The sequence below is a fragment of the Maniola hyperantus genome, chromosome 9, assembly GCF_902806685.2.
Source record: "Maniola hyperantus chromosome 9, iAphHyp1.2, whole genome shotgun sequence".
NCBI classification, from domain to species: domain Eukaryota; kingdom Metazoa; phylum Arthropoda; class Insecta; order Lepidoptera; family Nymphalidae; genus Maniola; species Maniola hyperantus.
The window spans coordinates 11,985,763-12,274,120 of NC_048544.1; the positions used below are offsets into that span (position 1 = coordinate 11,985,763).

The window sequence follows — 288,358 nt, forward strand, 5'->3', positions numbered from 1 at the left end:
AACTGACTGGTGATATATATACTTGATTTCTTTAATAAGTTTGTTGTTTGTATGAGGAAGAAGGTTAACGAAGAACGTATTTGTTGGTTTCTTTTCAGGGCCATATCTAGCATTAATTATTTCACCTGATACAGTGTTTCCTGTTTTTTCTATTTCCTCTTTTATAGCCTCAATAGGTGTTGTGTGATGCAGATTTCTGATCACAAGTCTGCATAGCCTGTTGTCTTTTCTGTTGAATGTGTGTCCAATTAAGCCTTGTTCTCTAATAACAGATATTAGCTTTTTATAGATCTCAACATCATCTGAATTTACTCGTAACTGGTTTTTGTTAACAATCTTGTAATAAAACTTGCTTTTGTCTACAATACCACTTAGCAGTTCTGTTAATTTGTTGACATCATCTATACCATAGACTCTATGGCATAGAGGATAATCGGCGGGGGTTTAGCGGGTCTAGGTTGCTGCTTCTGATTTGGGTCTTCATTCTCATCGACCGGAAGATTGCTGTATCTATTGGTGGTAGGTAATCTTTCAGGAGAAGGGCTGAGTGTGGATTTTTTCCTCTTAGGGTTTCTCAGAGCAGGAATTCTTTGCCACTCCGGTGGGACTACTTTACTTACATTTTCATCAGTATTGCCTGGAGTTTGGTTATTATTGAGTTTGATCTCACCAGCGTCTGATGGTTTGCTACCCAGAGATGAGCTTCTTGGGCGGGTGATGAATAAGCTTGGGTGGAAAGCTTGCTGTACTAAAGTTTTCTTTCCAGTAGTATTTACTGGCATAGGAGCCTGGTCACTCACTCCTATGGAGTCTTCGGTAACATACTTCACACTATCAGGCCCGGGTACCCGATAGCGCCGGGGGCTAGCCGGACTGCATGGCAAATCGCATTCACTTTTATTCGACATTTCCATTTTAAAAAGGGGGGGTTAGGAAGCATACAAGTAGCACTTTCCTAAGGTACTACCGCCACAGCTGTTTAGAGGGGATTTAGTCCCTCAAGGCTAGTGGAAGCCTGGGTACAGGTTATTTGTAAAGACCGCCGCCTGTTACTCGGCGTTGTCAGCTCGTTTAGCACCACCCAGGGGATACGTGTAGGGTGGGCCTTATAGGAGAAAGGTGGTAAATCCTACGGACGCGAGCGACATCATCCCCCATACGGCTCTGGATAGCGTCATTATTCAAAGTTCAAAACCCTCAGAACTGTGGACGGCAACGTTAGTTCTGATTTTCGCCACGCGCCAAGATAGCCTTGTCGCATAGTGATCTTGACTCTATTGATGACAGATGAAATTAAATTTCAATAAAACGTACCTAGTGTCAGTGATCACCATAGATTATCTACTATTGATCACCACCCCATAGTCCATTGTCACATAGTTATATACTCTTTGTTCAATGTTTTTTCCGTTTTTTCGTAGGTGTTTACTGTTTGCGGCATTTTTCTGACCATAAAAATAATAAATATATCTAATTATTATTAACTTTAACGAAGAATTTTGTGGTATATACCTAAAATACTTTATCAAATAGTGCTAGTGAAAATATTGATGTTATCTAGTCCTGTACCTAACATGGACTTGGAAGTCAAAGACCTATAAAATTGGCGACCTATTTCTTTTGTACCCAGTTTATTTTCAGGTTTTCTATTTATTTAACTTTGTTCTGGATAAATACTTTAGTTTCCTTATGTCCTAAATTCGGGTCTTTTGCATTGCCCATATTGGTTATTCGTTTCTTTGTACTTGAAATTTATTGGTCTTTAAAACACTGATAATTGATAAATACTATTATAATCTAATGGTTTATCCAAGAAGATCCACCTCTAATAAATAATTCATTTTGTATTTTTTAGTCTGAATTGTGCTAAGTCAAAATTGCGCTGGATAAAAAAATGCAAAACATTGCGAAGATGATAACAGAGCAGCTTCGCAATCCAAATGAGCTAGACATAAGCCTGAGGATGGAGTTCGGACCCTTTGAAACCATCCACAAGTGGAAACGTATGTCAGAGTGCTATGAATTTGTTGGAGCAAGGTATGTAAGAAGCAATATAATTATGCCTAAGTAATTAAACTCCTTGCTTGTCTTGAACCCCAAAGGTTATGAATTTAAATTTATAAGGCTATTATAAATAATAATGTAGTGATGTTAAGCCCAATAAATCAATTTAAGTACAAGCACAACTATGGCACTCCCAAGTAACACAAAAGTGCTGCATATCAACTGATTCACCGTCTGGAACCGATTCATTGGAAACTTTAGCTGCAAACGTGCTATATAAAAGCTGAATAATAGCATCCTTGGAAGATATAACTCTGATTTGGCCACAAATTATTCAATAACTAGCTGATTAACTGCCTACAACTGCGTTATATCAGCATTATATAAGCATTAACAAAGGTAACAGTTGCCCCAAGAGGTGGAGCTCCACCCACATTAAGAGCTTCCAAGACGGTCAAGCCACTTGACATCAAGCATATTGATAGTGGCAATTGTAAACTTAAAATTACATTTAAACATGTTTTAATGTGAATTTACAGGAGAAGTAAACATACAGCAGTTGCTTACAAGGATGCCATCTATGTGTTTGGCGGGGACAATGGCAAGTCCATGCTGAACGATCTCATCCGGTTTGATATCAGAGAGAAATCATGGACTAAGACTCTGTGTATGGGCACTAATCCTCCACTGCGGTACCATCATTCAGCTGTGGTGAGTTAGCCATTGACACTTTTACACATATAACACAATTGGGTATTTGACAACATCAAAGATAAATTATTTCTCAGTGATTATTAAATAGAGGGTCTTCCAAAATACGTAAAATCCACGTCCTTTGTTAGTTTTAAGTGTAATAACCATTTTAAATTATCGATTAAACTCAATAAGTACGTCATTACGATGGGACGTCACATTCCAGTATTTCATAGAATATCACATACTAAGTGCGCGTTTTGAAATTTGATAAAAAGTCACTGATTTGACTAGTTACACACGTACCTATTATATGCGACAGGTTGAGATAGCAATCTGGGTGGAAAGTGGAAACGCCCTGCCTCATACCCCGATTGTCATCGCTACCTGTCGCATACTATAGCTTGATCAATATCTGTTGAGTGGAAGGCATAGGCAGCGTGCCCTATATTATTGGGCTTGGCCATTCGAATACAATATACCTATCTACAAAAGTTAGTATACTTTTAACTTTATGTTTGAATGCAAACTGTTTTGACTTGCAGATTCACAGATCTTCAATGTTTGTGTTTGGTGGCTACACGGGTGATATATTAGCCAACTCCAACTTGGCCAACAAAAATGATCTATTTGAATACAAGTTCCAAACTGCTCAATGGGTACAGTGGAAGTTTACGGGACAGTAAGTAATGTTCAAACTTGTTAAGAAAATTGTACAATATCCATACTAATATAAATGCGAAAGTGTGTCTGTCTAACTGCTGTCTGCTGTTTTTTCACGGCCCATCCGTTCAACCGATTTTGATGAAATTTGGTATAGAGATAGCTTGCATCCTGGGGAAGGACATAGGCTACTTTTTAACACGGAAAATCAAAGAGTTTCCACGGGATTTTTAAAGACCTAAATCCACGCGGACGAAGTCGCGGGCACCATCTAGTGTATTATAAATGATCTAAGTTATACCACATACAAAAAAAAATATAATAACCAAACTTTATTGACTTCTATGATGTAGAAAGGTGTGCCTAAGGGCTCTTTTCTGGTGACGCCGTGCGTTGCGCGTCGCGTGGTGCGTCGTGTCGCGCTGTTAATTGAGACATATGGCCAAGTATGAGAGCGTTTATGCAGAAGCGTTTGCTTGTTAACTGGCGTAGCACACGGCGTCACATGAAAACGGCGGACACCGCAGCAGTGCATGCGACGTTATTCGTAACGAGACCATAATATCGCCATATGTTTGTGTTTTTGCGTGTGACGCCGCGGCCACCGATGCTGGCCCTGTCTCTGGCGTCGCTACGTTTCTCGCAACGCCTCTACATAAACGGAGAATCACGTGACGCACGGTGCGACGCGACGCATCTCCAGAAAAGAGTCCTAAAGAGTAAAGACGTGCTGAGATTCAAAAGATATGCCCAAATTAAAACTCTAGCTATGGCAATGAATGGTAATCTTTTTTAGAGAGCCAGTGCCCCGATCAGCGCACGGAGCTGCGGTGTATGACGATAAAATGTGGATCTTCGCAGGTTATGATGGAAATGCCCGGTTGAATGACATGTGGACTCTTAATTTAGTGGTAGGTGGAATAAGAATTTTAGTTTTACCTATTCATGCAAAAGTGCATTCCAGCACTCTTCAAAGATGACTAACGGCGATCGGCGATTCTATTTATTCTGTAGCTAACAATTTTCGGAATAACCTAGTGTATCCAAGTGGGCGTAGTCTGTCTGTCGGTCTGTCAAGAAACCTACAGGGTACTTCCCGTTGACCTAGAATCATGTAATTTGGCAGGTAGGTAGGTCTTATAGCAGACATTCGGGGAAAAATCTGAAAACCGTGAATTTGTGGTTACATCACACAAAAAAAAATTGTGGTCATGAACTAATAATTAGTATATTCAATGTTCGAAATAAGGTTACTATATCAAGTGGGGTATCATATTCTCTTCTCTTCATCTGTGCATTCTAAAACAGATTTTTATTTATTTTTATGCATCATAGCTTTTGAATTATCGTGCAAAATGTTGAAAAAATACGACTGTAGTACGGAACCCTCGTTTCGCGAGCCTGATTCGCAATTGACCGGTTTTTGATAATATGCGGCCATCCTTTAGCCTGGCGTGTATGGCCGCACTTAGATGTTCAAGTCACTGTTGTTCACAGGGTGAAAACCATCAATGGGAGTCGGTGGAGCAGAACGGGGAATGTCCGCCCACGTGCTGCAACTTCCCGGTGGCGGTGGCGCGCGGCAAGATGTTCGTGTTCAGCGGACAGAGCGGCGCCAACATCACCAACTCACTATACCAGTTCGACTTTGAAACGCTCACGTGAGTTATATCCAACTACGCCACCGTCAAATTAATGCTATAGTACACGACAGGTCGAGATGGCAATCGGCGTGGGGACGCCCCACATACCCGCACAGCCTTCTCCACAGCTAACCCGGTGGCGGTGATATTGTCATCTCGACTACTATACTTAGGCTTCTGTCGCTTCCTATACTTAGGCTGAGATATATAGAACGCACTATGACTTTGCTCAGATTTAAGACACTGTTAAAACGAGACAGCGTTATATCACTGGCAAATATCTTTCTCGTTTTAACTGAAACTTAAGTCTGCGCAAAGTCTAAGTTCGCTCTATAGATCTCAGCTTTAGTATCATCATTGTGCTTGTATCCTATTGAGGCGAACTCTTTCACTTATCCCTGTCAATGTGATATCACATATAATCACATTGCTGGTACCCTCAGTAGTCCTCAGTCCTCATTGTGCTTGTTCGTATAATGCGTGAGTTGGGTACAGCAGCCGGCAAGAAATATTGTACATCGACCTTTAGAATGAGATTTCGGCTTTGTAGAGCGTTGTTTCTGCATTCATACCTATGTAACGTTTTGTCGGTCTCAACGACATAGACAATGGTGAGATGCTACTAACGTCGTTGTCTTGTATGTCCACAGTTGGAGTCGCGTGAACACGGAGCACCTGCTGCGCAGCGCGGAGCCGGCGCCGCCGCGGCGCTTCGGCCACGTGATGCTGCACCACGGGCGACACCTGTACGTGTTCGGCGGCGCCGCGGACAGCACGCTGCCCTCCGACCTGCATAGCTACGACCTCGACACGCAGATGTGGTAAGTTGCAAGTGTGGTAAGCTGCGTGATACGGATCTCCTCGTCCCTGATTAGGCCATGGAGAAACTCATGCATGACTCTGCATCTATGACTCCGTGGCGTCTCCTGGATCAGCTCCATGCTGCTTTTCAGCTGGTAACCTGCCCCCCAATTGTGTAAGAATAACCATTTCATGGCTATCGCAATCGTCAAGAATTCTGCCCTTTGATTGGCTGTGAAAAAATGTAAACAGCGAATCAACCAATCAAAGGGCAGAATTTTTGCGATAGCCATGAAATGGTTATTCTTACACAATTGGGGGGCAGGTTACCAGCTGAAAATCAGCGCTGCATGTTCCTTATGCAACAAGGCATACTGCATAATGCTGTGCTGGGACCCTTTTTCGGGTTGTGCCACACATCATCACATGACAGTTTGTTCCGGCGCTTCTTTTGCTTGTTCTCAGGTGGAAGAAGCGCTGGAATAACCAGCTCTTAGTTCTAAGATGTGATGTGTTAAACGTCTTTTCTTTCATCTGAGTGACCCCATAGTTAGCGATTGCCATAAATTTTAGCGAAATGTTTTTTTTAAACTACTGAATTCCCTCCATAGGACGTTGATCCAACCGGCCCCGGACTCACAAATTCCGCCGGGTCGCCTGTTCCATGCGGGTGCAGTGGTCGGGGACGCGATGTACATTTTCGGCGGCACCGTCGACAACAACGTGCGCAGCGGCGATTTGTATCGCTTCCAGGTTAGTTGTAGCTAGCTGACGTTTTGACGATCGACAAAACATCTAGTCCTAAAACAGTTCAATGTTCTACTAGTTTACGTCAACAACTGAACAGCGTTATAGTTATGGTCTGAATCGATCTATAAAATTCAATGTTTCCTGTTCGAGACCAGCTATTTTTTTAATTCGGTTTGAAGGCCCAAAAGCATTTTTGATCCTGCTTGAAGGGTGAAAAGTATTTGTTATCCTGCTTAGAAAACCAAAAATAAAGCATTTGTGATCTTGCTTGAAGGACCAAAAGTATTATGTGATCCTATTCCAAGGACCAAACGGATTTGTAATCCCGTCCCAAGGACCAAAAGTATTTGTGATCCTGTTCGAAGGACCAAAAATATTTGTTATTCTGCTCAAAAGACCAAAGTATATGTGTAGTGATTAAAATGAGTGTTGCCCAACTTGATAGTTTGTTTTTATAATTTCTCTCCTACAAAAATAATGCAGTACTGATGATTCATATAATGACTAAAGTTAGGTTTATTTCGCAGTTGTCTAACTACCCCCGGTGTACTCTACATGATGACTTTGGGCGCATTCTCAAGTCTCAACAGTTCTGTGACGTCACACTTTTGGTCGGAGTGGATCAAACTGCGATATTCGCTCACCAGGCGATGCTCGCTGCTCGATCCCAGTACTTAAGAGCTAAGATCAAGTAAGATAATATAAATAAAATAAATAAATAAAACGTTTATTTTTCAATCATATAGTTACACACATACATGGGTTTGATCTTGAACAATTAGTGCTTAATATTATGAATGTTACATAATATGCTAATTTTTTTAGAGTTCCTTACCTCAAAAGCAACCCTTATATGATCACTTCATCTTATGCATGTCTGTCTGTCGTATCTGTCAAGAAAAGGGAATCGACTCCTATAGGGTACTTCCCATTGACCTAGAATCATGAAATTTGGCAAGTAGGTAGGTCTTAAACAAAAACAAACAAAACTTGACCGACCAAAAAATCCGAAAAACATGGGTTACACCACAAAAAAACTCACCAGGCATGGCTGCTTGGTTCCAGTACTTAAGAGCTAAGATCAAATAAGATATTTTCATTGGTCTAACTATATTTTATTCACGTTACGATTTCGGTAACTATTTCAGCAATAATAAATTAGATATCTGCAAATCTTTTGAAAGCTGGCAATGGTTGAGACTTGAGTTTAATTAATAGAACGCTTCATAACATATTATTATAAGTTATAACAATAAGTATTTGTAATAAGAATAACCTGTTTCTTCAGACTCAAATTGATTGGTGTAAAATGTAGTTCTATCCTTCTCACGATGTTCCTTGCAGAAAAGGATAGCATTACATGTACCTATAGGTTGAAATAACAATCGGGGAGGGAACGCCCCGCACACCAGCAGAGCCCCCGCGCTAACCCGGTGCGGGTGACGCGCGGGTGTGCAGGGCGTCACCCGCCTTATGCCCCGATTGCTATCTCGACCTGTCGCGTACTATAGATTTATCAGTTTAGAGGTTTGAGCATTCCGTTTCCCAGAGAAGCAAAAGAAAATTTAGCTAAACGCATAGCAGAAGGTGAAGAGGAAGCGACCGCGGAGTGCTCATACAAATCCCGACCGCAGCTGACGATCAAATTGCCCGAGGCAACACCCGAGGCGTTCCGCATGATCCTCAATTATATATATACGGATATGATCGATCCTACGGAAAAAGGTAAGTTTTAAAGAGCTCCCGAGACGGTCAAGTGGTTTGACGTCAAGCACGTAGATTTGTTTTGCGTGATCAAGCTGCTTGATGCGCGCTTAATGCGCCCGTCAAGCGGCTTGATCAAGCAAACGGCACTTGTATTTGTATTTATTTATTTTTTCGATTTAGACTTATAAAAGCGCTTACGAAAGTCAGATCGGCACAGTACAATACAATAATAAAATAAGTGTACAAAATATAGCATATATAGAATCTAGATAATACTAGTTAAAAATGGCTTTTCTCTTACATCGAACACTGTTCGAATAGCGCGTCAAGCAAAAATATAAAATCGCATCAAGCACGTAATTGCTTGACTCAAGCATCAAGCAAATTTTCTAAACGGTCAAATGCTGGACGTCAAGCCGGTTGACCGTCTCGGAAGCGCTTTGGAAATTAGAGAATTTTCATAATAATGCTCTCTTTAATAGCTTAAAGTTACGAAACCATCATCAACATTCGGCATTACATTATTTTTTTTTCAAATGTAATTATTCAATATTTTTGAACAAACTAAAAACCATTTGAAATCATTATTGAGTAAAGTATGCCTTGTCGTCGTTAGTTTTGCAATATGGGAATTCTAGTTTTGTATATGGTTTACTAGCTTATGCCTGCGACTTCGTCCGCGTGGACTACACAAATTTCAAACCCCGTAGTTTATCCCCTTAGGGGTTGAGTTTTCAAAAATCCTAGCGGATGTTTACGTCATTATAGCTATTTGCATACGTTTTACCAAAAGGTTTGTCTAAAAACTTGTCATATACTTTTGGAATATTGGGCTATAAAATTTATTCAAAGTCAAACGTTTTATTCAAAATAGACAATAAATTACACTTTTTGATAGTCGGTTGTTGCATTTGTAAAATAATGATACAGCTACGAAGGTTCCAAACGCGCCCAGGTTTGAGAAGAGCCCACAACAAACTCGGCCGAGTATTCTTTTTATTATCGCTAATTTACAAAATCACTTAAACTTATTAGAACTATCATAAAGCCGTTAAGCAACTTATTCCCAAGCTTTCTTATCATTTAAATAATCCTTAACATTGTAATAGGATTTTTCAATAATTTTACGTTTTATAAAAACTTTGAACTTGTTGAGAGACATCTCCAATATGTTTTCCGGAAGCTTATTATAAAAACGTATTTAAGACGAAGACCCGGCGTCGACTGCGAACATCCTGCTCGTGATGGAAGTGCTGCGTCTCGCCCTGCGCTTCAACATCCCCCGCCTGCGCGGCCTGTGCGCGCGCTACCTGCGAGCCAACCTGGACTTCAGCAACGTGCTGCAGGCGCTGCACGCGGCGCATCACGCCAACCTCAGCGGCATCAAGGAGTACTGCTTGCGGTAACTCCAAAAGTTAATGAGGAAACCTTTAACGAGCTTCAAAAAGGAGGTTCTGTATTCGAAGCGTACACCCAGAACACTTAACAGTTGTATCACAAGGGTCAATCCACAATGACATTAAAAATAAAGGGATAATATAATAAATCGTGCAAAAACATGAAAACCCAGCGCTGGTCTAAAAAACATATTCCTTGTCAGATTCGTGGTGAAAGACTACAACTTCACGGCGATCGTGATGTCGCCGGAGTTCGACCAGATGGAGCAGAAGCTGATGGTGGAAGTGATCCGCCGCCGCCACCAGCTGCAGCCCAAGCTGCCCGCCAACCACGACCAAGACGAAGAGGTCATCGGTGAGTATTGAGAGGAGGAAACAACAACAAAAACACAGGCTCCTACTCTATAAACCGGAATTCTGACCACACTGGTCGCAATGATGAGAACAATACTCCATTTGTGGTCAGAATTCCGCTACTCTATAGAGTAGGAGCCTGAGATCGGGCGCAAAGTTGACCAGAAGATGTAGTGTTTACTCTCAACTCAATACCAACTCTTTCCATTTGATCGGATTGAAAAGCGGCCAGACTGACTTGTGAATGACCCCCTTGTTTCTTCGTGGGTTTCTTTTAGCACTTAGATGTAGCCGTTCGTTATACGTGGCTGTGCGTTGTACCCCTAATTAACTCCTCTAAACGGCTAGTGTACTTCAACCACCAGTGCCAGATTTTTCTTTTCAAATAATATATGCAAATTGTAGAACCAACTTTCTTCGACGATGTTCTCACTAGATTTCAACTTGGGTTATTCAAGGGGCGAATCAATACATTCCTGTAAAGCCAGCCATGCGTTAATTTATTTTGACTAGAAAATGATAATAAAGGTTTAAATTTGATTATTATTACTTTATCAGGGACAACATTAGAACAAGACATGTGCGTATTTGTGGGCAGCGGGGGCTTAGACTTGGCTGACGTAAAGTTGCGAGTGTCGGGCGCCATGAGGCCGGCACATCGTTCCATACTGGCCGCGAGAGCTGCCTACTTTGAGGCCATGTTTCGATCCTTCTCCCCGCAGGACAATGTCGTTAATGTGAGTAAATAAAAATACATTGGTGTGAATCTATAAAAATACTTTTCATTTATGATATGACTCATCTACCAACGCACAGCTCAAACTACTGGACGGATCGGGCTAAAATTTGGCGTGCAGATAGCTATTATGACGTCGACATCCGCTAAGAAAAGATTTTTGAAAATTCAACCCCCTATAGGTGTAAAATAGGGGTTTTAAATTTGTGTAGTTCACGTGGATGAAGTCGTGGGTACAAGCTAGTAGCATAATAAACTCTAAATGAAATCCGAAAACACGCTAGAGATAGAAGGAAGAAATGGTGTTGTAATTCAGAAATGAATTTCTCGTTAGATACAAATCTGCGATACTGTGCCGTCAGAGGAGGCGTTCGAGTCTCTGCTGCGGTACATCTACTATGGCGACACCAACATGCCCACGGAGGACTCTCTGTACTTGTTCCAAGCGCCTATCTATTATGGTGAGTGGATATAACTTACACCAGAGAGTGTGCCCAAGAACTATTTGACCTGGTTCCTCCTTCACTGGTCTACTATCGTATTCGTACCGCAAGGTCTCCCGTACGTAGTCGAAATTCCATGGACACGTACGAAGCGATTTGCCTCCTCGTTTTTATTTCGAACCGCTAGAATATAGAACGCCCTTGCATCAGTTTTCCCCTCTAATTTTAATATGGGTCAAGTCAAGTCAAGAGAGAATTGTAGATTAAAAAAAAATTGCCATCTTGAATTTTAGTTTAACAAGAAGTTTTTCAATTAATCAACAAGAATATTTTTTTCAGGTTTCACCAACAACCGCCTCCAAGTGTTCTGCAAGAACAATCTACAGAGCAATGTCTCGCCAGAGAACGTTCTAGCGATTCTGCAGGCGGCCGACCGCATGCACGCCGCCGATATCAAGGAATACGCGCTCAAGATGATTGTGCACCATTTTGAAGTGGTAAGTTCTGTACTTACTACAGAGTACACAGTATACTTGGCATTGCATTGAATGGCATTTCGACTTTGCAGAGCGTTCTCTCTGTCACTCATTTCTATGTGACGTTTTGTCGCTCTCAACAACAGAGACAGTGCTCTACAAATTTGCTATCTCCTCTTACTTTTGGGCGCGTACTGTACGTAGTATTCCACGGACACGTACGCAGCGATTTGCCTCCTCGTTTTTAATTCGAACCGCTAGGATATGGAATGCCCTTCTAACATCTGTTGTCCCCTCCAATTTTAATATGGGTACCTCCAAGTTAAAAGTGAATAGGCATCATCTAGGCTCGGCGCTCCATCTTAGGCTGGCATCATCACTTGCCATAAATTTTAAAAAAAGGAAGTGGGTAAAAGTAGTTGGCATGTGTGTGCTGCACTTAGAGGAATGATGATGCGTGGTAATCTATGACGTCCATTTTCAATTCCAAGATGTCTGTTATTTTTTGAAGAAATCTATTTTGGTCTGTGGACTACGAAAATGACGTCCATTGTCAGTTTCAAGGTGGACTTGCTATTTTAAATCGGAAGTTTCGCTTCTTTCCTGTACACACCCATTTTTAACTGGCTTTTTACAGCTTTGACAGGTCTGTCAAAGCCGTAAAATCCATACCTACCTACCTATATACTGTGTGCCGCCAAACGATTCATTCCGATTCGATGCCGCGTAGAAACCAATCAGGGGCATGACCTTACTTCCATTTAGTCTAGTTCTGCATCTTCACTTACCATCAGGTGAGATCCCCTAGTAAAGGGCTAACGTGTATCAGAATAAAAAAACATAAAATAAGAAGGTATTCGTTTGTGCCGATACTTTAAGTAACACGCTGCCAGAGTATTTAGCACTAAGCTCTTATCCCAGGTGGCTCGTCAAGAAGCAATCAAGAACCTCGCGCAGCCGCTGTTGGTGGATATGATCTGGGCGCTGGCAGAGGAGCCTCGCTTCGACACGCCGCTTCCCATGCAGCCGCGCTCCCTCCCCTCATCCTCCTCCGCAGACGCATTTAGCGACGACCCAGACTACGTGCGATATAGGTGCGGCAAGTAAACCCTCATGGATCGTCGTCGTCTTCAACTTTTACTTTTAAATTGCCTATCAGAAAGGTCGGTTATATCCTGGTAAAATGGTTATTACACTTAAAACCAACAAAGGACGTGGATTTTACGTATTTTGGAAGACCCTCTATTTAATAATCACTGAGAAATAATTTATTTTTGATGTAGTCAAATACCCAATTCCTTAATCTAAGTAAATAGTGCAGTTTGCACCTGCAACCACTCAATGTTAAAGAGAGACATTTGCAACAAGACTGCAAGAGATATTATAGAGATTCCTATATGAAGTTTATTTTACTTGTTCCTAAAATAACTTTAAATCTAGTCTGCATTTCATTTCATATCTTAAGAAAAATAGTAATATAAGTAAGAATGTTAAGAAAACTAATTTCTTGTTAAGATAATTTAATCATGTTAACAAATTTAATTAAATAAGCTAATAAATTATTCCATTATAGTGCTGATGTTTTATTCCTCTTCATTCATACTTGTCCTTGATGTCTTTCCATAGTTTCTGAAAAAAAAAGTCAATTAGTTCTAGCAACAAAACCTATCTACACATTTATTTCTTTTTTCTGTGTTTTTATAAATTGTATCTTATCAGTTAGTTAGTGCATATATTTATTTAAGCATTGTTGTGTACACATATTAAGGGTTACAGCTTAGATCTTAATCTATTGTTTTTTATTTTTATTTGGTCCATTTAAAGCTGAAACCTGTTTTGTGTGCCTTTATAATAAAATAAATAAATAAATATACATCCACTATATATTGAAGTTCAAGGGACTAGTTATAACAGGCGTCCAAGGAGCACGCCAGTGTGCTGTGTTTCTGGCCCTTACGAAAATTGTTTAAACGATGACAGTACTTGACAAAATAATCTGTTCCATAGAAATTCATACAATTTTAGTAAGCACCCGAAACAGCATACTTACTGGGCATGCACTTCACACTGTCTGTTATTACTAGTCCCTAATTAGTGTCCTGTGATCGTGAAATAACTGCTCCTGTGATCGTGAAATAACTGCTATCTACTATAGGGCTATAACAGACAAGTAGAGAACTACACAAGGAGTAATTAAGATTTATATTAAAAACCTGAATCTTTTTGGTATAGTTGCTAGAAAATGAGTTCTCATGCACCATTTTAACTCTGTGTCAAAAGTTAGGGTCACTTTATGCTTTTGCTCAAAGCACTGATATGGAACTAGCGTGGTCACTACAGTCCCTCTGGCTCAAGCAGATGTAGTTACTTGTAAAATGTTATTCCTTCTATATTATGTTCGCTTCGGCTTATTGTAGCTCTCGAAACTTATGTACTATTGTAGCAATCTAAATATTAAATGTGAAATAAAGCCAATGTAATATCTTAAGCAAGGTATCTTAGGAAAAACGAAATTACATAACAAAATACTTACACCCTTGTTTATGCTCTCAAATAATGAAACTGAAATTAATTCGAAGGTTCTTTCGAAGAAGAATGTTCCGCCTGCTACGGCTAATGCAAAGGTTGATGTTCTTTTAAAAACATTGCGGTTTAATGTCGCCCACAAAGACATTTTAAAATATATTCGCTCAGACAAAATTAAAAATTTTGAATAACCTCACAAGTCGTAGACTTCCAGCCGTCAAAAATCAGAAATTGTGAGTCATAGACTAAGCCTTTTAGCTTTTTGCTTTTTTTGTTCTCCAACAGCGCCCCCCCGTCAATGTCACCATTCAAGTCCCAAGAGAGCTCAAAGCATAGATTATCTACTCTCAAAGAGAGCCTTGTCTTCTCTTGTCTTAGTTTAAAATACTCTAAGGCCTTGTCGCACTGTATATCTGTGGTCAAATCAAATGTAGAAACCATGGACAATATATTTTTAAATGTCCTACACACGACCTAATTTGATTGGTATCAATGAAAACTCGGACTAAAGTTGGAATGGAATAATTTCGTTACATCTTATTTTTTAAAGTAGGACACTTGCTTGTTTAATGTTTCGTTTAGGCGTTTCTTTAGGGATTGAATTTTCAAAAATCCTTTAATAGTGGATGTCTACGTAATAATAGCTATCTGCATGAAATTTCAGCCCGATTCGTCCAGTACCTAGTTCGAGCTGTGCGTTGATAGATCGTCAGTTAGTCCGTCACCGTTTCCTTTTAAATATTTAGATTTCTAAATGGCTGCCCTGAAAATTAAAAAGTGTTATATCTTTTGTGTATGTTTCTTATATACAATAGTACGGAACTCTTCGTATGCGAGGCCGACTCGCAATTGCCCCATTTTTTATGGAAGTTAGACCTTAAGAATACACAGTTATAGACATCCTCCTCACCTTCTACTCGCTCCTCTTTGCAAATAAAATTCTTCTAGTGCCCTACCTACATTTTCTCAAACAAATTAATCAACACTTATCAGGAACGACTGGGAACGACAATAAAAACACTTGGCTAATTATGGGCAAAATATATCTATTTACATTTTAAAATGCTGGTAATGAACAATATACATAACTTAAAAATAATATGAGTACCAAAATCAAGATAATATGCAAAATGCTGTGTACTACTAGACCGGCGGCTTCAACTCGTAGTAAATTCAGACAAAAGCCACAAGACAATATTAGTTACGACGACGAAAATAAAAAAGCAAGAAACTTAGCCATAGAACACACATGTTAAAACGCAACTCTAGAGAATTTGTTTGGAACGTGTAAAAATCGCAACTCCAGCCCTCGACATGGTGCAGCTAAATTAAGTACCCACCTTAAGGGCTACTTCAAACAAGACATGTTCTATGAAGCTGGCAAAAATGAGAAGCAGTCCACTAAAATTTTTGTTTGGAATAATTGTGGTGCGACTAGTCTGTTGTGGCTGTAATTATTGTTTCGCTCGAGATGCTCCAATTGGTCGATCATTGAGCTAAATTGTGTTGCGACACGCCACAAGTCTGGCACCTACGATTCCAGTGTGTTCTAGGCTTTAGGCGAAGATGGTTCGATTTAAAGAAAAATTACATAATATTATAACATAGTCACTTCATGGCCAGCCTAATTATTGTACAAAGTTCTACGGAATGGATAAATTTGAACAGTACCAAATAAATAATTGATACATTTCATTTGTGAGCAAAGCATTTTTATGGAAATATCCAATCTAAATAAACTTATATGAAAATCTAAAATATCTTTGTTGATATTTACAGGACATTTTGGTATTAATTTCACACTACAAATATTAAAGGTTCTGGGTAATATATTTAACTCTACCCACCCTATTTCTGATGCATACATGTTACAATTACAATACAATACTAATGATCCCGAAAATTAGTTTTGCACTGTGTTCCTGACTCCTGACTGGAATTGAGTGCTAACATAGCAGTGTAAGGTTATATTAATATGCTAAATACATTATTTTTATTAACAGAGTAATATTTAGCTATAAAAGATGAAATAAACACTGAAATATTGTATTTATTTTAAGGACTGATTCAAAATACTTGGTTTGCTGACTGTGTTCAGAAAAATAGATTCACACGATGCAAACCATCTGTGGTAACTAGCCCTAAATAAATACACTATTTCAGTACATAATACAAAAGAAAAATAATAAACCTTTTATGTTTAAATACATAAAACATTGTTGCTAATTCTGTTACTGCACACAATCTCAAATGACAAATCAAGATGTATAGAATCCTTCTTATTCACTCTATATGAAGCTCTAAATTTAAGCTCAATATCTTCCTCCACATGCCCATCTTGTGAGATTGTAGTGGTCTCTTCAGCGGGAGGCGGGTTCAGAGAACTGTTAATTTATATTCAAGATTGTGTGTAATAGAATTAGCCACAATGTAAATAAATTTAAATTTTATCACCCAAATGTACTTTACAAATAATTATTATAACATTTATTTAAAAAAATGCAGGTTTAAGATAAAATGCATAATTGGATTGATACTGATATATAATCTTTAGATTAAATAAAATAATCATATAATTTTTATGCAGAATGGAAAGTATACTTTGCCAATTTTTAATTAAAAATATATAAATAAGTAAAGGAATATTTAAACGAGAGATTTCAGGTTACACATGTAGTCCCTAATGTATTTCGACTGGCAACATTTAAAATTAATTTACAATAATCATAATAAATTTCATGTTAAATAATAAAAACATACCATAATACTTTAATTATAACATGTTCATGTTTATAATAATACTATTGACATTAGAGTTTTGTGTTGACATTACTGGTTTAAATTCAAACACTGGATTCAATTGATTTTATCGTACACTTATTAATTTACTGCTCTCTCGCTCGCACATGCATTGTGGCTAAAGGTCATCGCTGATTTGCACCCCTGCACGCCTTAAGCACAGTACAGTACGCGGCCAAAAGTGATGAACATCGGCCTTTAGAATGACATTTCAGTTTAGTAAAATAGAGCGTTGTCTCCGTCACTCATACCCATATGACGTTTTGTCGGGCTCAACGACCGAGACAGTGCTCTACAAATCTGATCTCCTTCTAAAGATCGATGTTCATCTCTTTTGGCCGTGTACTGTACACAGCTGTCATTTCTGAGTAAAGTCAGCTATTTTGTTTAGCCTTTCTAGAGATTGTACCATGTTAGAGCATTGCCGCAACAGTGCGGCGTAAATCAGTGACCAGCAAAATAATGTTTAACTTAAATGTCATTAAAATACCTCTAATGAACAGATAGTTTTTACATGCAATCGTTAAAATGGTGGGGTGTCAATACATGACAAAACACCATTACGATATGAAAATAAAAATGTTTAAATTAATTGTATACATTTATATCTAGCAACTTTTCGCTTATCATACAGACACTCCATCACATAAAAGTTTTTGATTATGAGAGTACAATTTATACACATTAACTATGCATTCATAATAATCCTAATGTAATTTTTGGAGTAAATTATTTATCCGTAATGCGCCTTAAACTCGAGATTATTCAACCCAGCACAGACTTATGTCAAATATAAAGGGAGAAAAATGATATGATATAGTCACTTGAGGTCGCCACTTTACACTGCATTTACTCAAGCACAGCACTTGGCTTATAATGAACAAAATTAAGTCGATAAGTCTGTACAAAAAAGACTCCTCATGCGCCATTTTAACTCTATGGGTCAAAATTAAGGTTTACCTTTAAAATTAAGTACTAAAATCGTACTTTGACACAAAGTTAAAATGGCGTGTGAGAAAATAGGACCCTTATAGGATCACTTCGTTCTCTGTCTGTCAAGAAAACCTTTAGAGTACTTCCCGTTGACCTTGGATCATAAAATTTGGCAGGTCTTATAGCATAAGCAATAAGGAATAAATCCGGAAACCATGAATTTGTAGTTACATTACAAAAAAAATTAAAATGTGTTAATGAACAAATAATTAGTATTTTCAATTTTCAAAGTAAGATTACTATGCCAAGTGGGGTATTATAATGAAAGGGCTTTAGCGGTACATTATAAACAAATTTTATTTATTTTTATCTCTATATATAAAAATGAATCGCTAAATGACGTGTTGCTGATCGCAAATCTCGAGAACAGCTGAACCGATTTCGCTAATTCTTTTTTTATAATATTCCTTGAAGTACGAGGATGGTTCTTACGGAGAGAAAAATTGAAAAAATTGCCTGAAAAAGAATCGACTGTTAGGCGGTACGAAGTTCGCCGGGGCAGCTAGTATATAATAGTTTTTGAATTATCGTGCAAAATGTAGAAAAAAATACCCGAGTACAGAACCCTTGGTGCGCGAGTCTGACTCGCACTTGGCCGATTTTTTACGCATTATATCATGTTATCTAAGTTACTTAGCAGTGTTGATATTTGTTAAAAATTGTACTGCCTTTTTGACAAATAAAAACAGATACATACATTGATTATTATTAATTTCGGTAGTTATTAGTTGAACATGAAATGTGGAATTTAACTATTGCTTTATCTTTTACCTAGAAACCATTTACCATGATGCTCATCATACTCTTTGATTCCCCGGGATAAAAAGAAGCCTATGTTCCTCATTGGGATGCAATGTATATCTGTACCAAACGTCAAAATCGGTTAAACGTATAGACTGTGAAACAGACACACTCGCATTTATAGTATTAGTATGGATTCTAGAGTGCACTGTGCTGGAATAGTGTGGCAAGACGCTAGTGACCTTCTCTACATAGTATAAAATAAAGTCGCTTCCCGCTGTCTGTATGTATGTATGTATGAACGCGTAGATCTTCGTTCGTTTACAGCTTTAGTTTAATTCTCAAAAAAATTTGAGATCCCTAGAGAAATTGAAATAATGTGAATTAGGTTAGGACAAAAATCCTCTCATCCGAGGCAATGACACCTCAATGACGCCACATTAGTATCTACATTGCACCCATGCAAAGCCGGGGCAGGTCGCTAGTTATGTATAATGCAAAACAATCAATACGAAACATGCACCAATATTATTGTTTAATTAGATTGTTTAAAATTTTAAACCAAATTGGAATTATCAGTAACATAATATTATAATAAAGAATTGTGTAAAAAATTAGGGTATTCAATACATTATTTCACCAAAATATGAACACATGAACTCAAAATTAGTTCACAAAGGCAAAACAGGGTTTTACAGGCTCTTTCATATTATCATATGACCTATATTGTATACTGTCTGTCTGTGTGTGACATTACAATTATCAATTACATTTTCTTAAAATTTCATATTAGCAACAAAATCTTACTAAATAAATATTACCAATACTGTCATTTGTTTTGCATGTTTGGAATGCAAAACATTGCCATAAAATCTATTCAATTCAATTATTGTTTTACATTCAATAATTATTACTATCATCATAAATTAAAATGGATATTTTCCCTATTACAAGTTTCCCAGAAGGATTGTGAGTACAAATTTTAGACAAGTGATGTAGTGTAGTGTGGGGAATATGTTAAGCTCTTTGATAATAACAGTAACACTGCCATGATAATATTCAACAGAGATCAACTTACATATCAATATCAAGGTACAAAATTCCACTAGTTTCATAAGACTAAACTGTTATACTGCTGATGTCAAAATACACTTCTTTGTACCTAACACCAACAAAAGAAGGCTTCTATTTCATTGGTAAACGTTATATGGCTGAGGTACATAGTGTCCTGCTAGGGTTGTGCAATCATCTCTCAATTTGAGCATCGTGTAAGCGACATCCCTGGCTCAGGTGCCATATTGTGTGATCACTAGCAACATTTCTTCTTTGTTTTGTGGTTCTTCCTTATGTGTACGGTGTCATTTGCTGTTACATTCTGTCGCTCTTTCATTTCCAATTTTGACCTCAATACCTGAAATATTTATAAATATAATGTTACCAAAAGAGTATATTATTGGGTTCACATTATTTTATTTCATTGATAGGGGAGTTAATTAATGGGGAAGTGCTCTAAGGTTTGATTTATTCTCACTGAACCACAAACAAATAAAACTGATTGCTTTTTTCTTACAATGCCCAGTGAGGTGGGTTAGTCCAGTACAGTTGGATTCAATGTTTTTGGCGGCCGAGAAATTAGTTGTAAGAGCGGGTCTGCAAAGGTACAGTACAGAAAGACAGTGACGGAAAATATAACAGTGACCCAAAATAATGCAACTTGTGCATTGTTCTCAGCTACCAAACAGATTGCATCAAACTGTATATATAGTATGTGCAAAACAAATAGTCCAATCTGAAGTTTTTTTTTTAATGTGTTCCTTCCTTTTTTCCTCCGACATGGTGGTCGGAGACTTTTGTAGGACTCTCCAATCTAAAGTTGCAACAAGGCAGTTATTTTAAAAAGAATATTAGCCATGTTAAATGACTAATATTCCCCTTTCCTCTCCAACTAAGCGTCAGGCTTGTGCTAGGAGTAGGTACGACAATAGTGCAAAGGGGCGGGGTTTGAACTGTAGTCCTTTTGGTTTTCAGTCCACTCCTTTACCGGTTGAGCTATTGAGGCTTCAACTTCAAAGGTTATAGATTAATGAATAAATGCGCTACTAAGATACGAAAAATCTGTTGTTGAAATAAATGTGTTGCTAATTGGTTACGAATGTAGATATAAACATGATTTTATCCACAATTTTTTTTTGTTTAAATTGTGGTACCTACTTTATTTATTATCACAATAGGTACACAAAATCTAAACTTAATTTTCAGATTAAAAATGTGTTGTTATCATATTCCTAATGTTTCCTGTTGGAAGATACTACTGTACTTTAAAATCTTTATCATTACAGTTTCATCATTTAGTTTATTGTTGGGTGTATACAATTAAATGAATGCTATCTAAGAAATGTAATTTTATTATTAAAACTAGCTTATGCTGGCGACTTCGCCCGCGTGGACTACACAAACTTCAACCCCCTATCTCACCACCTTAGGGGTTGAATTTTCAAAGATCCTTTATTAGCGGATGCCTACATCATAATAGCTATCTGCATGCCAAATTTTAGCCCGATCCCTCCAGTAGTTTGAGCTGTGCATTGAGAGATCAATCAGTCAGTCAGTCAGTCAGTCACCTTTACTTTTTATAAATTTAGATAAATACTCACCATTTTTGTGATAGTCAGAAACATTTCCTCAACATTAATGTTTTCCTTTGCACTGGTTTCAAACAATGGTATGTTCATTTGGTTGGCAAATCTCTGGGCATCCTCTGTTACAACTACTTTCCTTGATGGGCAGTCATTTTTATTACCAACTAGAAAATTAACATAATCTTATTGTTTACCAAGTTATTGTATTGAACACTACTACAACAATGGAACTGATTCTTGTGCACACCAAAATTATGCATCCTCTTCTTACTAATGAATTTAGAAAAGGACAGATACAGTTTGATAGTTTGACAGTTTTAAATTTAATTTAGAGCTGTCAAACCTCGTGACTTTAGCTGCCAGTCGCGAGCCTATTGTTTAATTTATAGCGTGCACTAAAATTTAGAATGTAAAATTCATGTTTAGCAATATTAAAAAAAAAAGATGCAGATAGTCTAAATTTAGTTTAGAGAAAGACAAGAGAATCGGCGCCATTATCAGCATGGATTTAGACAGTAAGATTTTGAAATAAATTCAGTCTTAATTGATTGGTTTTTGCATTATGCATTAAATAAACATACACACTAGAAAACAATTTTATAATAGTTACATAGTACCTACAAGAATGTCTAACTCATTACCAAGCCATATCATTAAAAATTGTTAGTTAATAGGTATTTTATATGTTTACATTGATTGCTATAAGCAAAGTTATTTATAATATTCAGAAAAGTTAAAATGACTCATAACTTTGCTCTTGTTTATAATATAATCATCAAAACATTATCTCTGCTCTAACTATAAGCAGCTAATTCTCTATATATAAAAATGAATCGCTGAATGTGTTGCAGATCGCAAATATCGAGAACAGCTGAACCGATTTCGCTAATTCTGTTTTTATAATATTCCTTGAAGTACGAGGATGGTTCTTACAGAGAAAAAATTATTAAATTGCCTGAAAAAGAATCTGCTGTTAGGCGGTACGAAGTTCGCCGGGTCAGCTATAGTTACTAATATTATTAGTAATTACATTTTCCTTCTTTTTCAAAATCATAAACCAATTTGTACCTAAACTAAGGATTACTTTCTTATTTTAGGGTTCCATATCTCCAGAGAAAAAAGGAACCCTTGTAGGACCACTTTGTTGTTTGTCTGTCTGTCAAGACAAGAAAATCAAAACCTATTGAGTACTTCCTGTAGACCTAGAATAATTTCTTGTACGATAAGGTAATACCTTTTTGGGATTTTTAAATCAGAAATGGGTGTCTAGTTCTTTAGTTAGCAATTTTTTAGTTTGTAATATACTGTGCGTTTTAACTAAAAAGAGTACTGCCATTTTTTTTTCTTGTTCTTTATTGTTGAAAGGCATAGTACCTACATTTAAAGTTGTTGTTTAATAGATATTTTTTGTTTGTATTACGTCACTCTTCTTTTTCTTTTGTTATGTTGCTCTTATCCCAAATAAAGAATTATTTGTTTGACATCAATTAGGCAAGATTTTAACAAATACTTAATATCTGTGCTAATGCTTAGGAATTACATATTTGAAACTTAATATTGAACCAGCTTGTCACCATGACATCCCGTTCACAGAAATTCCCTTCATAGTATAGGTTTACTTTATCTATACATCTATATATTAATATTATTTATTTATTTTATATCTTATTAGAACGGCAGTGCCACTTACGCTAACTAGATGATTAATAATAAATTTAAATACAAAATAAAGGTACAAGAAAAAAGACAAATTATAGCTATCCTACTTCCTAAATGCATAATCTCAGATTTCTAGACTCAGCAGTTTGAGTTGTATGCTGATGTGAAGCCTTTAAATATAGATAGGCACTACATAAACAGAGCTTATGTTGTTAAGGTTTTAGTAATTCAATAACATTTTGGATTTCTCACCTAAGACTTTGTTAACGACATCGCAGTTCTGTTCGATCTCATGCAGCCACCGCTTCACATTGGCGAAGGACTCGCCGTTAGTAACATCGTAAACCACGATGACTCCATGAGTCCCCCGGTAGTACGTGCTGGTAATGGTTCGGAACCTTTCTTGCCCCGCAGTGTCCCATATCTGCAGCTTCACCCGCTCACCGTTTATCTCTAAAGTTCTAATTTTGAAATCTACACCTATGGTCGTAATGTAACTACCGGAGAAGGTGTTATCAGCAAACCGCAGTAGGAGGCAGCTCTTACCTACACCTGCAACACAAGAACACAGTTCCAGTTTCCTCTGAATCGGGGACTCGGGGAAAGTCATCATCACTCGCGTACACATCAGGCCTCGCCCACTCACCACTGTCACCGATAATCAGCAGTTTGAAGAGGTGGTCAAACTCGCGAGCCATTGCTTTTGACATGAGTGACTGCACCCCTAACTGGTCATGTGTTTAACGATAACGACAATGATTTAACAACAACTCCTATTATTGAAAAATTGATTAAACGCATGCCGTAAAACGTTAGCTTGCGTCACTTTATAAATCGTCCGCCATTATTGTCCTTCCTGTAATTTCTTTTCCGTTGGTTTGCAATGTTATTGGTCTGTGGTTTGCATGACAAACACAGACTAAATACCTATTTTCTATATAAAAATAAATCCAGATAAAAATAAAAATTACCATTTTGATCATTAAATATTTTATTTTGTTTTGAGTATACTACTGTCACGTTACCTACTTATTACTATAACTACCTATTTGTAAATATTAACTTATTTTATGATTGAGTTGAGATGGTTGAGGGTAATTTTTTGAGGTCTGGCTTGATAACCAGAACCCAATGCCATGAAGCCCGTTAAGAAAAAAATATCACCATCTATTTATCTCTATGCTATAATCTGTCATTCATGTTTCATGTTCATTCGTGTTCATTTCATTTATCCACAGATTTATCTGTGTTATTTATCCATCATTTACTAATATAATTACAAAGAAGTTGGAAGTACTACTACTTAAATAAATAGATTAATTATTGGTCTCGCTCATAGTCCTTGTTCTGAGAATATAATCCTATCTCTATGATATAATCCTACTCTATGATCATTTAGTAGTATTATCTATGAGTATTATATTATGGTGTCAAGTCAACTGTCATTACTCATACTCATTTGTTGTAGATAAAACGGTGGATAAAAGTTTAGGTGTGGTGAAGTGTAAAATACTTTTGCAACGAGATGTCGGCTACTTTAAAGCCTTATTTAACGGCTGTACGCCACACACTTACATCTGCTATGTGCTTAGAACATTTCTCATCGCAGGTTGTCGAAAGATATAATAAACCAGAGGTGGAAGTTGGAACAAGCAAAGAATTGTTATTGAACCCTGTGATCATTTCGCGGAACGCTAACGAGAAAGTGCTGATAGAATCATCTATTAACTCCATTAGAATAAGTATTATGATCAAACAAGCAGATGAGATTGAGAAGATTTTGTGTAAAAAGTTCATGCGTTTTATGATGATGAGAGCGGAAAACTTTATCGTACTTCGACGGAAGCCGGTGGACGGCTATCACATCAGTTTCCTGATCACGAATTTCCACACTGAACAAATGTATAAACACAAATTGGTCGATTTTGTGATATACTTCATGGAAGAAATTGACAAGGAGATAAGTGAAATGAAGCTTGCAGTGAACGCACGCGCGAGAATTTGCTCAGAAGAATTCTTGAAAAGATTCTAATGCAAACTCCGTAGTATGATTAATATGTAACATACCTAGTTGTAAAATTCCAGTTGTAAGCTCGCCAATTTGTTATGAATGAAAGACTGTTTTTGTGCTCTGCAGTATATATCAGTATTTAGTTGAGATGTATTGCATTTGTAATTTCTTTATTTATTGTTATTTTACTAATATAGTACTCACTCTTTGTATTAACTATAGTAGTCTGGCAATAAGTATGAGAAAATAATAAGCAGTCCCTGGTTAAATATGAGGAATAGCTAGATTTATAATAATGATACCCTGAAATTTCATGTATTATATTTATATTGGAAAAGTTATGTGGCCACCAAACATTTAGCAGCCATCCTTATTTGAAGCCCTAAAGTAAGGTTGTCACAAAATTTCAGGGTATGCTTTTTATTTTTTAATACAATTTTTATTGCTATTAAGTTTTTATTTTATTATTTGATCAAATATTCAACACTTAAAATGTGACATTTGAACTTATTTGTATTATAATAATTAATAATAATAACAGTTTTATTTTTTTCTTATGAAAACCAAATTAAAATTACTTAAATAATTTTGTTTGTTTTTAGTATCGCACTTGCCATACATCACATACAAATTTCCCTTCTCAGTATTTTATAGGTACATAACCACAAATTTAAGTATTTATCACAACTGAAGATAATAAAAATCTAGATTATATTCAGATAAAATAACATGGACAAAAAAGGGACACATTTTAAAGTCTCATTAAAAGGCAGAGATTAATCAAATTAAGAATCATATTATTATGTATTTAAATATCTGAAAAAAAAATATCATACAATAATTTGAAATTTTTTGAAATATTGCCTTTGAAAAAAAAATGTTTTAGTATAAAGTCAAGTGTTTATGTACAAAATTTTAACAAAAATTCTTTGATCTTTCAAAAACAAGATATGCAGTCCCATATAAAATCTAATAGGAATTTGCTTCATGTTTATTGCAGAACTAATCAAATCTAGCAAAAACACACTATCCAACAAATCACTGTAATCCTTATCACACTTCACTTGTTTGTTTTTGAAATTTTTAAAAAGACTAATATCTTGAAACAAGTTCCCACTATTTTTTTCACTATATTTAGAACTATTTAAAATAAGTGTACAATCGAGGGTGAGCACAAATTTTTCACTAACACTTTTTGCCAACTCTTAACATACCTTGAACTTTACTGATTTAAGCAATAATACAATAAAACTTATAGTTAGTTTCCAGTACAAAAAGTTACTCAGTTCTTAGGTTTGGCGGTTCTTAGGGTGAAGCCTTCACCCTTAAATGCTTGGAATGGTTCTTCTGGTGGAGTTTCTTCCTTTGCACTGGCTGGTCGGGAATTCCTAATGAACCTCAATGTGCCAATCACATAATCATAGTCAGGTATTCCTCGAACGTAAGGCTGTAAAATAAAACATACCCTTCAGTATTAAATCTTTAAAAAAAACTGGCCAAGTACGAGTCGGACTCGGACACCGAGGGTTCCGTACTACAGAAGTAAAACGGTAAGAATCACTTTTGTTTGTAAAGGTTTATTGTTAACATCAAAAAAACTATACAAACAAATACTTACTTGTCTGGAACTGCCCGCCTGCGGCTCGGAGTCACTCTCACTGGTGAGTTTCTTCTTCTTCCCGTCCAGCCTGTTGCCCTCTCCGCTGAAGGCCACAAAGCCCGCGGGCTCCGGCATCATCGTCGCCGGGTCTTCCTCCATACCGGTCATCTCTGAACTGCCTGTGCCTCGCGTTATGTGTTCGTCCTCTTTGTAGCCAACTGGTGGTGCAAACTCCACCTGGTTAATACAAATATGTAAATGAATAATGTGTTCTATTATTACGAATTTAAAGGTTTTTATAGCAAAGTCTTTGTTTCTCCAGCTTTAGGTGCAGCTTGCAAAGCGACAGCTTTCAATCATTTGATTAGAAACCTCATCATAATACCAACAGAATAAGAAATGGATAAAGTCAAAGTTAAATCATTTATTCAAATAGGGTCTTGGTCTGTAGTAATAAAATGAAGTGATTTTTTGTACAGTGGTATGTACAGCGGGTTTACGGGGAATGATTTTATAAAATATTTTTTATTTATTTTTAACATGAACGTTACGCTGTACAAAAGGTGACGTCACGATCCATAAAGCACAATTTTGTTAAATTTTTTAACATAAAAATAGAGCACATTTCTGCGGGAAAATATTTTTTATGTTAAAGAATTTAAAAATATTTGTCGTTTACGCCATGTGACGTCATTAATCGCTTTCCGTACAGCATGGAGCAGGCATGTGCCTAGTTTGCCTTAGGAATAATCCGCCTCTCCTATCATGTCATAATATGATAGTAGAAATATAACATCTCTAGCTCATAGACAAAATAAGTTACATGGTATTATAGTTTTGTACAGCTTGTCATAAATATTCTCAGGTGCAGTGCAAGTGGTGAAGCAAAGCACATGGAGGTTAAACTTACGTACAACTTAATATCAACTTGTTCATCGTTTGTGATGCATACAGTGTACTTACGTTCATATCACATTCAATAATAATGACAGCATTGCCTGGCTTAGTCTCCAATACACATAACTCATACACCTTAGAATTGTACTTGATAGCTATCACATCTCCCGTGGTTAGACATGAGAAGTTTCTTAAACAGTTTTCCAGCACTGAAAACAGAAACATTTTTAAAAATCATATATTTACTTATAAGTTTATTAAAATCATCTTATCTTTCTATATTATGAAATAAGGACAAGTTTTGAAGAACACTTGCTTTGCTTGTGTCTAATGCTTGCTAAGTCTATACTTATCCATACTTCTATACTAATATTATAAATGCGAAAGTGTGTCTGTCTGTCTGCTACATTTTCACGGCCCATCCGTTAACCAGATTTCAAAGAAATTTAGTACAGAGATAGCTTAATGCATCCTAGGGAAAGGCTACTTTTGATCCCAGAAAATAGAGTTCCCACAATGACAACGAATCCGACCAACTATCGTTGGCGATAGTATTGCCGTGCCCAGGGGAGATTGGTCTATAAGAATTGTTTGTACCTACCGAATTTGGTGGTACAGCGAAACTATCGCCGCAATTCTCTCATCTGTGGAGATGGCGCCTTAGACGTAGCCGACCGTTGTACGTGAAAACGTTTTGAATAAAAAAAAACTAACCTGCTTTTGGATTAGTGATATCAAGAAAGTCTTCAGAGAGTGGTTGAAATTTGGAGAATGTGGCCACTGGTAGCGATACACTCTCTATCTGTATCAGGGCACCTTCTTCAAGGACCAGGTTTGCCATCATCTGGTCAGATAAAATAACTGTTATAATGACCCAAAGCATGAGTTATGCTATTTGTAGCATAAAGAGTTTATTACAACTATTGGTTTGGTTTAAATTGGATAAAAAAAGCTGTGATAGCCTAGTAGGATGTCCATCTCCTAATCGGAGGTTGGTATCCCAGGCATGTACCTATAACTTTTCAGTTATGTATGTTTTAAGTAATTAAATATTGCTTGCTTGAACGTGGAAGGAAAATATCGTGGGGAAACCTGATGCCTGAGAGTACTCCATAATGTTCTCAAAGGTGTGTGAAATCTGCCAATCCACTATTTGACCTGCATGGTAGACTATGGCCAAAACCCTTCTCACTCTGAGAGGAGACCCATGCTGTGTCGTCAGACGGGTGATGGGTTGATCATGATGATGATGATGATTGGTTTTTGAGACTAAATAATCGTTACCATATTATTATTTTAAAATAGTCAAATACAAACCCAGTGTGGTAAATACACATATCCCTCATCAGCTACAAACTCTAAGACTCCACAGTGTGTTATTCTTTTAGTTTTTTTATTTGTGAGCTTGAATATCATCGGGTATTCTATGTTTAACCTTGTTAAGAGCTCCAGTGCAGATGGTGGCATTATAACTGTAATGTTATGATAATATTAATATGATTTAAGTGATATTTCATACAATAACAAAAACACCACTGTTAATAGACCAGTCCACTCACAGACTTGGAATAGCTAGAGCTGGGAATGTTCATTAACTAATATGAAAACCAACCATGCCTATATTTTCAGCAAATACAAGATAAACTTAGAATGCATCTTTACTATGTATTTAGAAATTACTGGCTAGCTTTAAGGCGCTGGAGTGGTTCTAATCAAAGTACTTACTAAATTCATAATAAATTTCTTCACGATTTTTCCTCCGACAATTTTATTAGCTTTTTAAAATATTAAGATTTAAAATAGACAGCAAGCTGGTTATTTAAAACCTAATCTACAATATTACTGTTGGGAAAAATAAATCTCTCCCTTTTGAAAAGGGTAAACCTTTGAAATAGTAACCAATTAAATTCTGATTGAACAATACATATTAAATTAATGATACCCACAACTTACAACTGTGTGGATTTCAAGATTTTTAAAAATCCTGTGAGAAGTCTGATTTTCAAGATAATTATCCTATACCTACGGGATGCAAGCTATCTCGGAACCAAATTACATCAAAATCGGTTAAGCAGATGGACCATGAAAAGTTAAGAGACAGACACTTTTACATAGGTAGTTATGGTTATTATGGATTATTGAACCAGTAGGTACAGCTTTCTTACTCTTTCCTCCTCTTTCGACATCTTGCCGTTCATTCCCAGGCATCATAGAAACCGAGAAACATCTAAAAGTCATGATAAAAGGCCTCATCTCGTTAAACATGTTGAATCCAAACTGAAACTGAACAAACGCAAATAAAATAAAACCAAGGTTTATTAAACCAATGAGCTATTCAGAATATTATTTAACTAACGTACCATTTTGTTAGATTTTTATTTTTAACAAAGGAAAGAATGAAAATAATTGCAATTCATTTACAAAATAATCAACCATCGACCAGAAAAAACATGCACAAAACAACCATAGAAAACTAGGAAAACTACCAAGAACTTGGATGACCTAGAACCATCAATAACCAAACGCAATCGACACAGACCAAGTTCAACATATATTTTTTTGTCTTTTAATTTTCCGACGTTAACCACAGACGAAAAGCTTAATGCGAATTTTCACAAAATGTGATTGTTTTGGTAATAATCACTAATCAGTAGGTAATGATATAACAAAGATCAAACGATCCAATTTCATTAGTGTAACCATTGATGTTGGAATCCCCCTCTACATTCAGTATTTATAATTCTAGGAGTGTAACCATGGTCCGACCCAAGTAATGTTCAAGTACGACGTCGTCACCACACACTGAGCTGACAATAGGTATTTCATTTATAATATTTCGTTCGGTAATCATTCATCCAAGGGTTCGTTGATATTATGCTTTCTTGACGATTCTACGATTATGCAGATAAGTGTGCAGATATTATAATCTGTGGAAGTATGGAATATTTCCATCCTTTTCTTCCACAGAATCGTTCATTTTCATACATCATCAATCGTCATTTCATTCATATTTCATTTGTGTATGTGGCAGCCGCGGGTGCAATTCGTCATTTTTCTATACAAATAAAAAAATATTAATCGATTCATTTTTCTTCATGTAGAAATTAAATTGGAATAGTGAGTAGAAACAGCAGAGTACAGCTATTTTTTTTGTGTTCCGGTCGTTGATCATTTCCTTTCAAACATGAATGAACGCCATGTTGATTGTCAAAGGTGTCGTATCGGAAAAACAGTGAATTGAAATAATTGTGTTAATTTCAGACCCCGCGATATAAGACGGTCGCTCGTAAGCTTATTTGGATTAGTTAGAGCAGAGAAAGTTAGCAATCATGGCTCAAGTGTTGCCGATACGCTTCCAGGAGCATTTACAGGTGAGTACGCCCATCGAATTTTAATAGTTTTGCTTGGCTAAATAGTGGGTGGTTCAGAGGGATGTATTATCAGTTTTTATCAGAAGGGCGTGTTATTTAGTTTTAATTTTGTGGTGAAAGTAAGAGGCAACTGTAGAAATGACATTGCGCAATTACGATGACAGAAACACCCCCTGCTCCCAGAGCACGGAAGCGCCGGGTATTGATTTGCTCCATATTTCCTGGATCATATGATTTGCGATTTAATGAAAACCGGCCCTGTTCCAACATTTTTACGTTTAGTTTTTACAATATCAACATCAATTTGCTATGCACAATTTTTTTTGTAACTACCTGCCAGTTTTAATAATGAATTGTTGAACATAGGGTTCAGTTCCATGATTAACCACAGTGTTAATTAAATTTAAGTGGAGCTTACCTTCTAGACATTTAACTGAGACATTAAATTAAATAATGGCTTAATGCCTTGAATTACAAGCACTAAGCAAATTATATAAGGTGACAAAAGGAAATACAGTTGCTTTCATACTTAAGTATGTACAAGTAAGTAGTACTCATTCAACAACTGAAATTGTGAAAAATAACTCATCTTATTGGAATTTATTAAGTACCTACTTTAAATTTAACAATATTACCTCTTACTTTACAACTTTTCTGCCCCTGTAATATTAGTTTTCTGATAAAGGGCCATTGCTCTTATTTCTTATCAATATGAGACTAATCTGATATTGTAACCAGGCAAATATTTCAAGTTCATTGTATTAAAAATTATGTAAAATAAAACAATTTATTTGTTGTATTAGTACTTCTGGTATGAACAGTAGAGAAAGTTACTTAATAGAAAGAGAAACTTAATAGACTTAATATTGGCAGTTGTCTTTAGATTGAATATCAGAATATTCATCAATCTTTATTAGTTATGAATAAAAATATACTGTGAAATTTACTTTTATTTATGTATAGTTAAAATACTTAATTGGATTTTAAAAGAGTAGCTAAAAACCTTGCGCACTTTAAGCTTTTTAGTTAAAGGATGGCAGTATAGCCTACATACACCCTTCTCATTCTGAGAAGAGACCCATACTCAGTATTTGCCGGCGGCGATGGGTTGATGATGATGATGATGATTTAAAAAAGTGAAATTGCATGCAATTTACCTACTGTATAAACATACATTTGTTTCATATACATGCATTTTTGTATGTATGTAGTTTGCAGCCACCCCATTGCTCCTGCTGCACATTACATATTGGAAAATCAGATACACAATCTACTTACTTGCCACCAGCTAAAGGCATGCTTTTTAACATAAACACTTTAGAGTAGCTGGTACCTGCAAAGAGCTTGTATGCCATTGTGACAAGGCATGTGTTTTCAAAGCATTAGGGAATTGGGTATTTGACTATATCAAAAATAAATTATTTCTCAGTGATTATTAAATAGAGGATCTTCCAAAATACGTTAAATCCACGTCCTTTGTTAGTTTTAAGTGTAATAACCATTTTAAATTATCGATTATACAAAAAAAGTACGGCATTATGATGTGACGTCACATTCTAGTATTTCATAGAATCTCGCATACTAAGTGTGCGTTTTGACGTTTGATAAAAAGTTACTGATTTGAAAAGTATTAGTAAGTACCACTTTTAGGCAGGCAGATACTTCTCTAATGGCATGTATATCCCCAAACTCAGTTGCCTCATGCCTGTTGCGTGTTATATAGACCAGGGACTATAAAAACCAGTTATTAAAAATTTATAGTTGTAAATTTTGTCTTTAATCATGAAATGCTAAGAAAATAACCCTACATGGCACTTTGCCAAGGAGATTGCAGTCTTTGATGAAAAAATCACCTTTGTTGAAGCTCAAGATGACAATGGCTATTATCTTAAGTAGCCTGAATGCAAAGTTAAATTTGATTATTAAAACAATAGCTTTGATGCATAAGCAAAACCAAAAGGATGATAATGCAGCTTATTTGGTTTATACACAATCTCTAAAGTAAAATTACAGGTCCAAATGTAATGCGTCCTTTCACGTCTGTCGCGTACTATAGTTATACAACCTAATATAACCTCAAGCCTCAATAGCTCTAGGGTGAAGCTGCAGACTGAAATCCTGTAGGTTCAGATCCCACCCATTTCACTATTGTCTCACGAACTTCTAGGAGTAGCTTTCATACTAAAGTAACATTAGATAATGGTTAACCGGATACGTCAGGCTTACAACCTGAAGATTAACCGGGCCTTCGTGGGCGCACTAACGATACTTTCGCACTACGAGAGACAACACAAACTACCCTCAACAATCATTATACCAACCCTCACTAATTATGAGTCATGACACCAACGTCTACTATGCGAATAGACAACCCTAACCAACCCTACCTAGATCGCCTCCACATCACCCCTTATAGCCAGACTCCCAGACCAACCATCTAACCTAACTACCTCAACCAACTATAACTAGTCCAACCAACAAGAACCACGTTAGGTAAATTCTAAAATCTACAGTACGCTACACCATGTCTACTGAGAAGTGCCACTGGCAAGAGCCAGACCAATAATCAATCGTTTTGCACAGCTCAATCGATTACTTTGCTCATTGAGCAATTTTCAATGAGCAAAGTGTTTACAACTAAAAGACGGCACTGCCGTCAAGTAAAATATTTCAATAAATATTAATATTTTTGTTGCAGCTCACCAACATCGGAATAAATCCCGCCTCCATTTCGTTCAACACACTCACAATGGAGTCGGACAAGTTCATCTGCGTCCGCGAAAAGGTTGGCGAGACATCCGAGGTGGTCATCATTGATATGGCTGACCCCACTAACCCCATCAGAAGGCCGATCAGTGCAGACTCTGCCATCATGAACCCAGCCAGCAAGGTCATCGCACTCAAAGGCAAAGCTGGGGTAGAAGGTAAGCCATCTTTATAGTTTCTCAGCATTTTTGACAAAATCAGTTGAGTGGATGGGCTGTGAAAAGGTAGCAGAGACAGGCAGACAGTCGTATTCTTAGTATGGATTATCAGTACCCTTATTATAAAGGCGAAAGTGTGTTTGTTTGTTGGTTTATTGGTTTGGTAGTTTGTCCTTCAATTACGTCGCAACGCAACTGATGGACGTGATTTTTTGCATAGGTACCTGGAGAGTGATATAGGCTACTTTTTATCCCGGAAAATCAAAGAGTTCCCACAGGATTTTTAAAAACCTAATTCCATGCGGATGAAGTCCCAGGCATCAGCTAGTAATTAAATAAATAAATAAATAAATAAAAATATAAATTTAAATTTTATTACATGGATACTGTATAATACACAATATGATAAAGTGGTTCGTTCTATCAGGAATCATAAATGAGCATAAAGTATAGTCTGCAACAGGTTGAGATGGCAATCGGGGTATGAGGCGGGGGTTGTGCGGGTTGTTCCCTCCCCGATTGCCATTTCAACATGTCGCGCACTATACACTGTTACGTATATTGGCCAAGTTCATTAAGATGCTTCCAAAATCCCGATAAACCGTATCAATAAAGTAGAACGCCGGCAAAGAGCCAAGCCCAAAGACGGTGGGATAATGCGCCAATTTTTGCACTTGCCCGTGTACGAAACCACAAATTGGGACATCGTGTACATAGGCTAAATAGTTGCTACATAGGGTAAAGGCTTCTATAATAATTGCCATATCAACTATTTTTCTTTTAAATCGTAGGATATATATTATGTGAACTGTTTCCATGAAAATGCGCATTCCATGCGTAAATACATGTATGGTGAGCAGTTGGACCTATTTCCACTGCAATTACACTTGTCGATTTTTTGGGTAAATTCTTACCAGAGGCAGACTAGGCACGTGCCTAGGGGCGCGGGCTTACGCAGGGGCGCGCGCGATCATGTAGATTGTAGAGTTCCATTACCTGACCTATCTAATTATCCCTTCTAATATTATCTTGGAGTGACCGAAACTACCTCTTCTTTAATATAGCAGTTTCATGACGTGATGTTCTTCACTCGTTCACATAAATAGTATTACCTATATATATATAGGTATAATAGCCTACCAGCAATGCAATGAGACGATTTCTCGTTCTTACGAAGTTAATTAGTAAAATTTTTGATATGGCTGTTAGAGGGGCGGCGCCTATATGAGATGCTTGCGTAGGGAACTCTCGACATTTAATCCGCCTCTGATTCGTACTATCTTTAACATTGCATTGCAACTTAATGCATTGCATAAAGGTTGAATATGACACCATATGTCATCTAAATGGTCCCCTAAAGAAGCTCCCATATTGACTATGAATTCCAGTGTATAAAGACTAACTTAAAGACAAGGATACATAAAAAATGCGTTTTCACCACACTTATAATATGATGTTGGTACCATCACGTATATACACCAGTTGAGATCTCACAGCAACCCATAGTGCTAAAGCAGTATCATCGAATAAAAAAGTCATTGTCTGACCGAGATTTGGCATACTTTAGTGACCTTTAAGATGTGATGGGTCATAATGTTAACATAATATTATCATTACAAGATCATTACACTGTGGTATTAATTTAATTATAAACAGGCTTAGGAAGATAAGTTAGTTGATAAGCATATCTATATTCTACGATACATAAAGTGTGACTAAACTTTACCTGAATGAATAACTAAAAACTGCCATCTTAGCAAGTATCTCAAATAGTGCGAAAGTGTGTTTGTTTATTGGTTTATCCTTCAAACACGCCGACCGACGCGCGACGCACGCCGCAACGGAGCAACCGATCTGCGTGATTTTTGCATGGATAAATATATCCTCTAAAATGGATTTTAATGCAGTTATAATTTTTTTAACATTTCACAAAGAAGATTCATGTAGCTACATAGCACATTCAGTTCACAAGCATCTGGGCGAATGTTTATATGTGAGTGTGTGTGTGTGCGTGTATGTTTGTTCCACTTTCACGCCAAAACGAACGGATTTGGAATGGAGATTAACACATATAAGCTACTTTTTATTCCGGAAAATCAATGAGTTCCCAAAAACTAAATCTACGCGTATATGAACTCGCGGGCATCAGCTAGTAAAAGATAAGTCTTCATACGAAAATCCATTCTGCTGAAACATCTTAAACATATTGTACTGATGTTTAATTTGTTAGATACATATTATGATAGACTGTATTGGATTTAATTTGTGGATAAAATAAAGGGGAGATTAATATTAAGTAGGTACGTAGTTATTCAGTACGTAATAACACTCCTTTGCGTTGTGCAGTTGTGTAAAAAGACCTGTTAAGTATCCAATCCATCAGCTCGCATGAATCCACTTCTGGACATAATTCCTATGTAATCACCTAGGTATTTTTCATTAAGTTTTTGTCTAGGGCATGTTATATTAATTCATTCATTTATTTATGCTTTATGCGTATTTTATGATTACGTCACGCATAACGCCATCCACGTGCGTCGAGTCACTTGGCAATGAGTCATCTTTCCATATTATTGAGATTTTATATTCTTGACATAAAATTTTGGACGACAAAATTTACGAAACTGCTAATTAAAAAAAAACGTTTCGCGTCATTGATCGTGGATGTTATGTTGACGCCCCTTCTCTATATTCGAGTGTTTTTGTTTATCTTATCATGAACCAACGATGTGTATAAAATATTTCATATGAAAAATTGTCTACGACACAGTTGTTTTTGGCCATAATTTACTATTTTGCTATTGAATAGCTCTATTATACTTGAACGAAGTAATAATTTATCAAGCTTGGGACGAAAAGTAGGAAATAAATTAAATTTTTGACTACATTTTCCAGTGCTAAAGTTTTAAAAGAAGAGCAATTGTGTAGGCTAATTTTTGGTCGTATCAAGTATACCATTACTAATTCCTGCTAAGTGACGTTATACACGCAGCCCTTGGCTGTAATTAATTGCCCCTTTGAGTAACGTCCTGTGAAATGTGAGGCTTCTTTTATCTGAAATAAGAATTTCAGTACAAAAACACCTGTTTAAATGCTTATTTTATTCACGCCCCCATTTCCTCGAATCATTGCTCGTTTAGGTGATATTTTATATTATTTAAGACAGAGAAAGAGTTTTTTTGCAATATATTATTATTAGGTTACAAATAAAATAGGGATAACCTAAGTTAAATGTTGTATAGAAGCAGGCGTTATTTTGCGGAAGTCCACAGATAAATCTGCTGCTTGCAATGCTCAGTGGCTGGCTTTTCCTGCAAGTTTAGCAGGAGGAAGGCGGGCGGTGCATATCTCATGTTGCATGTTGCACCATACAGATTCGTCTGTTTCTGCGGATTATAGCAAGTTAAGCTTTTGGGTTGGTATTAGAAAGATTGAAAACATAAAAAAAAATCTAAAACGTTTCGTAATATTCAATAAGGGGGCGAGTTATTTATAGACGAATAAATAATGTGATATACTATGCACTTGTACGGATTTATCTGTTCTTGATGTGTAATTATGTCAATAACCCCTTAAGACTGTACGGACTAAGCATCTGCCTAGAGATAACTTAGCGAACAACAATATATATCTCAGCGAAATGAGGATGTCAGTGATTTCGCGAATTTCCTAGGGATATCATGAAATCCCGGAAGAAGGTGAATACTCCAATGTAGGTATTAATTTACACTTGTACAAAAAATTCTTATGTACAAGTGTAAATTAAAAAAAATCAATCACCCCTGACAGGTGTTTATTCTGTTGTCTCAGCAGCGCAAAAGACCCTCCAAATATTCAACATCGAGATGAAATCCAAGATGAAGGCGCACACGATGACGGAAGACGTGGTGTTCTGGAAGTGGATATCGCCGAACACTCTCGCCTTGGTGACGAAGTTGTCTGTCTACCACTGGTCCATGGAGGGAGACTCCACACCGGTCAAGATGTTCGACAGGCATTCATCGCTCGCCGAGTGCCAGATCATCAACTATAGGACTGATCCAAAGCAGCAATGGTTACTGTTAGTGGGTTAGTATTAAACACAATTTATTTACAGTTGGTGTCCCGAAAAAAGATGTAACTTTTGTAGATTCACATGATTTTTCACTTATCACCTCAGTATCAGTGTCACCTCAGTGACAGTGGCGTAGGTGTCTATGTATAGTACGCGACAGGTCGAGATGGCAATCGGGGTGGGAACACCCCGCACACCCGCACAGCCCTCGCGCTAACTCGGTGCGGGACAGCGGGGGTATGCCGGGCGTCCCCACGCCTCGTACCCCGATTGCCATCTCAACCTGTTGCGGACTATAAATGCGTGCTTGGTCCGTCCGTCGTTTCGCAAATATATTATTTTTGTTGTTTTGTAACATTTTTTAGTTTTGTTCTATGTAATTAATTTTGCTAAGTTGATTGGAAATAAATTATATACTTCAAGAAAACCATCTCAAGTGGTATGACCATGTAGCTCAGAACCACGAAATATTGAAACGTTTGCAGTATTCAAGGTACAAATAGCGGCCGCTATAAAGCGCTGTTGACATTTTAAGTGCTGATGAGAGGCAATTTACTTTGAAATCGGTTTCTTTAGATGAGGTATGCTTAAGAAAGTTAACCTGAAAACCTTTTTGATCATATAAGTACAAACTTATTATATGTTGCCGGTCTTCTAAAAAATATCTGAAAAATTAGTTCACACCCACTATTGCACACTTATTTTTGATTGGACTTGTGAGAAAGCCAACGTGGAAGCGTCTCAAAATGCCGCATGCTTGCTCACAATGCTTTAAAATTACACGAATAATAATACATTCAAAGCAGACGCTAATTTTATTAGATTTGTATGGATCTAATATATCTTGTACCTGAGCGGAGCGGAGAAATGTGTTCAGTTGATCAGATTTTTCAAAGATGACTTGATAATTTTTATCTGGGCACGATTGCGGTAGAATTACACCAGCTACAATGTAACGATCGCAGTCATCTCTGATTGGTTGACGTTCATCCACTATTGGTTACAATGTATTGTTGGAACACAAATACCATAAATTCAGCCAATCACAACAATTGCGATTGTAATAATGATTGATGCCAGTTTTCCGCAATCGACCAGTGCTCGACTGAACATATCTCTCTGCTCCACTCAAGAGATAACCGACCCTCGCTAAGTCAGACAGAAATCCATGAAATTTATATAAGCCATCGTTTTTAGGAATTTCGGCGCAACAAAATCGCGTAGTAGGTGCAATGCAGCTATACTCTGTGGAGCGCAAGTGCTCACAGCCCATCGAAGGACACGCCGCGTCGTTTGCGACCTTCAAGGCGGAGGGAAATGCCGAACCCTCCACGCTGTTCTGCTTCGCTGTGAGGACGGCCCAGGGCGGCAAACTTCATATTATTGGTAAGGAATAAGGAACTATTTATTATTTTAGTTTTACCGAGGGAGTGGGCTAGTTAAATTACTCTTAACACATATTTGACGTCGCTAAAGTCACAGTTGAAAATTAACGCCCTACTTTGTAGGTGTGCTCGCGTATAAATGACGCAGTACATTGCACTGAGTTGTACACCCATTCTAGGTAAAACATCTAGAATATGTGTATATAAGAATTATCCTACAAGTGCAAGACTTAAACGTCACCCTAAATATTTTTACGAGATAGTCCCACAATTCAATAATGATTCTCTTCATCTTGCAAAACGAAACTTCGTCAATCTTTATTGAGGATTGAAGGAACAGAAAATTATCCAGATATGTATGCCATGTAAACATCAGTCATCACAATAAATGGGGTAGATTAACCGTCAGTCACACTAGTGACTGGCAAAACTAACAACAGAACCTAGCATCTAATAAGCGTCCTAAAACTATGCTCTATTATTTGACAGAGGTTGGCCAAACCCCAGCCGGCAACCAGCCATTCCCCAAAAAGGCAGTAGACGTATTCTTCCCCGCCGAGGCGCAGAACGACTTCCCAGTGGCGATGCAGGTGTCGCCCAAGTACGATGTGATCTACCTTATCACCAAGTACGGCTACATACACATGTACGACATCGAAACCGGGACGTGTATCTACATGAACCGCATCTCTTCCGATACCATATTCGTGACCGCTCCACACGAGGCCACTGGAGGAATTATTGGTGAGATGTCCAAAGTTTATTATTATTGAAAGTTGACGTGGTAACTCAATAGTTTGATTGGTTTTCTCCGCTCTACCCTGCCAATTCCAATAGATGACGCGACGCCTAAAGGCGGAAACAAACTATGGGACGTGTCCGTAAGCCGCGGCTGGCAGCCGCGACAGATATACGATCGGGCATCCGAGTGCTCAAGTTATTTGCGACTTACGTTCAATAGTTTGCACAGTTCAGTGTATATTTTACTATCCAGATACCTATAAGTTGCGGCAGTCAGCCGTGTCCGATAATTTGTTTCCGCCTTTACAGTAAATTTTTTTGTCACAACTACACACAATCTGCTGTCCGAGACAGACCAATTTCGATATTGAAGTTAGAAAGTTTTTCCTAAGTATTCAATGTAATTTTGCCAATAAATATAAACTTTAGTCTTTTTGTATGAAGAGGTGTCAACTTTATACCGTCAAAATTCCAACAGGCGTAAACCGAAAAGGCCAAGTTCTGTCAGTGACGGTGGAAGAGGACTCCATAGTGCCGTACATCAACACGGTGCTACAGAACCCCGAGCTGGCGCTGCGCCTCGCCGTGAGGAACAACTTGGCTGGTGCCGAGGAGCTGTTTGTTAGGAAGTTCAACATGCTCTTCACTAACGGCCAGTACGGAGAGGCGGCTAAAGTGAGTGTATACCATTTTTTTAATCAAAATTGTTTTCAGTTATTTTTTTAAGTCCCCAAAGCTTCGTGCAGTTATTTGCAGCATCAGGATTGAGGAGTTGCGACCCGAAGATCAATGATAGTCTGTACTCAGTACCCACAATATCAATTCACCATCAACAGTTCCTGAATCCAACTTAGATACAACTTAGATAGGCAGTACCAAAAAAAATTATGGAACAGTGTCGCAAATTTCTCCAAGTTAATAAATTACGCAAATTGGTTCAGAAATCTCTAAAAAATCGGTGTACATACGCGTAACGATAATTACATGCCGAATTGAAAGCCTCCTTTTTAGAACTCGGTTAAAAATACATCGATAAACTCATAATTGTCCCAAAAAAACAAACATACAAATAAGGTATAATTATTGTTCTAATTTTCTAGATACAATTTTGTTATTTCTCTACGTAACATACATAGTTTGTTTACAATTTTACTTATACCACTAAAACTTCAGTAAATATTGATTAATGCTTTATGCTAACAACGTTTTCAGTTGGGTTCTAGGATTGTCTTACTGAAATGAAAATACTTTTATTCAAGTAAACTTTCACAATTACTTTTGAATCGTCGGATGCATCTACAACTGGTTTGGAATGCCTTTCCTACCGAGAAGAACCAGCAAAAAACTCGGCGGTTGCTCGTCTGGTTACTGTTACTGGACCTATGTAAATGAACTTTGAAAAGGGTGTAAAATTATCTTAAATTTTTTGTTTTGGTAGGTGGCAGCTATGGCCCCGCGCGGCATCCTGCGCACGCCGCAAACCATCCAGCGCTTCCAGCAGGTGCCCACGCAGCCGGGCCAGACCTCCCCGCTGCTGCAGTACTTCGGCATCCTGCTGGACCAGGCGCAGCTAAACAAGTTCGAGTCGCTCGAGCTGTGCCGGCCCGTGCTCTTGCAGGGTGAGCTTGTAGCTAAGCATAGTTCATACTAATATTGATAAGGCGAAACTGACAAATGCTCATTACAGGGGTAGATTTCTGCTGCAGTACTTTGGCATTCTGCTGGACCAGGCTAAAGCTAAATTTAATTTAATTATGTACAATGTACATATTATTATTTTATAAACAACTTATATTCTTTAATTAACCCCTTTGGAAATGCGAAAGTAAGTTATCCTGCAAATTTGTAAATTTTGCAGAGATATGGATTTCTTCCCAGACCCTACAGTTACGCAGTATTGGTTCTATCATAAATTGGGTATTTGACTCAAAAAAAATTATTACTTTATTATAAACTAGAATAAAAATAATGACGTAAACTGAAAAAACTAATTAAATCGATCAAATAACAAAAAAGTTATAAGCGTTTATAGCATATTTTTGATTAGACAGAGATAGCGATACAGCAGTTTGACGTCACACCTACTTATGACATAGTAGCTTCGTGCGGTTTCATACAAATTTTCGTTTTGCGAGAAAGGGATAGAAGACCCTCCCACTCCAAAATTAAAATGCCTGTAACTTTGTAAATCTTTGTTGGATTTTAAATTTTTTTTCAGTGTACGTCATTATTTTTATTGTAGTTTATAATAAAGTAATAATATTTATCAAATTCAAAAGTAGGCAAATACCCAATTCTGTACTGGAGATTACTATCCTGACTGTGGATTATTTTGTAACCTGTATTGATATCGCTATAAATTTATAGACAATTTTGTACCTTATGAAAAATATAGCAGTAAAAAAAATATTGCAAACAGTAGCTGAATTTTTCTTTCATTGCAGGTCGTAAACAACTCTTGGAGAAATGGCTCAAAGAGGAGAAGCTGGAGTGTTCGGAAGAGCTGGGAGACCTCGTCAAACAAGTGGACCTCACCCTCGCATTGTCTGTGTACTTGCGGGCCAATGTCGCCAGCAAAGTCATACAGTGCTTTGCTGAGACTGGCCAGTTCCAGAAAATTGTGCTCTATGCTAAGAAGGTAAGGTATAGTTTCCTTTCGTTTACTTATTTGTGTTAGGAAAGTGTTTAGTTCTTTACCTTTGGTCCTTCAAGCCTGATTTTGTGTTTGTTAGCTGAATAGTTGTTAGCTAGTTAGTCTTTTCATAAATTTTTGTGCTTCTTAATTTAAAATGTATTACATATTATTGAATTGTTTCCCCCTCACATTGCCACTTTGTAACATTGTGACAAGATAGAGGTGAAACATCATCCTGGATATTTCAAATAGGACGATTTCAGTGTCTTGCGTTGAGGAGAATTTCTTCTAAAAATGATGTTGCTCTTTGTAGGTGGGCTACACGCCCGACTACATCTATCTGCTGCGCTCGGTGATGCGCACCAACCCAGAGCAAGGTGCTGGCTTCGCGGGCATGTTGGTGGCGGAGGACCCTCCCCTGGCTGATATCCAGCAGATCGTGGACGTGTTCATGGAGCAGAACATGGTGCAGCAATGCACCGCCTTCCTGCTAGACGCGCTGAAGAACAACCGTCCTGAAGAGGGGCCTTTGCAGACTAGGTGAGGTTATCCTGTTTAGCTCTGGATGTGGGATGTGGGTCACACCCTCCTACATTTACCTGCTGCTTGAAAACATTCTATGATTTGTACTTGTATTTGTATTTATTTTTCGATTTAGACTTATACAAGCGCATACGAAAGTCAGATCGGCATAGTACAATACAATAATAAAATAAGTGTACAAATATGGCATAGAATCTAGATAATACTAGTGGCATAAAATGGCATAAAAATTACTAAGTTACCCAAGCACCTTGCTGTACACCTGTACGTGTCAAAGAATGTGTTATTGTTTGCAGGTTGCTGGAAATGAATCTGATGTCGGCGCCGCAAGTGGCAGACGCGATCCTCGGCAACGGCATGTTCACGCACTACGACCGCGCGCACGTGGCGCAGCTGTGCGAGAAGGCGGGCCTGCTGCAGCGCGCGCTCGAGCATTACACCGATCTGTACGACATCAAACGCGCTGTGGTGAGTAGTTGCCTAGTCCTAGAGGAGTCTTTAGGAAGTGAGTTGATTTTAATGGGTTTTTGCATCTGTATCACAATTTTTCCGAAAAAGTACTGGGTGGATTTTAATGTGTTTTTTGCATCAGTATCTCAATTTTCCCAAAAAAACTACTGGGTCAATTCTAATGGATGTTTTGCATCAGTATCACAATTTTCCCGAAAAGGGTCTACTTTAATGCATGTTTCGCATCAGATACACAAGTTTTCCAAAAATCTACTGGGTCGATTTTAATACGCTTTTGCATCAATCAATATGATTTTCGGCTTAATTACCAGGCCTATTTAGATGCGGTTTTTCGAATTACACATTATATTATTCTTAGGTATGCTTGGAAAGTTATAGGCGCTGTAGTTTGTAGTGAATTTTTAAACTTTTGTTTTCTGATTCTCTGTCTTGTTGCTGATTATTCATTTCAAATGTATTTTCTTCAGGTACACACCCACTTGCTATCAGCAGACTGGCTCGTCAGCTACTTCGGGACGCTTTCAGTGGAAGATTCCCTAGAGTGCCTCAAAGCAATGCTGCAAGCCAACATCCGCCAGAACTTGCAGATTTGCGTACAGATCGCGACCAAGTACCACGAGCAACTCACCACTAAGTCATTGATCGAGTTGTTTGAGAGCTTCAAGACTTATGAGGGTCTATTCTACTTCCTCGGCTCTATTGTCAACTTCAGTCAGGATTCGGAAGTTCACTTCAAGTACATTCAGGTATGTTGTAAATCTTATTTAAATGTCTTTTTCTTAGGTCACCTGTTTAAAGTAATATGAGAATTGTGTCATTCGCGTCCAATGCTTACTCGATGATTTCTTTAATTGGTTAGTAATAATAATAATAATAATAAATATTTATTTTTTTATTTTGCCAAATGTTGTCAAAAAATGTTGTGGTTGTTGTCAAAGTAAAATAATCCAAAAAAAAAATTGCAATTATTATGTAAGCTATTATTCTAAATGAAGTAATAGAAAGGGCAATTTTGGTCTAAATTAAATACTTGAGATAAAGAAAGAACAATTTTATTTTGATAAGGTTTAATACTATGAGTTTGATACTAAGATAGTAAAAACACCTTCAAGAGTAAAGCTTTGTTTTAGACCCCATTTGAAAATCATAAAAATGGTAATTGTGAGCCTACCATAAAAGATAGTAATATGTTATCGCGGACTTTTAGAGCTGTTTAATAAGAGGAACAATTCCACCGAATATTGTTTTCGTGTGACTTGTAACTATTTACGCAGCGCACACAACAGAAGCTCACAGATGAACCGATTGTTTTCACATTATTGCAATTTTCGTAGGGATCTCTAATTTTTTGAAAATAAAATATAGCCTATGTCACTCAGGAATAATGTAGGGACGTCTATCGGTTGATGATGATTGAAAATTATTTAAAAACTAGATGATGCCCGCGAATTCGTCCGCGTGGATTTAGGTTTTGAAAATCCCGTGGGAACTCTTTGATTTTCAGGAATAAAAAGTAGCCTATGTCCTTCCGCGGAACGCAAGCTATCACTGTACCAAATTTCGTCAAAATCGGTTGAACGGATGGGCCGTGAAAGGCTAACAGACAGACAGACAGACAGACGGACAGACAGACACACTTTCGCATTTATAATATTAGTATGGATTTCTTTGATTTCTAGGTTAAACACAATCATAAAAATAATTTGTTATGTTTACACAGGCCGCCTGCAAGACCGGTCAAATCAAAGAAGTCGAGCGCATATGTCGCGAGTCCAACTGCTACAACGCTGAGCGTGTCAAGAACTTCCTCAAAGAGGCCAAGTTGCCCGACCAGCTGCCTCTTATCATCGTTTGCGACAGATTCGACTTTGTGCACGACCTCGTGCTCTACTTGTATAGAAACAGTCTCCAGAAATACATCGAGATTTATGTGCAAAAGGTGAGTACATACGCTAACGCTGACTAACGCTTCAATAGCTGGTATGAGAGAAATGCATTTCTTTTTATAGTCCGCGACAGGTTGAGATGCCAATCGGGGCATGAGACAGGGGGAATCCCCCCAACACCCGCATGTGACCCGCGCTCGCCCGCACCGGATTAGCCGGGGGGCTGTGAGACTGCGAGGCGTTACCTCCGCGATTGCCATCTCCACCTATCGCGTACTATAGTTAATTTTGTTATTGGGTTAGAAAGAACTGAAACAAGAAACCATCTAGAAACTTATCAAGGTTTTTGATGTTCTTCGACTGGTAACTTTAGAAACACTGCTACGGAGATTATCAAAATATAATACAAAAGTCCCAACTCATCATTTTGCTCTGAGGAAATTTTCCCTTTATAATGTGCAGTACAAAACCTACGGCCAGATTTTTATTAATTCCGATGGGATAGGGAATAAAAAGGTTTTATGTTTTAGCCAAGCAAAGCCACAGGAGTAAACTTTGAATGTAATGGTGGATATAATTAAATTTATAACAAAAAATTATTTAAAACTTGCTGATGCCCGCGACTTTGTCCGCGTGGATTTACATTTTTCAAAATCCCGCGGGAACTCATAGATTTTCTGGGATAAAAAGTAGGCTATGTCCTTTCGCGGGATGCAAGCTATCACTGTACCAAATTTCGTAAAAATCGGTTGAACGGATGGGCCGTGAAAGGCGAGTAGATAGACAGACAGATGGACAGATAGACTGACACACTTTCGCATTTATAATATTAGTATGGAAGTATGGATAAACACAAATTTGAATTCAAATTGTAACTCTGTAGGTGAACCCATCTCGCCTGCCCGTCGTCGTTGGCGGTCTGCTGGACGTGGACTGCGCGGAAGATATCATCAAGAACTTGATACTGGTCGTGCGCGGACAGTTCTCCACCGACGAGCTGGTTGCGGAGGTCGAGAAGAGGAATAGGTAAGGAACAAAACACGCTGCCTGTGACTAGGTTTGTGCTTGTGGTAGACTCGCGCACCGAGGGTTCGGTACTCGGATATTTTTTTCGACATTTTGCACGATAAATAAAAACTGTTATGCATAAAAATAAATAAAGATCCGTTAACGAATGTCCAGGTAGAGCCCTTTCATGTGATACCCCACTTGTTACAGTAATCGCACATTGAAAATTAAAAAGACTAATTATTTATTCATGAACATTTTTTTATGTGATGTAACCACAAATTCACGGTTTCGATTTTTTTCCTTTACTTGTGCTATACCTGCCAAATTTCATGATTTGAGGTCAACGGGAAGTACCCTGTAGATTTCTAAACAGATACGACACACAGACACAACAAAGTGATCTGCCTTTTTCCTTTCGAGGCATGGAACCCTAAAAAAGGATAAAAACACTGTCAAACTTGTTTGCACAGCTCTGTCAGGCCTGGCTGGAAAACTAATACATTACTTATTCATATTTATAAATATTTATTTCAGTGTTTTGTAAGTTTTGACATTTTTTAGGTTGAAATTGCTCCTCCCATGGCTGGAAACCCGCGTCCACGAGGGTTGCAACGAGCCAGCGACGCACAATGCCCTCGCAAAGATCTATATCGATTCCAACAATAATCCTGAACGGTTCCTCAAGGAAAATCAATGGTAAGTGACAAAAACATTGAAAGAAATTTCTATAAAATAAATAGATCGCATATTATTTCTAATTGACAAGAAGCAAATCATTTTTTTCATCATTACTTCCCATCAGGTGTGATTGTGATCAAGCATGTGTCTATAGTTTAAAAAAATCAAAATGATTCCATTAAACTTGCTGCAATCTACAAACTGACTGCAAAATTAGCTTGTTATGCAGTTCTATTGCAATTGATGCAACTGCCGATCGACTGGACTGAGTCGGTGTGTAGTTGACAATGAATGCCTACTACTAAAACTGCACGCAGACTTTTGCAGTCAAAGTTTGAGCGTTCAAGTGATTAGTGATAAACTTTTAAACTTTAAGGGTGTCTGGCAGGCGGTTGCCATGATACTAATTGTCTGGCAATGCGTGACGTGATTTGTAATACTATTCTGAAGAAAATATAAAAAAAATTGACTGTATACTTTGACGTAAGATTTTTTACACCTTTATTACTTGTTATCTCCCAAAGCCACCATGATCCAAACAAACGTTCCTACCAGTGTTGGGGACAATATGCAGAGAAACTTTCAGCTATTATAAAATAACAAATAAGCAAAGGTCTGGTACGCGCTGGCTATTAGTCCATAACTTGTCATAGTATAAAAAAATCGTACTTTACAGGTACGACTCGCGCGTCGTCGGCCGCTACTGCGAGAAGCGCGACCCTCACCTGGCGTGCGTGGCGTACGAGCGCGGGCAGTGCGATCGCGAGCTGATCGCAGTTTGCAACGACAACTCGCTGTTCAAGACGCAGGCGCGGTACCTCGTGCGGCGCCGCGACCAGGACCTCTGGCTCGAGGTTTTGTCTGAATCCAACCCGTTCAAGCGACAACTAATCGACCAGGTAAGGAGTTATATTTATGTCATCACTACCCATATCATAAATGAAAGTGTTTTTTTTTGTTTTATTGGTTTGTCCTTCAATGACGCCGCAACCGAGCAACCGATTGGCGTGATTTTTTGCATGGTTCTAGTTAAAGACCTGGAGATTGGCATAGACTACTTTTTATCCTGGAAAACCAAAAATTCCCATGCGATTTTTGAAACCCTAAACCTTTTTCGATCTGGTCACGCCTTCACCTTTTTATTATTGTACCGCAAGGCATCGCCCAAGCCGGCACCCGTACGTAGTCGAAATTCCACGGATACGTACGAAGCGATTTGCCCCTTCACTTCTTATTCTAACTGCTATAGTTTGGAACACCCTTCCATCAGTTTTCCCCTCCAATTATAATATGGGTACCTTCAAGTCAAGAGTGTATAGATATCTTCTCTTATCACCAGGTCTGATTGCAGCCAAGCGCTACTAATAAATTTAAAAAAAATGATGATTAGACTTTAGAGGCTTACAGAAGTCTTATTAAATTTGACATTTTAATATTTATAAATTTTTCTATTACTACAGGTAGTGCAAACAGCTCTCTCAGAAACTCAAGACCCTGAAGACATTTCGGTGACAGTGAAAGCCTTCATGACCGCCGACCTGCCCAACGAACTGATCGAATTACTCGAGAAGATCGTGCTCGACAACTCCGTGTTCTCTGACCACAGGAATCTCCAGAACTTGCTCATTTTGACAGGTGTGTACAAAATAGAACATAATTTTACTGAACATATCTAGATGAATGGGGTGACACTGGCTACAATATATGTTTTGGCTTTATAGTGCTATTTTCAAATGTTGTTTTTTTTCCTTTTTAATTCGTTCTTTGGCTGGGCAATCATAATTTTTTTAACTAGGTAGAAAACTTGTGATATTTGGAAAGAATTATTATTTATTAGACTAAGCAGCTTTCGCTGATGCGTCTATATCAGAAGTGCTTCGAGTTTTCCAAGTGTTTGTCTAATCTATTCTTGAACTGGTTGACAGAACTTGACATAACCACATCCTTAAGCTTATTCCATATGTTAGAATATATGTTTTTGTTCAGCTATAAAGGCGGACCGCACCCGTGTGATGGAATACATCAACCGTTTGGACAACTATGACGCACCGGATATAGCTAATATCGCCATCAACAACGAGCTCTACGAGGAGGCCTTCGCTATCTTCAAGAAGTTTGACGTCAACACCTCTGCTATTCAAGTAAGTTGATTGGAAATGATACTAATTTAATCCTGTACAAAACTAACTATACTCTATCCGCACAAACAAGTTAGTGTAGCGCTTTCTCTGTTACGTAATCCCATACAAATGATAAAGACAAAAATCTCAGTTGGCGTTAACCAATTTGAGTCACCAACCAATCACAAACATTTTTTCAAAAAACATTTGAAATTCAAGTCGAAAATGTTTTCAAAATACATTCGAAAATCAATTAGAAAACATAGATTTATTTGTGATTGGTTGGTGTATCAAAATAGTTAGCGTCCACTAAGACCTTTGTCATGAGCCCTATACTAACTTCTTTCCGCGGATATAGTATAGTAAACTTTGACCACTAATAAAAATCATAGTGGATTGCACAAGTTGGTATTCATACCTTTATGATTAAGTTTAAAGGTATTTTTTTAAATATTGCAACTAATCATCGAAAAGAGCCTTTACAACTTCTTGGCTTATATACTAAAAGTCATAGCCAATTGTTGAAAAAAAATCCAAAAGTTGTAACACGTCATTTGTATTACAGGTTCTAATCGACCAAGTGAATGACCTCAAGCGCGCGTACGAGTTCGCGGAACGCTGCAACGAGCCCGGCGTGTGGTCGCAACTCGCCAAGGCGCAGCTGCAGCAGGGCCTCGTCAAGGAGGCCATAGACTCGTACATCAAGGCGGACGACCCGTCCGCGTACCTCGACGTGGTCGAGACGGCGTCCAAACAGCAGTCTTGGGATGACCTCGTGCGGTATTTACAGGTTCGTCCATTCAAAGTTATAAACTGGCGCATTAACCCAGCTTGCTCGAGCTGAATCTCTAAAACCCTTCCTTAGCTTTTTAAGGAAGAATTTTAGAGATTCGACATTACAAAGAAATTTTGCATAATTTTAGTTCTTGATCCACCTGTTAAAGTTTTGTTCTGTTGAGACAGTTTCCCTTTTTAAAAAACAAAAATATGTATAGATGAGATTGTGTTCTTATCCTAGACTTTGTTTCGCATATTAATTTAACAATATTATGATGAAAAGAACTTTCTTTCCTCGCACATCAATCAACTCCCATCGGCGGTGTTCCCACTAGATTAAAAGATGGGGTTATTCAAGGGGGTGGACCAACAAATTCCTGAAAGGCCGGCAACGCATCGGCAGTTCCTCTGGTGCTGCAAATGTTCATGGGCGGCGGTAATCACTTAACATCAGGTGACCCGCCTGCTCGCTTGCTCTCTCTCTTGCGATCTCTATTTTAAAAAAGCTAGGAAAAAACCAGATATCACATACACAATAATTAACAACAAATGAAGTAATTCAGTGGCGACGATCAGCCATATTAAATTTTAATAGATGAAAACTTCTTTTTACCTTTCATTCGAAGAACGCTAAAAAAAAATTTTTATGTTTCGTAGGGAAGATCTGATGACCATTAATTCCCAAATCCCCCTTTTAGATGGCACGAAAGAAAGCACGCGAATCGTACATCGAATCGGAACTCATCTACGCATACGCGCGAACCGGGCGCCTGGCTGACCTCGAGGAGTTCATCTCCGGACCTAACCATGCTGACATACAGAAGATCGGCGACCGCTGCTTCGAGGACAAAATGTACAACGCGGCCAAGTTGCTGTACAACAATGTCAGCAATTTCGCGCGCCTAGCTATCACATTGGTGCATCTCAAGGAATTCCAAGGTAAGTTTTATGCATATAACATTGACAACTAAGTAACTATCATCCTACCTCAAGGAGTTTATCTTGAAGCCCAATCACGCTGACATACAGAAGATCGGCGACTGCTGCTTTGAGGACAAAATTTCCAACTTTTTAAAATTTCAATGCCTTGCAGTACGATAGTAGAAAGGTAAGGGACGAAGATAAAAAGTTCTTGGGCATACTCTCTGAAATATTAGGCATATCAGAATACCGATAGATAGGCATGTTTGCGTCATAGTTACCTTCATATTAAGTTTACTTGGCGCAAAAATCGCAAATGTTGTGTTCACTTGTCATCGATATACATATCAGTGTGTGTTATAGTTAGTATGTCATGTGGTAAATGTAGAATATGTATATTGTAAGTGTTCCTTATTATTAAAATTAAAATTAAAACAAAGTTCCAAACTTTAAATTGGCCAGCGCGGCTTTGTCTAGCCTTTTAGAGTGTGAGACCGAGATCTATATAGAGCTCATTGTGACTTGAATTTCTGAGAAACATCAAAGTACGCTCTATAGATTTATCGCAAAACCGATGGCCGTTGCATTGCGCTTTGGAGTGACCTAGTACCAGTAGCGTAAGAGCAAGAGCTCCAGCCTTTTGGATCGGCGATAAAGGGGGCGGGAGAAGGTTAAAGATCGTGTGTGGTGACGCGCTCTTTATAAGCCAACGTTCAGTTGTGAATGCATCTTAGAACAAGGACTATTAGAAGTAGCTCTATTGTGACTTACTGTTAGAGCGAGATAGCTAAATGCATTTAAGCTATTATAAGAACGTGACAGAATGATTATGTTTTGTCCTTATCACCATGGCCACTTTTTTTTGTTTGCCAAAATGTATTTGTACGCGAGTATTTGGAAACAACCAACGTGAAGTGAGGTTATGTTGACTCAAGTATTGTAAATAAATAATTGATTCGTTTTGTTGTTTTTTGTTTTTGAAGTTATTGTGCAATGGTGGGTTGTAGTATACTAGGCTACAATAGCCGAAGCGAACGTAAAATAGACGGAATAACATTTCACAAGTAAGTACCTCTGCTTGAGCGAGAGGGACTGAGGGGGCCACGCTAGTTGCATATCTGTGGAATGCATACAGGTTGATGCATCGATGGATGAATAAATGGTCGTTCTTGTTGGCTAGGTGCTGTGGACAGCGCTCGCAAAGCGAACTCGACGCGGACGTGGAAGGAAGTGTGCTTCGCGTGCGTGGACGCGGGCGAGTTCCGCCTGGCGCAGATGTGCGGCCTGCACATCGTCGTGCACGCGGACGAACTCGAGGACCTCATCAACTACTACCAGGTGACGATTCCTTATAATTTCATCATCATCATCATCATCATCAACCAATAGACGTCCACTGCTGGACATAGGTCTCTTGTAGGGACTTCCACACGCCACGGTCTTGCGCCGCCTGGATCCAGCGGCTCCCTGCGACTCATCTGATGTCGTCTGTCCACCAAGTGGGGGGGTCTTCCAACACTGCGTCTTCCGGTGCGAGGTCGCCATTCTAGCACCTTGGGACCCCAACGTCTATAGGTTGTACGAACTATGTGCCCTGCCCATTGCCTTATAATTTACAATAATATTATTTCTTTCGATTTTTGTAATTTTAAAAAATCTAAGAAAAACTTATGAAATAAATAAAACAAATGAATAGAAAGAAATATAGCTGATCCCGGCTGTACTCACGGAGTTAATCGGCGTGAGCTCGAGTAGTTTCGAACCCATCCGGTGTCCTTTTTCACAGGGACCCAGCTCGTAGCGCGGAGCGGTTGAGTCTGTTTTGTAAAACACTAATTTTTTAAAAATCCTAATCCCAAAGAACTCTTTGATGTTCCAGAATAAAAAGTAGTATATGTCCTTCCCCGGGACGTAAGCTAACTCTACCAAATATCATCAAAATTAGTTAAACTGTTGGGCTGTGAAAAGCTAGCAGACAGACAGACAGACAGACTCATCACATTTATAATATTATGTATATATATAGTATGGATTTCTTTTAATAAAGATATATTTTCTGTATATTAATAGCGTTAACATAATTGTGTCAGGACCGAGGCCACTTCGACGAGCTCATTAGCCTGCTGGAAGCCGCCCTGGGCCTGGAGCGGGCTCACATGGGCATGTTCACGGAGCTGGCCATCCTCTACTCCAAATACAAGCCCGTCAAGATGCGCGAGCACTTGGAGCTGTTCTGGTCGCGAGTTAACATACCAAAGGTACCTACAGTCTGTTATTTTACTTCCTATTTACTTTTTTACTATTTTAAGTTTAAATATATGGTAATAGTCACGATTTTATTAATATTTATTTGTTAGTTCAATATAAACTTTTTTCCAGGTTCTCCGCGCAGCAGAGCACGCACACTTATGGTCGGAGCTGGTGTTCCTGTATGACAAGTACGAGGAGTACGACAACGCGGCGCTCACCATGATGCAGCACCCCACAGAGGCCTGGCGCGAGGGACACTTCAAAGACATCATCACCAAGGTAATTGACATCTCTTGTGGCGGACCTGGTCTGGCGTACAACAACAAAATTGTATTGTATAAATCGGGTATGTACCACGATTAATTAGGCGAATTTTAACTGCCGACTCATGCAACTGAGGCGTAATATCGGCAGTTTAAAATCGCCTAATTAATCGTGGTATGTACCAGTTTTATACAATACAATATGTCGTTAAACCACGAAATAAGACAGCAAAAGGTTTCCTACTGGCTGGACTCTTCCTCCAATATGCTTGGGTAGAATTACTGTGAATCTTTTTCAGTTGGGTGTGTTGTATGTTACATAATAGTCAGGCAGTTTATAATTTTATATTTATTTTTCATTTTCATCATAACTTTCTGAGGTAGTAGGACTGCAACGTATGACCCTTTGCGAACCTAGATATGACTACAACAGCTATAAATAATATAACAACCGTACATTAAATAAAAACTTCAAATATTTACAGGTGGCGAATATGGAGCTTTACTACAAAGCAATTCAATTCTACCTGGACTACAAGCCCCTCCTACTCAATGACTTACTACTGGTGCTGGCGCCTCGCATGGACCACACGCGAGCGGTCGCGTTCTTCACCAAGGCGGGCCACCTGCAGCTCGTGAAGGCGTACCTGCGATCAGTGCAGAGTCTCAACAACAAGGCTGTCAACGAAGCTCTCAACTCGTTGCTCATAGATGAAGAGGACTACCAGGTGAGCTCGAAAGTGTATCGCAGAAATGTAATCACAAAAAAAAACGGGATAATCAATCAAAATATTACGTCGAGCTCGTTACGCTCGCGAGAAGTCTGTTTATAGTGTAGTGACAGTTGAGAGAGTTGTGTATCAATTTTCAAATCTAAATATATAAAAGGAAAAGCTGACTGATTGATCTATCAACGCACAGCTCAAACTACTGGATGGATAAAAAAATAAAAAAACGAAGAGGGTCATTTTCTGATAATGATGGTCTGATACAACTATTAGATTAAGATTCTTGTATGTTTTTTTCATATGTTTACGTTGTGTTGTGTGCAACAAAAATTAAATAATAATATTACGATTTCTTTCTCCAGGGCTTACGAACATCGATAGATGCATTCGACAACTTCGACACAATTGCGCTGGCGCAACAATTAGAAAAACACGAACTTACCGAATTTAGAAGAATCGCCGCCTACTTATACAAAGGTAATTACTAAAAATCTCATGTAACTGGCAATTTTTATTAAACACATTACTAAATGAATTGTATTTAACAAAATATTTTTTCTCGACTTGTTTGCTCTTCATATTTGTTTATGTATTCGCCATATTAAATCTTTATGACGTCATAGCCTATGACACTTGCGTGTGCACACCCACACACACCTGCAACCCGTCGGAAATATCTGAGAACCTGGCTTAGTGACGTCATGCAAAGTGCTCGCGTTGGCACCGGTACTGGATAGGCGGAAAACGGACTGGAAAACGGGCGAGCTGCGGGGAAGCGCATTCCAACGAGGTGCTCAGATATTTCCGACGTGTTGTACACAACAGCTAAAGATTACAGTAGTTTCAGAAATTACTTCCTACAAACAAACTTACAAACTTTGTAAAGCGAGGTTTAGATTAGCAACAAAACTTGCAGAAGTTAACTTCCGCAAGCTATTTCTACTGTGTAAACAATCACTTCCGCAAGTTTTGTAACTTGCTGGACTTGCCGCAAGTCACAAATGTATGCACACATACAATATTGCTCGTAGTGTAAACAATTCTGCAAGTACTTGCGGAATAACTTGCAAGAAGTTCTTGCTAGTCTAAGCCACGCTTAATATTAGTATCCAGATAATAGATACCCTTACCTTAATTATGTTTCCAGGCAACAACCGGTGGAAACAGAGCGTGGAACTGTGCAAGAAGGACGCGCTGTACGCGGACGCAATGGAGTACGCGTCTGAGTCGCGGCAGCCCGAAGTGGCCGAGGAGCTGCTCGACTGGTTCCTCGAGAGAGACAACTTCGAGTGCTTCTCCGCCTGCCTTTACCAGGTATCTTAGAACAAACCTGCGAGGTATCGTGGAACACCTATCAGAATCGAAGCACACTTAACTATTTGTGTTATAAGTATTTTTTTAACATCATCAACCGATAGACGTCCCCCTTGTAGGGTCTTCCACACGCCACGGTCTGGCGCCGCCTGAATCCAGCGACTCCCTGCGACTCGTCTGATGTCGTTCGTCCACCTAGTGGGGGGTCTTCCACATCTTCCGGTGCGAGGTTGCCATTCCAGCACCTCGGGACCCCAACGTCTATCGGTTTTACGAACCATGTGCCCTGCCCATTGTCACTTCAGCTTCACAACCCGTTCAGCTATGTCGTTTAGTCTATTCTCTTATATTTTTGTAAGTTAATTCTTATTTTTTCCAGTGTTATGACCTGTTGAAACCTGATGTAGTAATCGAATTAGCCTGGAGGCATAACATAATGGACTTCGCTATGCCCTACCTCATTCAGGTATTAACTTTGATTTAATAATTATTGGAGACAGTGATATAAGTACAGGGAAAATTTGTAATCCCTTAATTTTTTTTTGATGGTTTTGTATTATTTGAACAAAGTGTCATAACACATTCTGCACTTTAAAAAAAATACAATCAAATACGACCGTAAAACAAAAAAATCATGGACATTTCATTCTTAATAACTAAAACTGGACTGTGTGCAGTCATTCACTCTGACTTGAGTGTGTTGAACATGTATTAAATATGCAGGAGATGAATTGCATGGAAGTATCCATAAACACAGCCTCACAGGTGCACTCTCATAGTCGATTTAATGGGAATCCAACGTCTGGAGAGATGCACAGGTTTGTTACACTGGGAACTTCCCTACTTCAGGCTGCTAATAAGAATTTCTTGACAGAAAATGCATAAAAATAGGTCTGGAGGGAGAGTTCTAGACTAGACCAATAGACCATTAATCACACTAATATTATAAAGGCTAAAGTTTGTGTATGTGTGTTTGTTACTCTTTACTCTTAACTACTGGACGGATTTGGCTAAAATTTGGACTGCAGATAGATTACACCCTGGATTAACACAAGCTACTTTTATCCCGGAAATCAAAGGGTTCCCGAGGGATTTTGAAGAACGAAAATCCACGCGGGCAAAGAAGTCGCAGGCATTAGCTAGTATATAATAGATATACTAAATAAAATACAACTCAGCCTTTCGTCTCTGTATTCCTAGCCGGTGGCAGTTACAGACGTAGCATAGGAGACACTAGTTCTAGTCTAGATTCTATATAAAAAGTCCGTTTAGTCGCACGGTAGCGCGTTCCAGGTCACCCATACCGCGCACTTTGGCTGCGCTCAACGCGCTGCTGAAGGAGTCCCCTCGCTGTGACATATTTGCTGACAAATGGGCTGACCTCATGGGTCAGATCTTGCACTTTTGTGAAAATTTATAATTTTGCTTTTTAAAATTTATAATTTTATCAATTTTTGTAAGTATGTTTATGTTAGTTTGTACTCGTAGTTTAGTTAGTGTAATTGGCTTTATGGCCGTTCTAATTAAATAATAAATAAATAAATAAACTGTCACGTTCCAGACGGTACGCGAGCTCACAACGAAAGTGGAGAAGTTAGAAGAGGCTGATGCGAAACGCAGCACAGAGGTCGCGGAGCAGGAAGCCAAGCCCGCTATGATCATGGAGCCGCAGCTTATGCTCACCGCCGGTAAGTTCCGTAATACCAGACTTTGATATGTGCTTTCCATTGTCGCTCCAAGTGGAGTGTGAGCGCATGTTGTTAAAAATTAAAACTTTTAAGGGCGGGACATTACTCAAGTGTGAGTTAGATTGCGTTTTTCTGTACAAATGAATTTTGCCGATGCCACATGTTATAAAATCGACGTATAACGCGTAAAATTTTACTTCTCACGCTTGGTGCGTCAAATTTAACTTTTTGTGTCAAATTTCATGTCAAAAGTACGATTTTTTAGTCTTTATTTGTGAAAAGTGAACATTTGATCCATATATTGACTTTTGACATGACAATTGACCCATAGAGTTAAAATGTCGCGTGAGGAGTCTTTTTTTTACGGACTATATAGTGCGTACTGACACAACTGTCATATCACAAGTACAATTTTAGCCCTTGGGTAAACCAAACAAATATGGCGAGTACGTTTAACCAAATTATTTCAATGTTATTATTTAAATAAAGGAGGTTCTCATTAGAATTGTTCCCGTGTCCCCAGGTCCGTCGATGCCGTACGTGCCGGGCGTGGCGGCGCAGGCGTCGTCGCCGTACGCGTACGCGGCGCAGGCGCCGTCGCCCGCGCCCTACCATGGCTACGGCATGTAGGGACCCGCCGCCCCGCAATGGCGGGCCGTGGCCAACTACCACTACTGAGAAGCGATATTGACCACCTCACGCGCGCGACGCCGACGTGCCCACGCGGCTCACATGAAGCCGGATATTATCACAAATTGTCTGTTGGAAAAGTTCTGTCTCACTCATGTCAGAAGCGTACGTCCGACTTCTTTTTTTAATTTATTAACTGCTCAGAGTCATACAAAGTATATGAGCAGAGTGCCTTCTGACGAATATTTTTCTGACAGGAATTTCTGATAATATGCACAGGCCTTATTTATTGTCTTGTAATACAAGGAACAGCCCGCCTCCCTGGTTTGACAGCTACACAAGCAAGACTACCAATTGTTGACAAAAGTTCATTAAACAAGTCTGAACAACTTAAATTACAAATGGCAATAATTAATTCGTGGAAATTTAGACGTTATTTCGTTACAATGAGGTGCCATTTCAATTGTACACAATTTTGTCAAAAATGCACAAAAATATACCCTGATATTGGGTGACTACGGTGGAACAGATTTTGAGTGTAATTGTAGATTTTGCTGGTGTAAGGCATCATTTCATACACAATATCCTTGTATTACAAATCATACACGCGTCGTCGTCGCCCTTTGTCCGGAGTCCTTAGTAATTTTTAAGTGAATAAACGTGAATTAGCTGAAATCTATCCGATAGGGACCTTATTAGAAATTTGACAGATTAATTTGCAAATCACGTTTATTAACTTCAAAATTTATAGTAAGGCCTTTGTGCCACCGACACTCGATATAAGAATTGACCCACCAGACATCGCGGTATAATCAAGGAACCTAAATTGGGCCCTAGGCCAAAAATAGGCCTGACCATTTTAGCACTACGTGTAGGGGGCCTTGATGCTGATAGGACGATGATATAACTAACTATCAGTTATAAGGGCTGGCGCTTTGGCGAGGCATAGCGCAGAACATTTTTACTGCCTAACCAATATCGACTTTGCTTATGTTGAAATAATTTCGAAAATCAATTGACACACTAGTTAGATTTTCCCCTTTACTCTTGGTGATGTTAACTAAAGACGATAATGGTTTGGCAGGGAAAAATGCTCTGCGCTGCGCTTTACCAGATGTGCGCCGGTCCTAAGAGACATTAAGATTGTAACAGTTATTATCGACCGATCCCACACTTTAGCCATCATGGTACTCAATTTTTATAGACATAGTGCAGTATCTAATGAAAATTATAATCTTATAGGTAGTGATAATAAAATAAGAGTCACCATTGTTCATTTAACAATATTCTCTTTACATTTTCGATTGAAAATACTTGTAAAAAAACATAGATAATGTGGCTAATTCCGTTGTACACAATCTCTAAACTAAACTAAAATGGCACGTCTAAATCTATTGCTATCCCTTTCATAATATTGGTTGCGGAAAAGGATAGCATTAGATTTAGACCTGTTAATTTAGTTTAGTTTAGAGATTGTGTACTAGAGAATCGGCCCCATTATTAGACTACTTTTTTTCTTCTATAAAATGGGGTTTCTTTCATAAGCAGCATGGCCTAATAATTGAGATATTTCGGTCTCTGAAAAATATTTAGTGTGTCGAAAATGTTTAGAGTAATTTTTAATCTAGACAAAATGTGGTTGGGTCCATCAGTATAGTTAATAGGGAGTGTCGGACTGTGCAAAACTATTTAAACATACTAGCTCTCAAATATACAATATACTTACCATTCAATGTAGAGAGTTAAATAAATACATAGTTTGTTGTTATTCGTAGGGATTCAATCGCATTACTTGTCAAAGGCTGCTAAACTAATTTATGTACTGAAAATAAAAACCTACGTAATTTAAAATTGTTACTAGAGTTTCCTGCATTAGCAAGTAGATTGAATCTCTATCACAAAGTAATGGCTAGTTCATAAAGGTGCATTCACACCTGCGCTCGCGCACGCACCGTGCACACAACGCGCATCGAACACGTATGGACGCGTCACTGCTGTGCGCTCGTATATATCACGAATGTGTATATCATGTTATGTACATGTTGTACTCACGAACTTGTCGAAGTCACGCCGTGAATTGTACAACATGCACTCGAACCGCTCGCAAACACTGAACACGTCCCCATGTTCTTATGATGCACATTGTGTGCACAGATCGTGCGCGTGCGCTGGTGTGGATCAGCCTTAATATTTCACGTTTGTGATCCATTATTTATTGAATGATACAATATAACGTTCTTTAAAAATTTTGCGCCTTGCATTAATTTTGCAAAATCACTAAATTATTATTAGGAAAAAAATTGTCGGTACCTATGTACTGCAATTTTAATCCAAGTAATTTAGAAAAGTAGCATAATTTGTAAAGTTCTCGCTACTGTTTACTAAGCAACTGTACCTACCATTGTTCTCGTCGCCATCAGAGCTTAGATATGCCACTAGGTGTATAGATAACTATACATGTGTATGTACATAGTGATTGATCGTCGCGACGTTCACGTCCGATTACTTATTAGCTATTTAAATTATAACATACATAAAAGAAGTTATTCTAAATTATGAGCAAAATATTGTATAAGTGAAAATTAAAATTCAAATAGATATTGTTCAATATAGTTAATACTTTATTAATATATTAAAATTTGTTCAGATGATTTATATTGAAATTGTATGACCATTGACCAGTGCTAGGGCTTTATCGAAATAAATAGAGATTCTGGCAATAGTGCAATAATCAAGTTACTTGGCATTCATTTAGAAAGAAAGAAAACATCAAGCTTTTGATGTACTCAAAAGTATTTCAACATTTCAAAATGAATATTGTTATATGTATATAATGCTTTCAAAGTAGATGATTATTAATATGGGAGATGAAAATAAATTAAACAAGCAACTCCTGGTAAATGGAAAGCTAACATTGTAGGTATGATTAGACTTAGTTTAGGCGGAAGTGCACTATGATGTTATTATTTTGGATTATTTTTGTTTGCGAGCGTGTGTGAAGTTTTGTATAAGACACGCGTGTTGCTTGCGTTGCGTCATTTAACACACCTTGGTATGCCTTCACTAGATAATACTTTAGATTATTACTTATAGTTGAACCAGGGAGGTCCTCTGGTGCCTTTGTTATTAACTATCAACAATTTTTATAGAGATTATCGTTTCTTTTTTTACATTGTCTTCAAATGCTGTTACAATAATAATTAATGTAAACTCAACATATTGTTACACTGTAACATCATGGCCAGAGTGTAATCCAATGATTACTATGATGTTAAAATAATTCATTGAAATCATTCCTGTCACTAACATTATTGTTTATAATTTCTTATTACTTAAAGCAAAAAGGAAGTTGCAGTAGTTACTATTATAATACACTTATGTTTTTTAGCAAAACTAGATTTTCTTTAGTATGAAGTTATTTTATATTGAACCGAATAATATAGATATACTTCTGCTAAACGCAGCACATTATTAACGCCGGTAAAATATATAAAGTAAATACTGCAATATCCCTTATAATATAATAAAACTGAAAATTACTAGTATTGTATTTATTCGTGTATGATACTATTTTCCCTTAATTTTATTATAGTAAGATTATATTATATTAATAAATTAACCTGAATGGTTTTTATTGTATTACCCTAATTCCTAGTAGCACGAAAGATTACTTTTAAAAAATGTAATAGAGAATGCATAGTACCTGATAGTAGTTACCTAATAGATAGTCAACCTCAGTCAACTTATAATCTTTCAGTGACTACTGACTATACAGACACTCCTTAGATTAGGTACCTATAGACAATCAAAGCTACACTTATATCTACTGAAAAGCTGAGGCACCGTTGCTACTTGCTCTTGTGTATGATGATGATGACGTCATCAAACAAAACTTCAAAAAAATGTAAAATTTGACAAATATGCTTGAACGATTACCTACGGCCGGAGTGTCTTATATACCAACATTAGGATTATACCAATGTACTCTGTGGTGTCTTATATCTCTATGTGCTCTATGGTCGCTCTATGTTATCACCGGACCATAGATTATCTACTATACACCGGACTGTCACTTTTGATTCTGTCTTGTTTTCCTTTCTGAATTCTAACCTTTTTCTTTTGAAACATATTATGCCATACAAGCGTAAAAAATACCATGAAGGTGATACTCATCTGAAAAAGCGGTGGCGCGTGCGTAACAGGAAGAAAGATCTTGACGAAATTGATGTGGATCTGAAAGAGGGTAAGTTAAGCCTGGTTTTCTGAACTGATAGGACATGGTATTGCTTTTTTAGGTTATGTGTATAAAAATGCTTTTTTTTTTAGAAAATGCCGAGAAGTTACTAAATCAGGACGTTAATTTGGATGTTGCGGGTGCTGCACAACACTACTGCCTCCACTGCGCCCGCTATTTTATTGATGATAGAGCACTGACAGAACATTTCAGAACTAAAGTTCATAAAAGGAGGTTAAAGGCTTTAGAGTTGGAACCTTATAGTATCGAGGAGTCGGAGCGAGCTGCGGGCCTTGGTAACTTTAAGCTCCCCACTAAGCGAAAAATTGTCACTCAGAATAATGATAAGCAAGATATCACTGACAGAGATGATGAGGTTTTAGAAGGTAACACAAATAAGAAAAAGAAAACAGAAGAAAATGATGCATAAAACTTCTTATATTTTAACCAGCAAATCATGTCTCTCTATGGTACTGAAACGATCTTCAGCTCTGTTCATAAATGGGCCAAAAGCCACAGATAATTTTGTGTATGTAACACCACATATAGATTTTCCAGAGCGAATACAACAGAAAGAAGTTTTAAAGAGTGAACTATGTAAAAGACAGTCAAAGATTAATCTTGATAAACTTGAGAACTTATGGTTTGTGTATGAAGAACTCAAAATTAGAAAAACAGAATTAGACAAGAAAAAAGTAGAAGTCTCTATGGAATTAGGAAAGTTATTAAAAGAAGGAAAAACAGGTGATAGTGTTGAAAAGCTAAAAATACAAGTAGCCTTACTAAAAGAAAATATAAAAAAACTCAAGGTACCTTTATGGTCAGCTGAGGAAATGGCTATACTGGAATCATTAAAACTACCCAACACTCTACATCCTCTAACTCCTGTTCGAGGCAGAAATATTCTTTTTGAATACAGTTCAAAGCCTTTCAATAATAAGAATCACTTAAAAATAGACAAAGATTGTAACTTAATACATTTTACTACAAATGAGAACTATTACTTGCTAGGTGATGCAGCTGTATTTGAACTGGGAGCAAAGTTTCACTGTAGTAAAATGTTAAAACAGAAAAACTTTATACAATTTTCAAATCCAGACTTTGCTAAAAGCCTGGTAGTTGAAGGGTGCGGCACAGATCATACTGACCCTGATTCAACATTTATATTACATCATAATGAAGACACTGAAGGGGATTCGGATAGCAGATTACATTTAACAGGAGCTGGTTCCTTGTACTCATTTTTTGCTTATCACACTAAAAATGTTTTATATAATAAAGTATTGCCACTTAAATATTTCACAATAGGAAGGCAGTATGTTCCTTCTCCTATAGAAGAAGACAGTCTACTTCATGCGAGTCAAAGTTCTGTTGTTGAAATGTTCATAGCTACAAAGAGTAGTATCGAACTTGATGAAATGTTTGATAAAGTCATTAACATAACTAAAGAGTTGTACACTCAACTTGATTACCACTTTCGATTAAGTTTGGTTCCAGCTGATGAGTTAAACATGTGGGAATCGTTACGGCTGGCTATAGAAATGTATTCAAGCTCACACAAAGGTTATGTGGAAGTTGGGAATATCTCCTTGAGCGGAGACTTCATTAGCAAAAGACTTATGTTCACATACACTGAAGAAAAGCAAACTAAATTTCCACACATTTTGTCAGGTACAATTTTAAATGTACCCAAGTTTTTAGCTTGTGTTTTGGAACAAAACAATGACTTTGTAGTTCCAGAACTGTTTAGAGTGGAGCATTGGAGTATGAAACCTAACTAAATGTAATAAAATTTATTTAACAATAATAAATCTTTAATTTATAACAGTTGTAATATATAAATAATTTTATAATGCTTATAAAGTTAAACGTTAGGATGTCTATTGCAGTGACTAATACACAATTATCTAAGTTTAAAGACTAGAATTATAATAAGTCCATTTGAAATTCACTCCTTTCCCAATATGGATTTTCATCATCAATAGGTGATCTCATACTAATTTCAATCAAATCTATATGCCCTGACTTGCTTAGAAGCATAATGGTATGTGCCCTGCAAAATAAAGAAAAAACAATTTTATTTATTTATTAATTTATAGACTACTACTTGGCTGCAATCAGACCTGGTGGTAAGTGATCATGCTGCCTAAAATGGAGCACACTTGCCTAGTAGATGCCTATTCACTCTTGACTTGAAGGTACCCATATTATATTTGCAGGGGAAAACTGATGCTGGAAGGGTGTTGCGTGTTTCAAATCTTGACAGTTCGGATTAGAAATGAGGAGGCAAATAGCTTTGTATGTATCTGTGGACTACATACAGGTGCAGACTTTGCTGATGCCTTGCAGTACAATAGTAGAAAGGTGAAGGAGGAACCAGGTTGAAAAGTTCTTCAGCACACTAGAAATATGTCGATAGACAGGCAACATCGCGCCGATGTTGCCTGTAAAATATTCATAACTTTTCTATATTATAGTAATAATTTATTTTAATACCTTGTTCCATATTTTCCTTTTGGGATGTGTACAAAAATTGAACTTAGTTCTTTATAAAGATTTGGTTGTCTACTCTCCAACTGGTCATCTGGTAAATGTCTGAAAGATTATACTTAAAATAAGTACTCAATTTAGCTCAACGTAAAAACAGTAAATTATGTTTATGAGAAATTAAAATATTCTTTTGCAATAGAAATGAGAGATTTTATTTTATTTATATCTAGGTGATGCCAGCTACTTCATCCATGTGGATTTAAGTTTCTAAAATCTCGCAGGAACTGTTTTATTTTCTGGGATAAAATGCAACCTATGTTAATTTAGGAAATAAGCTATCTTCATTCCCAGCAAAAAAAAATTCAATCATTGTGGTGTACCAACACCACAATGATTGAAAACATCCAAACTTTCACAATAATATTAGTAAAGAAAAAACTACCAACACTATACACTTTAAATAATACTGTACATACCTTTCTTTGTTTTTCAGTAGACAAATAAGTTCATCAATAAGTTGTGATTTATCCTTTGTTTTGTTTAGTCTACTGCAAATATCTTTGAGATATTTCTTGCCAGCTTCAACTTTCTTCAAGGGTCTATCGGGAAGAGAATTACTAAAACCTAAGTATGTGTCAGTCCATTCGTTAATTTCATCAGTTGCATTACTGTATGTTTTGATTTTGGCTGTTAAATTCCTGAAACAAGGTTTTTAATATTTTCAGGGATCCATACCTCCAGAGAAAAAAGACAGACACAACAAAGTGATAAGGATCACTGTTGTCTGTCTGTCAAGACCCATCAAGGAAATCAAAATCTATTGAGAACTTCCCGTTGACCTAGTTCTTCTGGAATAGAATATAATTTGTTTAGTCTACTTATTAAATAAAGTTGTATTTAGTTGGTCCCTTAAAACTCCTGACTGATTGAGGAGAAATGTTCAGCAACACATACAATATTATGTACTATGAAACTAAAAACTTTCATTTTCAAACCTAGGGTAGGTAGTAAGTAGTTTTGTGATGCATGCTCAGTTCACATACAAATACATAGTAGAGAACACTAATTTTATTTTATAAAAATGTTATTTTTGCAATAATTTCACTCTTACCCAATCTCAACCGACATAAATACAAATTCATTACATTGCATAGAATAATCGTGTATAAATTCAACATAGTCTGTCATAGCCATTTCACTTCTTACATAATCTGATACAATTCTACCTCTGCCTGAAAATAAGACAAAATCAGTGCATGATTTACTACACTAAGTTAAAGTGATGATGCAGAATTATCTGGCGATAGTAGAACCAGTTGGTAGTATAGTATTAGTCGTCCTATTTTAACTTGTTGGGAAAATTAGGAAAACTTGTCTGGATATATTGTGAATAAAGCCTGGCAGTCCAGCACGGATACACAGCCAGTATTCTTGGCACCATTCCACACGGGCATGATTCATGTAGTTAGATAAGGCTAGCTTTAAGTTTTATTGTAATATTTTCAATAAAAAAACTAAAAAGTTGGGATACCTCAAAGAAAGTAGTAGATACTTACTTACTAAATAGTATTTAGTACTAGTACCTTGTGCTATTTAGTAAATAACACTTGGATCAGTGCAGCATGGAATATATGCTTTTTTTCATCATCATGTCAAAATCTTTTTGATGAAAATGTTTTTTTGGATCGCTATGGTTCTACCATACCGACATGCTGTATGCTAACAAGGGGCAAGGAACATACTACTATATTATAGGACTGGAAGTTTATCAAGTCTTATATAGTAGTATGTTAATTTTAACTGTAACTTTAAAATTGCACTAAATTTGAGATTTACACACACTAGCACACCATACTTATAGAATATCTAGATTCTAGATAACATGAAATTTTTCTTACTTTTAGCATTTTCTTTTTTCACTCCTGGCAAATTTAGCAGCAATCCTAGCTTTTTACTAATTGGCGCTACAGCCAGCCATGTTCCTCCTTCACAACCTGGTTCTAAATCTTTGCCTGTAGAAAAAATCAGGTGATGTTAAATTAGCACAGAAAATATGCAGTAAGTCTGGTTTTGAGTAAGACTAAGTTTACATTAAAAAGTATTGCGGGTTGAGATTTAAATTGTAACAAAGTCCAAAACAAAATGGGAAAACAAAATATACCTCCGTAAACAGTAGAATCGTCGATCCAAGGCGACATACATTGCGCGAGCCGATTGAAGTGTTCGTCTCTGTTTGAAATTAGAATTAAGCTATATTCACTTTCAGCATCGTTGACTCCGTTATAAATAAATACAATGCACATAATAATGTCGAGGCTAAAATTAGTAAATAATAGTAAAAAAAATCAAAACATAAATATACCAGTATATATAATGTACTCTGTGAATATGCAGCACGACTGCAGTTGCCATCACAGACCAATAACATGGTTGCCATTCAATTTTTTTTAAACTGGTTTTACGGCTCTTGGTTCTAGCCCTATTATCTATGATTTTTATCACAGAGATTTTTACTTTATCGTGTTTTTATCAAAGAGCACCAAACCAAACATTAAGTATAATTTTTATTTGGTAGTGATTTGGTGCATAGATTAATATGTATGATTTGGTGGCTCTTGGTTTTACAATTTTTTTGTGTACATGATTTTTCAAAACATGATTGATACTTTTATGTAATTACGTGCTATTTCATTTCAAATTACGTTAATCACCCTTCAATTGGTGCTGCAATGGAGCAAAATATGTCTTTTTTTAGTTTGCCCGTAAGTATTACTACTTCATAGTTACTAACTTATCAACGTACACTAATCTTTTATTAACGTACACTAATCTTTTCATGTTTTTGATCAATATAATAATCGAATGCTAATCAATGTATTTTACAGTTTGTTGATTCTGAGTCGTCGGATTTGGTGTTCAATAGAAAGGTGCTAGAGTGTGATTATGAATTCCAAAATGAGTTGCCCTCCCACAATGGGTTATTGGGCTCGGACGATGTTCTTGCGCAGTTCTTGACTGCCGATGGCCCTTTGGAGGAGCCCGACTTAAATGGACCGACAACATTGCACTGTGAGATATGCCAAAAGCGTTTTGATAATGCCAAGAAGTATTATGGACATCTACGAGTACATTCTAAAGATAACCTTTGGATATGTGGTAATATATTTTATTTCTCATACCTAAAACTTGCTTAACTGAAAAATCCGATTGATTTTGCTAACTTAATTTTTTTTATTTCTTTAAAGAATATTAGCCAAGTTACTGACTAATACTGCCTTTCCCCTCCAATTAAGCGTAAAGCTTGTGCTAGTAGGTACGACAATAGTGCAACGGGTGGGATTTGAACCGGCGACCTTTCGGTTTTCAGTCCGCTCCTTTAGCCGTTGAGCTATCGAGGCTCATAAGGTCAACAAAAAAAAAGATTATACACAATCTGGGTTACTCTACATGCATGTTATTTCAGATAAATGTCCTGACCAGAAGTTTTCCAACAAACAGCAGCTGATGAAGCACTGCCTCACGCACAAGCCCCTGGCGCGCATGTGGAAGTGTCTGCAGTGCTCCATGGCCTTTGAAGCCCTGTGGAGACTGCAGCAACACGTATTCGCTAAACACCTGGATTATAGGTCAAAAATAACTACTTACTGCAGTATTGCATTGCTTTTAAATAGGGTAATACTGGGGCCGATTCTCTTGTACACAATCTCTAAACTAAACTAAATTACCGGGTCTAAATCTAGTGCTATCCTTTTCTGCAAGCAACATTATGAAAGGGATAGCAATAGATTTAGACATCTCAGTTTAGTTTAGAGTTTGTGTACAACAGAATTAGCCACATTGTATGATATTAAATCATTATACTAAATTTCCACAGACCAAACAAGTGTGACCTGTGTGATAAATCTTTTCATAAACTATCAGATTTGAAGAAGCATGAAGATATTCATAATGGTGAGTTCTTTATCTTATGTTATGTATTTATCTTATCATCAAGAGGTTCCCTTGAATAAAAAATATATAAATAAATTTCTTGAATACAACCCGGGTATCTTTAAAACAAGAGTGAATAGTCATCTAGGTAAACGCGTCCCATCTTAGGCCACATCATCACTTTCCATCAGGTGTGATTGTGGTCAAGCGTTTGCCTATAATGAATTAAAAAAATACAAACAAATGTCAATTTTAGTTTACTAATTCTAACTACTATTTAAATATTAATTTTATCTTGATGCTTAATGAGTTAAAGGATTTTGTCTCCAATTTATAAATTTAAAAAATAAAAATGTGTTTATTACAGATATAAGAAGGCACAAGTGCACATTGTGTGACCGAAAGTTCACGGACAAATCCAACCTCAAAAAGCATATGCTGCTGCATTCCAAAATAAAACCCTTTGCCTGCATCGGCTGTCAAGCCAGATTTACTCAGGTTTGTTTCTGTTTGTGATTTTAATCAATACTTCAATCTCAACACATCGCCGGTCCACTACTGAGAATGGGTCTCCTCTCAGAATGAGAAGGACTTGTGCCAAGCCCACCATGTTGGCCAAGTACTGTCTGGCACGCTTCATACTTAAAAAAAAAAAAAGAATATTAGTCATGCTAATCAGGATTAATATTCCACTTTCCCTCCAACTAAGTGTAAAGCTAGTGCTAGGAGTAGGTACGACAAGGGTGGGGTTTGAACTGCCGATTTTCGGAATTCAGTCCACTCCTCAACCGTTGAGCTATTGAGGCTGAGCTTTATAAATACTATGGAGAACTCTCAGGCATGCAGGTTTCCTCACGATGCTTTCCTTCACTGTTAAAACGAGTGATATTTAGTTATTTAAAACCATAAGAAGTATGTGCCTGGGATCAAACCATGGGTTCGCCGCATAGAAGTGTTAACCAATAGGCGGTCACTGCTTCTGTAATGACTATATGTTGGTTATTTTGTTACAAAATTATTTTAAATACATATTAAAAATTGCAGTGTCGCTACTAGAGTCACTACTGGCATTAAACAGTCGCTTCAGTACTGAGTGAACATACATATCACAAATTTCGTCACTGGCAGTATGCGAAACCGTGGCTGAGCGGTCAAGGCATTGGGCGCGAACCCAGAAGATGCAGCTTCGATTCCTGCCGGTTACGTAATTTTTGATATGTATGTAAAATTATTTAGTAATTTCCTTGAAGTATAGTGTAGGTAAAACCATAAAATTTATAAAAATATCTTGTTACAGATAGCCTCCCTCAAACGCCACCAACTGAAATGTAATTCTTATATTAGTCAAAATAATAATCAAGACACTACTAGAAAAAACTATTGCCGAGTTTGTGGCATATCATTTCAATACAAGAGTGCTTTGCTCGAGCACTATGTACGGTAAATATAATTAAATCTTAGTTTTTTATTAAGTAACAGGGACATGTTTTTAAATAAAATACGTAAGTGTAATGTTTAGTTAATAATATGCACTTTGTACAATGTACATACATTTCAATTGCAATAGGCAATAGGTATACAATAAGTTATCAGTTGTGTTTATGCTTGTATGAATCACATCTGGAAACTTTGCTAACTCCTAAAGTTCCATGTTTTATAGTCATACATTTTCTTTTACCAATTTTAATTTCTATGTTTTCGCTAAAAGTGAAAATACTAGTAATAGGTACTGGTAGGTTTTTTTTGAAGGTGAGTTAAATAAATGTTTTAAATTTATTTGAGAAACTATGTAAATTTTTAGACAACACACCATAAATACTGATGGAAGCAAAGAGGATAAACCAATTGAAAGTAATACTGACATAAACAGGACTGAAGACAACATAGTAGATGACATTCTATCAGCAGAGGATGATTATATGACCATGTCCACACAACAAGACATGCTGCACACATACAACCAAACAAACACACACACAAGCATGCCCGACACTAACAACTACGATAGTCTCATGCAAATAGAATTCCTTAAAGAAATGAATCAATTACACATACTGGACGATGAACTACTTTATAATGATTTAGACTTCGACAGTCTCCAAAACAGTCATATATTTAACAACCCAAATGAAACTGATTATGGCAACGAAAGAAATAATGAAATCATGTTCGACTTTCATGACGTCGGTAGAAGTGTGGATCAGGATATCATGAATGCATTATATAATGTCAAAGCAGAACATTTACCAGACGAACTATTAAATGTAAATGAGCAACAGATGAATACACCTGAACCAAATGATGATAGACTCCAAACTCCCACAGTATCCGTCAATGAATGCTCAACTATATTCGAAAGCGATGTAGATTTAGAAGAAAGCACCAACTTAGCTGCAAATTTAAACCAATTAATAGGAGAGAACAGTGTTCAGTATATCTCCACGGAAGACGATGATATGTTTATAATTAGTTTGAAGAGTGAAATAGATGCAGAAAAGTTGACAGATATGCTAAACATCAAGGTACAAGCTGCAGATAATGCAGAGATACCAGATTCTGAAGATAACATTGAACTTAATGATAGAAGTAAGAAAATTCTGGACAATATTCAACCTTTCATATTGAGAATACAACCTCAAACATGTTATATGAAACCTACACCATCTGAAACTGAGAAGAATTTCTGTGACATGATTAAAAGTGATTTTAATGTTGAAGCAGACGTTGAAAATGGAAAGTATAAGATAGACAATATAAAAATCGAAAAAGATGATATTATTAAACACAAAAACAAAATTGAAATTCAAAAAGACAAGACTAAAGTAAAAAAACAAAAGAATGTCACATTTCTTTGTAATGTATGTAATAAAGTATTTCATAGAAAAGAAAACTACAAATCACATATAGGTAAGTATTATTTTCCGTATTTATTTCATAAGATAAATTTGGAACGTATATCAAAGAAAACAAAGCTGAGTCCAAGTTGTAATCCAAATAATTTGCACCTAGGTTCCACTCCACTTAGTCTCTCTTGATAGTCTCGCCGTGCCACCAAATTAGATACTATTCTTATAGACCAATCTCCGTAAGGACATACTATCGGCGACGATAGTAGGTCGGACTCGTTACGATTCCGTCGCCCGTGAAGATGGCGCCAGGTGTGTTGCGCAGCGTCATTCTCACGAGCGAATGTCACTATCATTGCGGTGAGCGTAAACTGCGTTGTCTCGTCTTCCATTGCGTGCTCGTCGCATGTATGTAGTCTACAGATGTCTCGAGGCGAAAATAACCAGTCGCACTTGCAAGTCGCATCTATATTCTATATATTGACAGAATATACGTCTCATCGCAATTCCTCGATGCATTACATTCGTTCGTGGAAATTTCATTAGCTGGGTCTACACCGGACGGCGATATCACGATCCTGTGGATCGTGAATCGTCAATCCACGATCCAAGATCGTGGAGCATGGGACGTGGATCGCACTCCACTGATCCAGACACTTGCAATCCTGTCGCGCCGCTCCAACGCGCTTCAGCCGATCCATGTCGGATCAGTCAGCCCGGATCGGCCTCGGCAAGGTTTGCGCACTCCAACACATGCGTTTGGACGTGCGCGATACGTCAACACTGCCCGCGCAACCGCGAGCGCGATGAATCGTCGGCTATAGACACAGCTATTAAGCATCTATCACACCCCCAGCGACCCACTCCGCGTCGCTGCGGCGCCACAGCTGCGGCGTGTGCGGCGCGCGCTTCAGCTACCGCTCCACGCTCAACAAGCACCGCGCCGCGCGCCACGAGCCGCGCGTGCGGCGCGCCCACGCATGCGCGCTGTGTCCGCGCACCTTCCCCGCCAACTGGATGGTGAGCGTGCATCTTTAAGCCGGCCGCATGTTATTAGCGTCTATTCCATTCTGTCAAACTATAATAATGATATAATAAATACATTGTTTATTTATCAAAAACAGCTATCATTATAAATACATATGATAATCACAACTGGCGTGCCAAGGAGGCAGGGCGCTAAATCCATACTTCCATACTAGTAGATAATCTATGTTCCATACTAATATTATAAATACGAAAGTGTGTCTGCTTGCTTTTCACAGCCCAACAGTTTAACTAATTTTGATGAAACTTGGTACAGAATTAGCTTACATCCCGAAAAAGGACATAGGTTACTTTTATCCCGGAATATTAGAGTTCTTACGCGATTTTCAACTTAATTTCACGGAAGTCGCGGGATTAAATTCGCGGGAGTGTAACGATCTCAATCACGTCTGTTTGGTCGACGCTCGCTCACTATTACCATAAATTCAGCCAATTACAACTGATTGATGAACTTTTTCCGCTGAACATTCAAGCACTTAAATTACTTGTAATTTCAAAATCTTTTCCATTTCTAAAGTTCAAGAAATCCTTCAAATTAGAATTGGATTCTTCACGTCATCCAGATACTAAATTCTTTTATGTTATCAGCTGAAAACCCACAAGGAGCGTGATCACGATCGGTTGAAGCCCTACGTCTGCGATGAGAAGGATTGCAGTAGAACATTCTATAAGCATTGTGATCTAGTCATACATAAAAGGTAAGAAATAGTCTATTTAAACCATTTGGCTATTTTATTTTTATTCAGATACAAGAAGGCAAGTGACGATGCAGTCCAAGATAGAAGCAGGCTAACCTGGAAGGGGTATGGCAGTTATTTAATAAACTCGTGTCCCTTTGGTTTCTACATTTGGTTCTTCTGATCGAAGCTCGGGTGTTACTTCTGTGTCTGATGTTGTATTTCTACTACCTTGCTGATCTAGTATCGTGCGATTTTTATCTGTTTATGTACGGCCCGGTTTCGGTGTGGCTCCGGCCTTATGTACGGGAAGATTTATAACTATATAACGTAATTCTATGGCTAAGCGTATGGCTATCCCTAACACATATCTAAAAAGCTAGCTAGGATAGCCAGTTCTTGATCTTGTAACATTCTAAAGATTGTATAATATGCTTATTCCAACAAGCACGCAAATTGTTCAATATCAAATCCATGTATGTGTGTAACTAGATGATTGAAAAATAAACGTTTTAGTTATTTATTTAAAAAAATATTTAATTGGTCGTGTACAGGACGCACACGGGCGAGAAGCCGTACTCGTGCGACATCTGCAGCAAGTCGTTCCCGCACGTGTCGCACCTCAAGCGCCACGAGCGCTCCGTCGACTGCACCACCCGTGAGTTATCCGTTACTGTAATTGGTCGTGTACAGGACGCACACGGGCGAAAAGCCGTACTCGTGCGACATCTGCAGCAAGTGGTTTCCGCACGTGACGCACCTCAAGCGCCACGAGCGCTCCGTCGACTGCACCACCCGTGAGTTATCCGTTACTGTAATTGGTCGTGTACAGGACGCACACGGGCGAGAAGCCGTACTCGTGCGACATCTGCAGCAAGTCGTTCCCGCACGTGTCGCACCTCAAGCGCCACGAGCGCTCCGTCGACTGCACCACCCGTGAGTTATCCGTTACTGTAATTGGTCGTGTACAGGACGCACACGGGCGAGAAGCCGTACTCGTGCGACATCTGCAGCAAGTCGTTCCCGCACGTGTCGCACCTCAAGCGCCACGAGCGCTCCGTCGACTGCACCACCCGTGAGTTATCCGTTACTGTAATTGGTCGTGTACAGGACGCACACGGGCGAGAAGCCGTACTCGTGCGACATCTGCAGCAAGTCGTTCCCGCACGTGTCGCACCTCAAGCGCCACGAGCGCTCCGTCGACTGCACCACCCGTGAGTTATCCGTTACTGTAATTGGTCGTGTACAGGACGCACACGGGCGAGAAGCCGTACTCGTGCGACATCTGCAGCAAGTCGTTCCCGCACGTGTCGCACCTCAAGCGCCACGAGCGCTCCGTCGACTGCACCACCCGTGAGTTATCCGTTACTGTAATTGGTCGTGTACAGGACGCACACGGGCGAGAAGCCGTACTCGTGCGACATCTGCAGCAAGTCGTTCCCGCACGTGTCGCACCTCAAGCGCCACGAGCGCTCCGTCGACTGCACCACCCGTGAGTTATCCGTTACTGTAATTGGTCGTGTACAGGACGCACACGGGCGAGAAGCCGTACTCGTGCGACATCTGCAGCAAGTCGTTCCCGCACGTGTCGCACCTCAAGCGCCACGAGCGCTCCGTCGACTGCACCACCCGTGAGTTATCCGTTACTGTAATTGGTCGTGTACAGGACGCACACGGGCGAGAAGCCGTACTCGTGCGACATCTGCAGCAAGTCGTTCCCGCACGTGTCGCACCTCAAGCGCCACGAGCGCTCCGTCGACTGCACCACCCGTGAGTTATCCGTTACTGTAATTGGTCGTGTACAGGACGCACACGGGCGAGAAGCCGTACTCGTGCGACATCTGCAGCAAGTCGTTCCCGCACGTGTCGCACCTCAAGCGCCACGAGCGCTCCGTCGACTGCACCACCCGTGAGTTATCCGTTACTGTAATTGGTCGTGTACAGGACGCACACGGGCGAGAAGCCGTACTCGTGCGACATCTGCAGCAAGTCGTTCCCGCACGTGTCGCACCTCAAGCGCCACGAGCGCTCCGTCGACTGCACCACCCGTGAGTTATCCGTTACTGTAATTGGTCGTGTACAGGACGCACACGGGCGAGAAGCCGTACTCGTGCGACATCTGCAGCAAGTCGTTCCCGCACGTGTCGCACCTCAAGCGCCACGAGCGCTCCGTCGACTGCACCACCCGTGAGTTATCCGTTACTGTAATTGGTCGTGTACAGGACGCACACGGGCGAGAAGCCGTACTCGTGCGACATCTGCAGCAAGTCGTTCCCGCACGTGTCGCACCTCAAGCGCCACGAGCGCTCCGTCGACTGCACCACCCGTGAGTTATCCGTTACTGTAATTGGTCGTGTACAGGACGCACACGGGCGAGAAGCCGTACTCGTGCGACATCTGCAGCAAGTCGTTCCCGCACGTGTCGCACCTCAAGCGCCACGAGCGCTCCGTCGACTGCACCACCCGTGAGTTATCCGTTACTGTAATTGGTCGTGTACAGGACGCACACGGGCGAGAAGCCGTACTCGTGCGACATCTGCAGCAAGTGGTTCCCGCACGTGTCGCACCTCAAGCGCCACGAGCGCTCCGTCGACTGCACCACCCGTGAGTTATCCGTTACTGTAATTGGTCGTGTACAGGACGCACACGGGCGAGAAGCCGTACTCGTGCGACATCTGCAGCAAGTCGTTCCCGCACGTGTCGCACCTCAAGCGCCACGAGCGCTCCGTCGACTGCACCACCCGTGAGTTATCCGTTACTGTAATTGGTCGTGTACAGGACGCACACGGGCGAGAAGCCGTACTCGTGCGACATCTGCAGCAAGTCGTTCCCGCACGTGTCGCACCTCAAGCGCCACGAGCGCTCCGTCGACTGCACCACCCGTGAGTTATCCGTTACTGTAATTGGTCGTGTACAGGACGCACACGGGCGAGAAGCCGTACTCGTGCGACATCTGCAGCAAGTCGTTCCCGCACGTGTCGCACCTCAAGCGCCACGAGCGCTCCGTCGACTGCACCACCCGTGAGTTATCCGTTACTGTAATTGGTCGTGTACAGGACGCACACGGGCGAGAAGCCGTACTCGTGCGACATCTGCAGCAAGTCGTTCCCGCACGTGTCGCACCTCAAGCGCCACGAGCGCTCCGTCGACTGCACCACCCGTGAGTTATCCGTTACTGTAATTGGTCGTGTACAGGACGCACACGGGCGAGGAGCCGTACTCGTGCGACATCTGCAGCAAGTGGTTTCCGCACGTGACGCACCTCAAGCGCCACGAGCGCTCCGTCGACTGCACCACCCGTGAGTTATCCGTTACTGTAATTGGTCGTGTACAGGACGCACACGGGCGAGAAGCCGTACTCGTGCGACATCTGCAGCAAGTCGTTCCCGCACGTGTCGCACCTCAAGCGCCACGAGCGCTCCGTCGACTGCACCACCCGTGAGTTATCCGTTACTGTAATTGGTCGTGTACAGGACGCACACGGGCGAGAAGCCGTACTCGTGCGACATCTGCAGCAAGTCGTTCCCGCACGTGTCGCACCTCAAGCGCCACGAGCGCTCCGTCGACTGCACCACCCGTGAGTTATCCGTTACTGTAATTGGTCGTGTACAGGACGCACACGGGCGAGAAGCCGTACTCGTGCGACATCTGCAGCAAGTGGTTCCCGCACGTGACGCACCTCAAGCGCCACGAGCGCTCCGTCGACTGCACCACCCGTGAGTTATCCGTTACTGTAATTGGTCGTGTACAGGACGCACACGGGCGAGAAGCCGTACTCGTGCGACATCTGCAGCAAGTCGTTCCCGCACGTGTCGCACCTCAAGCGCCACGAGCGCTCCGTCGACTGCACCACCCGTGAGTTATCCGTTACTGTAATTGGTCGTGTACAGGACGCACACGGGCGAGAAGCCGTACTCGTGCGACATCTGCAGCAAGTCGTTCCCGCACGTGTCGCACCTCAAGCGCCACGAGCGCTCCGTCGACTGCACCACCCGTGAGTTATCCGTTACTGTAATTGGTCGTGTACAGGACGCACACGGGCGAGAAGCCGTACTCGTGCGACATCTGCAGCAAGTCGTTCCCGCACGTGTCGCACCTCAAGCGCCACGAGCGCTCCGTCGACTGCACCACCCGTGAGTTATCCGTTACTGTAATTGGTCGTGTACAGGACGCACACGGGCGAGGAGCCGTACTCGTGCGACATCTGCAGCAAGTCTGTCTGGGGGACCGCATAAACGTTTAAATGAACAGCAACTCTTGCCACGACGCGACGCAATAAAGTGCAATTCAGCACGCACGGGGTTAGTTGTTGTGGATAATCACTGTGACTGCTTTCTTATGCTTCTCAACACTGGGCAAGCCTAAAATAACATATTATTTACTAGATTGGTCGGTGGCGGTTTTCATTGTCTCCTTACTATAGGTGTACCGCTTGACTGAGCCGGCTTGTGAGGTAAGGTCCGGGAAGCTGACAGCGACGCTGAATTCCTTGATTTTTACGTCAACTGTCACCCTCTCGCAACCCGTGCTCTACCTCACGAACCGTGTCAGTGAAACGATATAATATATAGTCCGTACAAATGACTTCTCACGCGCCATTTTAACTCTATGGGTCAACTGTCATGTCAAAAGTACCATTCTCCTTTAAAATAAGGACTATTATCGCACTTTTGACATCACATTTGACACATAAAGTTAAAATGGCGCATGAAAAGTCATTTCTTACGCACCTGTGTATCTATTAAAAAACAAAAGAATTGTATTTTGTCACGTATTATTCCACCTCCAACTAAGCGTGTAATTTTATGTAAGTTGTTTTTTGTTGCAGGATCCAAAAAAAAACCGGTCAAGTGCAAGTCGGGCTCGTCCACGAAGGGCTCCCTACCATCGTCCACGAAGGGTTCCCTACCATCGTACACGAAGGGTTCCCTACCATCGCACAAGATATACCTAACTCTTCAGTAGAACATTGGAAGTTAATGACAGTCATTTTAATGTTTTTGTGATGTAACCACAAGCTTACAGACTATATAAGAGTTTACAAGACTCTTTACAAGAACTCTTACAAGAAGTTTATAGGACAGCTACTACCACCTACCTGTCAAATTTCATGATTCTAGGTCAACGGGACATACTGTATAGGTTTTCTTGACAGAGACGATGGACAGACTGACAGACAACAAAGCGATGCTATAATTGTTCCTTTTTAGGTACAGAACCCTAAAAATGAATGCAAAGTACCAGACTATTGTTTAAGTTATTTATTGTAATTTAGGTAATAAGGTTATAAATAAAAGAGTTGTAGAAAACAAAGATTTTATTCTTTAGTTTCTCTTTGACATTCTGTACACTCAGGTCCGCGTTTGGCATTGGCCGGCCAACGTGTAACAGTGATCACGCACTCATCCGATCCGAATCAGTAAAAATACGGATATAAAAAATATCTACGAAATATGTCATAAGCTACCTACCATACAAAAAAAAAACAAAAAAAAGTGCGTGGCGGGCCACGTGCAGTGTAGGGTTCCGTAGTAGATTATATATACTACTGCTGTGAATTTTTTCACGTTCCTATACACAGTGAAATTTTAGTGGTTGTCTTCCCGCGGCAAAACGATTTGCCCTCAGTAGTACTATCGAAATTTTTAGTTAAACTTAAAAAATAAAAATGTTTTTGTTTTGAAATAATTAAAAAAATATCAACAACTCGAAAGTGTGAGAAACAATAGTAACTTCCTAGACGTAACGTGAATAGTAGGTAGGTATATCCACTCGAACCGCGCTGCCAATAAAGTGAAAAAGTATAGAGCAAAATAAACTCTCGCGCGTAGTGATACGGCATAAACTAGCCTGCACGCACGCGGTATCACTATTGGTTCGAAGTCTCATTCGATTTTTGTTTTTCCCGATTGTAAATTTGACATTTTTGACTGTAATATTTTTTATATTTATAAATCGATTGTAATACCACGACAAAATCATTTCGCTTCGGGAAAACAACCAAAATTTCAGCGTGTATACTACCATTTGTCTGATAGAGGGACACACACACACGCACACTTGAAAACTAATAAGAAGTAGCACTTTAAAACATCATATTTTACAAACGGATCTAGAAATCGAAAAATGTTCCACAGTATTTGTAAAAGACCTATTCAACGATACCCCACACTATGGGATAGACAAGAAAAAAATCATCCCCACTTTACATGTAGCTACCCTAAAAAAAAATGTTTATCACAATTTTATTTCACCACTTTGTCGGCGTGATTAATATTTATACCCGTGCCCAATTACAGATTTCTAGCACTAATAGTCTGAGATTAACCGAGGACGGACGGACGGACATGGCGAAACTATATGGGTTCCTTGTTTACAACGGAACCCTAAAAAGTAACGTATTTTCACGGACTCGGATCGGATGAGTCTGTAACCGCCTCAAGGGTGACCAATCAACATTGAGCTATGCTGCGCTGCGCTGTGCTCATGTAAACTAACTTTCTGGTGCTATGTTTTTCACAAACAACATTGAGGTGCACGGTGTGCTGTGCGACTGCGACATGCATGCGCACAAGTGCAAGCGTGCATTAATCCCGTTTTCGGCTATGAAGACATGTACACATTAGCCGAGTGTGTTGGGCAAATGTGTAATTCATCATCAAACATAATGGTCAACATATATTTTTTGTATAAAAAACCTTACTGTACTAAAATCACAAGTGTAGAAACACTTTTTTCTTGATTTCGTTTATTTTTACTTTTTTTAGAGACTCGAGATCGTGAATATTTCAACTTAGAATTTTGTTACAATTTAAAATATTACAAAAACTGTATAACCTATAGATACCCTGATTGCTCATCATCAATGATGAATTCTAATTTCATAATTTTTACAAAAATATAATATCGGAACAAAGCCTCTTAACATCACAGTTACAATAGTAAAAATAACGTGTCGCTTAGGGTCGAAATGCACAGGGCGATTAAATGACGGACGGGCAAAAAGTCATCTCGATTTAGGTATAATACTACACTTAAGGTACGTCAAAATTTCTGTACCTATATTCCGCTACACGTCGAGATGGCAATCGGGGTATGAGGCGGGGGGACGCCCCGCACACCCGCACGTCACCCGCGCTTGCCCGCACCGAGTTAGCGTGGGGCTGTGTGGGTGTGCGGGGCGTTCCGTCCCCGATTGCTATCTCGACCTGTCGCGTACTATATGTGCATACGCACTCATTAAATTTGTCGTACGGCGGCGTATCGCCACGTTATTGACCCCCCCCTAGGTGTGGGTCAATGCGATACCTAGGCGTCTAGGAGTCCTCGCGATTGACCCGCCGGTATTTAAGAGCCCTTGTGTTTTGACCTTAAATGAAAACTGGTACTGTACACACCATAAAATTTGAAAAAGATGGTGCTATGCAATTGATTTGCATCAACTCAAAATATGTCTCCCTTTTAATCAACTAGTTAAATACTAACAGTGCACTTTCAACTTTTATGTTATATATATATATATATATACTGTTATACAGTTTTTAAATGCTTCCACTAAGATATTTAAAAAAAAAAAACTTGATTTAAAAAACAAATATAAGGTATAGGATTTATTTATCCTATTATTTTTGCGGTCAAGTTGAAATAGGCACCAAATGACAATAGATTTTAATCATGATAAACAAAACAAAAAATATTTTAAAAATAAAACTTATTCTATTATTGGGTTTGTCGTAAAACTAAATCATTTATTTTCCCTCCGCGTCATTTCCTCCATAAATGCTTTCAAGCTATTTGAGCCGTTGACTAGACTGTTGAAGGTGTGGTGATTACATCCCAACTGGAAAAAACATATTTTCTTATAACACTATTGTGGCTAATTCCGTTGTTACACAATCTCTAAACTAAAATGACACGTCTAAATCTATTGCTATCCCTTTTATAATGTTGCTTGCGGAAAAGGATAGCACTAGATTCAGACCTGTTAATTTAGTTTAGTTTATAGATTGTGTACAAGAGAATCGACCCCATTGTTAAGCTTATTTCACTCTACGGGATATAAATTATGTTATAGTCTGGTCAAAATAGACATTCAAGGTTAGAATAATTCGCATAGGGCTAAAAATTGGTACGAATGTTGGGAACACCAATAAAAAAAATTAATTGTGAAAAATTCCCATTGATTTATGTTGAGCTATGACACAGTTTGACTAAATTATTTTATACTTAAGAGCAGAGTTTATGTAATACAGGTTGTAACCAGAACGCTAGCAATAAATTAGCGTTATCGTTATATGACCTAAACACAATCCAATAACATAACTATTTGTCTCATTTTGTAGTTTTAGTGATTTAGTATTTATTCAAACCCGCGATGTATAGCGTGCAAAACTCGGGTCAATGCCCCGCCTACGACGCGGCATTGACTTCGAGTGGCCTACTTACGCAACGGTAGTTGGCAAATTTGTTCGTTGTATTATTTGCTTATTATAAACTTTTACGAAATTCTAGGATTATTTTTTTCACGTTTTTTTTGTGGTATATCAGTAATCATCAGTAGTATCACCTGGTATCGTTTTTGCCAGCGTTCTGGTTACAACCAGTATAATATGCTACTTTTTCATGGTAGCGGTAAAATTTGTTGTTTACCTCAGCTTGCCTGGATGTTACGAATATTATCTAATACGTTGTAGAATTCGTAAAAAAAAACGTAACAACTCACATATTCCTTGACCCAGGCGGACAGGTGTTGCGTGAAGTAGAACTCGCGGAAGCGCGCATCCAGCAGCAACACCGCGCCCCAGTCGCCGCTGTGCCGCACGCAGCGACCGACGGCCTGGTTCAGCGCTCTGAAAACATGTTTTTAGGCTTGAAAACTTAGCAAGAATTCGTGAGCAATCTTGCGAATTTTTCGCGCGACAAATTTGTGATTAATTTATTAATTAAATTTTAGAAATTAGCTCCGATACGCTGCGATGTAAATCATGTTATAGTATCCGTTGACTCAAAAATAAAACGCGAAACATTGGAATCACCTTTATCACGTCCGGCTATATGTCACAGCCATTTTATTATAACAAAGGACTAGCCATATTTACCTACTCTGTGTCAACTGTCATGTCAAAAGTACGGCTGACCCTCAGAATAAATAACTGTAGGAGTAGCCCTATTGTGACTTACTGTTAGAAGAGATAGGTAAATACATTTAAGCACTTATTAGAACGTGACAAAATGATTATGTTTTGTCCTAATCACCGTGGCGACTTTATTCGCTACAATAGCCGAAGCGAACGTAAAATAGATGGAATAACATTTCGCAAGTAAATACCTCTGCTTGAGCGAGAGGGAATGAGGGGCCATGCTAGTTGCATATCTGTAGGTACCGGTAGGTAGGACCAAAATCTTACTTTTAACATGAGCAAATATGGCGAGTGGTTTCTCAAAACGTATGCCTTATATATTGTTGTTGTTTAAAGCCTGACCAGAAAAATAAAATACCTCGCCATATTACGGAAAACCCGTGGAACTAATTTATACAAGACCATATACTAGTGGCGCCCCCAGAGCAATTTTTTTATATTTCTGGTCAAGTTATAGAACTTAATGTCTTTGTTTTGGAATCACCTCGGTATCTGTCGTTTAATTTTTAACATAATCTTTAGTATATTTTGTGGGGCATAGAATATATCTATTTCTCTATTTGATATCACACAAATCCACACCGAACAAAACGATTTACTCACCTGTATGCCTGCACTAAGTACCAATCTGTGCCAGACAGCAGCTTTCTCTCTTTGACATACTTGTCGTTGTACTTCATCTTCTCGCTCACCGCTATGTCGTATTTGTTAGGGTACGGCACTCCGATCTACGAACAATCTCAACTATTATATCCTGAACGAAGATTTCACAATTTAGAATATAATATATTTGTATTGAGTAAACTTTTACAAGTGCTTTTGAATCGTCAAATAAACCATTGCTCGACAACGTCCGCGAACCACAAATCTAGAATCGTAGCACACATCTCAGCTTCACGCTTTTCTCCTAATTTTGTCGGTTTTGTTCTGTGTCGAAGACGCTGACACACTCGCGTGAAGTGTAAAAGCGATCATACCATACTCTCAATAATTAATATACAGTAAGCGATGTCCACGACCACCGCGAGCCAGCCTAAGCGCAGTGCCAGGGCCCTTTGATTCGTGACCAAACCGGCGGGGTGATTACGTAAAACGTTGCAGTAGCGACAGCAACGCGAAAGCAGTAGCAATCCGACAGTTCATTTGTTGTCTCTCTTCTTCTTCTTATTTTGCTTTGTGGCTATTGCTGTCTCTCTAGCCGGACGTTTGACAGCAATGATCGCGAGATTTAACCTGTCGCAAGCCTGTCGCGAGATACATAATCACCCAACGTCTGTCAGTTTCCTGCGAGACCAGATACTGCGTACAGGGAGTACACAAGTAACATTATGGGCGTCCGAGACGGTCAAGCGCGTAGATTTTTGTTTGAGTCAAGAATTTTGACGGCTCAAGAAGTTTGCTTTTTTTTAAAATTAATTATAAGCAAACGCTTGACCACAATCACACCTGATGGAAAGTGATGATGTGGCCTAAGATGGGACGCGTTTACCTAGAGGATGCCTATTCAGTCTTGTTTTAAAGATACCCGGTTGTAATTGGTAGGAAATACATAATTAGAGTACATAATTGGAGTATTCCAAACCTCAGCCATGCGTATGAGGAATGATGACGCAAAACGTTTTGTTTGTGTGCTTCATGCTTGAGCCTTTAAGTGCGTGCTTGAAGCGACGTTGGGACCGTGTGCCGAGAAAAGTGCCGTTTGCTTGATCAAGCTGCTTGACGGGCGCATTAAGCAGCTTGATCAAGCAAAACTAATCTGCGTGTTTGACCTTTGACCGTCTCGGAAGGTCATTACACTCACAGTGATGACAGCCCTGGCCTGCCGGTCCTTGAAGTCCATCCCCTCGGCCACCTTCCCGCGGTACACGGCGAACAGCAGCGCGCCCGTGTCCGAGCCCACGCAGTCGTAATACTCCTGCCAGACATAAAATAGACGAGTCTTGAAACTTGAAAAATGTCTATCAGAAGAGAGTCTGATCTGCACCTGAAGGCACTCTGATACATTTTGGAATTCGTCCATGTGGATTTAGGTTTTCAAAAACTATGTGGGAACTTTTATTTCCCGTATTGCTTGCTTTTATTTTATCTTCTAAAAGTAAATGTAAAGTTTCTGGTCAGTTCTTCGCATTAGAAGTGGCTTTCCGAACTGGTGGTAGACCTTGACATGTCATAATAATATTAAGAGCCATGCGTTGTTCGACATGAAATAAATATTTTTAAATTTGAATAAAATATCTTGATAGCTATAAAAAGGACAGAAGTGAGAAGATTGCGTCGTATCTTAGTTCTGCATTTACCTCCATATTGTTGTCATGGTCTTTAGCGTCACTGCTCTCCATGAAGATATTCTTTAGTTCTGTCATTCTTCTCCACAAACCGGTTTGTCGCCATCTAAAACCATTTCCAAAAATTAAAAAATGACTCCATAATCTTTAGAGCTTCTTTTGATGCCCTGTATGTATTGACTCACCGCCTCACAAGCCCGTTCATGCGTTGGTACGAAGGGAAGAAGCAGAGCACGCCGTGTGGCGTGACGCGACACACTTCATACACCGCCTCGCCCAGCGCGTCTTGCACGGCCGTCTGTTTGGTGCCTTGGCTGGTGCACTCTAGTGGAGTACCGTCAGGACAACTTGAGAGTGAACCTATCCAAACCTGGATGTAACGGAAAGTTTTAGAAAGCTTCCGACTTACATATCATGTAACTATCTATCTCTATCAACCTTTAAAAATCCGGACAATTCGACAGCAAACCTGTACGTGACAAGTTCGCCGTATGTTTATAATTGACAAACTTTCTGAGGCATTGCAGAACACTATTGGATAATATATTCTTAGTGAAAAGCTCGAATATTTATAAATCGTTTTTGCTGTCACTACCCATATTATAAACGCGAAAGTGTTTGTTTATTGGTTTGTCCTTCAATCACGTCGCAACGGATCGACGTGATTTTTGCATGGGTACAGGAGAGTGACATAGGATACTTTTTTGTACTGGGAAATCATAGAGTTCTCACGAGATATTAAAAACCTAAATCCAGGCGGATAAGTCGCGGGCATCAGTTTAAATCATACAAAACATCACATGGCAGGTAGTTAGACTTACCCTATCGCTGGGAATAATGTGTTTCGGGCTGATTCTCAACGGGAATTCGGTAGCGAGTTCGGACTGCATGCTTATCTGCGGAGTGAGTGTGCCAGAAGCGAGGATGATGCACCTCGCGGGATGCAGGCCTTCGAACACCACCGCCGGGTTCATGCAAATGAGCCGGAGAGTCAACGGCTCGTACTCAGCTTGCTGAAATTGTGCCATTAGTCTATTATACCTTCAAATTAGCTAAAAATTGCCTGCAAATATAAATTCATGTGGCTTGGTATACCGCATATCAGAGGTTTACGCGTATATCAGATGATAACGTACGTGGAAAGATCTGCATTATTATCCTAAGAAAACTAACATCCTGTGATTGATGGAAAGGAGCCACGATAAAGAGAGAGTAATAAGTTCTTATAAATTCATGACGGTAAAGGTATGCATTACAAAACTGAGGTTTTTGTTGAGAACATCTAAATAAATCAATACCTATACATTTCGATAGTGATAAAACTTACTTTAGGATGTGTTTTAAGTTTATCCTGGCCTTCCTTAGCAGCATTACAGAGAGTAAAAAAATAAATAATTAAATAGTAGTAAATTACAAAGAGCTAAAACAAATTTAAAGTAATATTTGAAGAAATATTTGAATAGTGGAAGTCACATCACAGTTTACGAGAGCAATCGCAAAGTTTGGAGCGAATAATCATCCAGGCGCGGTTGGATTCAGTATGGATTTACTACCTTATTAAACTGTGAAGCCCTCCACGCATTGGCGTCGTTTACTTCGGAGCGGAGTTTGCGCACCAGCACCGGCTTGAAGTCGTCCATGTGCTTGCCCGAATCGCGGAACAGAAAACCTGCGATTCGACACATTTACGTGATTCTGATGCTATTTAAGGGTAAGGGTCTCCTCTTTCTTGAGTCTAAGCGGGCGGCCCAGGCGGGAGCGGGTGTGTCCTGCGGGGCGAGACGCGAGCGCAATCCATACTTTCCACGCCGCTTGGCACCCGTTCTTGATTAGGTCACGTCCGTGCGTCTTCCTTCCAACTTCTTGTAAATATTAAGTTTGTTCTACACGTTGCTGGCCGCCCCACAGGACGCACCCACTCCCACCTGGGCCGCCGACTTAGGGTGCATTTTGACTGAGACGTGTGTTTTTAACCAATCACATTATTGATAAATATAAATATAGTTCAGTAAACCAATCAGGATCAACTCCGCTCCACTTCATATTATGTTGTAAGTTATATTTAACACGGATCTAAGGGCCATTTTATATGGACTACATTTAATTTAATTTATTCGTTTAGCGAAACTGGTGTTCGGAGTTCGGACACCATTTTTTTTCGAACTCATTATTTAGTCAAACTGGAATTTGAACACCTATTTAATCATTTCGAATTCGATACCGAATTATGCATTAAACTCACCAAGCACAGTGTCGAGGGATTCTAAGAGACTGCAAGTGGATTGCGTGACTCCAATCAAAGTGCGGCTGTCTTCACGGAACTTCCTACAGAAAAGCTCCACGTTTTGATGGAATGCTGTAATTAGTGTAATATACAGTGAAGTAAGAAGTATAAGTACTGTATGTATAGTTAGTTGCATTGCGACTCCCCGTCTTACAGTTCTTATCTTAAGTATGGGTTGCCTGGAAGGGATCACTGGTATAAGGTCGCCCTTTGTTTTTTTTAAAGCATATTATCCTGTATTATTTAGGGTAGTAAACAAGGAATCCTTATATATATATAAGCCATATATCGCCATGTCCGTCCGTCCGTCCTCGGTTAATCTCAGAGACTATTAGTGGTAGAAATCTGTAATTTGGCACGGGTATAAATAATTATCAAGCCGACAAAGTGGTGAAATAAAATTGTGATAAATATTTTTTTTTTCTCGTCTGCCCCATAGTGTGGGGTATCGTTGAATAGGTATTTTAAAAATACTGTGGGTGTGGGAACATCATTATTCGATTTCTAGATCCGTATGTAAAATATGATGTTTTACAAACTGCAAATTATTAGAGTCAAGTGCAGCCCCCCCCCCCCCCCCCCCTAATCAATTTTAAAGAAAACCTATCATGGCTAAGTAGGGTTCACAGGTTAAGGAGTATGACTACGGAATCCTACACTGCGGTTGGCCGGTTTTTATTCTCTGTCATAGTATTAAGCAATAAGGATGTTTCAAATTAAATTAAAGCATAATTACCGTTGTATTGGTTCTGCCCGATGTTGTGGTTGTTTAGCGTCTGTACAAAGTTCTCCACTTGCCAGCTGAACGTCGCTTCCATGCCATTCACCGACTGAGTGTTTATTAACGGAGTTTGGTTTACGAACCTACAATAGAATACACTGTGATATAATAAGCTGTGATAGCCTAGTGGTTAGGACGTCCGCCTTCTAATCGGAGGTCGGGGGTTCGATTCCGGGCACGCACCTCTAACTTTTCGGAGTTATGTGCGTTTTAATTAATTAAATATCATTTGCTTTAACGGTGAAGGAAAACATCGTGAGGAAACCTGCATGCCTGAGAGTTCTCCATAATGTTCTCAAAGGTGTGTGAAGTCTACCAATCCGCACATGGCCAGCGTGGTAGACTATGGCCAAAAACCCTTTTCACTCTGAGAGAAGACCCGCGCTCTGTAGTGAGCCGGTGATGGGTTGATCATGATGATGATGAATAGAATACAATCTTACTGGGTAGTTGATTCATTGATTTTCCGGGATAAATAGTAGGCTATGTCCTTCCCATGGATGCAAGCTATCTGTGAACCAAACTTCGTAAACAATAAAATTCTGCATTTCAAATTTCAGCCCGATATGTCCAATAGTTTGAGCTGCACAGCTCAAACTATTGGACATATCGGGCTAATAGATCAGTTATTTTTATACATTTAAGATTTGTTGTATAGAAGCAGGCGTTACTTTGCGTAAGTCCATGATATACAATGAACCAAAAGCTTAATTTGCTATAATCCGCCGAAACGCGGAAATTGTTTCCGCGGATTATAGCAAATTAGGCTTTTGGTTCATTGTACATTTAAGATTGTTAATTTTTTTAAAAGAGCAACCGCCGAGTTTTTTGTGGTTCTCCTGTATTGAGAACCTATTGGAAACGTATCACTTGACGATTCAAAAGAACTTGTAAAAGTTCATTTATCTAAATAAAAATCTTCCTGTCTAGTAGGTATTTCATAAGTTAAATATGTGTAACTAAGTTGAAAACGCAGTATAAAATAGAAAAGGAAACAAACGCACCATTGGTCCCAGTTTCCCAAAGCGAGCTGCAGCTCTCCGACGTGTGGCATGATACCTTGATTGGCGTACCGGAACGAAGCTACTGTTTCGAGTTCCTTAAAAAAATATCATCTTTACAAATATTTGGTGTGTACTAGCGTAGAAAAAGGTTATTATAACGTTGCAAGCATTAATTACCTAGCGATAGCCTAGTGGTTATAACTTTGCAAGCATTACCTAGCGATAGCCTAGTGGTTATAACTTTGCAAGCATTACCTAGCGATAGCCTAGTGGTTATAACTTTGCAAGCATTACCTAGCGATAGCCTAGTGGTTATAACTTTGCAAGCATTACCTAGCGATAGCCTAGTGGTTATAACTTTGCAAGCATTACCTAGCGATAGCCCAGTGGTTATAACTTTGCAAGCATTACCTAGCGATAGCCTAGTGGTTATAACTTTGCAAGCAATACCTAGCGATAGCCTAGTGGTTATAACTTTGCAAGCATTGCCTAGCGATAGCTTAGTGGTTATAACTTTGCAAGCATTACCTAGCGATAGCCTAGTGGTTATAACTTTGCAAGCAATACCTAGCGATAGCCTAGTGGTTATAACTTTGCAAGCATTACCTAGCGATAGCCTAGTGGTTATAACTTTGCAAGCAATACCTAGCGATAGCCTAGTTGTTATAACTTTGCAAGCAATACCTAGCGATAGCCTAGTGGTTATAACTTTGCAGTGAACCGGCAATTGATGGTAGCAGCATTACCTTCAAAGCGTTTTTCACTTGGTCCCTAGTCAAGTTGCAAGTGGCGGCATCCCGGCAGATGTCCTCGATGTTGTGGCCCTCGTCGATTATCACGATGTTGTCTGTCAGATCTATTTGCATCTACAAAGTTAACTTTTTCTTTTATAGGTATATTTAGATTATACACTGATTCAAAAATTTAATATCTCGGGAAGTACGTCTTACACTTTTCCTAATACCGGGTTCAATCAAGTAGTTGTAGGGGCAGAACACAATGTCGGCATTCTTAGCCATCTCTCTAGCGGCGTAGTATGGACAAGCGGTCATAATTTCGCCCTGCGTCACTAGTTCCTTGAGATCAAAGGAGGGCGGCAGGACCTTCCGGTTTAAAGCTTTGCGGTTGTCGTAGTACTTGCAGTTGGTCTCCTGTAGGGTGTTGATTTTCTGTTTTTCTTTAGACGACAGCGGCTGTAAAATGAGAACTTAGTTTAAAATCGTAATAATATGTAAGAAATCATCATGATCAACCCATAGCCGGCTGACTACAGAGCTCCTCTCCTCCTCTCAGTATGAGAAGGATTTGGCCATAGTCCAGCGCGCTGGCCAAGTGCGGATTGGCAGACTTTACACACCTTGAGATCATTATGGAGAACTCTCAGGCATGCAGGTTTCTTCACGATGTTTTCCTTCACCGTTAAAGAGAGTGATATTTAATTTCTTAAAACGCACATAACTCTGAAAAGTTATAGAAGTGCGTGCCCGGGATCGTAACCACTAGACTATCAAGGTATGTAAGAACACACCACACGTAACCACAAACTCACGGTTTGCGGATTTTCCCTTTACTTGTTCAATAAGACATTGCTTCATTCTAGGTCAACGGGAAGTACCTACCGGTTTGGTTTCCTGATTTTGATTCCCTTGACGGGTCAGACAGATAGACAACGAAGTGATCCTATAAGAGTTCTTTTTTTTCTCTGGAGAGAGGAACCCTAAAAACAAGTACAACCCACCTTAATACACGAAGAACACATATCATTCTTAGACGGCCACTGGCTCCTATCATACTCCCGTATGCAACTATGATCCCTCGACGACAGAATCGACATCCGCGCGTCACCGCAGTACACCGTCCTGCCCAACTCCTTCACGACCTGCTGGATCTGCTTGTGCGTGCGCGCTCCGTAGTAGATGATGGGAAGGCTGCAACCAACAAACATGGACGTCCTGAAGCGGAGGTTCTCGACCAGCGTGTAAAGCTCTCTGGAAACAACCCGATACCCATCACCGATGTCGCATGCCGATCTCACAAACACTATTATAACATGCTACTCAAAACACTACTTTCAAATAATAAACGTTTTTTCTGTCTTTCTTTTTTTTAATTTATATTCTAATGTTGGCGATACCCGTGACTGCGTTCGCGTGGATTAAGGTTTTTAAAATCGCGTGGATTTTCCGGGATAAAAAGTAGCCTATGTCACTCACTTTCCATGACTTAACTATGCAAAAATTGCGTCGTCGTGCACAACGTTGCGACGTGATTGAAGGGTTAATCAACAAACACACTTTCGCATTTTAGAATATGGGTAGTGATCACTCTAAATATTCTAATAATATTAGGTATCTACTCCCATAAAATTCAAAATATATATTTCCAATATAAACCAATTCCTGTAGGTATTATAGTAGTTACAGTTAGTACTACTTATTTAAAGCACTCGCTGCATGTAGATTTATCTATATTTCGGTCTCATAATACTTATGTATGATGATATGATGATGATATGATATATTATGCCAGATAGTTTCAACAACGTATAAAAAGGTATAAAAATAAAAATAAAATATATTGGACAGCTAACAAACTCATATAAAAATACCACTAAGCTACAAAAGCTATAATAACCTTTACCGCGTAAATCCATGCATTTCTTGTGCTATATAAATTCTTGCTGCTTGGTCCTCTTTATTTCGTAAAGACATTTTCGAAAACACTGCTGCCAATTATCTATATATTATATCAGCAACACTGAATAAATTACTAGTTATTTTTAGCTTATTTTAAAGAATTGGTTTGAATTCAAAGTAATGATCAAGATTATCAATTTATTTGTTGAAGTTAGTTTAATGAATTGGACATTATTTGACTCATCCGACGTCACGTGATTTGTGGCGGGGCAGCCATTTTGAATCGATTTGTATAAATGCGGGTGTTTGACCGTTTTGAAAGCAGTCTCGCTCTGACTCGAGACTCGACGACTATTAAATACTTTTTGTTCTTAGGTCGTTATTTCAATCAAGTGGTTGAAATGGCATTTGTTCCCCGATCAAGTTAATATTTCAGTTAACGTTAGTTTAAAGACTAAAACTCTCGATAAGCCTCTACGCGTTGTGATCCATATCCACGCGCAAGTTTAATATGAGAGGACATTTTAACTAAACTCATCTAAAAATACCCAATGAATAATAATTCGCCTGCTTTTCTGACTGACTCTTTTAGTAATATGCATATCTAATCTATATTATAACTAACGACTAAATATAACGAAAAAAATAGCTTAAGAACTGGAGCCTGAAACACACAATGCGCGTAGACGCGTGTACGATTTGTAATACATAATTATAAATAAAGATTTTGAAATCAATTCAATTCAAATTTATTTATTGCGAATATATGGGTAAACAGTGACGTTACAAAACAAAAAGGTACAGCCAAATTCTGCCTATTAGCATGCAATAAGTATTTTACGATAATATACCTGTTTTCTATTGTCACCACGCGAAAGTCTAAAACATGCATTCTACATAACATCTAGGTACACACTTTTTTTTTTAAATAAAAATAGCGTGCAAACGAGCAGGCAAACCTGATGTTAAGTGATTATCGCCGCCTAATAACATTTGCAGCACCAGAGGAACCGCCGCCGTTTACACCAAAAGCAAGTTGTGACGGTCGCAGTACCAATATAAAACTGTACAATAATTTTACTATTGTAAAAAAAAATATCGTCTCGACTACGTAGTTAGATACGAGCACGTACGGGTGCAGACCTTGGCGAGGCTTTAAGAACATAAGCATTAGTTTATGATTAGTTAAACTTTTTTATGGGAACGCTTACCTTATTTTTGTTGGAGTTTCTTTTTCAGGTACAGGTATGACTTTTTCTGGTGTAGATGGCAGTTCAGGGCTGCAGCAGTTGCAGGTGGTGGTGGTGCAGGTGGCAGGTGGAGACAAATCGGAATTGAAGCGCATTTTCTTCTGCAATTTCACCAAGCTATCGTCTGGTATACCTAGAGGATGTAAAATGTGTTTAATAATGATTTATCGATAAATATTAATTACTAGATGATGCCCGCGACTTCGTTCGCGTGGATTGTAGGTTTTTAAAAATCCCGTGGGAACTCTTTAATTTTCCGGAATCAAAAGTAGCCTATGTCCTTCCCCGGGATGCAAGCTATCTCTATACCAATTTTCATCAAAATCGGCTAAACGGATGGGGCGTGAAAAGCTAGCAGACAGACAGACAGACAGACACACTTTCGCATTTATAACATTAAGTATGGATTAATAGTATTAAATTATATATCATAGGCATACATTTTGGGAACTCACTCGCCATATCTGCTCTAGTGTCAACTGCCATGTTAAAAGTACGATTTTAGTCCTTAAATTAAGGGTGAACAGTGAAAAGTAGCCTACGCCACTCTCCAAGATTTTATCTATATCCATGAAAAAATCCCGCCGATCTGTTGCTCTGATGCGGCGTGATTGAAGGACGAACCAACAAACCAATAAACCAACACACTTCTGCATTTGCTAAATATAATATTAGATCGATTTATATATTTTTACATCTTAAAGTGTATATGTGCCATCTTCACCGACGAAAGAATCGCGGCGATAGTCTCGCCGTGTTACAAAATTCGATACAAAGTCTATGGGCCTATCTCCACAGGGCGATATACTATAATCACACCGATAGTTTGTTTTGAATTTTGTGACACGGCGAGACTATCGCCACGATTCTCTCGTCCGAGGAGATGGTGCCTTAACCCCTTACCCATGCAATCGTATATATTGACATCTGTCAATACGACATGATAACGGCACAGTTCACGACAATTATGGAACTTCTAGCAAAAGGTAGCCCTAATGTAGTCCTATTTTTCTACATATGATTTTACGTTCAAACAGCCTAACATTGTCATATCGTCGATTCAGCATCAAAGCAAAAGTTCCCTCACTCTGGTTCACTCTGATAACGGGGTCTACGTACTTATAACGTTAAAGAGCCTGTTAACATTAAGAGTTAGTTATGCTTGACATATAAAAATAACAAGATACATACAAAAGACTTATTTAAAGTAAGTACATAAGATATATGAAATGTATACAAATATTGGCATTTGTTAAAGATATACTCCTACTTCAGTGTTCACGGTGTGCGCGTCTGAATGACGTAGCTCGAGGTTGCGTTCAAGTAGGGCTGCCAATTGTCGTGACAGGATACGTAGAGGATAGTTTTCGTTTGAATACAAAACATTATTATCCTACCCTAAAAATCACTAGTGGGTAACAATAGACACTTATCTTTGAGTCTAAAGAAAGAAACTTATATATTCAACTTTAGATGACCTAAAGTTGAATACGTAAGTTTCTGGTCTTGAAATAAAAGTAACACTATCTTATCGTATCTCTAGATAGTTCTAAGTGAAAAAAATTAAAAGTAGGTCTTTTAAATTGCTTTCAATCTACCATAGGTAATTCAAAAAAGGGCTAGAGTACAATCTTTATTAGAGGTAAGATTTACGCCTAAATTACTAAGTTGCTCTATTGTTCTGCAACATTACAATCCTCTTTTTATTCTGACGTTACTGTGTTTCGACACTCGCATTCTATCAAGGGTGATCTATAATATAAAAATGAATCACTAAATGTATTGCTCATCGCAAATCTCGAGAACAGCTGAACCGATTTCGCTAATTCTTTTTTTATAATATTCCTTGAAGTACGAGGATGGGTCTTACGGAGCCAAAAATTTAAAAAATTTGAATCGACTGCTAGGCGGAACGAAGTTCGCCAGGGCAGCTAGTGTGATATAAAATTTCATACTAAAGCTACTGGTAGATATTTTTTACGTTATGAACATGTATATAGTGGATTTTTGATTTTCTACTTCTTTTCAATTTTTTTATGAATTCGACATTGTGTTCAATGTTTCTTTTTAATTTCATACAGTAATTAAAAAGAAACATTGAACATTCACTAGCTCATAAAGTAAGAACGTTGATTAAAATCTGGCTCCATTGAGAAACCTGTTTTGAGACTAAAAGACTGAAAATGCATAATATCAGATTCAAGTGTTCGACGAACGCATACAAAAAAATCATGCACGGGGCAGCCCTAGACAAGGGGGTCGATTTCAATACTTTCATTTAGGGTGAACGCGGCGCCGTAATCTGCGTAATGGCGTCATTGTCAACGCTCGTCGCCATTTTGAATCAGTGCAGTCATTGCAAGATTTTACTTACATATCTATTTATATCATTTTATACGAGCCCAAGTATTCATTCAGAATGTACACCGTGCATCTTGATCATCAAACTGTGAAGGGATTTTTTTACACTTGGGTAGATTTCTCTCTGAGTCCTCTGATTGAAACGTCAAACATACCTACATAACGCGCGACGGAAAAGAGCCCAATGCGGCTGCTAGAAATTGAACTACAATGGACTTTATGAGCGCCTAGGAGTCGTATTGCTGCTGTCGCGCTCTGGAGTGTGCCATGTTTCATACAGTTTCTTATATTCAAAATTGTACAAGCATAATATGCTTTCTGCTGGTCATACTTCTTCTTCTTGATATAATTGGCGGCTGTACAGGGTTCTTCCAGGCCCTGTGTCACGTTTTCTGCTGGGCATACAGTTGTCAGTACCCCTCATCCTTTGATCTGTTCAAGTCTTCAGAGTTAGACTATGGGCCTCATAAGAAAGCTCAGAGTCACTCAGCGGGCGATGGAGAGAGCTATGCTTGCAGTTTCTCTACGTGATCATACCAGAAATTAGAAGATTCGTAGACCGTAAAGTAACCCACATAGCGCAACGGGTTGCGATTCTATAGTGGCAATGAGTAAGGCACATAAACACATTCGAAAAACCGACAGACGTTGGGGTACCGAGGTGCTGGAGTGGCTACCTCGCACCACCACGCACCATAACGTCAAACGTGTCGCAGGAAACAAGCGGTGCAAGATCGCGGCGTGTGGAAGTCCCTACAAGAGACCATGTGCAGGGCAGCAGTGGATATCTGCCGATTGACGATGATGAAATGACTATGGTAGCACATAGTAGTGCGATGTCAAGCCTACGTGCAATCGAGAAGAATAAGTATGTAAAAATCTTGTTAACTTACTGTCGAAGGAATCATTGTGAGGCTCTTGTCTCTTGTTTACGGCATTGGTACTTGTATTCTGTTTTTGTGGTGAATCGTATATGCTCCTTTCACCTGAAAATAATAATATTTCATTAATCAAGTTATTGCAAGTAAGTGGTTGCCAGGTGAATCAATTTACGATACGATATTTCCTAAACTGTTTATATTTGGTCTAAAATGTTTTGACGAATCGACGCATTTTTCGAGAGTGATGGCTATCAAAATATTGTCTAGCTGACCCTATTTTTATCTGCCTACTGATTCGCTAACTCAGTGTATAACACTAAATGATCGCCACCGAGCTCATTTGACATTTATTTTTAATCCATTGAAGTTTTTCTACGAAAAAGTATTTTAATATCATTCGATGAGGCAGCAATGTACAACCAAACAAATGCGCTCAGTGGATATCATTCAGTGTTAGACACTGAGTTAGGAGTTAGCGAATCATCCCGCAGATCAGCTACTATGGGCGCAGTAGAATAGACGCTACCTTAAAACCTTTTAGGGTTGTGTTTTGTACAAGAATAGGCTTGCGCTTCTCGACAATCATGCCTGATGGGAAGGTCTCAGTTGGAGCGCGCTTGCCTAGCAACAGCAGCCGGAAGGACGTTTATTCTCCAAAGCATAACTTCTTACGAGCCCGAGTGCAGTTTAGTTTTCGAGCCTATAAAAACTGCCGTAAGTATATTTTTCAGCTCAGCGCGTTTTCATTTTAAACTGCACCTAATTTATAGAATCATGCACCACTAAGTTAAGCGGTAATAAGTATATCGATAAAAATCCGAGCGGAAACGCATATGCACGCGCATAAATATAAATTATAAGATTATAGATACATCCTTATGGATTAGAACCGGTTATCACGAGATAGCGTCGTTATCTCGCATTCACGTAACAGATAGTATTTAGTCGTGATGTGCGGTGGAGTGTGATCGGTCGATGTGCCATGGAAGAGTTTATAGGGAAACAGTATGTTATGGTATCGCAAGAGTATTTTGAGGAATATCTACTGTTTATGGGTATGGATGTGTTGAATTCTAATGAATATATTATTTTGGTATGCTTATCATCATTTATGTAAATTTTCGAAGATAAAGTTGAGTGTTTTGAAGTTGGCTAAATACTTTACTTACCAAATCTAAAAAAGGTAAACATAAAAGGAAAAGGTGACTGACTGACTGACTGACTGATCTATCAACGCACAGCTCAAACTACTGGACGGATCAGGCTGAAATTTAGCATGCACATAGCTATTATATGACGTAGGCATCCGCTAAGAAAGGGTTTTTGAAAATTAAACCCCTAAGGGGGTGAAATAGGACTTTCAAATTTATGTAGTCCACGCGGTCGAAGTCGCGAGCATTAGCGAGTTATATACCTATTATATTAATAACTAGCTGCCCATGGCGAACTTTGTTCCACCTAACAGTTGATTCAAATTTTTTAATTTTTTCTCTCCGTGAGAACCATCCTCGTACTTACTTCAAGAAATATTATAAAAAAAGAATTAGCGAAATCGGTCCAGCTGTTCTCGAGATTTGCGATGACCAACACATTTAGTGATTCATTTTTATATCATAGAAGATTAAGATAATAATAAAACCTTTATTTATTCTTTATTAATTAAGATAAATAATACGATAGTAATAAAACCTTTATTTCATTTTTAAATTTTAGGTAGGTAGGTAATTTAGGTTTTTTTAAAGAAACATTTAAGTTAAAGACAAAATTAAGGCAAACCCATTCAAATAAGAATGGATAGGACGGACGTTTAAAAATGTTTTAAAATATCTGTACCCATATTTTAACTTCATTTGATCATGTAAGTATATCAAATTCATTGACTCCAGGAATGGGCTACATTTCTCGAAAAGCAGCAGTTAACTTGAGACCAATCCACTGTTTGACGCGCAACGAGGACGGCACATACACATTCGCCTTGAAATCCAAGTTAGCCAACTCCGCATGTACATTTATGCCTGGTGAGAAGTTCGAGGAGACGAAAGCAGACGGTGTCAAGGTATATTACTAACAGTCCGACTTTTTTTTTTAAAGAATGTTAGCCATGTTAAATGACTAATATTCTTCTTTCCTCTTCAACTAAACGTAAAGCTTGTGCTAGGAGTAGGTACGACAGTAGTGCAACGGGCGGGGTTTGAACCGTCGACCTTTCGGTTTTCAGTCCACTCCCGTACCCTTTGAGCTATTGAGGCACTTTGTCCGACTGTGATAGCCTAGTGGTAAGGAAAGCTGTGATAGCCTAGTGGTTAGGACGTCCGCCTTCTAATCGGAGGTCGGTGGTTCGATCCCGGGCACGCACCTCTAACTTTTCGGAGTTATGTGCGTTTTAAGTACCTACCTAATTAAATATCACTTGCTTTAACGGTGAAGGAAAACATCGCGAGAAAACCTGCATGCCTGAGAGTTATCCATAATGTTCTCAAAGGTGTGTGAAGTCTACGAGTCCGCACATGGCCAGCGTGGTAGACTATGGCCAAAGCTCTTCTCACTCTGAGAGGAGACCCGTGTACTACTACAGTCACTTGCTTTAACAGTGAAAAAAAACATGTTGAGGAAACCTGTATGCCTGAGAGTTCCATAATATTCTCAAAGGCTCAAGTGTGAAGACTGCCAGTCCGCACTAGACCAGGGTTGCCATTTGGCAAAAAAGACCTTACAACTTTTAACAAATAACAACGTTGCAAAGTAACTTATCAACAGACTAGCTTATGCTCGCAACTTCGTCCGCGTGGACTACACAAATTTCAAACCCCTATTTCATCCCCTTAGGGGTTGAATTTTCAAAAATCCTTTCTTAGCGGATGGCTACGTCATAATAGCTATATGCATGAAAAAAATTCAGCCCGATCCGTGCTAATCCGTGAGTTTGAGCTGTGCGTTGATAGATCAGTCAGTCAGTCACCTTTTCCTTTTATATATTTATGAATGTATAATTTAATTTATTTATATGGATTAAAATTAAATAAATGTAATTTTCCAAGGTTGAGGCGCTAATAACTTTGGAAGGGAACATAATGACGCACACACAGATTGAAAATAACGGAAGGACATCAAAACACATACGAGAATTTCATCCGGACAAACTTGTTGTGGTTAGTATATTGTGATGTTGAGATTATATCTATAATTGTAGACGATGCCCGCAACTTTATCCACGTGGATATATTTTTAAAAAATCCCGTGGGAACCATGGATTTTTACGGGATAAAAAGTAGCGTATGTGTTAATCCAAGGTATAATCTATCTCCATTCCAAATTTCAGCCAAATCCGCCCAGTAGTTTTTGCATGAAAGAGCAACAAACATATACACACACAGATACAAACTTTCGTCTTTATAATATTAGTGAAATCGAGTAATGACTGCGTAGATACGTCTTGGGGATAATGTGGCTTATTCTGTTGTACATAATCTCTGAACTAGACTATATTGACAAGTTCAAATCTGGTGTTATCGTTTTCCGCAGGGAGCATCAAAAAGGGACAGCAAATACATATAATTACAGATATCCGCGTGTGTCTGCCAGTGACACCAGTGACATAAACCGTACCTACTTAATAGGTAGAGAGTAGAAATTTATAACCGCTATAATAACAAAAAATAAAAAACCAAAAAGCTAATTTCAAAATGGCCGCCATGCAAATTAAATAAATAATTAAAATGTAGGTAGGTACATACATAGTTGTACGACGGTACGGAACTCCTCGTGTGCGAGTCCGACTCGCACTTGACTGGCATTTAATTATTTTAATATTATATTTGTAATTTTTTGCAGACTACAACGGCTGTAGGTTTTGATAAAACTGTAACAAGAATTTTCCAATTGGTTCAATAGAATTGGCGATAGAAGATCGACTCTGAAGGTGAAGATTTAATTTGTTGGAAATTATTGCAGTCAAGATACCTATTGTGCTGACATGAATCGAATGCTGCATGGAATATATATTTAAATCTTTCGGATTAATGTGATTAGTAATTTTTTTATTGCTAAAGTGTGAAATTGGCAAAAAATAAATAAAACAGATCCAGACGAAAAAATTATAATGGTCCAGAGACCAGTAGGCCTACCTTGGTGTATTATGATTTATCTAATTTACCTAGATGTCAACGAAATCTTTTTAGGGTTCCAAACCCGAACGACGCCAACGGGACCATAATTACCAATCCACCGCTGTCCGTCTGTCTGTCTGTCTGTCTGTTAGCGGGCTGTATCTCAAGAACCGTAATAGGTAGAGAGTTAAAATTAAATTTAAGTATTTCTAATGCCTAAATGCCCGCCTTGCAAATTAAAAAGTGCATATAATATTAGGTACGTATAAGTATTATTCTATTCTATTTCCTGAAAAAATCATGTTTTGCTCTTTGCAGGAGCTTAATAGATTTTAAACTTGTGTAAAGGCAAGTCAAAAAATGATAGCCGAATTTTGATATAAAAGATTAAACTCATTCCCACAATCGACTTTCAGACTTTCTTGAAGCGGAGCGCAGGTATTAAGTATTGAGATGGTAGTTGGTAAATGGTACTCGTAGAAGCCTACTTTCAAGAACTGCAAGGACTTCCTTGTCTTTCCTACCAAAGGCCTTGTACAAAATACGTACAGTGCTATCTCTAGTCAGAACCGTACACTGTATACCTACTGAACGAATCTTAAATTCCGTTTGGCACGTAATGGATGACAAAATGGCAATTACTCATATAACTGAACCTCCAGCGAAGTGCGTCGTACTTGAACGCTCGAATAATCAAATTCTCGACATAATCCCCTATCGACTTTCACTTAACATGGCAGGGTAGCCTATCAACCGAGAGTTGCCATGTTTCTAGAGTAAGAGATGTTCTGCAAAATGACCTCAACCTGGCTGGTGTCGTACAGCAACACAGTGGAGTGGCGCCGAGGCGAAGCATCATTTTTTTAAAACAACTTAAGGACCTGCTCAGACTACTGTCAGGACAAAAGTCCTTCGTCTTTTCGCCGTAATAGTCCACTGTGTGCGTTGCGATGCAGATCTAAAGTGATAAATTTTTATTCTCCGCGCACAATAATAATAATCATTCGTCTGGCAGGTCCCAAGAGTCTGCACAAACAAGAGAGAATACCTTAGGTAATGTCCTGGGTTATGCGATAGTTCTTAGGTGATAAATTTTTGTCCTCCGCGGACAATGTCTGTCGTCTATACAGACCCTGAGAGATAGATATTCAACGGGCTTATTAGATACCTTACTTATTAGTACTTATATTACCTATATAGTATATAGATACTTATTAGTTTAGTTCCAAGCTACGTCTTTATATTTATTATTTATTGCTTCTCTATTTATTTACAAAATGTATCTTCACCTAAACTCCATATATTTTCTGTTTTTATTTCCTTTTCTAGGTTACCTGAAAGAGGTCGATTCTTAGCGATAAGGCCGCCTATTGTGCATTTGTTTCTGCAGTTATGTTCTTTGGTGTTGTGTAAAATAAAGCACAGTTTCTTTTCAACATTTGGTACATATATGTTTTTTCACGCCTACTACGGCTTAGTGCGAGGCTTGCTCCTCCTGGCTCATTTAACTCAATGAACATAACCCAGAACATTCTCTCCGGGCCACTTTCCAAAACACGATTCCCTATTCCATTAGACCCTCCAAGTTATCTCGCGCTATTTACATCGCCTGACCGTACCGTCTTATGTAATGTACCCTTATGTATCGGGTATATAAGTGAGCAATCGTGGGCCGTGTGTCGTTGTTTATAAGGGTGGTTTTGTCGGGGTGGGGTAGGGTTGTCAACGACGAATGTTATTTTATCAGGTCATTGTTTTTCTTTGCTAAAACCCTTGCCGTTAGATTGCACACTCGGTAAACTTTCAGAACGATCTGGGAACCTACCGCATTATTAGGTATCTCATAAAAACTCCGACCATAAAGAGTCACGACCATTGGCAATAAGGAGTAGGTATGACGGTGAAAGAGAGAACCTGTGTCGTGGAGACCTTCATGGTTCGATTGTCTAAGGCTAAAAACTTTTCGGTGGACTTTGTCTAAAACTTTTTACGTCGTCCCCACTAAGTATAATGTTATAGTCAGGTCTTCATTTAAATTAGATAGGGCACTAAAATAACTTATAATAATTAGGATTTTAACTTTGAGAGGCAGAGGTCATAGATTAGATGACAGAATATGGCAATTGTCGTAATGGCATGGGTAATTTTTACCTAACCAGGGTCTTAGGTTACCATTTAGAGTTTGGTGCATGCTACATTTTATTTTTACCAATGAGGATTAGTACCTAAATGATGGTTTTGGGAATAAAACGTGATGATGATGTAAAATTTTCAAATGGGTAACGAAAGATTTTAAAATGGCAATAGTAGATTTCTTCGGTCGTCTCTTCACTCGGCTTCACCTACGCTGCTACGGATGTAACCGGCTTGCTTTGCTTGCACCCTGCAGCTTCAAACTTTACAAAAACACTCTTAAGGTTTAGCAGACAAGACTGCTTGGGTCGGGATGATTGGATTTCGTGTTGGGTTATATTCGGTAATGGGTTCGTTGATAGTTCGACCATAACCAATATCCAAGTACCCCGATTCCCAGTACCTATACATTATTATTATAGGCGGTATAGAAATAGATACGTTAGCTCAGTTCTTTGCTTTGGCCCAACACGCTGGCCCAAAGTGTTCAAGGCGCTTTGGCAAATACACGTGGATGAAAATATCAAGGGAAAGTCGCAAGCCCTGGCTGTGGGCGAGTGGTCGGTGGGCTGGTGTGAGTCGGGGGGGTGTCGCGGTGTCGTTGCCATGGCGACGCGGCGCCCGGACGCCGGATCCCGACGCCCGCAGTGTCGGCCGCCGCGCCCGCGCCCCGCACAAGTGACACAAGCTGCGAAAAAGCACAACCGCCCTGGGAATACGGCGACCATGAGTTTTTAAGCTTAAAGGACTGTACGGATTCTACTGAAGTAGAACGGAATTCCTTAGACGCGTTAGAAGCAATTGATAAAAGTTAAATTATAGAATGCAGGAGGAGGAGAAGGATACATACAGTAGGTAAATAATAATCAACTAATAGTAACATGATATAAAAAAGAAAGTCCTGACTCACTCACTGACTGACTCGTGCCAACGCCCAGCCCAGAAAGTTGAATTTTGCACAAAGCTTCTCTTTATAGTGTAGACTAGTTCAAAATCAAAATTCCCAGAGGATAACTAGGTAAGTAGGTACCTACCCATATTATAAATGCGAAAGTGTGTTTGTTTGTTGGTTTATTGGTTTGTAGATTTGTCCTTCAATCACGCCGCAACAGAGCAACTGATCGGCGTAATTTTTTGCATGGTTATAGTTAAAGACCTGGAGAGTGACATCGGCTACTATTTATCCCGGAAAATCAAAGAGTTCCAACGGGATTTTCGAAAAACTAAATCAACGAGTACGAAGTCGCGGGCATCAGCTAATAGGGAATATATATTTTCGCTTTATGAGTGAAGCGAGAACTGACCGATCAAAGCCGGGGCCGGTCAGGTAGTGGTAACAAGAATATTATTTAGAAGTAGAACAGCGAACTACGCTTATTGAGCCGTTTTCATACAAAATATGCAGGCAAAAAATTTGTAGTTACTTACTCAAACTTTTTTCAAACAGATTTGATCAGTTTCATGATTCATCCATTCATTCATTTCTCAGGTAGATGAGAATCAAGACTAGGAGGGACATGCCACATGAAAAGCAAAAAGAACACTCGATTTTCTAAAATAAATATGGCAGTACAGAAACATGTTAATCTGGATATGCCGTGGTCCCGGGACCGTGGTCACCCTACTATCCACCCTTCAGGTCGGGTCGATGTGGCCGAGGGAGGGTAGGCTAGCACCTTTTGTTTAGGACCCCACCCCCTGTTCATTTACTCGCGTACTGCTCTCAATATTGTTTGCGAAAGGTTTAGGTGCCTAAATGTAGAGGGGAAATGTCACGGTTTCACTTTTAAAGAATCCCTTGTAATGAAATATTGTATGCGATACGCAGCATTTTGTTTCAGTGCCTCGTCTAGCCCTTCATTGTACGAGGGCTGGCAAAAGTACGAGCAATTAAAAAAGTAATCTAGACTTGAGATTTTATACGTTGTACGCTTGTTGACATCCTCTCGATGCGCAGTAATTCTGTAGTAGATGGATTTCAGCTGAGGATTTTTTTGTTCAAATATTTTTACAAAGATTTTATAAAGGTGAACTGTCATTGCAAAAGTTGGAGGTAAATCCAGAGAGCAAATTTTCAGAAGAGTTTATACCACTAATGTTTTTAAAAAGCTTGATGAAACTTTTTTCTTCTTAAGCCTAATCTATGTAATGTATGCAATACCTACGCAGCACTTTGTTTTAGGGCCTCGTCTAGCCCTTCACTGTACGAGGGCTGGCAAAAGTACATGCAATTAAAAAGTATAATCTAGACTTGAGATTTTGCGTTGTAGCTTGTTGACATCCTCTCGACTCACAGTAATTTTATAGTAGATGGATTTCAGCTGAGGATTTTTGCGTTAAACAATTTTGACAAAGGTTATAAAAAGGTGAATTGTTATTGCAAATATTGGAGGTAAAACTGTAGAATTAAATTATATATTTCTAATGTTGATACAGAGTTTAAAGAAGCTTGAAGCGAAAGATACTGGTGTAGGTATAGAATAAAAGACCAGCTTTATCAAGCTTTTTTCTTCTTAAGCAGCTAGTTAGTCAGGTAATGTATGCGATACTGATGTAGCACTTTGTTTCTGTGCTTCGTCTAGCCCTCACTGTACGAGGGCTAGCAAAAGTACGAGCAATTAAAAAAGTAATCTAGACTTGAGATTTTGCGTTTTACGCTTGTTGACATCCTCTCGAGCGCAGTAAATCTGTAAGTAGTAGGTAGATAGACTTCAACTGAGAATTTTTGTTAAAATGATTTTTATAATGTTTTAAAGTAGGTACACATGTAAAATCTCAAAATTCTACACCCAGTTTGAGCTCTACGTTGATGTGAAAGTTATAGTCTGTTTCGCCTTTTATGACTAAGTACATATACTTAGGAAAATCGTCTGTTAATGGACTGAATAGCACTGTTCTTTCATATATTGTGACTAGCTGATGACCCGCGACTTCATCCGCGTGGAATTAGGTTTTCAAAAATCCCGTGGGAACTCCTTGATTTTCCAGAATAAAAAGTAGCCTTTGTCAGTCTCCAGGTCTTAGTCTATACCCATGCAAGATATCACGTCAATCCTTTCTAATTTCACTTTCCTCATACAATACATAGATAGGTAGTTATATGCCTATATTTAGTTATTTATCTATATTTAAATTGGCAAAATTAATCTAAAGAATGAATCGTTATGCCAGAGTTTCCAACGACGCCAATTTGAAGTAGGAAGGGAACTTCGAAACACGAGTCTCTTGCGAAATATGAACTTCATTTCTAACAATAACGCTAACAATGTTTTCGTTTGCGTAATATACAGGATGTTTTGAGTTTAGATCTTAATAGATATACGCCAACTAATTGCATTAGAGACACAAAAATGTTCGTATTTGTGTTACCTCTAAGTATCTATTGTTAAACTAAGTATTTTTAAATTCCCCATTTCAATTTATTCGTAGTATGTTATGTATGTTCAATTTATTCGTAGTATTTAGTCGGGTATGTTTTATCAAACATTTAAAATAAAATTCAGATTAAAATATTTACCTACTGCAAAATTGTAAAAAATAATTTATTTATTAAGCTTTACCTTACCTATAGTCAAAATCTTTTAAAGTTGTTTGTAATAATATTAATTAATCGAATTGTCTATTCCTAACATCCACGGATGATATTGGTGCCTGTAATTTTACGACCGAATACCTACTTAGTTTTAGATACTGGAAACATACCTACCAATCAGTTTCATGATAGGTCAGTTAGTCAGTTTCTTCTTTTATATAGGTATAAGCACTAGATGATGCCCGCGACTTTATCCACGTGGATTTAAGTTTATAAAAATCCCGGGGGAACTCTTTGATTTTCCGGGATAAAAAGCCTATGTCCTTCTCCGGGATGTAAGCTATCTCTGTATCAAATTTCATTAAAATCGGTTGAACGGATGGGCCGTGAAAAAGTAGTAGACAGACAGACAGACACACTTTCTTATTTTTTTATTTTTTATTTTTTTTTATTTAGACAAAAAAAAGCGAATAATTCACACCACACTTCCAGACCAAAGCACTAGACAAAAAGCCGCGACTGGTGTTGGCAGTTTGCAGCCCAAATAGACCGTAGTCTGTGCTAGGGCTGACAAAGTTCATCGACCTCATTCATACTATATTATATTATATTATATACTATACTATATTTATACTATACTATATATATATTCATACATTACTAAAACTATATTTTATTTGGTGCAACAGTGTTAATGCATACGGATGCATATTTCGCATTTATAATATCTGTATGAATAATATTTTTATAGTGGAAAATCCCATTAGGACTTGTTGGGATATTTTGAATTTATAAGAAAAATATCAGTTAAAAGAAAAACTTGGATGTCCTGTTTGAGATATACTTAGGTATATTTGAAGTGAGTAAATAAGTCATCAAACGTAAAACAGAGGATTTTTGAAAAAATAAGAATAAGAATAATATATTTAAATGTAAACAATTTAGTTTACAGCCAGTTCCAACAGGACAGACTAGGTCTGTTCCTTCATAATATAGACTACTTAGCTTATGCTCGCGACTTCGTCCACGTGGACTACACAAATTTCAAACCCCTATTTCACCCCTTATAGGGGTTGAATTTTCAAAAATTCTTTCTTAGCGGATGCCTACGTCATAATAGCTATCTGCATGCTAAATTTCAGCCCGATCCATCCAGTAGTTTGAGCTGTGCGTTAATAGATCAGTCAGTCAGTCAGTCAGTCAGTCAGTCACCTTTTCCTTTTACATAATTAGATTAATCGCTAACTCCAAGTCCACATAAAAGTTTCTTGACGCAAAGAGATCTTGGGTAAATATGTATAAGTCCGCTTGGAATCGATCGCGTGGTTGACGCGGCGGGTGTGGACTCCGCCCACATTTCACACGGAAGGTGACGATTGGCCGAGCGCGACACGCACACCTGAACACTTCCAAACGGTAATGAATAATTTCCACAATTCCTCCCGTTGTTCCTGTATGTTGACATGTTTTAGAACTCGTCTTGGGAGTGTGCGTGAGCTCACGATAACCGAAGTGATAGTAAGTAGAGTTTGGAGTTTGGACATATCATAAGAACTTATCTTTAAAAGGTGGCGGGTAGTGGATGGATGAGCAAGACGAGGACAGTGTGTGGTGGCGAGCTTTCCAAAATGGTTATGTCCAGCAGTGGAGTATACAGTTTGAATTATGGCTATGTCAAGAAATCACTACACATGAACTACCTACTTACTTACCTATATCTAGCTTGACGACAATCATCTTCTATAATATAAAAATGAATCACTAAATGTGTTGCTCATCGCAAATCTCGAGAACCGCTGAACCGATTTCGCTAATTCTTTTTTTATAATATTCCTTGAAGTAGGTACGAGGATGGTTCTTACGGAGAGAAAAATTTAATTCAACCTCCCCCTCAATTTTCTAAACTCCACCCGAGCGAAGCCGGGGCAGGTCAGCTGTATTAATAAAATGAGGTCTTTATCGTTAGTGTTACAAAATACCTATGTGGCTGTTTGTCTCACTCCACTACTTTAGCTTAATTTGATGATATCTATACATTAGGTACCTATCTATATCAAAGGAAAAGCTGATTGACTGACGGACTGACAGATCTATCAACGCACAGCTCAAACAACTGGACGGACCGGGCTGAAATTTGGCATGCAGATAGCTATTCTGACGTAGACAATAGACATCCGCTAAGAAAGGATTATTGAAAATTCAATTCCTAAGGAGGTTTGAAATTTGTGTAGTCCTCGCGGACGAAGTCGCGGGAATAAGTAGTAGGTAAATAAATAAACAATCCGCAGATATTTTAGACAGTCACAAACATCCCACAGCAAAACAGACAATCAGAATCAATCAAAGGGATGTTAAATCGACAGACATGCAGGCTACCGTTGATGCCGATAAATAAAAAAATAAAAATTTGTTAAGTGTGAGCCGGACTCGCACATGTAGAGTTCTGTAGGTTGGTAGATACTATCGTAAAAGAAATTACACTTTTTAATTTTTTTTAATTTTCCTGACGGCCGCTTTGCAACTTATTTATCTAGCTGATGCCCGCGACTTCGTAAGCGTGGATTTACGTTTTTTTAAATACCGCGGGAACTCTTTTATTTTCCGGGATAAAAAGTAGCCTATGTATTAATCCAGGGTATATACTTATCTCCATTCCAAATTTCAGCCAAATCCGTCCAGTAGTTTTGGCGTGATTGAGTAACAAACATCCACGTACCGACACTTTCACATTTATAATAGGTAAGTATTATTAGGATTATCATTATTTGTTGTTATAGCGGCAATAAAAAATACACATACCTACTGCGAAAATTTCAATTCTCTACCTAGGTACTTATTACGTTTCACGAGACACAGTCCGCTGATAGACAGACAGACGGACGGACGGACAGCGGAGGCTTAGTAATAGGGTCCCGTTGGAACCTTTCGGGTACGGAACCCTAAAAAAAGAACACTTGAAATCTAATTCCACACAATCGCTGGGCAGATGCGCCCACGAACAAAGGGAACCATTTGTAGAATCGTAATAGGTACATCTAATTTTACGCCAGCATTGTGCGCTCGCGTTGTTCGCGCCCTGATCGACAGCTCCGATAATTTGAATATGGTAAGGCATCCGAGCGTGAGGATTGCGCCGGCGCAGATTTTGAGTTTAATTTTTTTTTAGAGGCGGTATTATATCCATGTTATGCTTGTTTGTGGATCATTTCTATGCTACTCATTCCTATGCTTACGATTTGTACTACATTACTGAATCCATACTAATATTATACATCCTAGAGAGTTCTCACAGGATTTTTGAAAGATCGTCTATAAATCAGTACCCATATTACAAATGCGAAAGTGTGTTTGTTTGTTGGTTTATTGGTTTGTCCTTCAATAACGTCGCAACTCGCAACGGATCTACCGGACCGTATGTTTTGCAATGGGTAGGCACTAGGCATAGTCATAGAATAAGGGGGCTTCCAACATCAATGGGTATACTTGTATAGTTTTTGTAGTGGGTTTTGTATGGGTATACCTGGAGAGTGACATAGGCTACTTTTTATGCCGGAAAATCAAAGAGTTCGCTCGGGATTTTAAACCTAAATCCACGCGTACGAAGTCGCGGTCATCATAAGGATAATTTGAACTCACCATGGATTTTCTTTGAGAAGAACGCCTCTGGTGATTCGATTGCGCTCTTTTGCGGGCTCGCAATGTATTCCAAAGCTCCATCCAGTTGGTTCAGCTCGGGATGCTGCGCGAAGGACGTCGAGGCTTGCTCTTGACTCATGCGATCTGGAAATATATTTTTATTCTTGTTATTTGTCCAATCCATATTAATTAATCCATATTAGCCTCAATAGCTCAACGGTTAAAGGAGTGGACTGAAAATCGAAAGGTCGACGGTTCAAACCCCGCCCGTTGCACTATTGTCGTACCTACTCCTAGCTCCTAGCACAAGCTTGACGCTTAGTTGGAGAGGAATGGGGAATATTAGTCATTAAAATGGCTAATATTCTTTAAAAAAACCATATTATAATATTATAAATGCGAAAGTGCGTGTCTGTCTGTCTGTCTGCTAGCTTTTCACGGCTCAACCGTTCAACCGATTTTGACGAAATTTAGTACAGAGATAGCTTGTATCCCGGGGAAAGACATAGGCTACTTTTTATATCGGAAAATTGAAGAGTTCCCACAGGATTTTTAAAAACCTAAATTCACGCAGACGAAGTCGCGGGCATCATCTAGTTGACAATATATTTATGCCGAAAACATACTTTTTCAAGGGTAGGTACGTAACCGAAGGGTGCCAACGTGCCGTCCGTCTGTCTGTTTGTCTGTCTATCAGCGGGCCGTATTTCACGAACCGTACCAATACCTAATACGTAGATTGTTGAAACTTTCACAGTGCCGCTGCCCGCTATACTTACCAATAAATAATAAAAGAATCAAAATTTCTACCATGCAAATGAAAAAATAATATTGTTTATTCTTGTACGATGGAAACCTTCGTGTGCGAGTCCGACTCGCCATTGCCTGGTTTGTTTTTCACTATAGGCACAATCTTGATTACAATAACACCTGATGGGAACTGGGAAGTGATGATGTGGTCTAAGATGGGACCGCTTTTGCCTTCAAGATGCCTATTCAGCTGTTTAAAAGATATCCTGTAGGTAGTAGCATTCTTTACACAGGCCATCCAATGTGATGCCAAGCGATGCGTTTTGATTTAGATTTTTTCTAGACAAACATGTTTCATATTTAAAAAAGATTTCGTCTGACTGAGAGAGAATTTCGTCTGACACTTCAAAAAGGCACCAAACAAGGAAAGAAGAGACTAGTCTCCAATCTAATATTTTATCTCTATGTTTCCAAACCTTTTTAAATTCTGCAATAATTGAAAACTTAGCAAAAACATTGTGGTTTATGCTTTTGCTCTTTCTTGTACAATTTGTCACTCGATATCGGAAGAGAGAGCTTCGTCTAATTGCTCTCGGAGCGAAAACATCGAACGTTGAATGGGAACCGAAAATTTCATATTTCCTAAAACAGCCGTCGGAAACGGCTCCCCCCTCTCGTCACTGAGAGCTGTAAAATCCGTGCAATTTGTGCTCCATCTCCTCTTATCGTATACCTATATACTTATCGATTTATCGCAAACACAAGTTCGTGTTTTAAAAAGTCAAGTCAGTAGCGAGCTTGTCTCCATGGATCTTATTGTGGGTCTTTACAGTCTATTTTGGTGTAGGAAGGAATGGGTGAATAGAACGTTTCGGTTCGGAGACGGGTGTAAAAATGCCGTCTTGTAGGCACGCTGCCCCTCCCCAGGCGACATTTTTACAAGTGGGGGAGGGAGGCCACCCGGACGCTCCCGTCATTTCGTTGTCATCCAGGGGCTCCTTTTTGCACGATCACGGCGCGAGCTTCGGCGTCGACAATACTGTTCAGTATTTTTATTCTTTCCGAGAAGAAAATGTGAAAAAAACTCGTAGAAAATCATGAACAATGCCGCCCTTGGGCGAGATTACCGCCATCAGAAAATGAATGCTTTGTTAGATCCGTCCACGGGGATGTTTTCAGTTGTTACATTAGACTTGTCATTTCCATTAGAGGGTCCAGATGTCGCCGAGCCGCCGAACCCGCCCGAGTCTTTATTTGCGTTTCAATTATGAGAGTGCTTCGTCACAATCACTTATAGAGAGAGAGCCAGCGCGTGCCAGACCTTCGTTATTTTATAAAAGCTGAAAGTTTCTCTGCGTATGGTCCCCAACCACACAGGGAGGAACGATCAGCGACTATGAAGTTTTTTTTTTTTTAATATATAGATATAGCGAGCAAACTAGCAGGCGGGTCACCTGATGTTAAGTGATTACCGCCGCCTATGAACATTTGCAGCACCAGAGGAGCCGCCGATGCATTGCCGGCCTTTTAGGTATATGTTGGTCCGCCCCTTGAATAACCCCATGTTATAATTTAGTGAGAACACCGCCGATGGGAGTTGGTTCCACAGTTTGCACGTGCGTGGAAAGAAGGATCTGGCGCAGCGGACGGTTGAAGTGCACCAGACACCCAGATGGTGAGGGTGAAATTCCTTACGGTGGCGCGCGGTGCAGTTGTAGAAAAAAGAGGGTGGAATGAGGTCAAAAAGCTCTTTAGAGCACTCTCCATCATTAAATCATCATCAAGTTTGGATCATGGTGGCTTTGAGAGATAATAACAGGTAATAAAGGAGTATAGATCTTACGTTAAAGTATAAAGTCTATTTTCTAGGATTAGTATTAGAAATCGCGTCATGCATTGCCAGACACTTTCGTGGCAAACCCCTGCCAGACGCTTTAAAAGTTTAAAGGTTTAAGTTTATACTTTGACGTAAGTTTTTTTACACCTTTATTACCTGTTCCAACTTCCTATAGTCGCTGATCGTGCCTCCCTGTGTTGGGGACAATACGCAGAGAATCTTTCAGCTTTTATAAAATAACGAAGATGGCGAACGCGCTGGCTCTTGATTCATTATATATAACGGCACAGAAACATTACCTGCTACTTACTGATTAAGTATTAGATACATAATTATTGTAATGGGATTCGTTTGTTGTTTGACGTTTCAAAGAGCTTGTACAATTTTGAATTCAAAATTGATAAGGTAGGTACTTACAATTTTATGATGGAGTGAAATGTCAGAGATAGATCATCTACCTTGGATCTACCAAATTGAAGATTGAAATTTAATTTCAATGAAAATTTTAGTTACACTGGAAAAAACGCTATCAAGCGGTAATTGAGTTTCTATAAACAAGTAGGTATCTAACTGTATCTGAATACCTATATCAGAATCATGGACCATTAAAATATATTTCTCTGATTTTTATTTTATTTATTAGGTTTGCTTACGGCTATTTACATTAATAAATAATAAATAGTACTTATTCTAAACATGTTACTATGTAAGTTATGTAAGTAACATGTTTAGAATTTACAAGTAAAAACAACATTTACAAAAATATGTTATATGTAAATAAGTGTATCAGTACTATTAACTATAACTAAAAAGTAGACTACTGAGTATAGTGAGTGCAGTGTGTTACAATATCTCCAACTGTTTTGAGATTTAGCAGATAAGACTTCCAAGATAGGAAAATCTTTTCCCAAAACCTATATGCAAAGAGACAGAATTGATGTCAATGACAGCTAGCCGCCAAACAGCTTAATTTATGTAAAACAATACGGAATTGCGGCCAAAGTCGTAAAGAGTGGTTTGAAAAGGAGTGCACATAAAAAACCACAAATCAAATTCAAATCATTGGAAAATCTAAGCGAAATATTTAGGTATGCGGGCTCTATAATTACCTAGAGATTGCTCTATTGAAATCAGCAAAGATAATGAGCAAAAATGATAGCAAAAAAGGTTCATTCATGTAAAACAATACTCGTTTTTGGAACGGACTCAAAGAGAGGAGTTCAAATCAAAAAAGGAGTCACTGCGGCCAACCTCAAAGTAGAGAAGGCTGGTTTGAAAGGGAGTGCGGATAAAGGCGATGTAACGCGATGCTCTTACAAGTCGGTAGCCCCCAAAGCTTTGTCTCTCGCCGCTCATCACTACCAATTATGTCAGGTTTTAGTAAAGGTGTTCAAATTTTATTTGGGGCTAACTTTTGCCTGCGACGTGTATACCGAGTGGATAGGTATAGGTTTTTAGAACTTTTTGCTGCCTCGAAATTAAATGTAGTTTAGGTCACTCCCTATACTACTCCCTCGATAGTGCTCTACCCTACATAACCCAAACGTCCAGCTAAATTGATCCAGCTGTTTCGAAGATTAGCCTGGATAAACAAACAGATGACAAAACTTTTAAAGGGTAACTCATGTCTCTTACTTCCCGCGATGTCAATTGTCTTAAGACTACGATGATATAGGATTTTGGATGAAATCTTGCAGAAACTTGGAACTTTGCTGTCTTGGAATTAAAAGTAGCTCAGGTCACTCCTTGCATAGTAATCTATCTAAAGGTAAGCTTATAAAGGATGACAATGGCGTACCAGTACTTTTATGATGTATGAAGATGTGAAAATCTTCAATCCAGCAAAATCCAGCAAAAAGATCATAATTTTGTTATCGACTAATTAGGTATATGTTAGGCTTATTCTACTCTTCAAAAAAGCTTGTAAAAGTTCAGTAAAAAAGTTTCTATTCTACTTTATCGAAAAATAACTCTAAACGTTGATTTATTTAAAAAAAACGGACCGAATTGAGAACCACCTCCTTTTTGGAAGTCGGTTAGTAAAATATTAATAAAATTTTGGCCTATGCGTTGAGCCAAACGATCATTAAAATAGGTATTGGGACTAATATTAACTTCAACAAGTTTTGAGTAAATACCTTCGGAGGTTATAAAGGGCAGAGGATCCCAGTGCGAAAATAGATCGTCAGCCCACAATTAAAATGTAAAGGTTTTCTTAGTCAACTGGTGAATTACAATATACTTACTTATATTAAAAATATTCGTGCATACTTACCAAATAAAATCGTATCTGGTGCCCATAACCTGTCACAGACATAATAAATCTGTGAACATAAATAGGTTATCGTGTCACCCCGTTTCTGGCTATGTTTTTTATCGAAGAGCGTTTCATGAATTTTTCCACAATTTTCTTTGTCTAAAAGCATTCTAAAGGCAATTGCAATGGTGGCGTTTGCTCGTAAATTGGTAAAGCAAAAGTATAAATTCACAATTCTATGTCAAGATAGTTAAAAATTATAACATTGTAAACAGTGACTAACGACGTATAAAAACAGGCGGAAAGATTTACAGTTATGTCCAAAAGCATTTATTCTTCATGACACGCGAATTACGTTTTTATAGGAATCTCGGGGATTCGGTTCCATTATCAACAATCACGTCATACCCGTTTTCCATGATTAATGTGCTTATGTGCTTATGTGCTATACCTACATATTATAATAATGCTAAGGCGCTCTTATTAATTAACATATTTAATTTAATTAGAAGAGTTCATCAATGTAATCGAAATTAAAAATTTCTCGGAAATACATATCTTGTTAGAAATAGAGTCAAAAATAGGACATGGTGAAGAAAAGTTTTAAAGCACATATTACCGTTACATTAACAAACTCACATTAAAAAATTTCGGCTATTGTCTTTGTATTTGTTAAGATCTCGAGAACCACAAAGCATAAATATAAGAAAGTGTTATATGTCACACATTCAAAGCCTAGAAGACCACCTCCGGAGTTTGACAGCTACATTGTGCCGACCACAAGCATTCATCTGATTGGCCGACACTATCTCGCTATTGGCTAAAATACATTGTTGCAGCAAAAATACTAAAAATTCTGCCAATCATACCAACTGAGATTAATGATGCAGCCTTTTCACAATCACTACACAATCATACACAAACACTAGAAGTGTTTACACGTGTTCATTATTCGCTTTTGGATCTAGTGTTAAAACAACCTCGCGCGACAATGGAAACGAGTTCTAATTTCCGTGCTTAATAAACGTTATCGGAAAGCGGAGCGATCCGTTTCGTATCGTGTCGAGCGCGATAACCCTTTATCTGATGGGGGTAGCGGGTGACGTCGCGGCGACGGCATTTCATTACCACAATATTACCAGAAAAAACAATACGAGTATCTTGCCTGTGCTTAACTTGCCTGAGCTTTTTGCTTTGCATACAAAAGTTATGAAAGTATGATTCGAACAACGTAACTTTGCATGGCATGGGTATTGCCTACTTCCTTCTATGAAGTGTATTTTTCGATATTAGCTGACATGCCCCGGCTTCGCTCGGGTTAAGTTACTGACTTGGAGTCTAGAAATTATCGTCGATATTTCGCCCAGCTGGTTTTTTAAAATTTATACCTTGACTATCCCTTGGCTGCAATCAGACCTGGTGGCAAGTGATGATGCAGCCTAAGACGGATAGCGCTTGCCTAGAAGATGCCTATTCATTCTTCACGTGAAGGTATATTATAATTTGAGGGGAAAACTGAAGCTGGAAGAGCAATTCAAGTCCTAGCGGTTCGAATTAGAAATGAGGACGCAAATCGCTTCGTACGTATCCGTCGAATTTCGACTACGTACGGGTGCAGACTCTGGCGATGGCTTGCGGTACGATAGTAGAAAGGTGAAGGAGGCGCCAGGTCGAAAAGTTCTTCGGCACACTCTCCGAAATACCGATAGACAGGCAACTTTGCCTGTCTATCGGTCAGTCAGCCGATATTCCAAACTTCGAATTAGAAATGACCAGCGTTTTCTAGCGCGACGGTCCACCGAATGCATCAAGCTGATACTTGGCAGAGCCGTCCCATAAATATCTGCAATACTCCATGCACGATTGAACTTGTGCTTGGTACAGGGTAAGAAGCTGTTCCGGTGTGAAGTACCGTTTGACTTTGTTAAGGATGTCAAGTTTCTTGCCAGCAATTTTGCTTTGGATTCGATGGTTATCAGTTCGTTCATAATATCTCGATTTTGACTTGATTGTGGTTCAATCTTTTTAACGGAACATTTTTTTTCAGAAAATACGTTCAACTTTGCTAATAATGATGATTTTACATTTTGGTTCATGGTAAAAAGTTTTTTTACGGTGCACGGACTGTGCAAAAATACTTTACTTACTTACTCTTTAGTACTTACGGAGCTTTTATTGCTAGGCCTATTTGTATCACAGGGCAGGTAATTCTATGATTTGTACCTACCTACTCAATGAATCAGAACATGTCCGCACATACTTAGCAGCGCATAGGCGACAGATAGACACCAGACGCGCATTATGTATGACCGCCTCTAAGGATACGACGATGTTATCTATTCTGCAGAAAGATGCGATTGCAAATCACACCGAGTCGCCCGACTATCCTGCCATAAATCATTCATAGACTTTCGTTGCTAATGGACGGTATCAATTGAATAATTTAGATGTGCTGGAGCTTCGCAGACTTAATGGCAAAACGGTAAAATAGTACCTGTACCGAAAATCAGAGATAACGAAAATATATTGTCTGAACTGTACTTTTTTCGGTTAAATACCTAATACCTACATTAGTTAAATTAGGACTTCAGTTTTTAACGTCTATTTTGCGAGTAATTGAAAAAAAATGCATAAATTTTAGTAAATAACTATAAAGAAGGTGTAAGAATAATAAATACTTTTTCGCAGTAATGCAAAGTCTAAGGGCGATTACCTATGCACTGTATTCGATCCAAATCCGTGACTCTCCAGGTCTTAAACTATACCTACCCATGCAAAAAATCACGTCGATCCGTTGCTCTGTTGCGACGTGATTGAAGGACAAATCAACAAACACACACACTGATTGACACGTATTGATGCATGAGCAGGTACAGTACGCAGCAGAAAGTAATGTACATCGACATTTAGAAGGAGATAACAGATTTGTAGAGCGTTGTCCCTGCCATTGAGACGGACAAAACGTCATATAGGTATGAGTGACAGAGACAACGCTCTACAAAACCGAAATGTCAGTCTAAAGGCCGATGTACATTACTTTCTGCCGCGTACTGTAGACTACTTTCTCTTTGTACTGCAATTCTTCGGAAGCGTGTTTGTTAGTAGGAATAAAATCTGTAGACACATAAATAGGTATGCTGGTAAATAGAACAACACGTTAATAGACCTTAAGGACAAAGAAGGAAATTGATAACCGATAATTTCGACACAATCAGGGCCGGCGCAATTGAACTGAACAAAACGGTCCGTATCTGCCGAAAGCAGCACAAAGGTAAGGAAATAGCCAGTTTCGGGGCGTGCACAAAGGGAATAATGTTAGACCACAATGGCGTTTTAGAACCGGGAGCCGGCAGCCGGGAGCCGGATAAAAAACGGATGTGTCAATAATTAACTGTGTGATTTGGGCCCCAACGCCGGCGGCCATCGATTGCGCGGCCGGTTTTTTAATAACGTACCTACATGGCAATGTGTCGTTTGGACAAAAGAGAACTCGGCGTGTTTTCATAGCGCAACGTTGGGGTGAAAAATATTACACCCCCGGGCGTGTATGTGAGAACGAACTGCCTAGCTCCATGTGTTTTCAAATGCTGGGATAAATTTGAATTGCTCATAGGCATTTACCATAAAATTTCCATTCTGATTTCGCTGTAGGCGCTGGCATATAAATGAAAACTTCCATATAGATCCGGATCATGTATTTATTAATACGATGGATATGAAATCATTTATTCTGAAAATTATCCGGTAAATCGATTAAGTATGTGTACATAGGTACAGTGTAATTAAACATTTTAATACATACCTAGATTTTTTTTTCGGCTACCCCTGATATTTATATGTCAGGACCCTTGAGTGTATGTACACTGAAATATAGGTATGCGCCTAGAATTAATAATATCCTAACTATCGGTACGTATATTATACATATTCTTAATTCTGTGTTTCAATATATTGTAACGTGATTAACGTACCTAACCACTAAATTCTGAAGACATTTTCTAAAAAAAAAAGTAGGTAAAAAGGTGAGTTGAAACCAGCACATTATACTTACCTATCTATAAACCACTAGCGTCTACGCGCGGCTCTGCGGCACACTCGTGTGCCTCTACGTCCGCTCTAGGGAGTAGGTATAGGTATTTTGAAAAATCCAGCCTTATTCCTTGTCTAATATAAAGGAAACCTCTTCATTTCAGTTTTTTAGGTCCAGGTGTTTGGGCAGTGATGAGTCGGCTAGAGAGTGAGTCAGGATTTTTTTAAGTATATTTAGATGAAAGCAATTTCATTTTACTACTCTAAATTACATAATTAATTATCTAAATATATAAAAGGATTGCTTGACTGACTGATCTATCAACGCACAGCTTAAACTACTGGACGGATCGGGCTGAAATTTGGCAGCAGATAGCTATTATGACGTAGACATCCGCCAAGAAAGGATTTTTGAAAATTCAACTCCTAAGGGGGTGAAATAGGGGATTGAAATTTGTGTAGTCCACGCGGACGAAGTCGCGAGCATAAGCTAGTTTAATATAAAACAGAAAGTCCTAAACTTCTTTAGAGGAAGACTTCTTACGCTAACTGGACTCCACGACACAGGTTACCTAGCATGGATACCAACACCGAAATAACCTTTTTTTAAACAAAGATGACAAAAACTACTGGAAGTTGTAACAAAATAAATTGTACTGAACTATCGGGTACTGGGTGTACTCGAAATAGGCGATAAGATTGCACAATCCCGACGCAATCGCAGTAAATCCGCACCAATGATCCCCCACGCACAATTTGAACCCCCGAGAGGACCAGGAAATTCATCTCGCTAATCCACCGGTCCAATGTGAATAGTAAAAGTGATGCCTCTATTCATTTCAAGGGAGACCTCCCCTTCCAGGGGTCTCGGGAGAGGTGACGGGTGGGGGCGAGGGGGAGAGAAAGCGCTAAAATTTAATAAAGCCCGGCTCGTCGGAACTATGGACAGCCCTTGCGATTAATTACGCACAAGAACACAAGAAGCTATAGAACGCAACAGGTTGAAATGGCAATCGGGGAGGGAACGCCCCGCACACCCGCGCAGCCTCCGCGCTAACCCGGTGCTGGCGAGCTCGGGTGACGTGCGGGTGTGCGAGGCGTCCCCCCCGCCTCATACCCCGATTGCCATCTCGACCTGTCGCGGACTATAGGTAATGATACCAACGGCATGGAAATAGGGCCGAGGGTACGCCGACTATCTATTATTCAAAGAATAATCTCCCGTGTTTATGATGCTTTTTAATTTGTATTGAATAATTTAGGCTGGCAATTAGCGGCATATGCTGTTATCTAGTTTGCTCGAGGAAATTTAGTTTCGCACTTAATTTGGGTAAATTGGTTACATACAAATATAGGTACTTAATGAGTTTTGAAACATAAATACCTACATGATTTAGAATTCATATAAAAGTAAGTGTTTCACGTTATAGGACTAAATCTCAAAGATCATGTACCGACCTATAGTCTATTTTTAACCAACTTCCAAAAAGGAGGTGCGTTCATATGTTAACTATCTATCAGACAGACATATCGACACGTTAATTTTTATACATAAGAAGATTATAATAGATACGCCAGACTACCTACCTACTCGTACATCACATATTAAAATAAAAGAGGAGACATAGAAGGAATCATACCTATAAGCGACTTAAAATATAATATCACAACTGCCTAAGTTTTAAATTAACTAACCCCATATTTTATTTATTTATATCCATAGTCTTTTTACGTAAACATAATATACCTAAAACTCTACGGCGGTGGGGTGGCAGTTGCACTGGCAGTGGGGACTCAAAGTGGAAAGTCACGTCACTTACATGATTTCTGCTTGCTTCGATGCACTCGCTCTCAACGCTCGGCACTCGACAACCGACGTTGCATAAACACTACAAGGGTTTCGTTGTATGTAAAAAAAAAGCCAATTAGAAAAATGTTGTTTCTAAATAGTCTTGAAAACGTAGTAAAGAGTTGTGGCTTTACAATTTTAGCCATGTGCCTAACCGTGATTGATTCCCACTTGCCGAGTACTGTACCTACTTGTTGTAACACACACTGTAGAGGTGCAACCTCTACCGTTACTTGGCTGGCAGCTATTAAGAAAACTTCGCAGCTGCCACGCAACTACATTCAAATTTGGAACGCTGTGGAGAATCCTCCTGATTTTGCACGAAACAAAAATCCACATTCCCTATCATCCGCTCGTCACGTCAACATCTTCTACCACTGTATTATATAAGGCTCGCGAGCCAGTCTGTATTGTACATAACATATCAATTGTAAAGTGTAAAATAAACATCATTATAATTATGTAGCTGGTTCTTCATTGCATCAACCCTTCAGCTACAACACCATTGCTGTTACAATAAGTACAGTACTCGGCAGGAAATATTGTACATCGACCTTTAGAAAGAGATAGCGATTTCGTAGAGCGCTGTCTCTGTCTTTGAGAACGACAAAACGTCACATAGGTATGAGCAGTGGCGTGCAGGTCATAGAGGCATAAATGCACTGCTTACCCCAGTTGAATTGCTCAATGCATATTTTTCATAATGACTTGCCAGTAAACAGGCTCTTATTTAACTAGTGCCTATCCTGGCTTCAAACCATGTGCACGCCACTGGGTATGAGTGACAAAGACAAAGCTCTACGAAGCTGAAATCTCTTCCTAAAGGTCGACGTACAATATTTTCTATTGAATAACTCGCGAGAACGAGGTTGATATCATACTTTAACTCCAGACAATTCAAAGCCACTGGATCTAATATAGCCTAGTGGTTAGGACATCTGCCGCCTCCTAATCGGAGGTCGGGGGTTCAATCTCGGGCATGCACTTTTTCGGAGTCATGTGCTTTTTAAGTAATTACTTAAATATCACTTGTTTTAACGTTAAAGAAAAACATCGTGAGGAAACATGCCTGAGAGTTCTCCATAACGTTTCAACGGCAAGCTTTGTTTTTTCAACTCCTTGGCGTATAAACTTTCTGCTGATGCTCGGCTTTCTGAATAACTAATAAGGGAAGTTGATAAAAAAAATCACTGGCACGTATTTTAGCTAGGCAACGTCTTATGTGCGATGTATCAATCTACACATTATCCTACCATATATTCTCTATCACAATAATAAAATAACAGATGAGGGTAGATATTCCTAATACCGGATCTCTACCTAATATTAACAGTCATACGTGTAGCCACTAGCCACAAAATTGTTCTGAAATACTCCACCAACTAACAAGCTGTCTAACCAAGGACAATACAATCACTACCCATAATGCGAAAGTGTGTTGGTTTGTGGTTTGTCCATCAATCACGTGGTTCACGGATCGACATGATTTTTTGAATAAATAAATAAAGAAATAAATCTTTATTATCTTTACAAACATGTAGTTTAACAAGCTTTAGTGTAAGGCCCTGCCTCCTGAGGTAGTGTAAACTGTGTTTCAGAAGAGGAATGGTTATAGTTACAGACATGGAGTGACATAGGCTACTTTTTATACCGGAAAATCAAAGAGTTTCCACGGAAATTTTAGAATCCTAAATCCACGCGGGTATCAGCTAGTCCATAGATATAGCTAAGCATAGAGACATATTTCATGACAAAATACCTAAGAATCTAAAGTATAACCCACCCTATGTTCGCAGTCGGCTCAAGTGGCACATGGGCGCGGGTAGCTAGGTACTAGGTAACGACATCTTTTGTTGCTGCAGCGGAGTTCGCAATCCGCGCTCGCTCGAGTGTCTCGAGTGCTTCACATTCGCTCGCTCTCCATTCGTCGCGAAACCGTCACACTTCAAACTGTACGGGAGTTGGTTATACGCGAAAGCGTTTTGTTCTTTTTATTTTACTAGCTGATCCGCCCGGTTTCACTCGGGTGAAATTTGATAGCCTATGCCTTTATCTTGAATAGGTAATATATCTACCTTTCAGAATATGGTGAAAAAATTATTGAAATCGGATGAGTAGTTCCGGCGATTACCTGCTATTGGATGTACGGTCGCATCTGCTGCGCTGCGCGACGCAGCACCGCCTTGCACCATACAAAGTCATATAAACTATACTAATCGCCGCGCCGCGTCGCGCAACGCAGCTCAAGTGCGTTGGGACCATTATTCTTTTCAGCACAAAGCAATTCTACGGAAAAAAACATTTGAAGAACCGAATTTCTATTCTATCTTCAAAATCCGCTCGCAGCCCACAGCCATGGTGCCGCGTATTCGAGAGCCGTATCCTCGTAACGAACTCGCCTCTGTCACCGCTCGCTCGAGCCTCAACCTCTGTGTGCTACCTTACTGCTCCTCAGTTTTTCCAACACAATCAGTTCTACGAAAAGAATACTTGAATAACTACATATAAAATGGAATCTGTTCTATATTCAAATCCGCTCGCAGCACATCTCAAGCCCACAGCCTTGTGGCGCGTATTCGTGAGCCGTATCCTCGTAATTGGCGCTTGAGAGGCAATTAGCAGCCACTCGCCTCTGTCACCGCTCGCTCGAGCCTCAACCTGTGCGCTACCTTACTGCCCCTTAGCCTTTCAAATATACACAACTACCGCATTAGTACTTGCTATTCTTTTAACTTCATATTTTGTTGAACTAAGCGCAAATTTTGTTAAATGTTTGTGATTTTGCAACTAAAAATTTTGAGTTGAGAGAGAGAGAGAATTCTTTGTGCGGAAAATTAGGAAAAGTTTCTTAATTCGATGCTTGTGACAAACTTATGCAACCCGAGCGTTTGTTATTGTGTAATATTCTTCAACTTTTTCATAGTTGATACGTACCTAATTTATAACTTTGTACGGTACAGTATTGTTTTAATTATGGTTTTATAGCAATAGGTATATACCAGTCTTTCTTATAATATGTCAGAATTTCTATGCCAGTGCCATTATCACTCGACAGATATCTGCAATCTGTGATCAAAATAATATTTGCGGAAACGTAGTTGCAGTTTTCCCCTCCACTTTTAATATAGGTACCTTCAAGTCAAGATTAGGCATCTTCTAGGCTAGCGCGCCCTACCAATTGCCAGCAGGTGTGATTGCAACTAAGTGCTAGTCTATAATTTAAAAAATAAAATAAAAAAAGTTTTGAAATTAAGTTTTACCTGTGACACTGCCTATGTCCTCTTTACTTATTCTTATTAATATCAAGCCTATATAATACATATGAAGAGCTCAGCACTTTCAACTGATCACTCCGCACAAAGCGTTCAAGTATTGACGGTAGTTTATTTACCTTTCCGTTCATAATCAGTCGACTAATGAACTGATTTCAACTGTGAAACACGACTACAGTTTGGTATATTTATAATTCATGCGTCGTACATACTGATCGTTTGCGAGTTGTGAAGCTCAGTCGGCGGTATCAATAATTGAATTTTGGGATTGGAGGATCACTTCGGAGTTTCGGTCCTAAACCCTCCCATTAATTGCTAGAATTAATTCGTCCCCTCAAAATATAAAGAAAAACGGATAGTGGAAGTAAGGACGTTAGATTTTCTAAAAGTTTTTTTCTTCTTATTAATAAGAATATTAGCCATGTTAAATTACTAATACTCCCCTTTCCTCTCCAACTAAGCATCAAGCTTGTGCTAGGAGTATTACGACAAAAGTGCAACGAGCGGGGTTTGAACTGTCGACCTTTTGGTTTTTCAGTCTACCTACTCCTTTACCAGTTGAGCTATTGAGGCTCAAAAAGTATATATGTAGGTAGTAGTTGTATCAGCTTTCTAAAGCCCGCTATTTTTTATTATTAGATTCTTATGTAAAGAAGAAGCCGGCAAAAACTCAGTAGGTAGACAAGTCTTACTGCTTACTATTTAAGTATTTACGAAATGTATAAATATCTCTACCATTCCATCCTGTAGTCAGCTAATTTCGTTGTCATAGATCGTGGTTATACCTACCTAATAATAACTTCGACAAATGTGTGTTTTACCAAGTTGCCATCGTCGGGATGCCATTTTAGATACAACATATTATACTGTAGAAAACGGGTACATACCACGATTAAGTTAGCAATTTTTTCTGCCGATACTCGTACCCGTATGTATGTAACCTATACCCGCTTCCTACTTTACAATATGTTCGTACTTTGATGATTAAATAATATCTAAATAATCAAGGTTTTCTCAAGTATCGATATATATGGTAGCCGGTAGGTACTTAAAGTGTAGTAGGTATAGGTAGTCATCAAACTCTCTACTTTTCGAGGTGATCGGTTTTACTTTTAGCCATAATATAGGTCCATTTTGTAGAATATTTAGATAGTGGCCAAAAACACAGAGTAGCTAGGTATATTTGCAGTGAACGGCTCTCCTTATCTCGACCCTCGAAGGGTGGCGAGGAGGGTCTAATCGCAATCGATACCGGGTCCCTGATGATGCTGACTCCACGCGTCCTTGTAACTAGTGCGGTCTGAGTAAGTAAATAAAAGCTTTCTTCTTATACCTATTTGAGTTTTTTTTAAACTGGCTTAAACCTTAAGTTTTGGATCCTAGCCATTATGAGCTTTAATTTTAAAACAACTTTATCGTCAAATATTTTATGAAGACTGGGTCCCTGATGATGCTGACTCTTGTATCTAATGCGGTCCGAGCAAGAATTTCTTCTTTTAAACTTTTTTTAAACTGTCTTTAGGCTTTGGGTTCTAGCTAAGATAGGTATCGTCCATTTTAAAAGACAAAACGTTTCGATGGTCTAAAGTACCTACCTAGACGTAGGTACGCGTTGGTTTAAGATTCAGAGGGTGAACAAGCTATTTATGGATTTTTAAATGCAAAAACTTGCCAACAGATATTTCTATTCTTAGAAACTTAACTCAATTAACTCAACCTTCGTTTTGCCATTTCCTTTTCTTTTTTATATAATAGGTAGGTATATTACTCGCAAATTGGTCGGTCATACCTATGTACCTACATTGGAAAAATATAACGAGTTGAGAACTTTCTCCGCATTTTACAGCCGATTAAAAAAGTAAAATCTAAGTACAAAATCATGACAGTATATTTGCAGGCAGCAGATTATTCTCAAAAAGATAAAGAATATGTGCACATATTCGTATTCACTATGCACTACGCAGCAATAAAACACAATGCAATTAAAAAGAGGTAAAATTGCATACCTAGCTGCCGTTAAAAATGAAGCCTGAAAATGTAAAAAGGAAAAATTCATTAACAGCTACAGGCTACAGCGCACGGCCTAACAAAACTACCACAATATTAACTCGCAATCACTTTCGGTATCGCGTTGCATATCCATTACACATACGCTGTTGCGTCGCACGGTACGCTCGTGACACCGACACCCCTAACTCACACCCCTGTGTCAGCTACACACACCCTAACCAACTTATGGTTTGCGTATGTCAAACTTTGCAACTGTAGAAATATAGACCTTATTTTCAAGAGATAAGTGTGGAAAAAAATAAGGTTTTATTTTTCATCTGTGACAGGACATGGTCATTGTGTACATAGAGGGCGCGCCCCTCGCTGTCGCCGAGCAAACATGGCGGCGGCTAACGAGGTTTTTGCGCGCGGCTCTCGTGAGCGATTTCGCGCCTATTTTGGACGTAGGTACGCTACGGCGAGAGGTGTTTTATTTTATTTAGATTTTCAGACGAGCTGTGAGAGCTTTCAGTCAGTAGGTAGAGGTTTGTATTGGAGGTTCATTGAGTAGCTTCCATGTGGATTAAATAATCCATGTTTGCTTCTATGACGTCTAACAAGACGTATTTTTGCTTTATTGGCACAGTTGTTAATGTTACTGACTAACTTATACAGTTCTTGCAATTCACGAAGGCGAGTGGCTCATGCTTGTGTTTCACACTGAATGTGTGCGTTTGCGAGCGCTTGCTCGCGATTCATTGGTCGGTCCGACATGCACGCACACTTACGCAATGCCCGCGTATCCGACGTAACCACAAGTAAAGTCCACTCACCTTCGTGAATTGCAAGAACTGTACTAAAAACAGATGATTTGATTATTATGAATAAAAATGATTTTCAAAATTTTGATATCCACACTAATTAAGGTACTTGATACAAATAAGGCCTATGCTCGAAAAAGGCCTACTCTCCCGAAAACCCGGTTAAATAAATGTAACATAAAAGATTCTTCACGCACATACATACTACGGCCCTATGATTAGGTACGAACTGCTCAGGCGCCCTGCGCCTATTCCCTGAGCTTGTTGCGACACCTTCTTTGTGGAAGTCGGGTTTTCCGCGGCGCACTATAAAATTTTCGTAATAACAAGGCAAGTTATTACGTTTTATATTGACATTTTATATAAACTAATAAGTAGTTATAATACCTTAGCCATTATATTAGATAATTATTGCTTTCATTTTCATCATTTTGAATAATGGAACGAATTATGGAACTTTATATTTTATCTGGTACGGTACCGAATAAGGCCCTAGGCCTTAATTGTAACCCTAGGCCTTAATATAAGTCCCGCATTTTAATACGCATTTTGATGTCTAGCTCTCAAAGTACTACGAATAACTAAATCTAAAAAGGCTCCTAAACGTGCTACTTGGTCGGAAGAAAGCTTAGCAGCCTGCAGCGGCAGTTTAGTGCCTTGTATACAGCAGTGCAATTTAATAAGGCCTATAATATTTTTATTTTTTTTGGTAAAAAAATCGGTTTTTTTCACAGAATGTGTGCTTTATTTATTTAATTACGAGTGACAATATTTTTTTAAATAGTTTATTCATATTATTGTTAATATGAGAGCTTAAGTGTGACAAGCCATCTGTGTTTATAAATGTTTAATTACTGTAATAAAAAGCTTAGTTATCAAAAGATAAAAGGTAAATAAAGGCTGTAAAATAGTATTTTTTTAAATAAATAGATTTTTAACAAGATTTTATGAGTTTAAAGTTTACAGGCCTTATTTGGTAGATGTAACTTATTATGGCCACTAGCTAAGGTTTTTGTATTGTTGATTTTGTCTTCATTTTATTAGATATTGCTAATGTTTTACTCCATTAATTTGATATTAATAAACATCTAATACTAATTTATTGAAGTTTTTTTGATACACACCTATATTTATTTTGTAATCAACTATTTAAATAAGGTAGGCCTTATTTGTATCAGTTACCTTAATCCGAAAATGTATCTAGGTATGTTAGTTTGCTTATAGGTGAGTGATATTTAGCAAATACTCAAACAATTTTAAAGAATAACAAACACATAGGTAACTCAAACACTAACTGAGGAAGCACATGCAATACTTTTTATACCGCGAAAACAAAGTTCGCGCAGGATTTTTAAGAACCTTAAACCACGTAGATTAAATCTAGCTTTTGATAACAAACGATAACGGTAACAGTATTTTTTAAAGTGAATCAAAACATTAAATGGATTCGAAGCAATGCACGATGCACAATAGGCTACTTGACAATTTTTTTAAGTTGGTCTTAAATGGTTAATATTTGTCCTATTATATCAAAAAAATTAACACTATATTTTTTTGCGCCCTAAAAACCGTAAAACTTTAATTTAAAAAAATATTTTTCTTAGACAGGTGAAAACACTGTCGGCCATGTTTGGCCGATAGATTATCTGTGCTCTGACGTCATGCATTTGTAAACAACAGTATAAGTTATACTGTTACCTGTGTACCTGTCTAAGAAAAATATTTTTTTAAATTAAAGTTTTACGGTTTTTAGGGCGCAAAAAAATATAGTGTTAATTTTTTTGATATAATAGGACAAATATTAACCATTTAAGACCAACTTAAAAAAATTGTCAAGTAGCCTATTATTACTTTAGTTAGGTACCTCTCCCAAGATTTTTAATAACAAAAACCAAAATAAAATCGGAGCTGGCGAGAAGCGGGCCAATTTATTGAGACCCAATGCTCCTCGATTTAACTTATCCAAGATCTCGAAAAGATATTGGAAGCCAAGAACAAAGTAGCTCAGCATAGTCTGGTGTAACTCGCAAACAAAGTCAACAACGATGTTTGTTAAAAAGAGCATCCAACAAAACCTTGTTAAATCTTCTTTGGTACCAAGTACCTAGATGTTTAGAAATGCGTTTCGTCTTTTGTGCACGGAATTGGGTGCTTTAGTCGCCTTTTTATTCAGCCCTATTCATAGTGGAGACCGTGGAATCAATGTGAAATATGTAATGATGATTTAAGCCCGATTAATATTTCGGAAGAAGCTAATAATAATGTATTCCGTTGTCCATTCCTTGGAATGGTCTTGCACCCACAGGGGTTCATCGTTCAGTGCAACTTCTTGATGTACCTACCTACTGAAGGATTCGGTTGATGCATCCACTATCCCATCCCAAAATTATTTGGATAGCCAAATAAATCTACTGATGCAAAGTACAACAACAATACTACCAATTCCTAGACCATTTCCAATGACTTGAATGTCTTGAGCTTGGAAGATTTGGCAGTTTGGAGGAGAATAATAGGTAGGTATGCATTTGATGTTTTGATTTCGAAAAAAAAACCAAGGAATATTCGCGTAACGAAACATTGCGCTGTTTGAAGAGGAGAATGATATTTTAGATTTGAAAAAACCGAATAATAGTTGTATTGTGTAACTGGGCGAGTTTAAAAGGATCATTTTGTGGCATTCACATACTTATCACACAAAACCCAACAATGGACGGATCGGGCGACTATGCCCGGGGCATTGTCGGATAGTTTCCGAACGATTAGCCGGCGGCAATACGACAAAATGGGATGAAAATGTCAAAATACAATCTCCTGTGACAATCTAAACTGCAATAAACTGGGATTAAAGGCCACTGCACACACAATAATTTTGGCTTCAGCGATCGGCGATTAGATCGCTTTCAGCGATTCCGAAGCTGCGATTAAATTCTCAGAAACATATACAAGTAACTACTGAAAGTTATGGTATGGCAATGCGCTGTGCAGCGATTCACCCCATACATTCTAACGTCATTAGCAGCAGCGCGACGTGCAGCGGTCTATATAATATCTGACACTTTAAACCATTCTGAAATGTAACAATGCAATACAGCATGTCCAGCCAAGTGGTTAAAACCTTGGCCTTCTATTCGGTACGCGTGGCAGACCCTTCTCAATCGGAGAGGAGACCCGTTCGGGGCACGATGACATTGCGTTTGGCCAATCACTAAAACGCGATTTTGATGCAGAAAACAATTATTAGCTGATCGCGCGTTTTATTTTTATATTATTGTGAATAAATCTGTAGTATTTACTCTACCTATTGTGAAGAAACCTCTCTAAACTAAATTTAGTCTAAATCTAGTGCTATCCTTTTCTGCAAGGAGGATTATGAAAGGGTAAGCAAAACATTTAGACCTGTCATTTTAGTTAAGTTTATAGGTGTGTAAGTAGCCGTTGTTGCAGTAGTAAGTTTGCCAAAATGGTGATACACCATCGATGAAGTCACCAAATAGCAATTTATCGGTATCGCTAATACTAAGTAGTTTGTGCTACTTCTAAAATGTAAAGTTACGACTTTTTTCTTCAGTATTGCGGATGTGTGCAATTGACGAAACCATCTTGCAAACTTTGTCACAATAGGATTAATCGCAAATCGTAACACTAGAACTTGTGCGGATGTCGTTCATGGTGTTTTTGTCACTAATCGTGTTTAATACGTGTATCTCGTAGTTTGTGACAATAATGTGAGGCTTTGTCGACTTTGCGACGTTGAAATTGTTGAATGAGCCGTTGTTTGCAATCGATCAAATAAAATTAGATGAATTCTGGCAGAGTATCGACAATCTACATATATGTAATAAATAATTTATGCAATAGAAGACATCCATATTAATATTTTCGTGCACACAAAAACACGCTCTTACAGCCGTACTCAGAGTCGCTTAATCGATACTTAAGATTGAGTTAAACGAGACATAGCAATGTGCGGGACTTATAGGTATCTACCCATTGTTTACGATTTTTTATAAAACAAGTTTGATTTTGTAAAAGGTTTACTTATTATTTGCCAATAGTAGATTACTTCTAAACACAATTTGTCCCAAACCTTTTGCCGTAAGGGATTTTCGGATTAAACTCCATCATTTACCAAAAAAGAATTCATTTTGTTGTGTCAATCGCATCCGTTGTATTCGACATGTCTACTTTTGTTGAATCTATTGTATTCACGTATTTATCTAACAATTTATTTGGAATCCTTTTAGATAAATGAGTTTTGTTAAGTATTTTTATATTTTTGAGTTTGTTGGTTTGTTGGTTCATTGGTTCGTTGGTTTGTCCTTCAATCACGCCGCAACGGTGCAACGGATCGACGTGATTTTTTGCATGGGTATAGATAAAGACCTGGAGAGTACTTTTTATCCCGTAAAATCAAAGAGTTCCCACAGGATTTTTAAAAACCTAATTCCACGCGGACGAAGTCGCGGGCATCAGCTAGTAAATTATAAATCAAACCCAGGACCTCCCGTTTATAAGACCACAGCGCTCACCGTGGCTCACCACTGCGCCAGGGAGGTTGTCAAAATGTCAAACCTTTTACGGTAGGTATACCTAATTTCAAAACCAGAGCTGGAGTACCTCTACGCCTTGACGTCAACTGCACAGGAAATTAAATGAGGTCCTACACGTCAGTCACACTTGAAAGGGACCCGGCCCTCTGGATTGTAATAAGTGAGCTCCACAATGGTTAAGGAAACAATCAGTTTGTTTTATTGTTCCGAGTGGATCCAATTTAGAAATGGATTAAGAAAATAATCATCATCATCATGATCAACCCATCACCGGCTCACTACAGATTTCCTCTCAGAGTGAGAAGGTTTTTAGCCATAGTCTACCTACCATGTGTGTATTGGTAGACTTCACGCATCTTTGAGAACATTATGGAGAACTCTCAGGCATGCAGGTTTCCTCACGATGTTCTCCTTCATGTTAAAGCAAGTGATAATATTTAATTAATTAAAACGCACATAACTCCGAAAAGTTAGAGGTGCGTGCCCGGGATCGATCCCCCGACCTCCAATTAGTAAGCGGACGTCCTAACCACTAGGCTATCACAGCAGAAGAAAATAATAAATTTTATTACCTAGTGAAAAAATAATTAATCACTAAATATGAAGTAAGATACAGCCTATTACGACTGGTAAAACATGATGCGAAAGTTTAAACATCATATACTGTTATATAGTTATACCTACTCAAAATCAAATCTAACCTTGATGATAATTGATTACTTAACGGTCATTTTTTGAAGACTTCCGTAAGAATTAATGTGCCCAAGGTATAAAAAAGCTCCGCAAAGTACATAGATGTCACTCTTTGAAATAAAAAATAACACCGAAGTTATTAATAATAGTTTTAATTGCCTCACAGTTGTAATAGCCCCGCTGCACCTTACAATAAAGCCTATATACCTAATATAGGTACCTACGCGAAATGCTATACATACTCGAAGTCACATAAGCCTGACATGGGCAATGGGTACACAAAATTACGCCCCACAAATAACAACAAGCGCCATTTGTCCCAAACAGACCCATTCTCATTTTACATGAGACTTCAAAGACATGAGGTTGACACTAAGCATCCGTGTGACATTCCCCTCTGGAGTCTGGTGACGCTTTTATTATATCTTAATTCACACCCCTAGCTCTACACATCCAACACTCAATTTTAAACTCTAAGCAGTAGCAAGTAAAATAGAAAATGCAATGATAGCAATAGTCACGTAGCTGTTTTCATAATATGCTAATTTATATAGCTTTGATGTATGATTATGTGCCTAAAAGCTTTTTGTTACGGTCTAATTTGCTATTACACATAAATATGTTAACAAATGGGGTGCGTAGTTAAAAGCAGAATTACGGTCAGGATTTGCCGGCGTTCTTTGTAATTAATACATAGGTAGTGCAATTGATATGCCAAATTGCCATCGCGTTGACAATGGTGCGCCTCTGGGGGCACTTTTTCAACAATTGCAATGGATTAATTTGGGCAAACGTTTTGTTTTCTTTTATTATTTTATTCAAAAACGTGTCACTCGACTCAAGTGGGCTTAGAACTTAGATTGATATAGATTATAGTAAGTACCTATTTGTTGATCTGTGTATATAATCAAGATAAATTTACTTGTGGAAAAAGGGCTGAGATTTACAAAAAAAATCATTTTTAGTTCTATATGTGTAAACGAAACCGGGAATACACACAATACTTACCACACATTGTATAATACAATAAATGAATTTTGACTTTTTAATAAATATTTTAAATTTTGGAAAAAGATCTATCGGAATTATTTAGATAGGTATATTAGTTACCCCATATGAAAACATTATATACCAAATGGACTTCTTGGTCCACTATGAACTTTGGCTTTGCCAGAAACCCTTAAAGTTTTATAAATTGTTGAAGTTTAAGGGTGCCTGGCAGAGGGTTGCCACGATACGTGTCTGGCAATGCATGACGTGATTTCTAATACTATTCCAAAGAGAATACAAAAAACTATCTGTATATCTATATATATAAAATTCAAAGTCCTGACTGACTGACTGACATATATATATATATATATATATATCAACGCACAGCCTAAACCGCTGGTCCTAAAGACATGAAATTTGGAGGGTCTATTCTTTTTAAAGGTAGGTACTAAGAAAGGATTTTTCGGAATTCCATCCCTAAGGGGGTTAAATGGGGGCTGGAAGTTTGCATGAAAGTCCGTCATTTTTCAAGTTATTTGCATGATGAGAAAACTATGAGAAAACCCCCTCCCCCCCTAAAGGGATGAAATTGGGGTTGGAAGGTTAAATGTGTTATTCGGTGCTGGTGCAGGGTGCGCGTCCTGATGTTATAATGTTTGTTTCTGAAAAAAATGCCATTTGGTTCCTGTAGGCCACGCGGGCGAAGCCGCGGGCAGAAGCTAGTAGGTATATAAAAGGAAAAGCTGACAGACTGATCTATCAACGCACAGCTCAAACTACTGGACAGATCGGGCTGAAATTTGGCATGCAGATAGCTATTATGACGTAGGCATCCGATAAGAAAGGATTTTTGGAAGATCAACCCCTAAAGGGGTAAAATAGGAGTTTGAAACTTATATTGTCCACGGGGACGAAATCGCGGGCATAAGCTACAACTAGTTAGTACTTTACAACTTTATGACCTCCTAAAGCCACCATGATCCAAACTTCACAGTCATTATTCGCTGATCGTTCCTTCCTGAGTTGGGGACAATACGCAGAGAAACTTTCAGCTTTTATAAAATAACAAAGGTCTGGCATGCCATGGCTCTCTCTTTATAAGTACTTCTTCAATCAAAATTATTCATTAATAATAAATATTATTATTAATCAACAAATTCAAAAATAATTTTACTGAATACCCATATTTACCACTTAATTATAGATAAATAAAATAAATAAATAAATCTTTCTTATCTTAACAAACGTAGGTAGTTAGATACAGTGACATTTTTGTTTCTGAAACACTGAGCAGTTATTCAGAAAAAATATAGATTTACTTTAAATTTGGAATAAAATGTCATATTTAAACAAAACGTTACAAAAATGGCGCCTGTGATGTCATGAAACCGCCCATGAAACGTAAGCGTTCCGGCAGCGCATAATAGAGGGCGCCGCATGAGGAATGACTGGTGCCTGTCGCGTCGGTACGCTCCGTGAGGGAGAAGTTTAACAGTTCACTCGTAGATGGCGCTTCTATAAAATGTTTCGCTAAAAACACTAATATTCTCCTCCTTGCGTCGCACCATGGCTTCTCTCTGATAAGATAACACCCTCTTGATGATATTTTTCTTACCACTAATAGGTACAAATAATAAATACCTATAATAAAAATACAAATACTTTTTTATTAAAATACTTTTTTTTTTTTTAAAGTCTCTTTGAATCGTCAAGTGAATCTATACCAAGTGGTTCGGAATACCCTTTCTGACGAGAAGAATTGGGAGGGAGGGGGGTCTTGCCTATCACCAGACTAGGGTAACAACATTTTTAACGCACCTTGGACTTTGGTATACCTAGGTAAAAATAACAAAAATCTAGCTTCATAGCTTTTACTTTTTCAATATAAGGAGATAGCAGATTTACAGAGCACTGTCTCGCTCTTTAAGACCGACAAAACGTCATTATTATAGCTATGAGTATGAGTGACAGAGACAATGCTCTACAAAGCCGAAATGTCATTCTAAAGACCGATGCACATTACTTTCGGTCGCGTACTGGCTAGGTTGTTACAGCAAAAAATCCGCGAAAAAATATTAAAGTAGGAAAGTCAAATCGATTTCAGCAATAGGCTTTCACGTTTCGATCTGAAAGTAAATAAAAATATCTTGCGACAGCCACCATAAATCAACAATCAGTGCATAGCGAGCTGCCACGAGCCGTCCCATTTACATTTACGACCGTCGCGTCGACGGCACAATTTAAAAAAAATATTGAAGACAATACTAATTTGAAAATAAAGAGTTCGGAACCGAGTCACGAAACGAACGGTGTTTTGATGAACTAGACGAGGTCCGCGACTTCGTCTGTATACGAAATTATAAAACTGGAATCCTTGTTATTGTTTTCTTTATCTAGGTAGCCCGGTCTAGCCTGCGACTTTGTCAACGTGAGTTTAGGTATGTCAACAATACAATTGGAATTTCTCAAAATTATTTCTTATTGGAGGCAGTGGAGGAGACTAACCGACATGTAGGTAAAATCACAATTTTCAGTATTGCTTCATAATAATAAATCATCATGATCAACCCATCGCCGGCTCACTATACAGAGCACGGGTCTCCTCTCAGAGTGAGAAGGGTTTTGGCCATATTCTACCATGCCGCACTGGCCATGTGCAGATTGGTAGACTTCACACACCTTTGAGAACATTATGGAGAATTCTGAGGCATGCAAGTTTCCTCACGATGTTTTCCTTCACCTTTAAAGCGAGTGATATAGTTATTACTTAAAACGCACATAACTCCGAAAAGTTAGAGGTGCATGCCCAGGATCGAGCACCCGACCTCCGATTAGAAGGCGGACGTCCTAACCATTAGACTATCACAGCTTACTAGACTATAAGTAGGTACAATTATTCAATATATGTACATACAAACGAGTTTTTTGAAGGTACGGAATATCGATTGACGTGCTCAAAACTGTACCATTTGGAATAGTAGAGGTATTCGAAATAAACATATTTTTAAAATGGCATCATTTATGGGATAGAAACAGCTACCATCAATGGGTAGAAATGATGCGCACGAATCGAGCATATCTATAGGCGTAAAGTTAATGGCTTGTAAAATATGAATAAAAGCAATTCAATTTACAGGGGCTCGTAAAAAGCATGATACTTACAAGCAGGGAGCACGTACCCATATCATGTTTAACTTTACAATCTGCTTCTTTTACAACTCGTAGTCTTTCAAAAATACAAAATATTCGACAGTTATAACAATAATATACAATATGTATATCAGACAATGTTAAAATTGACAAAACTGTTTTGTTAAATAAATATATATTTCATTTTCAATTTCAGTTTTAAGCCATGCATGTTTCAGGGCAAAAAAAGCGGTGCTAGCCTAGTGGTTAATACGTACGGGTCTCCTGGGTTCTATCACGGGCACACTTCCCGATCTTTTTAGAGTTATAAGTAATTGAATATCACTTGCTTTAACTGTGAAGGAAAACATTTTGAGGAAACCCGCATGCCTGGGAATTCTCCATTATGTTCAAGTGTTCCAATCCACATTTAGCTAATGTGGTGGACTATAGCCTAAACTGTTCTCAATCTGACATAAAAAAGCCGTTCTCATTAGTGGGCCGGGAATGTATTCAGATGGTTTTTGTTAATTCATTCATTATAGACAAACGCTTGACCACAATCACACCTGATGGAAAATGATGATGATGAGGATAGGACGCGTTTACCTAGAAGATTATTCGGGTTGTAATTGGTAGGAAACACAGATTGTGGGAGAGTATTCCAAACCTTAGCCATGCGTATGAGGAATGATGACGCAAAACGTTTCGTGCGTGTACATGGAATGTCGACGACATAAGGATGATCATGACTAGAATAGGTACCTGAACAACGAAATTTATTCATGACTTGGTCCGCGTCGATATAGGTTTTTAAAAGTCCCCGGGGAACCCTATAAAAAGTAGCATGGTGACATCTAATGCTGGGGAAATTTAGGGATCTTTTTCATGTCTTTGTAGGCTTGAGACTCGTTCCACCATCTTTACCAGGAAAATGAAAATGTTTTAACTTTTGCACTCATTGCGATTTACGTTTGACTAATTAGATACGAAAGGCGAAAGAAGACGAAGGCTAGTGTCCAACAATCAACGTCCTAATGGTGACGATCATTATGGTGTCAAATCACATGGTATCAAAAAGAGAATCGGTTTCGTCATCAATGGTGATGAGGTTTAAAATACCACGCAGGCACTCAGAATACATTTAGAACAGGCAATTCCCATTTAAAGCAACTATGTCCAAAGCAAAGAGAGGTCAATATAAGGGTGCCTTCAAATTTGCCGCAAGGTGGCCGCGCAGAGACAGCGGGGCTGCTGTGCTGCAGCCGCGCTGTTTTGTAAATCCATATAATTTCGATCGATAAACTGACGCGAACTGACTGCAGCGCTAAACCCGCGCGCTTTTAATTCTATGGATTTACAAAGCAGCGTGGCCGCCGCGCGGTACTTTGCGGCAAATTTGAAGGCGCCCTTACCAATCGATAACAGTCTTTACGTACTTTATTGTTAGTTGCCAAAAAATGCCAATAGAAATGAAGTCACCGATGACGCGATATACATCTGGAGTCTGGACACAGATGTGGACATATACATTATACAAGTACGCTAGATAAGGTGTACCATAAAAAATGACCGGAATTTTTTGTGCCATTTCAAAGCGCACCACAGAGTGTACCGGGAATTAAAATCGACACTGCGTCAATTAGTTTTCGTGTTGCCACTATGTTGACAGATGTCTATCACTAACATTTAGTCCCGAGTAAGCTCACATGACCTCACAGCTGCTATCAGCAGCGTCAAACTGGCGATAATAATCAAGTGTTGCTTCAAAAACAGCACCCCAATTGTGTAAGAAAAACGTATTCATCGTTATCGTAATCGTCAACAAACTTTGCCCTTTGATTGGCTGTGAAGAAATGTAAACAGCGAGTCAACCAATCAAAGGGCAATTTTTTTGACGATTACGATATTACCATGAATACGTTTTTCTTACACAATCAGGGGTCAGGTCGGCAATAGCAGGTCCAGCGTACTTGTATTAGTAGAGGTACTGATCTGGAGGTTCTAATTGTGCCAATTTTACGCTCAGCCATCAATTGCCAATCGACCACCTGCATTGAAGATCGTCATTTGTTTCAACGATTTGATTGGCATCATGGATTGTTGATTCATTTTGCATTCTTCGTAGACGTGGGTGGTAAGGGAGTCTGTGACGTGAATATGTAATGTAATTCTGACGCTATTATATAAGCTAAGGTATATAAAAACAATGCATTGAAAATTATGGTCTCGAGTTCTCGACTTTAATAAGCTTCTCATTTAGTTGGCGTAGAGTACCTTCAGCTTTAACTTGTACCTGCGGTGTTCCCTCAATATAAGGATATGGAGTTCCTCTTCTTTCTTCTTTTGGAGCTGTGCAGGACCTGAGTTCGTCGGCGGTCTTGGATCAATGTGATCACTACCAATTTTAAATTTCCTCGCTAATACTTGTGGCTGACAGGCACAACAGCACTTTTCTGACTGGAATTTTAGTAGCTTCCTTAGGATGTACGATGTGTTTTCTTAGGTGGATTTATATCCTACGTAATATGCATCGGAGTTTCATCAGACTTGGCATAGTCAGCAGATATCTGTGCCCTGGAGCTTAAAATTGTACATGTGTCTGTTTAATCTACAGTGACCTGTTAAAGTTCGCACTAAAATGTTTCCTACTACGACTTAAGGTTAAAGAGGTACTCAAGGTTTTTCCTACTAACTAATACGATACGGTATGGAGTTATACGAATAATCTTGGATCGAAAAAATGCCGGCAGCTCAGGGACAGTTTCTGTAGTTGCAGCAGATGATCATGGAGAGTGTTAGTTAATCATATAAAATCAAGTAACCCGCCTGCTTCTATGCTCAGTTTGCATAAAAAATATGCCTACAATATTTATGACATTTTCCCTTATGAGAAAGCTTAGAATATTTTGCTCTTTGCATGTCATTATGATGCAGATTGCATTAAAATTTACGGCTGTAGGCAATACTGGGGAGCATGATTCGTAATTTACAATCAACGAAAATAGGTAGGTGCATGACGATTGTCAAGTTTACAAAAAATCCTTTGACGTTTTCAGTGAAATAGAAAACAAAAGATGCACTCTACGATAAAAAATATTGCCACAAACGCGAGCCTACTGCACCAGTGATTTATATTTCCTAGTTTTTCATGCAACTGGAGCCTATTCACTTAAATCTATAAATATTATTTTATCAGATCAAAGTTGCAGCGAGTGAAAATATTTTTTTGAGAATATTTACAACGGAAGCCGCATAGTCAGATTAAATCGGGCCATAATCATATTCGTTTTACTGTTATCGGAGTAAACGACGTTTAAATGTTCCAAATTTGGCTACCCCTTTATTGTCACGAACGGTCGTGCTCTACTGCTCTATGCACCGAGTACCTACTATCCAACTATCTATACGACTGACTTAGTTACCGTCTACTAGCACACATAATATTTTGTTTTTATTAAGATTGTTTTGCTTGTACTTTACGTAACACGAAAACAGAGCATTTGAATTTAAAAAAAATCAACTGATATGTAAACGTTTGAGGATTCATTTGATCTCAATAGACTTTATAGTTGCTCTTGTCTCTCGTGTACTTGATGACGCTTCATGAAAGAGTCATTTTACGAATATAACGCCCTAACCTTTTATAGTAGACGACGTTACCCGCGACTTCGTTGCGTTTGCGTTGATTTAGGTTTTTAAAAATCCCGTAGGAACTCTTTGTCATTTTGAGATAAAAAGTAGCCAATATTCATCTTCGGATCGTGAAAAAGAAATACACTCATAACGTCCCTATTAACTTTCAATGTCGGACGATGCTGTCTTTGGGGTCCGATGGGGTTGAAATATCGACAGATAAAAACATCAAAATAATCGTGGTGTGTACCCGTTATCTTCATTAAAATATGTCGTTAAACAACGAAAAGCTTAAAATCACATTTCATAATAGTAGAAATAGGTATCCTATAGTTATATAGTAGGTAATAGAAGAGATAGGTATCCTATTTTTATTTCTCAAACATGATTTAGCGTATTCTATAATATAAAAAGGAATCACTAAATGTGTTGCTGATCGCAAATCTGGAGAGCAGCTGAACCGATTTCGCAAATTCTTTTTTTATAATATTCCTTGAAGTACGGGGATGGTTCTTACGGAGAGAAAAATTTAAAAAAAATTCAATCGACTGTTAGGCGGAACGAAGTTCGCCAGGGCAGCCAGTTAAAAATATAATTGACAAATCAATTAGGTAAGTGAAATTAAAAAAATCGCAAATGAAGTTCACTAACGACTTTCACAAAGCGAAAGAAGCCAAAGTTCGACAGTGTGAAAGCGCCTTAAAACCCGTGTATTAGCATACTGTCCACACTAGAGCACAAGCCCGTTAACATGGGCTTGGTTACAGCCCATGACTGGGTAACATTTGTAACATTTTGTTACACGAAAGTTGTTTTTTATCGAGTTAGGGAACAAAGGGATACACAATACACACTCTTGAAACCATTCTATTACCATACAGTCCGAACTACAGATTTAAGTCTACATTTACATGGTTCGTACATTTATTTGGTTCGACTACAGAAATCTAAATAATAAGTAGGTAGGTAATATCATTTAGATTTCCGAGTCAGTTTTTAATGTTTAAGTGTTTTTTTGTTTAGTGTTTAATGAGATAGGTAGATACATATAGACACAGATTTCTTTGCATACATAACATAGGCAGTTGTTTCATATTTTAATAAACTATGATCTTGAAAAGGTCACTTCCAAACTATACAAAAAAGTTTTTTACACAGGTAGATATATTTACCCGGTACACCCATGAAAAAAAACCCGAGTAGTGATTGGCAGTTTTATCGTGGTAGAAATGTGTTTTTTTTGGAACAGATCTGTTTCGCACAAAAATCTAGCACATCCTTTGCGGAAATCTTGGTAATGAAAGGTTAAGTAGGTAATCGAATTTCGAAGGAAGTGTTCGGATGAATGTCGCAACGGTTTCGTCTAGTTGCAGACAAAGTCTCCCCAACGAAGGAACACGGAAGTGAAAAGTCGAAGGGTATGATCACTGCCGCATAAATTGATATGCAAATGAATGGAAGAGCGAGCTCGCGGCAATAATCGTCCGGCGGCGTCATAAATAACGTTTACGATTCGACGACATCGGCGGCAACCCTTGCCGGGGAAATTAACGCGACGCGGGAGTCCTTGTCGTGATATACTAACTCACTTATGCTGATCGCAGATTACAGCCGCACGCGCCAAACGCAATGCATTTTCTAGTTTGCGGCAATAATCATCCGGCGGTGTCATACGAGTAAAATAACGTTTACTATTCGACGACATCGGCCGCGACGCGGGAGTCCTTGTCGTGATATACTAAATTCACTAGGTTATGCTGTTTGCAGATTTCAGGCGCATGCGCCGAACCCCATGCATTTTTCAGCTCGCGGCTATGGGTAGTAGGTAATATAATCGACTGGCAAAATCCATACTAAAATGTGAAAGTGTGTTGCTAGCTTTTCATGTCCCATTTCGTTAACCAATTTAGACGAAATTTGGTACAGAGATAGCTTGCATCCCGATGACAGGCATAGGCGACTCTTTATAGAAAATGTATAGGAAAATTAAAGAGTTACCACGGGAATTTCAAGAAATCTAAATTCACGCGGACCAAGTCACGGGCATCGTCTAGTTTGGCATAAGTAGAGAAAGTTTGCAGTTTGCACCCCGGACGTTTTATCCTGGAAGCCAGACCCACCAATCTAATACGTGAGGCGTCGTTGGTGGAGTAACCACAACCACCCATCGAGGGTGCCATCGGACGCAAGAAATATGTTACGTGGATGATATTGTCATCCGAAGGAGTCGCATTTATTAGCGTATGCGAGTCGTCAAAGAAGCTTTGACGTCATTAGCATTTGCAGTAGGTACCTACAGAAATATGCGTTACATGGATCTTGCGGATCGCCTAAGTGTGCGTTCAGCTTAAAGCGAACTTGAACAGTGTTTGTGCACGATGCAAATATTAAAACGTCTAATAGCTTATAGGAGTTACTGTTCTGTTACTCTTCTAGTTTACTTGGCGGTATTACGGGATAACATCCATTCCATGCAAACATGATCATCTGAATTCGTATTTCATTAAATTTGTTCCTGGGAAAGATAAGTACCTGATCTAAGAAGGGTGGGTTGGCTCATCTTATTATTTCTTCTTTGATACAACATTAATTACCTATATCAACTTTGAAAGCTAGTCCACTTTTGAAAAATAAGATTTACTTATAAGTTCAAATTCTAATTAGACCAGTTCAAATACCAATCTCTCGCAACGTACCAACCACAACTTACCTCGCAGAAACAAACTTCCTCCCCACCTGGATGCCTGGTAGTCTTTAAAATCCAATTCAATCCAATTCAAGGGGCGAATAGAAAAATTTCTTAGCCCGGTCCTCCCGTTACAAATAGATACATCTAAATATAGGTATAAAAGGAAAAGGAAAGGAAATTTGTGTAGTCCACGCGAACGAAGTCGCGGAGATAAAAAGAAAAGGTGACTGACTGACTGACTGATCTATCAACGCACAGCTAAAACTACTGGACGGATCGGGCTGAAATTTGGCATACAGAAAGCTATTATGACGTAGGCATCCGCTAAGAAAGGATTTTTCAAAATTCAACCGATTTCAACGAAATTTGTGTAGTCTACGCGGACGTAGTCACGAAGCTAGCGTAAGCTAGTATCTATTATTTAAAAAAGACAACTAAGAAAGTGCGTTTCATCACCACATTCTAACTTTGTAGCGACTGGACCGATAATCGACATACTCATGGTCATGGTCAAGCAAAAAAATAATTGTTACCAATTAGAAATAAATATGAGAACTTTTTAAAACGTCTGATGTTGGTAGCAACAACAAAGGCCTTTGCCAAATAGAGACATTCTAATTCAATTTAGCAAAAGGGTTGTCAGCTACGCGGAATGACAAAAAAGCGGCAAAGTAAAAGGGAGAGACCGGGAAAAGGGAAGCTCAAAGACATGTCGGGGCGGTGACGTGTCGCTCTGCCGCGGTCTGTGCCGGGGTAATTGATGCGTTCAAAATTATAAGGTACCATGCTTCTAAACGGTGTTTAGTGGAAACGCTGCTGAATATAGCGACGTGGCTCTCAGTGAGTGCTTTAATTATATCTTACACTAGCTGACCCGCCCCGGCTTTGCTCGGGTGGAATTTAGAAAATCGTCGTGGGGGTAGAATTTTCAAAAATCCTGATATAGGTACCTACGTATTTTTTTCTTTTGTAACCGAAAACCCAAATTGATATTTGGGATTTCGGTGACATATGGAAAGAATTTGGAAAAAACTTGAAAAATGACGGACTTTCATACAACTTTTCATCCCCTATATCCTAACCCCCTTGACAGTAGAATTTTCAAAAATCGTGAAATTCGTATTTCTTTTTCTTAACCGAAAGCCTGAATACCTGATAGGTCAGTTGGGTTAGACACATTTCTACTATGGAGTCCGACGTCCTTTTGTTCTTTGTACCTCGGATTATTCTAGAAGTAACTTGCACGATTTACCAATGAGCCATTAAGGTTCTGCTTGTTCACGTTAATTTCTGAATCGTGTTGAGCCAACCGCAAATGTTCGTGACAAACTAAAAACTTTTTTAGAATCTGCCCAGATCTTTCAGGGGTCACGATTGAGACGTCACGCGGGGAAAATTGCCGAAAGAAATTCGTGAACAAAAATGCCGGGGCAAATTTGACACACGCCAAAACCAAATGGCTCATCGGCGACGTTTCTCACCACGTCAGCGTTTTAAATAATGCTGATGGCAGACGGCAGTCAGACAGACGCTGCGATATCTTTTTTTGTCTACAAAAACACCTCAATTCTTAGCTTTATAGGCGTTGCAGTTAAAAATATTATGCGGTCAAAACTACATTTAACTGGAAAAAACGTTCAAAAGTACTGTTGACTGAAATTCCGGTCAAAACTCCGGTCATAAATAATGCATACAATAATATAAGATTAGTGGAATGTGGCCCATGTAAAGCGTGAAGCCAGAAGCTCGTAAAGAAGGTCCTGAATAAAGCGAGCCTACGAGGCAGGCTGATTGGAGCGTATAGGGTGGCGAACGAAGCAAGCCCGTGAACCTAAATGAAGCAAGTCTCTGACCTATTTACAAACCTCTAGAGGTAGGACATAAAAGACTGCATGGTATCGATGGACTTTTTAAAACCATTTTTAACTGATATCTCTATTCAAAATATTGTGGAACCAAACTCGGTTTGTAAGGCATACTATGTAGAACGTATCTTAAGAAAGCCAAAAGTAAAGTTTGTTAAATAATGGTGATCCTGCATCGCAGGTGAAATAAAAATAAGGCGCAACGGACTGCAAAGTGGTGTAGAGGTGAGACACAGCGTCTTTTTTAATAACAAAAACTAACATTTATTTACTTTCGCATAAAGGCGCCATTGACTTTCCATTAAGTATAAATACCAACCAATTTAATCGTACAGAAGGCTGAGTTACAGAAAATCAAAAAGACTGACTGGCTGAGTATCAAAGACTCAGTTCCACTCCATTCCGCCTGTATGCGTCGGACGTTAGTACTATTACATATTCTATGCTAATAGTAGTACGAATACGTAAATAAAATAGGACATAAAATGTAACTTCTTATTTCTTCTACCAACAGCCTTCAAGTTTCTTCGGCTATTGGCTGTTAGAGTTGAAAAATTCGATTTCCGAAGTTGTAATGACATTACTTATAACATATCGACTTTAGAAAGTCGTCGCTCATAGCGAAATATCGTAGTTTTCAAGCTTTCGAATGCATAAGTTCCGGTGTAAAACTGCATTAGCTTTGAGTTCAGACAAAACTGTACCTACATGTGAGAAGCGTTACGTTGGTACCAAGTTGATTTATTTTTATTCGATGACTAGCTTACTACCACGACTTCATCCGCGGGAGATGTATAGTACGCGACAGGTCTAGATGGCAATCGGAGAGGGAACGCCCTACACACCCGTACAGCCCCCACGCTAACTCGGTGCGAGCGAGCGCGGGTGACTTGCGGGTGTGCAGGGCCTGCCTCCCGCCTCATACCCCGATTGCCATCCGGACCTCTCGCGAACTGTACTTAAAATGTCTATATTCATGGCGAATATGAGAAATCGATCGAATTATCCGTATAAACCCGATCATGTAAAGCCATCGACGAAATGAATTGGCCAATCAGGTAACAATAAAAAACATGGAAAATATCAGGTACACCCTTATCCCATGCAAATGGGCCCGCAAATAGCATGCAACAAATGCATTCGGTTGAGGCGCAATTTTCGTGTTAGGCTGTTCGCAATGTCGTGTGACAGGAGTTTGATTTATGACCGAGCTTTTGCAGTTGGGCCACAGTTCACGACAGTTAGGGAACTAGTAATAAAACGTCGAGGCTTCGACGACACAGGCAGGCGTCAAATGATCCTACAATTGACGCTAGGTGGCTTATGAATAGCCTATTTTTCTTTGATTTCACGGCACCCCCACAATAGTCCAATATTTAACATATCGTCGATTCAGGATCAAACATAAAGTTCGCTCACTTTAGTTCACTCTGGTTGCGCCGATAGAGCCGAATGGGTACACACGAACACTTGTCATCAATTGTCACTTCTTTAACTGGGCTCCATCATCATGATCAACCCATCACTGGCTCACTATTGAGCACGGGTCTCTCAGAATGAGAAGGGTTTAGGCCACAGTCTGCCAGGCTGGCCGAGTATGGATTAGCTGCCTGCACACTCTTTCGACATTGTAATGGAGAACTCTCAGGCATGCAGGTTTCCTCACGATGTTTCCTTCACCGTTAATGTAAGTTATATTCAAACTGGGCTCCACATTTGATAATTTCTTCTGCATCGTCACTCTTCATCATCTCAACCCATCCCTGGCTACTGCTGAGAAAACAGGCACAGCTACCAAATGATAGCTGGTGGCTTGGAACACACATAAAAGTTAGAGGTGCATGAGGTGAGGTCCAGGCATGCCTGGGATTGAAAACCAGAATCCCGGAGTCTTAACCACTAGCTATCCAAACCACTTGTTTCACCTTAACAGCACAGCCATTGTGTCAACTGGCCATGGCATTGTCACATATTACAAATTTAGAAATCTCACCAAATTTCTAGAATGCTTTGAACCTAGACTAGAATCATCAAACCTTTTTTCATTCAGATACAAGTTTTAGACAGATACAAATAGTATTATTCAGATGCAAGTTAGCCCTTCACTGCAATTTCACCTGGTGGTAAGTGATGATGCAGTCAAAGCTCGAAGCGGGCTAACTTGGAAGGGGTATGGCAGTTTTTATTAAACAAATGCCCCTTTGGTTTCTACACAGCATCATACTAGAATGCTAAATCGCTAGGCGGCACGGCTTTGCAGCTAAGGAGGTAACTAGCCATGGCCGAAGCCTCCCACTAGACCAGACCAGAGATTAGAAATTATAAAATTCCAAACCCCTGCTGGGAATCGAACCTGGGACCTCCCACTAATAAGATGACAGCGCTTACCACTGCACCAGGGATGTTGTTAAATACCTTAACCTAGCCTAAACCTAATCAAACTGCTGCTCATCAATTTACTTTATTTTGTTGAAGCCAATTCATATCACAGGGTCAGCTCATCACTAGTTAATAAAAAACTTACCATGTTCCTTCTTCTGCCAGGCAAGCGCAGAACAGAGCAGAGCCAGTGTCTTTCCTGTGCCAGTTGGACTCTCAAGTAGACAGTTCTTCTTATCCTTTATCGCTGTTATTACCTGCAAATATTTTCTCTTTTTAATATTGATCCTCACTTACCCTACAAATGCTATTTTGGAAGAACACATAGCATGCCATCCTTCTCATGATGTTTCCTGTAGAAAGGGATTGCAATATCTTAAGACTTACATTTAGTTTAGAAACTTATGAAAAGAATTGTCACCCAGTATCAAAATACTTAATTCTTCTAACAAGTAACAACAGATACATGAATTCCAAAGAGCTTGAAGTAGTCTCAAATACTAGCTAACTAACATTGGCTTTGTTCAAGTGGTTTATAATTATAAGAATCTTATCAGTTATCTGATAAAAACTGTCAGTGAAAACTCAAACAAAATATACATAGAATTTTTGTACAGAATAAGCTTTTTTTAAATGGACTCAGCAGGTTTACTTTACTCAATACAATTTCAAGCATTTTTCCTTCAAAACAAAAAACTTACTTTAAACATCACAGCAATCTGACAAGGGTAAGGGTTCACAGGCAGGTGTACACTGACACCACCTATCGGCTTCATAAAATCTGGTTGTTTCTGCATGGGAGCCAAACGATCAACCACTTCACACTTACTGCTGCTACCACCATTTGTTTTTGTACTAGGAAACAAGTTTTTGATCAATGCCTGCCGATTGTGTTTCACATCCACAGGTTTCGGCTTATCTTCGTCTTCGTCATCCGTAATAGAAATTGTGTCAGTACTTGTAGACTTCTCCGGTGGGGACTGGTAATCAAAACTGTCGTCATCATCAGAAATGTAGATTGGTGAAGACATTTTTTGTAAAATAAAAACTCCGGTAGACACAGGTAGGTAGTTTCAATTCAACAAGTTTCCCGCCTTTTGTATAACTATTACTAATAGATAAGCTTACTATCCACTACATCTCTTACTGTAGCACAATAGTTATCCTTATTTTACGTTAACATTGAACTTATTTTGGTAACAAACGTAAAAGTTTAGCCGCTTCCGTTTGTTTTGGATTTGCGATTTCTCTTCCTTTCAAGTTTCAGTTTGACATTGACAAGTGACAACTTGACATTGAATTAACGTTCGGAAACTTGGTGCACAACATAGGACGTTTCTACGTGGCATTGGCGAAGTGCATTGTGCTCGGTGTGGCACTACTGAAAGCCACAAAGCAAAATAAGAAGAAGAAGAAGAACATAGCACTTGGTAAAATTAAATTGAATCATTATTATTTTGAACAATTTTAGAAAAAAATAATTGTAGGAAGTTAGCAGATAATATAATGCTTTGTTATTTTCTGCGTTTATAAAATAGGTACTAACTAGCTTATTCCCGCGATCTCGTCCACGAGTATAATACGCTGATGATAATTTATTCATAGACGTATAAGTCCCGCAATTTGCTATTGCACTGGAACCATGTCTCATTAACATCGAAATGACGTCAGTTTGACGTCAGCCGAAAAAAATATACTAGCTCGAAACTTCAGTCTAGCGCTGACGTCACTAAAATGGCGGCCTCGCGCATTAGCAATTTGCGGGACTTAGAGCAACAGCAAGTACCTGTAGTCGCGTACTATACCTACTTAGTTCCAAAGTCCAAACGCACATAACTTCGAAAAGTTAGAGGTTGGGACTCGGAATCGAACCCCCGACCTCCCGAATAGATTGCCGACGTCTTAACCACTAGGCTATCGCCGCTTTTGAACCAAAGCTGGCTTTGGCTTTTGCTGGCGTCTAAAACATTTTTTTAAATATTGTATTGGCTATTTAAAACACGATTAATATTCCTCTTTTCCCCCTAAAAGTGTTGCCACTACGTAGCGCCAAATTCCCGCCTGCCGCCAAAATACGGCGCCATTACACGAGTGAGTTGTCAGCAGAGGTTATGGCGCGTTATAATTTGGTTTATAACCCGACACCACGGCGTTTAGGCAGCGCAATTAGTGTTATGGCACAGCAGTATGGTTGTATCGATTTTATATCTTGGTCCAAGATAATATAAGATTGCAGTCAAGGGCCAGCTTGTATCTGAATAAATAAATAAAAATATATAATATACCTACATTTCATTTAGGAACATACCTACATACCTACGTACTTATAGCCATAGCCTCAGATTGTTTAACCCGACTGCTACGGCAAAGGAAGGGTTCTGATTTTATCAGTCTACGTATGTATGTATGTTTGTAACTATGACGCGTGTTCCACCGTAGCACCTAAACTACTGGGCCGATTTTGATGTTGAGGAGTCAATTGATTCGTTGTTATGGTCCGGGCTATATTTATACGAAGAAAATCGATCTGACGTAGGTAGGTATGTTACATCCAAAAAAGTGGGGTCTCCAAAAATTTTTTTTTTGCTAAGTATTATATCAACCCATAGACTCGTCATAGCCTTACACCAATTTTCAGTTCCCTCGTGTAGCTCGGACATTGTATAGACTAGTCTAAAGAATTTGATTACTCTAAGTACTTTTCTTAGACAAGGTTCTAAACTTTTTCATCATCATCATCACCGGATAACTACTGAGCATAGGTCTCTTCTCAGAATGAGGAGGGTTTGACCAAATGACCACCGCGTTGGCCAAGCAGCTTTAACGGTGAAGGAAAACATCGTGAGGAAACCTGCAAGCCTAAGAGTTTTCCATAATGTTGTTAAAGTTGTCTGAAGTTTGCACACCCCCAATTGGCCAGCTTGGTTGGACAACGCCCTAAATTCTTCTCATTCTGAAAAGAGACCTGTGCTCAGTGTGCGGCAGTGGGCCGGCGATAGTTGATCATGATGATGATAATGATGAGTTTATCCTTACTTGTTCGTAAATAACCAGTGGCAAATAGATATGCAAAACGAAACTAAATTAAGGATGACACGACACCCCACTTCTCGGTCCATTCAACAGTTTACGTCCGCCTTTAATATCGCGCCACTAAATTGGTGTCCCCATAAATTACCCTGCGAAGACATCTCCTGGCTCCCCCATTGCAATATTGCTATTACTGATAAATGAATTATTTTGATACCTATGATTTAAACATACCTACGCTCGTAAAATATATCTTATTTTAATCCAACTTCATTTGGGTGATTTGGGTCGCTTGAATTGATCCTGAGCGAATATCTGCAGACACAAATCTTATAAAGATGTACCTAGTTAAGTTTGTAAATTGGGATGTATCATGTATGAGGTAGGTACGTCTCCGAAACTATCTTAGTTAAAAAATTCTTTCACTGCTGCCCGAATGCTAGCACAATGCCTCGGACAGCTACGGTCGAACTTGCGCCTAATCTTTCTCCGGTCGTGTTGGATTGGATTTGGATTGCCATCCATCGAACTATGAGAAATAAGCAATAGAGTGTATAACTTGTGTTTGCGCACATACCTAGTTGTGCACTTTAATAATGTGATATAACATGGTAACAGCGTAGTCTGAAAGCTTAATTTCTAGAAGCATTTTAGTTGTTATACTTTTTAACAATTTAGGTACCTAATACTACCCAACCAGTTTCTATTTTATGCCATTAGTAAAATAAAGTGTGAACACAACTCACTTCCAAACAAACACGTCGCAAACAATTATTGACGTAGGTACTTTATTACTTTTACTCCATTTTATCAGCGTATGTCACCAGTATATCTAGCTTATCTTCGATTTCTGTACCATTTCGAACCTTATTCCCATGGAATAGGGAGCGAATGTTAGAAAAATACACAAAATATTGGATGGGGGTGAAGTTTCTAGTTAATTTGATGGGAAAACTTGTCGTATCGAGCTCATTTATACAAGAACATTATCAGGGGTTCGCGCGGAATCGGACGGTCAATGCGTCTCCGAGATTGATATCTGGTGATATCTATAGTATAAAATGTGTTTGTTGTTGTTTGGTAACATTTTATTGCGATCGGCAATCGATGATCCCTGGAGAAACTGTTAATCTGTCTTATCTTATGGTGGGAGAGACGGGTAGAGCGCAATAAAAGATGGTGGATAAGGTCGCGAAAGCGATTGACTTTTATGAGGTTTTGTTGACTTTTGTATTGTTAGCCAATAAACCTTAGTATTCGAATACAATTAGGTATGCCTCTTTATGCTTGGTATTAATAATCTGTGAGGGTATACATGTACTACAATGTAGTATTGAGGTACTATGAGGGTTCCGTACTACAGTCGTATTTTTTCGACATTTTGCACGATAATTCAAAAACTATGACGCATAAAAATAAATAAAAATCTGTTTTAGAATGTACAGGTGAAGACCTTTCATATGATACCCAACTTGATATAGTCACTCACTTCGAAAGTTGAACATAGGTACTAATTCATGACCACAATTTAATTTTTTGTGTGTGATCTAACCCTAAATTCACGGTTTTCAGATTTTTCCCCAAATGTCAGCTATAAGATCTACCTACCTACCAAATTTCATGATTCTAGGTCAACGGGAAGTACCCTGTAGGTTTCTTGACAGACAGACAACAAAGTGATCCTATAAGGGTTCCGTTTTTCCTTATGAGGTACGGAACCCTAAAAAAATATTAGCCATGTTAATCATGACTATTATTCCCTTTTCTCATTTATAAGATTAGTAGGTACGTATAGAACAAGCTTGTTGTTCCTTATGCAATGCGGACGAAGCCAAGTGCAAGAGCTTGTCTATTTAAGCAGGAGCATAGACAAAGCTTCCGAACCGGCAACACATTGACCAACACCCTTTTATTTGCGGATGAGACGTGGTCGCGGGCACAATGAGCCGATTCAGTTTGCGCGCTCGAGCGTTAAAACTGCCTGATTGTGTCCCTATGTTCTACGTGGGGATTTTGGGAACCGCACGAACTTTGTGACGGTGTATACTCGCAAATCAGAAGTGCCCAGTTCGATTCCCGGCTATAAATGTCGAAAATCTACTGGCCTTCCGGTCTTTCAAGCTTCATTCAACCATCAGTGCACTCTATGTAACTTAATCTTCGACTCGAGTGTTAAAAACTGCCTGATTCTGTCCCTTTAGCCTGCGCCACGATCTTTGTGATTCATTGACAGTGGCGGATTTGCCCTAAGGCCCAGTAGGCCCGGGCCTAGGGCGGCTAAGTAGATATTAGAGGCGGCCAATCATGACATAAAGCACTTTTTTTAGTAACAAAAAAAATAGCGCCTGCTGCGCTCGCGCTCCTATTTATTTGGATTGTATTTTACAGACAAATCAAAAGGTAAATTTTTAAACCACCAGAGCCCAGGTAGTACTTATAGGTATTACATACGTAGATAGTAACTTCGACTCGTGCGTTAAAAATTCCTGATTGTGTCCCTATGGTCTACGTGGGGATTTTGGAAACCGCACGAACTTTGTGATGGTGTGTACTCGCAAATCAGAAGTGCCCAGTTCGATTCCCGGCTATAAATGTCGTAAACTGAAACTGGGAACGTCGAAAATCTACAAGCCAGATTTAGCACTTAAGCACAGATTAGGACAATCTAGAAGTTACTCCGACTCAAGCGTTACAACTGCCTGATTGTCTATACTCTATAGCTCGCAAGCCATTATTAGAGCCTAGGCCAATTTCCGGCTATAATTGAGTCGTCGAGTTAGTTATCTGTCTTTTTCGCTTGCTGGCACCTACGATCTGTAAGTGCGAGCAAAACAGACAGCTAACTCGACGACTCAGTTTAAAATGCGTCGACTATAAAAATGTTCAAAATCTACTAGTCCATTTCATAGAAAATAAAGGTAGGTACCTACTATGAGAACTATTCAGGTAAGTACGAGTAGCTATCCACCTAACAGCGGTATTATCACTTACGATTATTAATAGCAAGTACCTAGTACCTACCTACTACTTGATAATGACACAAATTACTTTTTTCTCCAGCTCAAACTGTTAAAAGCCAACGACTTCTCACATAATGATTCTCTAACGCCTTCACTGACGCTCATTCCAGCCGAGACTGCGCCGTACGTATCGCAAGAAAATAATTTTTATAAATGGTATCACTTTTAATTTTTAAAACGACGACGTGCAACACTTGGGCGTAAAAAGTGGTCGCGGTGAAGCAGGAATCCCGTAACGATAGTTCCTGGTAGTGCTAGCGCAAGAGCACGGTAAAGATATGTCGTGCGACATTAAGTTTTTACTACATTTTCCCTCACCCTCCCTCCCACCTCACAGCCCGATTGCTATCTCGACCTGTCGCGTACTATATCTATGTATCTTCTACAGATCAGTAGGTACCCTTATTATAAATGCGAAAGTGTGTTTGTTTGTTGGTTTGTTGGTTTGTCATTCAATCACGTCGCAACGGTGCAAGGGATTGACGTGATTTTTTGCATGGGTATAGATGAAGACCTGGAGAGTGACATAGGCTACTTTTTATCCCGGAAAATCAAAGAGTTCCCACAGGATGTTTAAAAAACGTTTTTCCACGCGAACGAAGTCGCGGGCATCAGCTAGTAAATAAATAAATAAACAAAAATATTTTTTATTCGATTAAACTTTTACAAGTATTTTTGAATCGTCAGATGCATCTACCACTGGTTCGGAATGCCTTTCCTACCGAGAAGAACCAGCCAGAAACTCGGCGGTTGCTCTTATCAAAGATTTGAAATACAATATTATGCCATGTATAAGAAAAGTATTTGCAGTCCTGCGCATTGCCAGAACGAACTGCAGGTCAATCAAGTCCACGCTCTCTTATCATTTAGATAATCTTCAGTAATTGTGTGATATGCATTTTTCATACTAATTATGTGATACTATATGATACCTACGACAAAAAAGTCGTGAGACAAAAAGTCTATACTCTGATTAATGCTTAATGTTATGAAGAAATGTCGGACGAGGTTCGAAATATGCTGTATAGACATATTTATGGCAAGAGGCCTGGTATTCTTCACCTGCCCGCCCCTGTAGGTCGTCAGGTTGATAGTGATCAGAATAGTTCAAAATTCGAGAAATAGTTATCTTTATTTGGTCACCCCATTAAACGCTCGATTGGCTTCTTTAACCAATCCCTTTCGTAAGAAAACGTGTCGTTTTCAGGGTTCCATACCCGAAAGGCGCTAACGGGACCCAAGCTTCCGTCCATCCCTCTGTCCTACGTCTGTCAGCGGGCTGTATCTCATGAACCTTACCTAATAGATAGAGTTGAAATTTTCACAGAATGTGTATTTATTTCTATAGCCGAGACTAACCAAGACTGTGAATTTCAAAATGGCTGCTTATATTTTATACGATGCGGATACGGAATCCTTCGTGTGTGATTCCGATTCGCACTGGCCCGGTTTTTAATATTTAATATTATATAACAAAAGTGAGTTGGTAGTTTGTATAGGAGTATAGGACCCAAAGTAATTGCAAAACAGTGATATAAGTATCTGAAGTTACAACATGGCGGTTTGCACCTTGTGCGAACTTTGCTCATAATATTACTTGTCTAAGATTTTATACTTACTTAGTAATAAACACAGACAAGATTTGCCGACCAAGAAACAGAAGTTGCGACCCATTAATGAAGAGGACTCTTATAACCAAGGCCATAAGACCTTTAAGATAAATAAATAAATCAATCATCATTATGGTCAACCCATCGCCGGCCCACTACTGAGCACGGGTCTCCTCTCAGAATGAGAAGGGTTTAGACTTTAGACCATAGTCCACCACGATGGCCAAGTGCCAATTGGCAGACTTCACACATTTGAGAACATCATGTAGAACTCTCAAGCAAGTAGGTTTCCTCATGATGTTTTCTTTCATCGTTAAAACTTTAAAAAAGTGATATTTAATTGCTTTAAACGTGAAAAATGCGCCCCCCGGGATTGAACCCGCGATCTTCCAAAGTCATCGCACACACACACGCAGACGCAAATAATAATCAATAGATGGTCTCAATACATCAGTCGACCCCAGAGCAAGAACACCGTCCCAATCGGGAAGCCATTACAGCGACAGGTCAGGATCACTTATGGTGGCGAGTCACGGCACCCGACGTGTTCTAGGGCGTGACATTTGATATATTACCAAACTATTAAGGCCTGGGCGTAGACAACGCGCAACCGGATCAGCACTGCAGAATATCACTCTGAATGCAGATGAATTATTTGTTGTCTTCTCAGACTGTTCTGAAGTAACAACGCCGCAGGGCGCGTTTATAGTTTTGAAATTATTAGGTTCTACCTAGCTTTGGAGAAGAGGGGCATAATATATTAGTATGCCGCTGCCGTTGCGCGATGTATCTGTCCTTTGCCTTATACTTACTTTAGTTTACTTATTTATATATAGGCATAATAATTTATAGGTAGATACACCTACACCTACCTAGTGTTGCAGTATGAGAGTGCTTTAAACATCAAGGATGGTGATGGTGTTACCACAACTAGAATCTTTTAATTCCGCTTTGTTTTTTGGTGCTTGCACCGATCTTTAGTTATTACCTATTCTTCTTTTTTCTTTATTAGCCATGCTAAATCAGGACTAATATTCCCCTTTACCCTCCAACTAAGCGTGCTAGGCGTAGATTCAAAATTTTACCTATGTAGATACCATTTTCAGGGTTCCGTACCCGAAGGGTGGCAACCGTCTGAATTGGCATGCTGCGTCCGGACGGGTCCCGCCGGGTAGGTACTTGTTGTAGCTTTATATGTACCTAAAATGCGAAGTAGGCCTGGGCTGGTTCTGTGTACTTTTTAGATTTCGGCTTTAAAACAGGCAGCAAAGTAGTGAAAACTTAAAAGCTATAAAACTCTAAGCCATACTTCAATCTACAATTTTATTATTGTTAAGGCGTGAAGTGTGAATGAATTTGGAACGTCTAGTTAACTTTTTTTTTTTTTTTTTGTATGTTTCGCTGGCAATCCTCCGACATGGTTATCGGAGACTTTGTATAGCTTAACACGGCATATTTTTTTTTAACCTTTTTCTTTTATATTGTCATGAAACAGGTTCTTTTTTTTTGTACTGTGATCATGATTTTTAAGCTAATAATAGCCTTACGTTTTTTAACTTATTCTATTCAGACTTATATTTATATGCATATGTAACATATTATTCCAATAATATATTATATACATAATTTCTTACATTTTCTATTTATATATCTTATTTTAAATTAACTTTAATTATGGCTTCAAATATTAATTAGCTACTATCCTGACTTATTTCTATCTAATGTTTTATTTACTACACATGTACAAAATTTTAAAAACCTTTTTCTTATTTCACTATTCATAATAATTTCAGGGATCGACTGCAGAGTTAAATTTACTTTTATTATTTGCTGTAGGTCTTCCCGTACTCTTCCGTATCTGGGGCATTCCACAATGGCATGCAGAGCAGTTTCCTCTTGGTCTGGGTCACAGACACATGACGGGCTATCCTTACATTTAAACTTGTAAAGATAGGCGGCAAAACCTCCATGTCCCGTCATTGCCTGAACCAAAATCGGTGTTAGGTTTATTTCCCTTACGAATTTGTACGCCAGTTCTACTGTGGGGAAATACACTTTAGTTATGCTTGCAGTTTCGCCTTCTATATATTTTTGGTTCCATCGATTTATAGTCTCCTTCCTTATGACTTTTTTTATATATGATACTGGGCATTTGTCATAGTCAGCTTGTGTTCTTGATTCGTTTGCTGCCTCCTTTGCTAACATGTCTGCTCTCTCGTTGCCCGGCACCCCTACGTGGGCTCGTATCCAGAATAATTTTACCAGTTTACCTATTTCTTCTAATTTTATTAAATTATTTTTGATAGCAAAGCCTAATGGATGAAAAACTTGCATGTTTTTAAGCAATTCTAGTGAGGATCTCGAATCACTGAATATATTCACCTGGTTTCCGGTCGTTTTAAAGGCATATTCTGTTGCCTGAAAGAGCGCGTACAGCTCTGCCTGAAAAACTGTACAATAAGCCTCGAGACGAAACTTTTTTTTGTGCGTTTCTTCCCTATCTTCCCAACAGGTCAGAGCTGCACCCACTCCATCTTCTGTCTTGCTTCCATCGGTGAATATATTCAGTCCGGTTATTCCATTCGCAGCTACTGTCAGCTCTTCCATATCTTCTAAACAAGAAAATTCTATATTCGGCTCTTTGGCGGGGTGAGGAGCAAAAAGAAAGCAGACTCTATTTTCAATTTCCTTATTAGCTAATATCGACGGTGGTCTCCCTCTTTTCGCCTCGTAAAGCTGCGCAGCTTCTCTGACTCTTGCATCCAATGGAATGAGTCCGGCCAGAACCACTGCTGCGTTATAAGACACTGTGCGATAGGATTTACATATTTTTTGTGCGAATCCTCTTTGCACAGTACGTAATTTCTTTTGCGTTGTAATTTTTTCTGCAGCCGGCGCCCATGTGCTGGATGAGTACATTATTATTGGTTCAATTACTGCTTTGTATATCGTTCTGATAATTTCCGGATTCAGTCCCCACTGTGTTTTTGCTGTCCGAGCTAATGGCGTATAGATATTTATGGCTTTCTTACAAATGTTTTGGATATGACTATTAAATGTTAATTTATGATCAATCGTAAGTCCGAGTATTTTTATTTCGTTGACGATCTGTATTTGAGTTCCTCCCATGCTTATGCGTGGGTTGTCGACTTTACGTTTCCTTGTGACTAGCATAGCATTAGTTTTATGAGGTGCAAATCGTAATTTATTAGCACATCCCCACTCATAAGCAAGTTGAAGAACTCTTTCAGCTTTTTCTTCTATTTGACTTATTGAATCTCCGGAAATTACCAGAACGATATCATCGGCAAATGCTTGGCAATGAACAATTCTTTCGTCGAAGCTGTCAATTAATGGGTCGAGTAAGATATTCCACAGCGTTGGGCCACTTATAGATCCTTGAACACATCCTTTTGTTGCGTCCTTCTTATATTCGGTATCGGAGTATCGCACAATAACCTTTCTATTTTCCATATAACTCTGTGCTAGTTTTCTCAGATTTTGAGGACATCGTTTTTCAGCCAGTTGTACTTTAATAGCCGGCCACCAAGCATTATCGAAGGCTCCCTCTATGTCTAGTGATACTATCACGCTGATTAGTTTCTTATTAAGATTTTCTCTAATATGTTGTACTAAGTCATAGAGGGAGTCCTCCGTACTTCGCTGTGGCACGAATCCATATTGCCTCGTATTGGCTTTGGGCAACATATGCCACCTTATTCTTCTAATAAACATCTTTTCAAGAATCTTACCTAGAACAGACAATAAACCTATAGGTCTATAAGATTTTGGCTCATTATAATCGCTTTTACCCGGTTTTCTTATTACGAGAATTGCTGCCTCTTTCCACTGTTGTGGAAAATAAGATAGTTCTAAGCATTTGTTAAGGATACACAGAAAAGTTTCTTTATCCACGTTAATCGCTGCTGTGCAGATATCTGCCGTGAATCCATCCAGCCCTGGGGCTTTTCTGGGATTAAAACTATTCACCGCACTTATCAGTTCTACGATTGTAAATGGGGGATCCTGTGTATCATCGTTTATTTCTCTACAAAATTCTTCCGTCTAGTTAACTTAGTAAGTAGGTGTTTAATCATGAAGGTTAATATAAATATTGGATCGCAAGTCGGAGTCTGGAGAGCCCGCATTCGCGAACTTGGCGCGAACTCCGGAGGGCGGAGTGTTTGTGTTGCACTTTCACTATCGACGCTTTCGGAAATGTTATCTCTTTCAAACTTACACCAACTAGATCTTGGAGTTACTTATTTATATAGGACTAGCTGATGCCTACGACTTCCTGCTTATGGGTTTAGTTAAATGTCGTGGAAACTTTAACACCGTGGATTACAGTTTCTTCAAGATCTCGTGGATAAAAAGTAGGTACTTAATTTCAAATTATTTATTTAAAGTAGGTACTCTTTTTAACCGACTTCAAAAAAAGGAGGAGGTTCTCAATTCGTCGGAATCTTTTTTTTTTTTTTTTATGTATGTTCCCCGATTACTCGAAGACGCCTAGACCGATTTTGAAAATTCTTTTTTTGTTTGAAAGGGTATACTTCAAAGTTGGTCTCATTTAAATTTGGTGAAGATCTGATGAACATCTTCGAAGATAGATACTGGAACTCCTCAACGGATAAGAGTAAATTGCTCGCGATCAGTGTAATAGCTTAGTAAACAGTAGATTTTTAACCAGTTATAGCATAATTCCATGGGACCACTAAAAATTGTGAAATAAATTTTTTTTACAAAAAAAATAAAAACCGACTTCGATACACAAACACTAAAAATTGAAAAATAATTTAATTTATTACCGAATATATTATGTATACAAGAGTTAATATAGTTCCATAATAATATTTTTTGGGGTCGGTGCCAATGAGGTGCCATTGTGGAGTCTCATAAAAATATGAAGTCTAGACGATTCGCGCAGCTAAAGCTAATTGGCACCGGCACCAAAAAGTATTATTATGGAACTATATTAACTCTTGTATACATAATATATTCGGTAATAAATTAAATTATTTTTCAATTTTTAGTGTTTGTGTATCGAAGTCGGTTTTTATTTTTTTTGTAAAAATTTTTGATAGTCTGGTTATAAATGATAGTGGTGATAATTTTAATTAGGTAGGTACGTAATCTATAAAACTAAAGCTACGAGAGTTCCAAACGCGCTCGGTCTGAGAAGAGCCCACAACAAACTTAGGGTATTCTTTTTATTATTAACACTTCACAAAAAGGAAGGTGTCTCATGTCCACATCAAAAATGCAATCTCTGTGCATCAAGATCCGAGAGCGAAATGTTGGAAGTTTCTGACACTACTCGAGAATACAGGGTGTAACCAGAACGCTATTGTACCTAAACACAATCCAATACCAATAACCATTTGCCTCGTTTTGTACTTTTAGTGATTTAGAATTTTTCAAACCCGCAATGTATAGCGTGTAAAACTCAGGTCAGCACCTATGATGCAGCTGACTCCGCGTGGCCTATACATTCGCAACGTTCGTTGACGTCTAGCGTCAGTCAGATGTCTTATTTGCAATAATATATCGTATTTTTTTACAAAATCATAGGATTTTCTTTTTATTTATTTTTTCGCGTTTTTTTTTTGTGGTAGCATATTATCAGTAGGTAATCATCAGTACTATCACCTGTCTTCGTTTTTGCCAGCTTTCGGGTTACACTCTGAATAATCGAAAAGACTTTGTATACCTACCTACAATTATTATTGATGAATTATTTACGGTCCAACATAAAAACTGAAAGCTACTCAACTTTATGTCTAATACAGGAGAGACATTTCCCCATTTTGCTATTAGTTGTAATACATCAAACACGCACAAAAATGAAAGTGAAAAACTTAGTCAATCAGTATAACAAATAGCAGCTGATATAAACATTGTAAAAGCCAAAAAAAACTACTATCCGTGTTGATAAAACGAAAATTGTCAAAAGATAGAGCTCGCGTGCGTCACCACGTTTACTATAATGAGATTGTGATTGTTTTTTTCGTATATTTTTCCGTGATTTGGGATTCCTGGGGAAAAATGACGGCTATCATTTTGGAGGGATAGTTCATCTAGCGACACTCCTAGAAGCAGACACAAAACATTCACCTACTCCATTCATGCCTGGTTCAGCATTCGACGGGCATGCCGAACCAGGCAGTGGTACTTAGTCATATTTTGACGATTCAAATGCAGTTGTAAAAATTTATTTGAATAAAAAACTTTTTTATTTCTAGCACTTTCGCGATAGGTTGTTGGGTAGAGTAGTTTTGTTGAAAGAATTTTAATTAAGGATAAATTTCTTCTCAGTAGAACCTGCGTTCGAACCGGTGGTATAGTTCCACGAAAAATATAGTTAATTCGTCGTTACCAAGTACCTAACCAATAAAAAATACTAACAAATCAATATTTTATACACACTTCCAATGCACTTCGATCTTGTCTTTCACTATCGTGTTCGCTGATGTCAGAGCCACATTGGTTTGTTCTGTACTTAATCATTATATTTTTAGGATCAAGTGGTCTTATACTTTGCAAGAGGGTCCGATGGTGATAGCATAGCACCTCCCTTTTGAATGGTGCTTTTTGAGATAGCTAGTGAAAAATCGTGGCTGAGTTATGCGTGTCTTTTTTAATGACGCGTGCCAGCGACGACTTTGCTCCAAAATAAAGTGAAAATTGGAAGTAATTATGTTTGAATTTTTAAAAGGGAACGTCGAACGACAGTTCAGTTTTTGTACTCTTTGCGAGATTTTCCTTTTAGTTATGTAGGTAGGTATGTAGGTACCTAATTACTTAACAAAAACAAAATTGACCAATGTATCGTACCTTATGTAGGTTATCTAATATGCACTCAGTTTTTAATTTTCATACCATTTATAGCTATTGGGGACCACTACGATTTTGTTTCATATTAAATACATGGTTTTTGTGCTCATTGAAAAGATTTATCTAACTGAAAACTTTATAAAGTAAAAACGGTTGAAAAAATTTAATGTATCTAATCGTTTCATAGATCACTTCTATAAAAAGTGATTCCATTGGACGAAAAAGGGTGTTTGTTTTATTGTAGTAGAATTTTTTGTCGTCGTAGATCACATTGTCCTTGCATCAGGTGTCGATGTGTTAGCACGCTGTTACTGTAAGTATAAATTTAATCACTTTCTACAAGTAACGGCTACATGGCGCTCACAACCGCAATAAGAAGGGTCACTGGTTGAGATATATCTCATAGAGATAAGTGCTTCCCTGTCCACATTTACTCTCTTTTTCTCTTTACTGTAAATGTGTTTGGTAGAAAAAAAATAGAATTTTAGAATACCGAATTATTGCCTGTCATCGTCATCATCATCATTGTAACCGATAGACATCCACAGCTGGACATGGGTCTCTTGTAGGGACTTCTACACGCCACGGTCTTGCACCACCTGAACTCAGCTGCCTGCGACTCGTTTGATGTCTTCCAACGCTGCGCTTTTCGGTGCGAAGTCGCCATTCTAGTTTCCGCTGTATTCACAATCAGTACTTACTATGAAACTTCATTGATTGATTGAGTTTCATAGTAAGTAATGATTGTGATCTGCATCTTAACGCACAGTGTAGCTTCCACCAGTCAGATTGTTGGATATGGATGTGGCACTTCATTATTCAATAAGAACCTAATCTGGTTGGTGCAACCTATACCTACTATGCGTTCAGAATTTAGATGCACTGTGAGACTATGAATAACGGGATGAATCAGATGGTAACACTCGGTGTCAAGGGAAGTCAAACAATTGACGAAAAGATGACTTTTTATTTTTATTTTATGTTTTTTAGCTGGAGCCATGTAACCCATTTTCATTTTACAGTGTCAACGGTGCGGACCAGGTGTTGTGATGCTATTAATATCAATTGAGTATCGGCCGTCTGCCACTTAATGACCACTATAACCTGACCCCATCACCCCTCGCGTCCATACATTACACCAGTTCGAGCCCTTCGCGGCAAAGCAGGCCATAGGTCAAGTGAATTTGGAAACGAAATATTTTATGAGCCGATTTCCGTTTTCCGTAGTAATGCGATTTTACGACTAATACCCTTCCGTATGGCGATACCTTTTTTTGTTAATCGGGTGAATTTATGACGATTATTTATAAAAGTCTTTTGTGAGTTAAGTAGGTAGTCTACCTACTTAGTATAAATTAACATATGGACTCCACTTACAGATATACCTAATACCTACTACTTGGATTTTTTTTAATGGAGATAGCGAGCAAACGAGCAGGTGGGTTACCTGATGTTAAGTGATTACCGCCGCCCATGAACATTTGCAGCACCAGAGGTCCCGCCGATGCGTTGCCGGCCTTTTAGGAATATGTTGGTCCGCCCCTTGAATAACCCCATGGTCCCATAATCTATTGGGATCACCACCGATGGGAGTTGGTTCCACAGTATCATTATCATTCAGCCACTTCCCACCAGTTAGTTTATATCGTCAGTCCATCGATGATTGGATAGGTTACTAGGTCGAGATGGCAGTCGGGGTCGAGACGCCCCCGGGCTGTGCGGGTGCGCTAACCTGCTTCATACCCCGACTGCCATCTCGACCTGTCGCGTATTATAGGTATTAAGGTCTACCAATCTTAGAAAAGTGCCTACTTACCTAAACTTTTTAATTTTTGCATCTATTAGGTATACTTAGAGCTTAGAAGTACCTAAGTCAACTAGAGATCGGCAGAAAGACAGACCGTGCATATCTACTTATCTATAGGAAATCCATTCAAGTTAAACTTTCATCAATAAAATGATATAGAAGTAATCGCCATTGTGATGGTAATCGGTCCAATGTTCCGCTAATGTGACCGATTCCCATGACAACATTGGGGCACGGTGGTGTTTCACGCTACCACGCCGGGTGCGCAATCAGGTGAAACAACGGCATACCTACTTGCATATAGTCAGATCAATGGTCTTCACCTTACGAAATTGACCCCTTAGTGTGACTACATATACCAAGGGCCAAGCCACGTAGCTTCGAAGGTACTTCCTTGCTTGTTAGGTAGGTACGTTGCGCAATCGCAAAAATTTGTGAGCTGGATCTCTTTTCATGGTACTTAGGTACATGGGCCTCATAATAAAGCTCAGAGTCACTCAGCGGACCCAAAAAGAAAATTGGATGCCAACGCTTTTCTCTTTGTTCTGATTTGATTAAGACGATTTCTCTCTGTTCTGTGGTAGAACGGTAAAGGAGGAACAAGATTGTGGAGTTCCTGAGCACACACTCCAAAATATACTTCTCCTCTTAGGTATCTCCTGAATTTGAAGAGTGGGTCAAAAAGAAAATTGGTGCACTCCCTTGGATTGGGACCTAGCGATTTCTAGCCGCAGTTGAACTCCAATTCTTCATTCTTTACTTTCACTCCAATGAGTCCAAGCTTTCCGAGAATTTTTCCGATGCAGAATGTTTCTCTGAACAAATTTAATGTCGCACTGTACGTAGGTCTATTCTGCGCTGATCACTTTTTAAATCTTTTTAAATTATTCTAAAAAAAATGGCCATGTAGGTAACTACTACGTAAAGTTACTCTTAAACATTTAATTAATAAAGCCAGAATAACCAAAGGTCAGAAGCCGCAGTGGCACTAGAAAGCAACATTTAAAACAATGATAAGATAGTGGGAGCCGCCCGACAGCCATTGATCCCGGAATCAATATTGGGGATCAAGCGATTGGTCAGGGGATAGCTATAGAGATGTTTATACCACCACCGAATGGTTGTACTGCTGGACTTGAGGAAAGAGGACGACTCGAGGACGTAGCGTTGGACTGATCAAGTCCACGCTTCTCTCGATACCAAACAATATCATCTCTCTCCGCAATGTAAGTATTGCGGTGTATCATGATGCGACAGTAGTAATATGTTTCGGCCTACAGCTATAGATCGAACAGCAAATGCTTGCGAAGGTGAATTATAGACGTAGCCGGTATAATACCTATGTAGGACGTAGGTATATACCGAACGCTCGCTCGATTTCACTGTTAGATGTAGAATCAACGGCGGCGTACGAATCGGCAGGAGAGACGGAGGAGATATTTTGTGACAAATAGTTGTTACAAAGTAGTTTATTTTTGGTATCTATTTAGCGAATCACTACCCTCTCTACCCATATTATAAATGTGAAAGTGTGTTTGTTTGTTGGTTTGTCATTCAATCACGTCACGTCCGGATCAACGGATCAGCGTGCCGTGCCGTAGGCTACATTTTATCCAGGAAAATTAAAAGTTTCCACGGGATTTTCAAAAACCTAAATCCACGCGGATGAAGACGCGGGCATCAGCTAGTTTGTAATACTTAATGACAGTTTAGTTCTTTTTGAGATTCTGTATGATGAAGTCTACTTATAGTCTATACTGCCAGCTCACGGGAAGAGAATTTAAACTAAACGCTAATCATTGCAAATTCGCTAAAAATCGACTTTGTAACTACTCCTCTAACACGAACCTGATTGTTGTCCTTCCTTAGCCTTCACTGATTATACAGCAGTGAAAGTGAGCGAGCCTTCGATGTTCATCGACCAAGCCTACAATGCACCTTCGCTTGCCTTCGCTGCTTCGCTTAGCCCTCGAATCACGCTCCGGCTAATTGTTCAGTTTTCGTACCAGATGCAACACAACAATGCAGCAAGTACCTAATGTGTCTACAGCTTTAGTGGAAGGAGTCGCGACCCTCGTAAAATAAACACTTTTACTTTCTTCCTTCAGTAACGAGGGTCCTAGAGAGACGGTGTAACATCATCTCCAAGTATATCTAACCCCGATCCAGCCCTAAGAAATGTGTCCGTTCGGGAGATAAATATGTAATCTTAATATAATTGTGTCTCCGGTCTGCAAACATCCCTCGTTCATTCGCCGCCCCTATTGACTCTTTCGCTCGGATGCCTTGCGGAGATGAATCTTGGGCGCCTGCGACTGATCGAACGGCGAATGGCAGTGACAAGCCGTTCACTCAGTACAGATTAATTAAACATCGTGTCACTGGAAATAATTGGGTAAATGTTGGATTACACTAACAGTTATACACTGGTGACCGATAATCCATAATACTATGGTGCCTTGAGGTATGGAATTTCAGAATTTTCCTTTAGGAATGCGTGACGTAGAATAATTAATATAAGGCATGACGTTTTAGTTAAGTATATAAAACTGAAAATGACACCCTGTTTACTGTTTAAAGCTCCACCAGAAATATATAATACTTGTAGAGTTGCAGAAGTCAGCTGTCAGCTTTAAGAATTAAAACTTGCACAAATTGTCAATTGGCAGAAATTGCAAATTGACTTGCTGCGAATGTTTAAGAAGAATAGAATAAGAATAAGAATAATTTATTTTGAATTTAGTTTATTTTGAGTTTACACAGAGCAAGTGACGTGCAAGTGATTTGCCAAAGCTTCTTCAAGTTTTACTGAGACAGGTTTGTAATACCTTAGCTAATGACGAAAACGTGACATTTACAGCTGATTTCTGCAACTTTCATCGCTAGTGGAGACTTAAAGTAAGAGTATAAAAATGTACTAGTGCAAAGTGCAATGACCCCAAACTAAACACTTCCGTCGCCAATATGACAATTAGGTATTATATCACAATCATAGAGATAGTATACAATCGAGTCAACTCACACGCCGCACCACCATTGTACAACACCTCGGTCACACTGGCTGGCGACAAATGCAATAAGCTGCTCATTTTCCTGACAACCTATCATTTGCCAGCAATCTACAGACTATAGATATGTTATATGTAACTGCCTCGTCGGTTCGCATGTTCGACTGCGGATGACGACTTTCGATTCTCCCTTCAGACCAAAAATAAATATGTACTTAGGTAGATTTTTCCGATAAGAAATTGTCAGACTAGCCCGTAGTTAGGAATTTGGCGGTGAGTCACCCACGTGAAGTTCTGTAATGGAACTCCATTAGAACTTCGGCTGTACTCTTTATCCCATATTTCAAGTTGCAATCTTAGGGTTGTTTCGTAAAACCATAGAAGTTTCGAGTTGACCAACGTCGGGAAACTTTTCATGATTAATAATCAACTAAATACTTAATATACTACTGTATCAAGACAATTCTCTCCTGTTCTTAAAGATTTCCACCATTGCGGCAATCTTTTTGAAAGTAATCCCCGCGAGAAAGTATTAAAGTTTACCAAGTCTAAAAAAGTTAGCAATTTGCCCCATAATTCAAAGTTTACACCGCGAATGTGAAACTAAGGTACATACATTCCCATGGATTCATGGTACAATTCATAACAATTAACAAACAATCCTAAGAATAAAAGAGTGTAACAAGACACGTTTTTATTAGAGTAACGATGTGTTAATACAATTTCCTTGTAAATGTATTGTTGTACCTACATGGTAAATTGCGGTGGCGCGGCTGGTAGGGTTGCCAACTGACAAATCTAAATCAATTTAAATCGTTATATTTATAATTATTGATTATTGTTATTAAATCCTATTATATTGTTAAATATAATTATTATGTAATTATATAATTATTATTATTATGTATTATTATATAATTATTATTATTATATTATATTATGTTATTAAATCCTATTATTGTTATATTCCTCTTAGCTGTTGTAGGCAAAACGTTAGCTTTTCCACTGTTGACTATCCACTAGGCCAATATTAGTAAAAAATATTAGTAGAAATACCTTTATAATAAGGAGGCTAATACAATCGTTTGTCAATCTTAATAAGAAATCATAAAAGGCCGGTCCCTACATAATATTTAGTCGTTAAAACATCACTAACATTTCCCTAATATCGATATTTCGGTTGTAATCGGTATCACTGGCATACCAGTGAGTATCAATATCAAACTAACAGAAGGTTCTCTGAAAGTTGTAGATTTAAGGGATTCTATTTATTAATTATTTCTCACCTAGGTACCCATTATACAATTTTTTTTCATAAAAGTGCCAACCCTAGTTAATATAGCCTCTTTCACGTGGTTTTATATAGTTTCTATTTAAGTACATTACCTGTACTGTTATTAAAATGAACACTAGGAATGCTTAGTAATGCTAACTGTCTATGACGCCGAAAGAATGCCCTTCTTTATATATAAAAAAAATTGAATGTAAAAATAAAAAATGAATAAATTATTTATTCATTCAACAATACAGTAGGTACCTTTACTACTTTCTGTAGACTTACACACCATGATAGGGTTTTAATAGAAATACAAATTAATAATATATACTTACGTATAATATAATAAGTCTCTGCTACTTATTCTTCTTACACAAGTAGACACTACAATAATATGAGTAGAATAGAAATATGTCCCAAGAAAATATAGTTTTGTTAAAAAGAGCTTCCGAAACATGTGCGATGTAAAAGTTTAAAAAGTTACGTAATAGATTTTCTCTCTAAGCGAAAAGCTTGTGCTAATGTGTTAATTATGCAATCCTGGAATTTGAAGTGCACTGTCCGGATTTTGGTCCGTTCCTTACTTATTAACCTTTAAATTGTTGAGGCTTTTTAAATCAATCAATTGCCTATGTGCATCAACTACTAGACATAGGTCTTCCATAGAGAGCGCTACCACACACAGTCCTCTGCCTTCTTCGTCCATCCACTTCCCACTATCTTTTTAAGGTCGTTAGTCCAGAGGTTGGAGGTCGTCCCACACTGCACTTGCCGGTACGCAATCTCCACTCCATAAACCTCTACCACAGCAGCCATCGGTTCTGCGACAGACATGGCCTGTCCGCTACCATTTCAGCTTGCTAATTCGTTGAGCTATGTTGATTGCTTTGGTTCTCCTACGGATTTCGTTGTTACGGATCTTCTCTCTCAGACAGACCTTAACATATAGCCCGCTCTATAGCACGCTGAGGCTTTTCAAAATTATCCATGTCACTAAATTATTTGTTGTAGGTACCTATTACAGCAGCATTCACTAATTTGTTTGCTTTAAAAATTGCTAGCTTACCTACCAACTTCATGCAGTTCTTCAAATTTTAATGCTCACAATTTTTAAGACTGAGATAATAATATTTTGAACAAACATCATCCAATTAAATGTTTTTCGTCGTAAATTTAGCATCAAAGTAGCAATCCTTTTAATCAATTATAAATTAAAATTCTTTAATTTTTAAATTAAAAGCGCACTGGAACCTTCCTCGGCCGTTAATCGTTTTTGAGATCATTTCGCGCTTCTCTCACACATTCAAAAATTTTTTTTTGCGTTATCGGGAACGAAAGATTTGGGATCGGTAGAAATGCGAGATTTGACTCTCTTAATTTGGTGAGAAATATTTGGAACTAGCTGATGCCCGCGACTTCGTCCGCGTGGCTTTAGGTTTTATAAAATTCTGTGGGAACTCTTTGATTTTCCAGGATAAAAAGTAGTCTATGCCCATTTACCACACGGTCAATTCAGGAAAAGCTACGTCAATCATTATTACAATCTCAATTGTTGTGATTGGTTGAGTTTGTGGTATTCTTGTTGCGACAATGCATTGTATTGTCGGTCAATCAGGTGATTGCAATCGTCACACTGTAGCTGTCAAACTACTGCGGTAGAGCCCCAGGATGCAGACCTCAGTAACAAGTAAATAATGCCAACAATACTTCATTCATGTGGATTTAAATCCCGTGGGAAATTTTTGATTTTCTTGGATAATTTTGTAGGCTACCTACGAGTATGGGATGCATTTGCAAGCTATGTCAATATCAAATTTTGTCAAAATCGGTCAAAAACAAAGGCCGTGGAAAGCTAGCAGACAGACAGACAGACACATTTTCCGTGTTACTTTTACATATTCGTTTGGTTTACGCGGAATTTCCTAATGTGGCGCTGCAATTCGGAGACCTTAATTGGTATTTTTTTCGTGTTGCGTAAACACGTTGCGTTTTCCTTAGTGACGTTATTATGGCTTCGGATGAACTTCGGGAAAATTTGTAAATTGACAAAAAATGTTCGGAAAGTTAAAAGTTTTTGGAATGTCGAGCGTTACTTAGTTTGGTGTTTTGCTGTAACCTCACGAGAAAGTTGAGTAAAGTGCGAAATTGTTTACAAACATCATTTGACTTTTGAGAATTATTTACAAACAACCTTCAAACAATATTTGACTTTGGCTTAATTCTGGTCTGGTCAGTCTGCTTTGGCTGTGACTATAGTTGCCACCCTACCGACAAAGTTTAGTATTGTATCTATATTTGATAAGGAGTATTCCTATTAATGATTTTAAGCTTATTTTCGTAGTTTAACGACATATTCGAAATAGGATATACGAAAGAGGGTAGTTCGCTACTGCCCATGACAGCTCAAACTTCATCTCTCGCAGCACCGCAGTCCCGTCGTGGCCACGACCCGTGCAATTGGGTTGAAATATCGACAAGTAAAAACTTCAAATTAATCGTGGTATGTACCCGTTATCTACATTGAAGTATTCCTGTTATAATGTTGGTACATAGTACATACATAGGTATTCATACTTATTCGCATTACAGTAGGATGTAGAAACCGTAGACAATGGGTTTAAATCAAACTTACATACTAATTTAGTAACCATACGATGGAGAGAGAGTAATGCTTGGAGTTTCTCTACGTGATCTACCTACCTAATCAGAAATAAGGAGATCCGTAGGAGAACCAGAGTAACCGACATAGCTAAACGGGTTGCGAAGCTGAAGTGGTACTGGGCATATAATTTGAAAAGCCGATAGACGTTGGGGTTCTAAGGGCTGGAAGGAAGACCTCGTACGGGAAAGCGCAGCGTTGGATTGGAAGACCCATACTATATGTGGTCAGACGGCATTAAGCGAATCGCAGGGAGCTACTGGATTCAAGCAAAACAAGTCCATGATGTGTGAAAGTTCCTACATGATACCTATGTCCAGCTGTGGACCTCTATGTCATGATCAACCCATCACCGGCTCACTACAGAGGACGGGTCTCCTCTCAGAGTAAGAAGGGTTTTTGGCCATAGTCTACCACGCTGGCCATGTGCGGATTGGTAGACTTCACACACCTTTGAGAACATTATGGAGAACTCTCAGGCATGCAGGTTTCCTCACGATGTTTTCCTTCACCGCTAAAGCAAGTAATATTTAAATAATTAAAACGCACATAACTCCGAAAAGTTAGAGGTAGGTACCTACGTGCCCGGGATCGAACCCCCGATCACCGATTAGAAGGCGGACGTCCTAACCACTAGGCTATCACAGCTTGTGAGTCAGTCTTAGTCCGCTCCTATCAAATTTCTTCGCCACTTTCCAATACATTAGATCACAGTGAAGGGCCAATTCGTCATAGAATAAAAAAAAACTTAGAATTAGGCTACTCTACCCCTCTTCCTGTGTTATGCCCGTAATAAATACAGTACAATTAGAGGGAATAAAACGCTCAGCCGTTGGCGTTAAATGGCGGGCGACAAAAACATGGCGATGCGCACGCAGTTGCGTCACCCGGGGACGATTTATCAGTACGATCTTGTTTGTTGTTGGCTCTCCTTTGACTCAGCATTTTGTTCCGGTATTTTCCTAGGAGTCACTTTTCATACAATATTAAGTAAGTGTATTATAGGTAGGTATATTAAGTAGGCGAAAGCCGTGATAGCCTATTGCTTAAGACATACGCCTCATACTCGTTAGATCGGCGGTTCGATCCCGGGCACGCACCTCTAACTTTTCAAAGTTAGGTAGATACGTGCGTTTTAAGCAATTAAATATCACTTGCTTATTACCTACTATGAATAAAAACATCGCGAGGAAACCTGCATGCCTGAGACTTGAGAGTTCTCCATAATGTTCTGAAAGTTGTGTGAAGTCTGCCAATTAGGACTAGGCCAGCGTGGCAGGCTATGGTCTAAGCCCTTCTTATTCTGACAGGAGACCTTGTACCTGAATTTTAAAAAAGATAATTCTTTAGCAAAGCTGTAATGTATGTAAACCGACCCCTAGTATCTAAGTACTTCTTGCTCGGTTGCACTTAACGAAATCGGAATTTTATCCGCCGCGTCAAAACACGCCATAAATGTAGATATCCGCCTTCTGATTGTATTAAATACAAAATAATAGAATCCATTCACCGTCAATTACGGACCAGAACAGTTTCCACGATGTAATATGGACGTAACAATTCGGTTTTGCTTTGTTCACAAATAAATTATAGTGGTGCGTCCACATTCGGCCGTGGAGCGGCGACAGATCGCGCCAATTTCAATATTAATAGCGGCAGCCGCGCGTGAAAACTGACGCTCTCGTTGCGTTGAGCGAAATTCACTGGAACTGACAATGCTCAAGTTTTTTTTTCTATAGTTAGTTTAATTACTTAAAAGCGAGCTAATGCTCGCTTTTAAGTAATTAAATAAAACATCGTGAGGAAACCTGCAAGCCTGAGAGTTCACAAAGTTCTCAAACGTGTGTGAAGTCTGCCAATCCGCTTTTGATCATCGTGATGGATGATGGCCAAACCTTTCTCATTCTGAGAGGAGACCCAATAGTGAGTCGGCGATGTGTTGATAATAATGATATAAATAAGCTTGCGTTCGACTACAAGTGCATCAAACAGTAGATGACGATACTAGGGTGGAGCGCGCTACCTAGGAAGTGCTTATTCACTCTTCTTCCAATGGTACCGATAGTATAGTTAGCGGCAAAAAACGGTCCCTGTAACATATTTTGTTAAAATCGCTTAAACAGATGGGCCGTGAAAAGCTACCAGACAGACACTTTCGCATAAAGTATGTATAAAGCCAAGTATTGTGTATTTTCTGCTGTATATATTCTCTATAAGGTACCTATAAGTTAAAGCAGACACCGATTACAATCGTTTATGACATATCCAGTTCCTCTATAAACCATAACAGAACCGTCGATGCGCATCGCGGCCATATGACCGCACCCTTAGCTATTGACAGTCGATGCATAAATCAGGCGCCAATAAATAAATATCACTCCAAATCGCTTCCTGTGCCTAATGCAGTGTAATTTAAAGGCTTGGCCCCTGCCCCCATGCGAGTACCTGTCATGGTGTGCAACCACATTTATTTCGACTGTATCCTTTAACTTCTTTGAATGCGTTTTATGCATTGAGTTATTGACCTTAGAGACACATACCTCGTATAAGTCCCGCAAATTGCTATTGCGCTGGAACCATGTCTGCTTACCATCGAAGTGACGTTATTTTGACGTTATTTGACGTATATTTAAGTCAAATATGCCCGAAACTTCAGTCTAGTGCTAAAATGCCGGCCACGCGCATTAGTAATCTGCGGGACTTGCGTCAGTGCCCTACAAGTTAACGTTAAAAAGTGGGTAAATCTGTAATTTAGAACGTAAACTAGCTTTGGGAACCTCATGATTTCACATCTCCATTCTAAATGACTGATTTTATGACTTGAAAGGCTGCAAGAAGCCCCTGGCCTCAAAAAAGCGTCCACTTTACCACGACGACGTATAATAATTCAACCGATGCGTTTAATCAATAGGTTGTTACACTTGTTATGAAGGTAGGTATTTATTATTTAAGAGTAGCGTCCTAATTGATATAGCAATTTTAACTTGACGGTAAAAATAGTTCCTTCAGTTTGCAAATTTTACTGAAAGCTACCTGAAAGTAAAAAAGCATGATTGGTTTTCTTGTTCAAATCGAGAGCCGTTTTGCGAGACAATTACCACCTCTACGTAGTATATGGCACCTCTCTGGCGCCCACGTTTATTTGGATATTCATATTCTTTAACCTCTTATGAATGCATTTTGTGTAAAGCGTTAAGCTTTAGGTAAGTACTTATCTACATACAAAGTCTTGCACGAAATTAATTGGTGTCTAATAATAAGTAAGAATAGGTTGGTACTCTATACTGTGTCGTAAATTTTATTGCTGAAGGTGACCCTTTCATTAATTAGTGGACTCCCAGATTCTCTCAATTAAGTGTGAAAAATGCAGAACATGACGTGAATTATTGCAAACCGGAGTAGGTACGAGGAACGGAAAAGGCCAAGTTCAGACTTAGGTCCATCTAGGTAGTTAGGTTACCGACTGGAGCCAATGACCAACGCTACAACAAGAACAATGGATTTATTTATACACTGCTCCAATTTTAAAAGAATATACCTTCGCGAACATTCCTTTGCCTTTCTAATCACACACCTAAGGTGCTTGATTTTATTCTGATATACCCTGAGGTCTATGCCTGGTACAAACCACTATACCTAGTAAGCGACTGGTCGAGATGGCAATCGGGGTATGAGGCGAGGGGACGCCCCGCACACTCGCACGTCACAAGCGCTCGCTCGCACGGTTGGCGCGGGGGTTGTGCGGGTTTGCGGGGCGTTCCCTCCCTGATTGCCATCGCGACCTGTCGAGTACTATACTTGTACTTTTAAGTCAAACAGAACAAAAATAAACGTGTTCATAGTAGAAAGCAAAGCAAATAGATAAAGCATTGTTGCATTTGTAACCGCACGAATTCTCCCTCCTACAGATATTTAATTTTGATATGAAAACCGTGACGCCACGGCTTGCAGCCCAATATATTATCGTGTATCTACTGGCCAATATTACCGCAAAATATTAGCCGTTGCGAATCTAGCATTAAGGTCCTGTCCACTTTAGCGGCTCTACGGCCAATTATCCGGAGATCTTGAATCTTAACTAACTAAAAATAGAATACAATTTAGATTGTTTCTTGAAAAGGGATCATGAAAAGATGATAACATGAAGTATATCATAAGACTAGAGCTTTGGATATCAAATTTGATCATGGGCTTTTGACGTCTTAAGTATTATGTAGTATAGTTATGTAATAGTAAACTTTCTGAATTATAACATAGGGTTTGCAATTGAGTAAAAGTTCCGTGGAAGACGTGGAACTGACCGATCTCAAGGGATAGAGTAGGGCCTTTAGTCACGGTTTTATTTGAATTCACCGAAATGCGTTGCGACAAATATTTGGACATTTATTGCGATTGCGACTGGTGTCGAATATTAAACGTTGATTTTATATGGTTGATGGCGATTCGTCGCGGCCGATGGATGGGTCCGCCATAAACGATTTCGGTAAACCGCAAAGGGATTCTAGATTGATATCTTAGATATTAAAAGCTGGCAATATACATACATTTTTAATATGTGTTTTAAGAATTAAATTAAAGGTGTTAAAAAATCCAGGAGAATAGAGCCCGTGAAGAAGTTACCCTGTCACAATGACCTTATTTAGACGTGCATCGAAGGCTCGAAGCTCAGGTCGGGAGTGACAATTTTATAGGTCGCACGCCGGCGGCGTCTGCGTCCGGCTGTCGGGACGAGCCGCTAAAAAATCGAGCAAAACAGTGACAATTGGTGCATATCCCCGACGAATTATCCCTCTTCGGCGCCTTTGTCCAATTGAAGCTTCCTTTATTTCAGCTTTTTTGCCGTTTTTCCATTCTCATTTGGTTATTTATCTCCTCTTTTTTGGATCGGACAATGAGCGCGGCGCTCATTATATCGTCCCTGGTTTAGCACGCGACTCGCCACTAAATCTCCGCTGGAATTCTAGCGAATTACCCGACGAACAAGGCCCGGTTTTTGTCGGTTGATTGATCGGAGTAAAAATTACTTTCTGTTGTTTTTTCCCCGCAGACTTTACTGTGGCATCGATTCACTTTATATCGTGGGGTGGAATCGGATGGATTGATTTTAGCCGGCGGACGCGATAAGATAAATCTCGCTCGGTATTAACATACTCCGGGAGACATATATCGGGGTCGCGGGAGTCATTAATTTAGTGTATCGTGGCAGGTAATCTCTGTGCAGTCGGTGGCTCGCTTCTCGGTAGCTGTCGGAAATAGATCAGCCCACCCGTCATGAGCTTTCGTCTTCACTGCATACAGAATTGCCGATGTACGAAAACGTGATTACATTTGCAATCATTTACACTGTTCCTGCCGAAAATAACCCTCCAACAAAAATTAACCTTACGCCTTACAAAACAGAGTTAAATTTTACACAGACGAAAAGTATAGAAACTTGTTGAACGGAAAAAGAGGTTAAAAAAATGCGCGTTGCACAATTTTAGACGATGTTCGCATAGTCATATTCCCAAAAACGGCAGTGGGATGCATAATGCATGTACTGCTATTGTCTCGGGCAGGATGATGTCTGTCTAAATTACCCGTCGATTAGTTTCCGAGTAAAATGACTTTGTATTCGTCAGCTGTAATCTTGCAAAACATAAAAAGTCGGATGGTACTACTTACCATCAATTAGATGAATGTTTTTAGATTTGAATTGATAGGTTTAAATTAATAAAACATGAAAATAGGTAATTTAATATTATTCTCATTACTGTAGTTTTGCCAGTTTTAGGCCTTTGGAAAGTGGCAGATTGGTTTTTACGTTGTGATCCTATAAGAGTCCCTTTTTAGTTTTTTTTCCTTTTGAGGTACGGAACCCTAAAAAAGTACTAAGGCGACAGACGTGAGCAGTATTCTAACTGAACATTCTGTCACTAATACCAATTCGGCCAATCTCTAATTTTACGTGTCATTACTTCGCTCGGCCGCGCAAGAAGCCCCTATCCAGAGCACGACGTCAAGCCGAGGGGCTTCGCTAATAAATATCCCGAATATAATAAAAACCCTAACACCGACAGAGAAGGATGTCCTCAACTCAATGAAAGCTTCATTCATTTATTGATTTTTTATAATAAAAATACATTGCTGTCTAAAATCTAGATATAAGTAAGTACCTATAGCTAAAGTTGTTATCATGAAAAAGCAGTAATGTTGGTCTTAGTCGACTTAGGCATAGTCTGTATATTTTCCGAGTTAGGAATAGGTATGCGTTTTAATTTGAAGCAATTAAATATCACTTGCTAAAACGGTGAAGAAAAACGTCGTAAGAAACCCTGCATAGCTGAGATTTCTCCATAATGTCATAATGTGAAGATGTGTGGATTTGCCTACCTACTTCTCTATGACCAAAACTCTTATACTGAGATGAGAGTGGCTCATGCTCAGTAGTGGCCCGGCCAGCGATGGGTTGATGATGATGATGATGACAATAACATGAGACCGGACTCATCTTTCGGTACACTTTGCACCGCCCCGTATACATGCATCCAAATATGTTATATACAACGAGTAACATTATTTGGACGCTTTTTAAAACTTGTCCACTCAAGAAGCCAAGGCGACAATGACGTCAAAGCAAACGCTTCGCTAATAAATATTCCGAATATAATAAAAACCCTAACACCGACAACGAAAGATGTCTTCAATGAGCATTCGTTAAAATTCTGCGGCGCCTCGCTGCGCCACCGCCGGCGCGGGCGGTGGAAATGTCGAAAAATTCATAATTTTTTTGCCGGTCGCAATTCGTCGCGAAAACGCCCGAATAAATGTCATTTTTTTGTCCGGGAACAATTGCCCGGCTACCGTACGGGACGGAAAAAATTGTAACATATGAGACCGCTCCCGATATATTCGACGGGAAACTTTTGTTCCCTTACCTTTTACATTCCCGGTACTTTTTTCCCCAGTTTCACTTTTGGCAAATTGTTTCCGTTGACGCTGGCTGACTGAAAGCTAATTATGAAGATGGTTTGTTTGTCTGTATACTGAGTATAATATTAGGTACCTATAGGTATAGTGAGTACTCACAAATAATTCTATAAATGCGAAAGTGTTTGTCTGTCTGTGTTTTACCTTTTTACAGTTTATTCATTTAACCGATTTGGACGTTTAGCAAGTAGATTCCGGAGACGGACATTAATTCATCCTTTTCATGCCGGAAAATCAAAGAGATCCCTAGGGAATTATAAAAAATCTAAATCCACGCAGACGAAGTCGCGAACACCAAATAATACATACCTAGGTACTTACACCAAATAATACGGTACCCGACAGGAGGCAATCGGGGAGGGAACGCCCCGCACACTCGCACAGCTCCCGCGCTGACCCGGTGCGAGCGAGCAATGGGTGTGCGGGGCGTCCACCGCCTCATACTCCGATTGCCATCTCAACCTGTCGGGGACTTATTTGCTGCCTACGTAATGAGATTTCTGAAATTAGTTATCATCAGAAGATAGATTGGAAAGGCTCTATATCCTAGACATGTAGATTGTAGGTATTTAGGCTTTATTTACCTATTATAGTTTATTCAAGGTAGAGCTACGTAGAGAGTATAAATAAAAGTGCTATTTTCGTAGTAGGTAGGTACCTACATACATTTAGTTATTACTTGTCAGATACTAAGTCAGGTACCTACTAGAGTCAGAGAGCTAATTTTTTTAGGTACTAAGTTAGGTACTAAGAGGTCATTGTGCAGTGCTTACCTTTGTTCTGTATTCTGAGCTCCTTTTATTTGAAATTTAAATTTTAACATGAGTATTCAAAACTTTTATGCCGCTAACTGTCCACATAAGCGCCTTGTTACTAGTTACAAAATCATTCAAAAACAAATATATTCTTGTCCCATTAATGTTCACGATTGTACCTTTATTAGGCTTTGTTCCTAAATCAGTTTTATCACGTCTTAAATAAAATAAGAATTTACCTCTAGATCGCCACTGCACCTGTCTACGCATTGTTTCACTTGATTTGTGACGACATAAACCCACACGAGAGAGATGAAACTATGCTTATTGTGTGGATGCGAGCGGGACGCAAGAGGTTTTAACAATTAATTATAATGGGCCATCGTCTATACCTTGTTAGCGGCCTTTTTCAATTTTCATTCTCACGGAGCGAAATAGTTGGAATAACTTTTCACACCGTAATATTCAATGTGGACATCTAAAGTCCAAGTTAGGAGAGGTATTTCTTTACTAATAAATGTTCGCGACTTCGCTCGTGTGAACCGATCAATATGGTAAAGTAGTTTCAGCTTTTAGGTACTTAGGTATCTATTTTAATACGTCTTGTGTCCTCACTTACCTACTTAGTCAACTAAGTTCTACTTTTTATAGATTTATTTACAAATTTTTTCCTCGCCAATAGTGTAAGAACACAATCTAGAACAAAGTGTCTTAACTATAAACAGCTATAGTATTTGCCTACTTTTGAATTTGATAAATACCTAGTATTACTTTATTATAAACTAGGATAAAAATAATGACGTACCTACACTGAAAAAAATATTAAAATCCACCAAAGATTTACAAAGTTACAGGCATTTTAATTTTAGAGTGGGAGGGTCTTCTATCCCTTTCTCGGAAAACGAAAATTTGTATGAAACCGCACGAAGCTACTATGGCATTAGTGTGACGTCAAACTGCTGTATCGCTATCTCTGTCTAATCAGAAATATTAGAATGCTTATAACTTTTTTGTTATTTGGTCGATTTAATTAGTTTTTTCAGTTTACGTCATTATTTTTATTCTAGTTTATAATAAAGTAATAAAAAAAATTAGTCAAATAGGTACCTAATTACAGAAGATTCCTCATAGGGTGAGGGTGTACCTGATGTAGTTATTTCCGTAGATGGGTGCTACGTTTTTGCATCAGAGCGAGGCAGTTGAAAATAATATTTTTAGGAACCTAGCTAATGGCGACCACCATACATACACCAACTTACGTTTTTAAAATACCCGTGTAAATTCTTCGATTTTCTGGATAAAAAGTAGCCTAGGTCACTCTCCAGGTCTTTAACTATACCCATGCAAAAAATCATGTCAATCCGTTGCTCCGTTGCACGTGATTGAAGAGCAAACCAACAAACCAATAAACCAAAAAACAATATGGGTAAGTGACTCAGCGGACTCCTGGTACAGACACAGTCTGCAGATATCTGTGCCCTGGAGCTTAAGGTTGTACAATGTACGTCTGTATAGTCCACAGGGTCCCTACAACCAATTTAATTTGACCTCCACAGTCCATACCTACCTCATTACACACCCAGAGCCCGTTGGATATGAATGGACATAAACCACTTCACTATCTGCGCACTTTATCACTCCAACACCGCGATACAGCGCAGTGCTTACTTACGCTTATCTACTCGTAACTAACTAACTAACGCACTAGCGGCCTGCCCTGGTTTCGCACGGGTAGCACAAAGTATCAAGACTTGTTTTATTTCTTATGAACGAGCTGTGGGCTTCATAAACTCAGAGTCACCCAGTGCAGCGGGTGATGGAGAAAGCTTGGATTTGCTTAGGTTGCGTTTTCACTAAAGCGAAGCTGTGTAAAGGCGTGTGTTTTCAACCAATCGAATTATTGAGAGATGATGTGATAAAATGTACCTGCACATATCTATCTAGTTCTAGAGGTAAGTATACTTAGCCTGATTAGTCTATTGGAAAGACCTCCGTTCTACTAAACTCCTTTTGGTTTAAGCAGCGTTCGCCAGTTAAACCTGCTTTCAGATAGGATTCAAAAATAGAAAAATTATTCTATCAAAATCATTATTTACTTATTTCATGCTAGTGACTCTTATTTCTTATACTACGTCTGTGACTATAACACCGCGCGCCGGTTCGGAATACAGCTTCTACTGTGAAGAGGCGAGGCAAGACACCTGCAGCCTGCAGGTCGATTCCGGAAAACTGCATCAATCATTATTACCAACGCAATCGCTGTGATTGCCTAAATTTCTGGCATTCTTGTTGCGACAATACATTGTGCATTGTAGCCAATAGTGAGCTAGCGTCAGCGGTGATTACGATTGACATTGCAGCTGCCATTCTACCGCAATCGAGCCCCTGAACTTGGTCTTTTCATAATGTCATAAAAGTTAAAATATATTGTACAGTACGCGGCAGAAAGTAATGTATTTACCTTCAGAAGTTATTAGTAGATTTGTAGAGCATTGTCTCTGTCGTTGAGACCGACAAAACGTCATATAGGTAGGCATGAGTGACAAAGACAACGCTTTACAAACCCGAAATATCATTCTAAGGGTTAATGTACATTACTTTCTGCCACGTACTGTAACAGCTATCACGCACTCATCCGATCCGAATCCGTGAAAATATAGATACAAAGAATATCTAAGACATAATATGTCATAAGCTACCATACAAAACAAAAAGGAACGTATTTTCACGGACTCGGACGGGATGAGTGCGTAACCGCCGTAACAATACCCTACAGTGTAGAGTCTACACTATCTTGCGGGCAACTGAAAACTCGGCGTTTGCTTCTATGCTATCCATTGGTGAAAACCGAATGAAAATCCCTACAGTACTCTCGGAGGTTATCGTATACAGACAGATAAATTTCACATAGGGACTTTGTTTTTTATTAAGTAGTGAAGTGATAGTAATCTTTCGCGTTGCACCTACAAGTTATCGCCCAGAGAAAAACTAGTTTAGCATACAAACACAACTAAGTGGGCGAATCGCGAGGCGAAGATCTGATATGACGAGCAATTACGCTTGTACGTGACACCTCTGGAGGCTGTTATCTCGTGGTCATCTCGCACAGGCCCCCTGTAGTTGGGAGTCTCTTCAATTACATAAAGCTATGAAGCTTGTTATACAAGTTAGAAAAAACCGGACAAGTGCGAGTGGGGCTCGCACACGAAAAGTTCCGTACATGAAATGACTTTTTCTTTTTTTGTGATGGAATCACAAATTCACGGTTTTCAGATTTTTCCCTTTACTTGTGCTATAAAACACTGCTTTCTGCCAAATTTCATGATTCTAGGTCACCTAGAATCATGAATTAATATAGGTTTTGATTCTCTAGACTGGTCTTGACAGCCAGACAGACAACGAAATGATCCCAATAGTGATCCTAGTAGGTACCTAGTAGAGTTTTATTTTTTTATTCAGATGTTTGTGATCATGATCAACACATCACTGGCCCACTGCTGAGCAGAGAATGAGGAGGGTAGGCCACGCAGGCCAAATGCGAATTGGCAGACTTCACACACCTTTGAGAACATTATGGAGAACTCTCAGGCATGTAGGTTTCCTTCACCGTTAAAGCAAGTGATTTTTAATTGCTTAAAACGCACAATATGACTCCGAAAAGTTAGAGAGGCGTGCCCCTCGGCCTCCCGAATATCAGGCGGACGTCTTAACCACTAGGCTATCACGGTTCACCATTCAGACTTACGGAACCCTAAAAAGGTTTTTATTGCCTTCGCGAGTGTCACGGCTGCCCTGCGATTCAAGATTGTAGCTGTACTCTGTAGCCTTTCGGGTAATGTAGGCTGTTCCGCTCTTGTTAAGGCGAGTGGTCGTGGTAAAAAGTGAATTTGCATGCTACGCGCTTTTAAGGCAGATTGTAGGTGAATACTTGAAGTCATGCAATTAAACGAATTTAATGAAAAAACTGGTCTCATAAAAGATTTTATCTCCTTGAGATGATGTCTATAAAAGGAGAACAGAAAGAAAAGTCATCTACAAGTTTGCTGTAAGTTGGAAATGGAGCCTTATTACTTATAGGGTCTTGGACTGTAGTTGTAAATGATGTGGTTTATTGTATAGTGGTAATTTCTTTATTTATGGTATGGTAATTTCTTATTATTATTAAAGAGAAAAATTTAAAAATATCATGTTTTTTATTTATTTTTAACATAATTAATTATTAACGTCACGCTGTACGGAAAGCGAATAATGACGTCACAATGCGTAAAGAACAAATATTTTTCAATTTTTTAACATAAAAATAATAACTTCTGCTGGAAAATATTTCTTACTAGCTGACCCGCCCCGGCTTCGCTCGGGTGGAGTATTTCGGACTGGGAGCGTCATCGTGAAGCCTTGCTTGATACCTAAAATATCAATTCACTATCAGAAATTCTAAAATCCCCACGATTTAGGACTTTAGTACTTTGCAGCATCAGGATTGAGGAGTTAGGATCTGAAGTTCAATGATGTAGCCTATGCTTGGTACCTAAATTAATTTTGCATCATCCGCAGTTACTGAAACATTATAGTTTAGGAGTGCTGTACCCTACATCATCAGGGTTGAGGAGTTGGGACTTGAAGTCTGAGAATAAAGTCGTTGCTTGGTACCTACAATATGAATTCACTATGAACACTTCCTGAATCTTGATAACTCAGGCGGGCAGTAACCCTGCAGCATCAGGATTAAGGAGTTGAATTTGAAAGCCACCATGATTCAAACTTCAGAGACAACATGCAGAGAAACTTTCAATTTTTATAAAATAACGAAGGTCTGGCACGCGCTGGCTCTTAGTCCACTATGCCATCCATTATACCAAGCGCTTTGAAGACAAAATGTATGACGCTCTATGCATGGGCGGGCGCTTATCCATAGAGCATTTTAACCGCAAGAAAACTCTTACCCTTAATGGGAAGGGTAACGACATTCAGCAATGGTGAATACGATGCACACAGAAAGAGATATCCATAGAGTGCCATACATTTCGTCTTTACAGCGTCCCATGCGCGCCCCGGGCGCTTGCTGTATCAAGTCCTAGTTAACAGATTCTGTTATACGCGACTCTGCGCTGTTTGTATGCTCTGGTCCTGAAGTCCTAGGTTCGGTCGAATTCTATTTGTTTGGCTACTTGCCAGATTTACAGATCAAACCTCTATCAAACAGTAGGTATACCTAGTTTAATAAATTGTCTGCGTCCACTGGACCTCGAGACACAGTACCTAGCTACTTGGTGCGCTAAGGATTTAATCAGTTGGTTGGTTCCTGGGGTTCAAAATGAAACAATATTGATTGATTTTGTCAATAGATTTATCTATATATTTTAATGAATATTTCTCAATACAGCTGTCAAATTGTTACAGTCTCGTTCGATTTACCAAGCAACATGTTTTTAGTACGTTTCGTAGAAAAATTGCAAATCAACTATTTATTACTTACTGGTGGTTGCTCAATTCACTGGTCATTTTCAACGGAAACTTCAATTTACATACGACTATTTCCAGTTAAAGTTTTAATGCGCTTAAATTTAGTGAATTCCATGGAAAATTATATTCATTTTATAATTATATATTTTGTATTTTAACTAAATATTTATCAACTATATATTACAAAATTTAACTTACAGTTAGATTTTTATCAATCGTTTTTTTTGGGTCCGTTTAGTTGCCCTTTTAGGGAAACATACAAATAGTTAATTTGTTTAGTACTTACTTAACTTACAAAATGTCAATCTTTAGTAGATAATAGTACCTAATAATACTTTGTCCACCATATTATTTAATTTATTTTAATTTTAAAAGGACCAACGAAACGGACCCCTTCACAGCACAATTGACAAAACATATTTTCGAAATATGTCAATTGTAAACACGTAAATTATAATATACCTTACGAATTGTATTTACAAAATAAAGCGATATTATTTTTATATTTTTATTCTATTAGAGTGGGAAAATAAACGATTAGATAAACGTTCGATGAAAGAGGCCAACAAAGAAAACTATAAATGATTTGAAAAAAAAAAATAACTACATTAAAACATTTTTAATAAACTTTTTAAACATTTTAAATAATTAAGGATCTGCGGTGCAGGGCTGACCGAGCGACACACTATGATATGCTCGTACAGTGCGACAAGGCTATCTTGGCACGTGGCGAAAATCGGAACTAACGTTGCCGTCAAGTGTCCCCTTTGTTCTTGTTTGAATATTCTAAGCCTTTGTTATCCAACAGCGCCCCCCTGTCAATGTCATTGAAGTGCCAAGAGAGCCTTGTCGCACTGTATGCTAAGCGCTTTTCGGACAGATAATAATTCAAATATTATTTTAACCGATTCGAATAGTTTTAAATTACAATAAAATCTGTCTGACGTCCGCTGCAAGTCGAATACTGTCTTTTTACAAATCTATTTGAAGATATTTAAATTATTCTTGGATAATTGTTAAAAAAAACCTGCCCATTGTCTTGGATACTTTATTTGAAAATATTTAAATTATTCCTGGAAAAATTACTCGAGCGCGTAGTTAGCGACCAGTTTGCGTTCACTCTTCCTTCTAAATAAATTTAATAGGTTACAGGAACTTAGACTAAGTTTTTTTGAGATATTTTTTTTTCTCGGCCCTTTCACCGACAAATGATCTATCCTATAACTATTGCAGTGGAGAATCTAACGTGAAAACTATAGTGTCAATGCTACGTGTCCGAGCTGACGTCACTTGGTGATTCGATCGCACTTGGATTACAAATAATTGTGTACTTGTGTAGTGATTTTATAATTATTAATTACGTACATATAAATCATATCACTGTATATCCATTTAGCCTATCATTGACACTGACAAAATATATTTGTACGATTACATCTTATATAAAAAAAATATGTTTGTCTTCTGTACCTACGTTTCATATGCATTTGCGCATGATTCGCGCATCGTTCATCCGATTAAGTTGAAATTTTGTATAGGCAATGTCGGGAAGGAGTCTGACATAGTTAATCATCAACGTACAGCGTACAGGCAGCGGATTGCAACGCATACTGAACATTAGCTAGTTATCAATAGAATTAAGATAACACATTTGATAATCTATTTTAGTGACCACTATACATAATATTTTACCTGTGTTAACAATAGGCATTGTTAATATAAGTATCAAATCTTTTAAGTGTCAGGATTGTAAAATATTAATTAACAGTATAAGTTATCTTTGACGCTTTCCTACCAAACATAGATCATCGACAAATATTGAAATTGTTGCTGTTCATGCAATTTGTATCAAAAATATATATTTGCATTTTAAAAATGGAAGATGTTACTTTTATATTCGGATGTTTTATAATTTTTGTTATTGTCTTTATCTTTATGCTATGTTTAGAGAGAAAGTGTTACATATATCTAGAAATAAAAAACTATCCGATGATGTTATTCGTGGAATCGCAATCAAATTGGTATCAACATATTATATAACTTGTTTTAATTGACGTTTTGTTTCTAATTTGCTCGATTTTATTTATTATGACTGTGTGATGTCAAGTGTTGATCCTACTACCAGTAATCTACAGTTTTGTTTTTTCCGCGTTCACTATAAACTTTGCAATGTTTTGTATCTCTACTATTAGAATTAGCAGCTATTTGAAGTAAGTAGGTACCTATTATGATTTAAAAAAGTCAGCGCAAGCTGAGCAGCAAAATATTCATTGATAAATTGATAATTAACACAATCATAACCAAAATGATGTTCAAAATTGTGTGTAGGTGAAAATCTACTAGGAATTATCTCTTGCACGCTATTGTGAACTCTATTGCAGTTTATATATAGTTCATTTAAATCATCAATTTCAAACGTAGTTAATCCCAATATTGCTATAGGACGGGTTCGGAAACTAATCGGGCTTAGGCCGACAAACCACGTAAGTACGTACATCCGAGATTAGCTATATTTTTAATGGAAATCACTCACGATAGTTTTTAAACGCATTATCAATTTATCAATGACTGCTTGAACAATTTGCGGATCACTGCGCTGATCTAAGTTTATCAACAGAGAGAGAGTGTTAGCTGTATGACAGTTCTTTCTATTTGTGATTATGGCGTTATTCGACTGGATTTCACGGTTAACTTGATTGGATAGTGTATAATTTGTAGAGTGTAGATACTAGATTGTAGACTGTAGCTCACCGCGTGATCGTCAACCACAAACATTAATGACGTCTAAACAACCATCTAGTGTAAGCTTAACTATTTACAAACATGATCTGAGAGACGACCGTCACATCGAAAAAGTTTTATGATTTTTATGCGTCGAGCACAAAAAAATTCATACAGTATTGCACGCCAAGAAACGCCAGCAAATAAAATTTGATTTAATATACAAGGACAATTGACTATCCATGGTAGTAATGTTGGTCGTCTAGTAAAATATACCTAATAACGATAAAGGATAATATTGTTATTAAGTGCAGGTACCTAATACATAATGGTTAATTCGATATCTAAACGGCCGTCTCCGAGATTATTACGATCGACCCGAATAGAACTCGACAGAAAAACAAAATAGGAACGATACAAAACGACGCCCCGTATGCACGAGGCTTGATATAAATACACTCTATATACAAGTGGTCGGTCAGTCCTGAGTCTCGACGTCCAAGCCGTTGACCATGCGTTCGATGCTTTTGAGATCGGACGCAGGGGGAGTCGCGGCCGTGGTCGTCGACGTGGGTGCGTCGGGGGGGGTGTCGGCCGACGCCGCTCTCGTGGGGGGCGAGCCCACCCTCGGTCGCGCCGGTGACGAGCTGAGGCTCCTCGCTCTCGGAGCGACTTGTTCGAACGCCGATCCCAACCCGGGGAGTGCGTAGGGCGCAAACCTGTGCGTCTTACTCAACGAAGGCGCCGGCGCAGGTGCCGGGGGCGCTATAGGAGGAGGCAACGAGTACTGCTGGAGTAAGGGATGCAGGTTGAACAACAAACCTGGCGGCATTTGGTGATGCGGGAAGAAAGGTGGCGGGTACAACGAAGGCGGGTAGAGGTACGGTAGAAGGGGGGGTTGGACCGGCGGACCTAAGGACACGTCGGGGGCCGGTGAGGGTCGCGAGGGACCCGCGGGGGGTGATGGGGGCCGCGTGGGCCCAGAACACGACGAGTCCGAACCGGCTTCGTCTGCGCCAGAGTCAGCGCCGCCACCGCTCGAACTGAACCACGCTGTAAAGTAAAACGTTGTATTAGCTTTGAATACGTGGTACCTACTCGTAACTTATTGATGAATGCAAAAACAGTAGATTTTCTAATTACAACCAAAAAGATCACCTAACCTTGACACCAAAATGGCCATTGCTGACTGATGGCATTAATTCTATTTGAGGACGATCAAAAGATGTCCTTGTCGATGTCGAATATTTTGCGACAAAGTTAGCCATCTTCACTGAAGCATGCCAAAATGCGTAAAGTGACGGCGGAAGTCAACTGTGATGTGCTCCTTAGTAGTCCTGCTGCTGTGACTGCATTATATGGGGATATAGGATCTATACTCATAGCTACACGGACAGACTACTCGTGTCAAAGAAGTGTGTACTCACAGCTACTCGTGTGCTGCGTGGCCGGCGGCGGCGGGCTGGAGGGGCCGCCCACGTCCAGCGGGCGCTCGTCGTCGTCCTCGCGCGCGTCCGACCGCGCCGTCAGCAGCGCCTGCCTGCGGTACACGGACAGACTACTCGTGTTAATGAAGTACATTGGATTCTAAATTCTAGGAACGCACGGACGGTTAAATGACCGAGCGTCAAATGGCCGTTTCGAATTAGCATACTGTATACTTTGCCAAAATTTCCGCAAGCGTGCGCCTATACACATTTCCGCGGCTAGACGAAAGGCGTGGGCTCCGCAAGCGTGCGCCTATACACATTTCCGCGGCTAGACGAAAGGCGTGGGCTATATTGGAGTCGGTCATTTAACCACCCGTGCGTTCCTACCCTTATTTTTAAGGTAGTTCGACCTAAATTTCGCGATGTTATTAATTGAAATTTGTACAGTGTTGTGACTGTGTGATGAATATTGATTTATGAAGATGATTTAATTGATTTCTGATTTTGATAAAATGTATAGTGGAGCTATAGCTGGAGCGTGTCTAGAGATGCTGATTCACTCTTTTTTAGAAGGTATCCACTTTAGGTGGCCGAAGACCACACTTACTTGTGCTTATAAGAAACGCAGAAGCCAAATGCTTTATTCTCACGTCCTTTAAAGTTAGTAAGTTTCTACGATGAATCTCAAGTCTCAGATGTTATGTTATCCGCTACACGGGATCCTGAGATGCCTCATTCAAGACGCGGCCTATGCCACTGGGTTTTTAGTAGATATTCTGACAGAGCCAGTAAGTCCCACATACTCGCTTTTGTGCGAAATGCGTAATTGCATTTTCCCCAGCGATAAAAAAAAGATTCCTGCGATGTCTCTACGGATAGCATTTTGAAAACAAAATTACAATAATTTAACCAAACAAACGAACCTACAAATGATATTAAACGCTTTAAAGCTGCCAGCCCGAACTGAGGGGGTGTCAAACGGTTGACATTTCGGCCTAATGGGCTACGACCCTCGACCGCTAAAGGTTAATCATTTCCTAATGATAGTGCCGAAACCTCGCCCTTTGCGAACGTGTCATGCGAAAATACCTTAATTTCAATGGAAGTTTTTTAAGAACGCAATGATCCGTCCGATCTTTCGACGTGCTTCGAAACCTGAATTGGAATAATTTTGTAACATTGCGACGTGCCGCAAATTGTTAATGCGCGTGGTCGCCATTTTAGTGACGTCAGCACTAGACTGAAGTTTCGAGCTGATGGTAAGTATACTTTTATTTTTATACGTCAAAATGACGTCATTGCGATGTTAATGAGACATGATTCCAGCGCAATAGCAATTTGCAGGACTTATACCAAGCCTAATTTGATGATAACTTTTTCGTCGTTGCCCGTATTTAAAGGTTTTGTTTAATTCATTTAAAACAAATCACCTTTTGAAAGTAATTTCGACTGGAATGAATTGTCCTGGACCGGACTAGATAAGTCTGTATATCGGTCCCATAGAGCTAAGATCTAATGGCAGGGTTCAGCGGACCATTAAAGATTAGATATCTTGAAAAAGTGGTCCATGGGAGAAATCCTGTCTGGTAATAAAATCGACACTAGAACATTTGTAGTTATCAGATCGGAGTAACCAGATCTTAGTTATAAGATGTGATTTGTGGTACAGTTTGGAAAATAAACTTCTTTTCTTTTCTTTCTTTCTTTTCTAGTTACTCAAAATAGATAGGTATATACTTAAGTCACTTTGGTAGATAAAAGAAACAAAATTGAGTAGGTAATTGTTCAAAACCTGCGGTTTGCATTGGCTTTAAAATAATCTAGGTCCTGGAAACATCCACCCTGCCTTTGTACGACGTACCTACATAACTATTTAATGTTATGACACTCTATAGTCTATATAATACGCATTTTTTTCGTCTCTACAGGCATTTTGTATCATACAGCTGCCATTTTCCTTCTATTAAAACAAAACCTAGCCTATAACCACTGCACTTAGATGACTACGTACTACAGGTACGCCTCATTTATTAATATCCATCCAGACATTTGGTATGCTTGGAGGATACACCTACCTATCAGTGGCGTGCACAGAGTTCGAAGCCAGGGTAAGCATTAGTAATATAGGCCTTAGATACATCTTATATAGACCTACTGAATGGCAGATCATAAAGAAAAATGGGCATTGGTCATTTCAACTAGGGTAAGCAGTACTTTTATGCCTCTACGAATTGCACGCCACTGCTACCTATCTAAAGAATTCCACATAGGTAGGTGCCTACCTAGTACTTAGGTACTGTACAACTTACTACTTATACTTACTGTAAAAATATAACCCAGTCTTTGTTGTCGCACAGTCAGGTAAAAACAGCGAATTCAGGTAGCTCTCCTTATAACAAGACAATCCTAGCCGGCAACAATAGGGAAATGAGTAGCAATTAATTACCGCGGTAATCTCATACAACCGGTTGTAAAGTGGCATAAAAAGCGTAAAAAGGGAACAAAGGCATTGTCAGTGGAAAATAGGAAAATTTGTAAAAGTATCCGCTCACCCCAACACCGGCCAATTATTTGCCTTCTGTCGCCCAGTTGAAAAACAAACTCTTTGCCGACCGCATTGTCCAAGTCTAGATGCACCATGATTTTTGGAAAATCTTGCTCTTAGTCCTATTTGGTTTTTTTATTGCAGGATAAAAAAGGCTTGCGCTGGACGACAATCATGCCAGAATCCAGATGAGTTCTTAGTTGGGTTGGAACGCGCTTACTTAGAAGATGCATAATATATTCACTCTTGCCTTGAAGATGCTAAAGTTATACGTGGCAGATTATGTTCAAATAATAGTTTAGAATTGGACACCTAGCAAGTAGGTAGTTATAAAGGTTTACATAAATACTAAATGTTTTAAAAACGAGAAGTAAAGCGACCAAAATTAGAGAAAGAGAAAAATTGTTAAAAATAGAAACAGAAAGGAAATAATTTGGATTATAAATAATATCTATCCCGGCTGTACTCACGTGTCTAGTCGACGTTAGCCAGTTCAAGGGAGTCAGTTCGCGCACGCGCCGCGGCTGTGAAAAGGACCCCGGATGGATTCGAAACTAGTCGGCCTAACGTCGACTAGACACGTGAGTACAGCCGGGATAGATATTATTTATAATGGAAATCACTCACGGTAGTTTAAAAGCTAAAATAATTTGGAAATGATAGGCAATAGATAGAAACTTTATTTATGTTCTAATTACCTAGTATAACATATGTACCTTTGCTTTTATATCAAAATCTATTTTATTTGTGAGTGTTAATTTAATTTTTGTCTCATTTCAGTAAAGTTGTGAGTAAAGGGAACAGTGTGATATTTTTTAAAGCAAAGTTATTTATCCCAATGAAACCAAGAAGTGTGGTAGATCTAACTGATCCCTAAATACGGTCTTCTCGCGAAACCGACGACGCCCCTGATTATCCGGGGTTCCGTACTAAATTCATTTTATTAACTCGTCTCATCGTTGATAGAATTTAATTTGTGGTGCCCCTTACATTGCAGGGTTAGCACTATTTTATTGATTAGGTAAGTACTTATTCTTAAGATTTAGCAGTGAGGAATATTAAAAACGTATTTAATGTGGTATAGATTCGTTCAAGTAAGGCAAAATTAAAAGTTTTTTGTATTATCATAAATCTCATTATAATCGTAGCACTAAGCTAATGTTTGTACTAATGAAAGAAATGAACTCTTGAATGTTTTAAATGATTCGAGGACCGATAAGGAAAATGTTAAAAAACTTTCATTACTTAAGTAATTTTAAGCTGAGACGAGTAAAAACGTGAATGTCCAAATATTTCGAGAGTATCGCGACAAGGCACAATCACGATCTAGCGACAGGGATATCCTGACACGTAATTGCAGGCCTCCTTATTTGGATGCCTTTTACCTTATATGGTAAGTTTAATATTAAATTACGCTTAATTGCAGACGTTTTGTAGAAGGCTGGAAAAATATTGGGTGTAATTTTTGACGGCTCGTTTATTATATTTTTTTAATTTTCTGATTAAATAATTACTTGAAATACCTGTTTGTAATGCAAGGTTTAATTGCGATTAAATTATTACGAATACCTTTTTCTTTGTATAGTTTTTTTTTTGTTTTGGTGTTGATCATGATTTATAACATAGTAAAATAGGTAGTGAGTAAAGATGGAAACATACTTTTAACGCGCAACGCGAGACGATAAACGTAACGCAACATGATTTGAGTTAGATCGTAGATCTAAGACCACACTACAATCTGCAAACTACAAACATTATTATAATATACCTACTACAATAGGGCAAGAATCACACAACAAGCCGACCGGCTAAAACTATGTTTCCTTTCTAATTCTGATATTATCATAGTTAATTTGGTATTCAGCGGGGACTATGTTAGTTTTTAGACATTTTAACCGATAAGTCATAAACGTTAAATAATTTTTAAGGTTTTATACTTATTGAATCTTTAAAAATAAAATCAAAATCAAAATAAAATGCAATCAACAATAAATTTAAATTTGTATTAACCCTAAGCTAAACCGTGCGCATTAGGGTGTTCACGTTACAATGTAAACTCGAAGCGCAGGGGTGGCCGCCTTGTAATTTTACCAAATTTTTACCCCAAAAAAACTGGCACAGTTAGTTCGGGAAACCCCTCGTTTTATTGAATCTCTCGGAAGACGTCGGTTGAAGAGTTGTTTTGTCGATTGTCGCGTTTTTAGCATCTTTAAGAGCTTAAACCCTCTTTTGACTCCGCTGTAAATGTTTGTCATTTGGGTACCTTACACTTTTTTTTACAGTGGAATCACTTCAAAATCAAACTCATTTTATTTTGAGCGTTAAAAATATTTTTTTCTTTGTAGTGAGATGAGTTCTTAATAAGTTAGGTAATTTTTGCAATAGGTACAAATCATGCCTGTAAAACTTTAAAAAAAAAATTTGAAACTGGTTATAACATATAAGTTTTTGGACGATGATGTTCTACAAAAATAAATCAAACTTAAACATTTTTTATTCTAAAATTTTAAAGAGGGTTTGTTCACGCACCTACTTAACTATGATGCAAGCAATAATTCACCTATGCCATGCGTAAATATTATGTGTAAATGGCATGAACAGTGGAATACCATCCTGTGATCTGACAGGTCAAGATTTTTTTTTTAAATAGACATTAACTAAAACATAAAAATAATTAATGTGGGCAGCTTGAAGGTTGACCTAAATTATGTCTGAAAACCCTCTCTTTCTCATTCATGTAGGTAGTCTTTTGATACCTTCAAGAACTCGGCTAAACATACAAACTTCAAAGGTTTTATTCGAAGGTGTAAAAAATAGCACACGTTTAGTTTTTGAACACACAAAGCGGAATCAAGCTAACTAAAGAGCTTAGAGCACTAAGAAAACAAAAAAAAAGCACTGGCGACGTTTTCGCGTGTCATTTAACGTGTCAGAACTCGCGACTCGAGTGAAGCGAACTCAATTAGGTACAACACTAATTAGCCGAGCTACGAGCTTCAAAGCTGACCTTTGTACAGCATCTACAGACGTGCCAACTTCCAATTGCAGCTAGTCGGCGGCAGTCTTTACCGTACGCCCGCCGAAGAATGAGAAAAGAAACAAATGTCACGAGACTTTAGTTACCGTGGCGTAAGGTAACTAAAGTATAAAATAATAGGAAACAATGTATAATATTATATTCTATCACATTCTCTTGCAGGCTAAATCATATAGATGAATGTGTTTGTCTCTCTTTAGTGTCGTTTTTTCGTTTCATCGAGTTTCAAATCATTACGTTAGGTATAAATAAGTTTTTATTTCAAAAAGTTCTTAACATCCGCCCTCCCAAGTAAAGCATGAACACCAAGAAAATGAATTTGACGAGGAGTCAATAAATAGCAATGACCCATGGAAGATAACCCATTTCCTCATTTTCAAAGTTGATAAAATCAGTGATATATTTTGTGCTGTCGCAATCTAGTTTCAATGAATTTATCTCCTTGGCTACGCCCGTGGCTAGATGTCACTCTACCGGCCAAGCCGTGCCGATGCCGAGTGAAAACCGATAAGTGCCCAACCTGCTAAATCTTAGACTGCATCATCAATTACCACCAGGTGAGATCTTATAATATGGTTGATTTTTTTTTTTTTAATTACCAACATAAAGAATGTTTAACAAATCCAATTTAGACACAGCAAAAAACCACGAAGGTTTAAACAGTGTGTCGTCTACTTCTTAATATATAATAATAGTGCTTCTATAAACAATGTAAATTGTTTATAGAAGCACTATTATTATATATTAAGAAGTAGACGGAACGACACACTGTTTAAACCTTATTACATTACATTTTATACAAAAATGGGGATCATTACATTTAGTTGGCCCCCTTAAGCTTTCGACGTACCTAATTATTTTTATTTATTGGTTGGGAATTCGTTGGATCATGTTGTCGGACAACATCTCTGTATTGTAGTATTTAGCTAGGTTGGTTAGCAACTTACTGCACCTTTGCGGTCTACCATTAATTGGGTTGGAAGTTGGAACTTTTAGTAGCAGACTTGGTTGGGAAATCTGCAGATGATAAAAGAATGCAACATTCCGCAAAACAAGACACAAAGGGAATGTTGAGTATTCGCGACATGTCTCGGTCTTTCACAATGCTCATGTTTGTCAAAACGCTCACGTTTCCCGCACTTCCGCTCGGCGGCCATTTTGAAAAGATGAGCTTCCGGCGTCCGGTGGCATACGGACTACGGCCTGTAATTCGGAGGCTGCGGCCGACCGTTCCGGTGCAAAATGTTGTGTAAGCGAATTAAAGATGCTTTCCTGCCTCCCTTAAAACACTAATGGGACTTCTGAAGGGATACGACAAAGAGTTTGCTTTATTACCGTTTCGCTGATGTTATTTTTTGTTACTTTAGTGAGTGGTAACTTCGTTAGCTAGCTCTTCAATTTTCCGGGATAAAAAGTAGTCTATGTCCTTCCCCAGAATGCAAGCTATCTCTGTACCAAATTGCGTCAAAATCCGTTGAACGGTTGAGCCGTGAAAAGCTAGCAGACAGACAGATAGACACTTTCGCATTTATAATATTAGTATGGAAGTATGGATTTTCTGTTGTGAAATCAAATTTTCATTTTATGAGCTTCTAGTTTCGCGCTTTAGGTACAGCTCTTTCTAGGGGTAGGATCGATAGACAAGACTGCGAGATCAGATTTAGTTCTGGACTACATTAAATTTTGACTGCAAGCTTCTGTCAGTAGCACTTTTGGCTGAAAGTTCAGTCCAAAGTAGTTTGACCGATTAACACCCTGTTCCCTCTTGTAGTCTGTTAGCCCGGATTTTAATCGGATGTTCCAGTGGTAGAACATTTTGGTTTCCGACAAGTGTGAATAGCTTCATATCAATTAATGTTCAGCCACTGGAACATCCGATCCGACAAACGACAAGGGGAACGGGGGGTAAGAGTTCTGACTATGACACATATCTATACGTATTACATTGAAAATCGATTTTAGGGTCCAGAAAAGAGTTAGTAAAGCTATCTTACTCAGTGAGTCAATAATAAAAGAAAGAAGAAAGCACTCTAACAAGCTCAGACTTTGCATTTCGTGAGTTTATTAGTTACAAGTATTAGATAGCATGTTGTATTATCTAACTTGATAAGCAAATCATATTCCTGTTTGAATCAACGTTGATTAGATCGCAATAACAACCTGTCGATGGAGACGGGCACGAGACATAATTCGTTGCATTGCCGTCCACTAATTGAGTCCTCGTTGAATTTCAAATAAGTAAGCGGAACCACAAGCCATCCCCGCGCGGTGAGCGCTATCGAATTATGCGGTGAAAAAACTAAAGCCGATTTTATCGCGGAAATCCAATTTTCTCCCTTGCACGCTAAAGACGTTGGAAAAAGCGCCAAGTCGTATGACTCCACCATTTTGAGCGGTTCCCCGCCATGTTTAAGCTCGGAACACGAATAAGGAGGCGCCGGATTGGTTTAATTTGAATTTCGAACGGCGCCGGCCGTGTTGGCGGGTACGTTCAGAAACGTTCGCTCTAATTAATTTGGAGAGATTCACAGATAAAAGCTAATTTCGTTAGCTGTTAACTTTACTTAAATAGTGAACTGTTTTTGCCGTCATTTATCTTACGCCTCTAGGGTGTTTGCGATTGCCACCTACCTCGACGAGGTTTTTTATGTTTGAAGTTTGAACCGGTTAAAATTAAATTCGTGACTCGAGCAGTTACTTTTTTTAACTAAATGATTTAGTTTTTTGTTTGTTCGACGAATGATGATTAGAACATAAAGCTTTTTAATGCTTTTTGTTGCCCAAGGAGTAAGTACCTAATATTATATTCATAATTATGCCTATACGACCTATAATTATGCCTATTCAAAGAACTCATTAAAGCCTTTACTTTTAAAATAATATAATACAATTTACAAGGTTAGGGAGAACCAGCTACCGAATAAATAAAATCTAAATATATGTTTTGGATTTCATGATCATTCAAAACTATGGCTGTAACCAAGGGGGAGGGAAGTCCAAACAGTGCACATACCTAGTTCGAAAAACCGATAGACGGTTGGATGTCAAAGTGCTAGAATGGCGAGCTCGCACCGGAAAGCACAGCTTTGGAAGACCCTCCCACTAGGTGGAGAGACGACATCAAAGGAGTTGCAGGGAGTCGCTGGAATCAGGCGGCTCGGCCCTACAAGAGACCTATGTCCAACAGTGGACGTCAATCGGTTGATGTTGAAGGTTGTCAAATGATGATGATGATGTAGGTATGTTGTTTGTATAACAATTTAAACTAAAACTAAAACCTTAAAAAATATAATATTATAACTAAAATATATTATAAAAAGGAGTCCCTTTAGGCAAGGTTCCGAAGATACTGGCAGCGTTTCCCCGTTTGTATAATATGTAGTTATGTTTGTCTGTGTGGGTATAATCTTTTGTCTCGCAGAAACGCTTAATAACGTGATATCTACCTACATAAGTATAGGTACCTACTAGTGAAAAAGTAAACTTTTTAAAATCTCCGAGCTCATATTCAACTTTTAAATTAGCTAAGGAAAAATCATAATGTGGGACTCTTTGATTTTCCGTTATAAAAAGTAGCCTGTGTTCGTCTCGGAACGCAAGCCATTTCAATTCAAGACAATTTCGGAAAAATCAGTTAAACGGATGGGGTGTAAAATCGTAACAGACCGACACACACACTTTTGCATTTATAATATTAACTAGTTTATGCCCGCGACTTTATCCTCGTGGACAAACCCCTATTTTACCCCCTTAAGAGATGAATTTTGAAAAATCCTTTCGTAGCAGATGTCTACGTCATAATAGCTATCTGCATGCCCAGCCCGATCCGTCCAGTAGTTTGAGCTGTGCCTTGATAGATCAGTCAGTCAGTCAGTCACATTTTCCTTTAATATGTTTAGATAGAAGAAAGAAAGAAAAACGTCTATTTTGTAAATTGTATATTGTTAGAGTTAGTTATCCCGGCGTTTTTCGCTAAACTAAAGTTAGAGTAAATTTTACATTAAAAGACTATCCCTCTAACAAATAAACCTGGAATACTCCTGGAATAGTTATACTCTGTTTTGTCTTTCTCTGTCATCAGTAATTTGACATTTGAAGGAAAAAGACAAAAAGAGTATAACTATTCCACCGCTATTCCAGGTTTATTTGTTAGAGGGTCTAAGTTTTAGTGCACACTACAAATTTAAACGATACCTACGTTCGCGACTGGCAGCAAGTCACGAGGTTTGACGGTTCTAAATTAAACTGTCAAACTAAGTCTGTACTTTTCAATATAATAATATTAGTAAGAAGAGGATGCGAATGCTCTAAAATTTAGGTGTGTTCAGAATCAGTAGGTACCATGCTATAGAGTAGATGTTGTTTGTCTGGGGTTAGGTACTTACTTCTTTTCCCGCTTCCCCGCCCCAGTGTCCCGGAAGCCTTTCGCGAAGGGGTTGTTGTCGATCTTCAGCTGCGTTATCTGCAAACGAGGATTGCATTATAACCTCGTCACAGTTCCCGACAGTTCGGAAACTTGTAACGAAGCCTGCAGTAGGCATCGTTACACTGGCAGGTAGGCTTTGAAATGACTAGGTACCCTAGCCTAATTTGACCGATGTCGATTCAGGATCAAAACCGAGAGTTTCCTCACGCTAGCCCACTCTGCACTGAGCCCTGCCCACAAATGAGCAGGCGGATGTTAAATAATAACCGCCGCCCACGGCCTATGAACATTTGCAACACCACAGGAACCACCAATGCGTTGCTGACCTTTCAGGAATTTGTTGGTCCGCCCCTTGAATAACCTCAAGTTGTAATCTAGTGGGAACCGAAGGGAGTTGGTTCCACAATTTGCATGTGCGTGGATAAAAGGATCTGGCACAACGGGTGGTCGAAGTGACTAGACACCAAGGTGGTGAGGGTGAAATTGCTTACGGTGGCGTGCGGTGCGGTTGTAGAAAAAGGCGGATGGAATGAGATCAAACAGCTCCTCAGAGCACTCTTTTTCTAATTTTCTCACCTTTTCATTCTGGTATGCAGTGACCGCGATGAACTCCGTCTCCTTGAAGACGTACGTCCTGAAGGTGGAGTAGGGCAGCTTGAGGATGTCGTTGGCGCGCACCAGGTGGAACCGCGGCTGGTACTTGTGCATCGAGTTCAGGATCGTCTGCGTGACACACTTTAGACAGCTTAGGAACTTGATCTAACAGCTTACAATTAGGGGGACTTATCAATAACATCAAGCGTCGATTCTGATGTTTTTCTCTAAACTTTTAGGAATAGCATATGTAAGTAATTTTATAGCATAGTAGGTAAGTAATTTTAATTAATGTTTGAAAAACTCTGTAAGTATGTACCTACCTATTAGAGACCTTTCATTATTAGGATTACCTATTGGTGTCAACTGTCATCGAAAAAAATTCTTCCTAAAAGAAATTAGATTAAGTACCTACTTATCCACAAGTATAAAACTTCACGTAGGTACCGACATTATTGATAAATTCTCGATGACACGTTTGTAACGAAACCAAGCCGGTCATTATCTAATAAGGGAACAAAGAGCTACCTCTGTTTTAACCTCATCAATAATACAGGCTTGATGTATAAGTATTGCGGAGGGACGAAGTTTGACGGAAACACAGCTACAGACTTGCCAACTAGGCAACAAGTTAAACGCCTATTACACAGTTGTCAGCCGACTTCCAATAAAGGTGACCTTAGTTGGTTCCGGCTGTGTAGACGGCCGCGGCAGTTTGTTATCAAAGTACTAAGTAACCTTTCAACCATCTTGGTTAGGAAAGCTGTTCTAATGACCAAGGGCGCGTAGGTGGCGTGTAGAGTGTAGACGGTGGTGGAAAGAGGTACTTCAGTTTTAACCTCATCAATGATACAGGCTTGCTGCACAAGTATTGTGAAGGGACGGAGTTTGCCGGAAAAACAGCAACAGACTTGCCAACTAGGCAACGAGTTAAATGCCTTTTACACGATTTTCAGCCGATTGTCGACAAAGGTGACCTTGGTCGGTTTAAACTAATTAATGATACTACCATAATCGAATCGTGTAACGTGTTGCCGTGCTTACTAGAACCAAGGAGTTTAATTTAGTTAAGTAAAATTTAAATGTTTAAATGTAACCGCTAGTAAACTATTTAGCAACAAAGGTCTAACAACTTGTTACACTTTCTTCAGCGGGGCGATTGTCTAAAACCTGCATCAATCATTATTACAATCTCAATTGTTCTGATTGGCTGAATTTGTGCGATTCTTGTTGCAACAATGAGCAACAATGCATTGTGGCCAATAGTGAGCGAGCATTAACCAATCAGAGATGATTGCGATCGTGACATTGTAGCTGTCAAACAACCGCGGTAGGGCCACTGGTTAGCGATGCTTTTACCTTAGGTTGAGATTTATAAAGCGTACCAACTTTGACTTTACTCAGACGTCAATAGCCAAAAAGAGACAAATTTATGTAGCTGATATAAATCTGTCTCGTTTTAACACTGAGTAAAATCTGTGTGCCGAGTGGGAGTTCCACAAAATTATTCAAATGACTTCACTACTGCGTTAATCGAGCTAACCTCAAACGCATCGAGAATCGCGAGCAAGCGAGTGTGAGTTACCACCGAAGCTAACCAGCCCATACGCGTGTACTCACCGTGAATGGCGTTTATTATTTTTGTTAAGTTGGCGTCGTGATATAAACCAACCAAATTTAAAATGAAATTTCTATGAAGTGATTGTATGGAAGCAGCTGTCTATTAAAATTAAACTGGTTATATCTACTGTCTATGTTTATGTTTTGAAATCATCGTCTTTGTAGGTAAAACCGGTCAAGTGCGAGTCGGACTCGCACACGAAGGCTTTCGCACCATCGTACAAGATATTTTAATAATTTTTTGAGCAAAACTGTAAGTTAATGACAACAGCGTCATCTATATGTGATTTAGAAAACTAATTAGGTATGTTTATTAACACATTTTTAAAATTATTTTAGAGCCTAGAAAAGTAAATTAAAAGTAGTTTTGACTGCACAAGACTTTTTACTGTTCCCCTATAATATTAGTTTAATTAAGTGCCATGGTCACACAAAAGTTAATTGAAAATCATCATCATCATCATCATCAATCCATAGCCGACCCACTACTGAGTACGGTTCTTCTCGCAGAATGCAAATCTGACAAGTACGGGTTTTCCTTCACCGTTAAAGCAAGGGATATAATATTATTATAATTCCTTAAAACGCAAATATAACTCCGAAAAGTAAGAGTTGCGTGCGCGGGATTGAACCCCGGACCCACCAACTAGGAGACCATCATCTTCACCCCAAGCTATCACCGCTTAAATGAAAATAAATGTCTTTATTATTAGTTCTCACCCTACTCTCACTGCAAAAATCTATGTGACAACTTATCGATCGCGTTAGCGTCGTGGTTACTCGATTTACTTCGCAAGTTGTCCAAATTTGAAACTCACACTCACCTCATGCTTAAATCGACCAATCACGTGCGCTCACGTTGTCACTTTCGAATGCGAGTCGGTAAACATTAGTCGGTCCCGAGGACGTAAAAAACTTGCATTCACTATTTATGTTTCTCCTACTTGGCACTAGATGGCGCTGTTTCAATTATATACAAATCGTAGTTAACTTTTACGCGATCGAATAGGTAGGAAATCTCCCACTAGGCACACTGAGCAAAGTGAAAGTACGCTCTATAGCTGTCAGCTATACCTTGACTACAAATAAAAGTAGGTACTTAAGATAAATCGGCAGCCGACTCAAGTTGGATTTGGAAGTTGGCATGTCTGTAGATATTATTATTATGTCGTTAAAGGTCATTATTGCAAGCGCTGTTGAATGAAACATGAGGAGATCGCGATCAGATACGAAGGTGGTAGTTAAGGGAAATCGATCCTTACTTCCCAGCTAGAATAATTGCAGCTCAGGTTTTTTCCTATCCGATACTTCACCATGACTAATAAGTCTAATAACATGTATTAATGCTTAACTTTTTTCATAATAAGTATGAGGCGTCGTCGCTGCCAATGCAACAACGCAACGGCTTAAAGTGTATACCTAGAATCGAGTTTTATATACCTAAACAAGACATTAAATTTTTTTTTAAAACAAAACTGCCCTCCCAGAAAACGAACTAAAAAGCGAGTTAATAGAAAGGCGTTATAAAGTAAAATACATTCAAATTTGAAAAAGGCGCCATAAAGCCATATATATTTTTTTTCAAAAAATTTATACCTACCTAGCCTGTGTCACTCGGTTGATGTAAGGATTTTTGTCCCGGAATATCAATGAATTCCCAAGGATTTTTAAAAACCTAAACCAACACCGAAGAAGTTGCAGGTTTCCGGAAACGAATATAGGCTCCTTTACTATCCTGGAAAATCAAAGAGTTCCCACGGGATACAAAATCATCTAGTAGACAAATAAAGCGTTCAATTTTAAAGCGTAGGTACGTATTTTTTTTATTTTTTATCGACCTTGACCGTATTTTTCTATTTTAGTAGGTATAGGTACCTAAGTATATTTATGGCGCAAAATGCAAATAAGCTAGCTAATAAAATTGATTGGGTTTCGAAAATAGAATTTTTATTATAACCACGTTTTAGTGTAACAGAATTAGCCATTAGGGTTGTCACGAATTCGGGCTTTTTCATTATGTAATGACAGTGGTGACCCCACCGTGCGGTTAGTAAATTATGGGACATTTCGTTGTTCCCTCGGCCTTGGATGGTAATGAGTGGGTATGACGTGCACTGTTAGGTTGAATCGCTTAAGTAGAGGTACTAACCTTAAGACTTGAAATAACTATGAGAAAAGATATCGTTAAAAAAGCTAAAATTACAGTTTTTGAATTGACCTGATATAAAAATTTCGCTCTCCAATATTTAAATAAAAAAACCGGTCAAGTGCGAGTCAGGCTCGCGCAATGAGGGTTCCGTACTACAGACGTATTTTTTCGACGTTTTGCACGATAATTCAAAAACTATGATGCATAAAAATAAATAAAAATCTGTATTAGAATGTACAGGTGAAGACCTTTCATATGATATCCCACTTGATATAGTCACTCACTTCGAAAGTTGAAAATACTAATTATTAGTTCATGACCACAATTTTTTTTTGGGTGATGTACCTAACCCTAAATTCACGGTTTACAGATTTTTCCCCAAATGTCAGCTATAAGATCTACCTACCTGCCAAATTTCATGATTCTAGGTCAACGGGAAGTACCCTGTAGGTTTCTTGACAGACAGACGGACAGACGGACAGACAGACAGGCAACAAAGTGATCCTATAAGGGTTCCGTTTTTCCATTTGAGGTACGGAACCCTAAAAAGCAAGTTTATGTTATTATCATCCAGTTCCAACCTTAGTAGATGTAAAATTTTAAACTCGCCGGGAAGTTAGTTTAAAATCGATTGCAATATTTGTGCCGAACAAACAGACCGACAAGATTAGCGTGTTAAAATAAACGTAGTCATAAATCATAATCTATGAAGATCGCATATAGAGATGTACCTACTACGTACTATGTGATATCGATAGGTTTTACTCACCCAATAATAGGTAGTTAGTTTACAATATACAGGGAAAAGAGCTAATTTTTATCGATAAATTTTAAGTTTTAGTAGGTAGGTATATATGCATACATTGTAATTTATGTTAAGAAACAGTTATTTACTTACAAAAGAAGACAACAAATACTAACAATAGATACAATGGAAGCAGCCGCTAATGTATTTTCACAATAAATAATGTATTACAAGCAGCAAAGAAGATGGAATTCACCGCCTCGTTTACACTATAGAGACGCGCTAAGTCACGGAGATGTTTAGTATTTAAATTAAGATTCCACGCAGCCGTAATCTAGATAGGTATTGTACATCCATTGTTACTCCCGTCATAGATGCTTTTGTATTGTAAAAATAATGTGTTTGTATGCAAAACAAACATTAAAATTCTTCGCGAAGAGTCGAGCGCGCCGCGTAGGTACCCTTTGTAAATCAATATTCAAGGGCCCGGTTTTTACTATTAATTCTATTACATTCTAGTAGGCCGGTATTTCAAGTAATTCCCTCCTTTAAGAGTTCATTAAAGCCGAGTGCCGAGTCGCCGACTAAGAAACATGTTAATATTGCCATTGTATTGCGGGCGCTGTCTCTGCTGTATAAATGACAGCGGGTATTTACTTTATAATGGCTCAGGTTCTTGCGCTTTAAGTTATTAATTAACTTGATCTTGCGACGTTCTTTAAACTTCATACATTAAGTATCTTGGTTTTTATTGTTAGGGTTCCATACATCAAAAGGGAAAAAGGAACCCTATTAGGACCACTTCGTTGTCTGTCTGTCTGTCTATAAAGACAATTTTATTTTAGGCACGCATGGAGGTATCAAGTTGAAATTATTAATATTCAAAATACTCTTGTCTACAATCCCTTGGAGCTGTGAAAAAAACTTCTAAGTCAACGCAATTAAAAGACACAGCTGTTTATGCCGCATATTTTGACATTTTCAAGGAAATCAACACTTATAAAGGCAAGAAGCAATATCATAGATATCAATAAGTACAGGGAAAAATCCGAAAATCATATTTTTTTATTTTTTAGTAATACCTATCACATTAAAATGTGCGATAACCAACTTATATTTGCAGTTGGAGATAATTTAAAGCAACAAACACGTTTCCTTCCAAGGTACGGAACATTCGGTGCGCGAGTTCGACTCAAATTGGGCCGGATTTTTGTAAATGAATAGCCAGAGCAAACAAAAACCAGATTTTAAATGATTATAGCACCACTCATGAAAATTTGTAGCACCAAAGGAAACGCAAATGCGTTAAAGCAATAAAGATAGGTAGGTACTACACGCGTGTAAGCGAAAAACTATAAAATTTAAAAGCAAAGGGATGAACTTTCACTACACAGGGCGTTAACTCGGCGAAACATAAAAATCCTAGACATTCGCGCTAAGAATCAGTTTAGCGAATCAGCACAAAAATACAAAGCAGTCTTGGCATTATCTCTCTTACTTTTGCTTTCAAAGAATTAAAGTTCTTTATACTAGACAGTTTATCTTAAAATAAATGATGCCCGCGATTGTTTTCGCGTAGATTTAGGCTTTTGAAAACCCCGTGGGAACTCTTTGATTTACCTAGATTAAAAGAGTCTAAATCTGTCTCCACTATGCCCGCTACATCTGTAATAAGAAGATGATGCCAGCAACTTCGTCCATAACTGTTTAGGTTTAAAAAAAAACCCGTGGGAACTCTTTGATCCGGGACCAAAAGTAGCTTATATCATTCTGCGGGATGTAAGCTATCTCCTGTACCTACCACGTCAATAGTCGGTTGAACGGATGGGCCGTAAAAAGCTAGTAGACCGACAGACACGCTTTCGTATTTATTGTATTAGGTATATTCTATGCATATAGATAGGTAATACTTTTACTTAGGTATGCAACAATAGTCCCTTATACTCTTCAAGTCCCGTTGACCTGACCGTGAGACAAAAGCCCAGCGCATTGAAACAAATTATTTTTATTGACTAATTGCTTCCCCCAACGCGATGTATGATTAGTTGGAATTGCTTTTAATTTGATCAAATCGCTTGATGAGGCGGGCTTCCGTTTAGATTTGACGTGCCAGATTGAGTTTCGCGTCGCTTTTTTCATAAAACAATTAAAGGAATTAACGCGCGGACGCACTCGATTTTCGAGATCAAGTCGGGTACCTACTTGAGATTGGCGAAATGCATTGTGCTGATTTGGCACTGGGAAAAGCCATAAATCATAAAAAGAAGAAAAAGTCACATTCACTGCAACAAATTTTGGAATTGTATCTGCGAATTTTTTTTGGACTTGCACCATGGAAGTCGAAACTACCATTACTTAAGTTACAGTTTTAACCAGTGAGTTTGCAACATGAAGACGTGTGACATATTTTATAAAGCACACACTGTTAATATTTATTGAAAAATGGACGGCGAGACATTTTGAAGTTCTGGTTAGCTATAAAAGATACTGTCAAATCCGAGGATCGAGCTTGGTTTATTTAAAATGCTATAGTGCACAGTAGATTGTTAAGAATGATGACTTTATCTGAAAGCAATCACCAATATTTCGTCTATTTCGGTATTACCTACTTAACAATACAAGATTGTTGAAATACTGGTAACCGCCCAGATTTTACTTTATAGACATTTACTTCGTAGTCAGTTTTTGATCCATTAAAAGAGGCAAAGATGTAGACTTGTAGACTTCTGCTACTTAGGTAATATTTATGGGTCAATTTCCATTTGGCGTGATTGTGATTACAGACAAAGTTGAAAATGATATTGATATAGATATCACATGTAAAAAGTCATCAATATCATACAAAACAAGACACCCTCAAACTAACGAAGCGGTTCTCTAAGACGAGACCATCTCAAGAACGATAGTCGATAACATAAAAATAGTATTAGATGCTGTTAGGGCTGTCTATAGGTTTGTGACTGAATAATTCAAAAAACAACCATTTTTATGCTACCTTTCGTTATTTTCGAAACTAATAAAAAATAATCTAAGTAGGCTATAAGAATTTTAGTTAGCGTAAATTAAGTTGAAATTGTAATTATTAGTCATTTTCAGATTTTGTGTTATTACTCTATTTAAAAAACTATGTATTATGCATTTAGGTATATTAATTTGCGAAACTTTGATAAGCGTAGGAAAATTTTGTTCAGAAATTATTCGAAAAATTTATCTAGCTGCAATTTTTTATTAAGTTTTTAATTTTTTTGTGTCAATTTTTGGAATAATAATATAATCAATAAATTAAAGGAAAAATTAGACTCTAAATAATATCTGTCCCGGCTGTACTCACGTGTGTAGTCGACGTTAGCCCGACTAGTTTCGAACCCATACGGGGTCCTTTTTCAAGGGAGTCCGTTCGCGCACGCGCCGCGGTTTTGACTCTGGTCAGATATTATTTAGAATGGAAATCACTCACGGTAGTTTAAATGCTAAAAATTAGACTGTTAACAGGAAGTTGACAACCCTAGTAGTGCCGCGAGGCTGCCTTAATTACGAGTCTTTTATTCGTCCGTCCAATTTCTTTATTTTATGGTTGGACAACAAATTAATATGTAAATGGGGATGCACGGTGGTCCCACGATGATTTCACTTGTCGATTAAAAATAATCGACAAAACCGCCCGAATTGTGATAACAGACATAAAGTGATTCACTTAAAAGGACGCGATGGAACTCAATTAGGTATGTATTGATGTTTAAATTTGTAAGCACTTACCTAGGTTTCCCTTAGGACTGATTAAACTTCACAATTTTGAATAACTTTCAATGCTTTTCTAACTTTGTTATTTAATTTAGCCTGCTGTATTTTTAATACCTACTAGTTAATTAAGTACCTAAACAAACTAAAAAAAATGTGTCATTAGATAATTCGTTTCACTCAAACATTCATATTAGAAAGAAAAGAAGTGAAGTACCTACTTACATAATATTACACCTACATAATACTATAAAAGGTAAACTTTTATGTTTTAAATTAGTATGTAGGGTATAATTTTTGACTTAAACGCAAGGAGAGTCGCGAGCGCGAGCTAGTTTAAAAATCTAACACTGTCTTTACTTGGGTAAAATATTGTGTTTACTATGCCATTAAACTTTATCCCTCGGGTATCGATAGTCGACAATATAATTTATGGCCCGCCCTAACGAGCCAAGTTCGCCTAACAAGCGAGAGATGGCGCCAGTCTGATCGGTTCCCTTTCGATACGGACACAGACAATAAAATAATCGAAATAATAGAGACGTTAGGTTTGTGCGTAAAAATATTGTTATACTTACTTAATTTTCAATTCGAGACGTGAATAACGTAACACTCGACATAGAAACATGACGTGTTAAATGTGCTATTAAGGTTTTTTAAGATAGGTAGATAAGTACTTAATCGTGGATTTTTTTAAGGAGACAATTTTATGAACAGGTTCAACCACCTCTTGTTCAGAGTCAGACCCAACTGTAGCTGTGCGAATGTCTATCGTAAAAAATTGCTCGCTGGCACTATTGCCGGTCAATAATATAATTTAGTAAACGATTGACCTCGAGAAGCAAAATAAAATAGGTAGGTACAGTTCTTGCAATTCATGAAGGCGTGCGAACTTTACTTGTGGTTACGACGCATACACGGGCGTTGCGTGAGTGTGCGTGCATGGCGGACCAATCAGTCGCGAGCAAGCGTTTGCAAACGCACACATTTTCTGTAGGTAAGTACCTTACTTATACCGATACGACTTAAACACAAGCATGATATACTCGCCCTGCGAAAACTATACCTACCTACCTACCTACTCAATTGATTTTTTTAAGGGTGTAAAGTCTGCCAATTCGCACTTAGCCAGCGTGGTGGAATAATATGGCAAACCCTTCTCTTTCTGAGAGGAGACCTGTGCTCAGTAGTGAGGCGGCGGTTGGTTGATGATGATTGTGATTGTTTTTGCGTGTTGCGCGTGTTTCCTACCAATTACAACCCGGGTATCTTTAAAACAAGAGTAAATAGGCATCTTCTAGGTAAACGCGTCCCATCTTAGGCCACATCATCACTTCCCATCAGGTGTGATTGTGGTCAAGCGTATACCTATACCTAATGAATTAAAAAAAAAAAAAAGATTTGTGATACCTAAGTCGATTTAGACTTTTTGTCTCTTAAGATAGCAGTTATTAAAAATCAACGACCTTTAATCGCGCCACCCAAAATTTACAGGTTAGGTACCTACGCTTCATAATCCAGAAACTTTCAAACAAGTTATATCATAAGTAGTTAGCTATAATTAAAAAAAATCCAGCAATGGTGCGACGTGCCTTCACTCTTTCAGCGTTTTTCTACTCACATAAATGCAGAGTAATTTTAATTAAGTGAGAAAAGAAATAATAAGAGTAATATTTCACAATTATCTGAACGATGAATAGACGGTATCACGTATACAATTTTTTGTTATAAATGCAGTTGCAATGTAAAAAACCTCGAGTCTCCGCTATTCGTCTCTAGATGGCGTTACTTGTATGCATACTTGATATCGTTTAGTTTTTACTCTGTGATGCTGTGACATCTATGTGCGCATCACGAAGTTTCTTTTTGTACTTTGTATTTATTTTACCATTTTCTTAGTAAGTGATAAATATGTTTTTTTTTATAAAGAATAGGGCGTTAGTGGAATTTTAGACGCCGTTTAATAGAGTAGGTATAAGGAGAGGACGTGAGTTTCATACTAAAGTGGTTAAAATGAATGTGTTTCCGCTCATTCGATTGCAGTTGCACGTCGGTCCTGAACGCATCGCGTCGCCGGGTGCCGACAGCCGCCGGGCGTCGCCCCACACGTTCGCGCCAAATGGCTAATTCGCGCGGTAAACATACGCGCCATAAGTCATATTAACTAACCAATAAAGGCGGAGCCGAACGAACTGCACTTATCTCGCTCTAACAAACTAGAGAAACCCACTGCGACTGTTTGTTTTTCCTTTTACTTCCTTTGAAATCTTATTTTGAATTTTATACCTATAGGGGCGTGGATGCGGCGATGTTGCATATTATGTCGCTCGTTCTCTCCCGCGGCGCCGGCGACCGTCTCTTTCTGGCTTTTTGTGATTTTAATTCGCAGAACGGCATCGAGACGTGATTCGAGTCTATAGAAGTTTTTTATTGCAAATGTTCGGAATTCGTTGGAAGGAAAGACGGTATTTCGGCAAAAGTCTTCGCATAAGCAGTATCGATTGAATTCGAATATCGCTTTTATTCCGTTGTTCCGTACCCAGCGTCGGATGCAACGCACTGCCAGCAGTGCCTTCATGTTTGTAAAATGTAATATGAACCGAATACACCGGAGTATGACATTCTATTTATAAATCGTTAGGGCAGTAGGTAGTCAGATATTTCCTGTTTTGTAAAGCAGGTAGGTAAGTAGAGTCGCTCAAGAAAGTGGCTCAACACTTTTCACTTAAATTGAACTCAGCTTTGAAACTGCAATGGATGGTAGGGAAATACATCCTAGGGGCGAACATAAACTTCTTTTTGTCCCGGAAAATCAGAATTCTCTGCACGGAATGTGAAAAAAAAGTGAATTCACGCGGGCGAAGCCGGGGCATTATACCTGGTAAAATCATAAACCTTCCATAGTCGGGTTATGAAAAGTAGGTAGGTACCTAGGTAAGTAAAGTAGGTACCTATTTAAAATCAAAAGCAATCAGAGGCAGAGTAGGTAAGTAGGTAAACAAAACACATTAAATGCGTCGTTAAAGCTTCCCATGCAAGTTGATCCCATAACCAACTTCATTTAGGACGGAGAGGTGCCGACTCACTAGAGTCACAGTTCACGACTGTTAGGAAACTTGTAATAAAACGTCAAGGATTCACCTACACTGACAGGCGTCAAATGTTACCTACATTTGACGCTAGGTAGGCTATGAAACGACTAGGCCTCTTTAATTTCACGTCTCCCGTAGCCTTATACTTATTTTAACAGACGTCGATTCAGGATCAAACCCAGAGCAGAGATAATATATTAAACTTGTTTAATAATATATTATCTGTGCCCAGAGTTTCCTCGAAAGGTAGGTAGGTACCTACCTAATTAATAATTTGGCTTATTTTGTCTTACACAATCTAAATTAATCTAAACTTGTTACCTATTCTGATTAAATAATTTGACTTCGACTTTGACTAAGTAAATTGACAAGTCTAACAGCCGCACTCAAAGTCATTAATAAGTAAGGCATTAATAAGTGTGGACAAGGAATGCCTTAAGTAACGATTAAGCGACTCTGAGTGCGACTGTTAATCTAGTAGGTACCTATGGGTACTATCCTTTTTAAGCAAGGGAGCATTATGAAATGAGCAACCGAATTACAGAATTAGCTACAGTGCTACAAAACGATATTATAAGTACTTAGGTATTCACCTACATAAAATTAATGTAAAAAAACAGGAACCATTTTTTACACTTTTGACCTTAATTCAATCACGCCGCAATAGATCACCGGATGCAAGTGATTTTACACATGGATTTAAAAAAAAAGTATATTAGCCATTTAAAAAAAAAACTTAAGTTGTTCAGTTGACATCATCTAGCCATTTCGTTCATTCACTAAGAATATTATTAGTTCCATATTTTTTGCATGATTAGGCAGGAGTAGGTACTTATTTGACGCATGTGTTTACAGTTCAACGGTTGCTCTATGGTCTACAACTCAATGATTGAGGACGTGTAAAATAAAAGCTATGGGTTTTTTGATGGTTTTTTTCGAACCAGATTACGTTGGCCATAGGAGCCGCCGATGTGTCAATGTTGACTGTGGCTGTTGACACGCAAACCGTCTTAGTCGAGGGCAAACAAAAGGGTTCACTAATGCCCTTTTTACCACAAAAAGCGTCGACAAACATGGGGGCACACAAGACAGGAACTGTCTGTCTGTAGGTACATGTTTTATTTTTCATTTTATTCCATCAATCTGAGCCTCAATAGCTCAACGGTTACAGGAGCGGACTGAATTCCGAAAGGTCGGCGGTTCAAACCCCACCCGTTGCACTATTAATTGTCGTATCTACTCCTAGCAAAAGCTTTACGCTATGGTTGGGGAGGAAAGGGGAATAGGTATTAGTCTGGCTAACGAAAGAAGAGACTGGGAAAGCGCGGCGAATTTAAAAAATGTGACAGACCTGGAATACCTATAGGTATAGGTAACCTAATTTGATAGAACAAATTAATATTAATAAGTACTTAATACCTACTAAGTTTCCGGCGGCATAGTCACATACCGTAGGTATTAGTCAAATTCGGGTACGGAACCCTGAAACGCACGACTCGTGATTGTGAATGTATTTTTATAGGCAAGTAGATAGGTAAGTACATTTACTTATTCCAGATTTTATCATGAATTTTTATTATTATCTACCTGCTTAGGTACCTATTACAATGAAACCTCATAATGGAGTAGGTATAAAGTAAAGTTATAATTTGTAAACAATTAGAAGTTTTCCACAATTTTTGCGTGAAGCACACCTTGTCATAATAATACCTACCTATGAAGTAGGTACAGACAATTAAGTCTTATTTATCATTTGGAAGGACCGAGGAAACAGTTGAACCTTAAACCTATTACCTAACATAAATAGTTATAAACATAACTCCGGTTTGGGTTTTCTCTTAATCGGGTAAAATTCATAATCCTTTGCTACAGTCGAATTAAAAAAAGGTTGTTTAATGTTTACAATCAAGTTTTTAATCGAAAGCGAATTCTAAATTTAAACAATCGTTTTGCGTCGGCCGAGGTGCGCGGACGCGGGAGCAAATCCATTAGCGATTAACGAGTGATCGGGCGGGCACTAAATTAAAATAAATATTTGCCGGCAGCGCCTGCGCACAAAGAGAGGCCGCTTTCATGTACGCCGACACAGGTGCCGATGCCCGCCTTACAGCCTCTACACTCGGTACCAACTTCCAACTCCAACTTATTACGTTCCAAAATAATAATTAAGTTGATGCCGAAATTAGTTCCGAATTCCAATATCGTCAGGCAACGACCTTTTTAGCACTTTGGGGCTTATAATATGGCATGAGGCCAATACCTACCTATGCCCCTTTAACATCAAAGTTGTGAATTGTACACACACACACACATTCCAACTATCGGAATTATTGTACTTTTTACATCAGTATCGGATTCTGTTTAGGTAGTTTAACAATAACGCTAAATTTTTACTAGCGTTCTGGTTACACCCTGTTTAATTTTATAAACTGAAATTAAGATTTTTCGATTTTTTATTGCTAATGCTATCTAGTTCATATATTTTAAGATTTTTTCTCGCTTAGTGTAAAATACCGTAGGTATTCCCTTGAAAGGCTATTAATACCTATAGCTAACAAGGTTGAAACGCAAATTGGAATGAAAGTTGGTCCCGTGTGTAGACTCTCGTACTGTCGAGCACTAGAGTAAAGACAATCCTCGAATAATCTTTGTCTTTAGATTGTACTTTCCTATTCATGCTATCTTGGATAAATGACCGATTAGCCTTGTGGTTACATTTTGTATTCACAACATTTAGCTGAGTTCGGGGCATTTTTGTTGGCACAGCACATTTTAGACACTGTTTAATTTCTTTAAATGATGACGTAATATTCACTAGACGTAATTTCTTTAATATGTGTTGGATCGGCAAATAAAACAAATTCTATTCTATTCTATCCCGAACTTGAATAACTCCATATGAAATGAATGAAGCCACAATTGGGTATTTTCCAACTTTTGAATTTGATAAATATTATTACTTTATTATAAACTAGGATAAAAATAATGACGTACGCCGAAAAAAATATTAAAATCCAACAAAGATTTACAAATTTACAGGCATTTTAATTTTGGAGTGGTAGGGATCCCTTTCGGCTTTCTCGCAAAACGAAAATTTGTATGAAACCGCACGAAGGTACTATGGCATTAGTAAGGTGTGACGTCAAAATGCTATATCGCTATCTCTGTTTAATCAGAAATATTTAAGTGCTTAAATAACTTTTTGTTATTTGATCGATTTAATTAGTTTTTTAGTTTACGTCATTATTTTTATCCTAGTTTATAATAAAGTAATAAAAACATTGGAGTCTAATACCCAATTGCACTTGAAAGGCCAAACAAGGTTGGAACGCAAATCGGAATGGAAGTTGGTCCCGTGTGTAGACTCCCGTACTGTCGCGCACTAAGGAGTAAAAAGACAGTCCTCGAATAATCTTTGCCTAGTCTAGAGTCTAGATTGTATTTTCCTATTCATGCTATCTTGGGAGAATACTCGATAACTATGGAATAGCGAGATTTGAGTGTTCATACAATTTGCTGTAAAGATATTTTGTTATCGCTTTTATTTGCATTTATATTTAAAAACGTGGGACTGTTTTAATATGTATGAGTATATTATGCACTGCACATCGTTATTGACTTGATAGTTTATTTTGTATTTTGTTTTTGTAATTCAGGAAAGTCCCTTAGGCTTGCGGGTATAAGTATGTAGCGAATTCCACGCACGACATTATGCACATATACCTAGTATGCGACAGGTCAAGATGCTATTGAAATGTCAGGGGAACTTCATATCTGCGCGGAAAAGAAGTGCGTATTGGCAGTCTTCACACACCTTTGAGAACATTATGGAGAATTCTCAGGCATGCAGGTTTCCGCACGATGTTCTACTTCGCAAATAACGCACATAGATACTTAACTCTGCAAATTTTGAGGCATGCCTGGGATGGAACCCCCGACCTCTCGAATAGGAGGTGAACGTCTTAACCACAACGCTGTCACGGCTCACGGCTCATCTCATATAAAAATTGACAAATTAATTGGACGCCATCCATCCACGGAATCAAAAATATTACCTACCTACTTCTGTATATTTTTCTCCACCAAACTTACAGAACCAATTTTAAAGAAATGTTTAGAGTTCCGTACTCGAATTCTATTACTTCACTTCCTTCACTGTCCATCCATCCGTCCGTCCGTCTGTCTGTCAGTGCGGCTGCATCTCGTGAACCATAATGGGTAGAGAGTTGATATTTTCACAAGTGTAATCCTATTGCCGCTATATAACAAGAAATAATAAAAACTTAAAAATGGCTGCCATGAAAATTAAAAAAAAATGTAGATACCTACTTATGTAAGTGTTATTTCTTCTACGATGGTATGGAATGCTTCGTGTGCGAGTCCGACTAGCACTTGACCGATTTTTCGAAAACCATTTAAGTAGGGATGATTACTATACCAACACGTAACGGGCGCGGGCCGTGCCACGTATGAGGAGTAGACGAGGCACGGATTCAAAATACTTATCATGAACATTTTATATGGAGCAGTTCATGCATCACCGTGTGGCGTCCGTTGAATCCGTGCCTCGTACGCGCCTCGTACGTAGCATGGCTCGTGCCTGCCACGTGTCGGCATAAATCATCCCTTATTGGGGAAGTCAGTAAAAAAATATTTAAGCACTTTTGCTTTGAAATGTACTGGGTATATTAATTATAACAGTGACGTGTATATCGATATCTGGGTATTAACGATATGCGCATGCGAAAATCGACGTCGTACAATAAATCATATTGCGTTTAACATCTGTCGAAGTGATTGCATCTTTACGATTTCAATTTAAGAAGATTTGGATACACTGCAGTATATTTTCTAAATAAATAAATACCTATTCTTTTATATGGGACCATAGCGCAAACACAGTAGGTATAGTATGCGACAGGTTGAGATGACAATCGAGGAGGAAACGCCCCGCACACCCGCAAAGCCCCCGTGACGTGTGGTTGTGCGGGGCATCCCCCCACTTCATATCCCGATTGCCGTCTCAACCTGTCGCGGCCTATACCTAGATTATACACCTACACAGTAAAAAACATACAGAAAAAACTACGGCTTTCCATGCATTTCAACCGAGAAAACCAAAGGGAAAAGGTGACTGACTTACTAGGTAACTGACTGAACGTTCTATCAACACACAGCTCAAAGTAGACAACAAACGTGGACTACACTTTCGAACCCCATTTACCCCCCTTGAATTGTCAACAATCCTTTTTTGGTGGACGTCTACGTCATACTTAATAATCCTGCATGCCATATTTCAGCTCAATCGGTCCAGTAGTTTTTGCGTGAAAGAGTAACAAACATACATACACACACACATACACACACACACAAAACTTTTGTACCTACGTTGATGGCACTCTTCGAAAGTTCAAAAAACAACTGTACAAAGACTCAAATCAATCGGATGAATTAATGTAGATATGGATACCTAGATATGGGCATGGAACAAACAAAAATAACTACATTCATTTTTATAGAAAAGGATGGATAGAGCCGTAGAATAAACATTAAATTAGCTTATTTATTTTAAATTCAACCATTAATAGGAAAGACCATGAAAGGACAAGAGAACTGAAAAAAGTCAATTAAGGTAAACCATCAAGGACCATCATTCCGAAAAATACTTGAAAACAGAATCGAAAGCATAATAAAAGCATCGGCAACAGGAAGCTTACAGTAGTCACCGATACCGAATTCAATACGTGGCGTGGGGACGAATAGAAGTACGCCATTAAAAACCAAACCACTTGTTTTTTTTAAACACAGAATTGACATCTGATATTTTAAGCCCGATAGATATGCTGTGGCGTAAGTATGTGCTCGTAAATACAACCTGCTTGGTATGACGTTGACCATAGATAATAAATCAATAAGTTTGAAGCTAATCTGTCTTGATGTCTTGATAGATTTAATGCTACCGACGATGTTTAAATTAAAGTAAGTAATAGCTTTATAAATATTTATTTATTTATAATAGCTGGCTTCATTTTGCCGTCGCTTTTGTCGTAACATACAAGGAATAACAAACTTATTTTGCTACAATAGTCTAAATATTTATCCGCATTTGTAAAAAAGACAGCAAAAAAGTCAGCAAATATTGAATTTGCTGAGTAGGTAAACGAAAAATTGAAGCTAATAAAAATAAATAAAAAAGCCCAAAAGTTAGAAGCCGGATCGGTAAATCTTGTTAAAAGAAATGGAATCTGAGGTAACTTTATGGTTCATTTTAACGGTAATATTAATTCAACTTATTAGCAATAAATATGTATATCAAATGAACAATCTAATGAAATCTAATAAAAATATCGGAATTTATTCGAAATAACAGATCACTGGAATTAACGAAGTTAGCAAATGTACATCAACAACATCAACAGTAAAAAAGGCGCACATTTTTTCTCGCACGATAAATCAAAAACTATTATCTAGGCATAAAAATAGATAAAAATCTGTTTTAGAATGAAGGTACAGGTAAAGCACTTTCATATGACATTTGGTATCAGCCATTATATTAATCTTACTTTGAAAGTTGAAAATATTTACTTATTATTTACCTATTCATGAACACATTTTAATTGTTTTTGGTGATGTAACCACAAATTGACGGTTTTCGGATTTTTCCCTTACCTGTGCTATAAGGCCTACTTACCTACCTGTCAAACATGACTCTATAGACTCTATAGGCCATCGTAAAGTAGGTACCCTATAGATTTCAAAAATCGTAATAATTAGCTTAAAATTATATTATGGACTTATGGAATATTCGCAATAAAGAGCTGAGAGAGGTGAGCAAATGAAATGGATGGAAAAGCCGAATTGGCAGTTAGCGCGTATGGCTTTTAGCTCGAACAGAAGTGTTAATGTTTGCCCGCGAAGTCAAACAGCGCCGAGCACACAGCCTTTGCGGCACGAAACTGATATGCCGACAGAAGTAAATCATTTTTATGTACGGGTGAATAACAGCGTTCTGTTTTTAATTTTTAGTGTTTGCTGTGGAGTCTATGGTTGCTTTTTAATTTTTACTGCAACGTACTTATAATTTCTTCCGCAGATTTCTAGTAAAATAAGTAACAGCTAAGAGTGATCACGCACGCATCCGATCCGAATCCGTGAAATTACGGATATAAAAATGTCTAGCGTCATAACATTAAGTATGTCATATAAGCTACAATACAAATAGTTCTATAACTAGGTACTTCTGAGCGTATTTTCACGGACTCAGATCGGATGAGTGCGTAACCGCTTTAAGTGTAACGATCGCATACCTCACACTTTCGCTATTGGCTAAAATATATTGCCGCACAAAGAATTCCATAAATACAGCAAATAACAACAATTTAGATTATAGCGATGTGACAATCACAATATCCGTGCTAAAACTTAAGAGGATGACCAGTTATCACCTTTCTCAAATGGATGGTCACTTTGGACTCCAATTACACCCCAATTCTATGCTTATGGTCTACTATGGTATGAACTATGAACCGGTCATTAATTCTATTGATATTACCCAAATTGCTTAGTCTGTACTGTCTGTACTGAAACCACCTGAAACCAATTCACCCTGTCTGTTCAGTCATTCTGAGGTTCAGTTATTCTGAGGTTCAGTCCGTTCGGTCTAAAAAATATTTCATGAAATATCGCAGGATATCCAACAACAGATGGCGTCAGTAGTAGTGCAGTGTGGTTTTGAGCTCAGCACAGACCATCACCCACTGCTCAGCTAACTAGTTTCGTTATGGATGAGGAATATTTTTGAAAATCCTTTCTTAGGGAGTGTAAGATTATAACAACATACTACATGCTAAATCTCAAACTAGACCCCGAGTTTTGAGTTACTACGTTGATAAGTAGGCATGTCAATCTATTTAGCTCTTTGCTTGTAAGTACCATAAATTAACAAGATGATGCCCTAGACTTCGTCCGCTAGCATTTTGGTTTTCGAAAATCCCGAGAGAACTCTTTGATTTTTCGGGTGATGACTTCTTCCAAGTGAATTTAAGTTTTTTATAAAACTCATGGGAACTCTTGCATTTTCCGGGACAAAAAGTAACCTATTCCCGTCTTTGGGATGCAAGCTATATAAAAGCTAGCAGAAGCAGCTAGTCTGTCTAAGAGACACTTTTTTCGCAATTTATAATATTATAGTAGATATAGATACCTATTAGACTATAGTTTTTATTTTCCACGCCACCCATTTTATTTAACTAACACTATACCAACCTATAGGTAAGTAACACAGAAAGCAAGGGAGAATTTATAAAAAAATATACGTACAAATTTCATCTACCTTGGAAAAGGTATGGACCCTCAAAGCTTAATTGGCTCAATGGTACAGCATACTACAACCCTAATTAGCTTACTAGCACGGCTTTGGCAGTAGGGTGCGAACCTATGAGATACTTAAAACTCGGTGTTAAATGTTCAGATATGTAAATCGAATCCAATTTCTTCTTGTGGTCAAGGAAATATTGTTTTTGTTAATTAGCTCAAGATCTAGGGTGTTTCCTGAGTTGGAGTCTGAGGCTGAGATCTACAGAGCGCACTTTGACTTTGCTCAGACTTAAGATTGAGTTAAAACGAGACAGATTTATGTGAGAGATATAGCTCTGTCTCGTTTTAACTCTGTCTTATAAGTCCAAGCTAAGTCAGTGTACGATCTATAGATCTCACCCTGAGTCTCTAGTCCTTTTGATATCATCGCACCTTTTGCTCATCAAAATATATAAAAGGAAAAGTTGACTGACTGACTCACTGATCTATCAACGCACAGCCCAAACTACTGGACGGATCGGGCTGAAATTGGGCATGCAGATTATGACGTAGGCATCCGCTAAGAAAGGATTGTTTAAAATTCATCCCCTAAGGGGGTGAAATAGGGGTTTGATTTCAGGATGAATTTGTGTAGTCCACGCGGCCGAAGTCGCGAGCATAAGCAAGTCTTCATTAAGCAGCCTGCAGAGTCATGTAGTAAGTACTAATAAGCTAATTACTGACTACTTAGGACCTACAAAGTTGAAGCCAATTACCTCGACAAATCATCCATCTTCATTATCAAAACATCTCAATTCCAGAATGTAACTTCACCAACTTGATAAGTATCAAAGAAAAATCTGTCATTATTCAAAAAATATACTGGTGTTCACTAAACTGACCATCAGGTTAATCATCAATTTATAATGGTCAAAGTCTTTTAACAATAAAAAAGCAAAGCAGTTTGGTAGCAAGTAGATAGGTACCTAGGTAAGTACTTAGTGAAGATTTCGTCGGCCGACCCTCATAATTGAGGGATACAAAACAAAGTAAGAGCGTAAGAGGGAGTAAGTTAAGACTCATTAGCAACAAAATAACTGATGCTCCCCAGCGGCGATCAGTGAAAATGATACACATTTGAGTTTCCTTTGATTTCAAACGATTAAACGGTATTGTATGTCCTCCTGTGTGCCCTGAAGTGTCCCCACAAATGTTTGCGTTAAAAGAAACTTCTCAACCTAACGACTCGCTTTTGATGTCGATCTCAAATCCTATAATCTCACGAGCCATAAGTGTCGGAAACGTTTTCCATTTAAAAATCGGTTAAAACAAATGTTCACATTTCGCTTAAAACACACAAAGCGGCCGAACACTTAATATCCTTTTCAGTTCTAAGGAAAAGGGGCTAAGAGTTGCAACAAAAGCCTTTAAACTATTAAAACAAACTTACCCTCGAGTACAATTATGAAACGTAGACAATCCACCGACAGAGGCTGAACAATTTTTGCAAAAAGCGTTCCGTTTTACGCTCCCAATTTCCAATGCATTAAAACGCATTTAAATGTGGAACAGGATTTCATAAAGACGGTGGCGCCGCCATCCGCAATTAGAAGTAACATCAAACTATCGCACACCAATTATACTGATCCCTCTTTAAGAACAAAGAGTTCCGCGTTGGGGGTCCTCGTAGATCTGTTACAATAATGTGCCGGTGATTTTATACTTGAGCGATGGTGCTCTAAGCGGCCTCGGTAAAAGGCTTTTTATAGTTTTATACCTTCATTCACTATACTACTGCGCTATAACCGTTAAGTATACCTCTATTAATACTTGTATGCTCGATGTTTTCTCTACTAGTCGTAATCGGATGGGATTCAAGATGTTTATGAGGATTGAAAATTAAAACGGGAACACTTTGATTTCCGCATGGGAAGATGCGCTTTGAACATGGTGATTATTATCAATCTCTATTTTGAAAATAGTAAATGCTGAATTTCTTGCTGGCTCTTTTCAGTAGGTATACCTACCTACCTATATGTTATTATACTCTGTTATAGAGCCACAAGTTTGGCATTTGGCTGGACACATCTAGTATAGAATCGTGGCAGTCTCAACTCCCAAGGCCTTTTATGGCGACCCTGCAGTCTACACCAGAAATGCAGAGAAGTGAAGACAGTCATTTATAGGTGGACGGACAATCTCAAGCGAGTAGCTGGGAGTCGCTGAAAAGTAGCACAAGTATTCTATAGAGATTCTTGCAAAACATCTTCATTCAATAGTGGACGTCTAACGGCCGAGACGACGATGACGAGACAAAATTGCATGATACAACTAGTGTATGATCTCTGATCACTGATCAGATAAGTAGTGAGGGACGTGTGCCCTACTAGTTGACCCTATAGTTGGTAATACGATGCGTGACCGACTTTGGAGGCCTTGGTCCTGTCTTCTTCTCCATGGCTCGGAAAGCTCAGCTTAGTTAGCGCAAAAAAATATAGTACGTGGCCGAAAATAATGTATATCGGCCTTCAGAATGACATTTTGGCTTTGTAGAGCATTGTCTCTGTCACTTATACCTACTTAGGTATACCTATGACGTTTTGTCGGTCTCAACGACTGAGACAATGCTCTACAAATCCGCTATCTCCTTCTAAAGGACGATATACATTACTTACTGCCGCGTAGGTACTGTAAGTCCAATCTTTACTTTAATCTTTTATTTTTCTTAAAATCTGAACACAAAATCTCTTACAGCCGTACTCAGAGTCGCTTAATCGTTAGGAACTTAAGTTTAGTTAAAACGAGACAGAGCCATATCTCTCACATAAATTAAGTAACGATTAGCGACTCTGAGTACGGCTGTTAGTCAAGTTGTACTTCTACAGAAGGATATCGGAACCACACCGCATCATTATCCCAAGAAATTATGTCATTAATGGAAACACACAATGTCATTGAGTAGATTACATACATTCTTTATGTTGGTAATTTAAAAAAAAAAAGATAATGGATCAACCCTCCGCCGGAGTGAAGGATACAACACAAGTCGTAGAGACGTAGAGAGAGAAGTTCAGATAGTGTGGATGCTGGATAATGATGTGTGAAGTACCTAGTCTCTACTCATTAAGTACAGAGTAGCTATAAATTGAAATCGTTCAAGTAACACAGTAATTGTTCAAGAGAAGTCAATAATTGCGTAGAGCGTGGATATTTGCCTCACTCACGCAATCATTAGCTATAATTGCCCGCCGATGATACTATCGGATTTGATTTCATGACAGATAAAATTATAGCATCGCTCGATAATAGGGGAAGACGAATGTGACTTTTCACACATTTAATTAACTATTACTAAATATGGACGTCTAACGTACAGTTTTCTCTGTAATTGATATTGAATAGAGGACTGTTAGTTTATGCATAAAGTGGTTTGTTATTGATGCCGATTCGATTGTATAGAAATTCTAAAAATTAAAATATCCACAGTAAATTTTTCCGTTGGGACAAGGTAAAAGAATGACACTTATACCTACTACAGCCGTGTCCCTACTCTTATTAAAAATCTTATTTTTTCTCATATTTATAGAACTTCAAAAAGGAATGTTCTTAATTTGTCCATTTGAGCTCAATTCCCAGTAGTTCAACTGCATCTAAATCCTTTTAGTTGAGTTAACTGCTGGGATAAATGTCTCACTGGTTCAACGGTTGAACTAATCAATTGAACTAGTGGGAACGAGCTCTTAAGGTGACGCAGGACGCTCGACCGAAATTGGCAGCGCACGTGGGTAACATGTTTGCTTTTCACTTGACATTGTATGAGAAAGTTGGGAGGCACGATGATTTTCACCGAAATCAAGCGCGCGAAAAGGGTTTAGGTAAAGTATTTTTGAGAAAAAACTGCTGAATTTATGTTTGCAAAGTAAAGTTCAACTAATGAATAAATAAACTACGTCTAATGATAAATTGTTTTAAAAATTTCATATCCCTAATCTTATTTATTTACGCCCAAAGTTGTCATTAATTTAGTGTTAAAATAGGAATCTTTTGGGCCTCGTAACTTTTAAATCAATATTTTTTTCAATGTTTTATATATCAATAAACCTAGATAATGATGAGATAAATCGATATAATTCTTAGTTTTGTGCGTAGGTACAATATCGAATATTGTTGTAATTTCCCTCCTACGTTTGTATGAAGAAAGCACTGAACTGAGTCCCCTTAATGCACACCTTGTACATGGACTTTATTAAATCGAAAGTCCTGTCGTCGTCGAAAATTATCAGGGCACAGTCGTTCATTTTGAAATTTAAGACGCCCGCTCGGCCACCAAATAAGTTTGTGAGAGAAACAGTTAGTATTTAACCATTAGGTACTTACTTATACGGGTCTAACTAAACGTCATTGGCTGAGAGACGTTTTATCAGTACCCTTTTTATAAATGCGAAAGTGTGTTTGTTTGTTGGTTTGTCCTTCTATCACGTCGCAACGCTGCAACGGATTGACGTGATTTTTTGCTTGGGTATAGATCCCGACCTGGAAAGTGACATAGGCTACTTTTAATCCCGGAAAATCAAAGAATTCCCACGGGATTTTTAAAAACCTAATTCCATGCGGACAAAGTCGCGGGCATCAGCTAGTAATTATCTAATATTCTTCACTTAAAAGATTGTCCACAAACAGCCGTACTCAGAGTCACTTAATCGTTACTTAAGTTTAGTTAAAACGAGCCAGAGCTATATCTCTCACATAAATCTGTCTCGTTTTAACTCAGTCTTAAGTAACGATACACGACTCTGAGTACGGCTGTATGTTAGCGCAAATAGAAGGCCCATTTACCCATAGTAAAAAGTAGACGGTCAAGTCACTCTCTGTCACTTTATTTTTTATTGCACCAAGTTTTTGCGCCGCATGTGAAGGAATTTTTACAGTATCATTAATGCAACATTGCACATACCTTAGCTATCTGTAAGTGGCAGAGTGTTCGAAAAGTCACTTTTAAATTGGTTTTTAATTATGATCGATAGCTAAAGCTATTTTTCTATCTTCTAAATGTCTATTGTCTTCTTTGATAAACTAGATTTGCTTGTCTTATAATACCTATTCAATCAATCAATTAGCCTGTTTGCGTCCACTGCTGGCCATAGGCCTTCCCAAGAGCGCGCCACAACACACGATCCTCTGCCTTCCTCATCCACCCACTTCCCGCTACCTTCCTAAGGTTGTCAGTCCAGCCGGTTGGAGGTCGTCCCACACTGCGCTGGCCGATACGCGGTGTTCACCCCAGAACACATCTGCCCCAGCGGCTATCGGTTCTGCGGCAGACGTGGCCTGTCCACTGCCACTTCAGCTAGCTAATTCGTTGAGCTATGTCAGTCATATTGGTTCTCCGACGGATATCCTCGTTGCGGATTTTGTCACTCAAAGAGACACGTAATATAGCCCGCTCCTTAGCACGCTGAGCGATTTTGAACTTAAAATATGTACGTACTACGTAGCATGAATATAGAATTTGTTGCTTGGTAAACAAAAAAAATATTGTAGAAAAGTATTTTAATCTTTGAAGGAAATGTATGAATGTTACCTATATTATACTGTATTCTTTTTAAATGATGAATAGGTATTATTAATATAGGCAGGTATTTATAAGAATATATTAGCACTATGCAAGGTGTTTTATTCGCACTGTATGGTGGCCTAAGATAATAATTCACAAAGCTATTAACACTTTGAAATATTTTATTGCTTATATAGATAATCAGGTTTCCCTACATAACAACGGTACTTAGATGGAAATTATTAGGGTTGACACACAAAATAATGAAAATTGAATAGGTACTGATCTGTAAGATAAGATCTTGCCTCTTGTCTTATTTGTATTTTTAATTGGGTATTTGCCTACTTTTGAATTTGATAAGTATTATTACTTTATTATAAACTAGGATAAAAATAATGACGTAGGTACACTGAAAAAAATATTAAAATCCAACAAAGATTTACAAAGTTACAGGTATTTTAATTTTGGAGTGGGAGGGTCTTCTATCCCTTTCTCGCAAAACGAAAATTTGTATGAAACCGCACGAAGCTACTATGGCATTAGTAGGTGTGACTTCAAACTGCTGTATCGCTATCTCTGTCTAATCAGAAATATTTAAATGCTTATTTTGTTATTTGATCGATTTAATTAGTTTTTTTAGTTTACGTCATTATTTTTATTCTAGTTTATAATAAAGTAATAAAAAAAATGGATTTAAATAGGTACCCAATTTTATTAAAACTGCCAAATAATTTTTTTTTTTCAAATAAATGAACTATATGCTCAACTGAATTGTCCTAATTTTTTTTTCGGAAATACTACGTATCTACATTCTGTATATTCCAATAGTAAAGGACCTCTTTTAACACTTTTAGATTTTTGTAACGAAATATAAAATGAATCAAAAAGACGTCATCTTCTTGAACTAGATCAAGAAAACAGGTAAAAAAATCAATATTTTTTCATCTTTTTACAACAAAAATCAAGAACATAAACAGCATCTTACCTACCTATACTCGATTTAAATTTTAGGCAACAAACCTTCTTTTCTAAGAAAGAGTTTCTCTAGTAAGAAAAAGTCACCCTTTTGACACAATCTGATAAGAATGATTCATTTTAACAAGAATTTTAATTATTCTTATGAGAAAAGTTTCAAGTGTACTTTTAGGTCTCTTATGTGTTCGTGACAACCCTATCACACAAGCATAGAAACGGCTACTTTAGTTGCTAAACATCTCGCTATGTAGGCAGCACCTACATACGCGTGCGGTCCTCGGATACCTCACCATCTGAGACGTGTTCGGTTGTTCACGGAATGGCGGCCCGTTTCCGTGAAAACATAACTTTCAATTGTAGCTATGCGATGACAACATTTTTTGTATCACGCGCTGGGTGTTCTTGGATTTTGTAATCTGTATTTTCCTCAGCTATGTACCTATATAGTCCGTACAAAATGACTTTTCACGCGCCATTTTAACTCTATATTTATTTTTCATTATAACCTGCCGTAAAATAAGTTCATACCTAAATGCATACCCTGGCTTGAACTCCTGTGCACGCCACTGTCTATGGGTCAACTCAAAAGTACGGTACGGTACCTTTAAAATAAGGACTAAAATCATAAAATTAAGGACTAAAACTTACCTAAAAAAAGATATTCCCTCTGAAATCTTGGTGTTTAGGTAGTTATTTTTAGAATGTTTTATAAACGTGCATTTTATCACTTTGACGATTGGATCATACTTATTTGAAATATAGGTACCTAGGACGATGTTATGGCTGATATTTTTCGGGCTATTTTTAAAGCATAAGTATCATATCACTGTAGGCTGCGTTAAAACAAGTCAGGATTCTGCTAAAACACATTTTTAACGCACGGTAGAAACTAGTTTAATTTACATAAGGTATTGGTTATAGTCTGCCAATCCGCATTGGGCCAGCATGGCAGACTATGGCCTAAACCCTTCTCACTCCGAGAGGAAACCCGGCTCAGTAGTGGGCCGGTAGTGGGTTGATCATGATGATGATTGGTTATAGAATCACTTTTTTTACTCTTAATTTTAATGAAAAAGCACCTTTTAGTGGTGTAGTTCCATTTTTGAAATCATAGGTCGAATGTGTCGCATATATGCCCCAAAACGAAAACTGCAGAGCACTCAGACCTCAAGCAACTTGTCTGTCCTACCCATGTCCTACAACTAGAGGGTTTTTGTAAATTACGAGGCCCGCAGCTCGCGAAGACGGTCCTGAGGTCGCGATTCGCGAATGAAGTAGGACATAACAATGGTTCCGAAAAATAAATTTTATTGCAGCAAACAAATGTAAACAAACAAACACAGTTAGACAACTAATCTTTCCGTAGTCAAGTAAAATAAGCATGTAAGATATAAGTTGCTAACACATCCTAACATCGCATAAAAGACTTGTCAGTGAGACTGAAGTAACCCAATAAACCCCATACATCATCCCATAAGCGCATCAATATCGAGCCAATCAATTACTACCCTCTCGACCCCCTTGCCCATCGCCCATGGGATGCTGTTTGATCTATAACATCTTATGTCTTGCGACTGAGTGTAAAGGATCCGTTCTGATTTGCTCTGTGTTGATCAAAAGAATAACAGACGGCACTTTTCAGTTCTATGTAAGTACTACTAGATGACTACAACATTCCCGTGACTTTTTTCGCATAGATTAATTTATAATTTTTATGGTTCCGTATATCCAGAGAAATACACTAATAGGATCGCTTCGTTGTCTGTCTGCCTGTCGTGTCTGTCAAGACCCATCTAGGCAATCAAAACCCGACTTCAAAAATAAAAAAGGCAAAATCAGGCTTCCCGTCAAATCTAAGTACGTTTGACGCAGATAGCCCTAAAGTAGCCCTATTTTTCTTTGATTTTACATCACCATAGCCCTAATATCTCTTATAATATAAAAATGAATCACCAAATGTGTTGGTCATTGCAAATCTCGAGAACCGCTGAACCGATTTTGCTAATTCTTTTTTATAATAATCCTTGAAGTACGAGGAAGGTTCTTACCAAATTTTGAAGAGTAAAAATTGGAGAGAAAAAATTAATTCAACCTCCCCCTCAATTTTCAAAACTCCACCCGAGCGAAGCCGGGGTGGTTCAGCTAGTTTGACATAATTATCGCCGATTCAGGATCAAATCGAGAGTTCCCTCACTCTAGTTCACGCTGACTATGGCATTAGCTTCGGCGGTGTCGCATAATAGAATTAGTGTTACATACGAGCACATTGGTCACATAGAAACCATACTAGGCGTGCCCGGTCGACCGTGAGAGGAAGTCTTTCTGACGGCTTTATTTCGTGACTGTTGTGGATCACATCGCACACGTGTAGTGTTAGGGATGATTTATGCTAACACGTGGCGGGCGTGGGCCGTGCCACGTACGAGGCGCGGACGCGGCACGGATTCAAAACATCACGAACATTTTATATGAAGCAGTTTACTTATGCTTCACCGTGCCGTGCACGGACGCCACTGCACGGTGAAGCATGAACGGCTTCATATAAAACTAGCTTATGCTCGCGACTTCGTCCGCATGGAATACACAAATTTCGAACCCCTATTTTACCCCCTAGGGGGTTGTATTTTCAAAAATCCTGTCTTAGCGGATGTCTACGTCATAATATAATAGCTATCTACATGCCAAATTTCAGCCTGATCCGTCCAGTAGTTTGAGCTGTGCGTTGATAGACCAGTCAGTCAATCAGTCACGTTTTCGTTTTATATTTAGATGTTAGTGATGTTTTCACGCCCGCCACGTATTAGTATAAATCATCCCTTAAAGAGTGGACAGTGGCATGCAAGTCATAAAGGCATAAGAGCCCTGCTACTCTAGTTATTATGATCTGCCAATAACTAAATAAGTAACTAACTAACTAATGCCTACCCTGCCTTCAAGTTCTGCACGCCACAAAGTATGGTTATGCTTGGTATGGTTGGCACGGTATGTAGGCAGTGGCGTGCAGGTCATAGAGGCATAAATGCACTGCTTACCCCAGTTGTAATAGCTCAATGCATATTTTTCATTATGACCTGTCAGTAAACAGGTTCCAATCTAACTAATGCCTACCCTGGCTTCAAACACTGTGCACGCCACTGTATGTAGGTATACCTACTTAGAGTACTTAGTTAATAAATTGTAGTCTCACTATCCGAAGATTTTAATAGCAAAAATTTCAATGGAGTGCTGATATTATAAGAGAGCACGTAAAAGCCAAAGGTAAGCATTACATTTGATTCCGTCTGATAGAAACATAATAAATTTTTATATTTTTAAATTAACCAGAGCCACGTGAAATTAATGAAACTCAACATCCGTCAAAATGGGTGCAATAAACAAACAGACGGGCATCGACAGCTGCCTAACGACAGAGCAGTATTTATTACCATAATTATCTCATAACGCTTGTTAGTTTACTCAAGAACAAACCCCTAATCATTTTCTAATTAAGTCCGTTTCTACGCCAATTCCCGACTCCATTTTTTTCTATCAAAACCTGATAACTTCACAATTGGAAGTCAACTCTATGTCAATTTGTTTAAAGTTTTTATTCGATTGTCTTGTTTTGAAGAATTATTTGGGCTGAGGTGTTTTTCTCCCATATAATTTGTATACGGACACCTCTGGAGGTTCTAACTGGCGCCTTCGGCAATCTTTGCCCGTAAACTTTTGGTTTATTAAAAAAGCAATAAAGTTTCGTAAGTGCAAGCGTAGACGACGGACTACTCTGCGGAGAACATAACATTTTATAGTACCAGATTGGAAATTTGTGTGAGGTCACATAAAATCGTGCCGTGTCCGAGTCATCCGAGCCTCGTCCGTGATACGTTTCTTCATACAAAATGACAATCCGTGGATCGTCTGCGCGTCGGACGCGCTTCGGGCGTGGCACGGCTCGGGCTCGGCATAGTCTAGCATAAATCATCACTTATCCGTCTAAATTTGCATGCTGTAGCTCCCTATAATTTGAATATTTTAGCACCTAGGATTTTAATAATGTAATTTTTTTGTATGATTCTCTTGGTGGTTCAGTAAAAAAAAAGCAAAGTGAGTTCCAAAAGTCAGTATCTGTCAACGATTACTTACGGTAAAATGCGTAGAATAGCGGTGATTTATAACTTCTTCATTTAGCCTTTAACTATAATTATGACATGTTTGCGTTGTTACTATATTTAGAAATAATAAATCATTATCATCATACATTGTACTGAGATAGAATCTTATGATTATCTTTTTAGATAATTAAGTAGGCATACCGCATACCTATCTAAGTTTGTGACTGGTAGGTATTTAATGTGGAAAAAAGGTATTTTATAAGTTGAACTAGTTACAATGTTTATCAATGTAGTTTTTTCTGTAATTACCTATACGAACACCTTAAACATCTTAGGATTTAAAAAAGAAAATGGAAATTAGAACTTTACAGGCCATGATCAGCCTTTTAGAATAATTTTACCAAAAGATATTAATATTCTACTTGCTCGTATAATTAAAAGCATTTTAATTATTTAAAAAGCATTCGGCATCGATCCCACTGCCAATACTCTAAGTTTAGAGTTCTGCATTCCATGTTCATTAAAAGTAAGAACCAATTAAAAACTAATGTGTTACTTATGTGAATATTTGACCTGCTCCTTTTCAACTAAATATTTTGTGTATGTAGAGAAAGACCCACCAGAACTCAAGATTCTATAGGTACCTACCTACCGTTTGGAAGTAAAATCGACACCAACGTTTAGGCTTAAGGCACATTGATTTAAGCCTGGGCAGTTGGACCATCGTTCAAAGTATGACCGAGCGATGGCCAATGGCTCGAGCAGTCGACACCAGCTGCTCAAGAGAATTTCTATAGCAAACTGAATGTTTTCTCCATATTTCTCTATTAAATGCTACTGATATTAAAATTAAAATATATCTATTAAAATTTTATTTCTTTAGAACTTGGCCGAGCCATTTTTAAAATTGTACAGATTCTTTCACAATCATTAAAAATGTCAGAATGTGCGAAAGACAAGGAAACTTAGTTAAACACAGTGCCTTAAAAGAATGTCTTCTTTCGATAACTCATCAACATTGAACATGTTGCAAAGAAAATATTATCAAACCATATAGACAATATTTGTTTTATGAATCCATATAACAAAAATTACATGCCTGAATAATCCTGCATACCTACGCGCCCTCTTGCCGGTAGGTAAGCAGTTACAACAAAAAATAAAAGGTAATAGCCAAGGCCTGATCATAAATAATAGAATCATTAACATCTGCCGCTATGATTTCGACTATAAACTTTTTTGGGCGCCAAAAAAATTCAAACAAGGTTAGTTGGGGCGTCATCGGGAAAGGACGTGTTTTGACGGTTATTTCGTTACGTTATTTTTAATTTCCTTTTTTTAATTTCAAACTTAGTTGTAGTAGTTTCACGGTACGATCATCTAATTGAGGAATTATGGAGTCAGACCCATTGAGCCTTTAGCAAATATTTTTGAGATATAGAAATGTCGTTATTACTAGAGGCTCAACGCTCTGCTATCTTATCCATATCCACACTAATCTATTAATATATCTATTATAAAGAAATAAATTTTGTAAGTTTGTTTTTATGAAGTAATCTCTGGAACTACTAAACCGATTTTGAAAATTCTTTCACCAGTAGAAAGCCTTATTATCGTTTGAAAAAAAAGTTAGCGAGATAACTAATATGCGTAGATGATTTTCTATATTATGAAGAACAGCGTATTAAGTATTGATTGGCAGTGTAAAACACGTCCAGTGTCAATTTAGTCACCCCTAGTCCCATTTTTACATCAACCATGTCATGGTTATTTCACTGGACATCACTGCCTCTAGTAACACGACATCTCTCTGGCGCAAACACAAAACAATGGTGTCTACAGTCTACACCTCTACAATATACCTACAAATATTTGTACAATTTTAACAGATACGTCATAAGTAGGTATAGTTCAACATACGGATTTGGTCTAAGAACCTGAAAGATTTGACCTAAGCTAACTGAAAAAGTAACGTCAAGTTGAAAAAGAAAAAGCTTTGTAGGTAAACAAACTGCAGGCAAAATTTTTTTTTCTCCTGATTTCATTTTAGGTAGGGTTGCAATCCGTCCAAGTTTCCCCGGATTGGTCCTAATTTGGTGAGCATCCGGGAAGTGCCTGGGTTTCAAATTGTCAAATAAAATAGTAAATAGTAGGTAGTAAATAGTTTTTAATCTTTAATGTTGAGATAAAAATACTGGTTAATTTTTAATGATATTGTTACAAAACTTATTTATTTTATTTGTGAGGTAAAAAGGAATACACAGGACAGATAAATGTCCGGGGTTTACACTTGAAAATCTGTTTTCGAGCTCCTTGTCCTAGTTTATTCATTTTACAGATGGCAACCCTACTTTTAGGTAAAGTTTTTGCTATTATTTTTATGAAATAATTTTAGCAAAATGTATTCTGTAGATTAAAAAAAATGAAATGTCTACTAACCAAATGATCTGAGTGGGGGTCTCTGGGCGCACTAGGTACTGGATTTGGCCACAGCAACTTTGACAACATCCGTTGGCTTTGGCTATAGATGAGCTCCTACGAAGGAGAAAAATGAACTTTAGTATGCGAAGAATAAAGGCGATCGCCTGAACACTGGATACCAATGGCGTGCACAGGATTTATGACGAATGTAGGACTCTAGATAAGATACCTATAGGAAATTTTTTCTTCAAAATGGCTTATGAAAAATCTCTAGGGTATGCAATGCTTTTACGCATGTTTGAAGTGCACGCCACTGGGGACATCGGGTATATTATTTAAGATTCTAGACTGTTATACGAGTCAAGAAAATATAATAAGAAAGTAATCTAAATGATTTTATAAGCCATATGGTTATTATGACAAAATATGAGATTATCTGCAATAGAAATAAAATATAAAGATAGGTAGGTAAATATAAATATATACTAAATTGATTTTAAGTGTACTACTAGTGTTTGTTTAATTATAATTCTTAGTAAATACTTCGTGAGACATATGTCATTATCCGTTGATTTGCTGCAAATTTATAAAAAAATTACATAAATCATACGAAGCTTCTAAGTAGATAACTAACACCTACAGTTATATAATATTGAATCATAGTAATCAGAAACATAATAATATGTACTTAATTAATTTACTGGAGCAGATAAAACTAATATAGGTAGGTATACTTACCCACTATGTTTGTTAATTAAAATATTAATATATATTAATATTAATATAAAAATGAGTATTTAAATAATTAGAACATAAGTAGTAACTGAATACATAAATATAATAATACAGTAGGTATAATGTAAAAAAGAAAATATACCATGTCTTAAATTTCTTTCAAATATACATCATATACCTACCTATTTAGATATTTAATGTAAATATTCTTTATACGTTATGAACTATGGGATAGTAATGTTTAGGCTCGCAGGAGGTGGATGGAAGAAAACTAGTCGGCGATAATATCCTTATAATAGTTATATTCAAAGTTACATTTAAATGAAAAGACTAAAAACTAGTGCTTATCTCTAAGGATGAGAATATTCTAACTTAATATTACGATTCCCACATCGCGCGGGTTCTGGTATTACGCCGCGTCAGCTATACGGGTCGTATTCGTACGTGGGAATGGGAATGCATGTTGCGCTGGCTCACTATGTATCAGCCGCTGGCTTCGCCTGCGTAACACCTCCCCCATCAGATCGGCGCATATGGAACACCTTGGCTGTGAATTGCGCCGAAAGGTCATCGGATGAAGAACTCAGAATTTTGGTTATGTTTCTTAACTGCAAGGTCTTCGTGCGATGTATTTTCTGATAAACTGTAATGATCATATTCAGTCTGCAGGTTCCAATTAATATGGCGAATGGTAATGATTGTGTGATAAATAACTCCATGGTCCGTACTTGGAGGTAGAGTGATAGGCGTTTGAGATGAAACCTTTGCACTTGCATCATGTAGGTGATCCAGTTTTGTGGACTTAAATTATTCATAATGGATGGTCTTGAGTCAAAGGATTCTTCTTTAGGTAAAACTATAACTTGGATGGCTATGTCTTCTTCTATTCTGGGTAAGTGTAAATCTATAAGCTTCGTATATCGGCATATTATAATATAGATAACCTTTGCTGGTCTTCGGGCATTCAGCCTCTATGTACCTGTATTCGTTCAAGCAAGGAATGGATAATAAGTGACAAGGATATCATGATGCGTATGTGGTAATGGGAAATTAATACATAATATACTTAGGTTAAACTAACAGGAAATTTTTAAACTATGAAAAACAAAATGATATCATTTCTTACATAATACTAACCTAACACTATAATATCCTAACACTATAATATCCTAACTCTATCATGTTGGATCATTACCACTGGCTGCAGAAGTAGATTGATTATAAGGAGGATCCTGCAACAATTGGGCAGTGTTAGGAACTCTCTTTAGTCTTGACTTCGCGATTGGGCCTCGTTTTCTTCTAGTGTAGATGTGGATTGGGAGATTTGCCACAACTACATCCTGAGTATAGCGGGGAGCTGCCTTTTGACGAGAGGCAACAGGGTTTCTAACAAAAACTTGTTGTTCTGGGGAATAATTTGCTTCGGGCTCTCTAGTTCTATTACGACTATTAGTTAAATCTCTGCGTAGACTACTACAGGATTCGTGGATAAGGTTATATGTAATTTTCATTCTATTTTTATGATCCTGTATGTACTGCTGTAAGACATGTGTCGTGAGGTGTATGTCGAGTGGGTCGCGTGGGTCAAAATGTCCAGTTACTATTTCGATTGGTCTGCATTTTGTGAAACTATGAATACTGCTATTGTAGGCTAGAAGAGCATAAGGTATCAGGTTCCTTACTGATTCATCCTTTTGACTGATTCTAAAGATACGAAGGTGTTCTAAGAGTGTTAAGTGAAATCTTTCAATGATACCATTTTCGTTAGGAGTATGTGGTGCGACCTTATGATGCTGGATTTTATGAAGTTTGAAGAACTCAGATATAAGTTGATTGTTAAATTCCGGACCGTTGTCAGTAACTACAGTTAAAGGATTTCCATGATGCGTACTAAATTTAAGTAATGCTTGAACTACACTGACTGCCGTGCTGTCTCCTAAGAAATATGCTTGAGCATATTTGGAGAAAGAGTCGACTATTGTCAGAAACTTACAGCTTTCTACACTTAAGAGGTCTAAGTGCACAAGCTCAAAAGGTTTACTGGGTGGTGGAACTACTTGAAATTGCTGTCGGATTGGATTACGGTCATACTTAGCCTGTCCGCATACTGCACAGTCGTTGATAAATTTTGAAATATGCTCTCGCATTTTAGGCCAGTAAAATTTTCGAGATAAAGCAAGAAAGCATTCATTGATACCGCGGTGGTTTGTCTTGCCATCATGGTACTTATCTATAATTTGTTGCTGCCTTAAATATTCTCGAACATTTTCTACTTCTGTTTTAGCTAAATTGAGTATCATTGACGAATTTTTAAAGGTTTTCTGTATTATTGGAATTATCTTATACATAGCCAATGGTGGATTGATTAATAAACCAGTTTTAATTTTAGGTTGAACAAATTCTTTAATAGCATTGATGACATCTATTTCTAAATTTGACTCAGATAATTGAACAGTCGTACGCTTATGGTTTTCAAAGGGGTTTGTAGTGACTGGTTTGGTTTTAATATCACCTACAACGTTAAAAACGATTTGCCTAGTTAATTTATTTAACGGATGTTCTGAAATCGGGATTTCCAAGATGGGGCTTTCGTCATCAGTATGGACAGTTGCTGTTCTAGAACCATCTTCAGGCTCCGGAGCTGAGAGAGTTCCAGAGTCATCTAAAGAGGGAGCTCCGTCCGATAGATTCACAGCAATCGAACTTAGCTCTTCCACATGAACTTCAATGCGCGATAACGCGTCCGCGTTGGTATTAGACTTTCCTTGCTTATACATCACCGTGAAATCGAACTCGCTGAGTTTTAAACGCCATCTTGTAAGTCTCGAATTAGGTTCCTTAAGACTCATTACCCACTGCAGGGGCTTATGATCTGTAATAATTTTAAATTTACGTCCAAAAAGGTAAGGCCTGAAATACTTGGTGGCCCAGACGATTGCTAAGAGTTCTTTTTCTATCGTACTATAGTTCAATTCGCTAGAATTAAGAGTTCTAGATGCATATGCGATCGGTTTATCAGACCCTACTGGGCCCTGTGATAAAACGGCACCTACTGCGACATTAGAAGCATCAGTTGTTAGCAAAAATTCTTTAGTAAAATCCGGATACTGTAAAATGGGATCATTGGTAAGCAGTTGCTTACAGTGCTCGAAACACCTTATGTATTCATCATCGATTATTATTTTAGAATTTTTCTTCAGGCATTGAGTAAGGGGCTTTGTTAGACGTGCAAAATCAGGGATGAATTTTCTGTAATATCCTAGCAATCCGAGAAAACGTTTGATCTGTGTCGTAGTCTTTGGTAATGGATATTTACTTATGGCTGCTATTTTATTGGGGTTTGGTTTTACACCATCTTTAGAAATTATGTGACCTAAAAATTCGGTTTCTAACTTCAAGAATTCAGACTTATCCATCTGTATCTTGAAGTTTGACTCACGCAATCTCTGAAATATCTTTTCCAAATTAACTATGTGCTCTTGAAGACTTGTGCTAAAGCAAATTATGTCATCAAGATATACTAGACAAACTTTGTTCTGTAGATCTTTGAGAACATTATCCATGACTCGCTGAAAAGTCGATGGAGCATTTTTCAACCCCATGGGCATCCTTAAAAACTCATAGTGCCCATTCTCTACATTAAATGCAGTCTTGTGAATATCAGCGGGGTCCATTTCAACCTGGTAAAAGCCACTAGCTAAATCTAGGGTAGTGAAGTAATGACACTTCCCTAATTTGTCTAGAACATCGGTGATGTTGGGAATAGGGTACTTATCATCAATCGTTTTCTCGTTTACTTTTCTGAAGTCCACGACAAGACGCCATTTACGACGACCAGAAGCATCTGCCTTTTTGGGAACCACCCAAATAGGAGAGCTCCAGGCGGAGTCAGAAGGTCTTATAATATTTTGTTCAAGCATTTTACTGATCTGATCTCTGATTTCTTGTCGGTGGACATAAGGATATCTGTAACTTTTTGTATGTACAGGAATTTCATCGCTGGTCTTAATTTTATGTTTGATCTTATTATTGAACGTTAAAGGTTCACCTTCAAGATAGAACACGTCGGCATACTTTGCACACAGTGCTTTCAAATTAGCTGCTTCTTCTGGATTTAAATGTCCAGTGCGAAGACGAGAAAAAACTTCTTTAGCACGATTCGAAACATTGGTTTGCTCACATTCAAAATTATAAAGTTCTGCTGATATGGGTTTGTCTATGGAAAAAACTATATCATTCGGGGAATCATTAGCAATTTCAACATATCCTTTCTTATTTTTAACGCGTGTTATACAATCGGAAATAAAACAGTTGCATATAGTTTGAGATGGAATCAAGACATCACCGTCCTGCGAATTAATAGGCAATGCAAATAGCTTTGAAGAATGAGCAGGAATAATTTCTTCGAACAAATTAACGTTACGCGAATCATACATTTTTATTGGAATCTCAGCGTTACGTGTTACTAATTTTCTGTCTTTAAGATTAATAGTGGACTCCAATTTTTCAAGTAAATCAAGGCCTAAAAGACCGTCAAAATATTCGTGAAAATGATATACGTAAAAAGTAATATCACCATCTTCGTTAAATTCGGAAAACCAAGGTAATGTAATGGAATAGTCATTTTTAGTTGTTGCGTGCACGTTGGTTACTTCAAAGGGTTCATAGTTAAGTGGCATATTACTAAAATACATTTGTACAGCTTTAGGACTGATAAAAGATTGATTCGCCCCGGTATCGATAAGAAATCTGAGAGGTGGATTACTAATCTGTACATAACCAAGTTGCCGCTGGACATAAAAATTAACATCTATCTTGGTTTTTCGGATTCGCTGACTATCTGAAAATTTTCTTTCTTAGAACTGACTTCCTGTTTCTGATCAACTTCTTCTATTATTGGACTTGGTTCAACGTTCGAGGAGCTTTCCTCATAGTAATTATAGCATTCATCCGTAAATTGTTCGTAATTGTCATAGTCATAATCGTAGTCATAGTCATAATCATAATCATAGTCATAGTTAAGTTCATTAAAATTGACGTCGCGTGATTTCATATAGTTAGTTGGTGGTGGATTACCAAATTTACGCCAATCATGTCCCGATGGTGGTAAATGTCTAGGGGTGAAATGACTCACACCGCTCATGGGACGTGGGAAATTAGAATTGTTAGGCGATTGGTGTCGATTTGGAAATTTGAAAACGTTGCTCTTCGGGTTATAATTCGGTGGAGGAGCGCGAAACATTAATTGGGTACGACTAGGACCACGCATATGCATTTGAGGGTTAGGTTTCCAACCAGGTCTAAAATGCATAGGTTGCTGACTCTGAGGTGGTCTAAAATGTATGGGCTGCTGCCAAGATGGCCCAGGCATAGCGAAACCTTGTGACCTTGAAGGACCTGTGTAATTTGATACGGAAAATTTATGTCCAAAAATTTTCTGAGAAAACCCGCCTTCATTTCGCTGTTGTATATATAGCGTGTTAAGTTCCTCTTGTACAAATTCGAGGGCTTTTTCCATTGACACTGGCCGCATGCACCGTATCCTTGAGCCTAGCGGGTCTTTTAGACCACGTAAATAACACTGCAGGGTTAACTTTTGGTAAAGTTGCCGTTTAGCCTCTATTGTGGTAGGTACGGATTCATGTAGGGAAATGTAGGTCATAATTGTGCTAAACAGGTTTTGACACTTTTCGTAAAATTCTTGCGGGGTGCTAGAGCCTTGTGTCTGTAGAGACAAATCATTGTATAAAGCGGTCTCATCGCGATGGTCTGCGAAATTATTAATAAGGGCATTTCGTATGCCATTCCAACTATCTGGGATACCGTTTGCATTAATTAACCTAGCCGCGGAACCTGTCACTTTATTTAATATTCCACTAATTAATGCCGAATTTTGTAACTCATGTCCCGGACTAACGTCAAAATGGGCAATCACCAATTGGTCACACAAATTTATAAACCGTGTTAACACATGAGGATTTCCGTCAAATTCGGGTAAAAATCTAATAGATTTATAGATAGTATCTAAATCGTTTGATGCCATGTCTTCTAAGTTCCTAGATTCGTCTACGGCTCTTGACCTATTAACCGAACCTACGAAACTACGTCCTGACCTTGGATGAAAAATCTTGACGAATAAAAATTAAACTAACACACGCAAAAACACACTCAAAAAAAAACTTTTATTACAAAAAAGCACTCAATAAAAAATTAATTCCCTAAAGTTCACGTAAAATTATATTAAATAGGTCTATAGATTTTGTATAAACCTAGATTATAAAATTTTAGGAATAAGGACGATATATAAATGAGGATTCAATAAACGTACGATTTAAAAAAAATCAATTAAAAAAAAATTAAACACAATACCTCTTTTTCTTGTTAGTCGGAAAAGGATAGGTAAAAGGAACTTGAACGATTCAAGTACTTACCGCATCGCCGATCTATTTCTTTCCACGAATCGAAGTTTAGATTCTCCACTACACTGCGGCCTCCGAATGGTAGGTTCTTAGGATAAGTTGTTCTCCGTCACAGTTGTCCGATACAGCTACAGGTACAGCTTATCCTACCGACTGCGCCAGTAATGTTTAGGCTCGCAGGAGGTGGATGGAAGAAAACTAGTCGGCGATAATATCCTTATAATAGTTATATTCAAAGTTACATTTAAATGAAAAGACTAAAAACTAGTGCTTATCTCTAAGGATGAGAATATTCTAACTTAATATTACGATTCCCACATCGCGCGGGTTCTGGTATTACGCCGCGTCAGCTATACGGGTCGTATTCGTACGTGGGAATGGGAATGCATGTTGCGCTGGCTCACTATGTATCAGCCGCTGGCTTCGCCTGCGTAACAGGATAATAATTATTATATTATGTTTGTAAACAAAAACATGACAACCTTATTAATTTTCTATGCGAAAATTAATAAGTTTGTTATGTAGCACGCCCTGAAATTCTTACAAATAAGCATCAGAATACGTTACAGTTTTATGCCATTTGATCATTAAAGTTTAAACCATTAATTATCATTAATGATAAAAACAGCTAGTGTTTAGTCTACAAGATGTTACGACAGTTAATTGGCTCGAAAAGGAACTTGATCGATTGCTAAGTAGTTGCGAGTGTCGGTAATTATAGATAAACATAATTATTGCTAGTAAGGAGCTTGGCACGCACCTTAATTAATACTACAAATTACTATTGCAATAGGTATCTATAATTGTAGCAAATAATATATAGGAGCATGCCCCGCACACCCGCCCTCGCCCGCAACGGGTTAGCGCGGGGCTGTGCGGAGCGTCCCCACCCCGATTGCCATCTCGACCTGTCGTGTACTAAACGTACATTTTGATGCTATGCATTTTACTGTCCTAACAAAGCAAAGGGTTTATCAAAGGGTCTAAGCTAATTTAATTAAGAATAATATGAATATCGAAATGGCATACCTACTGCAGTAGGTACTTATATTGCATTTTTTTTTTAAAGGTCTTTTTAAAATTGTGCCAGGGACCCTGAAGTAAGTTTGCAAAACCTGTATCTCAGGGTCCCCGCTCTCCCTCCTCGATCATTAACAAATAAACACTTATATAATGCGTACAAATGACCCCTCACGCGCCATTTTAACATTTTGTCATGTCAAAAGTACGGTTCACCTTTAAAATAAGGACTGAAATCGTGCTATCGAGGCTCTGTGGATTTAAAAGAGCTTAAAAATAATCTTAGTAGGTAATCTTCCCGCGTGTAAACAAGAAAAGGTAACAGGCATCAATTAGTCTAAATATATAAAAGGAAAAGGCGAATGACTGACTGACTGATCTATCAACGCACAGCTCAAACTACTGGACGGATCGGGCTGAAATTTGGCATGCAGGTAGCTATTATGACGTAGGTATCCGCTAAGAAAGGATTTTTAAAAATTCAACCCCTGAGGGGGTGAAATAGGGGTTTGAAATTTGTGCGGTCCACGCGGACGAAGTCGCGAGCATAAGCTAGTTTTAGATAAATTTCATTCAGCTAATACGTGCAGACATAATTTTAGGTAAGCTAAAATTTATTGTGTATAGAATATGTATACTTAGTATGAATGAAAAGTTACGATCCTGCGCTCGCGCCGCTGCCGGCGATATAACAGGTAAGCGTGGGTTTGTAACTGTTGGTTCAAAAATCGTTCATCAGTCAATTAATGTTATATTAATAATTGTGGACATGTATTTTAACGATTTATAAATAACTAGCTTATGCCCGCGACTTCTTGCGTGTGGGCTACTTTTTCAAACCCTGTACCCCTTTAGGGATTAAATTTTCTTAGACATAATAATAGCTATCTGCATGCCAAATTTCAGCCCGATCCGTCCAGTGGTTTGAGCTGTGCGTTGATAGATCAGTCAGTCAGTCAGCTTTTCCTTTTAAATATATAGACTAGAATAAAAGCCACGTTTCACAATAGAAACCGCATTTAAAACGAAGGTGTCTATCAGGAAATTTCCATTCATAGTCTTTTAGCTGCTTAACCATCATTTGCGTTGAAACAAAAGCAAACGAACTCAACGAGTTGGCCACTCCTGCCTGAAAAATAACGAGACGTAATAGCAGCTTTCGTTGTTCTCGCAAAAACAAACACCAGAGCAGGAAGCCACAGAGACCCCAAATTATCAAAATTTAAAACTATGAATTTGTTTTTGACTTTATTTTTGCTGATAACCGCTGATACCCGAGAGTTCGTATGCGTAGATTTAGGTTTTTAAAAATTCCGTGAGAACTCTTTGATTTTCCGGGATAAAAAGTAGCCTATGTCACTCTCCAGGTCTTAAACTATACCCATGCAAAAAATCACGTCGATCCGTTGCTCCGTTGCGACGTGATTGAAGGACAAGCTAACAAACCAATAAACAAACACACTTTTACGTTTATAATATGGGTAGTGATAGTTTTCCTTAGTTTACTAAAGGGTAAGAACCAGGATAGTGAAAAAATATATTTGGTCAGCTTAGATTTAGACCACATTAATTAAAGATCTAAAGTGACAATAGAGCTAGCTGCTAGGATTCCAAAAACTATGATTTATGGTAACATGCATTTCATCAGACATTTTCTTTCCTAATAAAATTCGAATTCATTAAATATTTTATACATTAATATTTAAGTTAAACAATATTATTTTAATTTGAACATCTTTCCATCAATCAATTCAACAGTTTTCGAAATTATGAATGAAAAACGATTATTCACATAAACTTACGTCCAAAACAGGTTGACCACTTCTGGCTTAAAAAATGAAGAGAGGTAATAATAGGTTACGATGTTCTCGCCCGCAAAACAAACACAGCAGAGCAGGTATCGACAGAGAGTGCTAAATTACTTTAACAACTGCCTAAACATTTCTTCGGCATGATTTATTACTGTTTTTATAGCTTACCACAGACCACGGTCGTATAGCAAGCGATCGCGTTTCTAGTATACTATTCGGTTGAAGTTTTCGTACCCTCTATATTGCCTATTGCATTTTTTCTTTGATAATAAAAAGGCATAATAATAGGTTACAGTGTTCTCGCCCGCAAAACAAACACGGCAGAGCAGGTATCGACAGAGAGTGCTAAATTACTTTAACAACTGCTTAAACATTTCTTCGGCATGATTTATTACTGTTTTTATAGCTTACCACAGACCACGGTCGTATAGCAAGCGATCGCGTTTCTAGTATACTATTCGGTTAAAGTTTTCGTACCCTCTATATTGCCTATTGCATTTTTACTTTGATAATAAAAAAGACGTAATAATAGGTTACAATGTTCTCACCCGCAAAACAAACACAGCAGAGCAGGTATCGACAGAGAGTGCTAAATTACTTTAACAACTGCCTAAACATTTCTTTGGCATGATTTATTACTGTTTTTATAGCTTACCACAGACCACGGTCGCATAGCAAGCGATCGAATTCCTAAAATTACTGTGCGAACGTTTTTATACATGAACTACATGATTTGACTAAAGAACTATTACTTTGATAATAACTAGTGATTCGCCCCGAACTGAGACCTCGCGGTATCCCATAATTCCCATAAGATAGTGTTAACTACCTATACCTACAGTGTGTTTGTTTTTAATAGGACAGTATGGGGAAACCCAAAACCATAGGAGATACAGGGAAACTGTTTAAGGAACCTTTAGGTCTTTTTTGAGGAAACAATTTTGGCATAGTAAATTTTTTGGTTAGTTAATAAAAATCAATAAAATTGACAAAAATTTTTTTTAATGCCAATCGACTTAGTTTCATAAAAGGATTGTTTCATTGTAGCGAAAGAAAAAAATCGGGGACGGGACTGCAGAGGTTAGTCAAATTTAAGCCAATGTTTTCTGTTTAATCTTTAAACTAAACTAAGAGAGCAGGTCTAAATCTATTCATAATGATTCGTGATGAAAAGGATGGCACTTGGATGTGAAAGACTTTACAATTTAGTTTAGAGATTTGTGTAGGTACAACAGTAAGTAAATTAGCCACATTGTGCTTAACTCTGTTGTACACAATTCTCTAAACTAGCCACATTAACTGATTATAAGTTCTCGCTCGCAAAACAAACACGGTAGAGCAGGTATCGACAGAGAGTGCTAAATTACTTTAACAACAACTGCCGAAACATTTTCTTTGGCATGATTTATTGCTGCTTTTTATAGCTTAGAACGAACCTTGGTCGTAAAGCAAGCTATTAATATCATTCACCTGTGGACAGCTTCAAGAAGCTGTGATAGCCTAGTGCATAGATTAATTATTGGTTTCACTACGCTCTTTCTATTCAGAGGTCGGGAGTTCGATCCCGAGCACGGCTCTATGGCCAAAACCTTTCTCACTCTGAGAGGCAACCCGTGCTCTGTAGTGAGCCGGTGATGGGTTGATCATGATGATGATGATGACCTGTGAGACATAGATAGCTATAAAGTCAAAGGCTCTTGGCACCGTCGTACAATTTTACAAATAATGTTTCATTTTTCGGTCATTTAGATATACATTCTACTTACACAACACAATGGATACAAGTTTTTGAGAACATTATATTCTGTTAAAATAAATTATTCTATCTCTTCTATTGGATGATACTGAAACTAAGAAGATGACAACTCCCAATAGTCTCTCTGATCTCTTGAACTTTAATATTCTCAGCAGTTCAGAGGGCTGCATGAATTTCTGCTGGAATTTAGCTCAATGGATAAAAGGTCCAGTCATGTTTCACACGCCTTCGAAAATATGGCACTCTACAGGGATGACAATGGTAATAACTAATAGGTAACAAACGTCAATATTTACTATGTAACTATGGGCCTCATAAGAAAGCTCGAAGTCACTGAGCGGGCGATGGAGAGAGCTATGCCTGGAGTTTCTCAATGTGATGAAATGAAAGATTGATTGATTGATGAAATTAAGGGATCGTCGGAGAACCAGAGTATCCGACTTAGCTCAGCGGGTTGTGAAGCTGAAGTAGCAATTTGCAGGGCACATACTTCGAAAAACCGTCAATGTTGCGGTTCCAAAGATGCTAGAACGACGACCTCGCACTAGAAAATGCAGCGTTAGAAGATCCCTACTAGATGTACATCAAAGAAGTCGCTGGAAGCCATAACCGTGGCGTGTGGATGTCCCTACAAGCGACCTATGTCCAGCAAAGCAACAAACGTCTATTGGTTGAAGATTTTATTTACATACAAGTTAGCCCTTGATTGCAATCTTATACCTGATGGTAAGTGATGACGGAGTCTAAGATGGAAGCGGGCTAACCTGAAAGGGGTATGGCAATTTTTATTAAACCCACACCCCTTTGGTTTCTACACGGCATCGTACCGGAACGCTAGATCGCTTGGCGGCATGGTTTTGCCCGTAGGGGGTAACTAACCACGGCCGAAGCCGACCAGAAATTTGGAAATTATAAAATTCTAAACCCCTGCCGGGAATCGAACCCGGGACCTCCCATTAATAAGACAACAGCGCTTACCACTGCGCCAGGGGATCGTCGAATAACGATGATGATGATGATGATGAAACTCTGTAAAGCTTCCAATTTTCTTGTCATACTTTTTAATAAAAATTGCATAGAATTTATCACCTGTCGATTGAGTATGTAAATAACAAGCGAAAGCAGGTTTGAATAGATACATCAAAAGCGTAATTATGCATAACTGATCTAGGAACCGGTTTGAAAGAGAGATATTATGTATCGTGCCAGGTTCCGACAGCTGCGGAACGAGATAAATATCGATTATTATTGTCAGTATACCTAAAATGTGATGGTAAAGCGATAGAAATAGAGACTGGAAATTCCATAGCTTCTATTGCTCTATGCAATTCATTATCATTATCCTGGGGTATTATAACCCTTTGTGGGTCCTGAGGGCCTAACGCCCTACGAGAAAATTTTGTCTACGCATTTTCTCGTGTTCATTCATAGAGAGATAAGACGTATAGACGATATGAGTTAAGACGTCCGCCTCCTATTCGGGAGTTCGAGATTTCGATACCAGGCTCGCACAGGCAGGCGAAGGAAAATCAGTACCCTTAGGTATTATAAATGTGAAAGTGTGTTTGTTTGTTAGTTTGTTGGTTTGTTGGTTTGTCTTTAAATCACGTCGCAACGGTGCAACGAATTGACGTGATTTTTGCATGGATATAGATAAATACCTCGAGAGTGACAAAGGCTATACTTTTATCCCGGAAAATCAAAGAGTTCCCACGAGATTTTTAAAAAACCTAATTCCACGGGGACGAAGTCGTGGGCATCAGCCAGTATCGTGATAAAACCTGCATACTTGAGAGTTCTCCATAATGTTAGTTTTAGATTCTTATTGGATAGTCTTATAAGAATCTAAAACTAATAATAAAAATAGTGACACTTATGTCCCATAAAATATGAATCAACTAAGCAGAGATAACAAGAACCTCAGAGGTTTCTCTTTATATTATACAGTTTATACCATCAACAAAAACCTATCGAAAAAGTTATTGACAGATTTGGAAGCGCCCAAAGCCAACAAACCAGCAAGAAACTTGTTATAAGACGAAATAATATGTCAAGAACTTAATCAGTGAGATCGAGTCTTGCAGGGTGTAATTAGGCAGTTGTACAAAATATGAATGAGTTATACGTAGGGTTGCCAACTTTGTAATAATCTGGACATGAAACTTATGAATTCGTTGATATCATATTAGGTAGGTATATTGTGATACGAATATTAAACAGCGAATCAACCAATCAAAGGGCAGAAATTCGTGACGATTGCGATAGCGATTAAATGATTATTCTTACACAATCGATGCATCAGGTCTAAATAGCATTGGGGAGAGAACGCCCGCACACCCGCACATACCCGCGTTAACCGGATGCGGTGCGGGCGAGCGCGGGTCTCCCCGCCTCATAGCCCAATATCAACCTGTCGCGGACTATAGGTAGAATTGGGAATATAGTTCAGATGCTGTCATGCATGCTGTAGCCTGTATGACACTGGACTTGAAGTTGTAAGCAAAAACGTGTGGCAGCTCGCAATTTTGTTTCCGGAAGACTAGTCTGTCTTGTGCGTAGTAGGTTAAGTACCTACTACCTATTAATTATAGAGCAGGGCAAGTTCGTAAAACTGATAAACGTTGGGGTCACAAGGCGCTGGAATGGCGACCTCGCACCGGAAGACGCAGTGTTGGAAGACCCTTCACTAGGTGGAAGGACATCAGACGAGTCCCAGGAAGTAGCTGGATTCAGGCGGCGCAAGACCATAACGTGTGGAAGTCCCTTCAAGGGACCCGTCCAGCAGTGGACGTCTATCGGTTGATGATGATGACATATAGGTTGTTCGTTCAAACCTTCTTATTCTCTTCTGACGTTACCTAAACTTTGCCATAATAATATTATGTGATGTGACTTTTGCCATAATCACATCATCAATCTCAATCATAGCTGATGAAGTCTCATAACATGAAGACAAATGATGGAAGACACGTCTATTGTAGGTAAGAGAGTAGAGCTTCAAATGACTACCCACAATCATAATACTAACATGATGTAAAGTGCTAGGTAATAAAAATTTGACGACCTTCCTGGTGCAGTGGTAAGCGCTGTGGTCTTGTTAGTGCGAGTTCTCGGGTTCGATTCCTAGCAGGGGTTTGGAATTTAATAATTTCCAAATTTCTGGTTTACCGGCAAAAACGTACCGCCAAGCGATCTAGCTTTCCGGTACGATGCTGTGTAGAAACCAAAGATAGGTTAAATAAAAACTGCCATACCCCTTCCAGGTTAGCCCGTATTCATCTTAGATTGTATCTGAATAAATAAATAAATAAGATCTAGTATGGATGGCACGTAGCCATGATCTAGGTATGTTAACTCAGTAGCAACTTGAATTAGGAACGGATTACAGCCAGATAGAAAGTGGAGCTCGAAAAACAGTATACAGTGTTAAAAATGTCTTAATTTGGTTTCAGAAAAGACGTGTGGCAACTGGCAACCCTATTCTGGAGAGGCGCCTGCGCAGCCGGCACGCCTCGACGACGCCGGAGGGCGGGCCGGCGATTCCCATAAAATATACCAGCAGACCAGCACAAGACGTAGTTAGGTACCTGCTTGTTGAGACAACAGATATAGGTAGGTATGTGCGGAACGTCTAGCCGTCAGAAAATTCAACTAAGTAATTTTCGGAGTAGGTAGTAGCCTATAACCTTGAAAATTCAGCACGTAGAATTCTTATAAGATTGCTTCAATATAGCATAGCCCATAAAAACAATCTCAACAGTCTAAATTCAAATACTTACCTGGAATCAATTCTAGGTGCTTGTATTCTAAATAGGAAAAGGCACGACAAGACGACGCGACGACGCAAAACATCAAAATATCCGTGCTGTCGAGAACCCGTGTAATAGAGCTTTTTATAGCCGAGCGCGTCACGACTCCCAGCGTGACATCTAACCGACTATCTAAGATCAGATATCGGCCAATAAAGGGAGGACGTATATGGAACACCAACGAGCCGACAGTCCGAGCGAAAGATCAACGCTAATTAAGCACCATAAAACCGAATGTCGAGTCGACGTAGTTACCTTTCACCAGCCGCGGCCAAAAACGAGAAATCACCTTACGTACGCGAGCCCACCTTCTCGCCGTAATAGATTAATGATATAGCCTGCGAGCTCTGTTTAAACGAGAACCCTGAAGAGGTCGCGGTGCCGAGGTGGCCGGTAATGACGCGGCGGGCGCCACCCGCGCGGCGCGAGCGGGACGCCGCGCTACGCCCGAGCGAGAGCCCCGAATAATCGATAGAGGCGCCACCGACTCGCCGCGGGGCGGCGCCCGCGTCGGCCCCACGCGCACACCACATCTTATTGAGAAATTCTCGAGATGATGCATAATTCTCCTTTTGGTTTCCCGTGTAGTTATTTTACTCCCTGTTAACAATATTACCATTTCGGTGACCGAGCCCGCAGACGCATATTTTATCGACGTCCCTTCGGTGAGGACTGTGACTCGCATGCGCTTCGCTGAGTATTCGGCTGATTTATACCTGCGCGTAAATTCGACACGGCTGTGTTCGCCGGAGTAGTATAAATTCTGAGCTAGACTTTATAGGGCATTATTCCTCGAATGATTTACTAATCGGGCTGCTGCTCGGTCATCGCCCGGCCCTTTTTATTGCTCAATTAAATTTAATATACTATTAATTAACGTTCCGCTAAAAAGAATTATAATGATTGAAGCTAATTTGAGGAGAATCTAAAAGCGTTTTATAAAGAGTAATAAACCATCGTCGCGGTCGAGTGCCCCGGCCGCATTCAGCTGTTAAAACAGCAATCACGACCTATCGGACAGTTATGCTAATAAGACATGCTAATTCCCAAAACCAACAAGCGATGAACAAAAGGGACCATCGTCCGAGTACAAAAAGGTACAAAACTGAGATGAGCCGACGGGCGCCAAGGGGCAATTATGGGCGCAGGCCCGAACGCCGGCCGACTCGTGGACGGAATGCGGTGCTTTCTACGAGCGATTTTTTAGACGGTCTACATTTTTCGCATTGTAAGTATGTAGACTTCTAAGAAAAAGAAAACGGTTTGGAAATGGCAAAATATAATTCGGTTGGTAACTTTATAAGATTGTTAGCTGATGCTCTGATAACTCTACCACCAGAGACGTGTCTACCACCAACGATCTCCATGTATTGTAGTCTACGCACAAGAGGGGTCATTCGGAACATAAAAATTTGCGATTTGCAACTGGGATTTGTTTACAACTTGATGTCCATGATACCTTTTATATGGCATGGATATCATATCTACTGAAAGCTTCATAGAAAACGATTTTTTTTAAATAACCCTTCTTTGTACTAATTTAGTTCAACGTCTACCATTGAATATATCTACCTCTACCTAATATAGATAGTAAAACCTACGTACATTACTCTGCCTCACTAAGAATAACAAGCATACCTACCGAGTACCTATAGCCTGTTACGAACTTTTTCGACTGGGTTGATTTAAATTCCCGACGGAATAGGCGATGTGGGAATTTCCCTTAAATTTTACTAAGGCACAAAAGTGTTAACTCCAATGAGAGACGGAGATTATTTTAAGATGAAACTCGCAGGACTCAAGATTGGAAGAAACGAACGAAGATTTTTTCCAAGAAGGCGTTATCAGCTGTCACAACCTCTAATAATTTATCTTCTTGTGTCTATAAAAATGTTGAGAATCTCTTGGGTACAGCGTGTCAAAAATGCAACTGTACCACAAAGGCTAAGTAAAGATCTTGAAATCCTGAAGACCATAAAAGTCGGGAAGTTGGAGTAGGTACTTCAGTCACATTATGAGAAATAGCAAATACGACCTCCTTCAACTCATTATTCAGGGGAAAATAGCCGACAGAAGACCACCAGGCCGTAGAAGAACATTGTGGCTAAAGAATTTACGCCAATGGTACGGGAAGAGTACCTACCCGATCTCTTTTCCGAGCAGCAGTGTCCAAGGTGCAATTAGCCCTAGCCCCTAATGATTGCCAACTTCCGATAGGAGACGGCATTTCAAGAAGATCTATAAAAACTTCGAAAGTGTGTCACTCATGTGCGTTTGTTAACTTTTCACGGCTACATAGCTGAAGTCTGCACCGATTTTAATGAAATTTGGACAGTTATAGAGATTCAAATTTTTCCTCAGTTGTGAGTTGGTAAATATCTTAGTTCATAAGTCGCGGATAGCAATATTATGTAAATCGAATATAGGGGTGTACTAAACAAGGCCATAATAAAAAATCAAGAATACCGGTGGAAAGCCGCAACTATCCGCACCTATCCGATTAATACCGGTTTGTACAAGAAAGGGCGTGACAAGACCATGACGTCACGGCGACCAATGAGCGGCCTCGATGGACATATTGTCACCCTCGGTATCAATATCGCTATGGACAATAATTCGGTCAGTCACAAGTACCTAGATACAGGGTGATTTAAAAATGAATTATAAAATTTACCTCAATATACTGTTCGCATACCTCCTACTTTATTAAAATATTTTGAACTCTAATAATGGATATGTTCACTGCGACATCACATAGGTAGCTATCTAACAATTAAGTAGACACAGGACTATTTCAACATAATTTTTGATTTGAACAATTTAGAAAAGCCTACCAGAACATTAATTGCAAGTTCTTGACCTAACCAAATTTATCACTGGAGCAGAATAATTTGAACTAGAGCTGGCAATGGCAGAACATCTTGCAAAAGTCTACCAGAACACTGATTTGAAGTTCTTGACCTAACCAAATTCGTCACTCGAATAGAATAATTCAAACCAGGGTTGCAGTGGAGGTTGAAAAGCCTACCAGATCCTCGATTGTAATTTCTTGATGTAACCAAATTCGTCACTAAAGCACAATTACATTTTAAACATCAGAGCTTACAATGGAAGAACTATCAGAAAATGCTCAGCAGAACCTCATTTGTAACTCTGTAAGTTCTTGATCTAATCAAATTCGTCATTGGAACAAAATGATGACAACGAGCTTCGTAATTAAAATTATTTATAAAACTCTCTTCAATTATTGTCTTGCACTAAACGCAACTCTTTCTAAAGAGAGTTTTCAACAAAATAATATTTGTGGCTCTATAAAATCAAAATTTCCTATGAAATTGGAAACTAAAATACTAAAGAATAAATGGTAGAACAAGCCTTGCCTATATCGTGCACTCCATACAAGCTATCAGCTAAAACAAAAGTTACATGGTCCCACTCAAAATTACAAAATCAAAAACAAAAACCACAATGCACACGGCTTTTCCCAATAGAAAAAATATAGGAAAACGCTAGGTATAGAAAAACGACGCAAAATCAATACATTGCGACCGTATCTCGTTAGTATACGGAGGAGTACCTACCGGAAAAATCTCTACTTACTAGTACTTATAATTTCCTAGATCAACGATACGTACCGTATTATTACATTTCTGTATCACCCCATATCTGATAGTTATTTGTTATATTTGACACATGACTATGAACCTTAACCCTAATAAAATAGAGTCGACAATGTTTGTTGATATGGTGATGTAACTGGGGTGCTATCACAATGGGGGTTAGGATTTGCAACCAGTGTGCAAGGGGCTTAAGTTATTACGTCACCAGTATGGCGCCGCGTTTTATTATTATCTAATAAGTTGTATTAATATTCATTTAGAACTATAAAAGCTACATCCCTTCATTGTTAAGGAGTTGTACGTATGTCATATGTAACAGTAAGTAAATTATGTTGTAGGCAAAGTTCGCTGGGTGTGAAAAGATGACATTGCCCGGGCAAAGTTAGATTTGGCACAGAGGCTCTGGGCAAAGTTTGTCCATTAGCAATCCAGCGATAGATATTTTGATCACTGGACCGTGTCATTTTTTTTTATTCATTGACACTTTGGTCTTTAACTATACCCATGCAAAAAAATACTCCGATCTTTTGCTGCGTTGCGTAACATACTTACTTTTGCATTTATATGGGTAGTGATTTTCTTGACTTATCATCTGTTTCAACGATCAGCTATCATAGATATCAAAGTTTTCACAGTGTTGGTAGTGTGGTATTGACCAGGATAAGGCTTCTAATAAATAAAATCGATGTTCGGGAACTCTGCCCAAAATCTCTGTTCACTCAACTCTGCCTGGGCAGTATAAACTTTGCCCAGTCAGATATATTTACTTTGGGTGTAACAATATAAAATATAGATAGAACCAACTTATGACGGATTTCCTCCTTGTAAAAGGCGTGTTTTCGCATTCTCCGCCGCCATTTGTAGCTATAAGTTATAATTTATGAGTGTAATATTTTTAATTAGTCGTTTTGTAATCATATTTTTTCCATTTTCTATGTAGGGCCATGTTATACATTCCTCATGTTGGTTAATGGCTGTGTACTATTTTTGAAGAATATATTAGGTAGTAGAGTGACTAATGTAATTAATACCTATCTACAACGTTTTTGTCTCAAATATCGTTTTAAACTTACAAATACCTTAGGTTTTTATTTCTACTATAATATTATGCTTGCCTGGTACTGGTTATGCAACTAAGCCCTTAGGTTCCATGACAGGCAGACGGTAGTTACGTTATAGTTGAAGTCAAAGTCAAATTATTTATTCAGAATAGGTAACATGTTACTCTTACTGATTGTCAAAATTGTTAATTTGTAAGATGATATAGTAGAGATAATTAATTACATACTTAAACTAAAGTTACGAAAGTTTCAAACGCGCCCACCTTTGACCACCAATAAAACCAAACTGTGTTGAACAAGTTAGTAAGTATTCATACTTAATGGTAAAGGTAAAATTTTGGTCCAAAAACAAAGCCTGACTTGTGAAATGCATTTTGCTTTTATTGACGGTCAAAGTTTACAGGGTTTGAAGCCAGGGTAGGCATTAGTTAGGTAGGAACCTGTTTACTGGCAGGTCATAATGAAAAATATGGTCATAATGATAAATAGCTTACAACTGGGGTAAGCAGTGCATTTATGCCTCTATGACCTGCACGCTACTGCGTACCAGTAATGTAACATAATTTTTAACGAATTTAACGCCCGAAATTAATAGTAATATGTAGGTATAATCAATCTATCCGTAATCGATAAAGTTGTTAATTGTCGAAATAGACAAATAACAACGGTGCTAAGTAATCGATCGATAGATTACAGATAGGATTTTTTATTAATTTCAGCCGTAAAAAGATTATTATTTAAAGGAAAAGCTGACTGAATCATTGACTGACTGAGTGAAAGACTGATCTGTCAACGCACAGCTCAAACTACTGGACGGATCGGGCTAAAATTTGGCATATAGATAGCTTTATGACGTACCTAGACATCCGCTAAGAAAGGATTTTTTGAAAATTCAATCCATAAAGGTATAACAGGGGTTTGAAATTTGTGTATTCCACGCGGACGAAGTCGCGGACATATAAGCTAGTCTAGCAATAAATACTGATAGAACTGATATTCAGTGCGGTTAAACGTTGCTTTATTTTTATTTAGGTTAAATTATGCCATTTGTGACATGCAATTCGAATCGCAAACAATTTAGTTTTCTTCGCTCCGAACGTTACGTGTCGACAACCTGTGACAGGCGTTTTCCAACTGCACAAAACAAAAGAACACCTTTTGACACCGTGCCAAAATAGTTGTACGGAATGCGACGGCTTTGGTTTTCGCCGCATCGCGATAGTGTAGCACGCACTGTTCCTTTTTCGTCATACGAATAATGTTAAATGTGTTTTATAATGAAGGTATGAAAAATGGACGCACTCAAGATGGTAGATATCACAGATAGGTATGCTTTCTTATCAAAAACAAGTAACCATAAATGAGCACTAGGTGAGAGAAGTTAGACTGCCAGATGTGACACATGTATGAAACGCTATAAACTCTAATTAGGCCAATATTAACTTTAGGCTCTGAATGCTGGGTTCTACCTAAGTAAAAAGGACCTCTTCATTTTCGAACGGAAGGTCGAATAAGAAGGATATTTGGTGCTATTCAGGATAATGGTTTTTGGCGCATTCTTTACAATCATAAACTACGAACTAAAACGAACTAAATAAGAACCCGCAGGCCGATTTCGTAAAACCTGCATCAATCATTATTACAATCTCAATTGTTCTGATTGGCTGAATTTGTGATGATTCTTGTGGCAACAATGCATTGTAGCCAATAGTGAGCGAGCGTCAATTAATCAGAGGTGATTGTGATCGTGACATTGTGGCTGTCATTCTACCGTAATCGAGCAGAAGAATGTTGTCAAAACCATTACTGTCAAGGACAGGCAGGACAAGAGCAACGCATGGACGACACAAGAGCCCCGAAAAAGTTGTTGAACAGCAAACCAGAAGGCCGTAGAGGCCGAGGTAGACCTAGAGGTGGTTGAGTTGATGAAGGGGAAAAGGATATGAGGGTTTTGGTGGTTCGGAGCTGGAAGAAAGCTGCATCTGACTGGCCCCGAATCCCGATGGCGGAGTTTGCTCGACCTAGCCTTTGCTGATGATGATGAAACGCTGTAGGTAGTTACCTAATCTGAGCAAATTATGTCATTTGTTGGAACCTTAGTAGCTCTACAGTTTCACGCTTGACATCGAGCCTGATCTTAGATTAAGGGATGATGTAAGAGCCTTCGTAGAAATCGTAGAAAACCTTCAATGTATTAAAAATATAGGTAAGTAATATGTTAAATTAGCTCGGTGGCTATCATTTAGTGTTTTACACTGAGCTAGCGAATATTCTGGATTTCTCGAACAAATTCGAAGCCCATAAGTAGATTTTTCTCTATTGTAAGAGTATTTCAACAGCTTGTTACTTGTTCCCGCAGCCGCCCACCAAGCAACTAACACGATGTATCAAGCGCATGTGTTATCTTGGTCGCATGCTCGTAAATCCTCCATCGGCTTATCTCGTCCGCCGTTCGGCCTCAATTAACCTAAAGCGTGTTCAAATTATGCCGATAGCGCTCTACCGGTGGTCCAGCGTGCTGTGCTGTGATGGATCTTCGCTTCTTTGCTGCCAAGGTGTCGTCAAGGAAGTGCCTTTTTCGGAGCTTTGACTTTTGAACTTTTCTTAGCAATTCTTTTCAATTGTAGGTATAGTACGCAACAGGTCGAGATGGCAATCGGGGTGGAAACGTCCCGCACACCCACATAACCCCCGCGCTAAATACGTGCGGGCGAGCGCGGGCGTCCCCCCGCCTTATACCCCGATTGCCATCTCGACCTTTCTCATCTCTATTCGCTTTCTATTATAGTAAGTATCTATAATAAAGAGCTTCAATAGCTCAACGATTATAGGAGCGGACTGAAATCCAAAAGGTCGCCGGTTCAAACCCCACCCGTTGCACTATTGTCGTACCTATACCTACTCCTAGCACAAGCTTAACGCTTAGTTGGAAGGGAAAGAACTTAGATTCCTATCATTATATTCATACCTCAACACCAAGTGCAAGATTATCACAATCAAGTCGATTACAACTTGTAAAGGCACGTTACCTAATTGAGAACTGAGATCTCTACGCAAGTAAAAACCCGGCCAAGTGCGAGTCAGGCTCGCGCAATGAGGGTTCCGTACTACAGTCGTATTTTTTCGACATTTTGCACGATAATTCAAAAACTATGATGCATAAAAATAAATAAAAATCTGTTTTAGAATGTACAGGTGAAGACCTTTCATATGATACCCCACTTGATATAGTCACTCACTTCGAAAGTTGAAAATACTAATTATTGGTTCATGACCACAATTTAATTTTTTTTGTGTGATCTAACCCTAAATTCACGGTTTTCAGATTTTTCCCCAAATGTCAGCTATAAGATCTACCTACCTGCCAAGTTTCATGATTCTAAGTCAACGGTAAGTACCCTGTAGGTTTCTTGACAGACAGACAACAAAGTGATCCTGTAAGGGTTCCGTTTTTCCTTTTGAGGTACGGAACCCTAAAAAAGCAAAGTAGTAAACATGCGGGTTAAAATATTCACAATCATGCGGGCATTTGGAATTTGAGTGGCTTATTAAACGCTCCCAGGCTGAAGCATCGCTCCCACTGCCTACGGTCTAGAGTTCTACTAAAGTGAACTAGTTCTACATTCAGAGTTCTACGTTCAGCTGCCAAAACACACTAAAGATAATTTCGTCAAAGTATTTCGTATTCTCACAGATGACGGATAGAACTCGGATGACGGAATTTATTAATAAATCTCATTGAACACAGAACACAGAAGAATTGTACACTCAGAAGAAGTTGTACCTACCTACCTATACTTCTTCCCTTACAACCTCTGCCACTGCCAAGGGTCACTAGTAAATATCTCTTATAGAGATAAGTACTTTTCTGTACATTTGTTATCTCTCTCCGTCGTGTACCAATTTTAATATACATAAAGCTAAGTTAAGTTTTTATCAAAAAGACTCGAATCCACCCCGTCAGTATGCATCGACCCTTAGCCGACTTTACGTAAAAGTACTACACAAGTCAATTCCTATATATGACAAATCCCTACTCACCTATTGCTCTGTGTTAAATACGTAGTGCTTCGATAATTTCCATTAGCTATTCAATAAAATTATCTACTTGCCTCCATTTAAAATAAAATTAATTATAAAATTAAACGAACATCTGCACTTCGTCATTCGCAAGTCGTAAGTTCTGCTTCAAATTAATAAAGTCAGACATTAGAAAATTACGAAACTTCTAATCTTATTATCTTTGCCGTAACTGTAGGCTTGCATTTTTATAAAAAGCGTAATACGAAAGGCTTTTTATAATACATAAATTCAAAGATAAATTAACAAACAGAACTGACACGATTTTACCCAATATTTCAATGTGATCTTTACTTAGCTACTATTATCTAATAAGTTCTGTATAGTATCTAATTCTAAAAACTCATCAAACTTTTGCCTCTCAAAGTTAATATTTTGAACGTGTTTTTATTAACTCGTTTTCTTGTGGGTCTGTTTGCTTGTTTGTCTTTTCGATACAAACTTTGCATTCGATTTTAAACTAACTTCCAGATGAGCAAGAACTGTGTCTCCTTATGACAGTGACAGTTCAAAAATGCGAGCTGATTTCAGTTGCATGTATTATCGTCTCAGTAGTACGTTAAAAAAGTTCAAAAAAGAATTTTTTAAATAGATACTTAACCACCAATTTACTAATCAGGTAGATACTTTAAGTTTAAAACATCCCTTCGTAACCAAGTAGTTAATAAATGTACACTATAAAGAATTCGATTTATTTTGTAGCCTCTCAGAGGATTAAAGGAATGTTGTACGTCTGTAGAACTAATCGTTGCTTGCTAAAACATTAAACGACAAATAAAAATAAGTCGATTACTCGCGGCGCGTTTGAGCCTCTCAAAGGCGGCCGATTTGTTTGGCATAAAGACCTCTTTATACGTATATCGAGAATTTATTCTATATTTATTCGGCCGGTTATTATTGCAATTCAATTAATGAACAATGTTCGGTCAGGTTTCGCTCTTTAATGCCACTGACGGGCGCGTTTGGCGAAATTTTCACTTTTTATGCGGTAATTAAGAACCGACCTTTTCAGTTTTGGAGTTTAATCGGAAAAAAACTGTGATTTTGCCCACCGGATTTTTTATTCTGACATTCCTGAAAGATTTCTTGCACTGAAGACAAAGACTGCAATTCTTTTCGAGGACCGAGTGTCGTGTCGTGGCGAAGGGTACCGAATAGGTATAGGCATTTGATATTACTTATTAGGATACCTACATCGTTACCTTACTATATTATATTATGCGGAACTAGTCTGTGATACAAAATATATGCGACAATATAACTTAACTTGGGTTGACCTAATTAATATTGATATTAATTAGATATAAAAATACAAAATTGTAATCGTAAATATTATGTGCAATCTACATAATTTTAGGGTTCCGTACCTCAAAAGGAAAAACGGAACCCTTATAGGACCACTTTGTTGACTGTCTGTCTGTCTGTCAAGAAACCTATAGGGTAGGTACTTCCCGTTGACCTAGAATCATGAAATTTGGCAGGAAGGTAGATCTTCTAAAAACCGTGAATTTTGGTTACTTACATCATAAGAAAATTAAATGTGTTCCTGAACAAATATTGCTATTTTCAACTTTCAAAGTAAGATTAATACCAAATGGGGTATCATATGAAAGAGCTTTAATTGAACATTCTAAAACAGATTTTTATTTATTTTTAGGCATAGTTTTTGATTTATCGTGCAAAATGTCGATAAAATACGATTGTGGTACGGAACCCTTAGTGCGCGAGTCTGACTCGCACTTGGCCGGTTTTTTTCAATAGCATTTTTAAATGCTATTTCCTGGCAAACTGTACCTACCAGTACCTACCTACTTATAAGGTAACTTTAGCAGGTTTAGCTTATCAGCTGAGATCGGTTACGTCTGAACTGAATCCTTCCATTTGAAAAAAAGTTAGGAAAAAAGGTTGGGTTCTTTATCCTGTACAGCCGCAACGGCTACCGGTATTCGGCGGCCGTCAATAAACGCCGTTATAATCTGTCCTTTACATATAAAAACACTCAGGCCCCGGCACTTCGGCTTTATCTCTTCATCCGTTGCCCACAGTGAAATTGCGTACCTACTTATCACCGACTTTTTTAATTATCCATATTAAATCAATGCGAAAGTGTGTGTCTGTCTGTCTGCTAGCTTTTCATGGGCCATCCTTTTAACCAATTTTGAAAAAATTTGGTGCTTGCAGAAATAACTTGCATTCCGGGAAAGGCCATAGGCTACTTTTTATCCCAGAGAATTAGAAAATCAAAGAGCTCTCACGAGACTTTTAGAAATCTAAATCCACGCGGGCGAAGTCGCGGGGATTATCTAGTGACTCTATAACGCTACACACTTAGTCTTAGGTTCACAACAAAGGCCAGCAGGGTGATTCGCTAACTCAGTTTCTAACACTGAATGATAGGCACGGCGCTCAATTTTTAATCCGTTGAAGGTTTTCTACGAAAAAACATTTTAATATCACCCAGTGAAGCAGCAATGTAGAACTAACCAACCTCGGTGGCTATCATTTAGTGTTAGACACTGAGTTAGAGAATCACCTAGCAGGTGGCGTGCGTAGGTTGTTTTAAATGAGTGAACTGAGTAGTTTGTTATAATAATTGTTATTTATATACATCGCTAACAATATATTGTGGTGAAAATTCAACCATTTTTAGGATTCCGTACCTCAAAAAGGAAAAAGAAACCCTTACAGGATCACTTCGTTGTTTGTCTGTCTGTCTGTCTGTCGTCTGTGTGACCGCGCCGTCGCGTCGTGTCTGTCAATAAAACCTATAGGGTAGTAGGTACAGCACAAGCAACGGAATAAATCCGAAAACCGTGAATACATCACAAAAAAGAATTAAAATGTATTTTAAATTTTCAAAGTAAGATAACTAACTAATAACTATACCAAATGGGGTATCATATGAAAGGGCTTTAATTACACATTCTAAAACAGATTTTTATTTATTTTTATACATAATAGTTTTTGATTTATCGTGCAAAATGACGAAAAAATACGACTGTAGTACGGAACCCTCGGTGCGCGAGCCTGACTCGCATGTGGCCGGTTTTTTAACAATGTAGGTACCTACCTAATTGTGAATCCTCAAAGTGAGTTTAGATATTATAAACTTGCTGGTTTAGTGGCACTGCTTAAATTATCACTAATAAATGCCTTAAAATAAATTTCGGAACGAAAATGTTTAAGCGCGCTTTAACATTCTTGATCAAGAAGTTACGATATAACGGAGTTGGAAGTTGTGGAATTAATAGTTCACTTCATTAAGTTCATAGAGTTTGGATTGAAGTAATACCTTTTTCTGACGTCGATCTTGGTTTACGAAGAGAAATTTCATTTTTAGGGTTCCGTACCTATCTCAAAAGAAAAGTAAGATAACTATATCAAGTGGGGTATCATGTGAAAGGTCTTCACTTGTAGGTACATTCAAAAACAGATTTTTATTTATTTTTATGTATCAAAGTTTTTGAATTATCGTGCAAAATGTCGAAAAAATACGACTGTATTACGGAACGCTCGTTGCGCAAGCCTGACTCGCACTTGGCCGGTTTTTTTAGACTAACGATTACTTAGATGATTTAAATATGTTTATTTAACAACTTCGATCCCCAATCAAGGGGCGGATCAACAAAATTCTTGAAAGACGGCAACGCATTGGCGATTCCTCTGGTGCTGCAAGTGGTGCATGTCGGGCTCCGTTTTTACCCTTTGGGTCATCATCATGATCAACCCATCGCCAGCTCACTACAGAGCACGGGTCTCCTCTCAGAGTGAGAAGGGGTTTGGCCATGGTCTAACACGCTGGCTATGTGCGGATTGGTAGACTTTGGGTACGGAACCCTAAAAAATTGGAAATGAAAGCCTACAATTACCGCATCTACCTGCGCAGTAGGTATGTATCCACGGCGCCGACATTAGTCGGTGGTCGGGCCGGGTGACAAAACAAATGAGTGTTTTAACGCTATCTCGTCCCTTTCAGCCTCGCCGCCGCCGCGCGCCGGTAGCCGCAGATACGGCCTTTCAATATAATCTAAGCCATTCATACCCTATTATTCTGTAGAGGAGATAGATAACTCTTTATACGGTGTTCTTTTTAAAAGGGTACCAGGGAATTTGTTTATCTTAGCCGCCTTTTCTTTTATTAGTCAAGATATCAATTTATTACGCGTTTTTGCGAAGACTAGATAGGTACAACGTTTTTTAAGGCTCCTTTAGTCCTTTAGTTCTGTTTTCACGGGAAGTAACTAAACTGTCTCAAACCAGATTTAATAAATTTAACGAAAAGTAATAGCAATTAGCCAGATACGGCTGTTTAATATAATCTAAGCCATTCATACCTATTATTCTGTAGAGGAGATAGATAACTCTTTATACGGTGTTCTTTTTAAAAGGGTACCAGGGAATTTGTTTATCTTAGCCGCCTTTTCTTTTATTAGTCAAGATATCAATTTATTACGCGTTTTTGCGAAGACTAGATAGGTACAACGTTTTTTAAGGCTCCTTTAGTCCTTTAGTTCTGTTTTCACGGGAAGTAACTAAACTGTCTCAAACCAGATTTAATAAATTTAACGAAAAGTAATAGCAATTAGCCAGATACGGCTGTTTAATATAATCTAAGCCATTCATACCCTATTATTCTGTAGAGGAGATAGATAACTCTTTATATGGTGTTCTTTTTAAAAGGGTACCTCGGAATTTGTTTATCTTAGCCGCCTTTTCTTTTATTAGACAAGATATCAATTTATTATGCGTTTTTGCGAAGACTAGATAGGTTTGCCAATTTTAAGAGTCTGGGAGTGTCTGGGAGTCTGGACTCAACGGTAACAACCCTAATTTTGTAGAGTATTTATTGTGGTCAGAAAATATTTAGTTTCATGTATGTTTAGTTCATAATGATAATAGCAATTAGCCAGATACGGCTGTTTAATATAATCTAAGCCATTCATACCCTATTATTCTGTAGAGATAACTCTTTATACGGTGTTCTTTTTAAAACGGAATTTGTTTATATTGCCCGCTTTTTCTGTTTTTTTTTATTAGTCAAGGTAAGTATTTATTACGCGTTTTTGCGAAGACCTAAATCTCACTCTAACCTAGTTTTGATCATTGCTTTGCTAAGCATGACTCTCCTCAAACGCAAGCCTATCAAGCAATAAAAGAAAACTAGATGGGTCATAGATACGCCATTTATAAGGATCTTTTAGTAATGTAAATTAGGTGTCGCATTTTGCAAAATATTTTTTGTGGTTAAAAATGTTTAATTAAGTATTTGTTTTTATCGGAAGCTAGTTACTTCCGATAATTACTGTCTCAAACCAGATTTACCTAATACTAATTTTGATATAAGTAATCTTAGCCATTTATATTCCTAACCTATAAACCTAACCTATTATTCTATAGAAGAGATAGTTACCTAACTCTTTGTACAGGTGTTCTTTTTAAAAAGGTAGCAGGGTTTGTTTATCTGCATTTTCTTTTTTCTAATAATGACTTATTAGAAAAAAGAAAATGCAGATAAAAAATTATGCATCTTTGTGAATATTACACCTATACCTATTCTTAAAGGTAGAAAGCTGTAATATTTCTAGAACAAGCAATGTTTCACTAAATCGCTTGAAACCAACTGGTACATCTATATTCTATAGGATTCAAAATAAATCCTCTAACTGAATAAGTAAATTGTAATTACGTGAACGCGACATGACAGCAAAACAGGTAAATGAGTAAAGCAAATAGGCTTTCGAATTACCTGTCGGTAGTTCGTTGTGTAATTACTAATTATTGAACCAGCTAATTTGAATTTTTAAACGTCTAGTAATTTTTGTATCATAGGCCAACTTGCACCTGAATACGCAGCGCTGGCAGACCCTTTATATTAGATACTTATAGACAGACGACATCAAACGAGTTGCAGGGAGCCGCTGTATCCAGGCGGCAAGACCGCGGGGTATAAAGACTGTAGAGTATAGATGTCCCTTTACAATTATAGACCTACTAGCTGATGACCGAGACTTCGTCCGCTTGGAATCAGCTTTTTTAAAATCCCGTGGGAACTCTTTGATTTTCCGGAATAAAAAGTAGCCTATGTCACACTCCAGGTCTTTATCCCATGCAAAAAATCACGTCAATCCGTTGCACCGTTGCGACGTGATTGAAGGACAAACCAACAAACCAATAAACCAACAAACAAACATACTTTCGCATTTATAATATGGGTACTGATGTCCCTCAATGGACTATTGATGAAATTTTTTACGTCAACTTAAATCTAGGTATATATCCATATCCATACTAATATTATTAATACGAAAGTGTGTCTGTCTGTCTACTAGCATTTCACGGCCCGTCCGTTTAACCGATTTTGATGAAATTTGGTACAGAGCTTGCATCCTGGGGAAGGACATAGGCTACTTTTTATCCCGGAAAAGCAAAGGGTTCCCAGGGAATTTTTAAAAACCTAAATCCACGTGGACAAAGTCGCGGGCATCATCTAGTATAATATAAGGAAGAGCTGACTGACTGACTGAACTATCAACGCCCATCTTAAACTGGACGGATTGGGCTGAAATTTGGCATGCAGAAGAACGAATTTTTGAAAATTCAAACCCTAGGGGGTATAAAATAGAGGTTTGAAATTGGTGTAGTCCACGCTGCGAAGTCGCGAGCATAAGCTAGTCTATGACTATGTATGTATCAGGAACGGAACCTTAAAAATTAGGATGAAACTTATGAGTATGCCCATTTTGGATAGCGATAAAACGTTATAATAACATCAATCTCGGCACAATGCAGACGGTCTCAACTTACCTACTATAGAACTTAATTAAAAAGCGGCACCAGAAGAGAAATAAATGATTTTATAAAAGCCTAATGCGTGTGAGTGAAGTTTTAACGCGGCGATAAGGAACAATAAAAAGTCAAATTTAAACGCGGCATCGGTGGTCGTTAGATTAAGGAAATGGAAAACTGTAGAGTCGCAAACATATATTTTTTTGTCAATAGCAAGCGCAAGACCGTGTTCTTATTTAACCCATCAACCCATCATTAACCCATCGCCGGCTCACTACTGAGAATAGACCTCTCAGAATGAGAAGGGTTTGCGGCCATAGTCTATTACGCTGGTCAAGTGCGGATGGATAGACTTCACACACCTTTGAGAATAAATGGAGAACTCTCAGCCATTTATTCAATTGTTTGAAACGCACAAAAAGTCACGAGGTGCATGCCCGGGATCGAACCCCGGTCCTACTAACTAGGAGGCCGACGTAAAATAGCTACCGCGTGTGAGCTGAGTTCGACGTGGCGATAAGAAACAATAAAAATCAAAAAATGTGGTATCTGTATTCCGATGATGCGGATTAAGGAAATAGAAAACTATAGAGTCGAAAACGTTTTCCTAAAATAATAATAATTTAATAAGAAAAGTTTATCTACATTTGACCAGGGACCATAGGTAATTTAGCGCTTTAATTTGATATACTGAATTATTACGGTTATTACAAGCAGTAAAACACTTTCTTTCTTTCAATCTCTTCGTCGAAGTTGTGCCTCAGAAGTAGAATTTTTTGAAGCAGCGAGTCACCTTACTTACGTTGAGTATTTCATTGACAAAAACAGGCCAAGTGCGAGTCAGGCTCGCGCAACGAGGGTTCCGTACTACAGAAAAAAAACTCTGCTTATATTCTACGGTTGGCGCCATTTTTCAGAAATTTTCTTTGCGAGTTTAGTTGTTTAAAAAAACTGTACCAATTTCAATGTATATTATGTGAATTATAACTTTTATAAGAAATAAATGTTAAGTTGGTTGAGTTTATTGTGTTTTTATTATTTTATTAAATTGCTTCATTTTTCGCAACTGTATTAAAAATAGTCGTTCAGTACACGTGCGGAACCGTTATTGCAACTTGTTCCGACTGTCAACCCTCGGCTTCGGCTGCGCCTCGGCTCGGGTAGACATTTGTCGGAACTCTTTGCAATGACAGCCTTTCCACACTTGTAATGAAATATACTATTTTGTGATGTATCTACAAATTCACGGTTTTCAGATTTTTCCCCTAATGTCTGCTATAAAACTTATCTACTTGCCAAATTTCGTGGTTCTAGGTCAACGGGAAGTATCCTGTTGATTTCTTGACAAACAGACAGACGGACAGACAGACAACTAAGTGATCCTATAAGGGTTCAGTTTTCCTTTTGAGGTATGGAACCCTAAAAATCGGTCGTGCGAGTCCTTGCGGGTTCCTTTTTACCTTTTGAGGTACGAAACCCTAAAAACGTAAAAGACCACCAAAAGACACCGTCCTATCCATATCCATCGTAACCGAAGTTTACGTGTGCCGAAACACGGAATGTCACTCGGGTTCCCTACACGATTAACATTATACCACTTTTATCTTAACGGTATTAACCTGCTACCTGTCTTTGGATCGCTTTAGACGCATTTAAATCGATCTACCGGAGAGATAAATTAAATTAACTAATCGGGATTAATAAGACTATAAGATCGGTTCAAGATGGTTCAAGAAGTGTCAGTCTCGCAGCAAATAGTTACCTTTTTTCTCAATTACAAATCAAATAGATATTGATATTGATATACAGAGGCCCTATAGATTTGAAAGGTACGTCCCAATGTCGACATCCCGAAGGAACGTACTACATAAAAACTTTGGGATTTGCCATTGGTTCAGCTGACACATTTGAATTTGCCTCAAAATCTAACAAGTGACAGAGATCATGGCAGGCTTCTAGCCTTATCTGAAAAGGAATCTGGGTATTGGCATTGGCTTGCTTTCCAAAAATCTTGGCATACTTTTAGATTACGAAAGTTGTTACGTGTGGCTCTAGGTCTCGTACTGGGAACACCACTGTGCCATCAGCACAGATGTCCGTGTGGAAAAAAGGTTATTCAAACATTATTCATGCTGCATTAGGTAAATGGTATGCAAGTGTGCCTAAGGTTGCCAGTTTTCAATTTTTCCACGGGTAAACCGATCTGAAAATTATCCACAAAGATAGGTGCAATTTTGGAGAAAGACAGGCTACTTTATGCCACGGGAAAATGTCTTATTAGGATCCTGCAATGGATCTTTACAGTTATAGGTAAATAATTTATGATGGAACTAAAATTTATTTCAGATAGCCAGGATTGCTTTGCAATGTGAACGCTTGTACTTAGTATAGTTATAACTTTATGATAAGTAGGACTAGAAATTATTTTGAGATATCCAAGTTTTCTTAACCAATTGTTTGTTTTCAAATCTTTCCTAACGCGTGGCCTTCGGATTGCTTTATTAGTGAATTTTCTGGTCCCGATATGGACTACTCAGTTTTCTAGGCAAAGTCTTTGCTGATGTGTTTATTCATTTAGGTTGGTTTACAGCAACGCAACAACCTTTCTATAAACTTAATTTATCAATGATAATATAGAAATTAAACATGATATTACGTATTTCATCTTCAAAATACTTACAAAACATTAGCGACTCCTTCAAAACATATAGAGCGTAACTCGCTTCATTTTTCATGAATTTCATACATTTATACGTTGGCCTTATTGCATAGTACATAAGGAACGTTTTGGTTTAACAGTATGTCATAAAATAGCATCATACAGGCAGACAGGCGTGTCCAGAGAGTGACGAATTATCCTCCATTGAGATGGGCGGGCGGGCACGGCCGATTGGTTTCTAGACGTGCTATACAAATCACATGATAAAGGTTCTGCGTCCCCAATCCTTATGTCCTATTTGAATATAGGCCAAGCTCCTAGCCTCTACGGTGACACTGTATTGATTCTCGATTCTACTGTGGTACACACTACACAGTTAGGTACGTACCTACGGTACACCAAGACCTATTTCTATCCCACTAATGATATCTATTGTGATAAAAATGAAAATGAAAATGAAAATGAAAATCTTTTTTATTCGTATAAACTTTTACAAGTGCTTACGAATAGTCGGATGCATCTACCACTGGTTCGGAATGCCTTATAGATCATGTAACTAATGTCATAAAATGTATTGATACCTAACTACATAATGTGTTATGTGGCTAATTCTATCGTTCACAATAATTTTCTAAACTAAAATGACAGGTTCTGCATCCTTTTACACGAGTGACGAATTATCCTCCATTTTTTACGCTCAATTGGTTTCTAGACGTGCTATACAAATCACTACCCATATTATAAATGCGAAAGTGTGTTTGTTTGTTGATTTGTTGGTTTGTCCTTCAACCACGTCGCAACGGTGCAACGGATTGACGTAATTTTTTGCATGGGTATAGATAAAGACCTGGAGAGTGACATAGGCTTTTCCCGGAAAATCAAACAGTTCCCACGAGCATTTCAATAAACTAAATCCCGTACGAAGTCGCGGGCATCAGCTAGTCACATAATAAAGGTTCTGCGTCCTCATGTCCTATTTGAATGTAGGCCAAGCTTCCAGCCTCTACGGTGACACTGTATTGATCCTCGATTCTACTGTGATACAACGGTACCAAGATCTAATTTTATCTGCTGATATCTATTGTGATAGCCCATCTAACTAATGTCATAAAATGTATTTTTATCAAACTACATATACCTAATGTGGCTAATTCTGTTGTACACAATAATTCTCGAACCTAAAATTCACAGGCTTTCAGGCTTTAAAAATCTTTTCAATGGTTTCACCTTATCAACTCAAAATGGTAAGATTAGCCTTATTGACTGGACTAAGGTCTTTTATTCGTAGTATCTATCAATTTAGTTTAGAGATTGTGTTTGAATTACCTACCCAAAATTCCTAAAGTTAAAACCATATCTGCTGAAAAACTGACTTTATTACCTGTTATTTCCCAAAGCTACCACGATCGAAACAAACATCCAAACAAACATCCTCACAGATAAACTTTCAGCTTTTATAAAATAAGGAAGGTCTGGCACGCGCTGGCTCTTAGGCAATTCAGGAATTCTCAGGTTTTTTGCGCGCCGCTCTGCCATGTAGGAGTTCATTTTTCGACGGTTAAAGTATTTTTAGATTGCTTCGTAAAGACAAAAATATGTGACAAATAACGAAACAAACGAGAAGGAAGTAGGAGAAAATATTTCTCTAATATCACTTCATAAGGCGTATCTTTGACGCCCCCGGATCAAAAGTATGCGTAACTGCGCAGTGTTTTCAGTAGGAATATCAAATATACACACCATTGGTATACTAAACCAAAGATATACCTACCAACCAAGTAGACAGTAGGTATCGCGAGAAAGTGTTCGGGAAAAACTTTGTGCTACTTAAACTCTTTTTTAGAGTTCCGTACCTCAAAAGGAGAAAAGGAACCTCTAAAGGATCACTTTGTTATCTGTCTGTTTGTCTGTCCGTCGTGTCTGTCAAGAAAACCCGTTCCTGTTGACCTAGAATCATGGTAGATAAATAGGTCTTATAGCACAAGTAAAGGAATAAATCCGAAAACTTTGTTCATGAACAAATAATTAGTAGGTATTTTAAATTTTCAATATAAAAGATAACTATATCAAGTGGGGTATCATGAAAGGGCTTTACCGGTACAATCTAAAACAGATTTTTATTTATTTTTATGCAAAGTGGTTTTTGATTTATCGTGCAAAATTGTAAGGGTGATAAATTGGCGGAATAGAAATATACCCGGATACGGAATAATCTACCACCTTACAAAGATTAGAGGAAAAATAATAATTTACTTTACTTGATCTATCTACCTAGTAAAGAATAGAAGCTAGCCGTCGACTCCCTTGTAATGTATATGAGGTGTTATAAATGAAATTTGCTAGATGTTAGGCAAAATTGTTTTTAATGTAACTTTTACCGGGGTCGCTTAATACATAAGGATGGCTAATAATGCTTAGTTATTCTAGCTTAATGCCAAGACTTAATTTAGATACATTAGAATGCCTTAGGTAGATAGTACATAAATCTATGTTTTAAATTTAAGATGCCATTGGCATGGAATAGACAATGACACAGTAAAATTCATAAAATTGTTTCAAAATAAAAGCTCAGTAGTAAAGACAGGGTTCTTACTGTACACATACACTAAGAAGGTTCACTAAACTGTTACAGGATACAAACATCTGCTTACTTGTAGGTCCGAAGACTGCAAGGTAGCTGGACGGCATCGGCCAAGATCCAAAACTCAATTTATTTGATTCTTCACAACCGAAATGTTTCATTACAAAGATTTTCACCAAGTCTTATCCATAGAAATTAAGTTGTCAACGTGAATGTGCAAAAGAAATAAATACGAAAACCGAAAACGCAAACGGAAAACTGAAGCTAAACGTAAAACGTAAACGTAAATACGAAAACCCTGTAACAAAGAAAAACAAGATTATAATTTGTGCTGTGTGAAAATTTCGACACGTGGAATTTTCCCGATCAAACACAACTCACCTATTGAACTCCTGGCCACCAATGGTTTTCAGAAGTCCACCCACAACCCATTATCCTCATTTATTTGGGAAGTTAAAATAACTGGAACTGAAAGAAATCATGAGATTAGGATTTTCTCTAACCAAACCGCCATTTTGTCGAATCCACATTACTTGATTTTTCACTCACCATAACTGATGAAACATTGAAAATACGTTAGGATGACTAAAATTTATGACTATTGTATTTTTCCAGGCGAAGCCATGGGCGAAAAGAAGTGAGATTTTCCTGGAACGAAAAAAATTCGTCTTCACATGTTGACTCCAGGAAAATTCTAAATCTCACCAATCGGTGTTGCCTGACGCAACCCGAGTGTCGCCGCTCTCATTTAGTTTGATCATGAAGCCAATTCATTTTTGAATATTTGCGGAACCTAAGGATATATTATAAGAACCGTTTTGTTAATGACTTAACAATAAACAAATGATATTATGGTTTTATTTAATTATTTTGTTTTATTTTTACGACAATTGACAACGAAGCAAACGCCATCTATTGTGGCTCGAATGAACTCTGAACATCGACCCACGCGTAGTTCTGCACCTTGATGCTAGGTGGCACCAACATACTTTGAACAAAATAGATTTTTATTAAAAGCGAAACGCTAATTAGTAGTTCAAAATTTACAACGTCACAATACTTCCCCTCCTACGAAAAGGTTCAACAGGTTGAACCACGCTGCCCTCAGCGTCATCCAACAACTACTAACAATTTGCCTGAAACAAACCAACAAAAAAAACACAGAAGTTACGCGTGAACGCACATCTACTACTAACAAGGAAAATTGTCTAACAAAATAAATATACTGAAAACAGTGTAAGGTTTTATACATTATACTTAACTACACAACCCTAACTTCTAAAAAGAATATATACAAAAAAACTTCATGGTGTCTAAGACACTTGAGTGGAAACATCTTGGCATCATTCTTCAGCTGACTGATAGAATGCGTCTAGGCCTACGGTGGTTCACTCTTTTAAACTACCATCGTAATATTTGTTACTCAACAAATACGGAAAATCTGGTTGTGAACGGGTCCATCTGATATGGCAACCGTTCTCTATCCCATTCGGAAAAATAAAACCGAATCAAAATCGGAATATGAGAAAAAAAACGAAATAACTCTCCTAGAAAATAGATCTCGGAACAGAATCGGAAAAAATAACAGAAATGATCCATTATCTAGAAGGAAAACGAAAACAAAACACAAAACCCCCCCTTTTCGTTATCCCCAAAGTACGATATTTGCATTTTTACTTTCTCAACCGGTTGGTCTACCACAAGCATTCCAATCATCACATATTCATCCCTACATACATCCACTACATTCATCCTCAACTGAACCATGGTAATGTAACTGTTAATTCAGAACATCACTACACTCATACAAATTCCTAATTGAATATTGATAACTTAAATATTCAAACAGTTTAGACCAAACTAAGTAATGGCAAATATCTACTTCTTAATATCCTTAATATGCCAAGTGCCTATTGGGTGGTTGTCAGCTACTCTAACTAGTTCGTAAACCAAAGGTGACAAAACCTTGACAACCCTGCACTTTTCATACTTAGGTGCCAGCTTAGCTGCGAAAAAATTTGTAGCGTCGCTTTGTGGATAGGTCTTTTTCCACACTATATCCCCAACAGAATAGCTTGCAGACCTACGCCTTAAGTTGTAATGCGTTGCATACTCTGCATGAGCCTGAAACAAATTTCTCCTAACCTGACCAAATATGTCCTCCAAAGTTCCAAACTTTCCTGCGTATTCCTCCCTTGGAATTCCGGCCTCGTACTCCTTATCCGTGTCCTTATAGAAGGAACCATTTAAGACCGGTTCTCTAGCGTGGACAAGGAAGAACGGGGAGAATCCAGTGGATTCATTAACCGCACTGTTTATGGCGAACTGGACCTTGTACAGGTTTTCGTCCCAGGACCTGTGGTTATCTTTCACAAAAGCGGCTACAGCAGTCATAACAACCTTATTGTACCTCTCAACAAGGTTAACTTGCGGAGTGTACAGTGGTGTGTAGTGTAATTTCGGAATATTATAACGCTTAATGAGATTACGGAATTCAGATCCTGTAAATTGGGACCCATTGTCCACAATCACAGTCTCTGGAACACTATGGTTCAAAAATACAAAATTCTCTAGCGCTTTAACAACAGCGGCACCTGTGGCACGCCGTAACGGAAACAACATTGTATATTTCGAAAAACAACACGTCACCACAAAAAGAAATGTAAATCCTGATTTAGACCTAGGCAAAGGTCCGACTAAATCAGCCGAAATGACCTGAAAAGGTCTCTCGCAGACTTTAGGCTTCCCAAGCAGACCTGGAGTGGCTGATGTCGTGTGTTTATACGCAGAGCAAGTATCACAATTCTTAACGTACTCAACCACGTCCTTATACATACCACGCCAAAAATATCTGAGGGATAATCTGCGATGAGTTTTGAACACACCAAAATGACCTGCAGTTGCATCTGCATGGTTTTGTTGCATAATTCTAAGGATGTCGTTCTTGTGGACTACCTCTTTCCAGTCGAACTCACTGAGAAGCTGGTATTTACATTTACTGTAACGATATAGTTTATCGTTCAAAATACAAAAATTCGGAAAATTTGCTGGATTGATTTTACAGCCATTAAATGTTTTGTCATACCAGTCATCTACCAAAACTTGTTGACTAGAGTTATCATTACGATCACCAACTACATCTACGTGTATGAGTCTCGACAAGGTATCCGGAACTACATTATCACAACCCTTCCTATGTTCGATAACAAAATTATACTGTGATAATCTACAACCCCATCTGGCGAGTCGTCCTGAGGGATTTTCTAAATTTAAGAACCACTTTAGGGATGCATGGTCTGTGATAATTGTGACTGGCTTGGAACCAAAATAAGCCTGAAATTTCTCCACTGCAAAAATCACAGCTAGAGCCTCGCGTTCCGTCGCGCTGTAATTCCTTTCGTTTTTATTTAGGCTCCTACTGACATACGCAATGGGATGATCGCAACCATCGGTTTCTTGCGTTAGCATACCGCCAACACCATATGCAGAAGCATCACAATGTATTTTGAATGGTTTTTCAAAATTCGGTACCGCAAGAACAGGTGCGGTTACCAACGCATTCTTCAATGTATTAAATGCTACCTCTGCCTGTTCGCTCCACTCAAATTTAGGTGCGTTCTTTCCTTTACTCGTTAGTCTATTGAGTGGTGCAGCGATGGTTGAAAAATTCCTAATAAAGCGCCTGTACCAAGAACAAGTGCCTAGGAAAATCTTTACCTCCTGTGCAGTTTTTGGGGTCGGAAAGTTCAAAACTGCGGCAACTTTTCCAGGATCTGTGCGTAAACCAAATTCATCCACTATATACCCTAAATATTTCAAAGAGTTTCTAAAAAAATTACATTTATCAAAATTTATGGATAGTTGAGCCATTTTTAGTTTATCCAGAACTCTGTTTAATAAAATTAAATGGGTTTCAAAATCAGCAGAACAAATAACAATATCATCTATATAACAAAATACTATTCCATTTTCAATATCACTACAAAAATTTTGATTAAATAACTGGTCCATTAACCTCTGCTGTCGTGCTGGTGCACCGCATAGGCCAAACGGCATGACTTTAAATTTGAATAACCCTCTACCAGGAACTGTAAAACTGGTTTTTTCCTGAGAGTCGTTAGCTAATGGAATTTGCCAGAAACTTGAACTTAAATCAATCGATGATAAAAACCTTGCCTCTTTCAAGCTATCTAGAATTTGTGGAATGTACGGTATTGAGTATGAATCCCCCTTTGTCACTGAATTTAATTTCCTGCAATCTAGGCAAAATCTCCAGTCTCCATTTGCCTTTTTCACTAAAATTGCTGGGTTATTCCAAGGGCTTTCACTCGGAGTAACTACGTCCATTTCCAGCATCCTATCTAACTCTTTACTTAAAGCTTCCTTCTTTTCGGGAGAAAGTGGATATTGTTTTATTTTTATTGGCAAGGCATCACCGGTGTCAATAACATGTTCAATTAATTTTTGTTCTACCCAATCCAATTTTCTCTGAAGAAATATCTAAAAATTTATTTACTACAGACTGGGCTAATTCTTTCTGTTGAGATGATAAGTTTTCAAAAGAAGTGATGGTATGAATTTGTTTATTATCAATCGCACAAATATTGTAAAATTGAGAAGGTGCCTTAATTAATTCTAAATTATCAAAAATGCCAGGGGCTAACTGAAATGTTTTCCAAAAGTCACAGCCAAAAATAACATCCGCTATTATAGAGGGTACTACAAAAAATTTTATTATGTGAGTTACGGAATTATAAGTAATCGGAATAAACATATAACCCATGCAATCAAGTTTGTCTCCATTTGCCACTGAAAATGTGGTATCAATACTGCTATGCAATTTATAACCGAATCTCAAAAAAACCTTGTGCGCCTGGTTACCCAAAATTGACGCGCAAGCACCGGAATCTAGTAAACCTGTAATCTCAAAACCGTCAACAAAAACCTTTAAATATGGCCTAAAGTCTCGTTTATCCACTGAATACAGAACTGTGTCAGGTAAAAGGGATGTTTTGTTGTTAATGACCAAGTTCTTTACTTGTGTCTCTGCACAGTTCTTACTAATTAGTTTTTTGAATTTTTGTCCGGAGCGGGTTTACTAGTCGCCTTTTTACTACAACTTGGACATGTCTTTACTGTAAAGTTCTGACGTCCACACGAAAAACATCTAATAAATTTCGGAACTGTCCTGCAAAATTTAAAGGAATGGTTACCCTTGCCGCACTTGTAACATAGTTGTTTATTTGTTTTCGTAAAATCAGTGCCTTTACTTGTATCAACCTTAGGTGCAGGTGTGACTGAAAGTGTGTTTATCTGTTTTGTCACTTGTTTGTAAGCAAACTCTGAACTTAAAGTTGCCTTACTGTTAGTAGGCTCAGAAAATAAAGCGGAACGCTGCCTCGCAGCCTCTAGTTTGCGACACTTTTCCTTCAACATTGCGACAGACTTAATGTCAACAAGAGCTAATTGTTCTGAGTAAAAAGGGCGAATATTATGTAATAAAATTTGTAACTTTTGTTCTTCGGAAAGTGGTGTTGACAACCTTGAAAACATGCAAAACATTACAGCGAAATAGATAGACACAGGTTCTTCAGAGCCTTGTGTTCTTGCTCGAATTTCACCTAGCAACCTGTAGTCATAATCTACTGCATCAAATTCCTCTAAAAATAAAGTTTTCAATTCTGACCAAGACGAAACTTGACATTTGTTGCCTCTGTACCATAACAATGCTCGGCCTGTAAAAAGATGAAATGCAGAAACAAATAATTTTCCATCTGAAACGCCATAAGATCTTTTATATTCCTCAACGCGTTCGATGAAACTGCGCGGATCACCCTGTCCGTTGAAATTTAACTTCCACTTGGCAACATTTTTATCACCAGTGCAGTCAACGGCGGTACTCTCGGAATCCAGTGATTCGTCGTGAGACGACTCATTGTCAGCATCTAATCTGGAAATCAAACTCTGCAACTTTGTATGTAATTCACTCTTCCTACTTATTAAGCTGAGTTCGGAACACTGTATTCTCAAAATTCTAAAGTACAAATGTGAAGCTAAAGCTTTAGACCTACAGAGGGCATGTCTATCTTTAGTGTCAGAACACTTTTTTAATAAATCTTCTAAGTCTTGAAGTTTTTTAGTAATAACCCCTAACTCACTTTCAGAAGTGAAATCCGTCTCTAAAATTGATTCAGAAGGAATTTCCTGAATTAATTGTTTTAACTGTTTCTTTAAACCTAGCACTGTAGGTGCTGGAGTTTCGGAACGAATGGATACCTCATAACACAATTCGTCCTTCAAAAGTGAATGAAACTGGGCAAAAGTCTGTTCCATTGTGTTAAGTCAAAACACATTTAACAAAATATCGAGCTTGTGTAACTGTCTATGTTTAGCCTTATACAAATTGGTTAAACACAAACACAAAAGAAGTTATTTAAACTATTAAATATACACAAGCAAAATACACAACAAAAACAATATTCTTAAGTCTATCCTAACTATTTTATCAATTATGTTCCTATTCCAAAATATTGTTAATAATACAAGCACATATTATTACTATAGTAAACAAAATATAACAAAATAAAACTTCCCAAAATTGAATAAATGATTGTAAGGTGCAGTATCACCTTTATGAGTACACAGTGTGTTACAACCTTTACAATTACAAAAGTAAACAGGCAACAAAGTTGCAATGAACTCTGACTAGCATATTATCTTTCAAAAAAACGAAGAGATTGTGCAATGGTTTGATGACTGTTACTTTACACTTTTAACACATAACCTAAAATACAACAAAATCTGTTTCTAAATGTCACTTTAAACTACCAGCATTCAATTAAACTTAACATGTTTTGTGTGTGAAGTAGCTTTTATCATAACCTTAACACAGCTCTAAACAAAATTTCAACAAAATAATGAAGTATCAAGTCACTGAAAAAAAAATTGTTCATAACTTCCTACTTGAACTTAATGTAATCTCTGAATATAGTTTATATATTTAGTTTCACAAGTTGTAACTCTTAGTATTTATAAATGTATGTGTGTAACTAGTTAACAGGACATAGCGTTTCAAAACTTTAATTATACTAAGTTACCGGAATTTTCAAACATAAGATGTACTTACTATTGAAAGCAATACCCAACAACAACTCAGTTAAGCAATGTTTATTACTAAACTGAAGGCAAACATTCACTTATACACCTCCAAGGTAAGTCAAATAACATAATTGAACGGCATAAACACCATTTATAATGTGTTATTTAAATAAGAAACAACCACTGTTGGACTATACTCAGAAAATTACTTAAACTATCAAACAAAATTTCTAACTATTAGTTATTATTTAGTTAGTTAACCATAAAAAACAGCTTAGTGCTCTTTGCAATGTGTCACTACTTAGAAAATTGTACAATCAGCGGAGTACATTTCATAAAATTCACAAAATTTCTCAAAATATACTGAAATAACTATATAAAAAAACGTTCGGGCGCCATTTGTAAGGGTGATAAATTGGCGGAATAGAAATATACCCGGATACGGAATAATCTACCACCTTACAAAGATTAGAGGAAAAATAATAATTTACTTTACTTGATCTATCTACCTAGTAAAGAATAGAAGCTAGCCGTCGACTCCCTTGTAATGTATATGAGGTGTTATAAATGAAATTTGCTAGATGTTAGGCAAAATTGTTTTTAATGTAACTTTTACCGGGGTCGCTTAATACATAAGGATGGCTAATAATGCTTAGTTATTCTAGCTTAATGCCAAGACTTAATTTAGATACATTAGAATGCCTTAGGTAGATAGTACATAAATCTATGTTTTAAATTTAAGATGCCATTGGCATGGAATAGACAATGACACAGTAAAATTCATAAAATTGTTTCAAAATAAAAGCTCAGTAGTAAAGACAGGGTTCTTACTGTACACATACACTAAGAAGGTTCACTAAACTGTTACAGGATACAAACATCTGCTTACTTGTAGGTCCGAAGACTGCAAGGTAGCTGGACGGCATCGGCCAAGATCCAAAACTCAATTTATTTGATTCTTCACAACCGAAATGTTTCATTACAAAGATTTTCACCAAGTCTTATCCATAGCAATTAAGTTGTCAACGTGAATGTGCAAAAGAAATAAATACGAAAACCGAAAACGCAAACGGAAAACTGAAGCTAAACGTAAAACGTAAACGTAAATACGAAAACCCTGTAACAAAGAAAAACAAGATTATAATTTGTGCTGTGTGAAAATTTCGACACGTGGAATTTTCCCGATCAAACACAACTCACCTATTGAACTCCTGGCCACCAATGGTTTTCAGAAGTCCACCCACAACCCATTATCCTCATTTATTTGGGAAGTTAAAATAACTGGAACTGAAAGAAATCATGAGATTAGGATTTTCTCTAACCAAACCGCCATTTTGTCGAATCCACATTACTTGATTTTTCACTCACCATAACTGATGAAACATTGAAAATACGTTAGGATGACTAAAATTTATGACTATTGTATTTTTCCAGGCGAAGCCATGGGCGAAAAGAAGTGAGATTTTCCTGGAACGAAAAAAATTCGTCTTCACATGTTGACTCCAGGAAAATTCTAAATCTCACCAATCGGTGTTGCCTGACGCAACCCGAGTGTCGCCGCTCTCATTTAGTTTGATCATGAAGCCAATTCATTTTTGAATATTTGCGGAACCTAAGGATATATTATAAGAACCGTTTTGTTAATGACTTAACAATAAACAAATGATATTATGGTTTTATTTAATTATTTTGTTTTATTTTTACGACAATTGACAACGAAGCAAACGCCATCTATTGTGGCTCGAATGAACTCTGAACATCGACCCACGCGTAGTTCTGCACCTTGATGCTAGGTGGCACCAACATACTTTGAACAAAATAGATTTTTATTAAAAGCGAAACGCTAATTAGTAGTTCAAAATTTACAACGTCACAAAATGTCGAAAAAAATACCCGAGTACAGAACCCTCGTTGGTGCTAGAGTCCGGACTCACACTTGGCAGGTTTTTTTCATGTAGTTTTAAACATACCTAATAAAATATAATGCAAGGCAGAGAAACGAGGCACTTTTCGGAGTTTCCCCGGCCCTGTGGCTGTGCATCTTTGGTTATTGTATATCAATGCCACTCGTATGCAAAAAATGTAAAATTGTCGTTTTCACGAGTGAAAGGACAGGTGTGAGGGATATCTTGCAATATAATAAAAATATTCGCGACGGTGAAGACGAATTCCTCGCAAGTTTGTGATACAAACGCTGGGATGTCGCTTTGACTTCTACAAGACAATAGAGTATACTCGGCGTTATATTGTTGTAAATTTCTCATATTCTGTAGAAAAATATATATGTATAACTTTTTGACCTAGTTTTAACCATGTAACTGGGTCGAAATATTGATATTTTCATTCCTATTTAATACGAGTTTTACGAGTATTACGAGTTCTGTGCTAGGTCTGTGCCATCTCTCTGGTGGTAAATCTTTTTCCATAAAAAATGATCTTTTTCTTAGGATTAAGTGAAGTCTGACTGTCGACTAAAGATATATTCCAGCAGAACCTCAGTAGAACAATTGAGATAAATAAAAGACATTCCTTGGAAAAAACCCTAGCCTATTTCAAATAAGGTACATGGTAGTAAATATAAAGCAATCACAAGTATCTATATTATATTGGATAAATCATGTGTAAAATTCAAATAACCTAGACTTTTACGAAATTTCTTGGGGACACCTGGTAGTAGGTAAACAAATCTTATCTAACCATTATTTTCTAACTTAAATGATATAATTGATTTAGGTTTCACACATGTCTAACCTATAACTTATAAATGCTACAAAACCTGGCAATTTGTAATACATTTTATAAATAACCGTGATGATTTCAAGAGAAAAAAAAGCGACAACATAATCGCAGTACGCCGGTAAACTGGTGGTAAAACGCTGAGTAAAAAACTTTGATTTATTACGTGGCGACGAATTCAATTGAGATTCTTTGCGAGGCTGTGCGTGGGAGTTGTCAGTTTAGAATTATTATGAAATTAGGAGATTCTTGCGACTTTGTCAAGGCTTCTGAAGTTTTTATAGGACAAATGTACCTAATTTGATTAGCAATAGGGCCTTGGACTGTTTTATGAAAAGTATGCGAAGCTGAAATGGCTTGACTTCCTTAGGGGTTGAATTTTCAAAAATCCTTTCTTAGCTGATGTCTACGTCATTATAGCTATCTGCATGCCGAATTTCAGCCCGATCTGTCCAGTATTTTGAGCTGTATGTTAATAGATCAGTCAGTCAGTTAGATTTTCCTTTTATATATTTAGACAAGCTTATGCTGGCGACTTCGTCCGCGTGGGCTACACAAATTTCGGACCCCTTTTTTATAACCTTAGGAGTTGAATTTTTAAAAATCTGTTCTCAACGGATGTCATAATAGCTGCAATCTGCATGTCAAATTGCAGCCCGATCCGCCTAGTAGTTTGAGCTGTGCGTTGATAGATCAGTCAGTTAGTCAGTCTGTCAGCTTTTACTTTTATATATTTAGATAATGATCGTGCTGACCTATACGGACTGCTTCTCTATTACCTATAGCTCAATGGCTTCGATAAGAAATGACATATTACTAACAATTTTTACATTACACTACAATAATAAACAAAAACTATATCCGCGAATGTCGTGCTTACATCATACGGGAAGGCCTTCGATGTGTCAACAGTGACACTTTTATGTGTTCCCCATGCAAATTGACCAGCGAAATTGTGGTCTGACGCTTCTTGTCATATTTCAACCTTGGAGTTGACGCGAGCTATTCCATCCAAAAAACTGGGTCGGGATGGTACGCCCTTAACAGACCAGTCACGTTTTGTATGACAGGGTGTTTGTTTTGTTCAAAATATTCATCAATGTCACTGTGCATACATTATTGGCATTTTGTTTTAGCCATTTGTTTAGCTCGCGGATGGCAATGGTAATCATAATGTGCTCATAACTAATATATTAATGTTCAGAAAATGAAATGAATTTTTTTATAACATCTTAAAATCTTAAATCGAGCGCTGTAAAAGGGTTAAGGAAGGTTTTGGATATTTTAGTAAATGTATCATCAATTTGATCTATCTTAGGAAAATTTCAGAAGCAGACGGATTACATCGTGTTCGATCGATCACACCTAGTTTCTCCTTTCACCAAAGGTTGCCTGGTAGAGATTGCTGTGAGCAATAAGGCCGCCTTTGCATACAATTATTTTTTAGTTTTTAGTTTTTTTGTAATAGTTATGTAATATTTTTTGTGTGCAATAAAGTACTTCTATCTATCTATCTATCGTGAGGAAACCTGCATGATTGAAAGTTTTCCATAACGTTCTCAAAGGTGTGTGAAATCTGCCAATTCGATTTGGCCAGCGTGGTAGACTTCTTATCCTGAAGAGACCCGTGCTCAGTAGTGACCTGGCAATGGGTGGATCTCTGCCGGCAATGGTCATGATCATGATGAGGCGTTACTTTGCGGAAATCCATTAAAATACAAGAAACAACAAGTTTCATTTAAATTTGACAGGCATGCAACTATTATGACGTAGATATCCACTAAGAAAGGATTTTTGAAAATTCTACCCCTAAGGGGGTAAAATATAGGGGTTTGAAATTTGTGTAGTCGCGAGCAAAGCTAGTTCACTATAATCTGCAAAAACAGACATGGTTGTACCCTACACATTTGTCTGTTTTATATATTTTGTTTTATATGTATGTTTTATGTATTCTTGTACCTATAGTTTACAAATGCCAGTGCATAGCTCAGACCTTAAGGAGTCCAGACGGTTTTGCTGTATGTATACTTTTGCCACAGTCACTGCTTTGACTGTTGGAAAATATATCTACCTGCATGGCGATTGTCTAAAACCTGCATCAATCATTATTACAATCTCAATTGTTCTGATTGGCTGAATTTGTGCGATTCTTGTTGCAACAATGCATTGTGGCCAATAGTGAGCGAGCATTAACCAATCAGAGATGATTGCGATCGTGACATTGTAGCTGTCAAACAACCGCGGTAGGGCCCCCGTATAAAAATAAAATGACAAATATCGGGACATTTCTCTTCTGCAACTCGAGTTATTCATCATCCAAGATTGCCGGAATTAACTTATTTAAATCCTATCGTCTAAAGGACGCCTAAGCACTGACATTTTATAAAGCGATTTGTTTACAAAGTAAATGGGTACAAGTCAATATATCATGTATTAAGAATGCGTAAACTTCTACAGTCGCATGCTAGAATTTGACAAATGGTTTTAGCCAGCCTCGCGGTTTACAGAAACTTTAGGTAAATAAGTATACCTACATTGCGTTTAACTGTGTATTTCTGGCACTAGCTTAGAGGTCTTTGTTTAACATTTACTTAAACTAGATGATCCCCGCGACTTCATCCGCGTGGATTTAGGTTTTTTTTAAATCCCGTGGGAACTCTTTAATTTTCCGGGATAAAAAGTAGCCTATCTCCTTCCCCGGGATGTAAGCCAACTCTGTACCAAATTTCATAAAAATCTGTTTAACTGTTGGGCCGTGAAAAGCTAGCAGGCAGACAGACGGACAGATAGACACACTTTCGCATTCATAATATTAGTATGGATTGCATATTATAATGAAATTTGAATGCATATGAGAGCTTATAACTAATGCATAAGAGCATAATATACAACCTATGTAGGAGTGTAGAGACGTGTGAGGCAACCGTATACGCGTACGACAGCTCTACGACAGCTTAGCAATCATACAGTTCAGAAGCTAAGGTAAAACAAGTTTCTGAACTTCCCAGCGCGCGGCGTGAGAATGCGGGCAAGCTCGAACATAGACTAGTTTTTGCAACGAGCCTAGCCTAACGATCGCGACAAGACGTGCGTGACAAATCTTATACCATTTTTTCCAGAGTAGGTCTCTTCTCATCTCTTCTTCAGCTCTTGTTGTTTTTATGACAGATAGAGATGTATTTTTTATTCTTTATTCTTTATAATTTTTATACTTACCTAGTGTTTTACCTACACTTTAAGGAATGCGAACGTAACATTGTACCTGTCATTCTACCGCAATCGAGCAGCAGGTATTTATTGACACATGACATAGGTATCACAAAATATAATACACATCACTACCCATATTATAAAATATGTGAAAGTGTGTTTGGCTGTTGGTTTGTCTTTCAATCACGTCGTAACGGAGCAACTGACTGACGTGATATTGTGCATGGGTATAGTTAAAGACCTGCACAGTGACATAGGTTACTGTTTATCCCGGAAAATCAAAAAGCTATCACTTTATCACATACCAGCGATGTGCAGCCGTATGGTGATTATGATTACGTATCTCGCGACAGGCTTGCGACAGGCGTAAAATCTTGCGATCATTGCTGTCAAACGTCACACGTAATAGCGGCTACAGAGAGACAGCAATAGCCACAAAGCAAAATAAGAAGAAGAAGAGAGACAGCAAATGAACTGTCGCATTGCTACTGCTGTCGCTAATGCAACGTTTTACGTAATCACCCCGCCGAACTATACGGTTGCTAAGCCACGGTCGTATCTATTCATGTAAATGGCGTGAAGTCTGCAATTCCGATGGAAACATGCTTGTCACAAATTTCCATGACTATCGGTCGGGGATCTCACGCTGCGTGCAATCGGCCGTCGATTGCCGGCTTTTTATGGCGAAAGGAAAAGAAACATGGAGGTGCTACAGATGGAACACCGTGTCGCCGTTTATTTTCCGAGTTAGGTTTTATGCCGTATTGTGGCTTCGTAGGGAAGTCGATACACGGGATGGGCTTTTGGCTTTCGAAACGATATAGGTATATGGTAGTTTTTGGTTATGAATCTATCTTTTTTTTTTAATTTATAGATAGTGCTTGGCTGTAATGAGTAATCAGACCTGGTGGCAGGTGATGATGCAGCCTAAGATGAAGCGCGCTTGCCTAAAAGATGCCTACTCACTAAATAATAAATAAATATTTTTATTCAATTAAACTTTTACAAGTATTTTTGAATGTCAACTGCATCTATACCACTGGTTCGGAATGCCACTCTTGTCTTTATATCTAATCTGAAGGCTGTTTCTACGACGCTTAGGTGGATTAGTAGCACTGGACAGCAATAGGTGGGACGGAAGATACCTAAATTAATTAATCTATATAAATATTAAGCTTATTTCAAACTACGGCATATGAAATATAATTATAGTCTGGTCACACGAGTAGATATCCGTAGTCAAGGTTAGCGTTTTCCAACATTCATACCAATTTTCACTAAGTAGGTAGTAAAAATTGGTATTAGGTAAGTATTTCTTTACAGTTTTCGAACTTAAACTTTATCACTTTGAATAATAAGTACCTACTTATTTACGCTTATACTTTGAATAAGTAATAATAGGTACATACCTACTACTTATGCGTTTCAAACTTTTTTTTGCAAAAAGTTGGTTGGTTTAATATTACTTTTATTATTTTCAACCAAAACCTACAAAATATAACAATTACATAAAAAATAAGAAACAACAATAAATAAATCTCAATCATAAGTTTGACATTTCAATATGGCGGTGGTATTCACATTTCAAACGCATAGTATGTATCTACCCAGTATGTTCGTGTGGCTACGTATGGCTCACACCTAAATTACACTATCAACATTCGAACGGCAAACATAAAAAGGTACACAAAAATCGTTAGTTTAGCACCCCCCTTAATAATAGGTGATTTGCCCCCTCGAATAGGGAGGAACCAGTATAACAAGGCCTGCAAGTAATGATTCGTCAGTAAGACTTTCGGTGTCTATGAGTGGATTTAAGCGGGGTTAGGGGGTCTTATCTTCCTGGCGACGGGATGCGTGTCTTCAGCCCATCCCGGTTTGAGGCAGTCCCAGCCTAATGCCACTTGTATCGGACATTTTATCGTCACACGCACAGAGATGTCATGTTGCTAGAGTAGCTATGCCCAGCAACACTTCACCTACAATTTCCGAAGCCATACTTTTCTTGCCATTTTTGGTAAAATTTATTCATTTCAGTCATTCATTTTAACCAAAAGCCCACATTATTTTTTATAGATATACCTAACTTAAGAAATGAACCAACGGAACGAAATCAACTAAACTGACAACCCTCTATTTAATTCTTTTGGGAGTGGAATTCCAAAAAACCAGCCAAGTGCGAGTCAGACTCGCGTATTGAGGGTTCCGTACTACAGTCGTATTTTATCGACATTTTGCACGATAAATCAAAAACTATTATGCCTAAAAAGAAATATCTAAAAGAAAATCTGTTTTATAATTTACAAGTAAAGCCCTTTCATATGGTATGGTAATCTTACTTTGAAAGTTGAAAATTGCAATATTTGTTCATGTACACCTTTTTATTTTTTCTTGCGATGTAACCACAAATTCACGGTTTTCAGATTTCTCCCCTAATGTCTGCTATAAGACCTACCTACCTGCCAAATTTCATGATTCTAGATCAACGGGAAGTAGCCTGTAGGTTTCTTGACAGACCGACAGACAGACAGACAGACAACAAAGTGATCCTATAAGGGTTCCGTTTTTCCTTTTGAGGAACGGAACCCTAAAAATCGTGAAACTTAACTATCACTCATGTAAAACTGCAGAGCAGGCTTTGTAGCCCGAGTATTAAGGTTGGGGCACTTTAACGTTGCACGATGGATGAGATCTGCTGCTCCATGGTCAAACTCAGTGGTCACACGCTCGATTTTCGGGTGAGTTGTGAACGGCGAATTTTAGAAACTATGCTCTGGTGACGGTTTTATTGGCCCTAAAGGTAAAATAAAAGCGAACTTGGAGTGTTTCTAAATTTTGCGGTGTTATGTCGGTATTCTCGAGCGTTGTCACGTTTTTACTGGCGAAGTTGTGGCCCAACAAAAGTGTTCACGTGATAAGTCACTATAATGTTGGGCGCTCGTAGATATTTGAATTTTCCGTACATTTGTGTTTACAACTTTGTACAAACTTCCATTGGGAAATTTTCAAGTGACATTTATGAAAAGGATGCTATAAAATATTTGGATGTTACCTGCAATCAAATTGGAGTTCTTTTTCGAAAAACAACAAAAACTGTTTATGACGGACTATCAGGGAATAATTCCTATGCTACTTTAATCCACAGGTACAGTACGCGGCAGAAAATAATGTATTTACATCGAGCTTGAGAAAGAGGTACTTAGCGGATTTGTAGAGCATTGTCTCTGGTGTCGAGACCAACAAAACGTCATAATATAATAGGTATAAGTGACAGAGACAACGCTATACAAAGCCGAAATGTCATTCTAAAGGCCGATGTAGGTAGGTACATTATTTTCTGCCGCGTACTGTACCTACCTACTTACCTACTAATATTATAATAGGTATATTTATGAATGGACAAATCCATCGGTCTGTCTGTCTACTACTTTTTCACGACCCATCCGTTTAAGCGACGTTTGGTACAAAGATTGCATCCCGGGGAAGAATATAGGTAGGTATAAAATTAGGCTACTTTTGGTTTCGAAAAATCAAAGAGTTCCCACAGGATTTTGGAACGGATAGGCCGGGCCGTTCAGCCAAATTTGACGAAATTTGGTACAAAGATAGATTGCATCTGGGAGATGGACATATAATGCGTTTCGGTCCCGGAAATCAACGAGTTCCCACAGGATTTTTATAAACTTAAGTCCACGTAGACGAAGTCTTAGGTTTCGTGTATTCAAAACACATCAGATAGTTTCCCCGGAGACAATCATCCCGGAGACGAATACCTACCTATAGGTTGTTTTTATCCTGGAAAACCAAATAATTCCCATAAAGTTCTTAAATACCCACCTGTTTAACCTATTTTCATTAAATGTATCTAATACAGAGGTAGCTTGCATCCGGGAAACTAACTAGCTAATTTTTATCTCGAAAATTAAAAGAGTTCCCACGGGTTTTTTTAAATCCACGCGGACGAAGCCGCGGACATCATCTAGTAGCTTATAATCTGTGAGATCTAAAATAATCATGTTCTACTTTTTAAAGCTCCGATAAAAACGTACGTAATAGCGCCTGTAAGCCATAACTCATACATTTCAGTATGGTGTTCACACAAGACGTGTCGTTTTCACAATTTCCCCGCCAATTTTCAGTAAACAAAATGGCCGCCGGGCGCGGTGTGACACGCACATTTAGTAACACGCAAACTACGTTTTAAAAGAACAGGTTAAGTATCTAGGAAACGTGTTAATTATTATTTAACTTACTAAGTTGGCCTTAAATAAAAATGAAAATTTATTATATCTTGTTTGACTCTAACATCGATATTTTAGCCAATTAATCAACAGAGAATTTAATTTTGGAATAATATAGTGTAGTCATTAGTCATGTACCTAGTTTATTAGTTTTAAGGAACTTGTGAGTGTGTGAGTTTGTGTTAATTGTATTGTACTTACCTACGTATAGCATTGTGTAAGCTTTGACAGGCAATGGTATCTACTAAATTAATGGGTAGACAAACGTAGCTATAGTGCGCGACAGGTCGAGATGACAATCGGGGTGGGGACGCACGTACCTACTCTAATTAAAAATAAAATAAAATATGTATTGATATTTAATGGGCACAAGAATATTTATAGTCACTAGTATTAGGTCCCTACCCCATTCATTAAATTGCATCCTCAAATTGTAGGTATCTACTAACGATTGTAATCTAAACCAAAACTTTTTTTCAAGCATTGTTTCAAAGTAAGCCGATCCAAACAAGTGCCAAGTGCGAAGTGCAAATATTAGCATTGTCACTATGGTCAAAACAGCACTCTATATGTAACAAGAGACGTCAAACACTCGCATTGAAAATGTTAGATTGGCACTCACTATTGTTTTGCGATTGTTATTGTGACATTAGTTTGATTCGCTTTTTTTCGAGTTGAAAGTACTTAATATTTGTACATACTTAACTATTGTGTAGGTATTCTGTAATGTATAGCTACCTATCCATTGTGGCTAATTCTGTTGTACACAATCTCTAAACTAAACTAAAATGGCACGTCTAAATCTATTGCTATCCCTTTCAAAATGTTGCTTGCGGAAAAGGATAGCACTATATTTAGACCTGTTAATTTAGTTTAGTTTAGAGATTGTGTACAAGAGAATTGGCCCCAGTAAGTACCTATTTGTCGTCTCTTGTTAGAGAGCTGTATTAACCAGTGTGATGGGGCCAATTCTGTTGTACACAATCTCTAAACTAAACTAAATTAACAGGTCTAAATATAGTGCTAGTATCCTTTTCCGCAAGCAACATTTTGAAAGGGATAGCAATAGATTTAGACGTGCCATTTTAGTTTAGTTTAGAGATTGTGTACAACAGAATTAGCCACACTGTCATTGATAATGTTAGATTGGCAATTATCGACTATTGTTTTAAGATTGTTATTATAGTATGAGTCATATTTACCTTTTTCGCTATTTTGCATTTAATAAGTATCTAAGTAATATTTCGTAGTTTTAAAGTTTTCTTAACTTTACAGATAGGAAATCACCGATTTTACAAAACAAACATATATAGACTGATGAACACATCACTCTTCGCGTTGCGCAATCGTGAAATAACCCTTTAATCAACGTATCTTGAGAACATTAGATACACAAATAATAATTGATAACTAAGAAGTGAGGTACTTTAACCGTAACAAAACATTAATAATAATAACATATAATTGAAAAAAATAACTATTGAGATTTAGTAAGCTGCAACACCACAGTTACCGGAGGTAAAATTAAGAAGATTTTTATACCTAATTAATTTGAGATTTAATAATATTATGTTCTGAATTTCCTCGAAATAATTTGCCAACGTCTAACAAAGATAATCTAAATATATAATCAAACTACTGGAAGGATCGGGCTGAAATTTGGAATGCAGATAGCTTTTATTTTATGATATAGTAGGCAGCATTCGCTTAGAAAGGATTTTTAAAAATTCACCTACTAAGGGGGTGAAATACTTAGAGGTTTGAAATTTGTGTAGTCCACGCGGACGAAGTTGCGAGAATAAGCTAGTTTTTTCAATAAAAATCCTCGCAATAATTGGCACAACTCGATCGCAGTTTGATTTTCGTAGTAGTGGTATTTAATACCCATAGATTTGGATGTGGATCTGTATAAAGTGCTACAAAAGTGCATTTGATCCTTGGCCGCAAATATTTGTTCGATGCCCCCGTGGGAACGGGCAACTGAACCTTTATTTGCAGAGATAGAGATGGCATCAGTGGGAGAGGGAGATGACATATCTAATATTATGAATGAAATAAAAATATTTTGAAAGGCTAGCAAATTAGAAAACCGTCGACACTTAATATTATAATTGCGAAAGTGTGTGTCTCTCTTTGCTAGCTTTTCACGCCGATTTTGATGAAATTTTGTACAGGGATAGCTCACATCCATAGCTACTAACATAGACTACTTTTTATGCCGGAAAAACAAAGGATTTCCACGGGAGTTTAACAAAAAGCTTAAATCCACGCAGGCAACGCCGCAAGCGTCATATAGTACGTACCTAGTACCTACCTAATATTATAATATGGCATTGATGTTTCATAGATCTAATATGGTTCTAATAACCAAATTAATAGTAAGTCTGTATTTAGTCAGCCGTTAGCAGGTGTCGATATAATTATTTACAAAATATTGCTCCATGTTATTCTGTATCTTGGGGCGATTTGACCTAAATTATGTGCAAATGTCCCGTTAATTATTATCTGCCTTCATTAGTGTATTTTAATTAAATATATTATAATTGTATGATTTGGAAAGAAGCATGACTAATAAATTCGTCATTGACATAGGCAAAGTTTAAAAAAAATCCATATCTACTATTTCATATTCATACTAATCTACATTACATATTCATACTAATTCATATTACATTATCCAACATTCAGCTGAGTTCGGGCTGTGTTTATCGTGTGTTGGATCAATCAATAAATGTATTTCTATTCTATTCTATTAAAATTTTAAATGCGAATGTGAGTCTGTCTGCTGACTTTTTACTTTCCCTCTGTTTAACCATTTTTGATGAAATTTTGATACAAAGATAGCTTGCATCCCAGAGGACATAGACTACCTACTTTACTTTTGCCCTGGAAAATCAAATAGGTACAGTACCTACGCGGCAGAAAATAATGTACATCGGCCTTTAGGGGCCTTAAGGGCTTTGCAGAGCGTTGTCTCTGTCACTCATACCTATATATGACGTTTTGTCGGTCTCAACTCAACGACAGAGACAATGTTCTACAAATCCACTATCTACTTCTAAAGCAGTGGCGGATTTGCCCTAAGGCCCAGTAGGCCCTGGCCTAGGGCGGCTAGATATTAGTGGCGGCCAATCGTGACAAAATCACTTTTTTTTTGTATTAAGTAACAAAAAAATTGCGCCTGCTGCGCTCGCACTCCTAATCTGTTTTAGAATGTACCTACAGGTGAAGACCTTTCATATGATACCCCACTTGATATAGTCACTCACTTCGAAAGTTGAAAATACTAATTATTAGTTCATGACCACAATTTTTTTTTGTGTGTTCTAACCCTAAATTCACGGTTTTCAGATTTTTCCCCAAATGTCAGCTATAAGATCTACCTACCTGCCAAATTTCATGATTCTAGGTCAACGGGAAGTACCCTGTAGGTTTCTTGACAGACAGACGGACAGACAGACAGACAACAAAGTGATCCTATAAGGGTTCCGTTTTTCCTTTTGAGGTACGGAACCCTAAAAAACTAAATTCACGCGGACGAAGCCGTGGACGAGTAAAAAATGAGTAGGTATGTATTTTTTACAGACATATGGTACAGTACGCGACCAAAAGTGATGAACATCGATCAACAACACTTTCGGCAACGTACATTGGAAGATTCAAATTAACTTGTAACACTAAGTACCTAATTAAAAAATTACGTGCTTGATAATAAAATATGTGACTTTATTAAGGCGCTTGATAATAAATGTGTCTTCGTAGTAATTATTTCACTAAGCAAACAACACAAAAGAATTTATACAAGTAGGTTGGTACATCACATTATAATTCTTTGTTAAATGGGCAGTATAACTATAAAGAAATTTATAATTAGGGTGGTACATTTTATTTTTAATTATTATAATTTGTTCCAGACAAAAGAAACTTATTTGAAAGAAAGGTATAAATAGTAAATTTTGATGTACCGCCTCAAAACAACTCCCTCAAATAAAATATTTTTCAATTCTTTAATCTATCTTTATCACTAAAGGTGGGCAGGCATTTTACAACTAGGTACCTACATTAGGTAATAACTAATAAGGTAATCGCACAATAAAGTTTTCCCTTTTACTATTTTGCCACGGAACCCTAAAAACGGCTTTAACCAGCCTACAGCAGTCAAAACCTCAAACAGGATTAAAATTTACACTTCGCCTGCCAACAAAAGCTACAAGCCTTTTTTAATTTAAAAAAAAAGCATTTTACTCTTCAGTAACTTGCCTACCTATTATTAGTCTTTTAAACCCATAAGAATAGAGCAAGAATAGAGACAACATGGTTTTGGCAAAATCGCAAAACGCGCTGATAAAAAATAAAGAGTAATAATCAAAAACTTATTCAGCTATATTGGACATAATAAAGCATTATAAAACTCTTCGTTTTAGTAAAAAAATTACCGTTTAGTCGCCATTTAGGCTTTTTCCATTGCTCGTATATCACCGCGATACACAGCAGGTGGGAACAGTTAGCAAAAAACAAAGCCAACCGCCGCCACTACCTCAAAATGTAAGACGCCGAATTCCCAAACAAAACTTCCCGTACGAGGGCATACCTATTCTGAAAACCGCACGACCGCGAACACTCGATAATGAATCTATTACAACCCTATCACCAATCGAAGCGGTAAGACGGCGATAACCTTACGTACTTACGAGCAAGATTTTATCACCCCCCCCTGTTTAATAGAGAACAATTTACGAGAGGGCTCACCGATCACGCGGGATGCTTCGATGCCTCCCAAAGGACATCACCTTTTGATCAATAACTGTATATAAATTACGGAGCATATGCCCTTTCTTGTGCAAACAAGCGCACCGGTTTGCCGGCCTTTGTATCTCGGTAGGTATTTATCGGAGAGCCCGTTCAGAAGTTCGTCCGTTACGTAGTAAAGTTGTAGAAAGTAGGAAAGTATTT

The 288,358-nt window shown here is 38.3% G+C and overlaps 13 protein-coding genes across 26 annotated transcripts in view; 7 read left to right on the top strand and 6 right to left on the bottom strand.

Annotated features, from left to right (window-relative positions):
- The first annotated feature begins 1,364 nt into the window (after positions 1 to 1,364).
- On the top strand, positions 1,365 to 13,239 carry Lztr1 (Leucine zipper like transcription regulator 1). 2 transcript variants are annotated; one of them, XM_069501066.1, is made up of 16 exons: positions 1,365 to 1,504; positions 1,856 to 2,037; positions 2,544 to 2,715; positions 3,243 to 3,379; positions 4,157 to 4,271; positions 4,858 to 5,021; positions 5,654 to 5,824; positions 6,416 to 6,557; positions 7,082 to 7,245; positions 8,104 to 8,279; positions 9,468 to 9,663; positions 9,862 to 10,013; positions 10,571 to 10,749; positions 11,083 to 11,209; positions 11,531 to 11,688; positions 12,589 to 13,239. In XM_069501066.1, exons 2-16 carry the CDS (start codon positions 1,895 to 1,897, stop codon positions 12,772 to 12,774), a joined length of 2,382 nt encoding a protein of 793 aa, XP_069357167.1. In that variant the 5' UTR covers positions 1,365 to 1,504; positions 1,856 to 1,894; the 3' UTR covers positions 12,775 to 13,239. The 2 variants fall into 2 exon arrangements, with proteins under 2 accessions (XP_069357167.1, XP_034827610.1); XM_034971719.2 differs by having other exon boundaries at positions 1,401 to 1,641.
- On the bottom strand, positions 13,171 to 14,409 carry ox (ubiquinol-cytochrome C reductase complex subunit oxen). Its single transcript, XM_034971756.1, has 2 exons — positions 14,201 to 14,409; positions 13,171 to 13,296 (listed from the first exon to the last, which is right to left on the bottom strand). Exons 1-2 carry the CDS (start codon positions 14,339 to 14,341, stop codon positions 13,261 to 13,263), a joined length of 177 nt encoding a protein of 58 aa, XP_034827647.1. The 5' UTR covers positions 14,342 to 14,409; the 3' UTR covers positions 13,171 to 13,260.
- A 1,197-nt stretch (positions 14,410 to 15,606) lies between these two features.
- On the bottom strand, positions 15,607 to 23,895 carry Rab35 (RAS oncogene family member Rab35). Its single transcript, XM_034971750.2, has 4 exons — positions 23,671 to 23,895; positions 23,277 to 23,576; positions 21,381 to 21,529; positions 15,607 to 20,137 (listed from the first exon to the last, which is right to left on the bottom strand). Exons 1-4 carry the CDS (start codon positions 23,732 to 23,734, stop codon positions 20,036 to 20,038), a joined length of 615 nt encoding a protein of 204 aa, XP_034827641.1. The 5' UTR covers positions 23,735 to 23,895; the 3' UTR covers positions 15,607 to 20,035.
- A 587-nt stretch (positions 23,896 to 24,482) lies between these two features.
- On the top strand, positions 24,483 to 25,934 carry Arpc4 (Actin-related protein 2/3 complex, subunit 4). The gene has a single exon (XM_034971752.2). It carries the CDS (start codon positions 24,550 to 24,552, stop codon positions 25,054 to 25,056), a length of 507 nt encoding a protein of 168 aa, XP_034827643.1. The 5' UTR covers positions 24,483 to 24,549; the 3' UTR covers positions 25,057 to 25,934.
- A 52-nt stretch (positions 25,935 to 25,986) lies between these two features.
- Ufd1 (ubiquitin fusion-degradation 1-like) lies at positions 25,987 to 30,039 on the bottom strand. Of its 2 annotated transcripts, none has more exons than XM_034971738.2 (7): positions 29,893 to 30,039; positions 29,698 to 29,815; positions 28,850 to 29,004; positions 28,247 to 28,376; positions 27,599 to 27,741; positions 26,654 to 26,872; positions 25,987 to 26,482 (listed from the first exon to the last, which is right to left on the bottom strand). In XM_034971738.2, the coding sequence occupies exons 1-7, from the start codon at positions 29,893 to 29,895 to the stop codon at positions 26,318 to 26,320; spliced, it is 933 nt and encodes a 310-aa protein (XP_034827629.1). In that variant the 5' UTR covers positions 29,896 to 30,039; the 3' UTR covers positions 25,987 to 26,317. The 2 variants fall into 2 exon arrangements, with proteins under 2 accessions (XP_034827629.1, XP_069357209.1); XM_069501108.1 differs by having other exon boundaries at positions 29,885 to 29,974.
- A 469-nt stretch (positions 30,040 to 30,508) lies between these two features.
- Chc (clathrin heavy chain) lies at positions 30,509 to 61,541 on the top strand. 2 transcript variants are annotated; one of them, XM_034971712.2, is made up of 29 exons: positions 30,509 to 30,649; positions 30,794 to 30,903; positions 33,602 to 33,827; positions 37,638 to 37,895; positions 39,079 to 39,267; positions 39,756 to 40,010; positions 40,486 to 40,682; positions 41,446 to 41,626; positions 42,452 to 42,645; positions 42,956 to 43,182; positions 43,482 to 43,653; positions 44,124 to 44,402; positions 45,377 to 45,595; positions 46,426 to 46,568; positions 47,115 to 47,249; positions 47,908 to 48,130; positions 48,692 to 48,866; positions 49,218 to 49,372; positions 49,917 to 50,141; positions 50,827 to 51,067; positions 52,230 to 52,387; positions 53,140 to 53,307; positions 53,429 to 53,578; positions 54,048 to 54,290; positions 54,653 to 54,767; positions 55,438 to 55,604; positions 55,984 to 56,070; positions 57,166 to 57,292; positions 57,816 to 61,541. In XM_034971712.2, the coding sequence occupies exons 2-29, from the start codon at positions 30,862 to 30,864 to the stop codon at positions 57,920 to 57,922; spliced, it is 5,058 nt and encodes a 1,685-aa protein (XP_034827603.1). In that variant the 5' UTR covers positions 30,509 to 30,649; positions 30,794 to 30,861; the 3' UTR covers positions 57,923 to 61,541. The 2 variants fall into 2 exon arrangements, with proteins under 2 accessions (XP_034827603.1, XP_034827604.1); XM_034971713.2 differs by having other exon boundaries at positions 37,641 to 37,895.
- Positions 61,542 to 62,029: 488 nt separating this feature from the next.
- On the top strand, positions 62,030 to 62,586 carry LOC117985062 (zinc finger protein 593 homolog). The gene is made up of 2 exons (XM_034971753.2): positions 62,030 to 62,165; positions 62,249 to 62,586. Exons 1-2 carry the CDS (start codon positions 62,054 to 62,056, stop codon positions 62,584 to 62,586), a joined length of 450 nt encoding a protein of 149 aa, XP_034827644.1. The 5' UTR covers positions 62,030 to 62,053.
- Slimp (Seryl-tRNA synthetase-like insect mitochondrial protein) lies at positions 62,576 to 63,983 on the top strand. The gene has a single exon (XM_034971733.2). It carries the CDS (start codon positions 62,576 to 62,578, stop codon positions 63,935 to 63,937), a length of 1,362 nt encoding a protein of 453 aa, XP_034827624.2. The 3' UTR covers positions 63,938 to 63,983.
- Tango2 (transport and golgi organization 2) lies at positions 63,949 to 67,068 on the bottom strand. 2 transcript variants are annotated; one of them, XM_069500941.1, is made up of 7 exons: positions 67,041 to 67,068; positions 66,808 to 67,010; positions 66,545 to 66,658; positions 65,758 to 65,878; positions 65,123 to 65,344; positions 64,653 to 64,751; positions 63,949 to 64,209 (listed from the first exon to the last, which is right to left on the bottom strand). In XM_069500941.1, the coding sequence occupies exons 2-7, from the start codon at positions 66,947 to 66,949 to the stop codon at positions 64,083 to 64,085; spliced, it is 825 nt and encodes a 274-aa protein (XP_069357042.1). In that variant the 5' UTR covers positions 66,950 to 67,010; positions 67,041 to 67,068; the 3' UTR covers positions 63,949 to 64,082. The 2 variants fall into 2 exon arrangements, with proteins under 2 accessions (XP_069357042.1, XP_034827635.1); XM_034971744.2 differs by lacking the exon at positions 67,041 to 67,068 and having other exon boundaries at positions 66,808 to 67,029.
- A 114-nt stretch (positions 67,069 to 67,182) lies between these two features.
- LOC117985263 (zinc finger protein 729-like) lies at positions 67,183 to 77,144 on the top strand. Its single transcript, XM_069500629.1, has 25 exons — positions 67,183 to 67,408; positions 67,532 to 67,802; positions 68,110 to 68,272; positions 68,521 to 68,597; positions 68,944 to 69,074; positions 69,874 to 70,016; positions 70,378 to 71,483; positions 72,279 to 72,442; positions 73,058 to 73,167; positions 73,701 to 73,943; positions 73,979 to 74,086; positions 74,118 to 74,360; positions 74,396 to 74,638; positions 74,674 to 74,916; positions 74,952 to 75,030; positions 75,086 to 75,198; positions 75,230 to 75,472; positions 75,508 to 75,586; positions 75,642 to 75,754; positions 75,786 to 75,866; positions 75,925 to 76,167; positions 76,203 to 76,445; positions 76,481 to 76,588; positions 76,620 to 76,862; positions 76,898 to 77,144. The coding sequence occupies exons 1-25, from the start codon at positions 67,376 to 67,378 to the stop codon at positions 77,142 to 77,144; spliced, it is 5,070 nt and encodes a 1,689-aa protein (XP_069356730.1). The 5' UTR covers positions 67,183 to 67,375.
- A 1,301-nt stretch (positions 77,145 to 78,445) lies between these two features.
- Positions 78,446 to 147,172, bottom strand: LOC117985032 (Fanconi anemia group J protein-like). 4 transcript variants are annotated; one of them, XM_069500888.1, is made up of 20 exons: positions 146,615 to 147,172; positions 146,059 to 146,170; positions 109,176 to 109,319; positions 95,781 to 95,873; positions 92,488 to 92,659; positions 90,379 to 90,568; positions 89,591 to 89,833; positions 89,387 to 89,506; positions 88,641 to 88,735; positions 87,592 to 87,719; positions 86,814 to 86,927; positions 86,125 to 86,240; positions 85,899 to 85,931; positions 85,393 to 85,584; positions 84,757 to 84,941; positions 84,584 to 84,677; positions 84,088 to 84,201; positions 82,890 to 83,014; positions 81,869 to 81,995; positions 78,446 to 80,986 (listed from the first exon to the last, which is right to left on the bottom strand). In XM_069500888.1, the coding sequence occupies exons 1-20, from the start codon at positions 146,942 to 146,944 to the stop codon at positions 80,891 to 80,893; spliced, it is 2,823 nt and encodes a 940-aa protein (XP_069356989.1). In that variant the 5' UTR covers positions 146,945 to 147,172; the 3' UTR covers positions 78,446 to 80,890. The 4 variants fall into 4 exon arrangements, with proteins under 4 accessions (XP_069356989.1, XP_034827608.1, XP_069356990.1 ...); XM_034971717.2 differs by having other exon boundaries at positions 90,379 to 90,628; XM_069500889.1 differs by lacking the exon at positions 146,615 to 147,172 and adding an exon at positions 146,301 to 146,406 and having other exon boundaries at positions 90,379 to 90,628.
- On the top strand, positions 96,686 to 99,891 carry LOC117985063 (fatty acid-binding protein, muscle-like). Its single transcript, XM_034971754.2, has 4 exons — positions 96,686 to 96,823; positions 97,655 to 97,824; positions 98,807 to 98,917; positions 99,600 to 99,891. Exons 1-4 carry the CDS (start codon positions 96,751 to 96,753, stop codon positions 99,657 to 99,659), a joined length of 414 nt encoding a protein of 137 aa, XP_034827645.1. The 5' UTR covers positions 96,686 to 96,750; the 3' UTR covers positions 99,660 to 99,891.
- A 35,041-nt stretch (positions 147,173 to 182,213) lies between the features above and the next one.
- Positions 182,214 to 288,358, bottom strand: part of LOC117985036 (optomotor-blind protein-like) — a 189,749-nt gene continuing 83,604 nt past the window's right edge. For 3 of the 7 annotated variants that reach the window (XM_069500908.1, XM_069500907.1, XM_034971724.2), the window contains 5 exons: positions 229,802 to 229,897; positions 197,083 to 197,229; positions 196,466 to 196,542; positions 186,496 to 186,626; positions 182,214 to 186,121 (listed from right to left, as the gene is read on the bottom strand). In XM_069500908.1, the coding sequence (XP_069357009.1) occupies positions 185,547 to 186,121; positions 186,496 to 186,626; positions 196,466 to 196,542; positions 197,083 to 197,229; positions 229,802 to 229,897 (1,026 nt within the window). In that variant the 3' untranslated portion in view covers positions 182,214 to 185,546. Of the gene's footprint in view, positions 186,122 to 186,495; positions 186,627 to 196,465; positions 196,543 to 197,082; positions 197,242 to 229,801; positions 229,898 to 288,358 lie in introns of all 7 variants that reach the window. The other 4 variants (XM_034971723.2, XM_069500906.1, XM_069500904.1 and 1 more) reach the window with 3 other exon arrangements.

Bases quoted from the DNA above. Each gene is read 5' to 3' on its own strand.
- Chc (XM_034971712.2), top strand. From the start codon at position 30,862: ATGGCTCAAGTGTTGCCGATACGCTTCCAGGAGCATTTACAG. The intron at 44,403-45,376 runs GTATGTTGTAAA...ATGTTTACACAG, and splicing joins TTCACTTCAAGTACATTCAG to GCCGCCTGCAAGACCGGTCA. The intron at 54,291-54,652 runs GTGAGCTCGAAA...TTCTTTCTCCAG, and splicing joins TAGATGAAGAGGACTACCAG to GGCTTACGAACATCGATAGA.
- LOC117985032 (XM_034971717.2), bottom strand. From the start codon at position 146,944: ATGTCTTCACCAATCTACATTTCTGATGATGACGACAGTTTTGATTAC. The intron at 89,834-90,378 runs GTGGGTTGTACT...CTCATTTTACAG, and splicing joins TGTGTTCTTCGTGTATTAAG to CCGCTGTCGTCTAAAGAAAA. The intron at 80,987-81,868 runs GTGAGTTGTTAC...TGTTTTTTCCAG, and splicing joins CCGCCTGGGTCAAGGAATAT to TTGGGATGTAATCACCACAC.
- Arpc4 (XM_034971752.2), top strand. From the start codon at position 24,550: ATGTCGGCTACTTTAAAGCCTTATTTAACGGCTGTACGCCACACACTT.
- Rab35 (XM_034971750.2), bottom strand. From the start codon at position 23,734: ATGTCAAAAGCAATGGCTCGCGAGTTTGACCACCTCTTCAAACTGCTG. The intron at 21,530-23,276 runs GTGAGAAATCCA...TTAATTTTCTAG, and splicing joins TGTCGTTAACAAAGTCTTAG to TTGGTAATAAAAATGACTGC. The intron at 20,138-21,380 runs GTGAGTATTTAT...TAAATATTTCAG, and splicing joins TTCTGACTATCACAAAAATG to GTATTGAGGTCAAAATTGGA.
- Ufd1 (XM_034971738.2), bottom strand. The intron at 29,005-29,697 runs GTAAGAAAGCTG...ATAACATTACAG, and splicing joins TGTCGAAAGAGGAGGAAAGA to TTATAATGCCACCATCTGCA. The intron at 26,873-27,598 runs GTAAGTACACTG...TGTATTAACCAG, and splicing joins TTATTGAATGTGATATGAAC to GTGGAGTTTGCACCACCAGT.
- Slimp (XM_034971733.2), top strand. From the start codon at position 62,576: ATGATGCATAAAACTTCTTATATTTTAACCAGCAAATCATGTCTCTCT.
- ox (XM_034971756.1), bottom strand. From the start codon at position 14,341: ATGTCTTTGTGGGCGACATTAAACCGCAATGTTTTTAAAAGAACATCA. The intron at 13,297-14,200 runs GTAAGTATTTTG...TTTTTTTTTCAG, and splicing joins TTGAGAGCATAAACAAGGGT to AAACTATGGAAAGACATCAA.
- LOC117985063 (XM_034971754.2), top strand. From the start codon at position 96,751: ATGGAAGAGTTTATAGGGAAACAGTATGTTATGGTATCGCAAGAGTAT. The intron at 96,824-97,654 runs GTATGGATGTGT...CATTGACTCCAG, and splicing joins GGAATATCTACTGTTTATGG to GAATGGGCTACATTTCTCGA. The intron at 97,825-98,806 runs GTATATTACTAA...TAATTTTCCAAG, and splicing joins CGAAAGCAGACGGTGTCAAG to GTTGAGGCGCTAATAACTTT.
- LOC117985062 (XM_034971753.2), top strand. From the start codon at position 62,054: ATGCCATACAAGCGTAAAAAATACCATGAAGGTGATACTCATCTGAAA. The intron at 62,166-62,248 runs GTAAGTTAAGCC...TTTTTTTTTTAG, and splicing joins TGATGTGGATCTGAAAGAGG to AAAATGCCGAGAAGTTACTA.
- Tango2 (XM_069500941.1), bottom strand. From the start codon at position 66,949: ATGTGCATTGTATTTATTTATAACGGAGTCAACGATGCTGAAAGTGAA. The intron at 66,659-66,807 runs GTATATTTTGTT...TTTTTTCTACAG, and splicing joins CGATTCTACTGTTTACGGAG to GCAAAGATTTAGAACCAGGT. The intron at 65,345-65,757 runs GTAAGAGTGAAA...ACCTTGTTTCAG, and splicing joins TTTATGTCGGTTGAGATTGG to GAATTTAACAGCCAAAATCA.
- LOC117985263 (XM_069500629.1), top strand. From the start codon at position 67,376: ATGGAGCAAAATATGTCTTTTTTTAGTTTGCCC. The intron at 67,409-67,531 runs GTAAGTATTACT...TGTATTTTACAG, and splicing joins TGTCTTTTTTTAGTTTGCCC to TTTGTTGATTCTGAGTCGTC. The intron at 68,598-68,943 runs GTGAGTTCTTTA...TGTTTATTACAG, and splicing joins GCATGAAGATATTCATAATG to ATATAAGAAGGCACAAGTGC.
- Lztr1 (XM_069501066.1), top strand. From the start codon at position 1,895: ATGCAAAACATTGCGAAGATGATAACAGAGCAGCTTCGCAATCCAAAT. The intron at 7,246-8,103 runs GTAAGATAATAT...TCCGTTTCCCAG, and splicing joins TACTTAAGAGCTAAGATCAA to AGAAGCAAAAGAAAATTTAG. The intron at 8,280-9,467 runs GTAAGTTTTAAA...AACGTATTTAAG, and splicing joins GATCGATCCTACGGAAAAAG to ACGAAGACCCGGCGTCGACT.